The sequence below is a fragment of the Hemicordylus capensis genome, chromosome 4 (genome assembly GCF_027244095.1).
Source record: "Hemicordylus capensis ecotype Gifberg chromosome 4, rHemCap1.1.pri, whole genome shotgun sequence".
In the NCBI taxonomy this organism is placed as follows: Eukaryota; Metazoa; Chordata; class Lepidosauria; order Squamata; family Cordylidae; genus Hemicordylus; species Hemicordylus capensis.
The window spans coordinates 253,026,923-253,315,280 of NC_069660.1; the positions used below are offsets into that span (position 1 = coordinate 253,026,923).

The 288,358-nt window shown below is 42.8% G+C and overlaps 2 protein-coding genes and 3 long non-coding RNA genes across 18 annotated transcripts in view; 2 read left to right on the plus strand and 3 right to left on the minus strand.

Annotated features, from left to right (window-relative positions):
* Positions 1–11,850: 11,850 nt before the first annotated feature.
* LOC128324064 (uncharacterized) lies at positions 11,851–23,573 on the minus strand. The gene is made up of 2 exons (XR_008306612.1): positions 23,496–23,573; positions 11,851–23,102 (listed from the first exon to the last, which is right to left on the minus strand). It is a non-coding gene; the product is annotated as an uncharacterized LOC128324064 (long non-coding RNA).
* A 3,132-nt stretch (positions 23,574–26,705) lies between these two features.
* ASXL3 (ASXL transcriptional regulator 3) lies at positions 26,706–172,764 on the plus strand. Of its 7 annotated transcripts, XM_053248191.1 has the most exons (14): positions 27,094–27,164; positions 62,445–62,507; positions 64,606–64,688; positions 71,072–71,136; positions 92,540–92,648; positions 93,868–93,979; positions 112,998–113,119; positions 131,518–131,635; positions 132,602–132,721; positions 139,054–139,217; positions 156,419–156,515; positions 157,262–157,367; positions 159,611–161,552; positions 163,085–172,764. In XM_053248191.1, exons 5-14 carry the CDS (start codon positions 92,571–92,573, stop codon positions 166,769–166,771), a joined length of 6,546 nt encoding a protein of 2,181 aa, XP_053104166.1. In that variant the 5' UTR covers positions 27,094–27,164; positions 62,445–62,507; positions 64,606–64,688; positions 71,072–71,136; positions 92,540–92,570; the 3' UTR covers positions 166,772–172,764. The 7 variants fall into 7 exon arrangements, with proteins under 7 accessions (XP_053104162.1, XP_053104166.1, XP_053104163.1 ...); XM_053248188.1 differs by lacking the exon at positions 71,072–71,136; XM_053248187.1 differs by lacking the exons at positions 62,445–62,507; positions 71,072–71,136 and having other exon boundaries at positions 26,706–27,164.
* LOC128324065 (uncharacterized) lies at positions 146,045–192,691 on the minus strand. 2 transcript variants are annotated; one of them, XR_008306613.1, is made up of 6 exons: positions 192,360–192,691; positions 182,809–182,865; positions 178,472–178,526; positions 177,561–177,645; positions 148,014–148,126; positions 146,045–147,685 (listed from the first exon to the last, which is right to left on the minus strand). It is a non-coding gene; the product is annotated as an uncharacterized LOC128324065 (long non-coding RNA). The 2 variants fall into 2 exon arrangements; XR_008306614.1 differs by having other exon boundaries at positions 178,472–178,574.
* A 23,898-nt stretch (positions 192,692–216,589) lies between these two features.
* The window catches only part of LOC128324066 (uncharacterized), a 105,267-nt gene continuing 33,498 nt past the window's right edge, over positions 216,590–288,358 (plus strand). The window contains exons 1-5 of one of the 2 annotated variants that reach the window (XR_008306616.1): positions 216,590–216,672; positions 219,152–219,285; positions 221,602–221,659; positions 242,242–242,285; positions 242,671–242,796. This is a non-coding gene — a long non-coding RNA (uncharacterized LOC128324066). Of the gene's footprint in view, positions 216,673–219,151; positions 219,286–221,601; positions 221,660–237,471; positions 237,989–242,241; positions 242,286–242,670; positions 242,797–288,358 lie in introns of those variants that run through there. The other variant, XR_008306615.1, reaches the window with a different exon arrangement.
* The window catches only part of NOL4 (nucleolar protein 4), a 260,409-nt gene continuing 220,624 nt past the window's right edge, over positions 248,574–288,358 (minus strand). For 5 of the 6 annotated variants that reach the window (XM_053248195.1, XM_053248194.1, XM_053248196.1 and 2 more), the window contains 3 exons: positions 274,019–274,132; positions 267,379–267,559; positions 248,574–250,505 (listed from right to left, as the gene is read on the minus strand). In XM_053248195.1, the coding sequence (XP_053104170.1) occupies positions 250,312–250,505; positions 267,379–267,559; positions 274,019–274,132 (489 nt within the window). In that variant the 3' untranslated portion in view covers positions 248,574–250,311. Of the gene's footprint in view, positions 250,506–253,443; positions 253,644–267,378; positions 267,560–274,018; positions 274,133–288,358 lie in introns of all 6 variants that reach the window. The other variant, XR_008306611.1, reaches the window with a different exon arrangement.

The following is a 288,358-nucleotide window of genomic DNA, read 5'->3' on the forward strand; positions in this document are numbered from 1 at the left end:
TGGAGATTGTGTCCTCATAGTATTTGGCTGCAATCCTAAAAGCATTAATTCATAATTACAGTGCATTATTTTTTTATCCCGCCCCCAACCCACAGCTAATCCCACAGTGCTGAATTAGCATATGTATAATTATTAGCTATCTCACGTTTGGAACAATATGTAAAAAACATTTGCAAAATATTTTAAATTTAAATGCTTACCTGTAAATTGCTACCCTGTGTGTATGTATATAAAAGCACACATATTTGCACATACATATGTCTCTAAATGTACTTTGCTGTATTTGACCATATAAGTGAGTGTAACTGTGAATCCTCCCTGACTAATCATTGTATTAGGCTGTATATGCTAGACTAGATAACCATTAGCCAAAAAGAAGCATTAGGAACTACAACCTTGAAGTGGAGATCAGGAACCCCTTCTAAGAAATGATTAACATAGCACTGCATCCACTCATTAGACTGTCCACTGAAATTTGTTAACCCACAGAAGTTCATTGACCTCTTCCAAGTCAACACTATGATATATAGATATAGATATAGATATAGATATAGATATAGATATAGATATAGATATAAGAAAAAGTGAAGACTCTGGAAGAAATCAGATTCCATGCAAAGAAGGTATGTACAACCAAGACAGGCTGTAAATAATATGATTTTAGAGATGGAAAACACCTTGGAGGTCTTCCTGAGTGCAGGAATCTCAGAGGATCACTGATAGATTGCCATTCAGTTTCTGACTGAAAACTTCTAGCAAAGAAGAGTCCACCACTGTGCAAGAAAGACTGTTCCACTGTTGAACAGCTCTTATATTTAGGAAATTCCTCCTAATGACTCTAGACTGAACCCACTCCATTGTAATTTCAATCCATTGATTCTATTACTGTCCTCAAGAGCAATAGAGAAGGGATCCAATCTTTTTTCTATGGGGCAACTCTTCAGATATTTGTAGATGGTTATCAGTGTCATAGCCACCGTTGGACAATGGGGACAATTGTTCCTTGGCTGCCATGGCACTCCCCCCACCCCAGGGCACACCTCCCACCCCCAGCTGGTGAACAAAGTGCTTACCAGTGGGAGCTCAAGGCACAACCCGTCACCTGCTCCCAGCTGGTGAATAAGACACTGTCTGGGAGTGGGTGGGGCCACTTCCCCCCATCCTGGCCATGCCCCCTGAATTGGTGTCAGATGCATGTCAATGTAGGGGTGTGTGGCCAGCACCAGGAAAGGGGCTGGCAATGGTTGCCCTTCCCAGCTGGCACTTCTTTTGCCAGCCGGGTACTTTTAAAAAATCCCTTTCTCTGAGTGCCAGCTGTGTACAGGTAAGGAAGCATAGGATAGGAACATAGGAAGCTGCCTTTTACTGAGTCAGACCATTGGTCCATCTAGCTCAGTATTATCTACACAGACTGGCAGCAGCTTCTCTAAGGTTATAGGCAGCTGTCTCTCTCAGCCCTATCTGGAAGATGTGCATCCTTGTTTCCCAGTGCTGGCCACGCCCCCTGCATCAGCATGTGCCTGATGCTAGCACAAGGGGCATGGCTGGGCAGGCAGTGAAGGAGCTGGTGGCAGCAGCAGCCTGTCCTTGGGCCATTAGCAAGCCCTCTTTGCTAGTGATAGTTACAGTCTTTCTCTTTGACTCTTCTCTAGGCTAAACATACCCAGCTCCTTCAACCATAGGACTGTCTAGTCCCCTCACCGTATTTGTTACCTTCTTCTGAACCCATTCCAGTTTATTAACGTCCTTCATAAAATGTGGTACCTAGAACTGGACACAAGTATTCCAAGTGAGGTCTGACCAGTGCAGAGTGGAACTATTCCTCTTTGTGATCTGGACACTGCATATCTCTGTTAATGCAGCTCAGTATTGCATTAGCTCTTTTTGCAGCTGTATCCCACTGCTGCCTGACTCGTGTTCAATTTATGGTCTACTAAGACACCTTTATCTTTTTTATATGTACCACTGCCAAACGAGGTGTCTCCCATCCTATATGTATACATATGATTTTTCTTACCTAAATGCAGGACTTTGCATTTATCCCTGGTGAACCTCTTGTTGTTTTTGGCCCAGTGCTTGAGCCTGTTAAGATCATATTGAACTTTGATTCTCTATTCTATGGTATTAGCCGCCTCCATCCTGCTTTGTGTCATCTGAAAATCTGATAAGCATCCTTTCTACTCCCTCATCCAAGTCATTAAATAAATAAAATAAAATAAAATAAAATAAAATAAAATAAAATAAAAAACTGTTGAACAGCACAGGCTCCAGATCAGAGCCCTGTAGTGTTCCAGGATAGGGTAGAGCCAGTTAATGAGTAGGGATGTGCACAAATTGATTTTTTCAATTCGAGCTTGAATCGAATCAGCCAGATTCATTTCAAGCCCAAATCTGACCCCCAAATCACCCCTGATTCAATTCAGATCCAAATTAATCCAAATCCAAATTGATTCCGGGGGAAAGGGGTCCAGGGGGGCAGCAGAGTAGATTGGGTGGTAGTGCCCAATGGGTGGCAGCTACCACCCAAATTCCAAAGAAATTGGCCAATGGGATGGTTTTTAAATAATTGGTTGAAGTTTGTGCGTTTTAATTTTCCCCCATAGGGAATTATGAGGATTTCAGTGGCTCCATAACTCTTCATGGGTGGTGCCAGGGTGACCCAGAGTGGGTTGCAGTGTAGTGCACATGGGGTACCAGCCACCCCACAAACCATAAGCCTATGGGATACTGGGTTCTATTCTTATTTTCAATTTGAGGTGTTCTGAGTGGATTCTTTGGTACAAAATAAATGATGAATGACCAAATAATGCACTCAGAACACCTCAAAAACTGAAAATTTTTTCAGAACACCTCAAAAACTCAGTACCTCGTGGGCTTGTGATCTGGAGGGTGGTTGGCGCCCCATGTGCACTACAATGCAACCCACTTTGGGCCACCCTGGCACCACTAACGCAGAGTTATGGGGACACTAAGCAACTGCCCAGTTAGCAGCTACCTCTGCTAACTGGGCAAAGAGGCACCTTTTAATGTGGTGATTCTCTTTTATTTAGCAGAGGGAGAGTAACTGGCCCTATCCACCTCCAGCACAGTGCCTCCAGTGGCTGTTGCTGGTGTCTACATTTCTTTTTAGATTGTGTGCCCTTTGGGGACGGGGATCCATCTTGTTTGTTTATTGTTTCTCTGTGTGGACCGCCCTGGGCTGTTTTTGGAAGGGTGGTGTAGAAATCAAATAAATAAATAAATAAATAAATAAATAAATAAATAAATAAAAGCCCCATTATTCGTGGGGGTGGGTGGGTGGGACACGCAAATTTCAGAAATTTGTTTTTAAAAAACCAAAAACCACCCCTTTGGCCAATTTCTTTGGAATTTGGTGGTACCTACCACCCATTGGGACTACCACCCAACCCACTGTGGCAGTCCTAGGAGGCACCCACAAGCAGAAATGGGCACTTGTGGCCCCATTGTCACCTATGGGCAGTGCAGTGCACATCATCATCAACAAATTTTTATATACTGCTTTTCAACAAAGGTTTCCAAAGATCACACACCACATCCATTGTCTCCCACTCTCCCCCCAACTGAAATGTAATTGATCTACACAACAGTGTGAAACAACAAAATGCACTTCCCATGGTGCCCCCGCCCACGCAGGATGAGAGCAGAAGCCAACAAGCAAGTATGATAGCGCAGACTACTAGTGCCAACATCAAATGCACTCCCTCCCCCAAGCATTTCATCAACAAGAACACAACACCACCACTACATATAAGCAAAGCTGAGACCTGTGTGTGCTGCTTTGGCACCCAGCCTTAAGCAGATAAATTCAAATCCCTGGATGCAAAAACAGGGTTGGCAGTGGCCCAGCAAGGTTACTCTCCACCACCACCACCCCCCGCCGCCCTCGCACCCACAGGAGTATAAGAGAATGATGAGACAGCAACGGCACACATTTCAACAAAAAGATTCTGCAACAAAATGGAGCCTGTGGCAACAACGGAACCAATTGTAATGCAAACAATCTAGTTTGAATAAAATGATGATGCTTCTTGAACACAAGTCACAATATGACCCAATCTTAATTGCAAAGATGTCACACACAGAGAACCTGTGTACATCCATGAGGTTACCAAAATACAGGTACAGGCACAACAACAAACGAAGGCACTTGAAGTAAGTACATACATATACAGGTGAAACTCGAAAAATTAGAATATCGTGCAAAAGTTCATTAATTTCAGTAATGCAAATTAAAAGGTGAAACTGATATATGAGATAGACGCATTACATGCAAAGCGAGATAAGTGAAGCCTTAATTTGTTATAATTGTGATGATCATGGCGTACAGCTCATGAGAACCCCAAATCCACAATCCCAGAAAATTAGAATATTGTGAAAAGGTTCAATAGTCTAGGCTCCAGGTGTCCCACTCCAATCAGCTAATCAATCCATAACACCTGCAAAGGGTTCCTGAGCCTTTAAATGGTCTCTCAGTCTGGTTCATTAGGAATCACAATCATGGGAAAGACTGCTGACCTGACAGTTGTGCAGAAAACCATCATTGACACCCTCCATAAGGAGGGAAAGCCTCAAAAGGTAATTGCAAAAGAAGTTGGATGTTCCCAAAGTGCTGTATCAAAGCACATTAATAGAAAGTTATGTGGAAGGGAAAAGTGTGGAAGAAAAAGGTGCACAAGCAGCAGGGATGACCGCAGCCTGGAGAGGATTGTCAGGAAAAGGCCATTCAAAAGTGTTGGGGACTTTCACAAGGAGTGGACTGAGGCTGGAGTTAGTGCATCAAGAGCCACCACACACAGATGGATCCTGGACATGGGCTTCAAATGTCGTATTCCTCTTGTCAAGCCGCTCCTGAACAACAAACAACGTCAGAAGCGTCTTACCTGGGCTCAAGAAAAAAAAGAACTGGTCTGTTGCTCAGTGGTCCAAAGTCCTCTTTTCTGATGAGAGCAACTTTTGCATCTCATTTGGAAACCAAGGACCCAGAGTCTGGAGGAAGAATGGAGAGGCACACAATGCAAGATGCTTGAAGTCCAGTGTGAAGTTTCCACAGTCTGTGTTGATTTGGGGAGCCATGTCATCTGCTGGTGTTGGTCCACTGTGCTTCATTAAGTCCAGGGTCAACGCAGCCGTCTATCAGGAGATTTTGGAGCACTTCATGCTTCCTTCCGCAGATGAGCTGTATGGGGATGCTGACTTCATTTTCCAGCAGGACTTGGCACCTGCCCACACTGCCAAAAGTACCAAAACCTGATTCATTGACCATGGGATTACTGTGCTTGATTGCCCAGCAAACTCGCCTGACCTGAACCCCATAGAGAATCTATGGGGCATTGCCAAGAGAAGGATGAGAGACATGAGACCAAACAATGCAGAAGAGCTGAAGGCCGCTATTGAAGCATCCTGGTCTTCCATAACACCTCAGCAGTGCCACAGGCTGATAGCATCCATGCCACGCCGCATTGAGGCAGTAATTGCTGCAAAAGGGGCCCAAACCAAGTACTGAATACATATGCATGCTTATACTTTTCAGAGGTCCGATATTGTTCTATTTACAATCCTTGTTTTATTGGTTTCATGTAATATTCTAATTTTCTGGGATTGTGGATTTGGGGTTTTCATGAGCTGTACGCCATGATCATCACAATTATAACAAATTAAGGCTTGACTTATCTCGCTTTGCATGTAATGCGTCTGTCTCATATATCAGTTTCACCTTTTAATTTGCATTACTGAAATTAATGGACTTTTGCACGATATTCTAATTTTTCGAGTTTCACCTGTACTTCCAGTGATTTTGATTGATGGAGATAAAATATCATATACCTATGCGTGCTGAGCAAAAGGGTTAGGGTTTGGGCTATGTTCTGCCATGGCCTCAGAATGCTGTGTCCTCTGTGTGACAGACAGGCTGACACATGTGAGGGCACCAGCAGCAAGCTCATGATTGGCCATGGCTGGGGGTGGGGTTTTGGGTTTTTGGGGGGAGGTTCGTATCTTGTGTGTGTTGCATCAGTCACAGTCCTTCCATGGGAAAGAAACAGAAAAGCAAAGTTGCATACAAACATTAAAGAAACAAGTGCAAAGCCATATTACAAATTCAAACAAAGAAATCAAATCAAATCAAATCCACATCAATCATATATCATATTCATCATTCATATCTGCATCAATTAATCAATGAAATCAATTCATATCAGCATGCAAGTACTTCCCAGTTGTTGTTGTTGTTGTTGTTTTTAAAAAACCTCCTGCCTCCCTGCCCCACCACACCACAGCCTCTGATGGATGGGTGGTGGGCCATGGTGGAACCAGTCCACCATCCACCACCGTAATGGGCCACATGGTGTGTCATGCTTGGTGTGCATGCGTGCAAGACAAATTAAACAATATGCATTCAATATTAAAGGAAAACCAAACCAAACCCTCCGTGACTGTGCTCACACATCAGCAGACACCACAGGCTCTGATAGATGGGTGCTGCTGGGCAACATATGTGAAACATACAAAAAAGCACCAGTGCTGTACAGAATGCAAACCTGTCCTTTCAGGAAGATCAGCTGCTTGACCAACTCAGCTTCCAGTCGTGAGTGTAGAGGGGTCACCAACGTCCCCGGCCATGGAGAACAACCATTCGCTTGAGACACTGGTTGGCGGGCATGAGAGGAACCGACCAGCGACGGTTGCCAAGTCTAGCCAGACATGGCAATGCATTGCCCAAAACTAGCATGGCTCCATCTCCCGGCCTTCCACTGGCTCCTGCAGGTAGAGCAGAACAGACTGCTCAGCATAGCTACAAGGCTCGGTAGTCTTCTCCTGTCCCGCTGGCAAGGTACCAAGGAAGTCTTCTGTGTACCACCGAGTGGTGCAATGCAGACATGGCACTGGCTGTTCCATTGGTGCCACTGCCAGAGAAACCACATGGATGCACTGGGAAGAAGTGGTGACAGTGCTGCTGGGGGTGGAATGCACACTGCTAGGCTGCACACCAGCCCCCTCCTCCTGGTTGTCGGGACCTAGGCTCCTCTCCTCTGCACGCCTATCATGTTCAACCAGGAGGTCCCTCCACCTGGGCAACTGATCAGGGGTGACAGCTCTGCCCTTCATCCTTGGGTCACAGATACATGCCAAGACATGCAATGCAGATGCAGCCAAGAGTGTTGTGAGCCGTTCCACTACCCCATTCCAGGGCAATTGCATCCCCAGTGGTCAGAGTGACCTGGATATCACCCATTATCTTCTCAAGGAGAAGATCGGTGGGCAAAGCCTGGCTCAGTGTAGCTGCCTCAATACACAAGCTGTTCATGGCAGCATAGAACGGCTCAAGTACTAAGACTAGCTCGGACAGGAGCTTCCAGTCCGCAGGGGACAGGTCGCACACATCCAAGCCATTACACCTTGCCAGGGAGTGGGTGGCTACCTCTTGCTCCTGCAGGCACCGGAGTAAGAAAAAGGTGCAGTTCCCCCAGGTAGGAACATCCTGAGGGATCAGGTGTTCAGGCAGGCCCAGCTCAATCTGCCTCACCTTGCCTTTTTGCTCTGGCAGAAGTGACCAACAATCTTGCGGCACTGGTCCACAAGAGTGGCCACAGAAGCAGCAGGATCTGTGGTGGGATCTACTACCCTCTGCTGGTGCTTGGACTTTGCCTGCTTAAGTCCAAGTGCATCATGCACAACCAGATTCAAAGTGTGTGCAATGCAAGCAATGTGCACAAATTGAACCTGCTTGGCCGCCTTCATAATGTTAGTTGCGTTGTCGGTGACCATAAAACCTCGGTCCCAAGTCCCCACATGTTGGTCCATGACCGCCAACAACTCATCCGACCTGTGGTCTGCCAACAACTCATCCGACCCGAACTCCATTGGTCCAAATGGAGAAGGAGGAGAGGCAGATAAACACATTTCAAGGAGAATATGGACAATCCTGCCTTGAAAACACATCACAGTGGAAGGAAAATATGAATGGCCACCAGCCTACAACGACGCATTGAATAACTCTTTACAGTCGTTTTAAACCGTTGCACTATTTTGTCACACTTTGCAACACCTTATGCGTTGCAAATCTCGTAGCCTGGGAAAAGCCCAGCAGAGCCTGATGTCCCCTCACCCTCATGCCCCCACCAGCAGGCTTCAGGGACATAAAGGCAGTGTGCAGCCCACTGCAGCTCTTCCAGAGATCCACTGTGAAGTGCACACTGGTGCTAGGCCCAGCTGCACGCAACTGGGCCAACACAGCCTCCTTGCACACATGGTACATGGAGGTCACTACCCTCCTACTGAATGTGGTGCGTGAGCGGATTTTGTACTCTGGGGCGAGCAGCTGGAGCAGACAGTGGAAGCTGACATTTTCCACCATCTGAAATGGCTGATCATCCAAAGCCATCATCTCCCTAATGGTCAGGTTATGAGATATGGTTTCAGGTGATTAGACCGCTTCCCCAGAGGCTGTACCCACTGCTCAGTCAGCTTTTCCTGCCTACGAGCAGGAGCCACTGACTTCTTGCTGCTATAAGCACTTGGCCTAGCACCACTCCAAGCAGAGACTTGGACTCCCAAGTGATGTTGCCGCAGGTGCAACAGCAGGTCCGATGTTGTGAAGTGCTTAGGGTCCTTGCCCCTGCTAACAAGTGTCCTGCAGTAGGTACAGGCAACATAGGTAGGATCACTAGGGCAAAGCTCAAAGTGATCCCACACCACACTGCTGGATTCTCCTGTGGCACGTGACCACTTTGGTGGTGGCACTTCCGCTGGGGCACACCACTACCACTGCCCTCAGAGCTGGCCTGAGAAGTCCCAGGGACAGGAAGCACAGGGACTCCCCACTGGGCGCCCCCCACTCCAGGGACTGTTGGGAGGGCGGCAAGATGGATCTGGCTGGACTGGCAGCTGGCTCCACCCACACTACCTCCACATCTGCCACAGGAAGAACTTTTTCCCTGGCTGGGGAGGTCCTCCCCCCTAATTCCTATCCGGCTGCAGGCCCTGGTGTAAGACAAGGCAGACGCATGAAGTCCAGCCTGTGCACCAAAGCAGGAGCAGGGGTGACTCAGGGAACAGGCCCCTGTCACTGCCCCCCACTGTGACCAGCAGCAACAAGCCTCCCCCTATCTGGCACTTTACTACCCCTCCCAGCCATATTTTTTTGGGGGGGGGGCTTCTTTTTAAAACCCTAAAAAAATTTTTTTATACAAAATCGGATGTGGGTCCAAAGTAGGGGTGAATGTCTCATAGCAGGGCACACTCAGTTGAGAGAAGGACCAAGAACAGGGGCTGGGCTGACTTCAGCAAAGTCTGCCCACACATCCAGAGCCAATGGTCTGTGGGGGCAGGCACACACACTGCAGGGAGAAAAGGCTTGGAGTGGAGGCTTTTGTTTTGAGGGGCTTTTTAGGGGAGAATGGGCAGAGGGGACTGTCTGGCTAAAGTTTTGGGGGAGGGGGACCTTCACAGACCCTCCCTTCCAGCTTGGAGAAGCTCCCTGGAGGGGATAAGTTGAAAAAATATTTTTAATATTTTTATTTTTTTTATTATTTGGTCCACGAACCCCCTGGAACAAACCAAATCAGGAAGGGTTCAAGAGGGTGCCAGATCAAACTGGTCCAGTCCAGGTTTGATTTGGACTCGAACTTAACTGGGCCAGCCAGTTCCATGCACGCCCCTAGCAGAATCCAAGGAAGACAAGCAATGGCACACTGGCAACAGCTCTTCTCTGACTCTCTCTCTCTCTCCTCTCATGAGGCAAAATGGTGGCTGTAGTCCTCCTTAAGTACATTTGGAAATACCCCCATCTGCCTCCCACGCACCCTCGTCCCTTCCCCCTAGCCAATGCCAGCACAGTTACTCCAGGCTACACAAGATTTCAATGGAAACAAGCCAATCTGGAACCAAGGGGGATTGACAAAGCCAATCTGGAACCAAGGGGGATTGCTATTCATTCACACTTGTATTACTGGCTGGTGAATCTGGCTAGTGATGCACCAGAAGGGCCAAGTCATTGGTTCTGACTTCTTGGATGAGACATGACCAAGTGTCTTTAATGTTGTAGTTGGCAATGAGTTTGTGTGTGTGTTTTGCTTCAACACGTTCAGAGTCAAACTATGGTTTGTAGTGGCACAGGTGCTGTTTGAGGCAAGGTATGTTTTCATGAGTTAGGTGCTTTTGTAATTCCTGCACGAGGTAGCTGAAGCTCTCTAGGATTGAGTTGGAAGGTTCTGCTGAGAGCAGTGATGCATTGGAAGAATTCTGAGATAAGTTGTTCTGTTATTGCTTTGTCCATTTGGGGGGACCCTTTGATGTGGCAAGCTCTTCCCACTGGTAGAATTTGTGGTTGGTACAGAGCCTTAGCATAGGGCTGCTGAACAAAGGGTTTTAGGTGTGGGGAGACTGGGAATAGGTTGCTGTCAAATTGGGTGATGACCTCAAAGCAGTCTGCAAATTGGAGAAAGTTTCCAGAGATCATTACATAATCGATGACACTTATTTTGTTACCAGCCCAGAAGGTAAATTCAGCCGTGGAGTGGGAATCATTCTTATTTCTTTTTCTATGTGAACTTATTTGTTGAAAAGCAGTATATAAATACTAAATAAATAAACAATAGCTCACAGCCTGACTGTTTAATAATCTGTTCTAGGATATTATTATTATTATTTCAATTTCTATACCGCCTTTCCAAAAATGGTTCAGGGCGGTTTACACAGAGAAATAATAAATAAGATGGATCCCTGTCCCCAAAAGGCTCACAATCTAAAAGAAACATGACACCAGCAACAGTCACTGGAAATACAGTGCTGGGGTTGGATAGGGTCAGTTACTCTCCCCCTGCTAAATAAAGAGAATCACCACAGTAAAAGGTGCCTCTTTGCCAAGTCAACAGAGATCTTGTCAGATATCAATATCAATCTGATCAGTCTGTAGTTTCCATGCTCTTCCTTTCCCCCCTTCTTGTCAGGACTTACTCCTGCTCACCTTTCAAGGAATCCTCAGACGAGGCAGAGGATCATGACAGAGTCCAGGAGGAATCCTCAGATGAGGACCCTGAGGGTACATCAGTAGAACTGCAGGTAGAACCGCAAATCAGAGAGAACACAAGCTGGGATCCGGAGGAGGATTCAGACTGCAGCCCCTGCCCCACTGAAACATTATCCAGCAGCAGGCTACAGAAGCCCCAGCTGAGACCCCTCAAACTTGGGCAGTTCCATCACTGCTGGAGCCTTGAACAGATCCCCACCCCCGGATCTGATTCAGATGAGTCTTCCAGCCCGCAGGAGTGTTGTTGCCACCAGATGTGAATCACCATGCAAGGACAGTGGAGGAGCACTTGCCTAGCAGCTCTATGCTGCCAGTAGAAATTACCTCCTCAAGAGCAAGAGGTCTCATGTATAAACATCAAGAGCAGATTCAACTGCTGCCACTAATGAACTGAAGGCCTGATGTCGGAGGCAACATTGATAAACCTTCTGGAAGCCTAAGATGGCTGCTGGAATAATAATGCTGCAAGCTCCAGCACCCCAGTTCAGGGAGTTATTCGCACATGGCTTCATGCTGCGGGGTAAATGTTGAGTGAAGCCGCTTTGAATTACATTCGCGGCATTGAGGGAAGCAGCCCCTCCCCTCTACTCTCGGTTTTGGTTTTTGCACGTTCACATGGCATGCCTCCATGTTTTCCTTCCAGCCAATGAGGGGGGAGGGAGAGAGATATATTACTAAAGAGCTACATCTGCATTTCAAAAACAGTATCCCGCTAATGATTCTATATCAGTGCCTCTCCTATTTGCTCCAGTGTTTTCAGAAAAAGTAGCTTAAAACTAGCATTTTTAAAACTCAGAAATACATCGAGATATTTATTTATTTATTTATTTATTTAATAGATTTTTATACCGCCCCAAACCAAAGTCTTGGGCGGTTCACAATAATAAAACAATACAAATAAATAAAACATTAAAATCAATTAAAACTCCCCAAAGCTGCCTAAAACAATTTACAAAAAATTTTAAAATTACAAAAGCTAAAAGTCCTGGTTAAAAAATGAGTCAAGAATCTTTTAAAAACCACTTGAGATGGGGAGAGTCTTATGTCAGCAGGAAGCACATTCCAAAGTCTTGGAGCGACAACGGAGAAGGCCCATTCCTGAGTGGCTACCAAACAACTTGAAGGTAGCCACAGACGAGCCTCTCCTGATGAACACATTGAATGATGGGGATCGTGCAGAAGAAGATGCTCTCTTAAATACCGTGGGCCTAAGCCGTTTAGGGCTTTATATGTTATAACCAGCACTTTGTATTTTGCCCAGAAACCTATTGCAGCCAGTGTAACTCCTGTAATATAGGAGTAATATGGTCTCTTTGAGATGACCCGGAGACCAATCTGGCTGCCGCGTTCTGTACTAATTGTAGTTTCTGGACTACGTACAAAGGCAGCCCCACATAGAGAGCATTGCAGTAATCAAGTCTGGAGGTTACCAGCAAATGTACTACTGTTCTGAGGTCATGAATCTCAAGAAACGGACGCAGCTGGCGTATCAACCGAACCTGATAAAAAGCACTTCTGGCCACTGCATCATCCTGAGAATCCAGGGAGAGGCGTGAATCCAGAAGCACTCCCAAACTGCGTACCTGTTCCTTCTGAGGAAGTGTGACCCCATCTAGAACAGGCAGGTCAATATCATTTCCTAAGTAATGACCCTGCACAACAGGTACTTCCGACTTGTCTGGATTCAGTCTCAGTTTGTTACCCCTCATCCAGCCCATTACCGCCTCCAGGCAGGCATTCAGGGAGGATATGCCTTCTTCTGATGAAGTTGACATGGAGAAATAGATTTGGGTGTCATTAGCATACTGACAGCACCCAGCTCCAAATCCCCTGATGATCTCTCCCAGCAGTTTCATGTAGATGCTAAAAAGCACTGGAGACAATATGGAGCCCTGAGGGACCCCATATAAAAGCTCAGATTTTGAAGAGCAACAGTCTCCAAGCAACACCATCTGGAATCTGCCCAAGAGATAGGAGCGGAACCACCACAAAGTAGTGCCTCCTACACCCAACTCCCTCAGACGTTCCAGAAGGATACTATGGTCGATAGTATCGAAAGCTGCCGAGAGATCCAAAAGGACCAACAGAGTCACACTTCCTCTGTCAAGTCCTAATTGGAGATCATCCATCATGCTGACCAAGGGAGTCTCCACCCCGTAGCCCACCCAAAAGCCAGTTTGAAATGTTTCTTCCAAGACCGCCAGGAGCTGGGAGGCCACCACCTTCTAAATCACCTTACCCAACCATGGGAGGTTGGAGACAGGCCTGTAGTTATTAAACTCTGAGAGATCCAAGATAGTCTTCTTAAGAATAGGTCTAATAATTGCCTCCTTTAAACAAGGGGACACCCTGCCCTCCCTCAGAGAGGCATTAATAATTGCCACCAGGCCCTCCACAACAACCTCCCTGCCATATAGTGTAAGCCACGTTGGGCAAGAATCAAGTAGATAGGTGGTAGGACGCACCACTCCATGCAGCTTGTCCACATCCTCAGGAGTCACAAACTGGAACTGATCCAGTTTAACCACACAAGAGGAGTTGCTGGATACTGCTGCATCTGATACTGCGCTAACTGTGGAGTCGAGATCTAAATCAGCCCGAATACGAGAAACTTTGTCCATGAAAAACTCATTAAAAGCATCATAGCGGGCAACTGATGGATCCAAATTTTGATTCAAAGGAGCATGGGGTCCTACTAGTCCCCTCACAACCGTAAAAAGCTCAGCTGGACATGAGTTTGTGGAAGCAATACGGGCAGAAAAGAAATGCTTCTTTGCTGCACGTATAGCCAGAGCATAGATCTTTAAATGTGCTCTATGTCGTAATCTGTCAGATTCAAGTTGAGTCTTCCTCCACTTGTGTTCCAGTTGTCTACCTTGCCTCTTCAGTTCCTGCAGATCTTCCATATACCAAGGAGCCATTTTTGAAGCGGGTCAGAGAGGACGCTTAGGAGTGATCATATCTACTGCCCTGGTAAGTTTATTATTCCAATTTTCCACCACCAAGGCATCAACAGGATCATCGGCTGAGCCAACATTAAATCCAACCAAGGCTTCCTGGAATCGTATTGGATCCAATAACCTTCTTGGATGAGCCATTATAATAGGCCCCTCACCCCTGCAGAGGTGGGACGTAACTGTAAGTCCAACCTTGACCAGATGGTGGTCCGTCCATTACAATGGGGAAATCAAAGGAGTCCCCGCCCACGGAACACCACCCTGATCAGAGTGAAAGACCAGATCAAGCATGTGACCAGCAGTAGGCCCATGGTTGTCATGGCCGCTATGAACTCCTGAGCTGCTCCAGACAACCCGGCCCCAAAGTGGACGTGGAAGTCCCCCAGCACCACAAGCCTGGGGCACTCCAACACAAAATCCAAAAAAAGGTCCGCAAGCTCAGTTAGGGACTCTGTTGGGCAGCGGGGTGATCGGTACACCAACAGGAGTCCCAATCTATCTCTGGTTCCCAAGCGCAAGTACACACACTCGATAAGACCAGATGTTCTGACAGGGATTCTGGTAAGGGAGATATTATCCTTAAAGACCACAGCTACTCCACCTCCTCGCCCACATTCCCTCACCTCCTCCTCAACAGAGTATCCTGGAGGGAGAAGCTGGGCCCAAACTCAGCCACCAGCTTCCCCCAACCCAGTCTCTGTAATACACACCAGGTCAGCCCCTTCATCCATGATCAAATAATGGATTACTTCAGATTTATTTTGGACTGACCTGGCATTAAAGAGGAGCAAGGCATGGCTCTGTGAGTAGTTGGCACTGCTCCCCGAGGTCAAAGAGCTGACAGGGCAGCCGGAAGGGGAAACAGCTATTAAGTTTCTGATTTCCCTTCCCCTGTAATTTCCCTTCCCCTGATTTCCCTTCCCCTGCTGACGTGCCAACGTAACTTCTTCTATTCCCCATCACCACTGAAATAGTCACCCTGAGATCAGTGGACATGCCCCTCCATATCCCCATCTCCAGACAGACTCAAAATAATGAAAACAATCCTTACCAGGCCAGATGCATTCCCCCCGCCCCAGCCCAAAGGAACCGAACCAGGGGGGGATGGCCCTCGCCCTTGTTTCTCACCAAAGTGGCTCCCCAAAGGGGCGACCCCCTTTGGTATCTACCCACCAGTGGCGGGCCCACCGCCACTGGCAGCCTTCTTAAATAGCCCAGGGGTGGGCAGGTGGAGCCAAGACTGCTCAGTCTTATAGCCCAAGGGCCCCAGTCCTACCAACATGCACACACCCGGCAGAGGTGGCAGGTAAAGTCTCTTAGGCTGCTGGTGGCAAGAGCAGCAGAGCAGCAGCACCCAGTTGTCAGACACAGTCTCCCACCCTGTGCCCTCCTGCTGGTAGACGGAAAGTGGTCTCCTCATCTGCTGGGCACAGGTAACAGGCAGCAGAGATAAGCTAGAGATAAGCTAGTATTCACAAGACATATTATTTATTATTATTATTTACATTTTATATCCTGCCCAGAGGATATAAAGGAGCCCAGAGCGGTGTACTACATACTTAAGTTTCTCCTCACAACCACCCTGTGAAGTAGGTTAGGCTGAGAGAGAAGTGACTGGCCCAGAGTCACCCAGCAAGTATTATGGCTGAATGGGGATTTGAACTTGGGTCTCCCTGGTTGCAGTCCAGCACTCTAACCACTACACCATGCTGGCTCCATAATATCAAAACCTGATATGTATGTGGAGTGGGTCCAAGGATCTTGAATGGACTTCGGGGTAAGTTTGGCTGGTATGTGCATGCACACACTCTTCTGAAGGAGATTCGGGGTAGAAGCCCTGTCTGTAAAGCCTCCTGGTGCTGTTTCTTCCAGCTACCTGTGTTTTCTGTCAAGCTACTCTCCAGACCTGTTCCTTTCTGAGCCCACCCTGTTCTGAACCCCTTGTTGTCCATACCTGCAACCCACCAGCTGCACCAAAAACCAGAACTCCTCTTTACCTTTGTGAGACTTCCCAGCTGTGCTCCACTCACTGCAAGAAGGTTGCCATGATGTGTAAGTCATACTAGGCAGAACACTTCTTGAAGACAGGGAATTTGCTCACCTCTGGTCTTCCAGCACTTCACTCAACATAACTTTGCTGTTATTCAGTTTTTGAGATCTTACAATTCTCCTGAAAAAAATTCCACTGGAATTTGGAGTGGCAGGGGGAGAGGTGGCACAGTAAGCATGAAGGCCTCTCCAGGACCTTGAGGTGACACTTCACTCATGCATTAACCATTATGTGGCTAACTTATTATTCATGTGGCTATATGATTAGATGGGAGGAGGGTCCTGTAGGTTTCATAAAACAATTTTGCAATTGTTAAAACAATTTGGTTTGTTTGTTGTTTAACAAAACAATTTGTTAAATTGTTAAAACAATTTAGTGTCTTCTTTCCATTCATTTCTATAGCTATTCAGCAGGAAAAGGTGTTTATATGACTTCTCACCAAAGCATCACTTTGGAAACTTGGGGCACTCTCTAAGCATTACTGTATAACCAACTAATAATCATCCTCTGAGTTCTATGGCCAGTGCATTTCTGCTGCCTTTCAGAAGATTCAGTATATCTATATCTATAATAGATATATTTTTGTCTGTACCTACAAAGATTAGAATTGTTCAGACAATGGTTTTTCCCGTGACACTCTATGGATGCAAAAGCTGGACTTTGAAGAAGCAAGATAGAAAAAGCATTTATGCTTTTGAACTTTGGTGCTGGAGAAGACTTTTGAGAATACCCAGGATAGTCAGGAAAACAAATAAATGGATCACAGAATAAATCAATACAGAATTTTCACTCGAGGCATAAATGACCAGGCTCAAACTATCATACTTCAGAGACATTATGCAAAAATCCAGCTCCCTTGAGAAGTCCATAATGCTGGGAAAAGTTGAAGGAAAGAGAAGAAGAAGGTGACCAGCAGCCTGGTGGATGGACTTGATTATGACAGCAATGAATGCACCACTGAGAGACTTTAAAGGCCAAGTTGAAGACAGATCATCCTGGAGAGAATCTATGTGGTCGGCACTAAGAATCGACACCAACTTGATGGCACTATATATTTCTCCAACTCTGTGTGTGTGGTGTGTGTGTGTGTGTGTGTGTATACACACACACACCTGCTAAGGATGTACGTGGCAAGCCCCATCCACAAAGTACTTTACCAATTGGAGGTAACAGAGCAGGAGCGCTGTGGAGATTGAGCAGTGGGGTTTTTATATGCAGTTCTATATTCCCTCTTCTATACTGAGGAGGAGTGGGTAGGGCATGAGTGAGTGAGTGGGAAGGGGGCAAGTGAGTGATTGGGGAAGGGGTGAGCGAGTGAACAAGTGGTGGGGAGAGATGAGCAAGTGAGCAGGGGGGTGAGTGAGCAGGCAAGTTGGTGAGCAAGTGGGCAAGGGGCGAGTGAGTGGGTGAGCAGGGGGGGCGAGTGAGCAAGCGAGCGAGAAGGGAGTGAGTGAGAAAGCAAGCATAGGGGAGCGAGTGAGCATCAGAGAGGGGGTGAGTGAGTGAGCATTGGGGAGAGGGCAAGTGATTGAGCGAGCAGGGAGCAAGCGAGTGGCAGGGAGGGGGAGGCTGAGAGTGAGTGGCTGAAACTGAGCAATAAAGCAGGGGTTGTGCGGGGCGGGGGCAAGAAGAGAGAAAAAAGTCCTAGCACACAGATGCTCTGTGCAGGTTCAGCTAGTACTTATATAAATTATACAGATTTCTTTTTTAAAAAGATTATAATTTGGCTTGACAGCAAGGCAACTGTTGGGAAATCAGGTGGTATATAAATATGATAAACAAACATCTGGAGACACTCCCTATCCAGAAAATCACTATTAGTTTCCTGGTATAGCCCTTCCAATTTATGTAGCCATTCAGAAGATAACATGTGTTCATGTGGCTTCTCAAAAGGAAGCCGTGCTTTCCAATTGCCATTGGGGATCCTTAATATAATAGCTGAGTGTCAAACACTTCCACTTAATCCCATAGTAGAGAAGATATCAAACTTCATCCATGCCCCTTTAACCACCACCACCACACAAATAACTGATGCCCTCTGGAAACCTTGGAACTAGGGCTGCAATATTTAGTTCATTAATTGAGGGCAAAGAGCAGTTGCCAACTTCCTCTAGGCAGTGTGGTGGTGAGGATAGGCCTGCTGAGAGAATGCGGATGAGTAGTGGTCGTAGGCAGTCAGGAGCACCTGCTGCCCATCACTCTCTCTCTCTAGGTAGCACAGCAGTAAGCTGCATCATCATCATCATCCAGAAAATTCTCCACATTGCTAAGTAGTCCAGAGGAGATCCGGGAGTGAACAGGGGTGGCAGTGAACAAGGGACAACCAATGGGACATTTAGGATTGGGTCCACTGGTGGACAAGGCTTGCCAGTTGTTCTCTGGATAGCATGGTAGTGAGGACAGGGGTCTTCTCTGCTCCAAACCCAACTGCTGTACTATCCAGAAAGAGAGTCCACCAAGGCTGACCCCTGACCAAACTGAGGAGCACCATCCTTCAGCATGGGTTGGAGGCCCTCTTGTCGGGTTTGGGGGTCTCCTCGGATAGGTAGGCCTCCTCCTCTTTGATATGCTGCCTGCTGAAAGTGCTCGGGTGAGCAAGCAAGCATAGGCAGCATCAGCAAGAAGCAAGCAGCCGACACTTTACCATCCATTTACCTTCTCCCTCTGAGTGGAACTGTGGTGAGGTTTGGTCCTCTGAGAGAGAGAGAACAGGCAAGCAAGAGAGCGTAGCAGGTGATGGAGAAAGCAAGCCAGTGGAGGGTTGTAGAGCCCCTCTGCTTGATCTTTCCTGGTGGGGGAGGTGCATTGAGAAGCTCCTGCTTGCCCAGCAAGGGAGAATGCTCCTAAGTATAGCCGCCCACAGAGAGTAAAAGCAAGATGAATCCCTTTCCAGGCAGTGAGACCTTTCGGCCAGGAGGAACATGGGGTCCCACAAACCAAAGGCATGTTGACAAGGCTTCTCCAAAACCTGGAACTGGCTCTGTTTGAACTTTTCTAGAATGCAAACTTTACAGCGGGAGGAAGTGGCTTAAGTTAGCATGAGCTAGGACAAGAGTATATACAGGTGAAACTCGAAAAATTAGAATATCGTGCAAAAGTTCATTAATTTCAGTAATGCAAATTAAAAGGTGAAACTGATATATGAGATAGACGCATTACATGCAAAGCGAGATAAGTCAAGCCTTAATTTGTTATAATTGTGATGATCATGGCGTACAGCTCATGAAAACCCCAAATCCACAATCCCAGAAAATTAGAATATTACATGAAACCAATAAAACAAGGATTGTAAATAGAACAATATCGGACCTCTGAAAAGTATAAGCATGCATGTGTATTCAGTACTTGGTTTGGGCCCCTTTTGCAGCAATTACTGCCTCAATGCGGCGTGGCATGGATGCTATCAGCCTGTGGCACTGCTGAGGTGTTATGGAAGACCAGGATGCTTCAATAGTGGCCTTCAGCTCTTCTGCATTGTTTGGTCTCATGTCTCTCATCCTTCTCTTGGCAATGGCCCATAGATTCTCTATGGGGTTCAGGTCAGGCGAGTTTGCTGGCCAATCAAGCACAGTAATCCCATGGTCAATGAATCAGGTTTTGGTACTTTTGGCAGTGTGGGCAGGTGCCAAGTCCTGCTGGAAAATGAAGTCAGCATCCCCATACAGCTCATCTGCGGAAGGAAGCATGAAGTGCTCCAAAATCTCCTGGTAGACGGCTGTGTTGACCCTGGACTTAATGAAGCATAGTGGACCAACACCAGCAGATGACATGGCTCCCCAAATCAACACAGACTGTGGAAACTTCACACTGGACTTCAAGCATCTTGCATTGTGTGCCTCTCCATTCTTCCTCCAGACTCTGGGTCCTTGGTTTCCAAATGAGATGCAAAAGTTGCTCTCATCAGAAAAGAGGACTTTGGACCACTGAGCAACAGACCAGTTCTTTTTTTTCTTGAGCCCAGGTAAGACGCTTCTGACGTTGTTTGTTGTTCAGGAGCGGCTTGACAAGAGGAATACGACATTTGAAGCCCATGTCCAGGATCCATCTGTGTGTGGTGGCTCTTGATGCACTAACTCCAGCCTCAGTCCATTCCTTGTGAAAGTCCCCAACACTTTTGAATGGCCTTTTCCTGACAATCCTCTCCAGGCTGCGGTCATCCCTGCTGCTTGTGCACCTTTTTCTTCCACACTTTTCCCTTCCACATAACTTTCTATTAATGTGCTTTGATACAGCACTTTGGGAACATCCAGCTTCTTTTGCAATTACCTTTTGAGGCTTTCCCTCCTTATGGAGGGTGTCAATGATGGTTTTCTGCACAACTGTCAAGTCAGCAGTCTTTCCCATGATTGTAATTCCTAATGAACCAGACTGAGACCATTTAAAGGCTCAGGAACCCTTTGCAGGTGTTATGGATTGATTAGCTGATTGGAGTGGGACACCTGGAGCCTAGACTGTTGAACCTTTTCACAATATTCTAATTTTCTGGGATTGTGGATTTGGGGTTCTCATGAGCTGTACGCCATGATCATCACAATTATAACAAATTAAGGCTTGACTTATTTCGCTTTGCATGTAATGCGTCTATCTCATATATCAGTTTCACCTTTTAATTTGCATTACTGAAATTAATGAACTTTTGCACGATATTCTAATTTTTCGAGTTTCACCTGTAAAACGCCTTAGTAAGTAATAAAACAAGATTGGTACTTTTTTTTTTTGTTCCAACAAACTACAAATCCTGGGATGCAAGGCAGTAAAGTCTTTGCAGCATTTGCCCGAAAGCAGCAGTTCTGACCTGGTTCTGACTATGGCATCAAGGATCGTCAGCTGCATCCTGTTTCTTGCCTTGGTTTTCACAGAGGATACGAGGGAGAATACCCTCTCAACTGCAGCATTGCTGACAGGGGTTGTCAGGCAAGTAAACCACCCTGAGCCATTTTGGAAGGGTGGTATAGAAATCAAATAAATAAATAATAAATAAAATAAATATGTCAGGGCGAAGTTGGCCAGCTCTTTAAAAGCCAGATGCTGGAAGACACCAAGCCAAAACTTTTCAGTGTCTGTCGGTAGTCCATCTTTCTCGAATTCAGGTTCTTCTTTCCACTCGACAAAAGGCAATTTTCTGTACTACTCTTCAGTTGTGCAGATGTCATTTCCTGCAAGCAGCTGTATGAATGGCAACTCTGAAAACATAGGCCTTGAAGCTTGATTCAAGACTATCACAGGGCACAGTTTTGATAGGCCTCTAAATGTGTCTCTGGCTGATGGAAGTCAATGTGTGATCTGGTTCAGAGCTTCTTCCAGCATGGACAGACATCTCCCTTTGACATCGTCTATTTCTAGACGAGCCTCAGCACTGTTCTTATTCTCCTGCAGGAACTTATTACAAGCTGTTAGGAATTTGACCCCCAAATCAACTTGATGAATCTTTTTTTTCTACCCTCTGGCATCATGCAGTCTGATCTGCAGACTCTTCTGGTGTTGGAATAACTGTTCGTGCAGATCATGAGGGTCAGCTTTGGTTTGCTGAAAGGAGCTGTTCAGTCTTTCAAATTCCTGCACAACAGGTGTTGCAAACTCAAAGAATAAGTAGTTTTTGTAGTCCCACAGCAATTCCTTCAGGAGTCTGGCTTTGAATTTAGTGTCAGGTGTGCATTGGGCTAGTTCAGCAGCGGTGAAATAAGCCTTCAGCTCCTCCCAGTTCATCAGAATGTTGTACATGACCTTTCCACACACAAGCCACCGTGTAGCTGAAGGTTTTTTGAAGGGGAGGGGAGCAGTTCGGGTAGGCGCAAATTCTGTGGCTGTGTTCATCACTCTGAACAGCTGTTTGAATGCCTCTTGCCTCAAATCACTTTTGAGGAACCAACGGGGTATTTCTGACAGCAGAAATCCAATATTTGATGGCAGCTTGGATGTTGCATGTTGAATGCACAGTGCCAGTGAATGACAAATGCATCTGAATTGAACACTGGAAGGAGATTCTTCTTTTAGTCCTGAACACACTGAGTTGTTGCACCCAATCATGTTAGATCCACCATCTGATGCAAAACCAATGCAATTTGCAAGAGTCTGGCCAAATCTTTTTATCTCCTGATCAATCAAATTAAAGATATTTTCTCCTGTGGCCTCTTGAACCGGAAGCAAACCGACAAATTCAGTCACAATTCCCTTCTTCCTCTCACTGAAGAATCGAACTAGCATGCACAAGTGTCTTTGTGTTGCGGTCAGTTGATTCATCTACAAGGAGAGCATATTTCTTGTCCTTTAAGTCTGCAATGAGCTCTTTCTTAAGTGCAGGCGAGATAACATTTTGGATCAAGCAGGAGCATTTTGTTCTACGTAGCTTTATGTGCTCCAGTGTGCTCCACTTCCCTTGTGCTGCCATGATCTCGGTCATGTGGTCAACTGAACGTATCGCACAATGGCAAGTCATGCTCACAGCTATTTGCAGATCTGCTGCTTTAATCTTCTAATTAAGTTGGCTGGGAGCTTTTGTTACATTGAGTTGCAGCTGTCCTTGTGAGGGAACTCTCTGCTTGTGCTTTTCTGTTGAGCCAGCGTGGTATAGTGGTTAGAGTGCTGGACTAGGACCGGGGAGACCCGAGTTCAAATCCCCATTCAGCCATGATACTAGCTGGGTGACTCTGGGCCAGTCACTTCTCTCTCAGCCTAACCTAATTCACAGGGTTGTTGTGAGAAGAAACCTAAGTATGTAGTACACCACTCTGGCCTCCTTGGAGGAAGAGCGGGATATAAATGTAAAAATAAAATAAAAAATAAAAATAAATTTCTCGTGGTTGTGAAGGTTGCTCGTTCTTGGCAAAATGGTGCAGTGGCACAATTTGCAGTAAGCGTCCTCTGAGCCATCTGCTGCCTTCTTGACCCAAACAAATGTTTTTTTCCCATTTGGTGTTGTACTTGTGACTGCTGTCATAGGAAGGCTTCCACTTGGACATGGTGACAAGTTATGGACAAAAGAGCCGCGCGAAGAGGTGCTGCTGCTCCCGGGTGCTGCCGCAGTTGCTGCACTGCCTGTCTCGACTCCCTGTTGTAATAAACACAAAACAAGTATATCAGTGGCAGTGCAATGTGAAGTCTGCTGTTTGGGATAGTGGCCGCAGTAACTGAAACAGAGCAAAGCCAATTGTGCAATATGTCCAAGAATGTCAGATCCCTAACCCTAATCAAACTATTGGAATAAAACTAAGAGTGGAATTAGATGAAATTACTGAAATGTGTACTAGAGTGAGTGTTTATTAGTGTCTTCTTGGATAACACTTCCATTACAAAGTAGCATTTCTTCAAAGCAAAAATAAATCTGTATTGACCACTATTGGTAGAACTAGACCAATTCTAGTCTAATATTAAGGAAGTATGATTGCTCCATCACTGTGGTCAACACTCCATTAAAGAATCACAATTTACATAAATAGATTACCTGGCTTCAAACTCCACAGTAAAGTAGTATCACTTGGATGGATGCGTACAAATTGATGGATGTCGACACAAGAAGTCTGTAAAGAATGAAAAGAAAATTACACACACAGTCTCACACACACACACCTGAAGCTCTGTCAGCTTTGCTGTTCTCCACCCCACCTCGCCAAGAGAAATTTATTTATTTATTTATTCACTTATTTGTTTACTAGATTTTTATACCGCCTTTCATTAAAACAATCTCAAGGTGGTTTACAAAACATTCAAAATGATATGAAACTATAAAACAGGGTTAATTTTTTTTTAAACATTTTATATCCCGCTCTTTCTCCAAGGAGCCCAGAGCGACATGTACTACTAAAATTACAGTAGGGGGCACTGCTGGGCTGGCCCTCACAGACACAGTCTGCTCACAGTCACTGCCAGTGCACTGCCCACACAGCAGCACTGAAGCCCAAGAAAAAGAGGCACCCTTTTTAATGCCCCCCCCAAGTACTCTTAAGGATGGAAAAACACAGTGGCAGAAGAAGAAAAGAGGACTGACACCTTTAATGCCCCCCCTCTAATTCCTCATGCCACAGCCTGGCCCCACACCGCATTTTTTGCCTTTAAAAGCAGAGCATATGTTTATTACATGCATTAAGAGCCCTTTAAGGCCAACTTGACCTATCCATTTGAAATTCCCACATATACACCCTAAATCAGAACTAAATTCCAGTACAAATATTGATCACCATCCAAAGATAATTAAGAAAGTAAAATCTTGCACTCTTTCTTTTCAAGTACATTGCATTCCTAGTGCATTTCATTTTTTCTAGTACTATTTTCACAGCGGTGGCGGGGGGGAGGGGAGGTCGCAGAGACTGAGAGGCGCCGCAGCAGCGGCACGCAGGCAGCATCATGAGATCAACCTAAGCACTGAGCAGTCCCTCCTGCAGCCGCTCTTGTCCTGTGTCCCGTCCCGGGTCCATTACCCTCCCGACCCCCTGAGGAGAAGGCAGCCAGGCCAGGCACTGGCAGGGGGGCAGGGGAGGGCAGAGAGAGCCAGGCCGCCGGGCGGCCACATGTGCAGGGAGGGAGAGTGCGACTGACCGATGGTGTGAGTGGTACTCGCTGCCTCGCCGCCGGGTAAACAACAGCGACAGTGGGTGGGGGCGCGTGGAGTGGCACCCCGGCAGCAGCGCATCATCATCAAACTAAGCTCACCAGCTGCTGTGCTGTGTCCCGACCTTCCCTTCCCACAGCCGCTACCTCTCCTCCACCCCGTCCCGCTTCCGCCCCTCACCGACCCCGCATGACCTCCCTGGAATCTCTAGTCTGGAGGACCCTGAGGAGGAGGTGGCAAGGCAATGCCTGACGCAGGGCAGAGAGAGTGGCCAGCCGGGCAGGGCCAGGCTGGCCCGGCAGGACTCGGCCGAGGCAGCCACCACATGCGCGCAAGTGCGGCCGCGGCGACCGGACTAAGAGTTACCTCACCGCTGGGGCCCGGGACACCTTTAATGCCCACAAACAGCACAGTGAGTGAGTAAGCCCCCCCCCACATAGTAACTTGCCCGCCTGCTGGGTGACTGACCGTGACCGGCGGCCTCCGCCAGGGCCAGGCAGGCTTCAAGTTCAATGGCCCCCCTGCCCCTTACCGGGCCCCCTGGGGCAGCAGCCCAGAGTCATACGGTGAACAGCGCAGTGGTGGTGGGGGGGCATGGAGGCACCGAAGTGGCCGGCAGGGCATGAGCTGCAGCACATAAAGTTCATCATCACTCACATGAGCAGTCCCTCCCTAGTTCCGGTGCAGCCGCTCCGTCCGTCCCGCTCTCATCCCATCCAGATCCATTACCCTCCCCCTGAGACTCTGAGTGAGGAGTTGGACTGGAGGAGAAAGGCCCAGACAGGGCCAGGGCACTGAGGGCAGCAGGGCAGGGGGCCAGGGCAGAGACCAGGCCAGAGCCAGGCTGGCAGCAGGCAGCCACGTGCGGGCAAGTGTGCCTGCGACTGATGGCCAGTCGCCTCACCGCCGGGCGGCCTGTGGTGAACGAACAACAGTGGTGGGGGCTGGGGGGGGCGCGGAGAGGCGCCGCTGCAGCCGCAGCAGCACAGCATCATGATCAAACTAGCAAGCACAGCTGAGCTCTCCCAACCCGAGGGTCCTCTCGACCCTCCCACAGCAGCTCCCGAGTCCCAACCCCCTCCCATCCTGTCCCGCTTCCATCCATTGATTCCATAATTACCCACCCAATGAGGGCTGACAGAGACCAGGGCTGGCCAGGGCCAGGCCAGGCGGCAGGCCGGGTAGCCACGTGCGCACAAGTGCAACAAGTCGGCCGCCAGCCCGGGGACTTGCCTTTCAATCTCGATCTCTCGTCGTCTCCACCGTTGCCGCTCCGCCGCTCCGAGAGTCCTCCTCGCATGTGGTGGTGGTGCCGCCGCCACTGTTGTACTGCTGTGTGTTTTGCTGCTGCTGTGCTGCTGTTAGTGCTCACCTCGCCTCTGGTCATCCTCCTCGAGTCGAAGAAGTCCGAAGAAGAGAGCGAGCGCACGTGACGCGGGCTCTTTAAACTTGGCCAGAGCACACACCTCCTGACGTCATGTGTGCACCACAGGGGTGGCGTGCTGATTGGTCGGTCCGGGGGTGGGTGGGTGGCTGGGTGGTCCTGGCTGCAGTCAGTGGCGAGTCTCAGCCTCTACAGGATTGGTGGTGGTCACTGGTGGTTGTTTTCCGGGGCGGGGGGAGGGGGAGTGTTCCTGTGAGACTGACCCAGACAGACAAGAAGATGAAGAGAGACAGTGTGTGTGTGTGCGTGACTCAGAGGGAGGGGGTAGGGTGACAGGATAGCCCTAAGTTGCCCTCTGCCCTCCTCCTGCCCTGCAGCAGAGTTGGGGGAGGGGCGGAGAAAAAGCCAAGGCACGCAGCCAAAAAAGCCAAGGAAGAGCCAAACCAAAGCCAACAAGCCAAATTGGTTTTCGGAGCCAGAATGGCGTGGGGGAAAAGCCAGAAATAAGCCAGAGAGCCAGAAGGATTTTGTGAAGCCAAAAGCATTTGAAAAAAAGCCGGATTTCTGCCTTTTCGCTTAAAAAAAAACCCCAATCTGCTAGTGGGGGCATGGGAGCGTTGCGCATTGGGAAATGTAGTCTTCGCTTAACGATTTCGTCCTATGTGTAAAGCTAAAGTGGGAGGGGGAAGGAGAGAACGGGATAGAGGGGGACGGGAGTGGGTTGAAGAGAGGGTCTCCAGCAGCTCTCGCGAGATCTTTGGGAGCTCTTTCTTTTCTGTGCGTCTCGTGCGGTTTGCTCGCGAGCACGACTGCCTTGGCTGGGATGTTTTGTGCAGTCGCCATTCCCTTGTGTGACGTCACAGTGCATTGTTGTGACTTGCGTAGCGGAGCATCCCTCAAGCTGTCAGCTGTGTCGCCGCCGCCGCCGCGGGAGCGCGAGCCCAAGCCGGCCCAGCGCTCCCTCTCCTTGTCGCTCCTCCGCCCCTCCCTCAGGGGTTCTAGAACTCCACGTCACCGTGTCATTGTCTGTGCGGGACCCTCGGGTTCCCCCTCCTTCCCCCCACCCCCTCCCTGCACGTTCCGTCCCGCCCCCGCCCCCTCTAGAGCCATCTCAATGAGATGCAAACATGAAAGACAAGAGGAAGAAGAAGGACCGCACCTGGGCCGAGGCTGCCCGCCTGGTAGGTGCGACCGGAGCTTCGTGTGTGCGGGGCCGGCCCGCCCGGCTGCTGTTCCCGGGGCGAGTCGGGGAGGCGCCTAGCGCAGCCCACTCCCCACCCGAGCCGCTTGCATTGTTGCAGACGGTAGGGGATGCCGGAGTGACCGTGCAATACTGCGCGTGGGGCAACCAATTCCCTTCGAGCTTCACGGGAGCGTTGGATCTATATATGCGGGACGAGACGGGAAGCGGAGGCTGCATTCTCGTGGAACAATGATCCGAGCAGAAGTCTTTGCATCGGGTGTTCTATGGGAACTACTTTGTTTAGGGACTATCTGCATGCCACGTCCCATAATGAGGTAGTTACCAAGAAGGAACCTCCGGTGTAAAAAGGCCACGCAGTTAGGGGCCAGGGGGAGTTAACCTACCAAACACTCATAGGACTGGGGATCCGAGTTCTTTGGGTGGCAGATTTGGAGCCTCCGCCCCACTCACTTGGTCAAGCAATAAGCAAGCACTCCAGGGTAAGGGGGTAATCCCACAATGATGATCTGAAAGCTAGATGAAGAGGCAGGATTTCCTCCTCACCTGGGCAGTGACTACAGCCAGGGGCAGGGTACCTCGTCTGGGGTAATAGAGAAAGGCATTCCTATCCTGGTTATAACTTGCTTGTAGTTGTTCGTTCGTTCATTCATTCATTCATTCTTCATCTTTTGGGATTGGGGCATATGTGGAGGTGATAGCCTGGAGTTGGGGTTCCAGTTCTCTCCTGATTATGGGGTTTGGTGTGCAGACTGCTTCTATGATCATTTCATTTGTATGTATGTGTGTATGTGCAAACAAAAACAGTATTTTTCACAGGGCACCTCCCTTTGTAAAGACACGTGTGCCAGAGAGTAATTCCTGTGTAGTAGTGTGGGAAATGCCCTCTCTATTTTGTGTATTTGTAATTAACTCCCATTGTGTGTGTGTGTGTATAATAAGCAGTGTTTACTCCTTTTTACTAATGTGAAATACCTAGAAAGATTCTTCCTTAATATGTATATGAGAGTGAGTGGATTATCCAGGACCCTCTGCATACTTCTCCGCCCAACAAAAAGCAATGGTATGTCCCTGGCCATACTGTCCAGGATTCTCCCTTCCTTCCCACCACCCCAATTCTTTGTGTAATTGTAAAATTAAATACCCCAGGATTATAATCATATTTTAGCATGCATATGTTTATCTTAAATGTTGAGGGATTTTCTTGCACACTGTGGAGTTTCCAAGGTTTCTGATTCTCCCTTTTCAGAAAATACCCAAATATCTAATTCCTCAAAAGTCAAATATGTCTTAAAGGACATTATTATTCATCCATAAAGGAAATCTGTCTGTTCTTCCCCCACCTGTTTCTGTGATTTGTTGTACTGTTTTAGTTCATGCTTGAAAAATTGATTTTCAATCTTGGAATTCAATCTTGCAAATTAAACTGGCCCTGCATTATTGCTTCATACAGAACAGTATGTTGCTGTACACTGCTATGTGTGTATTTTGTGAAGTTTCTCAGTTCAGTGTAGCAACATAAAGGAAAAAGAACAGCTTGAAGATCAGCTACTGGCTATATAGCATAATATTTTAAAATGCTTTGTTTTACCCCCATTGTCATTACCAATATTTACTTTAGTGAATATTGGTAATGACATTCTTTTTTGTTGCATCATCTCTTACAAAGCACACTATGTTTAAAAATATGTTTTGTGCTATGTTCTGTGGGATTATAAGGCACTGTGTGATAGTTTAAGCTTCCATGTATAAGTTATATGAAAATGTTATACAATCTTCCTCATAGCCATTAGTGTTAGAATAGCATACATATTGTTGCATAAACTTGTTATTAACTGTAATACACCATAGTTGTAACAATGATATGTCATTTTATTAGATGCTGGACAAGGGGGTGGAGGGGGGAGAAGGAACAATCTGTTCAGCTCTAAACCCCTAAGTTTGCCACAGTGTTCCAGTGGTGGGTATTGATTATATTTAAGATTCTTAAGCTACTGAGCAACATAGAAATTCATTTTAAATACTGACCTAACTTTACTTCTTTGTGCTAAAAAGCTGCAGTTGACTACCTTACATGCTGTTTGTATCCTCAATATTTGAGATATAAGTTGTCAAGAATGACAAAGGTGAATGGCAAGAGTGATTGTTTGCATAAATGAGGGGATGTTTTAAGGCAGATTCATTAATAAGACATAGTCCTCATAAACAACACAAGAGCTAGCTTGAGAGACATAGTCTTTCTCGTGCTTCACATAACATCCTTCTTTTTGTAGCCCAGGCCTCACTCAGGTGAGAGAGACAGTGTTTACTTTCTATGAAACATGGTGATGTGTTACATTGTATCAATGGCACACAGTTTTTCAAACTCTATGAAACTGCATCCCCTTCTAAGCTTAGGAAATTGTCCATGCCTCCCAGTCTGAAACCACACTGGATATATTAATTTGACCCCCACATACTCTCTGCCTAACCTACATAGCTATTGCTTTCCCATTACCTTCAGCAAGGAGATTTGGGGGCGGGGTCTGAGGCTACTGCTCAGCTGAGATGCTTTGAAGTACCATGGCTGAGTGGCTTCCCCTGTCTCCTTTACCTGCAGTTGAATAGGAAAGAAAGTGAGGTGAGCTTTGACCTTGCGCAGCCAAGCACCATGGCGGCGCAGCACCAGACAACTCTTACTCTTCTTCCCAGGATGGAGGAAGGGAAGGGGTTCACCATACAACTGGGGATGATGCTCCGAAGTTGGGAGGAAGGCAGGGGCGTGTCATGCTCACCAGTAGATGGTGCCACAGTTGCTGCTGTGAGCTAGGCAATCAGTATTCCTGCTAACTTTTTTCATCTGTGTGTGGAATGAGTTTTGTTCTGGGCAGTAGTATCAAGGCAGTTTGTGCGGACGTGCATTCAGAATGGGGTCTTCATGATTCAGCCTGAGCGGGATCTAAAACTGACTGAGCGGACATCAGAAAACTTGTGAGTGCACGTACATGTGCCGTACCTTAGAGGGAACACTGTTGGCAAGTGAAATTATGCAAGCCTGACTGATGATGCTGTAGCTTAGTTGTAGAATATATGCTTGGCAATCATGATGCCCACTCGTAATTGTTGTAATTTCCAGTTAAGGGGTCTTACAAGCAGAAGAATGGGGATATAAATGTGTGAGAAGTTTGAGATCTGTGGCTGCCAGTCAGGTTTAAATTGCTGGCCAGTATGAACCATTGGTTCTTACAGCAAATGTGCAGCAATCTTCTGTCCCTGTTTAGATTTTGTTTACAAGAGGAGAGACAAGTATGGACCTTTAGACACAAATGTATATGTGAAAGTCAGCTAGTCTGACCTCCCTGCACAAAGGCATGCATCCTTCATACTCAGTAATTCCTAATTGGCCCATACAATAGAAAGATAGTACACAGTATTACTTATATTGGCTCTGGTTTTGTAATTGTATTGGTGTTTGATCTGGATTATTTTAAGGTGGGATCACTCTCAAGTCAGAGTCTTGTAGTACCTTAAAGAATAACACATTTATTGTAACTTAAGCTTTTGTGGACTACAGCCCACATCAGATGCATGAAGTATTACCCATTGGGTCACATGACAACTGATATTGTCAAGGTTATTGAAAACAATTGTAAGCAGGGCCAAATGGTAATGCAGTTCTGTGTAAAATACATGAAATAAGAATGAAATTGTAAGACTACAATTATCAATTGTAGTAATTGACAACACATTTTCCCCTGGCTATGCTATGTTAATTAACACTTATAGTGAGACAGGAAACTATTGTCTTAGGCTTGATTCAAGCCTAAACAAACCGAATCAAACCTCCTAATAAATTTGAATTCAGCACTTTCATGCTGAAGTCTTCCTTTTGAAGTTTCTTTGTTCAAGAATGATGACCTTCACCATTCTCAATATGAGAGTATCCTGGGATGTTAAAATATTGTCCTATTGATTTCTGAAAGTTGTGATTTCTGTCAATTTCATTCAGTTTTAGATTTCTGTCTTTATTCTTTTGCATAGAGATCAACCTGTTTGTCCTATGTAGACAGCAGAATGACAGAAGATGATGTTATATATATATCTCACTGGGGAGTGAAGGAGCCCCCATAATGATGTTGCCTGAGTGGATGTGGGGACAGAGTTGATGTATGTGTTTATTGCAGGGTCTGGTCCCTGTGCCCATATCTCTGTTATGTGGCTTGCTGTTCCTAGTGAATAGCTGTTTCAGATTGGGCATTGTCTGTAAGAAAGGGCAGGTCTGCCACTCAAGGCCTGAAAGGGATGTGTCATTGTCCACGATGGACTGTATGTCATTCTTGAAATATCTGAATGGTTTTAGCTGGGAACTGTACATGAGTATAAGTGGTGTTCTCTCACTTTTTCTTCTGAGTTTGTCCTATAGTAGGTTATTCCTGAGTCCCAGTTTGGTCTTGGGACATTCAGAAAGTGCAGGATGGTTACTGGCCTGGAACTTAACATGTTTCATCACAGGAACACCAAAGGAAGATCCCAGTCTAAAAATCAGAATGTGTCAGATTTGAACTGTGACAATGGTTTCCTATCTCACTACAGGTGTTAACTAACTTAGCACTGGCAGAAGGACTGTTCTGTTGTCAGTCACTGCTGTTGTGAACTGTCACTGTGCTTATTTCTTGCACTTAAACTTTACATAGCGTTTGTCACAGATAGCATCACTTGCATTTCATAACCATTGGGTCCCATTGCTTACAACCCACCCTCCCATCCTCTGCAATCGGGGCTTGGCAATTCCTAGGTGGCAGCCTGCCATGCTGCTTGGAAACTTAAGTGTGATGCCTGACCCAGGTGATGGACTGACACAATCAAGAAGAATGAGCATGCAGGTCACATCGGTCCATTGCCTGCATGAGGCCTGTCTTGCTTGCTGGTTCCTTCTCTTGGGCATCCCCATCCATGGCCTGCTTGAGCCAGCCAGACGTGACCAGGTGGAGGAGGAGTGAGCAAGCAACGCAGGGAGTCTGCTCCCTTGCCCTTGAAGCAGAAGGCATTGCTGGTGCAAGGGAGGAGGCCCCCTCCTGGAGCAGAGGCCAATCTGGCCCCTAAATTTTGGGGCTGGCTTCTAAAGCTAGAGAAAATGTAAGACTTGCTGTATATCTGATGACTAAGGATAGCATTTCATGCATTTGATGAAGTGGGTTTTGGTCTATGAAGAATTCTGCTTCGATAATGTGTTTAAGGTGCTATGCAATTGTTGTTTATGGCTGCAACAGCCTTTGTATGGCTACCCCTCTGGAAGTTGTCTACATAAAGTGTTCGCCGGTAGGCATCTGGTGGTTTGTTCTGCTTTCTTGGGGTTCATCAATAATTTGTTTGAGGCAATATTGAAACATTTTCTGTTCTAGTGACAAGTAAACAGTTGAGACTGATACGTTCTCGAGCTACGACAACTCTGATGGCTTGATCAATGCTTGATCTACAAAATTGTATGAGTACTGAATTACTATGCACTTAATCTGCCACAGATAGGGCAGATTAGCACACAGATTTAAAACACTCTTGTCTGTAGGAATGCTATTCTTTTTCCCAAAAAGACTTTGTACAAAGCTGCCCTACATTACTAGAATGTTAAAGGATGTAACATGCTCAGAAATTCTAGTTAAGGTTGTCAGCGCAGGTATCTCTTGCCTTTTGATTTTAATAAATCTTTAAACACCATACAGTATTTTCCCGTGGGATCTGTGGCACAAATTTGACAGCTGTTGAACATTATTTTAATTCATTTGTATGTGTCCTGATGTTTCGTTTGTGCCACACCTCACTAATAGATGATTTCCTTTCTTTCTCTTTTCTGTAGTCCTCATTGACATAGTATCTTCGTGCATTACAGATAAAAATACATTTAGCCATGTGGCTTTCTTTTGAATTAAATATTGGTTATATATTATGTACAGCAGAGCTAAGGCGGAAACTGTAACACTTGTGCAAGAGCTCATAGGCACAAACTGAGACTCTTGATACATGCAAGGTTGCAAGCTACTGTCTGTATGACTAAGGGTGAGTTTGCTACCTAGAATGATAGATAATACCTGCCCCTTATGTTTATGCACTTAATCTTCAGCCTTAGCTGTTAATGCAAACAAGTGTGGTGTAGTGGTTAGAGTGCTGGATTAGGACCGGGGAGACCTGAGTTCAAATTCCCATTCAGCCATGAGACTTGCTGGGTGACTCTGGGCTAGTCACTTCTTTCTCAGCCTAACCGACCTTACAGGGTTGTTGTGAAGAAAAGTATATAGTACACTGCTCTGGGCTCCTTGGAGGAAGAGCAGGATGTAAATGTATTATTATTATTTCTTGTTTACACAGTCAGACAGGTGTTATTGACTGGTTTGTTTTATCCAGACACCGAATCCTTCCCAAGGACCTGGGATGGCTGAATTATATTGTCAATTGTTATAGATATCGTTGCAGAATATGGGCTGTTCCCAGTAAAGTTGCTTTTTGTAACTGGCTGATGGTGATTTCTGTGGCCCCTATGGTGTTGAGGTGCTCTTCAAGGTCTTTTGGAACTGCACCCAGGGCGCCAATTACCACTGGGATTATTTTGGTCTTTTTCTGCCACAGCCTTTCAATTTCAATTTGTAGATCTTTTTATTTTGTGATTTTCTTCTATTCTGCTATCCCCTGGTATTGCTATGTCGGTTATTTTGACTTGTTTTTCTTTCTTCTCGACTACAGTTATATCTGGTGTATTGTGTGGCAGATGTTTGTCTGTTTGTAGTCGGAAGTCCCATAATATTTTCACATCTTCATTTACAACAACTTTTTCAATTTGATGGTCCCACCAATTTTTGGCTACAGGTAGCTTGTATTTTTTGCAGATGTTCCAGTGTATCATCCCTGCTACCTTGTCATGCCTTTGTTTGTAGTCAGTCTGTGCGATCTTTTTACAACAGCTGATTAGGTGGTCCACTGTTTCATCTGCTGCTTTACAAAGGCGGCACTTGCTGTTTGTGGTGGATTTTTTGACTTTTGCTCTTATTGCATATGTTCTTAGTGCCTGTTCTTGCGCAGCCAGTATTAAACCCTCTGTTTCTTCCTTCAAGTTGCCATTCTTAAGCCATTGCCAGGTCTTGGTGATGTCTGATTTTCCACTTATATTGTGCAAATATTGACCATGCAGTGGCTTGTTTTTCCATTTTTCTGCTCGGTACTTGACTTGTTCTTGTAGGCCTGCTTTATTTCATTGGTGTTGAATAGTTTCTCATTATTGACCATTTGAAGTGCATCTTCTTCAGTGTCCTTGATATATTCTTCAAGGCCTCTTTTCTCTTCCTCTACTGTTTGATGGACTTGCAGCATTCCTCTTCCACCTGAGCTGCGAGGGAGGTATAGCCTATCGACATCACTGTGAGGGTGCAGAGCATGATTGATGGTCATGATTTTCCTGGTCTTATGATCTAGCGTCTCTAGCTCTGCCTGGGTCCAGTCTATTATTCCTGCAGTGTATCTGATAACAGGTATAGCCCACATGTTTATGGCTTGTATGGACTTGAGGATTTTTCTAACTCTCCTGATGTATTCACTTCCAATTTTTCTTTTAACTTCAGTGTGTGCGATGTTATCAGCCTGGAGAATGCCCAAGTATTTGTAATGTTCTTTCTTTTCCAGGTTCTTGATGTTGCTTCCATTGGGCAGTTCTATTCCTTCTGTTTTTGTTATTTTCCCTCATTATTAATGCAGCACACTTGTCTAATCCAAACTCCATTGCTATATAGTTACTGAATATACGGACAGTGCTTAGCAGTGATTCGATTTCTGACTGGGACTTTCCATGCAACTTCAGATCGTCCATGTACAGCAGATGGTTGATTTGACTTGATGTTTTAGATGTTTGGTATCCGAGGCGTGTTTTGTTTAGTATTTGTGAAAGTGGGGTGATGGCGATTATAAAAAACAGAGGGGATAGTGAGTCCCCTTGGAAAATGCCTCTTCTAATGCTAACCTGTCCAAGTGTCTCGCCATTGATTGTTAACTGTGTACTCCACATGCTCATTGCTTTTTTAATCAATATCTGAATGTTTTTGCTGACACCAGTTGTTTCTAAACATTTTAATATCCATGTGTGAGGCAATGAATCGAAGGCTTTCTTGTAGTCAATCCATGCAACACTTAGATTGGTTTTTCTTCTCTTGCAATTTTCTAAAATCATTTTGTCAATCAGCAGCTGGTCTTTTGTGCCTCTGGTGTTCGGGCAATTTCCTTTCTGTTCAACTGGAAGCTGTTTGTTAGTTAATAAGTGTTGCATGACTTCATCTGCTTTTATTCCAGTTAATAATTTGAACATGGTTGGAAGGCAGGTTATTAGTCTATAATTACTTGGAACTGCACCTTTTGCTGGGTCTTTCATGATGAGATGAGTTTTCCCAGTTGTTAGCCATTGTTCAATATCACCTCCTTGCAAAATGTGATTGAACTGTTTTGATAGTTGTTTATGAAGGCTTGTTAGGTGTTTAAGCCAAAAGCCATGCAGTTCATCGTTGCCTGGAGCAGTCCAATTTTTAATTTTCTTTGCTCTTTCACTTATTAATTCTGATGTTATTATTAGATCTTGCATTTGTTGGTTATATTTTTTGACCTCTTTCATCCAGCCTGCTTTTTTATTATAATCTATTGGATTGTCCCATAATTTCCCCCAGAATTGCACTGTTTCTTCTTTATTTGGTGTTTCTACGTTTTTTGCAGTTTCTCCTTCTATGCTTTGGTAGAAACGTCTCTGATTCGACTGGAATTGGAGATTCTGCCTGTGTTGTGTAGTTCTGGCTTCATATCTGCTAATCTTCTTTGACACTGCTGTTATTTGCTGCTTTATTATTTCCAGGACTTCTCTAATTTTCCTTGAATCTAGGTGGTATTTTTGGATCAGATACTGTTTGGTGTTTTCATTCTTCAGCTTCTTTTCTTTCATATCTTTCAATTTACCAGCATCTGATCTAAGCCTGGAGATTTTATTTTCTAGTCTAATCTTCCATTTAGGTGATGTACTGCTTTCTTTTTTTACAGGTCCATTGATCTTATATCCGAGCTCTTGTGTTGTTGTTGTTGCTGCACTGTACATGAGTTGGTTTGTTTCTGGCAAATTATTGGTTGTTATTTCTGCAAGTGCAGCATTGACATCTTTTAATACCTGAGCAAGTTGTTTTTTGGCAACCGTTTTTAGAGCTGGAAGTCGAACCCTGGTGGTTGCTTGGTTCATGTGCTCAGTTATTTTTTGTATTATCATCATCATCATCATCATCATCATCATATAGTAGTGATCAGAATGTTGGACTAGGACTAAGGACACAAGAGTTCAAATCCCCGTTCAGCCATGAAACTCACTTGGTGACTTTGGGCCATTCAGTTATTTCTCAGCCTAACCTACCTCACAGGGTTGTTGTGAGGATAACCATGTCTACTGCCTTGGGCTTCTTGGAGGAAAAGCAGGATATAAATGTAGTAAATAAACAATACTCTGTACAGTTCCTGCACTCAGTGCAAGCATGTTCTTACATTGAACTGAAATCAGTGACCATGCAAAGGAAATTGGTGCAGACCAGTGTTAATGAAAAGAGCCTGATATGTTACAAACCCCAATTCTTTCTTAGGAGCATAACTTAGAAGTTTCTCTATGTGCTCAGAAACAATCCCATTAAACAAAGTAGCCTTGATACCTGCTCTCGGTTGGTTAGCCCCAAAAGGAGCACCAGGGAAGCAGTCTGTCTTTAAACAAAGTGTTCTTTTCTTTGTACAGTGTACATGTTTTGAGTATATAGAGAAGCTTTGTAAGTTACTCCCCTGAGGAATCACTGAGACTTGAAATGTGTAGGAACTTTTGGTAAACATTTGTTTGTACCATTTTGGATTTCTTCCTGTTCTTTGTCATGCCCTGTGTTCACACTATCATGCTATGTTAATCATTTTATTTTTATTTGAGGCAAATAAAAGCCTTAAAATAGTGTATTTTTTAACCCTTTGGTGCTGTTATGGAGTGCAAGTTCCAAAGAGATTTATGACCCTATTCCAGCCAGGTTCTTTAGATGGATTATTATGAAGTGCTGTTTCAGCAAAACCTCAAAGTATGTTGTTTCACTAGCATTACAGCAACCCTTATACATTATAGATATTTATGCTGGTGCAGATATTTAGAATCGGGTTTCCTTGTAGGGCACAGTCACTCATTTTAGCATATAAGTGCCAACAAGCAGTGCAGGATCAAAAAGTAAAACAAACTCCCCAAATCTTATAATCATTTCAGACTTTGAATCTGGTTGCTGTGCTGTACCTACGGTGCATTCACGTTCCTCTTTTTGTTACAGATTCTGCCCCTTCCTTCAGTCTCCTTGCTTCTGGATTTCTTTAGCTTCTCTATCTTTCTGGGAATGCTGAAGTGAAGCCTCTGACACAGCCTGAGTTAGTATGATGTCTTGTGTTTAGTTGCCAAGAGAATGCTGCACCTTGCAATCCAAGTTCTGTGAGGGAATGGAAAGTTGTCAGTCTGGGTTAAAAACCTCATACAAATATGGGTTGAAAAGAGGGAAGCCAAGGAACAGTGAATTCAGAGACAAGAAGACTGAAGGAAGAATGCAGAGTAGTTGGTGGACTTAAAAAAAAAAGGGCTGGAAAAAAGGTAGAAAGGGAGGTAGAACATGAAAAACAAATTAGATGTCATATTGTTTGACCCTGCATGTGTATGTGTCTTTTAGATGTGAATAGCAGCCTTGGTGGCCCTCAGTTAGGACTGTGATGTGGGAAGAAGGGGTTTTCCCTACAAGAAGGTTTTTTGTTTTTTGTTTTTTTTTTAAATCTCTTGGCTGATACAGTTCCCCCCATGATAGTTTCTTTCCCAGGGCAAATAGCAACTTCTGGGGGATGCAATCTGAACTGGGACTGTAGCTGAGAAAAAGGGTTCAAGTCCTCATCCCCCATTGGATGGTCCTAGTCCAGATCAAAATATGCTGAAGCTATTATTTACATTAAAACAAATATGCAGGAATAAATGACACAACTAATGTTTTGTCTAGTTTGGCCAAGAGGCTTAACAAGATGGGGAAATGAGGAATGAAGGAGCTAAAGCGAGAGGAGGTGCCGAAGACATGGGCGTAGTGCCAGGGACACACATCCCTGGGTCAGGGGGCCCCCAAGCAGGTTGCCCCTGCCCCGTCCCCACCCCTGGCTGAGTGGCGGTGGCTGCTGTGGCTGACAAGCTTCTCTGCTGGCCTCTCTGGACAAACTGTGTGGCTGCTGCCCCTGCTCCTCCACCGCTATTTGTGTTGGCCTGGGTGTGTGTGTGTGTGTGAGTGAGCCGAGTGGCGGCGGCGGGTGCTGTGGCCGGCCAGCTGTCCTACAGCCCACATCACCGCCTGAACTGCGTGCCTGCACGGGCATGCGACATCACGGGAATGCAACTCCATATCCAAACTGCGCAAGCACGCAGTTTGGGCAGCAGGCCAGGGCTGTCAGAGAGGCCAGCTGGCTGGCCACAGCACGTGCCACCACCACTCGGCTCACTCCCCCCCCCCCCGGCCTACACAAATAGTGGTGGCAGGGAGGGGGTGGGGATATTTTGTTGCCCCACCCCTTGCGTCTGATGCCAAGCATAGGGGGGCGTGGCTTAGGGGGCTGGGGGAGCACATAATTTGCATGCAGTGGGGAGGCCCCCTAATAAGACTTTGTCCCCTGGCCCCCAGGGGTCTCGCTACACCCCTGGCTGAAGAAGCATCACCATGCTTAAGAAGGACCTGTTATGGTGGAGGGAGTGTTCTAAAGGCTGGTCAAAGGACAGGATGGATAAAACAAGCAGGACAAATTAGGCAGTGACTTGAAAAGCAGTAATTGGAAGAAACGATGGGCAGTGAGGACATAGAGTTGAAGAAGGTGAAGCCAAGCATTTAGAGCTGGGACCGAACTGGAAACCTGGACAAGGATTTTGCTGTATAAGTAGGAAAGAAGTGGATGGGCAAAGGAGGGAGCCAAGTAGGGAGAGTTTTTCTAGGAATATAATTGTGGCCTCTGCCATCTCTCTTTAAGTGGGCAAGAAGCCGGACAGGAGCTGAATTGCTTTTGGCTGCAGGCTTTTTTGTATATATTAGTTTGTGCAGTTTTAAAGAGGGCTATTGTGATTTTTATTTTTATTTTTGCAGGGGTGGGGGTGAGGAAACAGCCCAGTCCTTGTGTCTATAGTAGGCCAGGCATACTAACTGGGGTTTGTGTTATAGATAATCAACCATTTCTAAAGCTGCTGTGCACAGCGTAATGTTATAACTCAAATTTTGTTATGCTCAGGGAAAATCTACTGTATTCTAACAGGATAAACTGTATAACAATATGTATAAAAATGCAGCTTCAGGTGATCTCTATTTGAATATGTAACTAAAACTTGACTATATATGATACATAGAGCAGTAGATTAAACACCTTTTGACACAAAATAACAATATTGTAAGCTGAAACTAGTATTCGTGTATGGTTTAGGAGGGGAGGGGCATGTTGAAAGCACTGTGGGTATAACCTACATGATACCCATACAGAACCTCTATTGACTGAGTGATTCAGGGACTTGTGGGTACTGCACAGACAGCATAGCCTGCTTGAGGGGAGGATCAGCTCTGTACCACATCATAATTTATTTTCTCCTGGATTGCTTTCTGCCCTTTCAGGATTTTTTTCCCCCCAATGTACTAGGCTTTAGCAAAATCTAACATGCCTTTTTTGGGTTTGGTTTCCCCAGGATGGTATTTATTAAAATATAAATATTGATAGCCTGCTCTTTCCTTAACAATGGTCAAAGCAATTTACAATTCTAGAATAAGTAATCACATACTAAACACTGCAGCAGCAAAACAGCAATATGTATGATTAAACAAAGCCCTGAGAGGACAAAATGCTTTTCACCAGGTGCATAAATGACTGTCATGTAGGCATCAGGCAGACATCATCACAGAGGGTGTTCTAAAGCTTTGGTGTTTCTCCAGTAAAGATCTTGTCTCCCAGTTGCTAGTGCCCAACCTCCAAAGGTAGGGATCCCCATTGCAGGGCCTTCAGTGATGATCTAAGTGGATGGGCAGGTTCATACCAGAGAATGTTTAAATTTCAGTGAGCTTTGTTAATCTTTCTTCTTCCTTTCTCTTTCTTCTTCCTTTCTAGTTGCTCTTTTGCCATTAGGGCAGTCCACACAACCATGCACTGGGTAGGAGATGGGTTCTATCTGACTGCATGCCCTCTTGCATTTGTGTGTTAGGGGAAGGGGAGGGGAAACCCAGGTTAGAGGTGGGGAGCTTGATCATCTGTCAGGCCTCAGCTGGGTAGAGTGAGTGTGCCTCATCTCCAGCTTCTGAATGAAGAAGATGGAAAAATCACCCTGCCCAGTGGAGGCTTGGCAGGCAAACTCCCCACCTCAGGCCTTGTGTCTTATCTAACATACAATCACAAAATAGGAGCATACGCAGTTCCTGAAACTGGATAGAACTTGTCTTCTACCCAGTTTATGGTCGTAGTAAACTGCTCTATTATGAGAGACAAATGTGCATTTTGAAAGATGTACCATGCAACAGGGAACCAGGGCCTCTCCCAGAGCTTTTCCATATGGCGATTGAATGAAGCTTCACTATGCTTAGGTTGGGGTTGGGGGCGAGTTCATACGAGGGAACCATATGCAGCTACATTAGCGTGGTGACAGAAGGTGCCGTTTATGCAGCCAATGCCATTATTCAGCTGCGCTCCTGATGATTCACAGTTACTACACATTATATGCACCCTTAAAAAGTAGCACTTTGGTGCAGTGCTCACAATGGTTTAACTTTAGGCACTTCCTGCTACAGTAAAGTTGCCCGTCTGGGAAAGCTCAAGGTATTGTAAAAGAGTTCTGAAAGTTGTGTACAGTATTGAAGTGAAACACCCTTCCTTCCTACAGAAGATGAGCTAAGGATGTCATATGCAAAGTGGCCTTTCATTTTCTGACAGAAATTTTGTGGAATCCAAGTAAGGAAATGGTCATCAAAAGAAAATAAATAAGAATGCTGGATGAAGCTAGACACTAGCTTTAGCTGAGCCCTCAAATACAACACCACGTGTTGTATGGCACAATCCTGTGCAAATTTATTCAGAAGTAAGCCCCACTCTGCTCAGTGGAACTTATTCCCAGACATATGCACATAGGATTGCAGCCTCAGTTTGGTAGAATGAGCTCAACCAAGCAGCAGGAACTGGGCATTAAACATCACAATAACAATAACCACATCAACATCGAATGATACTTACTTTGTGCTTAGAATCAACTGCTTTATAGACTCTATCTCAGAGTATACACAACAGCCCTGCGTAAGGGGTCAGTATTATTGTGTCCATATTATAAATGGAAAGGACGACAACTGGCAGACAGACCAAGTTCAAATGATCCAGCAAACTATGGCTTACTGAACTGTGAAGGAGCAATGAGCTCCCATGCCCTTTCCTCCCCTCAAAGCAGATGTTGAAACAAATAGTTGTGCTTATAAGACATGAGACAAATGTCTCATGAACTTTTCAGAGATTCAGTTCTTTTCAAGTTCTTTAAAATTTTAAGGTTTTAATTTGTAGGTGATTTTAAAATTGTTAAATTGTTTTAAGTTTTTGTATATATTTTAACTTGTTTTATGCTATTGTTAACCGCCCAGAGACTGAAGTTTGGGGTGGTGTACAAATCTGATAAATAAACAAATAAAATAATAAATGTTAAATATCAATTACTTGAGAGCTTATCCCCACTAACTGGTCAAAGGGGCATCCTTTAAAGTGGTGGATCTCTTATATTTAGCAGGTGGAGAGCAATTGTGCCTATCTAACCCTATAGGGGTGTGCAAGATTCGGAGGCCCCCTGGACCGGCACAGGGGGGCCTGTCGCTTTAGGCGGGGGTGGTGGTGGTGGTGGTAGTACTTACCCCCCCCCGCCGCTCTTCCCCCTCCGGCGCTGTTCCGATCAAGGAATCTTCTTGGGGCGGCAGAGTTCCTCTCTGCTGCCCCTGTCGTCTTAAAATGCCTCCAATGCTGCCCCCATTGTTCCTAAAGCCCACAGACGAGCGCTAGCAGCGCGCATGCGCCCTGCGCGCCGTGCGCTCGTCTCTGACGCTGCCGTGCGCGCGCCGTGAATTCCCAGCTATAACTAGGCTGGTAAGGGTTAAACCCTAGTGCACTCCAGTGGTGGGTGGTGTTTATCTTGTGTTTAATTCTTGGGAAGGGAACCATTTATTATTATTTTGCTATGTAAACCACTATGAGAACTTTTTTGGTGAAAAGTAGTATATAAGTATTCTAAATTAATAATACTAGTAGTAATATGCCTCTGCTGTAATTGCTTCTGCCACCATGTTTCCAGTGTCACAGCAACCAACATAGGCATTGATGAAATGTCAAAGGTACTAGACTAAACCACAGCTGAGATGCCCAAATACATAATGGTGATGCGGCTCTTTCAGAAACTGGAAAATATTAGTTATATAGGTTCTGACCTAGTAAAGCCCTTACCAGCCTAGTTCCTGGGTATCTGAATATCCACCATCTCTGTTCTAAGTAATTGCAGTGTGTTCTGGTCTGCAGTGGAACAATTACGTACGAAGGTGTATTAATTTAAATTTTCTAGAAACTAGAAATGACTTGAAATCATTCAAACACAGACATGGTGGCTTATGATGGCGTGTGTGTGTGTGTGTGTGTGTGTGTGTGTGTGTGTGTGTGTGTGTGTGAGACATGGAGTGGGTCTACCTTAGGATGCTGAACAACTCTCCCGGTGTGATTTAGATACTGAACATTCATACAGCCATTTAAATGTTCAGAGTACATAAATTATAGTGTTACTCTTCCAACAACCCTGGTTCATTATTAATATTCCTCCATTGCAGGGGTGGGAAAGAGCTGAGGCTGAGATATTTTAGCTTGCGATGGCACACTTCACCTTTAAGGCCAGCTAGTGAGTTCACAGCAGACTTTTTAAACTGGGGAGTTCCTGATTCATAGCTCAGCCTGTCAGTTACTGTCCACCAGTCTCTCAAGAGGCTCCTTTGTGAGGTTTCATAGACAGGTAGGAAGGCAGATCAAGCCAGAGGCAAGAGAGGAAGCAGGCCACCCTAGTGATGTAGCCATGCTGCTGGGCAAGGCTTGCTTGGAAAGTGAAATGTTTGCGCTAAGCTCTTGCACTAAGCTGTTAGCCGTCACTCCTGCCTGCTGTGGAGCAAAATTAGAGTCCTACTGGCGTCATCAGGCAGGGGCAGTGAGTCAGTTTGTGGACAAGGAGAAAGTTACAGAGGATATATCCAGTTGTGGTGTCTAGAGTGTTTAAACACAGGTTCTTGGCATGGACTTGATTGTAAGGGACCAGTGGTTCATAGGAATTGTGTGTGTGAGGAAAAATTAGTATTTTAAAAATCACTACAAATAATTTAATTGCACTTGTTTAGAAGTTATGGCAAATTCTATGTTGTCTGTCCATGATTCTGGCAGAGGTAAGAAAGGGAGCAGGGTGGGGTGAATCTGGTGGGAGGGCATCCAAGAGCAACCGATTCATCTCCAAAAGGTAAAGCAATAGACGTTTCTAAAGCATGAATGGTGAAGTCAGTGCTGCTTTATTAATTCAAGTATCTGACTAGTGACTATCTGCAGATACGCTTTGGGCTATAAAACAACTAGCATGAGAGGCAGCAGGCTCCACCTCTGACTTGCGTCCAATCCTTAGAAGGTCTGTCTGTGCAGGGGCTCCCTTGCAGTCATTCTAATGAGGACAGGGATACAGCCTGCCCCGTGATGCTGCTCTATGCATTCATTGGACATGAATGGGTTCTGCGCGGCCGCGTACAAGATCCGTAGGACCCTGACTACCAGCCCATAACCTGTGATTTTAACTACTGACCAATTTATTCTAACATGTCTTTTTAAATACTTTTTCTATCTTCATTGCTTTTAACTTACAGTTATGTATGTACTTAGATATTTAACTATGTTTTACCTTCTTTCTAATAGTCATCACATTAGAGTTGTATTTCCCTATAGACCAATTTTTATATAGATTGCACTAAATTGCTTATATTAGTTAGTTGTTTTATCAGTCTTATCAGCTGTCTTCCCTTATTGTTTAGCTATCCCGCTCTTACCCTTTAGTATATCTTATAGCTTATTTTAAATATTTTATACTTTTTATACATTTTTATATTCATTGATAGTAGTATGCATTTACCTATGCTCATCATTAACCGTAATAAAGTTGCTTGATTGATACATGAATGGGCACCTGGAAGGGCCTTAGGTGTTGTATGTCCTCACCGGCCCAGCACACTTAATTTAAACACCTCGAGATCTCCTCTTGTACTGCATTCAGTTTGCTTTAGCAAATCTGGATCTAAACTCTGATGCTGGAATTTCTTGCAGTAGACCATAAGCAGCATACCCTCCAATGTAGTAGAGAGTATGTTACTGTTCTTTATACAATAAAAATAACCTATAAGTAAAAAAAAACACCCTTAATATTTGCTCACCAGTTCCAGGAATGGTTGCTAATTGCAGGGTGTTTGGGATGTGTGTGCTGTTGTTCTGCACATTTACTGGTTCATATCTAGCTGTTCAAACCTAAATGCAATTCCATCTCTTTTTCTGTTTTGCTGAGATAGTAAAGTTGAGCTAAATCATATAGCAGTAAGGGAATATTTCGTGCTGTGTCTTCATATTTGAAGGCCACAAACGACACCAAAAATCAGGATCATAACTTATGTATCGTGAACGCTTTGATTTTAATCCCTTTGACTTTTATCTCAAGTGTTGACTCTTGCTACTATAAATAGAATTTAAACTATTGTGAAAAGAGTTTCATGCTGCTATAAAATGGGGATTTGATTTGACTTTGTTTTACTATACTGAGGACTTTGTTGTTGGCTTAACACAGACCTTCTATTATTTCCATATTTGTTCTAAGTTAATTCTCTTTTAGACATGCAGAAAAACTGCTGCTTTAGGAGGTTTTGATAGCCTTTCTCTTTGATCCATAATCAAGGAAGCTTTGAAGATTTTTTATTTTATTTTATATTTTGCCTTAGGGTTTCCTCAGAATTGTTTTATAAGGCTATCTTTGTACTTGTCTGGCATATTAATGCATATGTTATTTCTTTCCAATATATGGCTTGAAGAGAGACCACCATTCTTATTTTACAATTATTGAAATGTTTTGATGGCTCTAGATAATACATCTCTTGACATATATGGAACATGTGCTTCTAATGTTGTCATCTGTATGTGTATTCCCAGTCCTAACTAGGAAAAGACATGAATTCCAGAAAATAATCAGATTTATCCCTTTTCTTTTTATGATTTTGCTGAGGTTTTATAGGTATGGCTCTCTTTAGAACAGACATCCACAGTCATTGTCATAGGGTATTTCCAGATGGTGGTTGACTCTAACATGACTGCTGATTCTTCTGGGTGATTCTGTAGGAGAGAGTGTTCAGCATTGCAAAGCTTGATTGTGTGATCTACCTGCCAGTCCATGAAACACCAATGCCTTTTCATTATTACATTTTTTTTCTGACTTGATCGTGGAAGGGGAAAATTTTGCATGAGGAGGAGAAGGTGTAGATGGACCATAGCTCGACCTGTAGAGGACTGGTTAGCTGTCTAGGTGGTAATGTATGGACACGTTGGCTCCCAAAGATACACCCCTGCATGCACCCTCACTCCTGCATCTGAACTTATTTTTCTTCTGGTTCTCTTGTAGCCATCTCTTCCCCTTTATTTAACTGAGGCCAGTTGATAAATATTATGATTGGTCCCCCCCCCCCAGTTGTGCTCTTCTTTAGGGAAGTTGGCTTTCTTCTTCTCCCCACCGCTCCTTCCAAATGATTGCTGCTGCCTTGATTCAGTGTTGCAACCAGGAGAAATTCTTTCTAAGTAGAACATCAAAAGGGCATTGCAAACATAGTTTCTTTTTTACTCTTCAAGATCACAGCCATTTAAATGTCCAAAAGCTAAAGTTCAAAATCAGGGGTATATCTAGGGTGGGGCAGGCAGGGCACATGCCCTGGGAGCCACTCTAAGGGGGCACAATTTTTTAAAATTATTTTTAAAAAATGGCCACCGTAAACAAAATGGCCACCACGCATGCTCAAATGGCCTCTGTGAGGCCCTAGGCCATGCCAGGCCTCGCAGAGGCTATTTGAGCATGCGTGGTGGCTATCTTGTTTTTTGTGGCCATTTAAAAAAATAAAAAAATAAATGGCCACTTCACATGCTCAAATGGTCCCTGCAAGGCCCTAGAGGCCAGTGTGGGGAGGGCGAACCTTTGCAGGACCCCACCCAACCAGCCTTTAGGAAGCCCCCTGAAGGGGCTACAGGTAAATTTATTTTTTTAGAAAAAATAATATATAAGTCAGAGTATACATATTTAGTTTGGCACTATGTACAGAGAATCAGGGCTTATGAATACTGAGCTGAAGCTTATGAGCTAGAATTGGATTCATTTGCTCTTACTTTGCTTCTTGTGATAAGTGAGTTAAATGTGATGTCTTAATAATATAGCTATTAATGATGAGTTTGTCTTTGAATCAGTGTGAAATCCTTGGTATTAAGGCCCATTGGGAGCTTCTTGCTCTCTTTGTCTAATTTTAACTGTCTTTCTGAAATACTAGAATATATTCCAAGCAGTGGCACAGTTTTCTCTGCATATCCTTTAATTATTTTCAGAGTATCTGGGAAAAGTCAAATTCTCCATTTATTTTAAAAACGTATGTAATAGTGATACTACAATGCATAGTAGAGAATTAGACAGGCACTTCTGTTTAGTTTTCCAAGTACAGCTCCACATAGTATTTGGGTATTTCATGAGCCCCAGCATACTGAAATTTGTAGTTTTCCAGCATTTTTTGGTCTGGCTACATCCACTGCTAAATAGTTTTTGAAATATTAAAAGATTAATGAGCTTGACTTGTATTTTTGAGCTGATATTATGGTAAAGTTATCTGAAAGATGGGTGTCAGATGCTTGGACAGGGGGCGCAATTTCACTGTTTGCCCTAGGTGCTATTTTCTCTAGCTACGCCTCTGTTCAGAATTTCAAGGTGTGCCTGTACAAAAATCCTCAAATCTATGTACCTGAAACGTGATTAGTATAGTGGCCTCACAGGGGTCTACCATGCATCCAGTTGTCATCCTATTTGGACAAGAAACAAACTGGCTATAGGTCTTTTAATGATTTTCCATTATGGTCTATAGCTGTAAGCAGTATTTGTGCTATATATCTTTCTTCTGCACCCTTCCTCCAGCTGAAAAAGTGCAAGAGCATAAATATAACATCAAACAAGAAGTTCTGGTAAGAACTAATCTGCCTACTTTCTTTTACTTTCCTTAATTGATAATTGCCACTTCTGCCTCAAACATTCACGCATCTACCAACTTGAATTGGGGTGGATGACATAATCACAAACACTGTTGTTGCGGTTTCCTCACGTGTCCTTTCAACTTCCCTAAATTTGGTCCAAATCAGTTCCCTCTGGCTCCTCCAAACATTCAAGCATTTGCCGTTTTGAATTGGGGTGGAAGACATAATCACAAACTGCATCGTTGAGGTGTCCCTACAACAGTACCAAATTTGATTAGTATTGGTCCAGGCATTGCGAAGTTGATCAAGGCTTGGACACACACACACACACACACACACACACACACACACACACACACACAAACGGTATCTCATAAGCTTACTTTTCTTAAGGAAAGCAGGCTAAAATTAAGAAGGAGGAAACTGAGGCATATCAGCAGAATAGATACATTTTTACTTAGAAGTAAGTCCCACTAGGTTCAATGGGACTTCATTCATTCTAGGAGAGTATGCATAGGATTGCAGCAGTCATTTCAGATGGTGAGGCAGGAGGAACAGGAAACAAATCAATGTAAATTCAGGAAGCGGTTTATTAGGTGGTATTTTCAGCAAGTGATTTATTAAGAGAACAAGGAGACACTGAAAACCACATTCAAACATTGTTTGTTCTATTCCAAGCTCCACTGGAGCCTTGGCAGAAGTGGAGTGGGGGGAATGCTGCAGAAGTTCTGTAAGTCGGAAGTGTGTTCAACCAGAAGTGCACAACAAGAAAACATAAACTAAAAAAAAAAAAAAAAAAACCTCGGTGGGAGGGATCAAAGTGCATTATGTTTCCCAACACTCTGTCCCTAATGCAGAGAGAAAATAGTTGGATGAGCAAGCACAAGACCTAGTAGTGATGACTCCCCATGCAATTCCTTGTGCAAGTCCATAGAAACTAGTTTGAAAAGCACTCCATCTGGATATACTCCTAGTGATCCTTTCTAAATTAAGCAGTGGGGGCAGGGATAAAGCATCCTGGATAACATCCCTAAGGGGACAATTACCACAAAATAATTAGTTCTCAGCAGCTGGCTAGGTTCACACTTGTCCCATATAGGTAGGCCTCCTAAGGAACAGGGATCCTGTGAACTTTCCATATGCTTAAATGAACCTGAATTGGTGATCACAGGAAACAAAAGGCGTCTGGAAGACAGGAAATGCTCCCACTGGCCCCAGGGCCATCAACTAACACACCATCACGTCTCCACCTGCCTGCTTTGCTCTTATGGGGAAGAGTGAAGAGTGAATTGGATGTTGCCCTGCCTTATGCTCTTGTATGTACATCCATACAAGGGGACAGGCACCATGCTTGTATGGAATGAGAGTGAACTAGACCCTTCCTCTCACCATGCAGCTGACATATTCTATGAGCTGGTGCTTTGTGCAAGAAGGTGATTGAGTCCAATCCTGGTTTACATGACCCCTGCCCCCCAAAGGTGGATAAACATCCAAACTTAGTGTGTATATGTGATGAGGAATCGATGTTGATTGGGCTGCACAAAATGTTACCTGCAATCTCAGGTTGAGGGGACTGAACCCACTCCTGTAACCCATAAGGAGCACACCACAATCACAAGACCTAATTGGTATCTGAACTATTAGATTCATTGTTTGTTTATCATCCAGGCAGGAAGCTTAAAGCAGGTTACATTCTAAAATATATATACAAAAAATAGAAACAACCACCACCTCCTAATAAAATCTTTTTTTTTTTTAAGCCCACTAGATTTGAGAAAGAATTTCTGGAAATCTTGGAGCCAAGAAAAAAACCTGGAAAGAAATCTGAAATATACAGTATGGACAGAGTTGTCGAATCTAAACCCTTTTAATACTTCAGGAATATGAAACTCACTGTATATTATCAGGAGTTGGAACATAAACCAATAGTGGCCAGCAGCCAAATTAACACTGTGTGCACAGAATAATGTTTTGTGGAAAGGGTCATTTTTAGTGATCCCCTCCTTTCCTCTGCAGCCATTTAGAGCTCTTGAAAATATGTCCCCGAGAGTCCTACAAGGTTCAGGGACATGATTTTGAGAGGTGCAGAAGGATGGAGGGATTGGCAAAAATGGCTCCTCGTCTGTGGTGTGCAGAAAACATTCTGGATGTTGGTCACTGTTTGGGGTACTTATGAAGTAAAAAAGTATTATTTTTCTTGTTCAAATAATAATTACAAATGAACCATGTATTAGAGGTGAAGCTCTAAGTTGCTGCCCACTAAGATATGTTGAACATAACTTTTTGTTGTCAATGAGGGATGATCATTCCACTGATCATTCTGAAAGAGAAAATGTTTCACTGGAAGTTTTTTATTCTCAAAACTCCATTTTGACCAAGTTTTCAGTTCAGATAAAATGGAAACATTTTCATCTCCATTCCTATTTTTCCTCTACTTCATATTCCTTAATATAAATATATATTGCCCTATCTGCTATAGGTTCTTATACAAGTTGGGTAAGCATGTGTGCTAATATGGTCCACTGAAATCTGTGGGAATTATGCTAGTGAGACTGAATACACCAAAGGGATTATTTACCTCTCGGGTTTTAGAGGAAAATAAGTAAACTTGGAGCTTCAATGTTTAGAAGCTTTGGTCGGTCTGATGGATGTTCTCCAATGGGGAACTGACAGAGGGAGTGTGACTTGGTTGGTCTTTTTGGATCTCTTGGTGGCTTTTGATACTATGAGCCATAATATCCTTCTGGGCCATCTGAGAGTGTTGGGAGTGGGAGGCACTGCTTTGCAGTGGTTCTGTTCCCACCTCTCGGGCAGATTCCAGATGGTATCATTGGAGACTGTTGCTCTTCAAAATTTATATGCCCCCCCACCCGGGCTCCATACTGTCTCCAATGCTTTTTAACATCTACATTAAACCACTGGAGAGATCATCGGGAGATTTGGTGCAGGGTGTTATCAGTATGCTGATGGCACCCAAATCTATTTCTCCATGTCCACATCATCAGGAGAAGGCATAAATGCCTGCCTGGAGACGGTGATGGGCTGGATGAGGATGAACAAACTGAGACTGAATCAAAATAAGACAGAGGTTCTTATTGTGCAGGATTGGAACTCAGGAGACAGTTTTGATCTGCCTGTTCTGGATGGGGTCACACTTCCCCAAAAGGAACAGGTAAACAGTCCAGGGGTGCTTCTGTATCCAAACTTCTCCCTGGTGTTTCAGGTTGGGGAAGTGGCAAGAGGTGCTTTCCATAAGCTCTGGCTGATACGCTAGCTGCATCTTTTCTTGAGATAAACAATCTCAGAATAGTGGTACATATGCTGGTAACCTCCAGACTAGTGCAATGTGCTCTATGTGGGGCTGCTTTGTATGTTGTCCGGAAACTGAATTTGGTACAGATTGTGGCGGCCAGGTTGGTCTCTGGGTCATCTTGAAGAGACCATATTATTCCTATATTAAAAGAACTACTTTAGCTACTGATAGGTTTCTGGGCAAAATACAAAGTGCAGGTTATAACCTATAAAGCCCTAAACAGCTTAGGCCCAGGGTATTTAAGAGAACATGTTCTTCACTATGAGCCCCATCGCCCATTGAGATAATCCAGAGAGGTTTGTCTGCAGTTGCCATCAGCAGCACAGGGATGGGCCTTCTCGGTTGCCACCCCGAGACTCTGGAATGTGTTCCCTGCTGAAGCACAAGCCTCCCCATCTCTGACAACTTAAAAAAAAGTCTTTAAGGACACATTTCTTCACCCAAGCTTTTTAACTGTAAACCTCCCAGAGATGGAAGTTTGGGGTGGGTACAAATATAATAGATATTTGTTGGTGTTCCCCAAATGTGTAGACCTTACCAGTGTTTTCTGTGCCACACCATCTTGTATCAAGAACTTGTCCTGGTATAACAAAATCACCAGAGGTGACAGTTTGCTAAGCCACTCTGTAGGCTATTTTGAATGATTGATCCTAATAAGCCTATTTCTGTAATACATTATACTGTGAAAAGGTTGGGGGAAATTTAAAGGGTTAAAGAGCGTAACTGTACTGATGATACAAATCTAATATACTTAAGATTTTTATTCTTGCTTGAAAACTTACATGAGTCGTTTATAGCTGTACATTTGTGGCTATTATACTAGTTGTAACATGCATCTGCTTAAACAGTAGGCCTGTGATTTCGGGTGCTGTATCTTGTTTCACGTCCTGTAATACTGATTTATTCCCTATGACATTAATCGTCTCATAGCAAGCAATGGAATAACTTGCAGATGCCCTTCCTCTCCTCATTTATGAAGATAAATGTCATAACATGATGGCTGATCTTTGTTATGACACTAACCATTATACATTTAATAAACGTGGCAAAATACCACTGACAGCTAGAAAAAGCATCCGTGTATGTGTGGAGCATTCTCGCAGCTCATGCCTCTAGTTCAGAACCCCGACTTGTCATATTTAGTTTCTGAACATTTTAGGTAATACATTTGGTCTGCATCAGCAAACAAAAATAATTGCCTGGTGATACAATGTCACAATTCTATTACTTAATGGCCAATAGTTCAACATTGTTGTGCCTCGAGGGCTGCAGAACTAGTGAGAGAGCCTATAGGAGAAAACGGCAGCTGAGACATCAGAAGGCGAGACTTCCATCGTGAGAGAAATGTGGCCAGCCTCGGCTCAACACATCTGGCTGGGGATAAAACCCAGATGTCCGTCTCATGATGCGAAACTAGCAGGACTGCAGCTAGCTCTACAAGGCATGCGCAATTTTTACAGCCCCTTGTTATGAGTGTACACAGCACTTGGAAGGGTGTGTTCATGTGGGGGGGGGGGTGGGTGGAAGATGAAGGCATCATGGCTACTTGTGGAGAGAGCTGGCCAAAGACAAAACCTTGTCTAGCTTAAGGTGCCCAGAGAATGTGTGGAGCACGCAGAAGGGAATAATTGGGACCTTATTTCCCTGTGATCTGAGGGCTCAGGAACTTCACAGTACCAGCAGTTGACAAGTCCACATCAAGGACATTGTCACAACTTTTAGCGATTATATGCTCTGAAGAGCTAAGTTTGAAGTAACTTCATATTTGAGGGAGTAGATATTGCAAAATGGAGCAGCACCTTCTCTGAAGTCACAGGCAGAGATTTCATTTCTTTGCAAGCAGATGTTCTTATTTTCTGTTCATGGTCCCCAAATATAATAATGCAGATGGGAATGGAACATAAATCTTTTTGGATCAACAGTGGGAAGGGAGAAGTTATCATTTTCTTCTTCCTTGTTTCAGTTTCCTTGCTCTTTTCATATGTGACTTTATATTTTCATATAGGCAACACCAGATATGAGTGTTTCTGAAATGTTCACATTGCATTCTAGCAGTACCTGCCTTGATCATAACACAGAACTTGTCATGTTTTGTGAATTAAATGAGTAACTCTAATCCAGAAAAGCTGTTTAAACACAAGAGCCTACAGTAAGACTTTATTTGGTATTAGTTTGAAGGACAAACATTTTAGAATTCCAAATTTGTGGCTTTATATTTTCACATCTGACATATTAAGAATGGGATCCTAAAAACTCTTATTTGGAAGTAAGTTGCACCGAAACAGTTTAGCTTTGTTTAAAGCAAATAGCAGGGATCTAAAGACATATTTAAGGTGCACCCAAGTCCAATTCTTCTTTGGACCACATGGAAACAGTTGCTCAGTTCTTTGGTTCCAGGGCGCTTTCCAGACTAGACCCTGCAATGGGGTCAGGATGCATCTCGGAAGTGTGCTTCCACACTTCCTGTGTCCTGACACCGTAGTCCCTATGGGGACAGCAGGTGCTGTTCAGATTTCAAATGCCTTGTTTCAAATGTATTCGCTGCGAAATGGAGCTACGACACCATACATCCGGCATGGAAAAGCTGCTGTTTTGTCGGATTGTTAATTGCTGTGAGATTGCTCCCCCTGCTGCTTCCGTTCCGAATGAGACTTGCCCAAAAAGAGGCATTTTGCTGCCAATGAGCAGCTTAGTCTAGAAAGCGCCCATGTCATTTAAGATTAGATTTTAAGATATGTTGCTATAGGATCCCCTTTAGCAGACCAGTGGTGCAATAAAATAAAATCCCAGTGTACTGTCTTTTAGGTTAACCTATACAGGCAGGTAGGAATTTCCCTATTGTAGTGTTCCCACTTTTAATATTTGTTTTTTGGGGGGTGGAGGGTAGTGTTATTTTTAAAAAATAAACTGTGTGTGTGTTTCAGAAGTATTGTTCTTGTTGATTTTTATATTTAACTGAAATAAAATCTCTGAAATATCATCTGGAAAATGTAATGTTAACTTGCACTTTAAAGGTGAGTATGATATAACTCACACCCCTTATATATATGCATAATCGAGCAATTTACGGGTGCGAAGAATGAAGTAGGAGAACTGTAGGGAAAACATAACAAAAAGATCTAGAGGGCCCCACACAATCGTTACGTTTTGAACCATGATCAGGAAAAAAACTTAGGGCCCTACACAGTCCTTCAGCCTTGAGTTTGTTGGTATACTTTTCGGACAGTACCAGTGGTGCTCTTGATTTCCATCTGGAGAAGGTTCTTTTGCAGCTAACAAAAGGGAGCAAGATCACACGTTGGCTCCACAGATCAGGGATTGTACACAGTCCCCGTTTCAGCTTCTCTACTCTCACACAGCCTCTCCTAACTGACACGATAGAGCAGGGTTTCTAAACGTGTGGGTCCCCAGATGTTATTGGACTTCAACTCCCATAATCCCCAGCCCCAGTGGTCCTTGGTTGGGAATTATGGGAGTTGAAGTCCAATTACATCTGGGGACCCACACGTTGAGAATCCCTGCGATAGAGGGTGCTTCTCAGTGCTGAATTGCCTCTGGAGCCAAGTGTCTCGGACCTCTATTAAAAATCACAGTAGCTGATATTTTGACTTATGAAGCACCAATGCAATAGCAGAAGCACCAGAACTTCTGACAAGAACAAATAACTTGACTCTACTGCTTACTCATGATGAGGCTTTAATGGTGCATATAGGAGGAGGCAGGGGAGGGTAATGACCTGCAGGTGTAGCTTGTTCTCACTCTCCTCTCCCTGCCCGGGTGCCTCATTCTGTCTTGTCTCCCCCACTGCTGTGTTAAGTCCAGGTGTGTGAGCTGTTCATTTGCTCAGTTACCTAATCCTAGCAAATGAACAGCCTGTGCACTTGGGATTAACATGATGAGGGTGGGGGGGACAATGTTCTCTCTAAGTTTTTTTAAATCATGTGCAAAATGAGTTTTGTTCTGGTTGGCAGTGTGCACATGTGCATTCAGAATGGGGTCTTCCTGATTCAGTCTGAGCAGAACCTAAAACTGAGTGGACATCAAAAAACCTGTGTGCACATGCACACGCTTTAGAAGGAACACTGGTGCGGAAGGTAGAACCAGGCAGCCAGGGCAGGAGAGGATAGTGGGAACAAGCAACACTCGTAGCTTATTTACTGCTCTCCTGCTCTGCCCATAAAGGCTGCTACTGGGTGGGGGCAGATTTCAACCATCATTCCTTTCCCAGGAAGCACTCTGCACCACTTGGAAATACGTCCCAGAGAGTTTAACAGCCCTTGAGTCATATTTTTGGGTGACAGAGAGGACTTCTGGAGGAAGGGGAGGTTCACACACTCATACTCTAGCAATCATGCATTGTTAGTCTGGAATGTTTCAGAAGCACTGGTGCAAAACCTGTGCTTCTCGCATTGCATTGGTGCTCTGTTACTCAGGATATCAGCCGTTGTATCTAAACTAGCTCTTTAGATTGTAGCAACTGATGTGAAACTAAGCTCCACTGAGACGATGAAGACACTGATATAGTATTTGCACATGCTTTCTCCTATAAACTGATAGCTAGGACAAGTATCAGGGCCTGGAACTTTTGCCAGTCCAGTTTTTTTTTAGGCCCCTAAAGAGGAAAACTGCCCATTTAAAAAAAAAACACACAGATTTTGGGATTTCTCTGTGAGAGTCTTTTTGTTGCTCCTTTCCTTGTTCTCTCTTTCTCCAGTTCCTTAGTCTTTAGCCCACCCCCAGGGCATTTTAACGCCCCCCCCACCCCCGAGTCTCTAGGTCAGTGATCACTATTTTCCAAGCGAGGGCCACTTTGGCAAAAACAAAACACAACTTTTCAGCGCAAGATGAGTGTTGTGCTTTTCCCAGTGCTGAGTAGAGGTGGAGGGTACTTCAAGAAAAACAGAGCCCTCTCAAGCCCCAGCAACATCTTAGAAGGTGTGCATAGATTGCTGGGGCGTATAGTCCTTCAGAGTGCTCCATGTGCACCTTCCAACATGGCACTGGGATTGAGAGGGCTCTGTTTCCCTTAAAGTAGTCCCAGCAATGCTGGGGAAAGTGCAGGATTGTGCATTGGGTATGATCACCTCTTCACAGTGCCAAGGAAGCTGTGTGGCATATTAAGCTTTGGCTGAAACTTTGCACAGCCTAATAAGCAATTAGTCAGAGTGTGCTGCACTTAAGGTCAATGGGAGCCAACCGTGGTTCCCAGGCCTAATGAAGAATAGTCCCCTCGGTAGCCAGAAGCTCAGCCTGGGTTATAATAGTAACCAATGTTCTAATGGGGTTTGTATTCTATGTTCACTAAGCATTGACTAAAGTCAGTTCATGAAATACTTCTGTGAGGAATTATAGGTACTGATTTGTTAACTTAGGCTTCTGGAAATGAAAGATAATTACTCCTGCTTTTCAAGTCTCAAAAGCACAAGCCATCTTTATGCAATCCAATGCACATACAGTCCATGTGTAGGAGGGAGTGGGATCATAGCCTCACTCCTGCATGTTAGCTTGCACATCTGCAGTGTGCCTTTGAATGTACCAATTGTATGCCTGTAGGCTTGTGTAGACCGAGACTGAGTCTGCAATTAGGTTTGCAAACTTCTATGCAATTCAAGTTGCAGAGGTGCAAACAAAGTGCATACAGCGAGGGCAGCGTTTGCACAGCAGTGCCACTCTTCCCTATGCATGTCGACTGGAAGTGTTTTGGATCATATGAAGAGCATTTTGGTCCAGTTGCATCATCTAGATCAGGGCTACTCAACTTCAGCCCTTCTGCAGATGTTTCCCTACAATTCCCATAATCCCTGACTATTAGCCACTGTGTCTGGGGATTATGGGAGTTGTAGTTCAAAAACAGCGGCGGGGGGTGCTAAGTTGAGCACGCCTGATCTAGATTTATGATCAAAATACATGCAGGGCAGTTATTAGAATATCTTGACTTAAAAAAAAAAAAACATAGGAAGCTGCCTTATACAGAGCCACACCATTGGTCGAAATTATCCCCAGGATCAGTGGTTTATGAAAAACATTTAATCAATTGGTCTTGTTTAGATTTGCTCACACATTCGTTGTGCATGTGGCACTTCCATTCATTTTAATGGAGGGAACTAATATACTGTACTTCTTCCAAAAGAAAAGAAAATGTGTGTGGATTGGCTCCCACTGTTGAAGTTAATATGGAACAGTTCTTCATAGGTTATCTTTGTGTGCACATTGGAACTCTTGCTGCCAGGAACAAATCTCTGGATTGAGCAAATATCTGTGAGAACTGGTAACAATTAATATAGGAAATAAATAGTCTTATTTTCCAATAATGTTCGGTCTATCTTCTTAGGCAGAAGAATTGTTCCAGTTGGAGGCACTTCATTTCTAAAAGCTGAGACTGGCTGAAAAGCAGTTCCAACCTTAGATTTTGCACTGACTATATACTAGAATATACTAGTTCTGAAACTGCTTTTCAGTCATTGGTTTTTTGTAGGCAATACTTTTCAATACAGTGAACCATTTATACAGCTACAGGTGTTATAGAGTTAAGGAACTGGGTTGATGTTTGTACAGTTTGAAGTAGTATTCTAAATCTGAGATCCTGAATGCTAATGGTGGCAAATAGTTGTGTTCAAAGGGGAGTAAAATTGCAGTAGCATGCCATATTGTGCAAAACTTGGATTGGCATTGGGATGGCACTGATGTGTCAGGTGTTGACAAATTGTGGAGATACCTGGGACAAAGTCTCCTATGGTGCTTACACCTCCTCAGCGCTTCCATGCTCCTTGGAGTATCCCTCTAAATTACTTGAAGAGGGAGGGAGGAAGAACTTGGTGGAGTGGTAGCAGTAGTAGATAGGCCTGGATGGCTCCTCCCACCTGTGGTGGCGATGGGATGTTGTGACAGTAGAAGCTCTTCCTCCTCTCTGTCAGAGGGTAGGAGAAAAAGGATCTGCTGCTGTGTCACTCAGTGGTTGCTATTTCCCTCTCCCTCATTAAGTGTGTCTTCTTCCCAGAGGCCCCTGCGTCATCACAGGAGGCTTAGAGGGGAAGTCACTTCACCAAGGAGGAGGGTGGGAGGAAGCAGTGATGCTGTCATACCATTGCTGCCTTTTCCCATCTATTTCCCATCTGCAAATGGGAAAGTTCCAAGGGACATTCCCATTTGCAGATGGGGACATGGCAGCAGCAACATGAGACCTGTTGCATCACTGTCTCCTCTCAGCATCCTCCACATGAATCCTGGGGCCTCAGATGATAGCCATGGGCCTTCAGCCAGGGTTCAACTTGGCTGATTCCTGGCACAAGACCTGTCAGTTGTGTACAGTTATATAGTATTTTTTTCTTCCGAGATACAGGACCCGTTCAGAAATGTGGAACCTCCATTTACTTCATACAACCTAGAATGCTTTTATGGTCCAGATCTACACCATGACACTAACTGTGGTTATTTATGGCTGTCTAACCAAGATCTAAACCTTAAGCTACTTCCCAGAGTTACTGTGGAGATTTTTTTTTTTTAAAAGGAGGTGGCAGAAATTTTATTTCTGGCCTTCCTGGATAAAATTAAGAGAGAGAGAAAAAGAGAGAGAGAATATAAAATAATTTAAAATAGCATGTGTTTAAATTTGTTAAGAATGGGAGAACATTCAGAAGGTATGGGAGGCCTCTTGAACAAATGGGTTCCACTTGTGCTGCAATTGTTCTTCATTGTGTGGCTCACGGACTGCTGGTGGCCTGCAGGAACCCCTCTGGTGGCCCCTGACTTGCCTCCCCCCCACCACTGCACTCCACAATTGGGTGCAAGCCCTGCCCTGTGCCTTCTGCTGCTTCTGCCAGTTTGCAGGAGCGGCAGCAGCAGGGAAAACAGGAAGATGCCTGGCAGCACCTTCAGCATGCGCCCTCCCCCCTTGCTGCTGGGGTGCATGCTGTTGATGGGGAGGTCACTGGGCCATGCACAGGCCAACAGGAGACTGTGTGTGTGTGTGTGTGTGTGTGTGTGTGCGCGCGCGTGCACGTGCCAGTGGCCCCCACCACGAAATGAGAGTCTGTTGATGCTAGGAAAATATCTAGTCAGTTGATGAATTCGTCTGTTGATGCCAGGAAAATATCTCTTCTTAAAAAGGCCTTGCCTGATTTTGTCAGCATTGGCTCTGACAGCCCTTGGAGTGGGTGGGTAGCTCTGTTAATACTGGTAGGTCCTCATGGGACTCCGAGTTGGAGGATGAAGGTGGGCTGTATCCTTGGATACAAGTGCTGTTTCCAGTTCTCTCAGTTTTCTGGTTTGAGGAGTCCCAGCAGCATGTGGTCATATGTTCTTGCCATCCTGTCGCATCCCCTGAATTTCTCCCTTATCCTCCAAGCGGGGATGGATCTGGGGTAATGACACCTAACTTCATTAACAAGTAAATTGTTAAAAGGCAAGTATGAATAGCTTTCCCTCCTTCATGATACAAGTAGTGAACAAAAAAGGACTGGGTTCCTTGCTCATGTATATGAGAGAAGATTCGTTTAGCTCCTTCCTTGTTGATTTTTAAATCTTTATTGAAGACTTTTCTTTTTTGCCAGGATTTTACCCTGTAGTTTACCTATTTGTCCCCCCCCCCGTTAGTTACTTTAGTTTTATTTAGAATGTAATTTTAATGCTGTCTTGTTTTGCATGTTTTTGTACACTGCCCAGAGTCTTCGGAGTGGGCGGTATATCAAATGTTTCTAATAAATAAATAAATAAATAAATAAGAAGCTGTGATTTATACTTGTAAGTTATCACAGCAAATCCGTTTTTTGGGTACACATGGTCTTTCATTACATATTTCTGAAGTAACAGTGATTTAAACACTGTTATCCGGATGGGCTGGTTTGTTTGTTTTAAACTCGCACATTAGTTCCCTCCATTGAAATGAATGTAAGACCCACATATACAACAAATTTGTCAGCACTTCAGCTACTGATCAGAGTCCAGCCTCTCCTCGTCATTCAGGTTAGCATTGGGGTTCTCCTCTTTCCTGTCCCTACATCTTCAGACTGTAATTGCATCTAAAATAATTTTCATAGGCTCTGTCTAATGACTAGTGTGTGACCTTTCAGATTTTTCTCCAACAACAATTCTTATTGCATTTAGAGAGCCAGTGTGGTGTAGTGGTTAGAGTGCCGGACTAGGACCAGGGAGACCTGAATTCAAATCCCCATTCAGCCATGAAACTAGCTGGGTGACTCTGGGCCAGTCACTTCTCTCTCAGCCTAACTTACTTCACAGGTTTGTTGTGAAAGAGAAACACAAGTATGTAGAACACCGCTCTGGGCTCCTTGGAGGAAGAGCAGGATATAAATGCAAAAATAATAATAATTTGATGACTGCAATCTAAGCTGAGGTGCCCTGTTTTGATCATGCATAGGCTTCCTATAGTTTGTGAAACACAAATCAATATGTTGGTTTAAGATTGCGTTCCTATTCATGTTTACTCCAGTGCAAGTCCAGTAGAGTTCAGTGAGGCTTATCGCAGATAAGTGCACACACAGCATTAAGCTCTGATGTCTAAACCAGCTTGGGCCCAACCTATTTTTGAGACTACCCTCTTCTCTGTTTCTTATAAACAGAGTGGCCCCTTGGTGGTAATATCTGAATGGCAAGGGAACAATACCCTCCGTTAGATCTTTCTTTCTTTCTTTCAGTGGTCAAACGAGTTTCTGGAAGTAATATAAGATCTTTTTATCTGGGCAAGCATTTTGTGGTTTTGCATGAGCTGGTGGTTCTTTGGTATCTGAATTTACTCTTCTGTTTCTTGTAAGAGATGCTTCAGCCCTTTTTGGAGTTCGAGGAACATGCTTATAATGGTTTCCTGCTCCAAGATGCTCAGGAGAGAATGTGCTAAACATTCAAATAATAATGTAAATTAGGATTGCATTTGAAAGTTTTTTTCACAAGGTTTGAAGCTGCTAAAGCTCAACAGCAGTGCCACACTAGTGTGTATGTGTGGCTCAAATACAATAAAGTACCTTGTATTTTTGGTCACTGAAATGGCTTGTTCAGTAACTTCATAAGAATCCTGAAAGCTAGTTAGTCTTTTGAGGGAGACACCTGCAGTGTAATACTGTATTATAGAATTCTTTACAACATGGAATACTATCTTATACACTTCTTGGTGTAATGATACATTATAGAATCCACAGGGCACAAACTGACTACAATGAAACCTGTCATTTCCTGTCCCTTAAAGAAAAGAGAAATCTTTGTTTTCCCTGTGTCTCTTTAAGGCATGTCATACATAGGAACATAAGAAGCTGCCATATACTGAGTCAGACCATTGGTTTATCTAGCTCATTATTGTCTTCACAGACTGGCTGCGGCTTCTCCAAGGTTGCAGTTCTTTGGATTAGAAGCCAGCCCAAAAATGGGGGAGATTTTTTGACAATGGACACTTGACTTAGTGACAAACATTGTGGAGTGGGCAGGTGAGATGGGCTTCTCTTTACCTCCTCTAATATCTCTGCTTCTGAATATCCTAGTCTAAGTGCCATGATTACATTTCTAGGTGCCATTGCTCCCTGGCACCTGAGAGTAGTCAAGCCCCAGTGCCCCCAAAACTTATATTTGCTATGCTGTTTGTACCTTCCCAGGGTACAAATGTTGGTGATTTGTGGAAGGAGGGATGTTCCTTATCTCTTTTATTAAAGAGAAAATTACTTATCTCATTGATTTTATCATTTTAATGGACTGTATTTTTAGCTAATTTTTCTTCATTTTTAAACACATTAAACTTTGAGGGAACAGGGGGTGATAGAAAGATGGAGTATTGTGCCTTTTTAGTGGATCATTTACCACCTTTCCAGTAACATGCTGTACTATTATGACCACTTTGGTCCAATTTTAAATATCACTGAAGTATTTATCTTGTGCTTTGCTCTTCTCATGTAAGCAATATTTTAGGTCGCAGAGCTTTCTTCTTGTCCATGAAAAACAAGCTTATTTTAAAGTACTCTGTAATAACAAGCTATTGGTCTTTCCAATGGATATATTTGGTTTCTCACTTTTTAAAAAATGTCCAGAATCAAGAAATACTTGCCTCTTGCTATAGAAAGCAATGTCTCTTTTTGTGTGTGTGTGTGATTAATTATTCTAAAAGGTTGGATGAATAAAATTTTGAATTCAGCAATATATTTAAAACTGCAGCCCACACTAGTCTATGCCACAACCAAAGCAATTGACACAATGGGCTACTATTTGCTTCCTCACACTCTGGGTTCTGAACATATTCTGCATTCTGGGATACCATTGTGTCCTGCCCTGTCTGTTTCCTGTTGTGGTGGCTGCAATGCTGCCTTGTGGGCTTGATTACAGTCTTTGTGTTGTGCATTCTGCTTGGTCAGCTTCATTTTGTTTGTGCTGTGTCTTTGTATTGATGATCTTCTGTGTCCATCCCTGCGTCTTGCCTATCATTTCCCTGCCAGTTTAGTGTAGCCTCTGCCCTCCTCCTCTCTTTTCTAAGGGCAAGACTGACACGAAATTGTCCTTCCCTTTCCATCCAACTTGTGCTGTGACACCTGATGCTACCACTTCCTCTGTAGAATAGGCTGTGATGTCATAGAGAAGGGGACAGGGCTACCCAAATTCTCTCAATTGCAGGGAGGAGCTGCCCAGGTGTGCTGAGGGCCTGTACTCGAGAAGAGAAACAGGGAGTCCTCCACAGTGAGTAACCCCCCCCCCTTCGAGTGCACCCAATATCCCTCATAGCCTTGTCCAGTCCAGTATAGTTTCTTCTACTACCCTTTTGAATTCTGAGCAGTTTAAACTCTGGAATGTTTCCAGTTCAGTTGAGTTGCTTCCTTCTTGCCTTATACTTCATCTCATCTTCCTCCTTCTTATTTATTTTTTAATAAATCTTTATCTTTTATGTTTATTCAGGTCCTAGACCTACTCTACATGCGCATTGCCTTGCATGCAACAAACTTTTCAGCTTTAAAAAACACAACAAAATCCCTGATGTTTCTTACTTTGAAAGTTCATTTAGGCTCTCCAAATGTTTGGTTCAGTTTTAATCAATAATTTCTTGTTCATTAAAATGAGTAAAGATCTGATCTGTAATGGAATATGGTGCTGGGCAATGGACTGGTATGTTGTGCTGTGATTCAGAAGGGGGAAGCACAGGGAGTTTAGCCATAAAAGTGAAATAAGAGTAGGCTTACTTAGCTAAACTGAATGCTATGGGGAAAAGATGATTTGTGCTAAGTTCTTGTCACTGTTGAAGAGTTGTTTGTTTATAATGTCAGTGGATGTAAGATTTTGTATCTGGAGTTCAGGTCATATGTATATATCTTGATTGTTAGGTTTTGGAATACAGCTACTGCTAGGGAATTACTTTTGCAGCCTTGCCAGTTCAACATATTGTAATGTAACACACTTGCAGAGGCTGCCTATGATAGGCATGCACCCTTGAAGCATTATACTAGGAGTCAACAGTCATAATTGACTCCTGTGGGGTATCTTGGTGGTGAATCAGCAGTGCTGTGGGCAGTTGGAAAGCCACAGTTCTCAGTGACTGAAGAAATCTCTCATCTGTTCTTCAGTCATTTATACTGAATAATTTTGTTAACGTCTATAGGAACATAGGAAGCTGTCTTATACCGAGTCAGACCATTGGTCCATCTAGCTCAGTATTGTCTACACAGACTGGCAGCGGATTCTCCAAGGTTGCAGGCATGAGTCTCTCTCAGCCCTGTCTTGGAGATGCCAAGGAGGGAACTTGGAATCTTCTGCATGCAAGCATGCAGGTGCTCTTCCCAGAGCGGCCCCATCCCCTGAAGGGAATATCTTACGTTGCTCACACATGTTGCCCATTCAAATGCAAACCAGGGCAGACCCTGCTTAGCAAAGGGGGACAACTCATGCTTGCTACTACAAGACCAGCTCTCCTCCCACTATAGTTCTTTGTGGTGAACAAGTTCCACTTGTTCATGCTTATGGTTGTTGGTAGTTATGGCTCTTCTGACCAGAAATGTAGCCTAGGAGTGACTATGTATGGATGCTGAGCTAACTGCCTACTCTTTGTGTAGACTTGCAGGTTGTAATAGTAGTCAGTTGGTAATACGCTTAGAAGCAGTGAATGCTGCCACCATTGCATGTGCTTGGTTGGTTAATTCCCATGGTTGGGGTGTGCTTAGGTGAGAATAAAAACACGGAGGAGGTGCTAGCTGCAAAGGGTAGCAAAGGAAACTGAAGTTTTCATACCAAACAGGCTGAATTATGGGGCTATTATTGGGACTTACTCATAAAAGGCAAAGAGTGGAAAACTGATCTGAACTGGAAAGTATATTTCAGCAACAAGTTATGATGCAACCGTGATAGTTTGATTTGTTCATATTAAGAATGTTTCATATTTTTAAATTTTGAAACCTATCATGTTATGTTATTGCCAAGAGTAGCCCCTCTAATGCAAACAGAAGGGTTTCCTGCAAGTGCAGTATTAGTGACTTTAAACTGTTCAAGAGGTAGCAAAAATATGCTCCCCTACATTCCCCACCCTGAAAGGAATGGCTTCTTTCACTGATAATCTTAAAACAGATTTCATCCTTCCTGTCCGTGTAAGATTCTTTCTGTGCATTTCAGTAAGTTGATGCCTACGAATATCAAGTTAACCCATTTTAAAGCTACAGTTGCTTGTTCTGCCTTTGATAGAAGACCCCTTGGCACTACAGCTTCCCACCTTTTACAGAGTGCATGATAACGCAGTAGTTGTAATGGATGCAATGATTACTTTTTACCTTCTTACACATATATTTCTTTTTAGGCACTGGAAAAACACCCCGACTCGCCGATGACTGCAAAGCAAATATTGGAAGTAATTCAGAAAGAAGGGCTGAAAGAAACAAGGTCAGTATTTCTATGACATTTGACTTTAAAATATATTACACATTTGGGGGGAGGGGAATCTAATTTGTGGTTAATATCAACCATAGGAAGCTGCCATATACCAAGAGAACATAGGTCCATCTAGCTCAGTATTGTCCTCACAGACTGGCAGCGGCTTCTCCAAGGTTGCAGGCAGGAATCGCTCTTAGCCCTATCTTGGAGATACTGCCAGGGATATGCTGTTCATAATGCAATAAATAGTATATTGGAGAGCATTGTTTGTGGGCCTGTGACCACAGAGGGAGCCTAAATGTCTGACTGACATTATAAATAGAAGCACTATAGACAGACATTTTAATACTTTATTTAAAAGATTTATATTCTGTGTTTCAGGGCTAAGTCCTCACAAGGTGGCTAACAACAATAATTAAATCCAAAAACTACAAATCATAAATACAATAAAACAGCACCCAGATAAAAATGGAGCTAAAACACTTCAAATAAAAGCTTTGTGGAACAAATAAATTTAAACAGCATGCTTAAAAGCAGCAAGAGTGAGGACTGGTGAACTTCCCCGGGGAAGAATGTCCCAAAGCTGCACTACCATAAAGAAAGTTGGGACACTCTTCCACAAACAAATTTGTATCAAAGGTGGGCCGGATGTTGATAGATGGTAGAAAGTGAGATCCCAAAGGACAAAAAATAAACCTAATCTTGCCAGAGTTACTAAGATGTATTCCTTCCTTTTGAATTTCTAACATTTTGGATATATCTGCTCTTTCAAATTGAAAGAGCAGAATTTGGACTACGATGAAGCTTCTGAACAGCCTTCAAGGCCAGCTTCATGCAGAACATATTCAGCAGCATATAGTTTTATAAAATCATAAATAATGAGAGTCAGGTCCAAGTCAAAAGAGAAGCTCATAACCTTTTCACCAGATGAAATTGGAAGGAGGCACTCTAGTCTACTTGTTGCAACCTAGATTTCTTTGTCAATCAACAGATGACTGAGAAAGACATGGAGACTTTATAGTACCCAGGAGAACCTGCACTCCATCTATGATGATTGTCCTTCCTCAGCTGGTGGCAATGAATGTCTAATAGTAATATAACTTTTGTTTGAATTTCACATCAGTTGGCTTAGATACACGGGGCAACATCCCAACATGAGGATGCACCTGCATGCCAAGAGGAAGTGTCCCCACTGAGGAGAGCTTCCTGAGCTGCATAGAGCCTGCCACACACAGGTTTGTGTGATTTTTGCTGATCTTCTGGAAGTGCCCTGTGCCTCCCCAAAATAGGTCCCCGAGGACTGCCTGACCCTCAGGGACATATCTTCAGGTGGCACGGGGCACTTCTGGGGGAGGGGGAGAGCAGTGAAAATCACCCCCTCCCCGAAGCTTTCTGTAGGAGGGATGCTTCTTCCTGGCATAAGAGTGCATGCTTAGGATTTAGTCTCATTCCATGGTCAGAAAGAGACTGAACTGCAGGCCTGTTAATACATTATGTTCAATGCACGTACAATCTGTGTACAAGAGTGCATCCATGCAGATCTCTACACATGTAGTTTTATTCACAATTATGTTCAGCATGAATACAGTGGTATACTTCCTATCAGTATCCTACATTTGAAGGGGCCAATACCGAGGTTTATTTTTAAATGAACATATGTATGGCCCTTCATACACAAACATATACAGACACCTGTATGCATGTACAGTGTAATGTCTGAGTAGGGCTCCTATGCAGAATCTGCATAGAATAAAAAGAAGAGGCAGTTTGGTGTTATCACCATATGGATGGCACTTTGCAGTTAATCTCCATTTCCCAGTGGCCTCATACTGTAAATATTCATACTGTACATATTTTGAACAGGAGGTGAGTGATGTGGAACCTTGCAGAAAAGAAGGTAAAAAGCAATTGCTCCCACCCAGAGAGCATACCTCTGTCTACTAGGAAGCAGGCTATCCGAGAGCCTTGAATTTGTCAGCTTTCACAAATGCATAATTAACACCTGTTGATTAATTAACTATACAAAAGCCATCAGAAGGTCAGAGAAGATCAAGAGAATAAACTTTTCACTCTGTTATCAAAAGCCACCAATAAAAGCGAAAAATGCATCTGCAGTGCCATCCCCTGGTTGAGCCTGGTGGGGATCCAGAAACTGGATGTTATCCAGGTATTTTTTTGAAGCTGGAAAAAAAATCACCCTTTTAAGCACCTTCCTAAATGTAAATACCAAGCTGGACAGTAATTCTCTCGGCACATTCTCCAGGTTTGATTCTGCCACCACACTTCATTCAGAAGAAACTAGCAGAGAGAGATTGCATTGCATTTACTTGTCATGCAGTTGCATTTCTAAGAGAGAGAAAATGGAGTGCCAAATCATTTACAATACATAACTATGCAATTTACTTGTACACTGTGTGTAATAAACTATAATAAGCGAGTGCCTGGGGGAAACAGCACTGTAAGGAACTGCAATAGTGGAAGTAGAGATGGAATTTTGCTCCTGAAGTCCTAGAAATACACTCTGTATTGACAGATCTTTGGTGCAAGTGCCAAAGAAGCTGTGGGAAGAAATAAATATGAGAATGTAGGTACATAAATCTGGAGACCAAAAAAATGAAGTGCCATGCAGCAATCATCTCAATTATGATCTTCCCCACTCAACTCTAAGAAATATGTTGTTGGTTCTTTTTACTTGCTCTGTGACATGAAAGGACCGAACTCTGGCTTCCGTTGCAGATATAATTATTAATGCTATAAAAGTAGCACTGTTTGATTTGGATGCCATCTTCACCATCTTTATTCCCACAGATTATTGCATTTCAGAAAACGTGCTGTGTAGAGACTGGGTACAGGGGAAATGGCAACGAAAGTCATTGGAAGAGAAGAAGTGGGGGCGGGGAAGGAAATCTTCTCTAAGTGTTGTTTTTTTAAACTAGGAAACAACACTTAGGTAGCATAAATGACCAATTCAGTGCTGGGTCATTCAGTGCATTCATAAAAAATGAAAGATAAAAATCAATGTGGTGGAAATGCATAAACTCCCAGTGACGAGTTAGAAAGGCAAAACTGTTTATTTCTGCATGAATTGTGTTAGAGTGCAGTTTGTACTGTCTTGTAAGCTTGTGTACAGATGTATAGCCATCCCTCGCCATCTACGAGGGTTCTGTTCTGGCAAAACTTCTCTGTTGGCAAATTTGCAGTTGGAGAACAATTAAAATCAATGGGAATCAGTGGGTTAGGGGAACTGTGGTTGCAAAAAACCAGACAAAATATTTGCCCAAATCACCTGGAATCCCTTAAAGTCACCAAGAATAAGCAAGAGGAGTGAGCAAATTGATTATCTGGAAAATTGTGAACCCCACCCCCCAAAAAAATCACTCAAAGGCACCTTTGAACCCCCCCAAATCACTCAAAAGCATTTTAAATCGTGAGGAGTTGGCAGGGTCAGCAGAGGAATGAGTGGATTGAATCTCTGAAAACCCCCCCCCCCAATTTTGGGCCCCCCCCAGGTCACTAAAAAATCTTAACAAACCGCAGATACTCAGGTTGCAGTTGGCGAGATGTGGATAATCAAGATGCACAAGATGGGATGTTCCCAGATGCGGATAATCAAAACTGTGATTGGGAAAACGGCCATTGGCGAGGAATGAACTGTACCTGTGAAGTTTGGTGTTTGTTTTAACAAATGCCAAGAAAAGGTGGTGTTAACTGGAGCGGGGGTGGGGGGAGGGACATAAAATGGATATGTTTATTGGACCAAGTCCTTTTTGTAAAAGCAGAACCAGCACAGACACAGGGTATAATAAGAAAAATATCCAGTTGTTTAAACCATGACGCTTCCCTGCCCTGATTCCTATTGCCCTCAGTTGTAATCTGAAGTTATGTGCACAGAGCTCCATTGCCATGGATAGACCTCCTTTTGGTAGCTTCTGCTGGGCATGGGTGTGGTATAGAGTTCTGTGCAAGTGGTAGAAGAGAGGCACAGAGTGAAACGGCAAGATAACGCTGCTGATCAGGACATAACAAGAGAAACTGGGTCTGATTGTACCAAGGTCAATCACTGGGATCCATCCAGAGCAGGGCTGAACAACTTTGACCATCTAGAGCAGGGGTGGGGAACCTTGCCCCCCCAGCTGGCTGGGGATGATGGGAGTTGTAGTTCAACAACAGCTGGAGTGCCAAGGTTCCCCACCCCTGCTCTAGAGTTAGACTATAATTCATCCCAGACTATTGGCCACTGTGACTGCAGATGATGGGAGTTGTCCAACAACAGCTGGAGGGCTGAAGTGGTGCTACTGTGATCTAGTCTGGGCAACAAATGATGTCAAGGGTGAGCTGAGATTAAGAATGCATCTAAGGACAAGGAAGCATGAGAAGGAAAAGGTTTATCAAAGAGGCTGATATAGTCAAATGGATTGGCCAGGATGGGAAGCAAGCATAGTGTTCCCTGAATTAAGGTAGCAGTGTTTGAAGAGCTGACCAGCTATCCTGTCTATTGGAGAAAGGACTGCAGGTTGCTCTGGAAGTGGGTTTACCCCAGGGCCATTTGTCTGCCTTTGGACTGTGGCTATGCAATATGGCAATTCTGCCATATCAGAGATGCCTCTCTATAGCTGTTGCGGAGCAATAGAAACCACAATAGCCTCTGAGAGAAGACTAGACACCTAACAGCCATTCAGTTTAGTTCTTTGTGCATAGCAGAGCTGTCCCTTCCAGTGAAGAGACAAGGGAAGTCTTTGCAGATAGAGCATCACTGCATTACAGCAGAAAGAGTTGCATGTGATGCAAAATAAAAACACTGGAGGAACAAGATGCCTTGCTCCTCTCAAAGAGTTGAGTTAGGCAGGCTTGCAGTGACATACGCTGGGAAATGACTCACTTGCACTAAGCAGGAAAGGTAACTTTTGGCTTACCAAGGGTTATTTGTATGAGAGCTTTAAGGCACATTCTGCAGAAAAACCTATCACATCATTGTAAAGGGAGCCATACACTTGTAATTCAGATGATAAACCTCTCTTTCCATGGGTATAGCTGGAAGTCAAGGCAGCTGTTCTTGGCCATAGGAGCCCATACTCGAATCCATCCACTCATGAGGAAAATGCATGCTTGGAGGTACTTGTATCACTGCCAAGATATTGCAGTCTGGTGATTCATGCATTGGGTGGGGCATGGCATGGCCAGTAGCAGTGGAGTCATACAATTTGAGGGCTAGGTGGGAGAAGCCATTAACATTGTGAAGAGCTAGCTTCTGTTCTGCTCTGTCTTCTGCTGTTCAATGTAATACTTTGTATGCAAGGGACAATGACAGCTGGCTTGAAGCACTAAAGTAAAGTTGAGAGAGGAAAGAGTGGCTTGTGCACCATGAGGAGAAGAGACAAGTGTTGTCCCCTTCTCCGAAATGCTCCACCGGACAGGCTTTGAAGAGAAGAAGGAAAACTGAGCTGAGGAATAAAGCATGCAGTACTGTGGATATAGCCCTTGGTTGCTAGAACAACTAGTGGGTGGGGAGAAGGGGACCCTGGCCTAAAGTAATTAATATAGCAGTACTGTGGAGTTGTCTTCAGATTCTGTTCTAAAGAATATTATTTTTATAAAAAGCTTGCTAACTTGTCTTAAAAATGCTAGATTGGCAAGCTCCAAAGCCCAGATATTGTTTGTGGCAACCATTTTCTGGTTCAGACCTATCTCAGCATTGTCTTGCCACTTTCATCCCAAACCTGATGAAAGCTCAGTTAGAAAGCAGTAGCCTCAGCTGAGAAGTGCACAAGTACTAAACTGACAGGCACCTATTGGCAGATTTCATTGTTGCTGGCTGAAGAGACTCCAAAGGGGATCAGCAGCATGCCACAGATCTCTGAAGAGCTTTTGGCTTGTCTTGATTTGAAGGTCTTCAGCTCTTAAGGGTAATTTTGTTTTTGGTGTTTCTGTCCATATCCCAGTGGTGATTTTACTTGGGCTTTTTATGGAAGCTTTCACTTAACTATGTCCTATATTATCAGAAAATTATTCAGTGTGGTGATTTTTAAGAGGCAAGTAGATCTTCCCTTTAGTTTTATCAATTTAGACGTTACAAGTTACATTATCAGAATTGAATAGCAGTGAGAACGTGACGTTTGTTTCTCTCTTATTTTCTTAAGGTATTAAATGCATCAGCAGGTAGATCTGCCCCGCCCCCGCCATACCCCAAGTATGAAGTGCAGCAGGGAGAAAAACTAAAAAACAGAAATATGACCACAAGCCCAAGTCCATCTCAGAAATAAAATCCACATGCAATATGAGCACAATCTTTGTTGGAAAGTGCACACACATAATCTATATTGTTTGAGACACACATTTCAGGGTTTGTTTTGTTTTTGTTTTTTTTTAAATATATTTCCTGCTGCGACAATCAGTTGTAAAAAGATCATCATCTGGGCAGTCTTCTTCTCTGTACCTGGAAGGAAAAACAACTTTTAAGGTAAACAGTTCTGGGGCACTGAAAGATTCGTGTTCTTTATACCAGAAATAGCACCTGGACTGTGGAAAGATACTAGGAATGAAGTCCTTTCTCTATACAACAGTATAGAAATCCAGTCAGCCACAGATCAGCTGTGGAGAACAAGATACTGGTTGTCTACCAAGCATAAAGGAAACAGTGGCCCTAATCCAGCTGCAGTTATTCACACTCCCATAGTTGTGACTAAACCCAAGTCCCATGGAGCTAAGTCCCATTGTGTTCAATGAGACTTAGTCATCACTAAATTCAGCTGGATCCGAGTCTATGGATATACTGTGGGTAGCATCTATAGTGGCACTCTCAGAAGGACTGTTGCGGTTGTGGTGCTCCACAGAGTTGCATTGCTGCTACCAAAAGAGGAACCACTTGAACCCAAGTTGTGCAAGTAGTTGTCCGTTTGCATAGATATAGATATATGGGTTTATGCAACAGGTTGTCGTACTAGCACGAAAGCTAATCAAACAGGTAAATTTCTTCACACAAATATTGTCCTACAATATTCGCACTATACCCTTACACTAACACAACACATGTGCTAGCACAAGACTAGTCAAGATACTAACCTGTGGGCATATTCACTCATCCACAGTGGCACTGATGCAACAGTACTTGTGCAAGCCATTTTTTCCTGTCCTTCTCTTCCTACTGCAGCTTCCAAAGCTCCCGCAAAAGCCATTCCTGAGGATCAAGGCAGGGACCCTTAGCAAAAGCATGGGGTGTAATTTGGGGGCTGCAGTCAGGATGAATCCCTGGAAACCAGATGAAGTCACCTTCTACAGGGGGTGTAAGATGAATGTGCCCACTGTGTGGTTCCTGGGATTTCCCCCTGCACCATACCCCATGCTCATGCCATTGCTGAAAGTCCCTCGATCCTCAGGAATGGTCCTTTGGGAGGAAGCTTCTGTAGGGAGGAGAGGGATGGGGGAAATTATTATAGCAGGATTTTCCAAAATTTGACCTAGTGCCCTTTCCAAAACAGCCTTCCTAATTGCTATGGTGCAATCAGTGACTTGCATCACCACAGCTGAAACATCATTGTGCATCCTGTAATGGGGGGAAATTGACTCTGCCTGTGAGTTTGGCAGCTCCTCTGCCCGGTTCTTCCAGTTGAGGCCTCAGCAGGGTTGTGCTGACCTCTCTAGCTTTGAGGGACTCAGAAGTCTTACTGGTTATCGCACAAGGGAGTCCCTGTGCCCCTCTTGCTCTGCAGGTGTTGCACAACTGCCTTTTCATGGCACTTTCATGCTGCAATAAAGACTGTAAAGAAGCACCCTCTCAGTGGCATGATTTCAGAGATCTATAACAAATGAGTACTTTCGTTTGTGATAAATGGGGCTTTTGGAAATGTGAAACGGCAGAAAGCTGTGTAATTGTACTTGAACAAATGTTAAAACATTTTGCTTAGAAAGTATGACTTATATTTAGGTCTAATAATAAATCTATGCATATATTTGTGAATTTTTGAAAGATAATAGTTCTTGATTCATGAAAGTGATGTGAACTGGAGTGCCTCGTATTTCTGCTTCGTAGGCTTGTTATACTACTTCAGATCTGTGCTCTCCAATTACCTTTCACTTTCTGGGGTTGCAATTTGCTTAAGAATATTTGTGGCAGCACAAGAGCTATCGCATGATGAAAAGCTATATTTGAAAACTTGCACTATGTGACTCCTGTAATTCTCCATAGAGCAAAATTGCTACCATTCCTATCATAGGTGCTCCTTTAAAAATCAATCCCTTTCTAGTGACTTATCTTTACAACATAATTTGTAAAAGTATTTTAGAAAGAAAGGGAAAGAAACCTCATCTCTGTGACTCTGGGTCAAAAAACCCCTTCTGGATATTGTTCAAGAGGTAGATTCTGCAGACAGTCTGTCGATCTTACCTTTGCTTTGTCAGGTAGAAAGAATAAACATTATATGTAATAACATGTATTTCCTTCCTTCTATACATTGAAGGTGCTATACATGGGGTTCCCAGGTTGTCTCCCATGCAGGCAATGGTCAGACCCAGGCCTGCTTAAACAAGGATTCAGCCTCAGCAAGGATGTTATATGAGGTGTCTTTAGACCACACCCTGGGGATAATATAATCATGCATTCTAACAATGTGTGTATCTTAATAGTTATTGTTTTAGCCCCCACCACCCCCAGTGTGGTAATTATTAAAGGTATCCTATCACAAGACTAGTCTAGATGCTAGCCTAGACTATTTTATTTATTTATTTTGACATTTATATCCCTCTCTTCCTCCAAGGAGCCCAGAGTACATTATTATTTTTATCCTCACAATAACTCTGTGAGGTAGATTAGGCTGTGGTTAAGTGACTGGCCCAGAGTCACCCAGTGTGTTTCATTGCTGAATGGAAATTTGAACACAGGTCTCCTCGGTCTAGTGCAGCACTCTAACCACTACACTAAAGGTATCCTATTAATGTTACCATGAAAACAGTAAAGAAACAAATATTGATTGCAAAGTAATTGGGGGAATTGCACAGACAGAAGTAAGAACAGCTCTGCCGGATCAGGCTCAAGGCCTATCTAGTCCAGCATCCTGTTTCACACAGTGGCCCACCAGATGCCTCTGAGAAGCCCATAGGCAAGAGGTGATGGCATGCCCTCTCTCTTGCTTTTGCTCCCATGCAACTGGTATTTAGAGGCATCTTGCCTCTGAGGCTGGAGGTGGCCTGTAGCCATTGGACTATTAACCATAGATAGACCTGCCCTCCATGAATTTGTCTAAGCCCCTTTTAAAGCCATCCAAGCTGATGGCCATCACCACATCCTGTGGCAGGGAATTCCATAGATTAATTATTCACTGTGTGAAAAAGTACTTTTGTTGGTCCTACATTTCCTGGCCATCAGTTTCATGGGATGACCCCTGGATCTAGTATTGTGAGAGAGGGAGAAAAAAAATTTCTCTATCCACTCCTTACAGTTACAAGTAATAGTAGCTATATATATATATTTCAGATGCTACTTACACTCTATTCAGACGTTATGCTGTACAAGTGTACAGTTGTATGTACATATTTTTGTGTATCTGCATTTATTTTAAAAATGAACTTGTGCATAGGCTCCTCATATGCATGTGGGAGAGGGGAAGTGTACTGCTGTACCTGTATTTACTATATATACATACAGATCTGTACCAGTATACACTGTACGGTCATACAAGGGTTGGTCATAACATGTGAATAGGTCTTGACTTTCAGGAAGTTCTTCCTCATCAAATCAGCAATTTGTTGTTCTCTTGTGGCTGGAAAGTTCTTAAAGAACATTTAATAGGACTGAAAAGGTTAAGCGAGCTCACCTAACATATTTGAAAGGGAAACTGAAAACTTCCAACTGCTGTTTGTTTTGATCCCTCCCGCCGTTTCGCTCTGTATGCTGAAGTGTGAGTGTAGCGGATTAAAGCCTTTGTCTCAGAGCAAGCCCACGTGAGGGGAAGAAAAATGCTGAATCATCCCATCTGTGCTTTCCGAGCAGGGCTTTTCCTTACTTTCCTGTATTTCTGGTAGGCTCAAAAATCGCTGCCACCAGTACCCCTCTCTATTACAGAGCTTGACCCTCCCTGGGCTTGGGATGGAAATCCCAGGGAAAACCCTTTCTTTTATTATTTGAAAAGTACAACCCCCCACCCTCAACCTTCCACATGCAAGCCTACACGTGGGGAGAAAACGAATAACTGCTGAGCTCCTGAGGTGTGTGTTGCACCAGAGGAAAAGTCCCCTTTCAGTCCCCCCCCCCCTTTCTCCTGAGTTAAAAATCCACTTGGCTGAGGTTTGTAAAGAAAAGAAAAGAAAAACAAGTTTATTCAAATGCTACAGATTTCTTCCGTCTGTGGCTTTCTCAGCTTTTAGTTACAGGTAAAAATACTCAGTAGGTCACAAGAATGCTTCAGAAAGCACCCCAGATAATGTTGGGGTGGCATCTTTTAAAAATCATGGTTACCCAGTAGCAAGGAACAGGTATGTAGAGAAATACAAAAGCACCTTTAAAAGCTTACAGAGGCTTTTGCAATGCCCTGGCTGGATGGGTGAAGGCTAATAGTTTAGTTACAGATGAATAATAACAGTCCAGTATCAGGAATACACAAAACGCACACAAAAGAAAACAGAAAGTCTAATGCCAACTCTGTCTAAACAAACTTTCCCTAGTCTAAACTTCCAGAAGCCAAAGTCCTGGCTTCTTTTGTCTTGAACTCACCAAATCCTGGATGGGAATTCAAGCTTCCTGCCCACCTGTCTTTCAGAGGTCATTCAATGCAGAGGTCATTCCATGAGAGAAATCTCCAGGCTAGCTTTTGACCACGAGGGAGCAAAACTCCATTGCTGCTCACTAAGCCCTTCTGCCTGTGCTTCTCTCATCTCCAGTCTAGCTTCATCTAACAAAGGAACCTTCTCTTCCTCCCAATGGCTCTCTAGGTCCCACCCACCTGGTGTGCTGATTGGTTGAGTGAGCTCTGGAGTTCACCAGCCTGTCAGTCAGGACAGGGTTCACTTCCAGTTGACTCTTTAGGGGCGGGCTGGCTGGTCACTACAGTGAGACAGGATAATTCTATACGCATGGGTACTGTATAAACTTCTGAATGGACATGAGATAAATGATGTATTAGAATTATGTGTACTAATTCAACAAACGGAGGTTGAAGTGAGTCCATTGGTTCATCGCTTCTTGCAACAACATATACTGGTATTATGCAGTTAAAGAGCCCTTGTATTGTTCTAATCATGGGGAAAGTCGCTTCACACAACTACTTAACTCATGGTGTCCCACACACTTTCACTTTCAAGCAACCACACACCACTGGTGGTGATATGAATTGAGGTTTAAGGTCTATTGCTAAGATGAGAAAATTGGAGATATGGGTTTCTTGTGTCATGTGGATGAATAGTTGTAGTTGATAAGCTTGAACAATTCAAAGTAATTGTGTGATGAGATAATCACATGCAAAATAAATTGTGATTACATTTAGGGTCTATTGAGAAAGCAGAGACTTTCATCCCAATACCAGTTTCATGCAATTGGTAAACATAAGGATTGTTGGGCACTCTTGGCTCCATACATGTAATCCTTTGATTTATTCCTGACCACAGGTTCTTTCTTTGTTTTTGATGTTCCTTGACATCCAGTGCAGCAGAAACTCATCTGAATTGCTTCAGTTGCATTCCCTTGCAGAAAGCCTTGCTAGTGCCTAGTCAGTCTATTATATTGGGCTTAGCGAAGACCATCATAAATGATCTTGGTCTGTTTGGCTTAGGTCAGAATTTGAGACAATATGTATGAATGATACTCGTATGATTAGATTAGAAAATAATGACTGGGATTAGTAGAATTACTTGTTCACTTGGGATGAGTATACATTGATCCCCACATGACCAGTTCTGACTTAGAATCCCTTCTTTGAAGCTAGTTTTCAGCATGCAGCCAATCTTTTAAAAATAAAATAAAATAAAATATTCTGCACATGCTCAGCCAAGCACTGAGTGAATTTTTTTATTCCTTTGACTGAGCTAGTGCTTTTATTTCTATGCCAGAAACATTTTGCTTTGTTTAATAGCAACACAGGAGGACTCCTGTATGACAGGTTACTGTTATAACCTGCATAAAGGTTTGTGCTTATCTGTGTGAGTTTAGTTGGTATGTGTAGGCAATTTACCTTTCTGAAACTTGGCATCAGCATTTGGTATGGCTTCTGGACAGCAGGAGGCCTATTGTCAATTTGAGATGCTGCTGCGACCTTGTCATTTTTGGCCTTCTGAGGTGTGTGTGAGGCTTGAAGCAATGAGTGTGATGGTGGTGACATGTTTAATATAGGAGGCTGCAGTCACTCACTGCTTCTGGAGCCTGCCCAGCTGTGGGGCACCGGTCTCATTGCCCACCACACAAGCTTCTTGATGTCATTCACCAGGCTCAGGTGGGCAGTGGCTTTGAGGAGAAACTGGCAGTTGGTGGCCATGAGGCTATTGGCAATGATGGCAAAAATTTGCGTTTGCAAGTTCCATACAGCCCCACCTTAAAAGGGAGGAAGAAGTGAAAGAGGACACTTGATTATCAGGCAGGGGGCAACAGAGCTGATGCAAGGTGGTAAGGTAAGAGATACCAACCCAGTTGCTTCCACCAGGGCTGGCCGGCCAAGTGAGGTGGCATCTTGACTTGCTCTTTTGTGGAAGCTCTCTTTCCCCTTTCAGAGTGACTGGCATTTGTTCTACTTGCTTGTGTCTTCCTCTCAGGCTTCTGCAGCCATTGGGGAATAAAGAGCCAGGATTGGTCCAGCCTACTAGTGGGGGTTGCTGGAGGCAAAAGGAAGCTTGCCCTCTTCCCCATTTACAGGTTAAGGGGCCCCATGGAGGGTGCCTTTCCCTAGGGCTCTCCAATCCTGAGCTGTCACTGACCTTTCTCCCGTATGCCCTGAAGCACAGTCATTTGGAATTGTTCTGAATTTGATTAGTTCTTGGTATTTGAAGTGGTTTCCGTTACTTCTTTCTTAAGAGAAAGCAGCCTGGGAAAAGTTCTTTATATGCAGTATATAATCAGACTACTGTTTCTAGATCTGTATGGTTGCTCAGCTCTGGCATGGAAAATAAGTTCTAGAACTGTAACATGTGGACTCAAATTAGGGAAAGGAAAGAATAATGGCAGTGTCCACCTTTATATTGCAAAGAACTGCTGTGAACAAATCTTAAGGCAGAGTTAAAGGTTGGTTTGAGAAAAAGGAATGTTTTTTTGGTCTTGGGCCCTTTGAGGGAGAAATGTGAGAAGAATTGCTTGAGGTTATCTCATGGAAGAAGCATAAAACATTTCCCTCTTTTGGTTGATTTCTTTCTTTGGGTTTTTTTTTTTTAATCCTCCTGTCCAGAACAGCTGCATCAACGTGTTGTAAACATTTTGTTTTAAAAGTTTTTTTGTTTTATAACTACATATATATGTAGTTACATATGTAGGCAAGTTGGCCAGTTTTAAAAATGTAGTCTTTTTAATATATGTAGTTATATATGTAGGCAAGTTGGCCAGTTTTAAAAATGTAGTCTTTGTGGGCTTATTTGTGATGTTGTTTGTTGTAGCTCAGGGAGTCAGCCAAAAGTTGTACTATTCCAAACAAGTTTATATCTGTTTTGTGCAGTGTTTTGGCTCACTATTGGCACTAAAAATGTTCAGTAACAGTAGTAAGAAGTAGTCATTATATTTAAAAGTAGTTTTAAAAACCTGCCAAATCACATAAATAATTAAAACTACTACATTTATATACCACATTTTTGCCAATGCACTTAAAGGTAGCCCACATTTTAAAATAATATGTATGATCTAATAGACACAGTATGAAAGGAAAAAGGGATGGGGAGAAAGAAAAAATGTACATTCACAAAGCAACCTTCCAGAATGTTACATAATTGCGGAATGGACCATGAGGGTGACTGTTTTGAAAGGGGAAGAGTCAAAGATCAAGTGGTTTCAGAAAAGCTGAAGTGGGCAACATAATGCACTGAAATGTATGTAATAAGCAAGTATTACATTTTTTAAAAAAATTGAAAATGTCTTAATCTAACTTTATCCAGATTCAGCTTAACCCTAATGACTAAAAAAGCAGCTATCAATTCTCTAGTGGCCATCAAGTATATAATCTAGAGGATATTGTTGACTGTGCATTGATATAGGGGCTGGCATTCACCCTTGTAAGCATAGTAAGCATGTGTTCAGAACTAGTATTTGCACTGAAGTGCAGGTGCTCATGTGAGAGGGGAGCATTTTTTGCCTATCCCCCCTTCTTCTAAAAGCGCTCAGCACAACATGAAAGTAGGCACCTATGGGCTGGGTGACTTTCAAGGACCTACTTCTGGGTTACACAGAGCACTTCTGTGTAGAGGGGGAACTGGCGAAAGTCATCTCGCCCCACACATCAACCCACACTTTCAGAAGCATGGATGCTTGCACTGTGCACATACACAGCATTAGTCAAGATGTTGGCCAGGGATTTTATAGGAGATGAGATAAGCCCACGACTGCTCCAGATAATCATGATTTGTGTTAGTGACTGCTCCAAACTGTCTTCAAAGATGGCTTAACATAGACCAATGATGTATGAAGACACTGGCTGACATCCTGACTAACAAAGCATGCATATAAGAGTGTGCAGGCACACAGTAGCACCCCTAATGCAACTCTCTATGTCGTCCTGTATTCACAGCCTTGCACAAGATGGCTAAGTGTCTGGAGCAGTCCTCAGGCGCTGGAAGAGCTTAGTAAGACTGGAGTCACATAGCGGAGAAGACGCTGCATGGGGAGCACTCTGGACTCTTAGCCCTCTTGCGCAACAGCATGTGTGCAAGAGGATGGGGTAGTTGCATGAGGGATGCTTCTCTGTGCCCATACACCCTACTTACATGTGCACTTCATTAGGATATCAGCCACTATTATGTTTTGAAAGGCTGAATATGAAATTAAAGGGTTGGAGCCTTCTCATCATATGATGGTGGTGAACGGTAAGCAGTGATGAGTCCAGCAGCATTCAGAGACTATGAAGCCAAGAGAGCAGAGGAGACCTAGTCCTCCTCAAAGATAGGTGCCCCACTCAGTTTCACATCATCCTTCCAGATCACTAAAACCTGCAGATCATCATCACAATTTGATCTACAATAAGATTCAGTCAGAGAACTTGCATCTGTTCCTGGCAAATGGGAGGAGTTTATTGTTTAATATGAGAGCCATCTTTATTAATTTAAAAGAATATATGAGTGCCTGTGGAAGAGGTGGCCCTCCCCCCAGATTCATGGCCAGATATGAAAACCATTTAGGTTTTTATTTTACGTATATTTGTATGAATATATTCCACCTCTGCCCCCCAAAAAATTCCTGCGGACACCCATGAAGCAATGTGTAGTACAAATTACTCTTTTATATGTGGATACTATAACAATTGATATATAGTATGAATAAATTGATGTGTTTCTTATAAACATGAATGTTTTTTGAAATTTGGGGAAAGATAAATACTAAAAGAATTCTTATTTTTAATATCTCCGCTGAGATTTAGCCTTCAAAACCTTTCTCTGTAGAAAACATTCAAGCGAATTACAGATCTTCTCAGTAAGAGAATCTTGATATGGATCATATGCAGTTGCAACTTCGAATTCAAATGAGACGCCTTTAAATATAACTTTTAAAAATTCATTTAAAGCTTGCTAGTGGGGATATTCATATGGCTCTCTGAATTTTTACAGCTGGCTTTCTTTCTTGCTGTGAGATCAAATTGCTTTAGTCTCTCTTTGCTTATTCTGGAATGTGAAAGCATTGCAGTAACTTGCCGAGAACAATTTTTCTTAATTCTATACAGGATATTATCTGAAACAAAGAATGTATAAGAATGTTCTTATGGTTATTTTGAGATGCTGTGTAGAAATAATCATCTTGCACATAAAATTGACATTTAAAACACTGTTTAGTTTGTCATAGCTATTAAAATTTATACTATTTATACTTTATATTTTTCAAGCTAAAATTAATATATTTAGGAAAGAAACAAGAGCTTAACCCTTCAGGCACAAATCAATCAATTGTTAGAAGCAAGAGATTTCATAATGGAATTCCTCCTAGGACTTTTTCACATTCTTATACATAGGGTAACCAGAGTTTAGGGACTTGATTCTACACTCATATTGCCCTGTATACCTTTTAAAAACACTAATCCTCTAAACACCAGATAGAAAATGTAAGTTTTAGTGCTTATTTCTTTATTGGAGAATTTGAAAGTTGGAATTTTTGTGTTAGTGTGAAGCCATAACTTTAAAATAAAAGAATCTGCTACTGAAAACTCAACCAAAGCTTGTTGAATTTGTACCCAATTAGAGATCCGGAGTTATTTGTTTATACATTTGCACATATACCATCTCCGTGAGCCACCACTGGAAAGTACATGATACAGTGTTGTTATGTCATTATTTTGTAAAGGCAAGAGACTGTAAGATGCCAAAGAAATGAAATCATCATCATTTTGCTGCAAAAGATGAACACTGCCATTCTTCTAGAATTATGTACCACAAGAATTCTGCTTTGCTAAATGGATCAATAAGGGGTTGCTTACAGCACCTGTTATAGGCTCAGTTCAGCCTTGTATACAAGTAAAAACGTTTCTGCTCAAAGTACTTTGCCTGTCCCCATATATTCAAAAGATTCTTATCCAAGATACCTTGCTTCCTGTAGGCTAGTGTCAATAAATACAAAATAAGGGTATATTTTGCAGTCTTGACTCTCTGTTGTTTCATATAATGAAAGTTGCCATGTTAATTGCTCCTTGTCTAGCATATGAAGTAATGGAGGAGCTCAGAGTTCAATTAAGTGTCCAGTGATGTGAGCATGGACACTTGATTGATTGACTGATTGATTGATTACATTTTTGTCCCATCTTCCTTCTAATGAACTCAGGGTGGCATACATACATGCACACACGTGCGCGTGTACACACACACACACATTTTATCCTCACAACTACCCTGTATAGTAGGTTTGACTGAAAGAGAATGAGTGTCCCAAGGTCACCCACTGAGTTTCAAGGCTAAGAAGGGATTTGAACTTGGGTAAACAGGGAAACAAACAACAAAATGTTCGATAAATCATCCTGTAAAATTACTTGAGGGTTTTGTGATCATTTAAGAAGTCCTGAGATGGATGTTTAACTGACTGTTTAAAATGGCACCTAATAGGAGTACAGTCACACATATCTCTCTACATTCACACTCTGAGTACTTTAGACAAAAGAAATGCTTTTTATTTCATTGAGAGAGATAGAGAAAGGGGGGGGGGAGAGAGAATGCAATGAAATTTGTAAACCTAAGGCAGAAATGAACAGCTGTTTTCTCATGGGCTGCTAAACTGAGCCTGCAGTATAGGAGGGGAAGGAGGGGGAAAATCAACTTAATTTCATACCCTGCATTTTGGCTTTGAATATATTTGGTTTTGAAAATAGTAATGTAACCATCTAGACCAAAGCTGTGTTTTACCAGGCAATGCACATATATGAAAGATTAGCATTCAGAATGACAAAAGATTTAGATGATTTATTTTGGCATAACATTTTATGGTAGAAAAATGTTAAAAGACCTTGCTTGATTTCCACCGATTCAGTACAATATCCTAATAATTGGCCAGGCTGTGCCAGTGGATTTACTCCATTACAGCCAGATTCAATACATCAGCACTTTCTCTTTTGCCAGTGTACATTACCCATCCCTTCCCCAGGTATATTTCTCAAAGGCATTTGCTCCATCATTAGAAGAGGAGCTGTAGCTGAGAGAGTACAAAGGAGTAGCTGAGCTCCAATAGAGCTTTCCCTGTGCTATCAGCAGATTTAACATAGCAGAGGTTCAGAGAGCAGCAGCAACAGTTTCATCGTGGACCTAGCTGGGGCCAGAAGACCAAGGCACAAAATATTTGAGGTCTGTTGCAAAGACAGTAAGTGAGGTAGAAAACGTGTTTTAAGTCAGGGGCAGGAAGTGGCAGCAGGGCCCATTACCTCTGATTTTGGTGACCAGCTTCTTTCTAATTTTTCTGCAGTCGTAAGTGTTGGCTTTCTTCTGAGACCTGTTCTGCACTGGGCAGGCAGAAGTGTCCTTGGTTCATCTTAATGCCTTCTGAGAGAAGGGGAAGAGTACAGAAAATGTGGGGAGATTTGCAAATGGGTAAACGTGCAGTCTGATTCATGACTATATAAGTTAAATTATTTAAATGCTCCCTTTTGCAGTGCATTCGACTAGTGTTTGTTATTGAAACTGGATAAAGGCTTTTCTATAGATGATGACCAGAACTTATTTTAAAAGTTTTGATGTGAGTTCACACAAATGCTTTAACTGTCGTGGAAGTGCAGTGGGGTTTTTGGTATTGTAAAGGTTCTACTCTAAAACCAGTTGTGTAATTAAAATTTGAACATTTGAAATGGCGGCAGAGAATACATCTTTTAAAGTTCTTTAGACAAAACAATTTTCATTTTTGCGGGTATTAAAAGGGGAAGATGCTTGCAAGGATTTCAGCAGAAATTGGAGTAAAAATAGTGTGCTGTTGATAGTTGTTGAAGGCAAGGATTTGGACTTTTAGATCTTTTCAGTGATACAGTTCTATAAAATGGACTTAGTCTTTTGATGGCTTCATTTTTTCTTGCTAACTTTGCATGAAGACAACATTTTTGATTGCCGAGACTTTATGTTGTCCAATAGTTCCCTGCCATCTCCATAGTTCTCCCTTGTCCTTGCCTTCTGGCAAAGAAGGGAAGGGCTGGCTTGAATTGCTTTTGTCTTTTTAATTTCTTCCTTTTAAAAATGTATTGTCCTAATATTTCTTTCAGAAAATTAAAGTTCTTTTCCCCACCAAATTCCACTGTGAAGATTATTACCACAGAGTAACTACAGTTAACATTCTTCAAACAGGATTGACATGCTCCCTTTCCCCGCTCTCTTACAGCCTCATATTTAGATTCCTGTCTACACCATCCATAGTTTATAGTGACCTCCAAATTTGGAGAGTTATACTTACCCTCCAAAGCAGAATTGGAGACCCTTTTCTTACCATAGTTTCCAGTTCTAATTTGGAAGGCAATCACAAAACACAGTTTACCAATTTGGTGAGTACTAAAGAGGAAACTGAAAGTGAAGTTGTGAGGGTAAGGGGAACAGTGAGCTTGTGGCTTGTTTCCAGTGATGGAGAATCACAGGAGTAGAGTTGTTATAGTAAGGAATAAGGAAGGCATACATGTTGAGGAAGAATATGGTTATTGTAGGATTTTGTATTGAAGTTGATGTATATTGGTTGAAATTATGGCTAGTTATCAGGAGCCTCTCTGACAACACTTTGATATATTACAATTTTTCTCTAACTTTTCATTGGAGTAAGTAAGAGTGTTACAACTTCCTTCAGGAAATTAGCATGCATTATTGTCTCTGTGGATCTGTATGCATGGTTCTCTCCCTGGGTGGTATAGCTGCCCCCCAAATCCTGGTAAATTGTGGGATTGTAAAAATAATTTAGTTTTGATTGATTTAACAAACCTAGTTTTATTTTGAAAGCTATATTTCTATTATCAAAAGTAAGTTGATGCCTTCATTATGAACATTTGTGAAACAAGCACCATCCAAAGGTTCTGTTGACCACAAGCTACTCTTAACCTTGCAAATGATCTCCCTGTGCACAGAGCCATGCAGCATTATTTGCGCTGTGGAGGAGAGAAGTAATGTGATGCTATGTCTACAATCAAGTAGTGGACTTGATTCTGCTGATTAGTTTTAAAACAAGATGTTGAGTACGCTCCTACAAACCCATTAGGATAAAGAAGAATGTTATAATTTAAAAAACTGCCATAACTTTGAACGTAGATATATGTTGATTTCATTACAATTATTTTTCATCATGTAACTCATATGTTGTGTTTTTACTGATTTTTTTCCTTCAGTTTCCTTGGATTTTTTTTAAATGTATTCTAATTGAATTCTGGAAACCTTATTTCCTGCCTTGCTCTCTGTTCATTTTGATTACATTAATGAACTCCTGTGGCACAGCCCAGCAGAGGGTGCTCAAAGGCACAAGATTTTGGAGGCTTTTATATGGAGGGAGTGTGAAGGGAAGCTTGAAATGAATTGTGCATTTGTTGGTAGAAATGTAGCACACAGGCCGTTTAAAATGAAGATAGTTCAAAATTAAAATAGGTTTGCAGGCAATATCTAATTGTAACAAGCTAGTTGATGGCATATTTTAAACTAGGAGGAAATCATGAAATATTGTCTAACTAGTTGTTTTGTTTTTGTTTTTCTTCTTCCATGTTTTGCGTCTGGTGGGGTTCTGGCAACTGTTCTTCATTATAGAAAGTAAGTTTGCATTAATGTGTTTCATAGTTTCATGGATGTTTTTTGTTTGGTTTTTGTGCTGACAGCTAACAAACTTTACTGATGAAAACACATTTTGGGTCAAAATCCTAAAAGATATTAGTGGGTACCTTTGATATTGCAAGGCTCATAGATCTGATAAATGCTGTGAAGTGTTATAACTGCATTTTTCTGCAACAGTGCCACAAAGAAAATCTAACATGTAAATAAATCCTTTGCTGCTAATGATTAAAGGCTACTAGTTAAAACAGTAAAAAATGTAGTTTTTTTCCTGTAAATGTGTTCTGGGCTCAAAATTTACATTTACAAAATGTGCAGATTTTTGTGAAATATGAACAGAAATGTCCTGATTATTTAAAGTTTAGTGCAGGAATAAGTTTAGAGCAGTGAAGTGAATTCTAGTAAAGTAAAAAATGGCATTATATGAATATCATATATGTGTAGCCATTCCTTTCAGGCACATAACATGGTAGTAGTAATTAGTGGCTCCATGACTGCATGTGATGTGCACTGTTTACTGATTAACAAAAGAATAATGCTGGTTCTGGAATTGAGGCTATACTCTCCAAATTACTTAATCTGTATTGATTGCCAAGTTCATTTTATACCATAACTCCAAATCAGGAGGTTTGGGGTTTTGTGCATGTACCATTGGCCTGGATATATAACTCATTTTGGTATTTGATAAGCTTCTATCATTTAAAAGGTTATTGCTTTCAAAATGAAGCCACAAGGAATTTATTAGGCTGAACTATGCATCACAATTTAATTCATTTACATGTCTGATCTGCAGTATCCTTAACTAGTTAAAACCAACCTCCCCAAACTCTGTACAGGTGTACTTGCTACCAAGGCAAAGGCAAGGAATATCATTCATGCTATTCACTTTGGATGGGTGACCCCGCCCTGGTTTCAAGTAGTCATATAATTGGTTTTTTCTCTTCACTGCCCAGACACCTGAAAAATATGCAGAGGACATTCTGTTAGCATTGTCAGCTTTTGAGCAGGGAAATCTTAGGGTCAGTGAGACCACCAAGGTTTAAAGGGGGATCCCTAGACCAAGCCCCCTTGGGCCTGTAAGCTCTGAGAGGTTGGTGTCGCTAATCTTCCTTTCACCATTCCAATATCTATGGATGCTTACTACTGTCAAGGGTTGCCAACTGAAGGTTGGCACTCTGACTGAAGCTATTTATTTCTGGAATTTCCCCCTCAATATTTCCCACAGCATTTTTCATAATAACAAGCTATTGAATCTCCAGGATTGCTTTCAGTAGTGACCTTGAGACTCGAGGTCAATCCTAGAGGGCTGGCAACCGTGCCACTGCATTTCTTGAAACACAGAAAAACAATATGGTGTGTTTTTCACCATATTAATATGGTGATGAATAAAAAATGAAGACAATTCCTGAATCCAACCAAAGCAATGGTTCAGAATAGGAGGAAAAGCCCTTGTGATTAGTTTAGGAATGGGAACCAAAAATCCCTACTTGGCCCTACTAGCAAGCAACTAATTCTGCACTGTCAAGAACTGGGTGGCTGTGGTGGCTGTAAACTACAGGTTTGGGGGTGCATGGCCATCTTAAAAGGTGCAACCAGTGCCTGCCCCTGAATAGTTGGCTACCTGATCTCAGCTGCTCAGCTAAAGTCCTACACAGGAACATAGAAAGTTGCCTTATACTGAGTCAGACCGTTGGTCCATCTAGCTGAGTTTTGCCTACACAGACTGGCAGTGGCTTCCCCAAGGTTACAGGCAGCCCTATCTGGGAGATGCCAGGAAAGGAACTTGGAACCTTCTGCATGCAAGCATGCAGAAGTACTTCCCAGAGTGGCCTCATCCCCTAAGGGGAATCTTACAGAGCCCACACATATAGTCTGCCATTCAAAAGCAAACTAGGGTGTTCCCCACTTAGCAAATGAGGCAATTCATGCTTGCTCCCACAAGACCAGCTCTCCTCCTGTTTCAACCTATATCCTTGAAGGGGCAGAGACAAAATCCTCCCCTCCCTAAACCCCATGGGGCAGTCTGGGGGAGGCTCCAAGGCTGAAGTATGTATAGTAGCTCCTGTGTAAATAGAATTTTGCCTCACTCTTCATTTTAATATTACTGTTCCTGTAAGCAGTGCCATGGCTATGACATTTGATGTGCAGCATCAATGTGATCTCACAATTCATATCAAGTATATACAAACTGGTATTTTGCCATAAGCAAGACTACTGATTTATGTTAACAAGCCCAAACCAATAATCTGCATATAAGAAAGATGCATCTAGTTTTAAGTCATCAGAATAAGTAACTACAGTATGTATTGCTAAACATTGTACAGCTCTCTTTCTCTTCATAGTTTTGCATTAATTTCTATTTCTTTTTTCTGACATCCTGACTAAGGCTGTGGCAGTACACTGGGAAGATGTCTGCACTGCGAAAGGCTTCTGGAGCTCTCCAGTGCGTAGTGTGCAGGGGCAGTTTTCACCTATCTCTGCTTCCTCCAGAAGTGTCCTATGTCCTCTGAAAATATACCCTGTGAGGGTTGTATAGCCCCGTGGGACATATTTTCAGTGCTGCAGGGCACTTCCAAGGAGAAGCAGAGATTGGTGGAATTGCCCACCCTTCTGTGCCCTCTCCAAACTGTAGAGTTCTGGAAGCCTGCTGTAGCATGGGTGCATCTTCTGGTGCACTACCACTGCCTTGGTCGGGATGTCAGCCATTGGTTTCCATTGTTTGATATATGAGAACAAAGGGAATCATGAGATATGGTTGCATGTTAGTTCATTTTGCATTCTTTTGTTGACCATATCTCTTTGACTATAAGTGTTCAGCATAATCCAGTCAGGGGACTGGGTAATGTACCCCGGTTTCTCCCCCACCCCACCCATTCTTGCATCAACAGCCATTTCTTGCAACTGCTGGTTTATCAAACTGATTGTTAAAATTCGAATGTAGACCAGTTTGGTCTGTGGAGAGCACCAGTGAAGCAAGAGGAGAGTTGAGAAGGGAAATGATAGAGCTTCAGAATAAGCCAAATAATGAAATGAAACAATTCAACCTTTAATGTTGTTATGGTAATCAAAATTCCATATCTTATTCAGCTTTCTTAGCACCATGGCAGTGTTCAATCCGCCCCCACCCCAAGGATCTGACTTTATTACTACTAACTCTGCTGGTGGAGGTGGGTGGGAAATCTAGAGAAAATATTACTCTTTTGGTCTTATATAGGGTAATACCACCCTATATTAAAATATCAAGGCAGTTTACAATTTAATTGTAAGAGATATTAACTCAGTGAAGACAATTCCTAGGGAAGGCAATGTGTATTTCTGAGTTCCGCCTTCATAATTGCTGAATGACAAGGCATTTTAATGCATCTTGTTCTATGAATCGTACATTAACTGCATTTGCAATGTTCTTTGATAACTAGGCTGATGCATTAGTTGAGGTCAGAGATATTACTTAAGGTTTTTCTTTAAAAGGCAAATGTATTTGTTACAGATGGGTTTTAAAGATGCACCTCAATGACTTACATGAGTTCAGAGTTCTATAAGAAGACTGAATATGTCATACTAAATATATTGTGGAATGAAACAAAAACAAAAAGTAGCAGTGTTGGTCTTGGGAGACCTAGACTCAGACCCCTGATGCTCATGAGTAACTTTATGCCTAATTCTTCTATCAGGGTGGTTGAGGACAAAAATGTGATACTGTGTGTATGCCAGACAATGCTTTTTATCCACAAGGCAACTAACAATGATGGGAAACAAAATATGTATCAAAACACAATTCACAAAAGAAGCAATAGCTAATTAATTAAATTAAGCACCAGTAATTCTATTATAATTCTTTATAGGCAGTATATACAAAACCTCTGAAAAATATTGTCTGACAACATGCGGGGCTCTAACACGCACCATCACAGTGCTGCACGAGAGTGCTGTTCCAGCATAACTAACCCTTGTGTGATCTCAGGTTGCGTTTGCATTATTCCCAATGCAAATAGTGTGTGACCTCAGATCACAGAAGAGTGAGTTGTACTGGAACAGTACAATGCAGCACCATGGGCATATGTGTGAGAGCCCCGCAGCAATGTGGGCAGTTCTGAACTTCCCACGTTATGCTTTAGGACATGTTGGCCATTGTCTGCATGAAACACACTAGTGCTTTATTGCTGATTAACTTCCTGCCAAATGAATAATTTACCTGCACATAACCATGATTCACAATAATTAAATGACTTGTCATTTATGCTACTAAGAACATAAAAATAGCCTTGCTGGATCAGGCCCAAGGCCCATCTAGTCCAGCATCCTGTTTCACACAGTGGCCCACCAGATGCCACTGGAGGCCTACAGGCAGGAGTTGAGGGCATGCCCTCTCTCCTGCTGTTACTCCCCTGCAACTGGTACTCAGAGGCATCCTGCCTTTGAGGCTGGAGGTGGCCTATAGTCCTCTGACTAGTAGCCGTTGACAGACCTCTCCTCCATGAAGTTATCAAAACCCCTCTTAAAGCCATCCAGGTTGTTGGCTGTCACCACATCTTGTGGCAGAGAATTCCACAAGTTGATTATGCATTGTGTGAAAAAGTACTTCCTTTTGTTGGTTCTAAATTTCCTGGCAATAAATTTTATGGGATGACCTTTGGTTCTAACGTTATGTGAAAGGGAGAAAAATTTATCTCTGTCCACTTTCTCTGCTCTCTCCACTTTGACTTCTTTGTCATTACCTGACTGAATTTCCCCAGTTTATGTGTGGGTAATTGAAAAGAAAAGGAAAGGTTGTGCCATTAAGTCAGTGTCGACTCCTTGTGACTACAGAACCCTGTGGTTTTCTTGGTAGAATGCCATTGCCTTTTCTGCGCAATATACGATTTATTATTTATTTATTTAAGATATTATTATTTCGCCCCAAACCTATGTCTCTGGGCAGTTCACAACAAAACACAAGAAAAGTTAAAAGATTAATTAAAACAGAGATGATGCCTTTCAGCACCTTCTTATATCGCTGCTGCCCAGAATAGGAGTTTCCCATATTCTGGGAAACACACCAGCAGGGATTCAAACCAACAGCCTTCTGCTCTCTAGGCATGTTGCTTCCCTACTGCACCATTTGGTGGCACATGGGTAATTGAAGTCACCTATTATTACTGCCCTGCCTCTCCTTGACTTCTCCCTGATTTCCTTCTGCAACTCCCGGTCACTTTCAACCTTTTGATCTGGAGGGCGATAGCACGTCCCCAGTAGCACGTTTCCTTTCAGGCGTTGTATTGTCACCCGCAGGGTTTCTGTGGAGAACTCCGATCCTCCTAGGTTTTCTAGCTTGTTAGATTCTATGCCTTCTTTAACATAGAGTGCTATTCAACCTCCAAGGTGCCCCTCCTTGTCCTTTCTATAGAGTTTATATCCAGGGATAACAGTGTCCCACTGGTTCTCACAGTTCCACCATGTTTCTGTTATGCCCACTATGTCTATTTCTTCATTAGCAAGCAAGCATTCCAGCTTGCCCATCTTGACTCGGAGGCTTCTGGCATTGGCATATAAGCACCTATACACTAAATACGCAGAACTCACATTTTGGGCGGTATAAAAATATGATAAATAAATACATAAATAAATCTCTTATGTGGTATATGCTGTCTTTCTTTTGGCTCTTTGATCTCTTTCACCAGCTAACACAGCCTTCTGTCTGCTCTTGTGGTTCTGCTCTGTCCCCTTCTGTTTTATCTGAATCTTTTACACCCTCGCACCTTAAGGGATGTTATTTGCCAAACCGGATACTGCCCAGCTCCTGTCGGCTATTCCCCAGGCGTCATTTTGAAGCTGCGCTGCAACCTTTTATTATTTTAAGTGCCAGCAGTCTGGTTCCATCTTGGTTCAAGTGCAGCCCATCCCTTTTGTACAGGCCTTGCTTGCCCCAAAATGTATCCCAGTGCCTAACAAATCTAAACCCCTACTTCCAGCACCAATGTCTCATCCACACATTGAGATCCCTCAGCTCTGTCTGTCTCACTGTGCTTGCGCGTGGAACAGGTAGCATTTCTGAGAATGCTAACTTGGGGGGTCCTGGACTTCAATACACTACCTGTCAGCCTAAATTTGGCTTCCAGGACCTCCCAACTACATTTCCCCACGTTGTTGGTGCTGACGTGCACCACGACAGCTGTCTCTTCCACAGCACTGCCTAACAGCCTATCTAGATGCTGTGTGATGTCTGCAATATTCGCACCAGGCAGGCAAGTCACTGTGCGGTCAACACGTGGGTCAGAAATCCATTTCTCTATACCTCTAATGATTGAATCACCCACTACAAGGAGGCCCTACCGCCCAGAGGAGTATCCTCTGTGTGAGAGGATATGAGCCCATCATCCACGGAAGGAGGCCCTTCTAAAGGAGCATTTCCCTCTGTCATTGAATGAAAAGATTACTTTGATTTAGCTCCATTCATTATATATTAATATTAGCATTGCTTGATTAGAACTTGGATGAAGAAAAAAAGTTGCAAGTTGAGTTGCCCCCTTTTAAACCTATCTTTAATAAAATGTGAATGGCCATGGCTATGAGGGCTAAAGATGGAGTGCTGCAAAGTAATGCTCCTTTTTCATGAAAAATTTCTTCAAAATAATCTATCTTTGTATGTGTATATCATGAGAGGAAGGCTAGTTTTCCTGACTTGCTTTGTCTGACCCTGAATATAAAGGATGCTGCATTATATACTTGTCCAGTTTTTAAGTCTGGAAATCGATTGACTTTCTATGCTTAAAAAACAGCCTTAAAATGCATTCTGTAAAATACTGTGTGATAACTTCCTCAGATTTGTCAGTCTCCTAGGCAACAATTGATCCTAAACACTTGATTTGGATGTACGTTCCCTTGAAAACCAAAGGGTCTTTCTTCCCAGTGAATGTGTTTAGCAAAGTTGTCCATCACTTTAAAAGCTTCAAATTACTGTCGTTGTTTAAAGCATATAAAATATGTGTGTTTGCATTGACTGTGTTAAGGAAATGCTGCTCATACTTGTTCATAGCTAACCCCTTCAATTTTGAATGTGTTCTTCCTGGAGTCTTTATTATTCTTTTGTTGCCTTTTCATCCTATGGGATGCAGCTGCCCTTGAACTTGGTGCTGTTTTGATCATTCAAGTGCAACAACCACTTTGTCTGTAACGTTCTGAAAATGAGGCTTCATGGTGTTGTTTGCAAAGTAATTTCACATAAATATTTGGTCTGTAGTTCTTTTAAAATGTAGTGCTGTTTACTGTGTGAAAATAGCATAATTATAATTTGCAGAGTTTTTGCCTGAAGCTGAAAGGACAGATGCATATGATTAAGTTTCAACTGGCCTGTTATTGTAATGTAGATGTTTTCAGGGTTGGGAGGTTTTTTTTCCAAAAAGAAAAAGGTGGGGGGGAGAAGAAAAGAGGAAAGCATGGGGTTTTAAAAATAAAAAGTGGGAAGAATTCTACAAAAAAACGCTCAATCAGCCTCCTTTTTTATTTTTTGCATTTTTGTTTTTCAGTGGGACTTCTCCATTAGCTTGTCTGAATGCAATGCTTCATACTAACACTCGTGTAGGTGATGGGACATTCTTCAAAATCCCTGGCAAGGCAGGACTCTATGCTCTCAAAGTAAGTTGGATTTTTAGAAATAAAAGTACACAGAGCCACAAAGACAGTTTATGTACATCTTAGTAAAATATGAAAATAAACAAATTAGATTGAGGGAGCCTGGACAAGGAAATGATCTGAAAGTCCTTTCTAACTGTGTTCAGATGTTGTATAAACTTATTTATGCTACAGGTAAACATTGCCTGTTTTCTAGCAAGAAGAGTGCATGTTCCTGAATTTTTTTTTAAAGTACATAGCTGAGTTAAAATCATGTCTTTTCAGAGCTTAGAAAAGTTATTTGTTTTATAAGAAGAGTATCCCTGATATTCTTAAGATGTGCTGCCTGTATTGGTGCTTAAAATGTAACAAGAATATTTGTGAATATTTTATTTGGAAAACTCTTACATTACATATTACAATCCTAGGCTTTTAGTGAGAACCTGAAATTATAAAGCCATGATTCAAATTACATTTTGCTGGATGAATAGAATTCCTTTCTGAGACCTTTATAGAACCACCCTATGCATGTTTACTTGGAAGTAAATTCCACTGTGTTCTGTAGGGCTTACTTCCAGTTAAGTGTGCATTGGATTGCTGCTTTAGCAGAATGCAGTTACTTGATAACTATAAGAGAGTAAATTGGGACAAGGACAAAAAAGTTTTGGTTTGGAGCCAATTTGATATAGCATTGTTAATTTTAAAATTCTGAAATTGTCAAAAGGGAGCATAAATTTGAAGCAGTCAATATGCAATAGCACTTTTTCTGAGAATTAAAAATATGAGTTCTTTTGTTGCAAATGAAAGAGATTCAAAGATTTGTTTCTTATTTGATTAGTTTTGTATATTTAGGCTTGTTTAAAAAAATAAACAGAGCTTGGGGTGAGTCTTTATATCCACAATCATGTGAACTTGAAATTGTGGGCATTTGAATTCAGGAAACAGGCACTGGCAACAGGGGAACATAAAAGTCTATGGAACTTCTCTGTGGCAGCCATGGCATTCAGCTAGATGGCTGGAATTTATAAACAGCAAATTTGTTTCTGCACACAAAGATGTGAAATGAGCAGTATTTTGATGTACAACTTTCTAGGAGAATATGCAATGTAACTTGGCAGAGCAGCTCTTTTGATTTCTGAGCTTGTCAGAAATAACATTTTACTTATCTCTGCAGCACTCCCTTACATAAGAAGCAAATTAATTTTGAAATGTAACAAGCAACACATTTCTTTGTTCTGTGCAGAAGGAAGATTCTACATGCCCAGCAGATGGAACATTGGATTTAGGTTGTGAATCTGAGTTGGAGGGCACTGAAATGGCTGACACACACAATAGCAATGGAGAAGAAAATGGAGGTAGATATTTTGATTGTGGTCTTATTGGAGCACTTGCATACTAGGTCAATTATTTGTTGTTGCAGCTCATTTGTCATAAGTTACAATTGTATACAGCGATGGTGCTATAGTTGCTAATACCTAAAATGTGTTTTTTTTAAAACCCAAACCCATGACAACTGACCAGTGTTCCCTCTAACAGGGATTCCTAGATGTTGTTGACTACAACTCCCAGAATCCCCAAGCAAAGTCTATTGCAGCTGGGGTGCTGGGAGTTGTAGTCAACAACGTCTTGGAATTCTTATTAGAGGAAACATTGCAACCAACCCTGATTTAGTCTTTGACAGATCATGAAATATAAAATAATGCATGTGGCCTCTTGCTTCAGTTTGTTTTTTGTTTTTGATGCCATGTTTTCAAGCCTTGTCTCTTGAACCTGAAGGGTAAGAGAGTTTGATTTTTACAATGTTACCCTGTTCAGAACTGTAAGGGGGAAACCTACAGTCTATACAATATACTTGTAATGCATTAAAAGTGGTTAATTCAAAACAACACATTGAAGTGGTTTGGATGATACATTATTTGGCTAATCCTAAATGTGTGTAGGAGTGTGTGCTTACACGTAATCCCAACGGCCACTTAATTGTGCGGGGGTGGTGGTGAAGGGGCAGTTCATTTGAACTGTACCTGCATTTCCAGATTAAATACCATGTCCATATAGTATCTAATTCTAGCATTCTGGGGCAGTTCACATGAAGCACCTGTCTGCAATTAGGTGGCAGCAGGGTGGCACACTGAGTGGGAGGGGAGGCATGCACACTTACACATCTTGCCCACATATTTAGGATGGCCTGGTGGATACATCATCCTGATCAGTCTTTCTGCTTTTATGAAGCAAGATGTGAATGTAAAACAAAAATTTAAAAAAAATAGTGTGATCTAGAATGTTGAAATTAAGTAGAAGTATAATGTTGCCTTCCGTGCTATGTAGATCACATTTCCAAAACTCTCAACAGAAACAGGCAAATTATTGTGTATCCACTCAAAGTAGCCAAAGTAGAGGTTGATTCTGCACAGCTTTAAGCACCTAAAACACCAGCAAACCACATTTATTTGTAATAGATTGAAACTATTTAGATATAACTAACTGAAACTAATCTTAAGCGCTCTTTTTCTTCTAGTAGAATTAAGTCTATCTACTAGTTCCATCTTAGAGTAGAAATTGGTAAATATTTAGGTGCTTACAGTGCTTTGTCACCTTAATTGGATCTCAATTCATTTCTAGACATAATTCAAAATGCTGGCAATTGCTTTTAAAGCCCTAAACATGTTAGGACTCGCGTATGTCAAGGACCTTATTCCATATGAACCTGCCTGAACTTTAAGATCATTATTTGGGTCTCTGCTCTGAGTCCTGACTCCTTTAGATACAGGCAAACCTTGTTATATGCAAAACCGTTATTTGCGGTTTCATATATCCTTGGGTGTCAAATAGACACCTGACCACCTTATCTTTGGATATTAAAGGGTTTAAACCCCCGAATCCGTGGTTCCTAGAAGCCTGCAAATGACCACAGAGGTCATTTCTGGCCGCCATTTTGTCTGTGAGAGCCACTTTATGGCTCATTTTTTGTGGAGGGATTGTTTATATTGTGAACTTTAACAACTGTGTTAACTTTTTAATTGGATGTATTTTTGTACAGCAAAGTGCCACCTGCCACTTTTAGCTTTTTAACAATAGTTTAATAGAAATTCAATAAATAATCATAGTATAGCATGCAAAAGACCTGAGAAACTTACTAAAACTATAACTCAGCAAGGTAGCTCTCTGAAAAGGTTACTTGACCGGTCGCCGTCTTGCGCAGCCTCCCTAATCATAGTACAGTATGATCATTATTTATAAATATACATTCCATTCATACATTTACATGTATGTATGGAATTTGTTGTCACAAGATATGGTGATGTTCATTAGCTTCGATTGACTTAAAGGGGATTAGACAAATTCATAGAGGATAAATCTATCAATGGCTATGGGGAACCTCCAGGAGACAATAAGGGATGCAAAAAAAAAAAAAAAAAAAAAGAGTCTGAGGAACAAATAACTAAGAGAGCCCCTTAACCAAGCCCCTTATCCAATAACCAAGAGCCCCTGGTGGCGCAGTGGTAAAACTGCCGCCCTGTAACCAGAAGGTTACAAGTTCGATCCTGACCAGGGGCTCAAGGTTGACTCAGCCTTCCATCCTTCTGAGGTCGGTAAAATGAGTACCCAGAATGTTGGGGGCAATATGCTACATCATTGTAAACCGCTTAGAGAGCTCCGGCTATAGAGCAGTATATAAATGTAAGTGCTATTGCTATTGCTAAAAATACCAAGGGGAATAATAACAACAACTACTACTACTACTTCTTTAACTATATCAGAAGCAAGAAACCTGTCAGGGAGGTGGTTGGACCATTAGATGACAAGGGAAAGGAGTTGTAAGGAATACTTGAGGATAAGGAGATTGCAGAGAAGCTAAACAAGTTATTTGCATCTGTCTTCATGGCAGAGGATATGAAGCATATGCCTGTGCCTGAACTAAGCTTTTCAGGAAGAAAGGCTGAAGAACTGAATCACTTAGAAGTTACAAGATATAATAATATAAGCCATTTTGAAAAATTAAAAATTAACGAATCACCAGGGCTAGATGGCATTCACCCAAGAGTCCCTAAAGAACTCAAGTGTGAAATTGCTGATCTAACCAAAATATGTAACTTGTCCCTACAATCAGGATCTACATCAGAGGACTGGAAAGTAGCCATTGTAACACCAATTTTCAAACAGGGATCCAGGAAATTACATAGCTTATTTGTTCTGTGTAAATTATAGAAAGCATAGTTAAAGATAAAATTCTTGAACACATAGAAGGATAGGTCTTGCTAAAGATGAATCAGCATGGCTTCTCCAAAAATAAGACTTGCCTCATTAACATTTTGGAGTTCTTTTTGAGTTTCAACAGACATGTGAATAAAGGTGATTTAGTTGACAGTATACTAAGTATAGTATACTTAGACTTTCAAAAAGCTTTTGACAAGGTCCCTCATTAAAGACTCTTAAGGAAACTTAATCAAAGGACAAGTTCATTCATGAATTGGTCACTGGTTGAAGGACAGGAAACTGAGGATAGGAATAAATAGACAATTTTCACAATGAATAGGTGTAAGAAGTGGGGTCCCCCAGGGATCTGTATTGAGGACTGGTGCTTTTTAATTTATTCATAAATTATATAGACATTGGAGTAAGCAAGATGTCAAAATTTGCAGGTGACACTAAACTATTTAGGGTAGTGAAATCCAAAACAGGGTCTATATAGGGTCTACGGCACATTTATTCTTATAGTGAGGATTTAATTGGAATACCTCCCTTGTATGTTGCCCTAACTCCTTGGAGGAAGAATTGGATACAAACTAGCTGACATAGTTGCACTGTTGTGTCAAACCTGTTGATCTCATAAAAGAATCCCATTTCTCTGTGCAAGTTTATTAAATTTTGTATACAAAGTATAGCAGTCTACATGTTGTGCAGCATTAGGGGAGAACCAGTTCATCTGTGCTTCTGTGAGCTTTCTGTGGATCCACCTGCAGTGCTACAGGCTTACAGTAAAGCCCCTCTGGTTTGAGGCACCTCAGGTTTTTTGGACCCTGATATTTTGGATTTTTGGGACCATTTTTGCAGAACTGGAATTTTGGCCATTTTGGTTCCTCGTTCTCCTCTCAACCACTGTCCTGGGCATATGCTGTGCAGCCTGGTCCAGAAAAATTACTTTCTGTGTCCCTCTCTAGCCACCAAGCACTTTGTTCATCGGCTAGGAGCTTCCTTTTTCTCACTTGCCAATGAGGGAGAAAAAGGAAACTCCTAGCCGGCGAACAATGCCCTCACTGGCTGTAGCAGGCAAAGGGCCACCCCCCCCCACTCTTACCCACTGTAGTGCAGGGAAGGGATAATGGAGCAGAGGAAGGTGAGAGAGCGCCTTTGCCTTGCCAACCCAGGGACATTGAGTCCCCTGCTACATGCCTGCCTCATTCCCAGTAGAGTTCCCCACCATTTATAGTATTGAGTCATTAAAAAGATCCAAAGAGGAAGTGAGTGTTTGGGTTATCTTCTGCAAAGTATGATAATTTGCTAATATCTAATATCCATTGTACTTTTTCTACTACAGAAATCTCCTGCTGCTTTGGTCTCTCTTTTTTAATGTAACCATGTCATCCTAAAGATATATCCATATTATATTTCCCAAAGAGACACTTAGATGTTGTTAATGATAATGTTTAGTAGCTTGCACAAAATAGCGATATGGTTTATTTAAAGCCTCTTATTTGTCCCAGATGAATACACCTGTTTTTGACTGTACTGTATTAAGTGCCTGGTTGCTTTTCCTTTCTTTTTTAAAAAGCCAGGCTGACTGGCTGGAGAAAACCGCTTCTGATTTCTCAAGTTAAGCTCTAGAGATATGAGTGATTTAGGTGATTACTTGATATATGTGTGTTGACAGTGCATGACCATTTATGTCAATACATGTATAGATCTGTGTCATCCAAAGAAAAAGTACTGAGTTTATAGGATATTTTAACCAGAGGTTTATATGTGTGTTTCTGTTCCTAAGGGTGTGTGTTATACAATTCAGTATCTCAAGGATACTGGGTAGTTGCTTTCTGCTTGAGATAGGCAACAGGTTTTGTCATCCGAAATATTACAATATGCATTGTATTGCTGGGAATTGGGGTTGGGTACTGGGGGTGTTCTAACCCTCCCTCCCTCCCCTCACCTACACTAGTGGGATTTTCTTGATCCAAGCCACCAGCTCCAGCTGTTACTAATTAGGTACCTGCATCTCACACACACACACCCCCAGTGCAGCTGCAGCAGCCTTTGGGGCAATTTAGGGGAAATGGAGCTGGGGGAAAGTGTTAATGTACACCTCCCCTGCTTCCACCATCAAATTGGCAATCTCCAATTTCCGCCTCTCTTCAAATTACTATAACAGTGAAAGAAAATGCCTTCTGATCTTATTCAAAACCACCCTGGCTTGTTTAAAAACAAGGGCACTACTATTTTAGTTTTAGAGGGGGAAATGGGGTGGTTCATGCTCTCTTATCAGGCTGTGTCCAGTAGACAGATGTACGCAACCACCTAGGGCATTAATGCTTGGGGGGCGCTACCTGCCTTCCTTTCCCTCTCCAAATCACCACTGACATGACTGGCTAGCTGTGAGTACCCATTCACTCTCCTCTCTGGAAAGGGGGTTGGGGAGAAGGAGCTCAGGGGGAGGAGTGAGTGAGCAAAGCCATCCTTGCCTTGTTTTGCTTTGCGCTCTCTCCCGCCCTGGTGGATGATCATCCTGTGCAGCTCAAGTTAAAGCTAGGACTTTGCACTTCTCACTTGGGGGGACGCCAAAGTCAAACTTAGCCGAAGGTGCCAAAAACCTAAGGGCTTGCCCTACATAATACAGATAATTTATACATACACTTGAAACTGGTAACTTCCCATTGTCTTTTTGGCACACATTTTGGAACAGGTTAAAAAAAATCTGGTTGAGACTATGATGGAGGAACATTACAGCGTACTTTGCTTTACTTAATTCTTATGTATGTTTTTTTAAAAAAAATTAAAAGCCTTTTTTCATCTCTAAATCTTCCAGTAATGCTGGCTTTTTCCACTCTGAGAATATTATTTTCATTTTTTATTTCTTTGTTTGAAATATTTATACCTTGCCTTTTGGAAATGCCCAAGGTGGCTTACAACAATACGTTAAAACAATATAACCAATCCAAGTACAATAAAAACAGAAATCTGACTGCCAGAGACAGAACCTACAAATGCATTCAAAAGCTCACTATAAAAAGAAGAATCAAGCCCATATTAAAAATGACTTTTAAAAGATGTATTATCAGGCAGCAGCAAAAGCAAACATCGGGGTGGGGGTGGAATGCTCTGAGGTAAGCTGTTCTACAACTTGGGTGCCACTAATGAAAAATCGTACCCCCAAACATGCTTCAGTGAGCAGCAGTACATGCAGGATGATGTCCTCAGATGGTCCTAATGGGCAGGGCTTGTACTGATATAAGTAACATGCACATAAGACCATAGGCTTATTTTTTAAAGTAAAAATATGTAGCAATTATTATCAAGTTAAATGCCATAACTGAGATAAGATGTGGGGAGTCTGTGATAGGCATGTCTGAGTCAACTCTATTCGAGTTGGGCTCGACACCGAAACAGCCCAGTTCAGGCAGTCTGAGTTTGAATGGGACTGGTCCCCCCACAGAAAGGAGCTGGTCTGAGTTCAAACCAGACTGGCTCTGGTTCTAAGAACCAGTTTGCAGGCTGGCTCAGGTCTACCTGTAAAGAGGTATCCTTGAGGATTCCCCTTTATAAGTAAAAAGGGCATCCCTAATGCTAAGGGGGGCAGGGTGGAGAGAGAACACAGCCTCCGCTGGCCTCCGTCCCTTTAGAGGAGGCGGCAGCAGAGAAGCATCAGGGGAGGCGGGGGCTCCTCCAAGCCCTTCGCCGGCCCCCCAAAAACAGCCCAGGCTGGCTGTGATCCAGTTCGGGCCTCTGCGTGCACGCACACACACACACACACACACACCATTTTTGTTACCTCCATGCATGCACAGAGGCCATTTTCATCACTACTTCAGCCAAGCCTGAGGCTGGGCCGCATTGGTTCGAATCCGGTCTGGATTCGAACTAAACTAGCCAAACCAGTTCCGTGCATATTCCTAGGCTGTGACTGTATTTCCAGGTGTCTTTTTCTTTACTTCAAAGCAGCCTTGGGTTTGTTTGTTTTTTAAATTAATTTGATGGTTGGAGCAGCACTTGGGGGCATTTTAACCCTTTCCCCGCTGCATCAATTCCACAATCTACATCACCCCCAAAGAATGTTGTTAGCTTTGGAGGGAAATACAAGTGCCTAATAGAAGCATCTAGGAGGTGAGTTTGATTCATAAAGCAGCACAGCCCAATCAAACTAAATGCCTTCTGCAGCAGTTTGGAAGTGACAGATCGATAGATAGATATTGGAACATTTGACTACAAATTTCTCACATCCCGTATCATTCAATTCTCAGAGGTACTGCTTCCTCCCGTGTGCAGATGCTTCCTGTACTCTATGAGAAGGGAAACTTTGGTGCTTCAATGGGGTATACCATTGCACGTACCAAAGTTTTGCTATTTATAGAAAGGAATAAGCAGGTCCTTCATTGTGGAGCTTCATTTGGCTCATGCTTGTTCCAACTCAATCAGGAAGTAACAATTGATAGATTAAGTGCCATCAAGTCAGTGTTGACTCTTAGGGACCACATAGATAGATTCTCTCCAGGATGATCTGTCTTCAACCTGGCCTTTAAGGTCTCTCAGTGGTGCATTCATTGCTGTTGTAATCAAGTCCATCCACCTTGCTGCTGGTCGTCCTCTTCTCTTTCCTTCAACTTTTCCTAGCATTATGGACTTCTCAAGGAAGCTGGGTTTTTGCACAATGTGTCTGAGGTATGATAGTTTGAGCCTGGTCATTTGTGCCTCAAGTGAAAATTCTGGATTGATTTGTTCTCTGATCCATTTGTTGGTTTTCCTGGCTGTCCATGGTATCCTCAAAGGTTTTCTCCAGCACCAAAGTTCAAAAGCATCAGTGCTTTTTCTATCTTGCTTCTTCAAAGTCCAGCTTTCACATCCATAGAGTGTGACAGGAAAAAAAATTGACCGAACAATTCTAATCTTTGTAGGTGTAGACACGTCACGGCATCTAAATATCCTTTCCAAGGCCTTCATTGCAACCCTACCAAGTGCTAGTCTGCAGCGTATTTCTTGACTGCTGGATCCTTGACTGTTGATGGTCGATCCTAAAAGTCAGAAGCTATCCACCACTTCAGTGTCTTTTTATAGCATTTCATAGCAGTGCAGAAATCCAAATAATCATCCAGTGTGCTCTATCAAGACTTTGATAGGTCTTGATAGTCTCTATCAAGAACTGAAAAAAAGTTCACAAGTTAAAGTACATGACTGAAATGTATCCATGGGAATGTCCTTATGTTATACTATAACACCATTGGCCTGTGTAAGTATGCAGAGAACTAGAATGGGTATGGCAAGTTATCTTTTTAGAGTGATTTCACAGCTTTATAGAATGATTTCACACACATGTGCTAGACGTATCTGTTCTTCTGTTAGGATATCTCCCAGTGTCACAAGAGACAATGGTCCATGATAACTGGCCCTTGAGATCCATTTCATATGCTTTAGGTTATCAGATTACAACTGCTGGTACTCCATAAGCAACAAGATATGCGAGCATTTGGTGCATTTTAGTGTGTTGAATACCCAAAGCATAGTAATATTTAGCATAAAGTAATTAATGCTGCTGCTGTTGATGCTCATCTCATCCCACCCCCATATTTCATTAAAACCTGAAAAACAAATAGAACCAATATGATCTTCTTTGCTGTTTTTGTATCCTAAGTATTAAGTACAGATTAGGGGTGTGCAGAACATTTTGAGCTCGAAACGTTCTAACTCTAAATGGGCTGTTTCAAGCTTGGAACAGAACACTCTTCAAATGAAGGGACTGTTTTGAGCTCGTAACGGAACAACCCTGTTCCAAGTTTAAATGTTCTGAGTGTTCTGAGTGCTATCTTGGAGGTGTGTTATTCCCTTGCTGACTTGTTTTGGCACTAGTTTCCAGTTGGCTTGCAATCTCCAAATCAACTGTATGATAACAAATAAACCAAGAAGCAAGGAGATTGCAAACTAATCGAGAAAAACATGCCTCCAAAATAGTGCTCAGAGCAGCTTGGAACATGCAGAATGTTCCATGCTCATTCCATCGGAACAACCCGTATGACTGGTTGTTCCGACAGAATGTTCCAGGCATTTGCATTCTGTTCTGAGCTCAGAACAGAACGCAAATCCCTTTCCGTCCATATCCCTAGTACAGATCATTGAGGAGTGGGAAGTAACTTTACTTTTACTCTTGCAGGCTGTGTTATGCATGTTCACTGAAGAGTAAGGCCCATTAAGTTCAATTAGACTTGCTCCCAACTAAGGGTGCATATAATTGCAATATTAGTGACCCAATGCAGGTGTAGCACTGTTCTGCAGCAAGCTATGGTTTGCAAATCAGAAACTAACCTTGTGAATGCACACTTTTCCTGTTTACTTTTCCAGAGCAATTTTCTCTTCCTTCCCAGGGTTAACTGTAGTTCTACATTGCATGTAATGCAGAACCACAGTTAACACTGGGAAAGGAGGGAAAAATTAATGCAAACTACTTCCACTCATATAACTGGTTTGGAACTCACTTCAAGCTATGCTCTCAGTCTCTGGTTTACAAGGGTCCAGTTCACACATACTGTACACTTTAACTGCAGTTATAGCTGTCCGAGGTAGAAACTACAGTACGCCCAAATGTTCAAAACCATGGTTATGGTCTGAAAGCTAACTCAATTTTGCTCTGCCAAATTCAAATTGAGACCTTTAGTTTTCTCAAAGCTTTGCTGCTGACAGCTGCAGTTTCGCCAACAAAAGTGTTACATCTGACTGTTGACCCAGCTATAACCGTGGTTTCTTGCCCATTTCCAACCCCAATCATAGAGGTGGTGCAGACCCACCTGAGAACATGGGTGCTCCATGCTTTTGGCACTTCTTGCTGGCAGCTGCTTGGAAAAAAGTCTATGCCCCTCCTTTCAGCTATCCAGCTATGGAGTTGCCCGGCTGTAGGGATGCGGCCACCCCCCACATCCTGGATTGGCCAGCCTGTCAAGATGCACAGCCAGTCAGGGGCACTCCCCCCATTCCATACCTTGCTCCCCCCATCTGGCAAGTGGCAGGGTAAAGGCATGGGGTGACAGGACAGGTACTCAGTGCTTTGCTCCTCGAGAAGGAAGCCACAGCTCACAGTATGTCAACAAGCACAAACACTCCAAGTGGCAGCACAAGCAGGGTACCCCATCATGGTGCTGGGAGGGGGGGATGGCTGAGAGGGAGGGGGACAAAAGGCAGTTCTATTTTGTTTTACACAGAATTGGAGGGGAAAGGGCTCAACCCCTTCCCCTGGGTTGTACACATGCAATATTGACCATACCATATGAGAATAGCCATCCTGGGAAAAGATCAGAATTCTCCTGTGTCACATCTAGATATTGTGCTGCCATTACAAGCCAGGACTGCTCTCTCATTAGAATTGCAGGCCATGGAGGCACACATGTGGGCCAGAGGGCTGCAGCCACCCAGCTGGGATACTATGTCCCTGTAAGCCCCAGGAAAGGGTTCCCCAGCAACACCTTTCCCGGTCTTGGTGGCTGGTGGTCAGCAGGATTAAAAGCTCTCACTCTGACAGTCAAATCGCCCTAAAGCACATATGCCCATGAGGCTTGGCAGGGATCACTGAAAATGCCAGCTCCCCTCACCCCGGTGTTCCCCACGGCGGCTGATCTACATAAGCTCCAACGCCGCTCCTGGCAGAAGCAGTGCTGGCATTGCAGGGCATTTAAAGGGCTTTCAGTGTGCTTCCCCTGCTCAGAAAATGCACAATCGCACTCAGCACACCCATTCAAGATCGTAGACAACCACAGTCAAGCAGCTGATGTAGTGTTGCTTTGACCACTGAGCTGGCTGGGATGGGGCTGGGAGGCTGAGCAGCAGGGAGCAACTGCCCTTTCCTTCAACTCCAGTTAGGCTGATCGTGGTATGTACATCTGTGGCACAAATTGTAGTTATGAATTGTAACTGTGGATATAGTGTATGTCTGGATGTGGCCAGGGAATCCATAGTTTTCATTAACTGTGGGTTGTTGTTGTTTTTGGTGTGCATGCAATGCAAAGCCATAGTTAATAATGAAAAGGGATTGTGTGGGAGGGGAAATGAAGTTTTACCGCTCATGCTCAGATGCATGTCAGCTATCACATCTCTATCTGTAACTCAAGTTGGGGGAATTAGCTCTGAAACCAAATTCTCAGGTGTGCAATAACAAAGGATCACAATCTAGGCAAAGGCAAATATCCATGTTAGAACATCCCTAGAAGAGCAAGAGACTAGGCACTGTGAAACAAGAAAGGAAATGTATTGAAGCAACAGATGCACAACTCAGAACGGGAGTATTTTGCAGGCTTGGTTGCACCAAAAACACAAACCATCTATGCAGACAATATTGTGCAGGCACCAATACAATAAATATAGCATGGTGGTTAAGTGGATATACCAAATGGGGAGAGGACAAAAGAGCGTGGAGAGAGGCCAAAATATAGAGTTAAAAGCAGTGGGAAAAACTTTGTATACTTTTCCTGGGTCTACTGTTCTTATGTTTGATGCCAAGGAATGTTTTCTACCTGTGGAAAGCTGGGCAAGAGCCCCTTTTTAGACCTTCCTGGCAGAAGGCAAGGCTAGGAGGGTGGGGGTGTCAGTGCACCACCCAAGACTAGCTCTATGTGAGTTCACAACACTCTGGGGGATCACTGAAGGTCCCAAGCATCAGGCAGGCCTAACTTGCGGAAGACTCCGCCTCAAAGGGTTCCCTCTGGGTTTTCTGCCCAGGGAGTCCTGGACTTCTTAGGCTACCAAATGCCGAATTTTATGGCTGGCTATACTCCTGTGGCAAGCCTCTGGTTCCCAAAGTGGTCAAAAAAAAAAAAAAGAGAGAGAGAGAGAGAGAGGAGGTGGGGAGAAGCAAACTCACTGCTAATAGGAATGCACAGTCATGAGGTTGATTGCCTCTCTACAAACCATAATTTGCCAGAGTCTGCATTATATCCAGATTTGGCCAGTGACTTGCCCTGTCTCTGTTTAAAGTAAATACTGTGATATTCATTATTAAATGTATTCTTTAGCAGCTGAAAAAGAGCAACATCCTTTTGCCTGGGATTATGAAGCCCATCCATTCTCTGTCCAGCAGTTAGTAACTCAATGCATGCACTCTTATTTTAGCAAACAATATTTATAAGGTGGGCTTAGATGGCAGTTGGTTCTTTTATGTATTTGAGCTAGTAATTATCCTTTATAATAGGAAAAATTAGCGACACTCAAGCTTGTATAAGAACTACTGCAAGAATCTTAAGCTATTTTTGTTACCATTTCATTTCTTCTTCTCAAGTATCCCTTTGTTGTCTAATGTCAGTCCTAGTTTTTAAGGATGGAATTGTGGCCTACGTAAGGGCCAGTGTGGACTGTTTCTCATAACAAAGCAACCTGAAAAAGATGGACTTTCTTAGGCTGCAGAAAGACTGTTGAAAATATTGATTATTATCCAGACTAATGTTGCATTAGTGTAAAATGAGAAAATCTCCTCCAAGTGATTTGTGCTCCTCTACAATATGGCACAACTGCTCATGAAAGAAATCGGCTTCCACTAGCAGTGCCCTACAATGATCACAAGCTGTGAAATTAATATCTAATGTCTAAGGTTTTGTGCTGCAGTGTTCCCTCTAAGGCGTGCACATGCTCACATGTTTTTTGATGTCTGCTCAATTAATTTTAGATTCCACTCAGGTTGGATCAGGAAGGCCCCACTATGAATGTGTATGCGCATGCACTGCCTTGATACTGCCACCCAGAACAAAACTCATTCCACACACACATGAAAAAAAAATAGAGAGAACACTGCTGTGCTGAATGCAATTCAAAACCTTTTCCAAACGAAGGCCAAATACTGGTAGTCAGTATCAATTCAATAATTCCTATTATTTGCTATTAGTAGTAGTACCAAAAATATTTGGAACACAATTACAGCAACCTACACATGCACGCACACATGTACCTAATGCGTGCTGTTTCACTAGAGGTTGCACAACAACATCTGCTAGTACAAGCACTAGTTTGGAAAACAGGTTCATTTCTCTGCCCAACACTCTTGCCATATGTCATTTTGTTAGTGCAAGAGTGTTACACTGGCACAATGCTAGTCTGGATCTGCTCAGCAATTCCACCCGCAGTGGAATAATCAATTCCACAATCTGATGAATCGGAGGAATCAAACTATGCTGTGCTGTGGGTGCTGTAGGTTCCTTCTGCTGTTGCCTGCCTGCTCCTGCTTCCCCTGTGGGGCTGCTGCCTCTGGGTAACATCTATGGGGAGTGTGTGCAGTATTGGGACCAGCTCCTGGGTGACTCAGCAGTTCCTCGGGTCACCTGCTCAGTTTTGGGCTTCATAGGAACACTGTCTGTTGCTCCTTTGGGGCAGCCACTTCAGGGTATAACAAGGGGGAGGGCCAGGCTGTTTGGCTCAAGATCCCTCATGGGTGTGTAAAGGAGGGTGGGTATTATAATTGGGCTTCTCCTTGTAATCTTGGGTAAGTTGAGTTTTAATGTGTCTAGGTCTGTCTGGAGATAGGGAGACAGGGAGTGTATCCACTAATTAGGGGGCAGCTATTCCAGTGGTGGTGGGGAATAGAAAGAGTAACGTTGACAGGTCAGCAGGCCATTGCAGGGAAAGAGAAATCAGAAACCTAATTGCTATTTCCCCTTCTGGCTGTCCTGCCAGTTCTTTGACCTTGGAAAGCAATGCTAACCACTCACAGAGCCTCGTCTTGCTCCTTTGTAATGCCAGATCGATCATCCAAGATTTGATTCTGGAGGAAGGGGCTGATCTGGTATGTATTACGGAGACTTGGTTGGTGGATGCTGGTGGTCCGATCTGGTCCTGGCTTCTTCCTCCAGGGTACTCTGTTGAGGAGCAGGGGAGGGTAAGTGGGTGGGGAGGTGGAGTGGCTGTATTCTACAAGAGCAATATCTCTCTTGCCAGGATCTCTGTCGAAATGTCTGACCATATAGAATGTGTGTACCTAAGTTTGGGGACCAGGGATAGACTGGGACTTCAGTTGGTGTACGGATCACTCCACTGCCTGACGGAGTCCCTAACTTTGCTGACATACTTGGTCTCAGGTTTGGTGTTGGAGTCTCTCAGGCTTGGAGTGCTGGGGAACTTCAATGTTCACTTTGGGACCAATTTGTCCAGGGCGGCTCAGGAGTTCACAGCAGCCATGACAACTATGGGCCTATCCCAGGTGGTCTCGGGATTGACACATATTGCTGATCACATGCTTGATCTGGTCTTTCACTATGAACAGGGTGATGTTCCATGGGTGGGGGGACTCCGGTGATTTCCCCTTTGTCATGGATGGACCACCATCTGGTTAAGGTTGAACTCACGACCACGTCTCACCTCCGCAGGGTGGAGGGCCCATTAGGATGGTCCGCCTGAGAAGGTTACTGGATGCAATAGGATTCTAAGAAGCCTTGGAGGGATTTAGTGTTGAATCTGCTGGTGACTCTGTCAACACTCTCGTGGAGAATTGGAATAATCAACTCACCAGGGCAGTGGACACGATCACTCCTAATTGTCCTCTCCAACCCGCTTCGAAACTGGCCCCTTGGTATACGGAAGAACTACGGGGCCTGAAGCGGCAAGGTAGACGACTAGAGCGCAAGTGGAGGAAGACTTGACTCAAATCTGACAGATTATTACATAGAGAGCATTTGAAGATCTATGCTCAGGCGATACTTGTGGCAAATAATCGATTCTCTTCATCTGGTATTGAGTCCGCAAGTTCATGTCCAGCAGAGTTGTTCAGGGTCGTGAAGGGGCTAATGTGCGCCTCTTCCCCCTTGAATCAGTACTTAGAACCAACAATTACTCGCTGTGACGTTTTTAATGAGTTCTTTGTGGACAAAATCTCTTGTATTTGGGCCGACTTGGATTCAAACTCCCCAAATGTTACAGAGTCTGATGCTGAGATTTCCAGCAGCTCCTATTATGTGATGACCCTGGATCATTTTCAGGTTGTGACTCCTGAGGATCTGGACAAGTTACTTGGAATGGTGCGGCCTACCACCTGCACTCTTGATCTTTGTCTGACATGGCTTATACTATCTGGCAGGGAGGATGTTGTAGAGGGCCTGGTAGAGATTATAAATGCTTCTCTGAGCAAGGGCAGGATGCCTCCTTGTCTTAAGGAGGCAGACCGCTTCGGAAGAAGCCTGCCTTGGATCCCTCAGAGTTAAATAATTACAGGCCTGTCTCCAACCTTCCATGGTTGGGCAAGGTGACTGAGGAGGTGGTGGCCTCCCAGTTCCACATGGTCTTGAAGGAAACTGATTATCCAGACCCATTTCAAACTGGCTTTCAGGCGGGCTATGGGGGTGGAGACTGCCTTGGTCAGCCTGATGGATGATCTCCAACTGGAAATTGACAGAGGGAGTGTGACTCTGTTGGTCCTTTTGGATCTTTTGGCAGCTTTCGATACTATTGACTGTAGTATCCTTCTGGAACATCTAAAGGGATTGGGGGTGGAAGGCACTGATTTGTTGTGGTTCTGCTCCTACCTCACGGGCAGATTCCAGATGGTGTCGCTTGGAGACAGTTGTTCTTCAAAATCTGAACTTTCCCATGGTGTCCCTCAGGGCTCTATATTGTCTCGAATGTTGTTTAACATCTACATGAAACCGCTGGGAGAGATCATCAGGGGATTTGGCACAGGGTGTTATCAATATGCTGATGACACTCAAATCTATTGTCTCCATGTCAATATCATTGGGAGAAGGCATAACCTCCCTAAATGCCTGCCTGCAGGCGGTAATGGGCTGAATGAGGGATAACAAACTGAGGCTGAATCCAGAGAAGATGGAAGTACTTATTGTGCAGGGTCGAAACTCAGGAGACGGTTTTGATCTGCTCATTCTGGATGGGGTCACACTCCCCTGGAAGGAACAGGTACACAGTCTCAGGGTGCTTCTGGATCCGAACCTCTCCCTGGTGTCCCAGGTTGAGGCAGTGGCCAGAGGTGCTTTTTATCAGCTTCGGCTGATATGCCAGCTGCATCCGTTTCTTGAGATGAAGGACCTCAAAACAGTGGTACATATGCTGATAAACCTCTAGGCTGAATTACTGCCATGCGCTCTATGTGGGGCTGCCTTGGTACATAGACTGGAACCTGCAGTTGGTTCAGAACACGGCAGCCAAGTTGGTCTCTGGGTCATCTAGGAGAGACCATATTACTCCTGTGTTGAAGGAATTCCACTGGCTGCCGATACGTTTCCAGGCAAATTACAAAGTGCTGGTTATTACCTATAAAGTCCTAAATAGCTTAGGCCCTGGGTATTAAAGAGAACATTTTCTTCGCCATGAGCCCCACTGCCTGCTAAGATCATCTGGAGAGGTTCGCCTGCAGCTGCCACCAACTCATCTGGTGGCTACTCAGGAATGGGCCTTCTCCGTTGCAGCCCCTGGACTTTGGAATGCGCTACCTGTTGAAATAAGAGCCTCTCCATCTCTGGCAACTTTTTAAAAGGCACTGAAGACACATTTATTCACCCTGGCTTTTAATTAGACTTGTAGTTCTAAATAATGTTAATACTGGGTTTTAAATGTTTTTAATCTTTTAAATGATTTTAATTGTAAACCACCCAGAGATGCAAGTTTTGGGCAGTATAGCAATATTTTAAATAAAATAAAAAATAATAATAATAAATAATGTTTGACAAATGCCTACTCCTCAAAATCTGTTGTCCTTGACTGATTAGCCAGTCCAAATTTTACCATTAACTAGATTCAGTGCGAGCATAACCATATTGTCTCTAATGGACTAACTAGCCTTCTCCATGGTCAGACTGAGTTTTTGGAATGCTCCTTGTCAAGAGCTTCAATGTATCTGGCAGCCTTCAGAAAAATGCTCAGAATATATATGCTTAACCAGACATTTTGTTAACTTTTAAGCAGTTTTTTAAAAGTTTATTATTTTTCATGTGTTTTTTATCGTCTTTGAAATTAATTTCTGTAAACTGCTTTGAGACATATGTTGAGTTGGTATAAAATATGTCTAAATAAATAAACAGCACACTAGCTTAAATCTAGGAATGTAGATAGAAGCTGCCACAGAATAGTAAAAATGTTTTATTGTTTGCAAGGCCAGTTTTATTCATTCTTTCATTCATTCAATCAGTCATTCATTTATTTTATTTTTGGGGAAAATATTTATACCCTGCCTCTCCAACATACTACTGCTTGGGGCGGTTCACAACATTAATAAAATAGATACGATGTAAAATAAAAGTCTAATAAAGTTAAATAACTTAAAAGACCAGGCTAAAACCACTTTTTTAAAAAAAGTTTCAAATTAAGCGTTATTAATAAGTGAAAAACTGAGAACTATAAAAACTGAAGAACCTGCCAGATATAAGCTGCAGATAAAACATTTAAAAGCCTCTTTTAAAAGATGCATTTTAATTGTGTTTTTAAAATACACTGTGGGAGGGAGCATGGCGAAGCTTTTTGGGGACGGTGTTCCAAAACCAAGGGGCCACAACTAAAAAGGTCCTGTCTCTAGTCCCCACCAACCAGATCTCTTTTAGTGGCGGGACCATGAGCAGGGCCTGAGATGCCGAGCAGAGGGCCCTAGTAGGTTCATATGGGCAAATGCTGTCCAACAAGTACCCCAGTCCCAAGCCATATATTGCTTCGACCAACACCTTGAATCTAGCCTGGAAGTTGACTGGTAACCAATGAAGCTGCTGCAGGATGGGTGTGACATTCATGAAGTGACATGCCCATGAGCATCCTTGCAGCAGCGTTCTGGGTGAGCTGAAGCTTCTAAACTGTCTTCAAGGGCACCCCCACATAGAGTGCATTTCAGTAGTCCAATCTGGATGTTACCAAAGCATGAGTGACTGAGGTCAGGTCCAACTTCTCCAAGTAGGGTCACAGCTGGCGTACCAGCAATAGCTGGTAAAAAGCACCTCTGCACACTGCCGCCACCTGGGCTTCCAAGGACAGTGTCAGGTCCAGAAACACCCTCAAACTGAAGACTGTCTTTCAGAGGGAACATGACCTTGTCCAAGACTCAATTTGCCTTGCTACTCAGATGATCAGTTTTACCAACCATGAGCACTTCCATCTTACCTGGATTATGTTTCAGTTTGTTTGCCCCCATCCAGTCTAGAACAACATCCAAGCTCCGGTTCAGAGAATCCACTGCCTTGTTCCTTCCCTTGCCACACATATCAGTAGATGTAGAAAAACCAAGTTGTTCAGTGTGCTTGTTCAAAGCCAGGATCAGAAGCAGAATGATTTCTCCTTTTATGTGCTGAGCAGAGGGGAATGTACACTTCTGAAGCTTCGCACAATGTCTAAAACAGACCATTGTATGTGAAGCACTTTTAAGACTTCAGAGTGCTATATAAATGTGTATTATTTATTGCTAGGTATATGCGAACTTAGACTTTTATTTAAGCTCTATTTCACAAGAATAAAATATATATATATTTAGCTTTACAATTACTTGCCATCTGAACTGGAAACTAGAACATTGGACAGAATTTATTTTGTGTGTTGCCCATGTTTCTCTCTGGCTGAGCTTCATCGCTAACCCGCCAGGTCGAAAGATCTCTTAAGACTGTTAGATTATCTTTGTCTATTACATTCTGTAGTGTTTCACAAGATGATGATGGGCATCCTGAATTGGTTGTTTTGCTCTCACTTGTGTTCAGGTTACTTCTAAACTTCACTGCAGACAGAAGAGTGTTTTTTCAAATTATAGTGAAAAACATTTCACAGATGTTAATTTGTTTGTAGCAAGGCATTCACCGAATGTAGCATATGTTGGTAGCACACAATTGAAAATTTACATCTTGACAAAACTGAGCTTTGTGTAATTTCATTGCCAGTGGCCATGCAGATGCCTTGTATACATGGAGGCTTATGTTCTACTAGGAGGAATAAAAGATCAGGCTGATTTAGGCAAATCTCTGAGGTTTCCCTGAAGAAGCATTAGGCAAGCCTGTGGTAGTTTGAACTGGCATTGGTGGTTGTGTCTTACTTAGCATTAGCCATGTTCTTCCAGAGGCAATCTTGCATGTCTTTCATGCTGTCTGCTTTCTTAAATTGCAGATCAGTATACTCTGGAGTCCTTCCCCATTCAGAAAGTCCTGTGACATCTTAAAATCTCAAATAAAATTAAATTAACATTTCAGACTGACTTCCCTGTATTCTCAGTGCTTTGTTTTATTTCTATATTCTTAGTTTGCCCAAAGCAAACATCTGAAGAAGTGTCTTCCATTCGGGACTCAAGCCTTACAAATGCACAAATGCAAAGCAAGCTAGTGTCTTCCTTCCAGCAGCACACCAAAAAGGCACTTAAACAGGTAAGTGAACATTGGCATCACTTTGGCACAGATTCCTTTTTGTGGCTTATTTAAGTTTACAAAATATTTTAAAAGCAATATAGTTGTTTTTAACAATATAGATGTTGAGATATTGTAACTAAAGTTAATGTCAACCTGTCTGTACTGATATCTTGTCTCTACCTGATATCTTGTCTCTACCTTGTCTCTACCTATGTATTTTCCTTCTGGTATAAAGGATCCTGCCAGATTTCACCCAGGCATCTGGATTTGGAACCACAGGTGCTGACTGGGTCAGAAGCATTTTTGGAATGGAGCCAAGACTCTCCAAGATAATCGGAGAACTCAGGTGCAACAAGGGTATAGGTGTTATGTTAGGCCCCTGTCTTGCGTGCCCCTTAGGCCTCTGAAGTGGCATGGAGCATGTGAGGGATATCCCCAGGGCATGCTAGAATGCCACCTCACATGCCTTGAAGGCCTCCTGAAAGCATCAGCCCCTTCACTATGCTTGAAGCTTGGAGCATTTCACAAATCACTCTGAAGTCTGAGTCGAGTGGAATCGGCTGGGTCTGCTTATTCCAGTCTGTCACTAATATGCCAAATGAACTTAACTCAAGTTTGGGTCTCGAAATTGGTACAACACCAGTTATGCTATTACTCATACAGGCCCCTGTTAGCCTAAACTTCTGCACCTCAGTAAGGAAATGCCAGAAAATAAACCATGCATGCATATTACTGTGTCATGATCCTCCAGAAGACAACAAAAGCTGGAGAGTATATAGGTGGGTGAGAATCCTTGTCAGCTCAGGAAAGGGAAAGGGAAACTAAATGGAAAGGGATCATATGATCCTGCCTCTTTCATTTTGATAATCACTGTTATAAGAGCCACTAGTTAAATGAGACAAACTTAACTACTTTGATGAGAATTGCTAGGTCTGATGATAACAAGACAAAATGAGCAATATCAATTGGGGTGGCGGGGATCCATAAATGCAATTACAGGTTCTTTGTTAACATAAAAAATCAGGGAGAAACTACACATACTTCTATGCAGAATAAGTACATATGGTAAGGTTATCAATGAAAAGTTGTTCAGTTTTAAAACAATCATGGCTGTCTAAAACAATGATTATAGCAGATCTCAGCAAAGAGTTTTTTCCCCATGCACCAGTATTGAATATTTTAAGTTGATGTGTTTTGGCCTAAGGAGGTTCCCCCTTCCCCCAGCTTCTTCCTCTTGCACTCCAGGTATTCATTACAACCAGATGCAAGCAGCTGGATTTGATTTAATACAAAACTGTAAATCCTATCTGATAGGTGAATGAACTTTAAGCAGCAATTTTTGTTCAGAAAATTGCTGTTGGGAGTTAGTTCTCCTACTGTATATCCACTCTTCAGACTTTGTATTGCTTTTATGGACATATAATGTGCTTCCATTCCACTACAAATAGCCTACAGTGCCTCTGAATACACAGAGATGTTAAGGAATTGTATATGACACTCACCACCTGATATTAACTTACTGGATCTTTTCTGCAGTAACAGGAGCTGAACTTTTAACATGTTCTGGGAATAAACTGCTTACATTGTAGAGTGCCAGAAGCAATGCGGGCTTGAATGTATTTTTGTTATAGCTTTAACACAGAGATTCCTTTCAATATAATACCTTGGAAAGAATTCAGAAATCTTTTTCCAGTCAGTTTGTTAATCGAAGGCAAACTCTCACTGTTACTTGTGCTAGCTCTATTCTGCTTGCTTTAAAAAAATATTCCCAAGGAAGGGTGATGGTAATGAGAGACAAACTGATTTACACTTGATGGGCCTTTAAAATTGTTGGTCTCTTCCCAATCGGTAAGATGTTATTACAGATAATTACCTTTCTTTGAAACAGTGTAATTTGTCAATAGCATGTTGGACTTAGACCTGGGTTCTTCATAGATGGGGAGCTTTGGGTTGGTCGTCATATGGGAAGCTTTGCATTGGTCATTGTCTCTCAGCCTAACCTGATTAATAGGATTGCTGTCAGGATAAAATGGGATAACCTCTCAAGTAATCACCCTGTTCCATGGGAGGAGGATGGGACACAAATAAATAAATGTTATTCTGATGGTCCTAACTGAAAGTAAACACAACTGTACCAGAAAGGAGTGAGAGGTAACAGCAGCTTCTGCACTAGTCCTCAGTCCTAGAAAGGAAGGCAAGACTGGAAAGGGAGGAGGAACAAGATTTGTGGAAAGAATGAAAGGGGCTGCAGGAACTATTACAGGCCTCCTCTTCATTCCAGTCTTGGCCACAACCTTCTTCATGGCACTTACCCCAACAATAACAGTGCCAACAGCCATTGAAAACATTGCCAGCAGCAGTTAAAAGGGAAGTTAATAGAGGCAAGGAAGGCTGTTCTGGCTGTTGCAAAGCTGATAGCCTCACAGGGGATGGCTGCCCCAGTTCATGGAATAACTGTGACTTCAGGCTACCCTGTACCCTCCCCTCCAGGGTGAGACTCAATGATGACACAGGAAACGGAGTTCAGTAAGCTACCCAATAATATATTATTTCAAAGAAGAAGCAGCAGCAACTTCCTAAGGAAAAACTCTTCTATTCCTCTCTCTTGAAGGCACAGTTGTGTAGTTGAGGATTAGACAAGATTGAAATGATGAAAACCGAATTTTAGTCTGACTGCCATGGCTGTGGAGAGGGAAATTCTCATCATCTAGACTGAGAATTTACTAGTGCCTGGTGGCAAGTACTGGACCAGAACTGCCACAGAAAGTCCAAACAAGCAGCCCCCCCCCGCAATAAATATGTCATGGTCAAATTTGGTTGCTGTCATATCATAGTCCTGGTATGACATTTTCTGACATATTCTTGGAGTAAAATGAATCAAATTTCCTAAAAAATGGGGAATGCACAAATTTATTTCCTGTTTAAAAATCTCTCTCATTATAGTATTTAATCAAGGGAATATAATGAGAGCAATCATAGTTATTTAAGAACTGCCTGTGCTGAATACCTTCCTTGAAAGTTTAACAGCTGTAAAAAGACAGCTCCTAAAAATATTAGGAAATTTCCCTAATATTATTTTTTCACTTCCCATCAAAAGGCAGAACAAAGATGAAAAATACTAATGATTCCCTGGACATATCCCATCACTCCATCCTCACTTCTGGCCCCAAATGAAAAGCCATACAAGAGCCATCTTAAGATAATCTGCACTTTATAAAGATCCCAGGGATGATGGGAGTTGTAGTCCAATAATAGCTGGATAATAGCTGATTATCAAAATGGAAGAGGCAGGATCATATTATTCAGAGATAATCTGAATTACTCCCAGAGAAGGTACAAGCACCCCAAAGGGCCAAAGTTGTGCAGCCTGGTCTAGATAGTATTGAGAGTATTCAAGAAAAAACTATTGAAAGTATTTTCACTAGTTCAGTGAAATAGACTGAGAACATTTGACATTGGATCAGTTCAGACATCACACCAAACCATAACTAAGGAAGCTTAATTATAGTTTGGCATAATGTCTGAATTAACAAAACATAGTTTGTCATCCACCAGCAAACTGGAAACTAAATTTTGAAGTGGGTTTTCAAACCATGGTTTGTGTTGGTTTAATGTGCTATGGCTGTTGGACCTCTGGAGACCATTGCAAAAGGATGTGTGAACAGGAGTGGGGGAAAGTTAGTAAATGAAAGTACACAAGCTGCTCTAAACCCTTGTTTGCCTGTTGTTCTGAAACTCAGACCCTGGTTTTGGTAGTGCAATATGGCTAGTGCAAAATGTGCTTTGGAGTGATGTCTGATTTAAGTCTTTGTGCTTACTGTACTTTGATTTTGCACATATTGAATGGTACAAAACTGCCATCTTAGCAAGATGTCCAGGACAAAATGCTGTTCACTCTTTCCCAGAAAATGTGCTATCCGACCTGTTTACTGAATGTTGGTTCAGCACACATGTTGGCTCGAAAGAAACTACATGGTAGTACCCTGGTTTTCTGTATCACTTGCTTGGCAACATTGGTTTCAGAAAAATGTTGTTTTGATTCTAAACTTGTTTTACTGTTGAAATAACAAACAGCAGTGCCATTAAAAGCAGCAGGGTGCAATCAGTTTCCTAGTTAGCTTGTTTGCTTTTGTGCTGTGGTGGAAGAGAGATAATATTTCCCCACAGGACATTTTTCAATTGACCACATTAACAGCTTAATACTAAAATCATTTTTTCAAGAGAGAACACCTGTCCTTTTTAAAACAGGAAAGCAAAAAATCTCAAATGAAGATATGAACAACTTGATATACTTTGCCTTTCTTGTTCTCATTGATGTGAAACTTGGCATGATGATTTAAGCCATGCATCCAAGCTTATGCATGTTTTTTTCTTTGTGCTATTGGAAAGCAACCAACAATTTATTTTTTTATTAAGATAGGAGGAATTTGTAGCTGTGAATCAGGCTTTTTGCTGGGATGGGGAAATGCAGCTTAAACCTTTGGATGTTTCACAATTGTGCTAATAGATTTTAGCAGAATCTGCATGTGTTAATATGAACAATTATAATTTGTAGTACAGTGGGGATGAGTAATGCCCCTGAACTTTGGGACAGGTTGTTGGTAGATGCTGTGGAAATATGTCAAGACAACGAAAACATCAACACTTAAACCCATTCTATACATTACATAGAATGAGACTGAAGTTTGAAATGGTGGAATTCTGGACCATTTAAAGCTGCCAGGGAAGGAGGACATATTGCCTCATAACAAGCCTCCTTCATTAGTGAACTATATGTAGCATATCAGGAAGAGAGTAATAATGAACTATTCTGACTAATGGTTAACTTCAAGTTCCTTCATCAGCAAGTACTGGGAGATGTAATTCATTTTGACCTAGAAAGGAAGGAGAGGAAAGGTTGTGCCATCAAGTCGGTGTTGACTCCTGGCGACCACAGAGCAACGTGGTTTTTTGGTAGGATTGATTGATTAACGGCCATCAAGTCAGTGTCAACTCTTAGCGACCACATAAATAGATTCTCTCTGGGATTATCTGTCTTCAACTTGGCCTTTAAGGTCTCTCAGTGGTGCATTCATTGCTGTCATAATCGAGTCCATCCACCTTGCTGCTAGTCATCCTCTTCTTCTCTTTCCTTCAACTTTCCCCAGCATTATGGACTTCTCAAGGGAGCTGGGTTTTCGCATAATGTGTCCAGAGTATGATAGTTCTTGGTAGAATATGGGAGGAGTTTACCATTTCCTTCTCCCGCGCACTATGAGATGATGCCTTTCAGCATCTTCCTATATCACTGCTGCTCGATATAGGAGTTTTCCATATTCTGGGAAACACACCAGCAGGGATTTGAACCAACAACCTCCTGCTCTCTAGAAAGGTTGCTTCCCCACTGCACCATTAGGTGACTTAGACCTAGAAATTTATACTTATTTAAGGTATCTACAGTAAGTATTCTTTTACTATCGCTTTACCTATCTTGAAGTGCATTCCCCTTATCTAATAATGTGCAACTGTTTTCTGTTGGACCACACCTGCCTCATCAGAGAAGATAGGGATTAAACAGCTCTGCTTTCTCTCTTTCACCCTCTAACCATTGCACCATCTTCTTCAAGCAACTCTTCTTGACCTTCCTTTTGTTTCGGACATATGTATAAAACTACTTTTGTTCTTTTTTGTATCCCTCACAAGTCTCAGCTCATTCTGAGCCTTAGATTTCCTGAAACCATCCCTACAGGTTCATGCCACTCTTTGGTACTTTTCCTTGGTCCCCTGCTTCCATTTAGGGGTGTGCACAGAACTGGTTTTCCCAGTTTGGTTTGAATTTGAACCGGGGTCCCTGGTTTTAGTACCGGTTCTATCGAACCGGGGTCAAACCACTTTCAAAGTGTTTCTGCTTTTGGGAATAGTGGGAATTCAAACCAGCCCATTATTCCCTATGAGTAGCACCTAGGGACATCAAAACAGTTTGGGTGGTACATCATGATGGGTGCTACTTACCACCCAACCCGCAAAGCAGTCAGGCAAGTGGGCTCTTTTCAAAGAATTTTTGAATTTTTCAGGATCATCAGGTCTACCCTTGACATATTGACCCTGGAAAAATTCATTAAAAAAAAAAATAGCCTGACCAATTTGTGGGATGGGTGGTAGGTAGCACCCATCATGATGTACCACCCAACCCGTTTTGGTGTCCCTAGGCGCTTCCTATAGGGAATAATGGGTTGGTTCAAATTCCCATTATTCCATATGGGAGAAACAAACAGCACAAGTTCACTCTCATACATTAAATTTTTTAAAAAGAGATTCTCCCACAAAACACAGCGCAAAGCAGACCAATAAATAATCATTGACCCAGATTCTGTGCCAGCCACAACACCCTGCCCAGTGCCCGATGACACATCATTGCTAGTGCCACAAGTTGCTCTCCAGACACACACAATTATTCCATAGCAATAGCAGCAGTGGGCAGCAACCTTTTGATAGAAAAACATTAGAACAGCCTTGTTGGATCAGGCTCAAGGCCTATCTAGTGCAGCATCCTGATCCATACAGTGGCCTACCAGGTGCCCCTGATTCTGAGCGTGCATTCAGAATGCCCAGAGTCAGACCATAGTCCACATGACAGACACATGTCTCACACCGAAAATAAATCAACAGCAGGTAGAGATTTCGCCACAACAGACTGAACCTCAAGTCTCAGGAAGGAAGGAAGGGCATGCAAGCCTGGCAAGGCAACCAAATTCTTCTGCCTTTGTCCATCTGAGTGAGATCACTCACTGAGCAAGAAAAAATGAATTTGTGTGTGTGCGCGCAGTGTGCACGCTGACATTGAAAAAAGAAAACCACATGAGATGTCTTCTTTTTGTTTGTGCAGTAAGTTGGCCTCAGGTAAGGCTGGGCCCGGCTGACACATGCCAGGGAACCAGTCTAGACTCATCATGGGCCTCTCTCTGTGTGTGTGTGCATGTGCAACTGTGCTGCAGGAGAGCTAACCACAAAAAAAACAATTAACAAGCAACCAAAACAATCAACACAATTGAAAGCCACCCAGGAAGCAGCAGGTTTTTAAAATAAATAAATAAATAAACAACCCCACCTGTGCTGCACCACAGCCTCTGATGGGAGCTGGCCCTGCGCCAGTGCATCATCACAAGCCTGGCGGTGCAAATACAAGCCAGGCAGCAATCCAAAAAAAGCTCAGCTTTGCTCCACAATGACCTTTGATGGGTGCTGGCTAGGGAAGTGCACGAGCTGGTTCGGCATTTCCAAAAAGAAGCACCGGCTTGACTGGTGGGGGGTGCCTTTTAAAAGGGCAGGTAAGCAGCTCCTTACTTGCGTTCCCCTGCCCCCACAGCTTCCTCCTCGATGGTGCTCAGTTTTTCAAGAGAAGCGCGGGGCTGCAGCGCTACTTCCTGCAGCCCTGATCAGCATCAGCATGCACCCCAGCCCTGTGCATGCACGCCGGCCATTTGCATGGTCAGCGGGGGTGAGCAGGTAAGGAGCTCCTTAGCTGCTCTTTTAAAATACTACCCCAGGGAGTGCACGAACAGTTCATGCACATCCCTAGTGCTGGCCCTGGGGCACTGGTCCATCATCATGAGCTGCTGGCATGCGTGCGTGTCAGCATGTGTCAACAGCTCTAACAGGCAGACCATGACACATTGGTTGGCCAGAATGATCTCGTGTTTCAGCAGGTGGGGGTGACCATCAGTCACTCACCTTCCACAACCAGCTCAGGGTAGCCCAGCAGGGGGAGGTTGGCTTTCAGGAAGACCACCTGCTCAACCAAGCCAGCATCCAAACGCGAGCAGTGGGGTGTCACCCTGGCCATGAAGAACACCCTCTCATTCTTGACACTGGTCCGGGGACAGGAGAGGAGCCATCTGGCAACTGCTGCCAAGTCTGGCCATCCTTGGCAACACATTATCCCAAACTGGACAAGGTCCATCTCAGGGTCCGCTGCTACCACCAGTTCCTGCAGGTACTGCACAACACTGTGCTCTGCACCACTGCAGGGAGCGGTTGGCACCTCCCATACTCCTGGCAAGTGCCAAGGCAACATCATTTGAACCATAGGGTGGAATGGTGGAACTGCCGGCTGCATTGGTGCTGCCAGGGATGTCACGCTGCTGGATTGGGAAGCAGTGATGCTGCTGCTTCTGGGACTGAACTGCACACTCAAAGTAGGCATGCCAGCACCCTCCTCTTGGTTATTACTGAGCCTCCTCTCTTCTGCCTGATGCACCATGCCCTTCATGGTTGGGTCACACAGGCATGCCAGAACAAGCTCTGCCAATTGACCCAACCTGGCACTGAGTTGCTCCACAACTACAGCCCTCAACCAACCTGCCAGGGAATGTGCCTCCCCAGTGTTCTGAGAGGCCTGGAGCTCTCCCATCATCTTCTCCAGGAGAAGAGTGGTGGGCAAAGTCTCACTCAGAGCTGATGTCTCAGCACACAAACTGCTCATCGCATGGCTTGGGTGTCAAAACCAGCTCGGAAATGAGCTTCCAGTCCATGGTGGACAGGTCGCACACTCCCAAGCCACAGTTCTTCGCCCAAGCGTAGATGGCCGACCCTTGCTCCTGCATGCATTGGAGCAAGAGCAAAGTGGAGTTCCACCACATCTCAACATCGCAAGGGATAATGTGAGATGGTAGGCCGAGCTGACACTGCAACTCCTGGAGCACCCGCCTACCCTCTCTGCGGTGGAAATAGGTTGTGATCTTGCAGCACTTGTCCACAAGGGCAACCATGGCAGCAGAAGTCCCGTTGTGGGGGGAGTCTCCCATGCTCCCTCGCCTCCTTGATACCAAGTTCATCCATCACAACCACGTACAGAGCATGTGCCATACAGCTTATAGACACAAACTGCAGCTGACGTGCTGCCCTCCGAACATTGGCACCATTGTCGGTGACCAAGAAGACCTATGGAGGTTTGACCGCCCAGACAGCCATTCCTCTGCCTGGCACCTGATGAACGCCGACAGCTCATCTGCTGTGTGGTCACCAGTGGCTCCACATGCAGCAGAGCCCACCACCTCCTCTGTCCATCCTCCACACCAAGGAAACAAGGTCCTTCTTCCCTGGCTGGATTGTCCTCTACTACCATCACCTCAGCCACCATAGGCGGCTGTGCTGCAGCAGGCGCCACTGGAAAGGTGAGCCTGCATGCAATGACCTCTAGGGGGATTTGGGCAACTTGGGAAGTAGGCCCCTCTCACTGCCCCCCCAACCAGCATTACCCCCCTTCTGAACACCCTGCTACGAGACCTACCCTGCATCATCCTAGACATCCCCCCAAACTAGGCCCATTCTAACAAGAAAAACCGGTACACAGCAAAGCATTTACAAAACTGAACCAGAAGCTAGTACACCAAAACCCCCCCCACAAAAAACCCCTATCACAACCACTACAAAAAGCATTAAAACCTAGCCAATCCAACAGCAACAGCACTAGAGAATACAAAACCACATAAGCACTCTCTAACCGAAAAAGAACCACCAAATAAAAAACGAACTTACTAGAACTAACCAAGAAATAAAAAGAAGTTGAAGTGGGGGGGGGTGTCTCACCAATCTGACGGGCTGGTCAAGCAGTCGCAAAGCGAGTGTGTCAGCTGACGGTTGCAAGTTGGGGCTCCCAGAGGCAGGGATCCAAGAGGCAGGTGAGTCAGGCTGTGGCAGCAGGTGGGGGTCTAGACAGGCAGTGGTCCAATAGGCAGGTGGAGAGCAGATCAAAGAAGCAGGAGTGGGGGGGGGCATGGGGTCCACAGAGCAGCAGACCAAGGTGCAGAGCAATCCTCCAAAATGCAGAAGACTAGCAGAGCAGTCCTCCAAAATCAACTAGCAGCTGGTCCTGGATTACAGCCAAGGCTCTTCCCTTTTTGCTCCCTCTCCACACACCCCAGCTATTGGAGGCAGAGTTGCCTAGATAACACTCTGATTTGAATGTCAATAAGCCAACCAGAGCAAAGGAGATAGCTAGGCATTTGGAAGGCAGTGACTGAAAAATTAATCAGGAGGCCTGAAATTTTGTAAACAGACCTCTGTAACAGGTCTGCCAGACCGCTGGTCCGTTGTAAACAGACCGCCACGTTTGAACCATCAAATTGGTTCAAATTGAACTGGGTTTGGTCCAGACAAACTTGGACCAGCCCCTCTTTTCAGGGGCCAGTGCAGTTTGAACTTGAGCCTGTCGAACTGGACCAGTTTGATTCAAACTGGTTTCGCACGCGCCTGCTTCCATTTTCTATACACTGAGGGAAATAAGTATTTGATCTCCTGCTGATTTTGTCCGTTTGCCCTCTGACACAGAAATGACCAGGCTATAATTGGAATGGTAGGTTTAGTGTAGCTGTGAGAGACAGAATAACAACAAACAAACCCTCAAAAGCCCAGTGCCCAAAAGTCAGCGATGGATTTGCATTGTAGTGAGGGAAATAAGTATTCGATCCCCTATCAACCAGCAAGATTTCAGGCTCCCAGGTGTCTTTTCACTATATGCAGGTAACAAGCTGAGATGAGGAACACCCTCTGTAAGGGAGTGCTCCTAATCCCAGCTTGTTACAGTACCTGTATAAAAGACACCTGTCCATAGAAGCAAGCAATCACTCAGCTTCCAAACTCACCACCATGCCCAAGACCAAAGAGCTGTCGAAGGATGTCAGGGACAAGGTTGTAGACCTGCACAAGGCTGGACTGGGCTACAAGACTATCGCCAAGCAGCTTGGTGAGAAGGTGACTATAGTTGGCACGATAACTCGCAAATGGAAGAAACACAAAATAACTGTCAATCTCCCTCGGTCTGGGGCTCCATGCAAGTTCTCACCTCGTGGAGTTGCAATGATCATGAGAACGGTGGCAAAGCAGCCCAGAACTACACGGGGGGAACTTGTCAATGATCTCAGGGCAGCTGGAACCATAGTCACCAAGAAAACAATTGGTAACACACTACGCCGTGAAGGACTGAAATCTTGCAGTGCCCGCAAGGTCCCCCTGCTCAAGGCAGCACATGTACAGGCCCGTCTGCAGTTTGCCAATGCACATCTGAATGATCCAGAGGAGAACTGGGCGAAAGTGTTGTGGTCAGATGAGACCAAAATCGAGCTCTTTGGCATCAACTCAACTCGCCGTGTGTGGAGGAGGAGGAATGCTGCCTATGAGCCCAAGAACATCATCCCCACTGTCAAACATGGAGGTGGACACATTATGCTTTGGGGGTGTTTTTCTGCTAAGAGGACAGGACACCTTCACCGCATCGAAGGGACGTTGGACGGGACCATGTACCGTCAGATCTTGGGTGAGCACCTCCTTCCCTCAGCCAGGGCATTGAGAATGGGTCGTGGATGGGTATTCCAGGATGACAATGACCTAAAACACACAGCCAAGGCAACAAAGGAGTGGCTCAAGAAGAAGCACATGAAGGTCCTGGAGTGGCCCAGCCAGTCTCCAGACCTTAATCCCATAGAAAATCTGTGGAGGGAGCTGAAGGTTCGTGTTGCCAAACATCAGCCTCGAAACCTTTCTGACTTGGAGAGGATCTGCAAAGAGGAGTGGGACAACATCCCTCCTGGGTTGTGTGCAAACCTGGTGGCCAACTACAAGAAACGTCTGACCTCTGTGATTGCCAACAAGGGTTTTGCCACCAAGTACTAAGACATCTTTTTGTGAAGGGATCGAATACTTATTTCCCTCACTACAATGCAAATCCATCGCTGACTTTTGGGCACTGGGCTTTTGAGGGTTTGTTTGTTGTTATTCTGTCTCTCACAGCTACAATAAACCTACCATTCCAATTATAGCCTGGTCATTTCTGTGTCAGAGGGCAAATGGACAAAATCAGCAGGGGATCAAATACTTATTTCCCTCACTGTATGTGTTCTTTTCTGCTTCTCGGCTAATTCAGAGAGTTCTTTGTGTATCCACACTGGTTTCTTGAGATGTCTCCCACTTTTCCTTCTCATGGGAATTGTTTGTGATTGTGGATTCAGTGTCTTGGTTTTCAGGATCTTCCATCCCTCTTCATCTTTTTTTTCTAGGCATGGGATCCTGTCTAGTTTTTCTCTGAGTTCATTATAGTCAGTTATCCTGAAATTCAGGGTACATGTCTGACTTCCTGAAGTTTTCCCTCCTTTGATATCATGAATTTCAACATGGCATGAAATTCCCAGGTTTCCCTCCAGTTTTACTTCATCAACCAGGATTAAACCCAAAGTAGCTTACCCCCTTGTTCCTTCTTCTGCCTTCTGAAATATGGAGTTATACGCAAGGGAGGTCAAGAACTTAATGAGTCTCCCACTCTTAGCAGAGCTATATTCCGTCAAATGTACTGACAGTTCAAGCCCCCCCCCTTACTACTAATTCTTGCCTCCAATAATCTGGCAATCTAGGGAAAGCATCATCTATTCTTCTACTTGGCCAGATGGTCATTAATAAACTCCCATGGTGGTATTGTTTTTACTTCTCTCTGCTTGTATTGCTACCCGGGCAATTTTTGACTGGGCTTCCTTGCTTAGATTCATGGATGTCTGTGCAGGGGTGTACATTCTTTACATATAATAAAGATGTAAATCCCTCCCTCTTGGGTCTATTCCTTTTGAACAAGTTATACTCTTCAAGTACTATATTCCAGTCATGAGTCTCATTCCACTAAGTTTCAGTAATACCTATTAGATCATATTTGCCTTCCTGTGTTAGGATTTCAAATTTCTCCTGTTGATTTCACTGTGTGTTAGTGAGTATCACCTTCTTCTGACTTGCTTGCTGGAGTGATTTGTGAATTTTGAATGCCCCTCCACCATTTTGTTTCTGCCTTTGACATGTTTTCATGTCCATTAGTACTTGGTTTTATACTTAGTATTGGGCTTTTGTCTCCCTCATCAGGTTTAATTTAAATGCCTTCTGATGAGGTTTGCAAGGTTCCTGCCAAACATGTGCTTGCCAGTCCTCAGGAGGTGCACCTTATCTAGTTCCGAGAGGCCTTCATGTTCCAAGTGACACAATCTTCATAGCCAGCTGCTCACATTTAGGATTCTGCACCCTTTTTCTGCATCATGACCTTCCATGGGAAGGATTGATGAAAGCACCACTTGTGCCCCCAACTCCTCAACTACATGCGGCGATTTTAAGACAAACAAACAACACCTCTCACTGGCCTGAGAGAATTGTTGAGGCAACCTCTCACCCTTCCAGAAGCTATTACGATCTCTGTGCCCTGAGGGAAAAGAAGAAAAAGCTATCTCCCGAAGGGTCCAATGCTGATCTGAGACAAAACAGAGAGATATCTGTTTTATATTATAAAGTTTTTGTTTTGATATTGTGAAATTGTAAACTACCTTGAATGTTGAGGCAGAAAGGTGATGCATAAATGTATCAAAGGAATAACAACTTTAAAAAACAAAACCCACCACCCTCCACCTATGTCTGAAATGGTACAAACTAGAAATCTGTTACTTCATTTTATTACCTCATTCTGCATAATGTGTAGAATAGCTCTTAGGGCTGCGATTCAGATTACATTCACAGTATAAGAGCTGCTGCAGCACTGTTATTTCCTGTACTACAAAGGTATCCTCTGAAGGCCCAGGCTGTGGTTCCTTCCCATCCAGTGTTGCCCCTGTTTCTGAGAAGGGCAATGCTGGTATGGGAGCAGCTACAGAATGGGTTCTTCCTATTTGTTCCAGGGGGCTGCTGGAGTTCTCATCTCATAAAGGTAATGTAAGAATGGGTTTTGTCAACCCATGCAAAATAGGTTGAGGAATGAAAATTAGGATATCATCAATGATGTGGTAAAGTGACTGTAAAAGACTATACAGCAAGTTAGGGATGTGCAGAACTTCGGTTTGTGCACAGCTTCAGTACCACCAGTGGTGGGGAGGGGAGGAGAGTGAGATCTTTAAAAGGAGGAGAGCAGGTCCTGCTCTCCTGCACTCCATGCATCTTTCTGCTGTGGTGGTGCACCTCCCAAGAACCCACGCGTAGTACTGGCATGCACATGGTGTCCGTGCATGCAAAGATGCCATGTGTGTGCTGGCACTGTGCATGGGTTCTTGGAAGGAGCGCTGAAACAGCAGGAATCTGCGTAGGAAGGTGGAGAGCAGGTAGGGACCTGCTCTCCTCTTTTTTTAAAGATCCCACTTGCCGCTCCCCCCACCGGCACCGCCAAACCGGTTTGCTCTCCATTCATGCACATCCCTACCGTAGGTTTAACTGGAATGGGCTACATCTCCCAAATTTTCCTCTTTGGATATCTATTTTTATTATTTATTATTGTTATTATTAATTCTGCTTTTCAACAACAACAAAAAAGTTCACAAAATGGCTTGTATGCAAATATGATGATTCCCTGTCCCCAAAGATCTCACAGTCTAAAAAGAAACGCAAGATTGACATCACCAATAGCGATAGGAAAAATGCTGTGCTGTGGTTGGGTAGTGGCATGCTAAATATGAGTCATCATGTTAAAAGGTGCCTCATTGCTAGTAAGGGATAAATATCAACCAGTTGCCTACAAATCCAATTCAGGTTAAACCAAGTCATTTATTTGGGGTCTTAGCTTTTGTATACTGGGAGAGGATTTTATGAAATGTATTTAAGGATACAGATGCTTTGGTAATTTTGTAGGTCAGCATGTTTTATTACTCTGTGTTAAATAAAATGGTTGTAGCCTTGCAGACATATTCAGCTTTTATGCTTAGTACTTTGATTCTTTACTACATGAAACATGATGTAAAAAGTTTTAAGGGAGGAATGGGAATTAATGTTTTTCAGGCTTGAATTAATGTTGTTAGCTGAGTTCCTGGATGTGGAATGAATTGGTGATAATGATAAAACAGATATTTGTTTTAATCTAGGTTGTATGTGAATGATATTGTCTCAGTCTTTTGTGGGGTAGATTTCCTCTAGGAAATTGTAAATTCTTTTCTGAACTATACTGTACTATTTTCATTACTGAACGTTCAGCATGTAGAGATTTATAGATCTCATAGTCTTGAAATCAGTGTGCTTTTATTTTAGGTATCTATATATTATGTCACTTTGATATCAGTAAAGAACAAATAAAGCAGAAATATTGCCCCATTTGTCAAATACAGATGTCTGAATACTATATTTTGCAACTGCAAATATAATATTTGATGCTTTGCATTGTTGGAGTTTGGTTAGAAAGTACTTTCTGTCACCTAGTAATCATCTTTATGTCCAGGAGAGAGGTAGAGTTTGGGTTTTTTCTCTCCAAAATTTGAGTTTTTACTAAGGACTTGGAGTTGAGTGGTGAGAATGTATCTCCAGATTGGCACTGTTTTTCTGTTTAATCTGTTGTTGATATAGCACAAGGAACTAGGATATGAATAAGTTCAATAGCATATTTCCCATTACATATTCTTTAGAGACTCCTCTGTTTCCCCCCATTCTAAGGTATATATGTTTGTTCTTATCCTCTGCTTTGTGGTTTTTATCCAACTTATTCTGCATCCCCAAAAGGAACTATTCTTATATCCTATCTCAGTGTTTTCTCCCCTTTTCCATTTTCTAGTGTCATTGATACATGTGTATCGTGACCAATAAATCTTCCCAAAGATTATTTAGCATAGTCTTTAGCTATTTAGGACTCCACCACGTGTTCCAACAAGTAGAGTAATGTCCTGGTATAACATGAGGTTCATAATGCGTGCTTTGGCCAATTTATTACTCTGTCTTCCATTTCTGGATGACAAAATCTGTTTCTGGCATCTCTATTATTTGTATAAATGTATATGAAAGTGAACATATAGATTGAATGCTACTTGATGGTACTGTTGTCAATTTGTATGGGTTAAAGTAAACATTGGAAGGAATTTTGTGTATGACATGCAAAGTTGGTATAAAATGTTTTGGCACTTCTGATTAGTTTTGTCTGATTGCTTTTTTAAAAAGAGAGAGCTATATTCGGTGTGTCCTTCTAAGGGGCAAATTTGCCTCAGATACAATCCAAACAAAATTTGTCATCACCAAGCACCATTGAAATAAATTAGAAATGGGACTTAATCATGACTAACTTAGTCTGAATCCTGTCCAGCGTGTATCAGTTCCAAATACTGGCTGACATTCCGACTAATGCTGTGCTTGTGCAAACAATTTGCATTAGCACTAGCTAGTTCTGCTAAGTCATGAGTTTGCATTCCAGACAAGTGTTCTGCTTGAATTATAGAGTGCAGAACTTGTGGCATGCCTCCTGCTTGGAAACCTTTTCCTCAGTCCATATATGTTGCAGGGAGTGGTGCAAAGAACTGGTAACTTGGGGTTCAGCTTGTGTGGCAGTAGACATCTGTATCCTGTCCTGCTATTCTTATTGTACAAATGTAACTCTTGCACAAGTGGACTGAGATCACGAGAGTTATTGCATCTTTGAGCATCTGTGCAGCTATGCGTGTGTGCAACCTTGTTTTTTGTACTAGCATAGCATTACTCTGCATATCCACCACTGTGTATTGATCTTGATCAGAGCCACAAGTTTTAGCTGAGTTAATCAACTAAAGCGCTACTCATGGATGAAGGTTGCTCCCTGTTTAATCAGCAGAGTTGATGTTGAGGAGCAAGTTGCTATCTACATGTTTATGCTTCCTTTTTCTTTTGCCAGATTTCATGAACAAACTCCTAAAGAATGTTGTTACTGTGTGTTGTTTTCCGTATACTAAGCTAGCCAATACTTTGCATTTCAGAGTTGAAACCACTATGGTTTTCCTTCTAGCAATAATAACTAAAGGCAACTGAACCTGACAGTGCTCAGCTGAAATCAATGTCAATATGTCTTTTAAAACTGCCTCTATACTGATGGGATTTGAACATTCGTATTTGAAGCCATTTTGACTATAGTATGTCACTGTAAGAGGGATCTACTATATTTCACATTTCTGTATTGATGAAGAAAAAATATTGAAGGTAGCAGTTTCTTCCACTAATAAGTGGTAGCTTTTGTTTGCTGAATTTTGTAGTTATTTTGCATTTAAGAGAAACTGTACCTTTCTTTCAATACTGTATAATTTTAAAAAGGCATCTATAGTGAGATACTTAGATGACTTGCAGTTCTGTGTAACTGTTTTTAATAAACTCAATCAGTGAAATATCTTAAATTGATTCACAGGCTTTTTAAAAAAGCCCTGTTTCTTTTTTTGTTCATGCCCCTCTGATAAACTCTTTATTAAAATAGCTATAAAATAATCCAGCTGTGTTTTATTGTGGCTGAATCTGTGTTGCAGAGTATTATTCAATGGAACAAACATAATTGTTTTTTGCTTTTGAAGTGTCCTGTGCGAACCATTGTCAACTAAATAGACTACAGCTGTATTGCAATTACAAAATTAACCTCACAAGTCATTAGTCATTAGTGCTCATAAGGAGACAAAGGATACTAATTTGTACTAAGCATGATCTCCATTGGTGGAATATAATTTTTTTTTTAAATCCACACACAAATCAAAGATGAGAAACATAAAAAATGAAGATTACAAGCAGGTACCAGATAATCAGCGGCAAACTGGTTTGTTATGACTTGCTTAGCTTGCATATCTCTGTTTGCTTAAGAATGGGCAAATTTTTGCATTAATATGTTTCCTGACCTTCCAGTCTGGGCTCGTTTACTGTATTAAAAGATCCTGGCAGCTATTCACTTTCTGTTCGTATTCTGTATTGCATTATCATCCCCGTAGCTGATCCAGTTATAAAACACACAAAACACTCCTCTCATTTTAAGATATTTATTCTTGTATCATTTTCCCCCAGATTTGCCAGAACACCATCATGTTCGTGTTCTGAAGGTTAATGCCCAAAGTCAAGCAGACAGAAGCCAAGTGCTGCAAGGTTTTCCAAGATTAGGACCGATTCCCTTCGCAGAAATAAATGATTCCTGCCATGTGCAGTGATTTTGTGCAGCACTACTCACGGCTGAGTGAGTGCATCAATACTGTAGCCCTTACATGCTGTACATACTGATGACACTGTGTTAACTTGATTGACTGAGCAGTATACGGGAGAAGATGCACCTGCAAGAGATGTACAGACACACATTTTTAGTCTGAGTCTGAAAAATTTATTTTACATGTATCTTACTTAGAAGTCTTAGGCTCATAATCTATGGGTTCTCATGTTTCTGCTGCTAAGGTAGAGCAAACAGTTATATATGCTTCTTTGTTGTCAAAATTGTTCTGGAAAATGATTTTAAAGTGCATCTTCCTTCTCTTTATAGCCAAAAGCCTGCTTTCCATATAAAATGAACATAATATTTAAGGAAATGGAATTAAAATGAACTATTTGAAGCCTGGCAAACTTGCATCTAGATAAATACTGTTATCTTAAGAGGTTCTATTGAATGATGGGCAAATGTTTCTTGTAATTCACTTGTAAGCAGCATTTTGTGTTACATTTTTCTCTTCTGTTGTTCTTTGTAGGCTTTGAGACAGCAGCAGAAAAGAAGAAATGGAGTCTCAATGATGGTAAACAAGACTGTTCCTCGTGTTGTTTTGACACCATTAAAGGTGTCTGATGAGCAGTCGGATTCACCTTCAGGTAAATAGCTAAAGGACTATCTGCGACACCAGTTTCTAGTAAAAGAGCCTTCCCTGTGGGCAAGAGCTATAGCGTACAAATTTAGGATAAGTGAAAATAATGATGCTATTCCCACAGAGTGGTTTTTGATTGACTTTTTAATTATTTGACTAATTTTATTAATTCAAAGGAGGGAGAATTCACTTCCATTTTATTAAGAGAAAAAAGGAAATAAAAAGATGTAATAATTTAAAAAATTAACATTACAAGAGCTGCTTAACATGAATAGAAAGTAGTATTTTGGGATGCTGATTCCTAATGAGAGAACTACATGCTGGCATTCAGTGCCATCAGGGGGCAGAATAAATAACCATCATAGCTCCTCTGAGAGTATGAATTGCTCTCTTAGTTTTGTGTTGCAATAGCAGTTGTCCTTTATATAAGATGTTGTGTTCTGAGACCGTCCTAATCACCACAGTGCAAGCCTGACCTTTAGTTTTGGTAGTTACATGCCTCATTGTGAATGGATTCTACAGAGATCTGTGTCACTTTTTATTTTAGATTGATTGTTACACACACGCACACACACAGCCCAATGTAGGAAAAATTTAACTTTACAAAGGGAGGATTTTCCCTGCTTCCTTTTATTTCTTTGTCCCCCTTTAATGACAGCATGATTATTTTTAAAGATGTCCCAGCTATCGGAGAAGAGGCTTATTTATATTGGATTAGCAAACGTCTTTATTGACTGCTACATTCAAGCAACTTGTTTTCACCACTTAATGGATTTATGAGCTTTTGCTTCATCGCGTCTAGTGACAGGGAATCAAATTGTCAAGCAGAAAACATTACCTTTAAATAGAGTAGCAGATGAAGATGTCATTCTCAGTGGGTTTTTTCTAATAATAGTAGATTTGTTTTTATGTTTCTCCCCCCAAGTGGGGAAGCACTTCAGTATAACCTTTTTTCTTTTTTCTTTTTTTAAAGGATCTGAATCTAAAAATGGTGAAGCAGACAGTTCTGATAAAGAAATGAAACATGGGCAAAAATCTCCAACCGGAAAACAAATGAGCCAGCACTTAAAGAGATTAAAAAAATCTGGTTTAGGTGAGTAAGTCTCTAAAATGTCTTAATTGCCACTTTGTTTGTTTAGGTTACAGAATACACACACACACACACACACAGAGTAAACTCACTATGGAAAGTTTTATTTTGTGCCTCTGCTGTTCTGGATATTTTCAGTGCACAAGTGCCTTTCTTAGCTATTTCTTCATCCATCTGAACTCTGCAGGAGTGCCCTCTTATTGGGACCTTCCCCCCAGCATGCCTTTCTGCAGTTGACCTTTTCAATCTGACAGTCCCAAGCTGTCCTAAATTGGCCATTTTGCAGCCAGCTGTTTCTTGCTTCATCTTCTAACAGGGAAATAGTCTTACCTCCTGTTATGTTTTGCCTTACTCTTGAGTGGAATAACATATTGTTACGTATTTCTCTTGGTGGACTGCATCCATTTCCTTAACATTGACTTTCGTTTTTCATACCATACTGAGGCCATGATAACTGAGTTTTTAATCTTGATTTATAGACCCATATATTATGCTGCACCTATTGTTAGACTTCTGTACACCATGTTGGTTGGTTTTTTCCCCTGTTGCTCATTTATATGCAAATACTTATCCTAGGTGACAACATGTCTCAATAAAACACTTGGAAAGGCAAGCATTTCTGCTGTGTGGTGGGGAATAATTCAATGCTCTCTTGAGAAATAGGGTGTTTTCATCCACACTCTGGACTCATTCCTTTCTTCAGTTTTCTTTTCTTTTCCCTTTTTCTTTTCTTTTCTTTTTTGCATAAAAAACAGTTCAGTATGTAATCTTTTGAAAAGTGATACTGTACAACTTGTTTCTTAACCTCTTTGGAGTAAAGTCCATATTCAGTTGTCCGTGGAATCATATGACTTGTTCGTAGTGACCTGTAGGGATGTGCACGGAACCACAGAGGCATGGTCCGGCACTGGGGGACATGCAGCTTTAAGGGCGGGGGGAGTAATACTCACCCATTCCGCCGCTTCCCCCCTCCAGCACACGACTTTCTAGCAAAGATTTTGGGGTGGCAGCATTCCTCCCTGCTGCCCCTGCCCCCGTCGTTGCCCTGCAAAAGCGGAAGTTGAGAGCACCCATGCACCCGTTGTGGCATGCGTGCTCGTTGCCACCACCGTGCGCCGCACACGTGTGACGTGCGCGTGCCGCAACGGGCACATGCATGCTCTCAACTTCCGCTTTTGCAAGGCAACGATGGGGGCAGGGGCAGCAGGGAGGAACTCTGCCACCCCAAAATCTTTGCTAGGAAGTCATGCGCCGGAGGGGGAATAGTGGTGGGAGGGGTGAGTACTACCCCTTGCCCTTAAAGCTATATGTCCCCCCTGCGTCAGATTGGCCCCAATCTGGACCAGTTCTGAGGCCTCTGCAATGGCCCCGGACCGGTCCGGTGCACATTCCTAGTGACCTATTCATGAAGTTGGTATTTCTGAGAAGGAAGAAATAAGTTCAGAGAGATTGCTTATCCTTGAAACAATCAGTTTGTTGACTATGGCACCAATATGTTGTTGTTTTTTAAGTTGGTTCTTAATTATACACTTAAGGGTTTCCCCTGTTTGTTAAAGAATACATGTTTTGCTTGATAATTAAACCTGGTGTTAACCATTCTTAAACTGCCATTCAGTACTGGAGTACTGGATGTTATTCCCAATTCATCCAGATAAAATGTGATCATTTCTTTCTACTACAAAGTCCTTGTAGACCATAATCAATATTTGGAGAGTGGCTGTTTAGCACACGTGGCATTGATTTGAACTGGAAATAGCCTTTTGTGTGTCAGTGGTTGATAGACTTCCTTGTATCAGATCTCTCCCAATTATTTTTTTAGAAATAACGAGACCAGAAAGTGAACTAACTTTGACCTAAATTGAATTATCATTGAAACTATTGTTTATTATTGCAGAAATCCTGAATAAAGATCTTGCAGAACTGTGTTCACTTTTATTTTCAGCCTGTATCTTTTATAATATTACTGCTGGCTGAAAAAGTGACTGTGTAACCTTCAGGTGCACATTTCTGGAGGACAAAAAGTACTTTTGGAGGGAGAAGAGATCAACAAAAATCACTTCCCCCTCCACATGTGCTCAACTGCAGGACAAGCCTTTGGCTGAACTCCATAGCAGGATTTCAGCAAGGGCACAGCACTGGCTCTGCCTCCTAATGCTGGGAAACATGTGGGTCATTAAATGGTGTTCTCTTTCATAGTAACAACATCATCAATAAGTTCCTTGATTCTTAGTACCGTTCTACTTGTATTGTTAGATTCAATAAGTTCCTTGATTCTTCTTGAAGTTGTTCTCTTTTAAATATGTAACTGTATATTTTAAAAACCAACCAAGCTGAGAACCTAGAATAGTTGTAGATCATCTACCTTAGTCACACTTGTCTTCTAAATTTCATTTTGCTTTCTTCACTTAGGAATGAAGTAGCAGCTTACTTCAATCTGTTGCATTGTGTTACTTTATAGCATTGTGTTACTTTATAGTGAAGCTCTTCTGACAGTTCAGAAAATAATTGGTTTGTGTGTCTGAAAGATAGCATTATTCTGCCAAATATGGCAATAGTATGCATTGGTGGCAAAAATCGGTATACAAAGTGGCAAAAATCCAAAGTGGCCCATGTGCAAAAAACGTTTCTGTGTATGTTTTTATTTCATTGTGGATTTTTAAGCATATTTTTTTAAGCTCAGAGTACATTCAAATCTCACTATTTCTTGAGTAAGCAGGAAAACCTGTGATAAGTGATGGCTGTTTTGTTTGGTTTGTTGGCTTTTGTTAATTATATTCAGACAAGTATAGACCCGCAACAAAATTTTGAGGTATAGGGATTGTTGAATAGGTTATATCTAATGCTGAATGTTGCTGCTTTATTGTGTGACTGTTTGTGTGTATGTACATACACCGATTAGCAGATTCTGTATGAAACTTTCCCTCCATTTCTCTGGAGACTTCACACACATACAGTTCTTTTTGTTGTTGTTTGGAGTGGATTAACCCCCCACCCACCCACCCAAGCACACCAATAGCTGATTAACCCCTCACATGAAATCCTTCCCTCTGTGAAACACACAGGTATGAAACGACTGGTTAGAAAAACTAAAGAGCTTTGGAAACCTTTCCCCCACAGAAGCAGAAGAGGTTGTGATTGTCTCGAGGGAGTATTCTTCAAGCTGAGAAACTTCCTCCTTTTTTTGTTGTCAAGCCCTCCCTCCCCCCTTCATCACTGAATTCGATTGGCTCTGCCCACCTGGTTGTCTGTTCAGTGCCCTCTAAAAACGTGAGAGTTTTTCTCCGTTGAGTTTCATTGCATCTGTTTGTGGCAGGGAGCCCAGGGGCAGCTTCCCCATGAGGCAAGGAAAGATGATTGCCTCAGGTGGCAAGTACACCACGAGGTGACAAGTGCAGGCATCCTGCCCCCTGCTGCAGGCATTTTCTGCCTGCCTGCTGCTGCCTCCATCTCATATTTGCTGCTGCCACTGGTCTTTCTCCAGTGTTCCCCCTCTCAGCCCCACTTCCTGCTTGTGAGTCTCACCTACTGGGCCAGAGGCTGGTGCTGACACTGCCCCTATTTCCCCTTACCTTCTGGGCACATGCTCTGTCCTGGGGTCAATATGCAGCCTCTTGCTATATCAGACAGCATATGTGCACCCAATTTTGCCAGTCTCTGTCTCCTATTGCTGCCACATTCCCCACCTTCTAGCACCAAGCTTGTCCACTTTTGGAGCTGAAGGGGAAAGACATTGGGAGAAAATGAACTTGATTCTGGTACTGGAGCAGCTGTGGCAGTGAGAGTAGGCAGCATGCATCCAGCTTTGCTGGTCCCTTGCAGGCAAAATTGGATGCACGTGTGCTATTTACTTGAATCAAAGATTACTTTGAATTTAAGACAACCCCTTTAAAAAGTAGAGGTTAAATACAAATTATATCTGCATTTACCCAAAAAGAACTGGACTCTGAATTTAAGATGACCTCCTGATTTCTAGTTTCAAAAAAATTGAGGGGGAAACCTAGTCTTGGATTCAGGTAAATACAGCAAGCAGCAATGCACACCAGTCCCAGGACAGAGTGCATTCCCAGAAGCGGGGGAACGAGGGATAGTGGCAGCACCCGCCTCTGGCCTGGCAGGTAGAGCTGGCATGGGGACAGTGGAGATATGTCAGCAGTGGGCTTGCCATGGGGTGGGGCAGGCAGAACATTGTGACTCATTTCAAGTGGTGACTGGCAACAAGCGGCCTCTGAGGAAGATCCAGGTTTAATCCCCACTCAAGTCATGAAGCTCAACTGAGTGATCCTGGGCCAGTTACAGTCTTTCAGCCTAGGGGAAAGAGAGAGCTATATATGCCACCCCAAGCTCTGTGAAAGAAGGACAGGATAGAAATGGTAATAATCATAGATGATGATATATACCTGCTTTCCTTCTTGGGTATTTTCAGTGCAGATGACACAGATCAGATGAGTGACACAGAGGGACCTAAAATGTGCACTGCTGTGTGGTAAATGATTAGTGTAGAAGACTAATATTAGTTATCTACATCACTAAAAACACAAACATTCCCCTCTTTCAGGCATTAATATCTGTCAAGCATTTATAAAGACCATTGTTTTCTTGTCTTAGCATTTTGGAAAAGGCAACATTTCTCTCCATCATCCTGAAGAGTACTGTATTCCATAAAATATAAATGAGGCTTGAAAAGAAGGATCAAAGTCAAAGATCTTTATTGCAGTACTTGACTGGATAACATCACTATAGTCCAATATTTGCATTCAGTACACTCTGTACCCAAAGTCTCAATAGTCATAGTTAAATTTAGATAAAAGAAGTTTACCCCAACCAGGAACACATCTTTACCTAACTGATAGGAGGAGTCTTTGCCATGACTTGACAAATCTTATATGCAGTGGCACAAAATTTGGCAACACAAGAGGTAACACATATACTCTTCTTGCTGAAAAGTTGTGTAAAAATCCACTGATCTTCCCTATAAACCCTCTAAAAGGGGTAAAATCAGTTTACTACATGGAATCTTGTGCAGAGTCACCATTGAGTGAATGGGATCAAAGAGCCCAGGCTGCCATGCTCAGGGGCCATGGCTTGTGCCCCAGCCATGCCCCCTGCGGTTGATGTCAGATCAAGGGGGCGTGGCATGCTCACAAATGGAGCCGCGTGCCCCATTTTCAAGTATATTCCCGCTGACTGGGAACATGGCTCCCTGCCTTTTAAAGCAGGGAGAGCCACTCCCGCCCTTGCTGCAAATGTGGCGCTGGCCAGGATATGCTTGAAAATGGGGTGCACAGCTCCATTTGCGAGTGCACCATGCCCCCTGCATCTGATGTCAAGTGCAGGGGGCATGGCTCGGGGGGCCCGCCAGCAGCAAGCTGAACTGGGACTGGCAGTGCTTTCCCTATGTTCCTGCATGGAATGCTATAAAAATTACAGAGTAAATTACAGAGTAAAAAATAACAGAGTAAAATACGAACCAAATTTTCAACTTATTCTGATCCACAAGGACACTTGCTCAGGTGATAGAGTATCTTTTTATATCTTCCCTCCAACCAAGCCGATGGAAAAAATTTATAACGAACTAAGGTGAAGGCTTTCCGGTGTGTTGGGCATGTCAGATTATAAAAATAACTCTCCAGAGCTGATGTTGAGGTAACCCACCAGTTCTTAATGCTTAAACCAGTTCTAATCAGTTAGAGAGATTACTTCTCTCTTGTGATTCAATATCTAAAATACGTTGTTCCAGGATTCTGTTAGCCCGTTCGAACCCCATAGCAATTAGATTCACAAGAGAGTCCAACTATCCGAAGTTTCCCCATTAACTTTAATTACCACTTAGAATGAATCTGATCCTCCCAAACTACGGGTGCTAATCCTCTTGGATGAAATTTTTTCAGCCAGTATTTAAATACTGAGCCAGCGTGGTGTAGTGGTTAGAGTACTGGACTAGGACCGGAGAGACCCGAGTTCAAATTCCCATTCAGCCATGAAACTAGCTGGGTGACTCTGGGCCAGTCACTTCTCTCAGCCTAACCTACTTCACAGGGTTGTTGTGAAAGAGAAACTCAAGTATGTAGTACAGTGCTCTGGGCTCCTTGGAGGAAGAGCGGGATATAAATGTAATAATAATAATAATAATAATAATAATAATAATAATAATAATAATAATAATAATAAATACTGCCAACCACACTCTGGTCTCCACCTTATTTACCTCTTCCTCCAGTTTTAAGGCCGAGATGGATACACCTTTTGGCAGTTGAAGAACTGCTCTTAATGGAAAGAAGGATTGTTTTTCCTGTGTTTCTGGTAAAAGTTAAATTTGTTTTATTTGTTTAATCCAGGACACTTGAAATGGACCAAAGCCGAGGATATTGATATAGAAACTCCAGGTTCCATTCTCGTGAACACTAACCTGAGGGCTTTAATAAACAAACACACGTTTCTTTCCTTACCTCAGCATTTCCAACAATACCTCCTCCTCTTGCTTCCAGAGGTAGACAGACAGGTAAGTAAAATACACAGTAATTGGTTCTGCAGTAATTCTTTTGTAATTAATGTTTTTCTACAGCCTATCTTGTTATATTGTTCAGACTCACTGACACAAGTAAGTGTTTTTGACGCCATGCATAACTAACTTATGGAATTTGTTGTCAGAGGAAGTTGTGATGGGCACTAGTAGGTGACTTCAAAAAAGGATTAGACACAAAAGAAAAGTTGTAACAAAGGCTATTAGCTTTGACAGCAAAGAATAGAATCTCCTTATTGATGATGTATCTTTTAGACGTAGACCAGTGAAGGAGCTGCTTTTTCAGTGACTTCATCCCACAATGTGGGATTTGAATGCTATTGTCTGAAGTAGCCACAGAAGCTGGGATCCAAAGAGATGCTTAAACTCATGTCAAGGATTTTTTCTACTCTACCAGAAGTTTATGAAGTTTGCTTTTCAATACAAAATTTGACATTTCACAGGGGCATGAAAATACTTGCTGCTTCCCCACTTTCCATTCCATCACATCCTTTTTCTGAGCAGCTGGGGAAAAAGAGGGAACTTGTCCTTGTTGCCAAGGCAACTGGACTGACACTTCCTTGCACTAGAAAGCACATCTATATATGCACTCTGTTGAAAGTAATGCAGTGCAGAGGACCAATATTTGCTTTTGGATGCGCATCTAAATGTGAGGGAGTAACATTCATTGCACAAATATCTGCTTTTTTCTTATCTGTTATAGTTCTGTAGCATTTAACACATTCTTAGTCCTTGAATTTATTATAATGGTTGCACAAATGTTTCTGTAACCTGTAGGTATAGCAAATTACATTTCAGGTCACAGAAACCTGGGAAAAAACCAAGAGTACAAAGGAGAGTAGAGTAGGCTGTATACTTTCTTGCACCAAAGACTCAACTGAGAACGCTAAGAAATCATTAAAATGGCACCCCATTGTGCCTAGAAATTGAAGTTCATATGGTCTCATGGTGGTGCTTCTAGGTATTTTTCCTTCCTTGGTTTGTGTAGCTTCCTTCCAGGATTTGAGGAAGTCATTGTACACCACCCAGAGAGGTGTGTTTTGGCAGTATAAAATATGCTTAATAAATAAATAAATTCTGACCTATGGAAATGTATTTATTTATTCATTAGATTTGTGCACCACCCCAAACTTCCATCTCTGGGTAGTTTAAAGCAACATAAAACAAATTAAAACAGAAATGAAAATCTTAAAACAATTTAAAACCACATGTCTAGTTAAAAAGCTGGTGTGAAGAAATGTTTTTTAGAGACCTTTTTAAAGTTGTCAGAGATGGGGAGGCTCTTATTTCAGTAGGGAGACCTTCCAGAGTCTTGGGGCAGCAACAGAGAAGGCCTGTCCCTGTGTAGCCACCAAATGAGTTGGTGGCAACTGCAGAACTTCTCTAGATGATTTCAGTGGGCAATGGGGCTCATAGTTAAAATATGCATTTTTCTATTTTTCTTAAGAAAGGCAGAGATGGTCCCTTGCTTCCAACTTCTTGGAAATGTGTCAGCTTCTTAAAAGAACACTTCCATGCACACAAATAAACACTACAAATGTGTTATATATTACTCAGGAATAGTTATGACTTGGAAAAATCCTTTGAATACAGCCATACCTAAGCATCCAAAGTATTGCACAAGCAACCAGAGTGAATCTTAGCAGAGGCCACAACTTTATTGTACTTCCTGTAGTCTTGTGCTTTAAGGTCCGGCTCCTATGAAAGCAGAACTCAGTCTGGGGCTAGTAACAAGGCACAGAGGGATTTAAAACTGTTCAGATACATAATCATGGGAACTAGAAGATTGATAAGTTCTGTATATAATATAAAATATAATCAAGAAGAGCAGCCGCCTTCCAACGTTATGCCCCTATAACAACTCCTCTATAAACATTAAGCCCAAAATCTAATTTCACCAATGCAGGACATTTTGTCCATTCCCTGTCCCTATTTTCACATAGTGTTTTCCTTCATCTTTGTCTTTCAGAAAAGCAAATGCATCCAATATTCCCTTCCTCTCCCCACAGATATCTTCTGCAGAAAAACAGGGAGGTGCTGAAACCTTCATATAAGGGAGAGCAGCACAGGCCAGGATTACTGGAGCTCTTTTCCTCACTAGCCCAGCTTCCATAGCTGCATGTGAAATCAATATTTAATGGTTGGAAATAGGTTTAGCTATGTGAGCAACTTGCCAGACCAAGTTACAGAATCATTAAAAACATAACCCACCAATGCCCTTGACTGAAAAGCATTTGCTGTGGATGATGCATTAAGGAGCCAAGCAATAATTAACAAAAATAATTAATATACCGCTTTTCAACAAAAGTTTCTAAAGTAGTTTACATAGAGAAATAATAAATAACTAAAGATGCTTCCCTGTCTCCAAAGGGCTCACAATCTAAAAAGAAACCTAAGATAGACACTAGCAACAGTCACCGGGGGTACTGTGCTGAGGCTGGATAGGGATAGGATTAGGGTACAATTTATATATCACTTTTCAACAAAAGTTTCTAAAGTAAACACATAGAGAAATAATAATAAATAAGATAGATCCCTGTCCCCGAAGGGTTCACAGTCTAAAAAGAAATATAAGACAGACATTGTCAACAGTCACTTGTGGTACTGTGCTGGGGCTGGATAGGGCCAGTTACTCTCCCCCTGCTAAATAAAGAGAATCACCATGTTAAAAGGTGCCTCTTTGCCCAGTTAGCAGGGGTATTAATGTGCTGATGACAATTTCTCCTTAGATCTGGAAATCTGTGCTAGTGTTCCCTAGTAGCGCCTGTCTCCTGGGGGATTCCCCCAATGCACTCTGCTCATCATGCAGTGAATTGTGGGATATCCAGAGGCCAGGACTTTTTGTCTCAGCCTCTGGAGATCCATGCTGCTTGGTGCAGCATGGATCATTTGGGAGTGCAGTCTGCCTTTTGTTTTATCGTCTGGGGGAAGGAAGGTGAAACCCTGCCTCCCCGCCCCCCTCCGCCACTCATCCTCCCAGTAGGTTATGTTAATACACTTTATATCTGTTAGGGAACCTTAGAAGATGCGTCTGTGTTTTAGAGGGCTTATATTGGAGAAGGGGATAGGAAATCAGTCCAATTTCACCAGCATTTTCACCAAAGATGCTTCTTTCAACTGTACCGTAGCATCAGTTCGCTTAATGCAATGTAAGTGATGGAGTTTCCAAAAGCACTCAGACTACAACATGACTACAAATCAATATGAGTACCTAAGATACATTTTTCTGTCCCAGACTTTCTTCAAGAAGCAGTCAACATTCCATTAAAAACAAAAAATGAAGCAGCAAGTCAACCTCTTAAGTGCTTTTATGCCTCATTAATATAGAAAGTTCATTTTTATGTCTGATATTTTTATATATCATTCAGTTACCATAGTGTAATGTAAAAATTTATAAAATGTTGGATACAGTCCAGAATACCCCGAGGAGCTCTTTTCTTTCCTTGGCACTGCAGTCCCTTCCACTGCCAGTTCCACATAGTAAGATGTTCCTCCACTAAACAGATATATTGCTTCCTTTTGTTTTTTCTGGATCATGGCTAGTCCAAGACATTTTGGTATCTCAAATGTGGTGCCAAATGGTTCCTCCCATTCTCCCCACACATGCACATTCATTCCCTGTTCCTTACTTTCTCTTCCTGACACACCACTTCTACTCTTCACTGCTTAAGTTGGTGGTGAACAAGAATGCTGATGTACCTGACAGTGATGGCAGCCATGGATGAGGTTGAGGCAACAGAAGAGGAGGCAGGGAGTGGATTTGGAATTTCCAGCCATAGAGTTTGACTAGAGTGGTGCCAGCACCTCTGTGGTATTCTGTGGAGCAGGGGTGGTGGCTCCACTAGGTTTGCATAGGGAACAGAAGCAGTTTCTTCCACTATGTTTCTCTCAAATACTTACCTGAAGCAACTTATTTCAAACATGCTGCATGGGAGGACTGTCCTTGAATATTGCCATTTTGTTTAAGAAACCTGTTTGTAATCCACTCTTTGTTTCTTATGGTAAGCGGAATTTTTGATTATTCGCAAGTTTTCTTAGAGACATCTTTACTTATTCTCCAAGTTCAAACAACTTGGATCTAGTTTACACAGTCTCTGTATATGCAGATATGAAGCTTGATGGGATATGCATTGTAGTTAAGTTGTGTGGTGCAGCCATCATCATTTGATTTATTTTCCAAGGGCCATAGCTGCAATCGAACACATGCTTTGCATTCAGAAGGAAATGCAGAAAATCCCAGATTCACTAGCATCTCAAGTTAAAGGGTTCAGCAGCCAGAATAAACAATATTGGGTGAGATAGAGCAATGGCCTGAGGCACTGTGAAGTAACTTAATATATTCATATATATGCTAATCCAGAGTTACCTTTGAATTGAATAGGTACTTTTATTCACTTCATGCCTATAATAGCAACAAACTGAGTAAATGTTGCAGCTGTCAAATTATCATTCAACAAGTACCTCACTTTGGTGCTTGTCCACTGAACCCTAATGTCAGCATGCATAATGTCTGAATGGTTCTCAGTACTGATGAGTTCATAACTTTCAAATTGTCAAAGGATCATCACCCTCACCTCCAATATTTACATGATCTCACATGTATGGACATCATGTTGGCTGGTTGTACATTTTAGTACTCTGTAAGACGTTCATATAATGGTTATATTTGTATACCCTAGGAAACCACATTTTGTGGAACTTGGTCTAGGTTTATATATTTGCTGTTACATTATGTTTATAAGCCTCATTCAAACATTATTTACTGGAGGCTGTATTTGAGTACAGCCTCCGAAAGAGCCCAGAAGTCCTGTCTGGCATGTCAATCACTTCTTTTCTGTAAATTTGCACTTACAGCCTTCATCTGAAGGGGTGAAGACTGTAAGCATGATGGCAGCTGCTTCCATGATCAGGAGGTTCCTGTGCCTGAACCACCCGCTATCACGTTTACAGCCTTCTTCTTTTCAGAAAAAAGCTGTAAGTGTGAGCAGTGTATCAGGAGAAAGAAGTTATTGATGTGCTAGATGGGGCTTTCTCAGAGGTTGTACTCTGGTAAATGATGTCTGGATAAGTCTATATAGTCCAGTGTACCATTTTTGTTTTTATGTACCACCATGCATTTGGGTGGTGATGATATTGCCATATATGACGTCCCTCATTACTACCACCCATGCATTTGGGTGGTAATGATGAGGGACGCCATGTATGGCTCTATACTCATCCAAGATGGGCATGAAGAGGCTCCAGGTCATCCCACGATGTCCAAGCCATTCCACTTCAGCCATGCCGGCTAGGCATAATTGGATGCCTATGTTGGTCTGATGTGCCCGACGACTGGCCCAGAACACGAAACTGTGGCCAAAAATAAGAATCTGAACTAGGGATGGCGTCTGCACCCTTAAAAAACAAAACAGGTTAGTACCTCATAGTCGTAATGGTACTTACTAATGGCGTAAAGGCTGAATATACCGATGGCAAGCAGATTAGGGCCAGTGACCCAGACCATGAATTTGACCTTCCGACATGCCAACCACTGCTGCAGAAAATGCTGCACTTATACGAAAAGAGTGGGTACTGAACTCTGCCGGATTCCGAACTCCTTGCGCAACAGACTATGAACTACCATCCAAAATTGGTAACAGGTAAGTGCAGAAGAATCATCATGACAAAAAAGGGGACCCTGATCGTGTCCCTGGACCTGCAAGTAGGCTACCACTGCAGACACAGGACACAACGAGTCAGTATCACCATGGGAAAGACAGACAGTAGCCCCCCATTCCATGCTGGTCAGTCTTAGCCCGTCCAAGTTCACTTACCCAAAATGCACCAAAAAATGCCACAAGACTAGCTGACCAAAATAACAAAACTTCAAAATTCGAAAAACATATGGAATTAACATGTGTTAAAATCTTATCCAATATGAAAGGGGTGATTGGCACCTGAGAATCAGGGCGAACAGAATCAGGATCCGCCCTTGCTCAACCCTTGGAAGTGTGACACACCCAAAGTTCAGAGGTGGAGTCTGAGAACCTGTTCTTAGCCTGGAAGATCAGAGCCACCAAGCTGGCATCTATAGATCTAGGTGCCAAATCTCGGCTACGCAAGTGAACGCAATAGTGTAACACCTGTTCCACTGGAATAGGCCAAACTTCCTCAAATCCGGACGAATTCCTAAACTCATAAAACTCACATACTGCCACAGCATAACACTTCCTGATGTTAGGAGCCAAAGAGAGGTAGATAGCCTGTTCAGTTTCTGCCTCCTAAGGTTCCACAACTTGACCAGAAAATTCTCGGAAGCTTCTTTGGCCATCAGTGCAAGGGTTTGAAAATGCTGCTCCTGCCTCTGAAACAAGGCATCCTCAATGTTATTGTCCAAACCTGGAACATGGCAAGCAGTAAACAACATATGCTGTGAGTACTGCAAAATAAAATGCCGCATGACCCGAGGATTGTGAGAAGTCCCAGAATTAATTAGTACATGAATGGTTGACAAATTATCTCACCAAAACTGAACAGTATGATTGGCAAGCCCACGGGCCCACACATGTACAGCCACCATAATAGGGAAAAATTCCAAAAAGGTTAGGTCACAAGTAATCCCAGATGTAACCCAATCAGTTGACCACCTGGCTGAACACCATTCATTCCTAAAAACAACAAAAAAACAAAATCCAGTCCACCAGCTGCATCAGAATGCACTTGCAGCTTGGCTTCCAGTACAAATTTAGAATGCCAAAGTGAAATGCCATCAAAGTCCGAAAGAAATTCAGACCAGAGTCTGGCATCATCCCAAATCTCGCGGGTCACACAAATATGATGATGAGGAGCATGAAACCCCCTTAGTAGCATCACATAGATGCCTTAGAAAAGGCCTACAGGGCGCTATGACCCAGCATGTGAAGTTCAGATGACCGATAACACTCTGCTTCTCCCGCAATGTAATCTTTTTGGCTTCCAGTAACCTACCCAGGAGCTGGCCCAAGTTCAAGATCTTATCAGCCACTAAGTGACAATATTGATGGACAGTATCAATTTCAGTGCCCCAAAAGGTCGACAAGTCGCTGGATGTTCAGATTTCTCCTCCACCAAGGGAACCCCCAGCTCCTGAGTCAGATCCTGGAAAGAAGTCATGAGATGCTCACAAATCAAGGAGAAACCCGGACTGGCAAAAAGAAAAGAGTCTAGAAAATGCACCACGAATGTCAGACCTGTGTGCTCATGCACTGCCCAGTGTAAAAAGGAACTGAAACTCTCAACTGCAGAACAGGAAATGGAGCCTCCCATAGGCAGAGCCCGATCTATATAAAAGGCCCCATTGAACAAAAATCACAACAAATCAAAGTCAACAGGGTGGATTGGCAAAAGCCAGAAAGCCGATTTAATATCACATTTTGCTAGCAAAGCCCCCCTTCCCTGAGACCGAACCATATTCACAGCTGATTCAAATGAGGCATACTGCACTGAGCCCAATTGTGGAGGAATAGCATCATTCACGGAGCTGCTTGCCTGGAATGACAAGTGATGAATTAAACGATATCTCCCCACTGCTCTCTTAGGAACAACTCCTAAGGATGAAACCCATAAAGTAGGTAAAGGTGGCGCAGAAAAGGGGCCCAAGATGCTTTCTTCCCAAACTTCCTTCTTAATTTTAGCCCAAACAATGTGCTCCATATCCCTTATGGATTTCAAGTTATCAGCCCAGAAGGCCACCCTCAGGCCCTGGTAAGGTATCCTGAAACCATCTCAGAAGCCTTCCCACAAATAAGTACTATCCTGGATAACATGATAGCATTGCAATAAAGACAAAAGCGGGACCAACCTTATTGGACTAGGTCCCTTCTGAAGTGTGTGTCACTTTAACCCAGCTGAATCCCTACGACCAGAATGCCAACACTTATCCTGTGGCAATTACTAAAATAATGTGAACATGTGTGATGATACAGACAATGGGCCATGAGCACGCACCACTAACCCCGAATGCCCAACACAATAGGTGAAAAGAACCACCCGAGGCCTGTGCCTGGCTGCAGACAGGAGTAGCTGATGACCTAACCACCAAATGGCCACTGTCTGAATACTCCCCCCAAACTGGGCGATTAGAAGTTGTAATCCTCAACCACAACGTTGGTTGGGGGCAATCCCAAGGGAGAGAAGGATCCAATGCTGAACACCACCTAAATGATTCATCATAGCGGGCCCAAGCAGGCCCACTGAACTCCAAAAATGCATGGTAAATGATATCTAAGTATTTTATCATAGAGACAGCCCGTGACAACTGTTTCTGTACAGCCACTCCCATATAAACCATGTACTCTACCAACCAGTTTGACCAATTACGGTCAACAGCTTTGACCTTGAACTTGGCATCAGCTTTTTCCATCATCCTGGGGCTCAGATTCCCGATATAGCAAAGAGAACATGTCCACAAATTTGTTTTTTTCCAAATCCTGCATGGAAAGGAGTAAATGATCACCCAAGGGCAATGATACACCACCATGAGGGTAGAATTCAATCCGTTCATCCCCTTCATCAGCAGAAGCTTCCCTTGAGCCTGCAGAAAGCTCCAATGGTCTATCACCACCCATCCACTTCCGTTCCCAAGGTGATAGTTGGGAGGCAAGCGAAGACTTTTTGGCCTTGCAAGAACCATCACTAGAAAGTAAAATGCCTGCCCAGGTGGCAGGGGGGAAACCAGGGCCAGAAGGACAAACAGGCCAAACATCCCCCACACATACCTGGGGCAACTTGTCCAGTCCTCCATTATATCATACTCACCCATAGGGCCAGTGTCAGAGTCAAGTGTATTGCGATGAGAAGATCGCACGGGGGTGGGGCATGGTTCAGCAACGGCCACCTCCTTGCTGGAGCCCTTCTCCAAAGCGTCAAGCCTGGTTTCAATAGATTGCAAGATTTGTAGCCGTTGATCAGCCTGACCTGTTGCCTGTGGTTTCCTAGCCTGCGTCCCAGAAGATTCATCCCCGGTGACCTTTTTGCTAGCCTCCAGTGCATCAAGACGAAATCCAAACCATAACTACCTATCCCTCATCCTCAGAAGAGGAAGAAGAAGCTGGTGGCTGCACTAGCGGCTGGTGCCTTCCCTTTACCCTTAGACTTCCCTGGGCCTTTTTTGGGAGCCATGGCTTTAACAAAATATCTAAAAATCAATGGCCCTCCCTCCGCTTTCCTTTTAAAAATTTTAAATATTTCTCCTGTCTGTGTGTGTATCTTATTTCTTTTAAAAAAAAATGATTTGTTTATACTGCTGTTCAATAAATTTAACTACCCCCAGATCTGTGTATATATACTTAATTTATTAACAATAATATAGATATATAAGTTTAATAACTCATTCACCAACTCAGATAAGAGAATTAACCAAAAGGAGCCAAACAATTAATAGCTAAGAAAGCCAACAAAATAAGCACAATACCCAGGTCTGTATAAGGAGGGCGAACAGAGCATAGCAGACAGGGACAGCAAACAGTACACTGGAGTTTTTCAGGAGTTTTGCAGGAAGTGTCTGGGGGAGCCTGGAACAAATCCCTCTGATTACAAGGAGCCCGGTGGAGAAGAGAACATAAGTACAAATCCCTCCCTCATATTCTTGAGAAAGGCTGATTGGACAGTTAAATAGCTGACCATTACAGTAGAGACCTATCCTTCTAATAAACTATCTCTAAATACTGTAAACAGCCAACAAAACCGATATGAAGATAGAAAGTCAGCAGGGGAGGGTGCACTTCCCATTGTATTGCACAGAGTGCCACATGTATGACTGTTTACCCCATGGGCAGAAGTTATGGGTGTGTGCTCGGTGCAAGGAGCTCCTGGCTCTTAAGGAACAAATTCGTTCCCTTGATACCAAGGTGGCGGATCTGGAGAAGCTCAGAGAGACAGAGGCATGCGGACAAGACCTTCAGGGACTTGGTAGAGGCATTCCACTCCAGGGCTGACAGCTAGGGAGAATGAAGGTCTCGGGCAAGGAGTATATCGGGCTGAGGAAGAGGGAAATGCTCCTTTAGGAGGAACCCCTTCCGTGGAAGATTAGCCCATATCCTCTCGCACAGGGGGTACTTCTGGGGGGAGGCCTCCTTGTAGTGGGTGATTCTATCATTAGAGGTATAGAGAGATGGGTTTGTGACCCGCTTGTTGATCGCACAATGACTTGCCTGCCTGGTGCGAAGGTTGCGGACATCACGCAGCATCTAGACAGGCTCTTAGGAAGTACTGGGAAGCAGACAGCTGTCGTGGTGCACGTCGGCACCAACGATGTGGGGAAATGTAGTTGGGAGGTCCTGGAAGCCAAATTTAGGCTGATAGGTTGCATATTGAAGTCCAGGACCCCCAAGGTAGCATTCTCAGAAATGCTACCTATTCTGTATGCAGGTACAGTGAGAAAGACAGAGCTGAGGGGTTTCAATGCGTGGATGAGACGTTGGTGCTGGAAGGAGGGGTTTAGATTTGTTAGGCACTGGAATACATTTTGGGGCAAGCAAGACCTGTACAAAAGGGGCGGGCTGCACTTGAACCAAGATGGAATCAGACTGCTGGTGCTTAAAATCAACAAGGTTGCAGAGCAGCTTTTAAAATGATGCCTGGGGAATTGCCGACGGGAACTGGGCAGTATCCGGTTCAGCAAACACCATCCTTTAAGGTGCGAGGGTGCAAAGGGTTCGGATACAACAGAAGGGGACAAAGCAGAACCGCATAAAGAGCAGACAGAAGCCTGTGCCCCCTGGTCAAAGAGTCAAAAGAAAGATAGCATACACCAGGGAAGAGATTCAGCGTATAGGTGCTTATATGCCAATGCCAGAAGCCTCCGAGTCAAGATGGGTGAGCTGGAGTGCTTGGTTGCTAACACAGAAATAGATATAGTGGGCATAACAGAAACATGGTGGAACAGCGAGAACCAGTAGGACACTGTTATCCCTGGATATAAACTCTATAGAAAGGACAGGGAGGGGTACCTTGGAGGTGGAGTCGCACTGTATGTTAAAGAAAGGATAGAATCTAACAAGGTAGAAAACCTAGGTAGACTGGAGTCCTCCACAGAAACCCTGTGAGTGACAAGACAAGGCCTGAAAGGAACTGTGCTGTTGGGGACGTGCTATCACCCTCCAGATCAAAACACTGACAGTGACTGAGAGTTGCAGTAGGAAATCAGGGAGGCATCAAGAAGAGGCAGGGCAGTAATAATGGGTGACTCCAGCACATAGACTAGAAAAATTCACAGTTGGGTTATGACAGAGAGGTCAAATCTCTAGATACATCGAATGACTGTGCCCTAGAACAGTTGGTATTGGAACCAACCAGAGAGAAGGAGAACTTGGACTTAAATCCTGAGTGGCACCCAGGACCTGGTGCACAATGTCAGTGTCATCGACCCTTTAGGGAACAGTGACCATAGTGTGATCAAATTCAGAATAAATGTGGGGAGAGAATCACCAAGGAAGTCTAATACAGACACTTTGAATTTCAGAAGAGGAAACTTCTCCAAAATGAGGAGTATGGTGAAAAGAAAGCTCAAAGGGAAAATTGGGAGAGCCACTTTGCTCCAGAATGCAAAAAGTTTACTCAAAACAACAATACTAGAAGCCCAGATAGATTGTATACCCAAAAGGAGGAAAGGTATTACTAAGTCCAGGAAGATGACAACATGGCTAACAGGTAAAGTCAAGGAAGCCATAAAAGGGAAGAAGACTTCCTTCTGAAATTGGAAGGCCTGTCCAAATGAAGAGAACAGAAAGGAACACAAACTCTGGCAAAAGAAATGCAAGGTGACAATAAGGGAGGCAAAAAGAGAGTTTAAGGAACATTTAGCTAAAAGCATCAAGGGGAATAACAAAAACTTCTTTAAATACATCAAAAGCAGGAAACCTGCCAGGGAGGTGGTTGGACCATTAGACAATGAGGGAGTGAAAGGAATTACTAAGGAGGATATGGAGGTTGCAGAGAAGCTAAATGAGTTTTTTGCATCTGTCTTCACGGCAGAGGATACTAAGCAAATACCTATTCCTGAACCAGGCTTTTCAGAGATGGAGGCTAAAGAACTGAGTCAGATAGAAGTGACAAGAGAAGATGTTCTAAACTATCTGGAAAAACTAAAAACTAACAAATCGCCTGGGCCAAATATCATCCATCCAAGAGTCCTCAAACTCAAACGTGAAATTGCTGACCTCCTTGCTAAAATATATAATTTATCCCTGCAATCAGGCTCTGTACTGGAGGACTGGAAAGTAGCAAATGTAACATTGATTTTCAAAAAGGGATCCAGGGGTGATCCAGGAAATTACAGGCTGGTTAGCTTAATGTCCTTTCCAGGCAAATTGATGGAAAGCGGCCTCAAAGATAAAATTGTAAAGCACATAGAAGAACAGGCCCTGCAGGGAGAGAACCAGCATGGCTTCTGCAAAGGTAAATCTTGGCTCACCAACCTTCTGGTGTTCTTTGAGAATGTCAACAAGTGTGTGGATCAAGGTAATCCAGTTGACATAGTATACCAGAACTTCTAAAAAAAATTTCAACGAAGTTCCTCATCAAAGACTCCTGAGGAAACTTAGCAGTCATGGGATACGGGGACAAATACATGTGTGGATTGCTAACGGATTGAAAGACAGGAAACAGAGGGTAAGGATAAATGGAGAGTTTTCACAGTGGAGGGAAGTGAGAAGTGGGTTCCCCCAGGGATCTGTACTGGGACCAGTGCCTTTTGTTTTATTAATAAATGATCTAGAAGTAGTGGTAAGCAGTGAGATGGCCAAATTTGCAGATGATACCAACTCTTTCAGGTAGTGAAATCCAAAACGGGTTGTGAGGGGGTACAAAAGGATCTCTCTAAACTGGGTGAGTGGGTGACAAAGTGGCAAATACGGTTCAGTGTTGGCAAGTGTAATGTAATGCACATTTGGACCAAAAAAACCAACTTCAAGTATACGCTGATGGGATCTGAGCTGTCAGTGACTGACCAAGAGAGGGATCTTGGGGTCGTGGTGGACAGCTCATTGAATGCATAATCAACTTGTAGAATTCTCTGCCACAAATTGTGGTGATAGTAGGTCAAATAAGATCCATCTTATTTATTATTTATTTGTTATTTCTCTGTGTAAACCACCCTGAGCCATTTTTGGAAGGACGGTATAGAAATCGAATAAATAAATAATTGCCCAGATTCGGGTGCAAAACATTACCATCCACAAAATCTGGGTGGTAGCTTTCTTCCACCCATTGGGCACTACCACCCACCACAGCCCGCTCTGGGCCACCCTGGTGCCCCCCCCCATGTGGAGTTATAACTAAGGCTGCTGAAATTCCCCATTATTCCCTATAGGAAAAAGCTTAAAGGCACGGAAACTTCAAAAAATTGTTAAAAGCACCCCTTTGCCCAATTTATTTGAATTTTCTGGTGGTAGCTTCCACCCATTGGGCACTACCACCCACCCCACTCTTTTGCCCCTGGAACCCCTTTTTTTGCCCTGAATCAATTTGGATTAGGAATGTTTGGGTACAAATCAAATCTGGGGTGAATTGGGGGGCAGATTCGGACTCAAAGCAAATTGGGGGTGATTTGATTTGGGTACAAATCGTATTGAAAAAAATCAATGTGTGCACATCCCTAATTAAAATGATTTTAAGCCACAAGTCTAGTTAAAAAGCTTGGGTGAAGAAATGAGTCTTTATAGATTGTTTTAAAAAAAAATCATTTATGGGGAGGCTCTTATTTCAGTAGGATGCTCATTCCAGTCTCTAGGTAGCAACAGAGAAGGCCCGTCTCTGTGTAGCCACTAGATGAGCCTATGGCAACTGTAGACAAACCTCTCTGGATGATCTCAATGGGAAATTGGGCACATAGTGAAGAAGGTATTCTCTTAAATACTCTGAGCCTAAGCACCAACTGATCCAATCAAAATTGTCTCCTGAGTTCTGACCCCACACAATAAGTATCTCCATCTTATCTGAATTCAGTAAGTTTGTTAGACTGAGACTTTTGCAGTCTCTCTTGGTATATATTCTGAATACACTGGAAAGGAAAACAGCTGTTTGTCATACATACACACAAACACACACACATTTGGAGCATTATTTTTCATTTCCCATCCAATATGTAAAACTAAGAGTCTATTAGGATGAAATGCAGAAACTCTCTCTAATGGACCTACACTGCCCTCCTTCTGGACAAAATCCATTTTATGATCCAAGCCAATATGTTGTTTTGAAGTATGTCTTTGCAGTTATGGAGTCTTTGTCACACCACACTCTCTGTGGTGTGACACAGTCTATACTTTTGACCTACTGAAAAGCTTTTATTTCAGTGAAGTTGCTCAGTTGAACTATTGCTCTGTGTGTGGGGTTCCTTTTGTTCTGGACTCAAAAGCTATGAATACTTTTTTCTCTTTTGTTTGCTAGCATTTATTATCTATTTGAATCTCAAGGATGAAATAATAGGAAGGTGGAGAAGGGATGTGGCACATTCATTTATTTTACATAATGGCATTTAAAATGTGGTAGATCTCCAGATCTTTTTCTTCATAAGCATCTCATACTTGATGAAGGTAACTGGATTAAAGGTCAAACTGTATTGCGGCCAAGCTTTGTTGTGATATGGAGAGCTCACATCTCTCATGTCTGACAAATTAGCTCCCAGGAGATTTGACCGGACTGTGAGGATAATTGTTCAGCATTATTTTACAGGCTGTTCCCACATATATGTATTCCTTTAGTTTCTGTGTGATGTAACATCTCTTATAAATTTAAAATATTGCTTGCTATTGTCAATGTGTCCAATAATCCTTCTTAAAATGTCTTCAAGAACTTATATAGAATCCCTTTTGCCTCACATTCCCCTTCCCCTAAAAATGTAAAAATACAACAGATATTTTATACTTTATTAAAAATGAGGAATCCATGTTAAAATATATGGTTAAGTTACCGAGGTAAGCTAAACAGTACATAGAATGTACTGCTGACTATGTTAATAGTAGAATCACTACCTGTACTAACAAAATATTTTATTTGAGAAATATATCTACTACATATCAATTGTGTAGAAAGCCTGGGCTTAGCTTTATATGAGAGCAAAAGGAGTTTCTAATTGGGTTGTGAGGAGGGGTAGTGGATTTAGATGGTTGAGTGTTGCTTAATGTATCAGCCTTGTGGAAGATCCTGAACACCTGTAAAATAAAGTCATATCCTTCCTGAAGAACATTTGGGGTTTAGTAGCATGTATTTTGAATTTTACCACATTTGTTTAACATACTGATGCTGCAGTGGACTCCAGTAGCAAAGGAGTTAAATTAGGCATCAATAGGAAATTAACTGACTGGCTGCTGTTCTGTTTCCTAATGTTTGATTTTCATGGCTTATGAAAATAGGCACTGGGCTATGACAAATGTCCATACCCCCCTAAAATAAAATAAAATAAAATAAAATAAAATAAAATAAAATAAAATAATTATGTTAATGTTTTGGTGTGGATTCTTCACAAAATAATTGCTTGTGTTTAGGAATTAACATCTCTATTGTGCTTAATCAGACAAAACCAGAATTCCAAACCCAACAGAATAAAAAACCAACCTTTCAAAAAACATTTGTTGTTCTGGCTCATTAAAGCATTGTCTCTGTTGGACAGCATTTCTTGAAAACCATAAAAATTAATAGTGTATTTAAAAAGTGCTTTATTGGCATGTTTCTCCAAATACTAATTTAGCTATAGTGGTTAATTGTGCCATCTCCATGGCCATGGACTCCTGAAGTAAATATCTCCTTTAAAACCAGAATTTTAAGATTTTCCTCATACTTTTTTATTCCAGGTGAAAATATACCCTCTAAGGTATCTGAGAAACGAAGATTATCCACATTTTAATTTTGATTTTTAAATAGAAAAAAATGTGTTTAATTTGGCATATATTTCTGTATTTGTTTTCTTTCCCCTTCACTTAAATTCTTGATAGACTGTTCTATTTTTTTAGTGAGAGTGATTGGAGAATGGGAAGTGAGAAACTTGATCTGGTATTCCTTGTAAAATGGCACTTCCATATTTTAGATTTTTCCAGTAAGAGCTCAGTACTCTGTAGTAGATTATTGCTCCTATCTGCTGGAGTTTTTACTGCTCTTTTTCTCTGGTAGCTCTGTTGGATAATAGTCCTCATGATGGGGTGGCTCCCATTCACCACTCAGTGGTGCAAGAGGTTCAGACTGATGCTAAGAATTTGAAGAAGGACCTGCCCACCCCTTTCGTTCTTGACTTTTCTTGATCATGTTGCATTTACTGGCTGACATCCAGAGCAGCAAACCACTCGCAGAGCAAGCAAATCTGTAGCAACATAAGCAGTCAGCTTAGTTGTGCTAAAAATAAGGATTGTGCAAGAGCTCTATAGTGCCTTTGTTAAAAGTTGCTATTGAAATAAATGAGGCATACTGCAGTTACACAACTGTTGCACAAGTAGCACAGCACTAGTCTGGAAGCACTACTAGCTAGCTAGTGCAACAGTTTGTGCTAGTGTGAGGTCCTTCATCAAGTGGTTTGTTGCTCTGAATGTTAGCTGTTATTCCTAAGAAATCTAGCAATGCTTATATCTTGCAGCAGTCTAGGCATTGTTTAGCATTACTTGAAGAGTTGCCTTTCCTCCTGTTGATTCTGTAATTAACTTCTCTAAGTTCCAAACACTTTTTTTAAAAAAAGAAATGCTGGCCAGCATCCACTGATGTGCACAGAACAAAATTCTGTGCACACAAAGGGCAAGGGAACCCCCTTCTCTCTGCTGCCCCCAAATGCCCCCCAAAAGGCTGCAGTAGCCCCAGGGATTTATTTTTAGGAGGCAGCAGAGGGAAGTGAGGAATGCCAAAAACCATGCTTCCCCCTTTGGGCATTTGTGAGTTCTCCACACTTTCAACAACTTTTGTTTGACTTGCTACTAAGAGGCTAGGTCATGTAAAGTGAAATGGAATAATCATTCCTACTTGATCATCATTAATGTAAATTGATTCTGGATTAGGCCACTTGCATTTAATATGATGACTATAATGAAAATGCTATTTAAATATTAGGATATTATTCCTTTTGTTATTCCCATTTTCTGTCCTTCTCCGTTTCACATAATTGGAACTCTGTTCTTATGTACTATGTACTCTTAGTTGAAGCAGTCTCTGACAGTGTTTTCTGCTACCACCGGCTTATTTTCTAGATGGGAAGTGATGGAGTTTTGCGCCTCAGTAGTTCCGCTCTAAATAATGAATTCTTTGCATATGCAGCACAAGGGTGGAAACAACGATTGGCAGAAGGTAATTTTCTACTTGTTATCAGAGCTACCAAATAGTGATTTTTTAAAAACTGAAAAGAGATCTCCTTGTGTCATAGCCAAGAACACACAGACTTAAAATACATTTGAAAGGGAAAATGTAAAGTAGCAGGACTTTAAAATTATGTACACAGATTCACCTTCAAATTGATCTAAGCACATATATCTAGCTATCTGACTATGGGAGCTTATTTGGACGGCCTTATTTAAAATATGAATAAGCATTTTCATCAATGTCAGCTTTGGAAACCTAAATGCATGTGACTAAATCCTACTGATATACTTTGGAAATATTAAAGATAACACTACAAATAACATGTTGGTTTCACTCTGATTTCTTTTGGATTGAAATAACTTTTGAACGACTGAAGGTGTAATGCAAACAACAGTATAAAGAACCTATAAATATAACTCATGTGATCTAAAGGGCCACACACAGAACTTGTAAGGCCCCCTTACTTCTACAGTTACTTGTTCTACGTGAAAAGCTGCTCCCAAAAGTTGGGCGACCTTCGAAGCAGTATCTAATACAGTACAAGGAACTATAGTTGGAAGAATCTTTGGAACTTTGCCCGTCTATGATTGATAATCTTATGGCACAATCTTCCAAGCAGTTTTTGCACAACCTTGCTTCTGCACATAAATTTCAACTGAAATTATTGGTGGATTGCACCCTTAGATAAATCTTTGGGAATCTGTATTCACTATTCCACTACTTGTATCTTTTAGGAGAATTTACTCCTGAAATGCAATTGCGTATCAGACAAGAGATAGAAAAAGAAAAGAAAACTGAACCCTGGAAAGAAAAGTTCTTTGAAAGATTTTATGGAGAAAAGTAAGCATCAATGTAAAATTTTTATTTTTTAAAAAAATCTTTGATAAAAGTTATGATGGCAGTAGCTTTAGCTCTTTCACCTTTTCAGTTCTTAACAGCCTTCTTCAGTTTTTGCCCACTCTTGATTTCTACTCTTTTCCATACTCTCACCTTAAAATCGACTTATTTGGAAAACCTTATTTGGATATCTCTAGCCTCTTTTATTTGTAATTTTTGCTATGCTCACCATGCCCTACACTCGCTTTGTCCTGACTGTCTTATCTAAACTGTAAATTTATGGGCAGAAACATCATTTTTGTGTTTCTGTTGGTGATAAATGTGGGAGGAAGTGGATAACTGTAGATAATTTACAGTACTAGCAGTAGCTCTGGTATTGTAAATACTGAATAAAATTATAGCAGCATGTCAGCACATTCCTTATATGCAGGACTGTCCTAATCACCTGTAAAGCTGAGGGTTGCAAATGCAGTATAAAGCACAAAGGAGGCACATGGGGTCCTCCCACTGACACAAGGTTTTTCTCCCAGCTAGACACATCTCACATGTGCAAAAATTACATTGCAGGGCGACAGACTGTGTGTGTGTGTGTGTGTGTGTGTGTGTGTGTAAAAGTAAGGGGGGTTCAGCACCTCCCCCATACATTCCTTTAGAACTTTTAGTTCACTAAAAAGGAACTCGCGCCTTAAATGTGATTAAACAGAGACAGCATTTAAAGACATAGTTCTGTTTGCTAATATATCATGTATAGTTTGGCCCCAAAATGGACTTTAAATAAGACCATGCTTTATTCCTTCAAAAGCTAACATTGAATCAAAGATGTTCACATTATTTATTAGTGGAAAAAATAAATAAGGGAAGGTGTGAAATATAGGGGATTTGTGCCAGTTTCTCAGATCCTGTGGACCAGCTTACTTAAGTCAATTTCACTATATCCCATGAGCCTTATGATGCTTCTTGCCTTGGTTTAAGTTATCATGTGTTTTCTCCAAAACCAACTTTTACACATTTTCTAGAATGTTCTGTAAGCCAGAGGCAGGCATTAGGTAGCCTGGGAGCTGCAGGTAGCTCCCAGAATTCTCTTAAATAGCCCTCTAGACAATATGCAGATCTGATTGGCTGCCTGAGTGGGATTATGCCCACACCATGTTTAGTTTTTCTCTCCAAATGCTCAGGGTTGTTTTCACTTTTTCTCAGATTAATTCTTCTCCAGTTTATTTCCCCAACAAAGCAACTTCTCTTGTTCCTTTCCTCTCCTGCAGCAAAATTATCCTAGAAGTCAGGAGTTTCAGGTTTAAAATCCCTTATTCTGTTGATACGGGGTATGAGCTGTCATTTTGCAGTGGTTGCACCTCCCCAAGCTGCCATTTTGTGACTGGCTCTGACTCCCCAAGCTGTTAACTTACAAAGCTCTGTTAAAAAAAATAAAAATAAAATGGTCCCTAGAAGCCTTAAGTCTACCCATCTCTGATATAAGCCATCGTATCATCTGTTCATTTCTCATTAGAGCACAATGTATGTATGACAATTTCAGACTTAGGCTGCAATATTATGGATAATTACTTGAGTAAGCCCCATTGAAAATAAGGAGACTTGCTTTCAAGAAAGCATTCATAGAATTGCATTGTTAATGTGATCACAAATATATGAATGAGATAAGCATAGACTCTGTAAATGTTACATGAGGTAATATTTTTGCCCGTTTCTCCAAAAAAAAAAAAAAAAAGTTATAAGAAAATGACAAAATTTGAAGTTAACACAGATTGTTCCAAGATCTTAGCTGAATTTATGATGTCACACAAACTGAGCTGCTATACTTCTAGCTACACTTTTCTCTAAGTACTTATGCCTAGCTGATCCTAACCATGACTGCAGCTATGAAAGCACTAGCTCGGTGTGAAATGTTGTTATGAAAATGTAAGCAGATCTTTTTAATCATGGACATTGTGCCTTTTTTTTTTTTTTTTTTTTAGAGCTAGTACCTTTTACTTGTAAACCACTTTGAGAAATTCGTTCCAGATCATTATATAAATACCTTAAATAGTTGAGAGTAAAATTCTGTATTTTAAGAGTAAATGCAATAAATGATGATTATTTTCTTAATTACCTAGCTGTAGCCATACAGATTCACCCATAGATTGTATTTTGTAGCATCCAGAGATCCTGATCTTTCCTTCAGAAACATTAAGTGTTTATTTGATGTGATTGTGATGAATGGATAATCTGTGTGATTTTTTTTTGTCTAGATTGGGAATGTCAATAGAAGAATCTATGAAGCTAACTTCTGTACAGAACAATAATGAAGATGAAGACAGTTCACTCTGCGGACCTTCTGATTTGCCTGGTCCTTCCAGGGAGGCAGCTTTTGATGACCATGAAGAGAAAAACAACCAGCTATCACCACTGCCAGAGAGAGAATTCTCTCAATCCCTTTGCAACATGGAACATGTTCCATCCAAGGATCTAATAGCAGAAACAGAAGACATTTTAATACCTGAAGAATCTGTCATTCAGGAGGAGATTGCTGAGGAGGTTGAGACAAGTATCTGTGAATGTCAGGAGGAGAACCATAAAGCAGAACATGTGAATTCTGAACAACCAGTTAGCCCAATTGGTACAAATGAAGACTCAGAATCATTGCCACTTACAGGAAACTCTGAATCCTGTGCTGTGATGAACAATGCAGTAGGCACTTTGTCTCATGTTGAAATTAAAGTGGAAGAGAAATTGGAGTATCCTCAGGAAGAAATGTCAGTCATGACTGATCAACTGGAAAGCAGCCTATCACCTTCACAGTCTGCTTCATCTACAAACTCTCTTAGTAATATGGAGGAAAAAGACCTGGATTCCACAAAAGAGCTAAGTCCTCATGGAAAATATTCCCCAGTCCTCAATGGTTCCTTATTCACAGGTGGAAGTGTTGCTGTACATATGGAGCTGCAAAGTGACCCTGATGAACAGTCATCTGAAAATGCCTGTATTTCGGAAACATCCTTTTCCTCTGAAAGCCCAGAGGAACCATGTGTCAGTATTGCTTCTCCTGGTGGTGACACACAATCTACTTCAGAGGAACCTTGTACTCCAGTATCTCTGGAAACAGCTTGTTCATCTGATGTGTCCTGCACAGAAAATACTGAAGCTGATAGTCAACAAAAACCTATTGATGATAATCTGAATACATCGATGTCTGAAGTATCTCCAATGCCTGCCTCACCTGTAATCTCTGAAGCATCTCTGATGTCAAATTTGCCTTTGACTTCAGAGGCATCACCAGTTTCAAACTTAGCTTTGCCATCAGAAACCTCACCAATGTCTGATTTGCCCTTAACATCTGAAACCTCTTCAGTATCTTCTGTTCTTCTAGCTTCAGAAACATCTCACTCAAACAGCTTACCACTACCTTCAGAAACATCACCACTTTCTAATTCCCCAATGAGTGAAAGATTTATTCTGCAGCAAAGAAAATCACCATGTTTGTCTGAAGAATCTCTGTCACCACTGAAAGAAGAAGCTCCTGTCATTCCTAATGTTTCTCAAGAGGAGAGTCTTGTTTCACAACAGAAACAGCTCCAGGGTGTTCCTGAAGGCATGAAAGCTGCCATGTCTGAAACTTCAGCAGTAGAAGAGCCCCAGTCTAGAAACCTTACTAATCAACCATGTAGATCACATACTGAAATAGAAAAATCTTTCATTTCTTCTATTGCAGAACATTCTTCTCCAGAAGTGATAAAAATTAGAAACCACAGTGCTCAGCAAAGAACTGAAAAAAAAGGTACAGTCTCTCAACTGGAAGTGTCAGTTCTGACAGAAGTGGCAGGGTGCAAAAATAGTGATTCTCTTCCATCTAAATCACATGATAAACTATATACCTCATTATCATCATCAGAAAAGTTGTTGTTCCCAGAAGCAGGAAGAAATAAGTCTCATAAACTTCAAGGGACTGCACAGAATCGGTTTGAAGGTTCATATTCTTCAAAGTCATCAGAACCCACCAAGTCACCTGAGCTCAGAAGTGAAAGTAGAGACCTGGAGATCCCAAAAAGGAAGACTGCTGAACACCATAGTCTTGGAATCTCCAAAGAGAAGCGAGCTAGAATTGAAGATGACCAATTTCATCGTAATGCATCAACAAGTTCATCTGAGAGAGAGCCACCACCTAGAGAAGAGCCCAAAGTCCCACCTCTTAAGGTAAAGGGATGGAAAACCCACAAAAGACATTTTCTGGAGTATTCACAATTTAAAAGGATATGTCTAGATAGTGAAGCCTACTACCAGTCTAGCAATAAATAAATAAATAGTGCACTAGCTACCGCAACAAAGTAACCAGCATCTGATGACTATTCATTGTCATACACAGAGTGATCCTGGTTTCATTTTATAATAGTGATAAACAGATTTCCACATTGCCTGAGTAATTACCTGAGTAATTGGACTGACATGCTAGCAATGTGAAGTACTTTATTTTATAAAGTGATATTTTAAAAATCTCAGAATTCATTACAGCACTTTGTAGAAACTTGTTTTGCTGCCATGTATAGTAATCTGTTCATGAAAATAGCAAAAAAAAAATTCAAAGTGTTGACCTGGCAGACTGAAAAGAAGACTAAATGAGATAAGCCATGTATGCAGCTGTGCAGTTACTTTGCCACTGCAGGTCCCTACAAGGCTGCATGATCCTCAGGGACATATTTCTGACAGCAAACAGGGCTCTTGCAGGGAGGGGAAAGGAACAAAAACAGCTTTCCCATCCTCCTCCTCACATACTGGGCTGCACAGCAAGATGTCAGCATAGCTAGTGTCCTGGCTACCTGCAAGGGCAGAGGTCTTGCTCTGCCCTCCAGATGCTGCAGAGAATGTAGGGCACTGTTTCCAATGTAAATAGTGCTGCTGAAGTGGAAGCACACTGCTTTAAGTATTTTTGCGTGTGTGCTCTTGCACAAGACTGCTGATGCTTCCTTAAATGATTGCAGCAGCATAGACCAGTCGCAAACATGATACACAACTTGTGGACTGCTGAGTTTTACTTGGGAAGTGAGAGACTGAGGGCGGAGGGAATTGTTCCACAAAAAAGAATGTGCTGAGTTCTGAATGCTGAGCATTGGGCTGTTTCTGAATATTCTTGAGGCTTTATCTTATTTTTGGAGTTGTGTACTGCTTTTAAGCTTAAAAATATAACAAAGCCAGTAGTAAACATACAGAAGGATAAAAAGAAACTACGATCATTTTATCCGAGAGGCATGGCAAAACAAACAGGTCATAAATAGCTGTCTAAAGCCTGGAAGGGATGGAGCAGCACAGACCTCTTTGGGAGGGAGTATCAAAGCCTGGGGGGCTGTCATGGAAAAAACCCTGCTCCATATTTGGCTGTGTTCTCCAGCCAACTTCAGCAGTTATTGACCCATGGAGCAGAACATCCCCTGAAGATCTAAATGGATAAGTAGGCTTGTATGAGAGTAGATGGTCTGAGTAATACTCAAGCCCAAACAGTTTGGAGCTTTAAAGGTAATGGTCCACAATTTGAATAAATGAAGGAACTCTTCATTTTAGTGATATAATAGGCTTATGGTTTATTATAGCCAAGAATACATAATAATAAACTTTTGCCTGTGCTAGGTGTTGGGATTTGCCATCGATACCGTATATTTTAAAGATATTAGATAAACTCATTATGTATGATTTGTTACCTAATATGATTTTTTTTTCCCTTTCCCCCTTCTCAGATTCAGCTTTCAAAAATCGGCCCACCTTTTATTATCAAGAGCCAGCCTGTTTCCAAACTAGAGCCTAGGGCTTCTCCAACTACATCAGTCAGCAGTGGGAGGAACACAGGGGCTAGAACACTGGCAGATATCAAAGCAAGAGCCCAGCAAGCTAGAGCCCAGAGGGAGGCGGCAGCTGCTGCTGCAGTGGCAGCCGCTGCAAGCATTGTCTCTGGAGGTTTAGGAAGCCCCTGTGAAGGTGGAAAGACCAGGACATTGGCACATATCAAGGAGCAGACAAAAGCCAAATTGTTTGCAAAACACCAAGCAAGAGCCCACTTGCTCCAGAATAAAGAAATGAAATCCCAACATGCCTCAAAGGAAGGTCCGTCAGCCTTGGAGATCTCTGCCTCTTCTGAAACAAAGATTGAAGGTTCTACTGGAGTAATTATAGTTAATCCTAACTGCAGGTCTCCTAGCAACAAGTCTGCTCACCTTCGTGAAGCTACTGCTTTATTGCAGCAGTCACTTAATACTACTACTTTACCGGAAGCTAGTACTGACATCTCTGTGCACAGTCCTGATGAAAATATGCCTATGTCTCATTTGTGTGAGAAAATTCTTTCATCTACCTCTGCTGAAAGCAACAGTGTGTCAGTGCTATATAATAAAAACTCAGTCCCCATGTCTGTGTGTAGCACTGCTATGTCGGGAGCAATTAAGGAACTTCCATTTGCAGCTTCTGTTGATAAATCCTCTGTTTTAATGTCTGTTGAAGGTACAGACACAAAGGCTTGCAATATAAACATGCTGAAATCCATCCAAGGGGCTGACACTCCGTGCATTGCCATCATGCCAAAATGTGTTGAGAATCCTACTGCTCCAACCACAGTAGACAGTACAGTCTTGTCAAATCCCATAGATGAAAAGAGATTGCCAATTGCAAGCAGCAATGCAAACAATGCTATTTCTAGTCAATATACCACTGTGCCAACTTCATCCATTGCAAGTAATTTGCCAAATAATCTGGTTGGTAGCTCAGTTCTGATTCCTCCAGTGGGATCTACAAATAGATACTCCAACGATAAGATAGCCATTTCTGGGTGCAATGACCCAAGTTCATTATCAAACACCACCTCTGTTAGGGCAGCTTTACATTGCAGTGATGCACTTCCAGCAGCAGATTCTGTTGGCAGGACTTCCATTTCAGTGTTTGCTGGTAATATGATGACAGTAAATTCTTATGAGAACCCAGCCAAAATCAGTGCTGATGCTGTGGAAAGAAATTCTGGAATGAGAAGCCAAATAGATATGTCTGGTAAATCCTCAGTAGGTTATACACAGGCACCCATGAATAGATCTATACCTTGTAAAGTCATTGTTGACCACACAACAACAACAATGAACTCAAATTTGTCATTGGGTACTTCTGTTGAAACCCCAGAAAACAGCACAGATATGCAAAGCAGGCCTGTTAGGACAGAAACTGCCTTACAAAACATAGCATGTCCTCAAGTGTCTGTCATAAGTAGGCCGGAGCTGCTTACAAATGAGAATCTGGAGCACACCTCTGGCTTTTCCACTGTTACAGTGAAGCAAGATGGCAAACCTTTGCAAGCAGCATGTACCAGTCTTCGAGAAGTGCCTCTTGCGCCTCAAGACAAAAGACTTGAGGCAGTTCCTCCTAGCCAAGGATTTTCTGAACAGTTACGAGGTCCTTTGGCTTTCAAAAATGAAACAGATGCTGTCTGTGCCAACCCATACAACACCAATAGCAGAATATGCTGGAATGATGATGAGGCCATGAACACTGACCAGTCTTTGGGCAGCCATCTTAACCCAAATAAGCATAAAGACTACACCGAACAAAACTGTTTGAAAAATGTCAAAATTGAGCCTTCAGGCTTTGCACATTTGAGTGAGATGCATTCAAGGAACATTGTGACAAATATTGCCATGCCCGTTAAATCGGAAACTAATGAATCCGACAAATGCTTTAGGATGGACACTGAAGATTTTGCAAGACCTGAAATGTCTTTCCAGACTACAGAAATGGCCGCAAGTGCACAGCCAGCACAAAGCTCCAAAGCATCTGTTCCAGATTCCATGGAGAGCTCTTTGTCATTGACAACAGAAACACTAAAAAGAGTTACAAGTGCTGGAAGCTCTAGTTGTCGTTTGTCAACAGTAGAAGCCAACAACCCTCTAGTGACACAGTTATTGCAAGGCAACCTGCCATTGGAGAAAGTGTTGCCACAGCCCAGGTTAGGAGCCAAGCTGGAAATTAACAGGCTTCCCTTGCCTTTGCAAACTACCTCAGTATGTAAATCAGCAACATCTGAGAGAAATGTGATTGAAAATCCTTCCAACTCTCCAAATACAGATGGCAGAGGATTTACAGCAACCAGTGTAGCCCCACTGCAAGTCAGGAAGCGTGAAAACCATCCCAAAAAGAGGATGGTGAGGACAGCAGGGGAAGTTAAATGTGAGCCTGGGAAGCCATTGATGGACTCAGATGTCAAAGTGGGTCCTTGTGCTGTCAGTTCCAGCATGAACCAACTTGGTCATAGTCAGCTGTTTAAACAAGAGTGGCCAAGCAAACATGCTATTCAAAGCAGAATTTCACACAGCCCAGAGATCAAGCAGCAGAAGAGGCCATTGCCTTCATGTAGTTACCAGCAGAGCCTATTTAATGTTGACAAAAATGGCAGTTTCCATGCAGAAGCAAGTACCTCACATAGACAGCATTTCTACCAAATGCCAATGGCTTCAAGAGGCGCTGTTCCTACAGCCGCTTTGATGCAGGCAACATTAAAGGCCCCATCTGGCTGCAGTGCCTTTGCTTTCAGCAGGCACCTAGAGCAGAAGGGGTTGGGAGAGGTCAACATGTCTACAACGCCTCACCAGCTGAGGCTAGGGAGTGTTTTCCCCCCTAACATTCAAATTAAGGAAGGTGATGACATTTCTAGTGCCTCACAGACTCTGCAGAATAAATCATTAGTACATCCCCCTCCACCTCTACCACCGCCCCCACCTCCCCCTCCACTGCCCCCACCTCCACCACCCCCTCCTCTTCCCAATGCAGAAGCTCCATCTGATCACAAACAACCAGCAGTTACTATGGAAACCACTAAAAGACTTAGTTGGCCTCAGCCGGCAAGCGTCTGTAGCAATATAAAATCTGAACCCATTTCTTTTGAGGAAGGTTTAAGCAGCAGCTGTGAGCTGAGCATAAAACAAGCATCTTATGATCAGAATGAAGTAAAAGAACAGTTGAAAGCCTTTGCATTGAAAAATGCCGACTTCCCTTCCTATTTACTTTCTGAGCCACAGAAGCCTTTTGCCCAATTAACTGCTCAGAAAATACAGACTCAGCAGCAGCAGCAGCCCCAACAGCAGCAGCAGCAGCTCTGTGGAAATTATCCTACTATACACTTTGGTAGCACAAGCTTCAAAAGGGCAGCATCTGCAATTGAAAAATCTATTGGAATTTTAGGAAGTAGTTCAAACACAGCCTCAAGCCTATCTATTCAGAACACTCAGATTCCAGTTCAGAAATTTGCTGACAGCAGCAGTGCAGATGAGCTGGAACTGAAATGCTCTTGCAGGCTGAAAGCCATGATCGTGTGCAAAGGCTGTGGAGCCTTCTGTCATGATGACTGCATAGGCCCTTCAAAATTGTGTGTTGCCTGTTTAGTTGTTCGGTAGAATTTGAAGCCAAGATGCAGGATCCTTTGTTAGCATGGGAGAGCAAAGCAAAAAAAATGTAGGGACAACTGGAATATTTTAGGCCGTTTTGTATCTGGATACAAAATGATTCTGGGGAAACTTTTTTCTTTGGAATTGAGTTATTTCTGCTTGCATGGCTCTCCCTGGAAAGAACAACCCCTTAAGAAATGTGCACAAAAAACGTTAAATCTTTCAAGCTTTCTTACTGTGTTAAAAAGTAAAAAATAGCATTTTCATTTCTATTTATATGCGCAAAGTGCAGGACATGTTTTTCCCATTTATAAAGGTAACACATCTTCCCAGTAACAGAATTACACATTATAATTTCTAGATGTTTGCGCTTGAAACAGTGTAAGAATGGAGAAGAACCCTAATCAATAAAGAAGAGACTATGGGCAGAGAGAGTAATATTCTGCTACCACTTGCAGACCATTGTAGCAAGTACTGTTTGACAGTTTTTGTAATGATGAGTGCATTCTTGAAGCCACAGTTGCCATCCATAGTTGACTTATAGGCAAAAAGGAGTGAAATGTCAGTAGTTTGGTCTCTTGATAATCTGGTATCCTGGAAGTGATTTTAATTAAGGCAGGTGTAAAGGAGTCTGACCACCTGTAATAAATTGGAATCTACATGATTTTAGAAGTCCAGGGTGAGGGTGGGGAGAATAAATGCAGCTATGATAATGTACTAGTCAATTTTTCATCCCCAAATCTCACTCTAAATTTGTCCTGAAGGGAGATACTTATCATATATACATATATGAACCATATTATGTAAGCAACAAGCATGTTCAGAGCAGTGAAATTATTTCAGTGGCCTAAAATTAATCTCATTTAATTCTGTCTCTATGTAGATCCCCCAATCATGTGATTTACAGTCCTTCAAAATATGTTTACAGCTTGATATATTTTAAATTACCTTTAAAATTTTACTTGTAACCACCTTTTTGTGTGTTAGAAAATTCACACTACACGTATTTGTAGGATGGCTGTAGGAATGAAGAGATTTTAAAGGGATCCCAAATCTTTAAACTCTCACTATTGTACTTAGTAGCAATTTATATTGATAGTTATATTCAAGACATATTAGCTGCCAAAATATTGGAGCAGATATGTGGCAATTTGTGAGGGTTGGGTTTGTTTGTTTTTTCTCACTTATAAGGAAAATATTGTAAAGGGATAAAAATGTGGAGCTTGACAAAAGGAGATACTTGGTTATCTTTAAAATCATTTTGTTTTTTTCCTAATGAGAACACAAAACATAAAGATTAGGTCAAAAATATAGACTAGAAGTAACTCGCATGCTGTCATGGGAATCTAACCATCACAACGAAGTAAACGTGAGAGAAATACATTATTCCTGCCCACACAGTAGAACCTTACTAATGTAATGCCTGGCAGTCCATGCAAAAAATTGGAAATTCCTTCCCACCGCTCATGAAAGATTTATAATGGCAAGGTGCTGTACTGGCGTCTCCAAGTATTGATATTTTACTATGTGAAATAAATAGTGCTACATTATTTTTATTCTAAACCATTAGTGTAATAAGGGTAATAAAATATACTTTGCATTGTATTTGCTTATCATCTTTTGTTACTAAATCATAATTCATAAGCCTTCCAGGCATTTGTACATGCGAGTGAGTTTCTACTGTTTGGAAACCCACATTTATGTTCTCGTGGGACCATATTTAACATGAAATCTGCCATTTCCTTTAATTTTATTTTAATGAGCTGGAATAGGTAGGACTTACATTCCTTTAACCAGAGGTCATGTGATTTGACTGGATTTGTTTTCATAGCAAGACCTATAGATTGTTTTGATAACCCTACAGAATGAAGGGACTAGACAATAATTGCCTTACCAGAATTGGTACTGAGAGGCGATGTTATGTTATAGTTCAAAAGCACTCCTTTGTAGAGGATTAATACATGCCTATTTTCAGCACTTTCAGGTATCCTTGAAAATATTTTTAAATATGGATTTGAAAAGCATGTTTTTTGTAATGTGCAAAATAGATGACTAAATGGAGTCATTGTTAAACATGTATGTGCTTGCATATTTAGTTAAATTTCAGATTATTTTAAATTAATATTTTATTATCATGATTTAAACACAGTGGATGAAATCCCAGTTCCAGTAAATTCCTAACAGCACTGGAGCCAGGATTATGTCTGAGTTAAGGCAGGGTATATTTCTTTCTTTTATTAAAATAACCACAGTGACCAGTTTTTAGATAGAATTGTGCCTTCTGTCTTATGAACTGGTAGTAGTAAAAACATCATTTTATTACCTCCAAAAACATACTATAAAAGTATTTGGGCACAATCTAGAGAAAGTTAAGCACTTAAGGCTGCAGTCCTCTGCATTTTTACTTGAGAGTAAGCTGCATTGAACTCAGTGGTCTTACTTCCAAGTAAACATGCATAGGATTGGTCAGTCTCATGGACTTAAATGAGTTTTAGTATGCCTGGCTTTCTCCCGTCTACATCCATTGTATGGCTTTGTTGTGGCTGACAAATGTTAACAGGAGTTTTATAGTTCTGTTTTAAATGTTGGAATAAGGGTCAAATGAGATATTATGCAGATAATAGGCAGCAGATTCATTTGCTTAAACTTAGGAATGCCACAATCACATAGAAATCTGGAGTCTGGCTTTAACAGCAAAAGTAGCATTCAGATGAGGAACACTGAATCCTTCGCTGCCTATGACTTATCTCCTTACAGCCTCTCCCACAGGGCACTTTTCCTCAGCTGAACTGCAAAACCAACAGTGAGACTAGCTGGGAGAAAGTTCTTGGGGGAGAGCAACAGCAGTGGGCAGGAGAGAAATAAGCAGTGGGCAGGAGAGGATTTAGCACTCTACCCTCCTGTGCTCCTTTTGCTGTTAAAATCAGGCAAACACATCCCTTTGCTTTCTACATGACTTCAGCAGATTCAGCTTTAAATCTATGGAACTGCTACTGTCATCACTCATTTGGTACTAAAGATGCAGCTAATGATTGAAAATTCACCCTTTTGGTTTTGAATGCATGCTTGTATGAAGGAAGCATGATTGCAGTTAGTTTACTTAGCATATGAGAGAGTGTTCTTCACAAAGGGCATTGCACAAAATGGTGCTATATTTTATTGTTCATCCAAATGTCTCCCTAGTGGAATTCAAGACACTGTTTCTTTATGTTGCACCTGGAATTAATTTCATTAAACACCTGATGGTGGCAGTAGTGGTTTATGATAATTGTTCCTTATCTAGAAGAAAACAAGTATCCTGTTAGCAGTTTGTTACATTACCTGTGTATTCTCTGTCCTCCACCGCCCCCACCCCGCCCCCGCCAAACTTCAGCCTCATGTCACCAGGACTCCCATGATAATGCAATTTATGGCACTGAGGTTGGAAAGCTTACGCACTGAAGAAGAGCAAACGGGGGAAAGCAATTTAAAAGCTCACAACAATTCTGCATGTGTGGTTGTGATTGGACGGCCTGCACCGTGCACCTTTCATCACATTTATTTTCATTTCAAATTGTCCCAGTATTGACTTTTTGAATTTCACATACTTACTTACATACTTCCTCCTCTCAGGATTATGGGCTTTATAAAAGGAAATGCATGCACCCATTCACACACCAAATAATTTTAATGCAATGGGCAATAAACTGGAGGGTCCCTACAGGAGGTCTCTGAAATTATTAGGAGATATGAGATAAGGGATATTGAGTAGTCAAGACATAATGATTACTTTGCTTCTTACACAAGTAGACTATTAATGTGAGCAGTTATTTTGGGGAGTTAGCCAGCTGTGCCAATGTCTGCACCAGCTTTTAGCATCCTATTGAATGAGACAAACTTACAGAAAAGTTTAACAGGATACTAAAAGCAGCTTTAGTATCCAGTTTCCCATGGGTACACTGATATTTTGTGCAACAAATACATGATGTGAATGACGCATTCATATCCCTAGATAGATACCTGCTTAAGTGCATCTAGAGGCTCCAGTCCAGTTGGAACTCTGAGGCATATGTACATGGGGATTCAAAAACACCTTTCTATCATTTGTGTTTTACATGGTGGCAGTGAGTAACGCCACTGCCCCCTTGATAAATACAGTTATCACAAAGTGTGGATCTTGCACATGAAAAAAATCCTGGAAGTGAAGTGCTTTCCAAGGATAACTTACAACAAAGCATGGGGGAAAGTGCAGAATGCCCTAGTTCTTTTTCATACTTTTGGCAATAGACCATATAAAACTGAACAAGTGTAAAAGTATTTATAGTGTATCATCATTCATTCACCCATGAGGGAAAATATATATGTAAAGATTAAAAAAAAAAAATCCAGAGTTTTTCCAGCTTAGTTGCAGCACTTTTTGAAGGAGAAATTATAAGACTCCATTGTGTTCTTCCTGCCTTCTGATATTTTTTACACATATCCCTGAGGTCTGTATGTAATATTGAGACATTTGCTCTGTGTGTGTGTGTCCCTGCAAAGAGTTTTCCACACTGAAATTCCCTGGTCCCTTATCTGAAATTATGTAAAGACTTGGTGAAGTGGACACTCCCAATTTTGTATTCCATCTATCTGCTGTGGTCTAGTGCATGAAATTAATTAATCTGAAGAAGGAAAAAGGTTGAGCCATAAAGCAAAAATGTGTTTCCTCTGTACTATAGGTTTCCTTTTTAAAGTGATATGTGTTGCCAGGGTAGGTTTTCAGGACCCTGGAATTTCTTGCTCAGTTTTAAACTGGTGCATATGGTGCTTTATAATGCAGTTTCTAAAGTGAAATGACCTTATGCTGCAGCCCTTACAAACATGCGCACAATTTCAGAGATGATGTTTATAGCCTCTGGTTTTGCATAGTATGGTGAAGGCCCAGGATTAACACTCAAGACAAAAGATCAGAAATACCACCTAACAGGGGCATCTTAGCTTACATATGTGAGGCTGTGCATTAGACACTGAATGACTTTTGGTGTGACAGCATTAGTTCTGCACAACACTGGGGGAAAGACCAATAACATTTTTCAGTGGATTATCATGGACCTGCGTAGCTAAATGTTTCTGAATTAAAGGGGGGGGGGAGAATCCTGTTGTCTTCAGACATCATGCTTTGTCATTGTAAAAACAACAAAAATAGTATTTTTAGTCTAATTTAAAGGAGCTGCTTCTTTTATAGCACATATTTCGCTTTGTACTATATTTGATAGTTAAAAGATAATTTAGCCTGTAGAATACTTTGTTGTATTTGTACTGTTCATGAATGTTACAAGAAAAGTGCTTTACTTTGTTGCCATAATTCTCTTGTACTGCTGTAAAAAAAAAATTGTTCCTGCTTTACAAAAACCTAAATCGACTGACATTTTCGGTACCAGGTTTTGTATGTTTTTTTTTAATTTGTCAGTATTTTGAATGTTTACATCTCTTTGACACTAGCCATTCAATGCCTTTTTAAGGGTAGTGTTTCTCCTGCCCAGGATAAGAGCAATGTGAAATCAAATCATATCTAACTTGCATGAGGAACATAACATTTGTGTAGACTGGGGTATTCCCCATCATGCATAGATATTTTGCATCTATATATAGAATAGAAAACCTCCCTTCAGTCCTCTACCAAAGAAAAAAAAACCCATAGGATAAATTCTTCAAATTCTCAGAAGGGGGAGCAGTTGATTTCAATGGCATTGCTACGGTTTACTGTTATGCTTGCTTTATTACCTGACTAAATGTGACTGAGTGTTTTTTTGTTTGTTTTTTTTTTAAGAGTGTTTGGTTTAGAATTCAGGGATCATGCTTTCATCAATGGTGCTGTTTGTCTTTCTTTTTAAAAAAGAAACATGTGTCGCATACAAAAGTGACTGATCACAAGACTATAAAACTAAATGAAAAAGATTGGTTCTGTCTACATGTTTGCTCTCTACCCTCCCAATCCCCTGAAAATAACAAGTTGGGCTTCAATATTAAAATATTCTAAAGAATTTTTAATTGTTTTTTTTAATATTACACTCTATGTGAAAATAAGTTACTTTTTGGGTACCCGATATATATTGTTGCTAAAAGTGGGAGAATGTGCATATTTTAAAACTCACAACCATCTGTATGGTTTCTATGGTGTGTATATCATTGTTTCTACCTGCTCTCTTTTTTTAAAAAAAGGCTCCAGATTGATACATGTTATAAGACAGGGGTTCCCAGCCTTGAGTCCAAAGTTGTTATACAGCTCCCATCATTCCCAGTCACAGTAGCTGAAGATCATGGAGTTAGAATCCAATAACATCTGGGGAACCAAGGCTGGGAACACATCCTGTAAGATATGTATAAATAGCACATTATTATTATTTATTCAGTGTATATACTGCCCTTCCTAATGCGGCTCAGAATGGTTTACATTAAAATCAAAAACACATAATAAAACAATTGCAATTAAAAAATATTTAAACCAAATTAAAACTCATAAAAATTAAAACTAGATATCATTAAAAGCCAAGCTAAAAAGATAGGTCTTTAAGGCTCTTCTGAAGACCTCAAAGGAAGATAAATCTCTTATATCCATGGGGAGCACATTCCACAACCTAGTGGCGGCAACTGAGAAGGCCTGATCCCAGGTCGCCACCAATGAACTGGTGGTGCCCAAAGATGGACCCCTCCTGATTATCTTAATGAGTGATTGGGATCTTGTAGGGAAAGGCACTCTCTTGGGTAACCCAGACCTAAGCCATTTGTGGCTTTAAAGGTAATAACCAGCACTTTGTATTTTGCCTGGAAACATATCAGCATCCAGTGCAACTGTTTAAGAACAGGCATAATGTGAAATCTCTGAGATACCCCAGAGACCAATCTGGCTGCCGCATTTTGAACTAACTGAACTTTATACAAAGGCAGCCCTGCATAAAGCACATTGCAGTAGTCCAGCCTGGAGGTTACCAGCTGGTGTAACACTGTTTTCAGGTCGTTCTCAAGGAATGGGTGGAGTTCTTGAATCAATCGCAGCTGGTAAAAAGCACTCCTGGCCACAGCCTCAACCTGAAGCACCAGGGAGGGATCGAAGAGCACTCTCAAGCTGTGAATCTGTTCTTTCTGGGGGTGTGAAACCTTGTCCAGAACAGGAAGTTCTATCCTGCCATGCAAATTATGACCCCCAATTATAAGCATATCCTCTTTGCTTGGATTCAGCTTCAGTTTATTATACCTTATTCAGCCCGGGGCTAATGCCATTTCCTGATATTGATGACAAGGAGAAACAGATTTTGTTGTCATCTATCTATCTATCTATCTATCTATCTATCTATCTATCATATTTGTATATTGATAACACCCAGCATGAAATCCCCTGATGATCTCACCCAGCGGTTTTATGTAGATGTTAAAAAGCATTGGTGACAGAATAGAGCCCTGAGGGACTCCATATAGCAGCTTCAGTTTTTAAAGAATAATTGTCACCAAGCACCAGCATCTGAAATGTACCCAAGTCATAGGAGCAGAATCACTGTCAAACAGTGCCTCCTATCCCCAAACCTCCCAGGCAATCCAGAAGGATAACATGGCCGATGGTATTGAAAGCCACTGAGAGATCCAAAAGAACCAGTAAAGCCACACTCCCTCTGTCAGTCACCTGACAAAGGTCATCTATCAGGCCGATCAAGGTCATCTCAACCCCATAGCCCACCCTAAAGGCAGGTTGAAATGGGTCTAGATCAGGCCTGCACAACTCAAATGACCTGGCGGGCCGAAACCAACTGTGACTTGGTTCATGGGGGCCGAGGTCAATTCTTAGGGTGCTAATTATTAGAGTAGCACTTAATATCAATCAATCAACCAACCAAATTAAACTTAAATGAATTAAAAATGCATTTAATCAATATTTAAATTTTGATGTTCTGGCAGGCCAAGATTGATTTAAATTAATATGAAACAAGCTGAATTAAAATTCATTCTAATAAAATAAATATTATACAATCTGTACAAAACACATAATAAAATGCATTGTTCTTCCTTTCCACCTCTGCCAAATCATCACACATAACATGGAACAATTAATGGAAAAAAAATATGAGAAGCTCTTCTCATAATTTTGGAAAAGAAGGGAGAAGGGGAAAGAAAGATGGAAAGGATGCAGCAGGAGGCTTGGCTTGAGAGAGAGAGAGAGAGAATGGAACAGTCTTGGCGAGAGAGAGAGAGAGAATGGAGCAGTCTTGGCAAGAGAGAGAATGCAGTCTTGGGGTGTGTGTGTGTGAGAGAGAGAGAGAGGGGGGGGAGCAGTCTTGGTGGGTGAGAGAGAGAGAATGGAGCAGTCTTGGTGAGAGAGAGAGAGAGAGAGAATGGAGCAGTCTTGGCAGGTGAGAGAGAGAGAATGGAGCAGTCTTGGCGAGAGAGAGAGAGAATGGAGCAGTCTTGGCGAGAGAGAGAGAATGGAGCAGTCTTGGTAGGTGAGAGAGAGAGAGAATGGAGCACTCTTGGTGCTGAGAGAGAGAGAGAATGGAGCACTCTTGGTGAGAGAGAGAGAGAGAGAGAGAGAGAATGGAGCAGTCTTGGTGAGAGAGCGAGAGAGAGAGAGAGAATGGAGCAGTCTTGGTGAGAGAGAGAGAGAGAGAGAGAATGGAGCAATCTTGGTGGGTGAGAGAGAGAATGAATGGAGCAATCTTGGTGAGAGAGTCCGTTCCTCGTTGTTCCAGAGGTCCCCGTTCTCCTCCTGCCACTAACAGTTTTCCCTCCCCATCCCTTGGCAACACTTTCTTCCCCGCTGGGCTCCCTCCGTCCCTGCCATTTTTGCCCGCCCCCACCACTGGACTCCCTCGTGGGGCCACTGTCCACCTCCTACCTCATTGCCGCCGCCCCCCCCCAATTCCAGTCACCACGCAGCTGAGGAGATGCCCCCAGGGCTATTTCCCCTTCCTCCCCATTCTGCTTAACCCCCCCTCCAATTCCAGCTGCTGTGCGGCCAAGGAGATGGCTGTGGCAGTGTGGGTGTCCTTTCCTACCCTCCCATATGGCGGCGGCGGAGGCACACAGTGACAGAATTCAGAGCGACGCTCGGGCCTGCTATTTGGCCCGGCATCGCTTTCCAACTGCGAGGCACGCCTGTGCAGTTAAGAGACTTAACTGCTCAGGTGCGCCTCACAGTTGGGAAGCAACACCGGGCCAAATGGCAGGCCTGAGCGTCGCTCTGATTTCTGCCGCTGTGCGCTGCTGCTGCTGTGGGAGAGGGTAAGGAAGAACACCCGCAGCCATCTCAGCCGCACAGCGGCTGGAATTTGGGGGGGGGGGAGCAGCGGGGGGGAGGGGAAATAGCCCCGGGGGCCAGGAAAAAAGGCTTCGCTGGCTGCATGCGGCCCGTGGGCCGTATGTTGTGCAGGCCTGGTCTAGATAATACGTTTCCTTCAAGACTACTTGGAGCTGGTCAGCCACCACCCTCACAAGCACATGATACAGTAACCTTGCTGAAACAAGCAGGTCTGAGTTTGGTCAGTGCCTGGACAGGAGGCCATCTGGGAATTCTATGGATAACACTTGGAGTTCCATGATGGAAGCATGTCCAGATCGAAATATAAATAAGGAAATTAAATTGACTTGGAGATCTCTAAAGTTATCTCACAACCACCCTGATTTAGCCTGATTTAGTTACATGCTGAAGAATTTAAAGAATTTCCAGCATTACATTGACACATTTATAGTGGAATTCTCTGATTCTGTAGATACGCATATTTACAGGTTGGGTGGTATGGTGTGACTTTAGCCAAGTGAAATTACATCTGCATTCAATTATTGGCAAGTGGCCATGTTCAGCTAGCCATGGAGACTTTGAGATTGCAACTGTGACCCCAGTCTGACCTCAGCACACCTATCATGTACACACTCTCTGCCTATTTTGTGCTGTACAAGAGGTAGAACCTCTGGACCAAACTACATTGGTAGTACTCAGGCTCTATCATAAGCACTCATGAGCTTGCATAGGAGCTCATTAAAACTGGATCATAAGTCACAACAAAAGAAGCTTTTTGGTACTAGGTACATTGAAGCTGAAGTTCTCATCTCATATTTACTTTCATTTACACACATTTTGTACTCTCATTTTAAAATGTATATACATTTTCTCCCATGACTCAGGAGGTCTTACAGAAATATGTGTTATTTCAATGCATATTCAACAAAGAAAAGTTCTCTAAGAGGTTTACATAAAATCAAAACAATTTAAAAAGAGATACAAGGGAAATACTAAGAAGCAGACATTGGAGAGATGCTGTCCCAGGATAAATAGGGACAGTCCCGCTGTAGACTATGAGAGAACCACTAGTTAGCAGGGTTTAGTAAATTGGTACTCCTAAACATCAGTATAAACAGTGGACAGTAAAAACATAGGTGTAGTCAGTTTCAGCAGCAGAACTGTGATAAAAAGCCTTTATTTAATTTCCAAATATAGTAAAAACAAATAGGCCTTTTTTGTGAAAACTCAGCAAGGAAGAATGCTGCCATACCCCTGGGAGGGCATTCCAAAGCCCTCCCAGCTTTAAGAAGGTCCTTCTCCCAAACTTTATTCCAACTTGTCTAAAAGAAGTTTTGTCTGTCTATCATTTGTACACCACCCCAAACTTTCATCTCTGGGTGGCTTACAGCAACATAAAACAGAAATTAAAACCTTAAAGTTACTAGAAAATACACAAGAAGTCTCACATAGGGAGAGGTAGCTGTCAATATTTGGGTCCTGAAATCAACATCTTGCATTGTGGCTAGAAACTAAGTGGCAGTCAATACAGTTGCTACAATATGGGTTGCTTACCTTCTCACCTCCCCACACCTGTCAGAAGGGCAATTCTGGCACTTGCATCAGCTTAGGTTTTCAAGGTGTTAACACACTTTCACTCCTAGAAATTATAAATGCACGAATGACACTGGCCAGGCTCTTTTTTTTTTTCACATGGGGATACAATTACCTTCTTCATTCTCCAGACAGGGATGCATACAGTTGCTAGGTTCACACTGCAAGAGGCAATTTTACTTTTAAGAGCTACATAAAAGTGAAATTTCAGTCAGGTGCTGTTTGTACCATCAGTACAGTGCTATTTTGAGAATGGTGCTGGCTGCTGGCAAAAGGGCTGTTTGGTAAACATCAGATTTTTTCTTTTTCTTTTTGCATACCCAGTAATATTTAATGTTGCTTAATATTTGCCATACTGAAATGGATTTGAGCCAATGAAGGTACCCCTCCTTCCAGTTATTGGCAGGTGGCCATGTTCAGCCAGCTGCACTGTCTGCCAGTGGCAATACCATTCACAATGCCTCATAATGTGTGGATATGAAACGATATGGTTGTGATGGAGCCTTCTCCAAGGTTGCAACCATGACCACAGCCTGACCTCGACTCATTTGTCTTCTCCCCCATTTTGTGCTGTGTGCAGAGGCAACTCTCCTCTGAACTAAAATATATTGGTAATAGTTGGGCTCCAATATAAGCACTCAGCTTGCTTAGAAGAGCTCATTAAAATTGACTCATAAGCCAAAATTAGGTGGTTCTCTGAATCAGCAGCTTGCCAATATAAAATGGTACTTTCTTAAGGTCATGCTAAAAGTGACAGAGCAGTCAGGTTTGTTTGTTTGTAGTCTAGTAACATATACTGCAAAGGTGAGGTAAAGATCTTTTTTTTACATTAAATGGCGTGCAAGTGAAGTAAGCTAAATAATTTGACTTACCTCACTCTGCTCTGTTACCTCAGACACTTTTTTCATCCTGTCTGGGGGGGAAGGTCTGAAATTGATGAAGAAGAGGTGTTTCAATCCCCTCACCCACACAGCTCTTTTGAGAGAGAGAAAGTTATATTGAAATACTAATTTAGAATAACATTCTAGATCTTTCATAATGTATATTCACGGACAGAAAAGCCCTGTGACTTTCAAATCTCTGTATAATTTCCAGTTTTAAATAAAGATCAGACACTAATCTTTCAGGGAGTCACTTTTATGTGTCAATTTAGCTAATAATTAATGAATAATTTAAAAACCATCCTATACTTTGAGGAATGAAGTTGTCTGAGTTTTTTTTTAAATCTAGAATTGAGTGAATCATAAAAGCTCTCCCCCCAGCTTTCAATTTCTGCTGTCTCAGGACAAGAATTTCCAATGCAATATGCTTGCTGCTTCTTCCTTCACTGTAAAAGGCTTCTTGAGTTATCTCTAGCCAGAATATTGGTTCATTTTTATCTCTCCTATGATTATAGTATCAGTTTTCCATCCCTCTGCTTTGAAGAAATGTAAATGTAAAACACTGAAGACATGAATCCTGGATTATAACTACAAACATCTCAGATTATTTGAATTGTAAAATTAGGTTAGGGGGAAATAAAGGCGAAATAGCCCAAGAATAGAAGGTATTCCTGTCAATAGCCTGGAATATGAAAGTTCAACCACATCCCAGCAACCTCCAATTTCAGAGCAGGGAAGCCACTCCCTTTTCCTGGTCTGCCAAGGCCACATCCCAGCATCTGTAGCACTTGTGTCGCCCGACTCTGGGCAAGGTGTCAGAACGTCTGCAGGCAGCAGCCATTGGCCACGATTTTCGGGGGGTGGGGGTGCCAAGCACAATTGTTCCTTTTCGGAATGGACCCCCTTCGCTCAGGGAAAAGACATGTAAATCCCTTTAAATTGTATTTGAGCCCTTCTCCTGACAGCTATTGCACCATCGCCCTCGTAAGAGCCCCACAGCAAAACCGTTTTGTACAATTACTAGCAACGTGGGGATGCAGAGCAGCACTATTTTTCTTTCTCTGGGAAGGGATTGTGATTACTTCCTAGGAAGGAGTTTGTATGCAAAGGATCCTGGGGTCTGGTCCACTGTGACCAAGGATGCTCTTGCAATGACAGACACCAGCAAAGCCATCCAGGAACATCCAAGCACACTCCTGCCCCCATGTTAGCTTGCCACCCTGGAATTAACCCTCTCATGAGAAGGCCAGTCCACGGGGGAGGACCAAATGCTCAGTGAGATTCAGTCCTCCATCAGACTGTGCTTTCATGAGGTAGGCCATCCAGATCAAGCCCCCCCACCCCTTGTGTGTGGCCCCCATTTCCTTTGGTAAATAAGATAACTTCTACACCGTGACTCGCCTCCTCTCCAGGCAACACTTTCAAACTCCTGAGTAGTGTCCATTCCATGTTGTCTGGGCAGTACCAGGTGGGCAGACGAGGGAAGCATCCGGCCCGGGGATAGATCTTTACTCTCATTCAAATTTCCCAGGCTTGGACTGGTGTTGCAGTGTTTGCAGATCGGCCGCTGCAGGGAATCACGGGAGAGGGGAGCCCCTATTATCAGTGATCCCAGGAAAGAAGGGTCGCTGTACTGGGCGAAAGCAAACATGGATATGTGCCAATCGACAACCGGACTGGCAGAGGGACTGATTGGACTGCTTCATTGCAGCAGTTGCCAAGACAGGGAAAGGTGTTGATGGGGTACCTGTCCCCATGGCTTGTGTTGAGCAAACAGGCTGGGCGGTAGAGATGTGTGAGCTGGCTCAATTTGAGTGGGGCTTGACATCGAACCAGCCCAGTTCAGGTGGTCCGAGTTTGAACTAGACTGCCCCCCCCCCCAAGAGGGGTGCTAGTCTGAGTTCAAACCAAACTGCCCTGGTTTAGTTTGGTTCGATGGTCTGGATTCCCCTTTACCAGTAAAGGTTCAAGGGGGCTTCTCATAAGCCTAGAAGTAGTGGGAGGGGAGTCAGTTAGTACTTAGAAGTAATAGCAGCAGTCGTGGCAGCAGCCGTGGGGTGTGTGTGTGTGTGTGTGTGTGTGGCAGAGGCTAAGGCGCGCACACACACACACCCGCTGGCCTACCCCAGAGTAGCCAGGGCCACCGGCAGCCTGGTTCGAGCCTCTGCGCATGAGACCTCCATGCATGCACAAAAATTGTGGTCATGTAAATGCCTCTGCGCATGTGCAGAGATCATGAAAATCGTTTCCACACATGGGCAGAGGCCCAAATTGGGCTGGTGGCAGCCCTGACTACTCTGGGGGAGGCTTTTGGGATGGTGGGAGGGAGATGCTGCCACCCCCTTCTGCTGCCACTGTTGCTTGTAAGTATTAACTGACTTCCCTCCCATTCCCTCTAGGCTTAGGGAAGCACCCCTGCCCCTTTACCAGTAGCCCCTCACCGGAATCCCCTTTACCAGTAGACCACCAAACCAAGTCAAACCAATCTGAACCAGAACCAGGCTGGGTGGGTTCAAATCCGGTTAGGATTTGAACCGAACTGGCAAAACCAGTTTTGTGCACATCCCTACTGGGCAGCAGCTGCCGTACAGCCTACATGCATATCTCAGTGGGCTATTACTCTCATGAGAGAGTGGTCAGCTCAGTCTCCGTCATCATCACACAGGAAGAATCTCTCCATTTACTGGAGCCAATACTGCATGGTTCTTCTCATGAGTAATGCCCGAGACTGCACGGTTTTATCCAAGAGGAAGAGGCTGGGCCCCCTCCCCCAACTTTATTGTACAAAAAATAGAGCAGAGCTTTTCAAGAATTACTTGGTGGGGCTGCCTTTTGCCTGATCCCTGGGTATCGCTGCCATGTGTTGTCTTCGCAACAGTCTAATCAGGTTGCCCATTTTATGGTGTTCGCGTGTGCTTATGAACATACTACTTCATCGATTCATTTTTGGAGAGCAAAACACAGAGTCCCTTTCTTGCCATCCAGCCCACTTTCCCTTCTGATTGCCAGAGGGGGGAACAAGAGACACAGTGGAAAGCGGGCATCCTCCAATGTGACTTTTCCCTTTGAAAGGCTTAGAAGCTTGAGATGGAACAACACAGGGTCCCTGTTGCCAGGCAGCAGCTTGAGGAGTGCGGTGGGGGGGGGGGCAGGACAAGCTCTTGGAGAGGCGGCCAGCGAGAATGGGAGGGAAGTCAGTTAGGCATGGAGTGGGCACATTCCTGCGGGTGGGTCTGGGTCACCCTCTGTATGATTTTGGTTCCAGAAACAGCGCAAAACCATGGTTGTAGTGGTTTCTGCATCTGAACATAATGCTTCCACCTTCAAACTTCAGGTTGGAGCAACGGAACTCACAACCAAAAAAAAAAAAAAAATTCAAATTGGAATTTGGCGAGGGAACTGTGCTTTCACACATTTGGATGTATAGAAATTCCAACCTCTGCCCTGTTCAACTCCGGTTTTGCATTTCGTGCGAATGGGCCCACTGGTAATTGGGGAAAGTGCCTTATTGTCAATGGTGTAGTTATAGAATTCCTGGCAAAATGACACCTGGTTACTTAAATGTTGCCCTCAGTGGTGGATACATTAGTTCTGCCATCTTTTTAAAAACAAAATTATTTGCGGTTGCTATGCACATTTATTGGAACAGCTCAGTATCCACTGTAAAATCAACCCAAACCATGAAATCCACCTTTTTCTATTCAGAGATAACTTTTATAATTCCTGATGATGTTTTAGTTTAGCCAATATTAGATCACTAGGCCCTGACTCATATGTTTACTCAGGGCCAAACTACATGTTAGAGAAGATATGACATTAGCCTTGAAGTGTTTGGTGTATCCTGCCCCCCGCCCTGCCCCACCCTTAAATAGCAACTGGTCCTCTCTCCCCACATCACAGTCCCAATATGGATCAGGCCTCCCATGGCTGCTTTTTAGAGGGGGGAAACAAACATTCCAGGGTCAGTGATGTGCTTGACATAATATGTAGATTGGCCCTGTGAGCTTAGGACTGGAATTCAGTGGTAGAGCATCTGCTTGCACTTAGAAGCTCCCAGGTTCAATCCCTGCTGTTTGGGTAGGGCTGGGAAAGATTCCTGTCTAAAACTCTGGGGAACTGCTTCCAGTCAGAGTAGACAATACTGAGCTTGATGGCCAATGGTCTCACTCAGTGAAATTCAGAACCAAGAGAAATTTAAGCCTGGGCTAACACAATGAATTTTGTCCTCTAAACCAGGACAAAATATATACGTATATACTAAATATGCATTAACATTTATTCAAATAATTCAAAATGTCAGAAAACAGTTAAATTAAATAAAATCTCACCAAATAGGCATTGCCGACATATCAGCTCACCAAATAGCCCAAAGCAAGAGTTGTTTTCTGGGGTGGGGGACATAAGTATACAAATAATATAAGTATGAGATCTTAAAATTGTTAATGAATATAAAAGAAAAAAGGAAGTGCTAATCCAAAATACAAGTGGACAGTCTGTCAGTGATAAATTATTGGCCAGATGCCTTTCGGCCTCTCCTAGTCTTCATTAGTAACCTAATCAATAAGTTGAATTAGGTTCTATACACTTGCATACCACCTCTACTTTTGGTTTGCATTAATTGTCACTCCTTGCAACCAGTTCATTTAACTATAACAGCTAATCTCTTTCTGCTGTCACTTCTTGTAATGAATTGTGAAATAATACATAAAGAGGTTCTCTCCACTGTGATGACTACGTTACTTTCTTTCACATCTCTAGGTCTAAGACAGCTTCGTGTTTGCCTAGCTTTGCTCCCACTCCCCCTAGCTTTGCTCCCACCCATCCCATGTGAGATAATCTATGTTCATCACACCCCTCTGTCTTCATGAATGCTTGATTACATGGCAGCCTGGTTAATGTAATTTCTTTGTTAAATATATTCCATCAATATGCTGGTCAAAAACTTTCATGCAAAAATACTCCTGCAAGTAGTGGCTTATTTGCATGAACAATGTAACTACAGGTTGCTTTCCTGTAACTTTGATTCTTCTAGTGGTCATCTGTCCTTTTACACCAATGGGCTATGTGCCTATGCAGATACCTCGTCAGAACCTAACAAGCTCAATTCTCCTGATTTAGGCAGGAACCCCACCCCCAGTGTCTGTGCCACTCCACATCTCCTCAGTCATGGAGTCTGCCTTCAGTAAATCCAGCAGGGAGGATAGGAGGGCATATAAAAGTACAGATGACCACTAGAAGAACCAAAGTTATGGGTAAGCAACCTGTAGTTCTTCGATGTAGTCTCTGTCTTTTACACCAATGGGCGCATAACAAGCTAGCATCCAAGGTGGAGGGAAAAAGCAAACAGAAACATGGATGCACTCTGCAAGAAGCATTTATTTCAAAGAAACAAAGCACATCAAGTGAAAATAGACTGCAGAACAGTCCTGCCAAATTTATCATCATTCCGTGATCTGGTATCAATAGCATAATGACGAATAAAAGAATGGGACAACGCCCAAGTAGCTGCCAAATGCTCAAAGGGTGGGTGCAACAAACTAGCCAGCACCATGGACAAATCCCAAGCAGGCGACATTACAGGATCATCCAGCAAAACATGTGACAGCCCTTTCAGAAACCTCTTCACCAGTGGATCCCTGAACCAGAAAACCCCAGTGACAGGTGAATGTGCCACAATGGCCACCAAATGTACTCGGAGAGAGGAGAGTTTCAAACTAGACTCTTTCAAATACAAAAGATAAGTACAAACATTTTGAACAGACAAGTTAAGTATATCAAAGCCATTTTGAGCAGCAAAACCAAGAAAACAAGTCCATTTATGTCCACACAACCTTCTTGTCAAAGGCTTCCTAGCTACAATCAGAATGTCCCTGAGTTTCAATGGGAAGATGGTAAGATCTTCTAGGCAGCCAGATGAAGAGACCAGATTTACAGATGGCGCACCTGACCCCTCTCCTGTGACAGAAGGTAAGGTAGTGAGGGGAGGCATACATAAGTCACTGCCAACTGTATCAGAGCTGCAGACCAAGGCCTTCTGGGCCACCAAGGGGCTATCAGGATGGCCCAGGAGCAGTCCTCCTTCAGCTTTCGAAGGACACTCGGTATGAGTGGGAACGGCAGAAAAGGGTAAACGAAGCGGCTCCTCCAGGACAGGATGAATGCACCCCCCAGAGAGTACCTCCCTCTCCCTCCTCTTAACAATAGAGGGTGCACTGGGCATTGTCCTGTAATGCAAAACCATCTAGAACCGGAACACCCCACACTGCAAAAAGGTCTTGAAGCATGCACTGATCCAACATCCACTTGTGGGAGATCATCTTCAGCCTGCTCAAAGTGTCTGGAGAAAAGAGGAGAGCTGGCCTTGTGGTAGCAAGCATGACTTGTCCCCTTAGCTAAGCAGGGTCTGCCTGGGTTGCATATGAATGGGAGACTAGAAGTGTGAGCACTGTAAGATATTCTCCGCAGGGGATAGAGCCACTCTGGGAAGAGCATCTAGGTTCCAAGTTCCCTCCCTGGCTTCTCTAAGATAGGGCTGAGGGAGATTCCTGCCTGCAACCTTGGAGAAGCCACTGCCAGCCTATGAAGACAATACTGAGCTAGATAGACCAATGGTCTGACTCAGTATATGGCAGTTTCCTATGTCCCTATGTCTGCCTGAACATTCAGGTCCCCTTGAATGTAGACTGCATGCGGCATCACTGCATGCACCACACACCACAGCCACAGGTCGATGGAAAGGAACAGGAGGCTCCTTGAAGCCGTGTCTCATTGTCGATTTAAATAGGCTTTCGCCATTGTATTGTTGGTCTGAACCGTCACCGAGCAACCTGCAATTACTGGTAAAGGCCCCTTGAGGGCATAGATGATGGCCATCAGTTCCAAATAATTGATGTGCCCGCCCTCCTGTCTTGCAGCCCAGTGGCCGATCAGGCAATAGTGGGCCATATGAGCACCCCAACTGAGCTCCTACGCATTGGTGTTCTGGTACTACAGAACAGTAGTACATCTGCTGGTCACCTCCAGACTTGACTACTGCAATGCGCTCTATGTGGGGCTGCCTTTGTACGTAATCCAGAAACTTCAGTTAGTCCAGAATGCAGCAGCCAGATTGGTCTCTGGGTCATCTCAGAGAGACCATATCACTCCTATCTTAAAAGATCTACACTGGCTGCCGATATCTTTCTGGGCAAAGTACAAGGTTTGGGTTATAACCTATAAAGCCCTAAACAGCTTGGGCCCTGGATATTCAAGAGAACGTCTTCTTTGCTATGAACCACACCGCCCATTGAGATCATCTGAGAGATTCGTCTGCAGTTGCCACCGGCTCATCTGGTGGCTAATTAGGGACGGGCTTTCTCCATTGCTGCCCCCAGGCTTTGGAACCCACTTCCTGCTGAAATAAGAGCCTCCCCATCTCTTACAACTTTTAAAAGGGCAGTCAGGATGCATTTGTTCACTCAGGCTTTTAATTAGATACTATTTTAATTGTGTTTTAATTGTTTTAACTTTTAAATTTTAATTGTTGAAATGTTTTAAACTTTTTATTGGTTGTTTTTATTCTCTTGTAAACTGCCCAGAAAACTTGCGTTTTGGACGGTATAAAAAATATGTTAAATAAATAAATAAAATTATGCCAACTGGCTCCAACTGGGACTGCTGGAAGTTGACTTGCAAGCCCAGGTTCTCCAAAGTGTCTATAACTGCGTTGAGAGAGTCCAAATCAGCCCTCTTTGAACCTGCATGGATGAGCCAATTGTCCAGATACGGCTGTATTTGTATCCCCTTCTCTTGCAGGAAAGCCACCACTGGGGCAAGGCACTTTGTAAAGTCCCTTGGGGCCGTCGTCAGGCCAAACAGTAGGGCTTGGAACTGATAAGTGATTCCCCCTGTCTTGAACCACAGAAAACGGCGATGTTGTGGGCATATGCAGATATTATAATACGCATCTTGCAGGTCTAAGGAGACCATCCACAAGTCCCGCTCCAATAGGGCCAAAATGGTTGGCACCGACAACATTCGGAACTGCTTGTAGACAATGTGCCTGTCCAGGCTCCTGAGGTCTAATATAGGGTACTGGCTGCCATCTGGTTTCGGAACGATGAAGTACTGGGAGTAGAACCCGGGACTTGATGCATTGGTGACCTTTTTGGTTGCATCCTTCGAGAGGAGGGCAGAGACCTTCTCCTCTAGCGCAGGGATCAACTGTGTAGTCACGACTCCAGACAACAGTGGTGTCTGGTGAAACTCCAGAGCATAATCTATGTGTATGATAGTAAAGACTCACTGATCCACAGTCACCTTGTCCCAATTTGCAGCAAAGGGAGCAAGGTGGGTCTGTAAGGCCCAATAGTCACTGCTTTTTTTGAAAGGTAAAGGCAGGTTTACTGGCCTGGAAACCAGACTTGTTTTGAGGCTGGAACTTGTGAACACGAAAGGAATGCTCCGAAGAAGATTGTTGCTGCGGAGGAGCCTTAGCCTGCAGTTAAGGAGACCATCTAGATTGTTTCTGCGGCTTAGAGGTAGAGTAAGAGTAACTAACTGCCCCTGCTAACTGGGCAAAGAGGCACCTTTTACCATGGTGATTCTCTTTATTTAGCAGGGGGAGAGTAACTGGCCCTATCCACCCTCAGCACAGTACTTCCAGTGACTGTTCCTGGTGTGTGTCCTATGTTTCTTTTTAGAATGTGAGCCCTTTGGGGACAGGGAGCCATCTTATTGGTTTTATTTCTCTTTGTAAACCGCCCTGAGCCATTTTTGGAAGGGCGGTATAGAAATCGAATTATTAATAATAATAATAATAAGAAGAAGAAGAAGAAGAAGAAGAAGACATTGACTTGGTTGTACTCCTCAGCTTTTGTACTTTCAGCAAAGCCTCATCAGTCAGTTCCACAAAAAGGCTAGAAACTTCAAAGGGAAGATCCTCAATTCTAGCCCGAGCCTCATAGGTCAATCCGGAGGAATGCAAACAGGTATGCTTCCTGAGAGCCACAGACGTGGCCATTACACTTGCTGCACGCTCCATGGAATGCCTTGCAGAGTAGCGTTCCTGCTTTGCCACCTGCACAGCTTCTCTCAGGAAGGCCTTCACTGGATCTCGCTTATCCTGGGGCAAGAGGTCCAAAAAGGGAGCCACCTTTCCCACAGAAAATGGTTATACCTAGCATTATAGGCCTGATAGTTGGCAACCCTTAAACATAGAGCTGATGCCGAGTAAAGCCTCCTCCCAAAGGAATCCAACTTCTTCCCCCCTTTATCACCTGGCACAGAGTGAGTGCAACCCTTAGATTTATTCAGGGAGACCTCCACTACAATGGAATTTGGTGTGGGGTGATTCTTTAAAAAGGCCATGATATCTGCTTGCATCTGCACCCTATAGAAATTCTCCAAACATCTCTTAGGTTGGGAAAGGGTTGCTGGCTTCTTCCAATGCCCACGCATGACTCCCAGTAAAGCTGTATTAAGCGGCAAAGACGCAGGACTTTAGCCTCCGCTTCAATCAGACTGAACAAAGGGTCCAGTTCCCCTTTCTGCTGCACATCAAGGCTCACTCCCAGAGCCGAGTCCATATGGGCCACATAGGCTGAGTATTGTTTGAGATCCTCCAATGGAGACACAGGTTTAGAGTCCAATTGAATGTCCAAGGGAGACGATCCCAAAGAAACCAGTCTGGAGAGTCAGGGTCACCTCCTTCACTTTCCGTCTCTGGAGGCACAACCGGATTTGGAACCAAGTCCAGAGGAACAGTTGGGACCTCCGAAGGGTTATCCAAGGGGGACAGTATCGACCCATCCACCACCGTAGCCGATATCGGCAAGGGCTGTGCCACAGTTGTATTGGAACTTCCAGTGGTGACATGTGCTCACTAGTGTGGTCCCGCAGGTCTCGTTGAGGAGAACGAGAGTGAAGCCTTCCTTCCGAATGCGAAGGGGCCCTATGTAAAGCACGTCTAGTCCCCCAGTCACCAGTAATGGATTCCTCCCGATACCAAGATCCGTATCGCGACCTTCCAGGGTCAGAATAACCAGAACGACAGTCCGAATGAAACTGTCTATACGTGCCTTCTTCTCAGCACCATCTCCACAGGGGGGGATTAGATCCCTGCATGGTACACTGAACCCCGCATAGAGTCATGGTATTGACCTGAGTATGACTGACCATGTCGATCCCAGTCTCTTCCATATCTGCATTCCGAGGAGCGGTCTTCCAATGTGCCCCCTGATCCACATGGAGGGATTGGTCCATACGGCACTCAGGAGGCAAATGACGTCTAGGAAGCCACGTCAAATTCGCATTGCCCCTGTCCAGCGAATAAAGCTCATAGTCCAAAATAGCATAGTTCAGTTCATCGGCTGCCATCAAGCTTTCCTGTTCCACTCTGGGAAAGCTATTCCCACCAGGGAATTAGTACAAAGCAGAGAACCAGCAGTCTTCAGTACCGGAGGCACTGGTAATGAGGCTGGCATACTCGCCAATGCCCGATTAACAGCTCCCGAGCCTGGCGTCGACGAGACCAATTTTGGCTTCTTCACCAACAGCACTTCCAAAGAAGAAAATGGCAGAGGCTTCTTCTTCTTCAGCAGTTCCGAAGGGCAAGAAGAAAGAGTCTGGAGAATATTGACGGAGGTAGTCTCAGCCCAGGCAACCCGTCTGATGATGCAGAAGGAACTGAAACCACAGGTGGGTCCGAAGTAGGCACCAGTGGTACTGGTACCGATGCCAAATGTTCTAGCGCCAGAGGATCGGAGTCCAAGTGCTCTGATGGTACCAAAGAAGCCATTTTAAAGGACTGCTTCAATGATAAGGCCTCTGACGAACGGAGAGCCAGGTCCCACAGGGCAGCGCGCAAGTGAGAAGCCCTATTATTTTGAGTCTGCTTTGTAAACCTTTGGCAATGGACACAGGTCTCTACCACGTGGGATTTCCCCAAGCAGAGAAGACACTCGGTATGAGTATTGGGGGAAGGGATCTTGGATCCACAATGAACACACTTTTAAAAGTTTTTCATGCCTGGCATAGAAAGTTCCTGGCCAGCTGGCCACAAAGTTCCGTCCCATTTGGGACCAGAGCCAAATGAACAGGGGAAGAAGCGGGGGAGGGTCTGAAAAAATAAAAACACCAAGAAAAAGATGCTACTGTGGGAAGTAAAGAAAAAACAATAAGGTGTGGAAACAGGGAAACAGAAGAAAAACAAGAGAACTAATAAAGTCACAGTCCTCATTGCTGAGCCGAAGATTCCACAATGTCTACAGAAGCTCAGACGTCGAAGACTGAGGGTGTGTGGAATGGTGCAGCTGCATATAGCGGCTGGGGGTGGGGTTCCCACCTACATCAGGAGAATTGAGCTTGTTAGGTTCCAATGAGGTCTCTGCAGGTGCATAGCCCATTGGTGTAAAAGACAGAGACCACGGTGAAGAACATCATAGTGCTTAAGGCTTCTAATTTCTCTAGATAGTATCGCACGCTTTTAAAAGACTGCACTAGGCCCCAGTATTTTACAAGAATTAACATTCTTCTTTCTTATTTATTTATTTATTTATTTATTTATAAATAAATAAATAAATAAATAATGAGGTAGCTAAGTAGCCCAGAACCAAGCCGTTCAGGGCTTTATAGGTAATAACCAGCACTTTGTATTTTGTGCGGAAACATATCAGCAGACCGTGCAACTGTTTTAAAACAGGCATAATATGATCTCTCCGGGTGACCCCAGAGACCACTCTGGCTGTCGCATTTTGAACTAACTGAAGTTTCCAAACTACATACAAAGTCAGCCCCACGTAGAGTGCATTGCAATAGTCACGTCTGGAGGTTACCAGCTGATGCACCACTGTTCTGAGATGGTTCTCTTCAAGGAATGGACACAGCTGTTGAATTAGCCAAAGTTGATGGAAAGTGCTCCTGGCCATAGCCTCCACCTGAGATAACAGGGTGAGGCCTGGATCCAAGAGCACTTCCAAGCTGCATACCTCTTCCTTCTGGGGGGAGTGTAACCCCACCAAGCACAGGAAGATCTAACTCATTCATCAGTTTCCGATCCTCCACAATGAGCACCTCTGTCTTGCTTGATTCAGCTTTAATCTGTTATCCCTCATCCAGCCTATTACTGCCTGTAGGCAGGCATTTAGGGAGTGAATGCTATTTCCTGATGGTGATGATAAAGAGAAATAGATTTTGGTGTCATCAGCATACTGATAACACCCTGCACCAAATCTCCTGATAACCTCACCCAGCGGTTTCATGTAGATATTAAAAAGCATTGATGACAGAATGGAGCTCTGAGGGACTCCATATAATAGCTCCCATTTCAAAGAGCAACTGTAATCAAGCTGCACCATCTGGAATCTGCCTGAGAGATGGAACCACTGCAAAGCAGTGCCTCCTATCCCCATCTCCTCCAGGCGATCCAGAAGGATATCATGGCTGATGGTATTTAATGCCGCCGAGAGATCCAAAAGAACCAATAGTCACACTCCCTCTGTCAATTCCCTGGTGAAGGTCATCCATCAGGCTAACCAAGACAGACTCAACCCCATAGCCTGCCCTAAAGCCAGTTTGAAATAGGTCTAGATAATCGGGTTCCTCCCAAACTGCCTGGAGCTGGTTAGCCACCATTCTCTCAATCACCTTGCCCACCTATGGGAGATTGGAGACTGGCCTATAACTATCCATCACTAAGGGATCTACAGAAGGCTTCTTAAGAAGTGGTCTAATCGTTGCCTCCTTCAAACAAGGAGGCATCCTTCCCTCCCTCAGCGATGAGTTAATGATATTAACTAGGTCATCTCCAACAGTTTCTGACTAGGTAGAAGCAGCCAAGTCGGGCAAGGATCCAGAGAACGAGTGGTGGGCCGCACTGCCCCAATCAACTTGTCCATGTCCTCAGGCATCACAGATTGAAACTGATTCAATCTGATACTGCAAGAGGGATTGCTGGACACCACTATAATAGACTTTGCAGAAACAGTGGAGTCCAACTCGGCCCAAATACAAGAGATTTTGTCTGCAAAGAACCCATTAAAAGTATTGCAGCAGAGCAAAGTCTCTGGAGACTGGTCTGAAATGGAAGGAACCTGAATCAAACTCCTCATAACCCAGGACAGCTCTGCTGAATGTGAACCTGCAGAAGCAATGCATGCGGACCAGAATTGGTTTTTTGCCGCATGCACCATTTCCGCATAAACCTTCAATTGGGCTCCATGCTGTGTTCTGTCAATTGCGAGCCAAGTTCTCCTCCACTTGTGCTCCAGTTGCCTACCTTTCTTAGGCAGGCTTTTCTGGAATCTAGTGTTCAATCCAGGTCCTCTGAATACATGAATAGAAGTTAGAATAATGGCTGCCAGAATGTTATGGTATTTGGGGAAAATTTTCCCTGTGCCGTTTGTTGCCACCACTCAGGTTTCCCAAAAACTCAGCATCTGATATCAATATCCCCCCATTTCTTTGTAGTAGCATGGTAGAGGGTTTTCCCCTTCAGATAGCGTGGGGGGGGGGATTGTCAACAGCTCTTGATGAAATTAAACAAGTTTATCACAGTACCGTAATTTTGGTTAGAAAGGCCGTGGTGGGTACATTATTTTAAAACAATTATTGCCACCTGCGGCATTTATGCCAATGCAGCGTTTACACCAGAATTCAGGATCAAGCTGTAGTAAAATTTTAAGCATTCAACACAACTGAAAAAATAATGCATGATATCCCCCTCTAACTGCGTTGTTTACACCGATGCAGCATTTCTGCAATTTTTCAGCCTTTTTTCTTTACTGTGGTGTTTATGCCAATGTGGCGTTTCTGCCCAAAATTACAGGTGCTTCAAGCCAGATGGTTACACTTACAAGAGGTGACCACACATAACAGTTTTGTTAACTCTGGTTACACATACATTAGTAAAAACAGTGCTTTCCTATCTCTGTATTCTTGTAAGAATGGCGGGAATTCTTTTTATCTCCCCGCCTTTCTCGTTGATCATTCCCTCAGAGTTCTCCCTGAACAAAGATCCAGCATGCTTCAGTGGGCAGACTAGATCACCTGCCACTCTTCGCAATCTCCTCTCAATACCAGAGAAGTCCCATCAGTTCAAGATATAAAGTCCAGAACAAGCGTTCAGCTCCTTATTCCCTTTCTCAATCTCTCTTTTCCTTCACCAACCACCAACTGATTTTTACTGTCCCTCTCCTCTACTGTCATTAGCCTTACCCAACATTCTAAGTGAGATTTCCCTTTTCTACCACCAGGGGTCTCTCAACTGCAGCTGTCAACAGGGTTGATTTGATTTAAATCTCTATTTAAATTACTACTCAGGAAGATTTTATTTAATCATTATTTTCTATAAAAGCACATTCTTGTTGTCTATTATAATCTTAATGCATATTTAGAGATAGATGTAGGCTTCATTTTTAGAAGGTAGGTACACACTATAATAGGTACACATTTCTCATAATGCTGTTTCATTCAGGCCACGAGGCCTTGCATTTTGTTGTTGCACTGTTTGCATTTTGCACGCATGCTTCTCTCACCCACAGGTACAGGAACTTGATTAAAATATTTCCAAATGGCGTCTCTTTTACAGCCTGCTGCCATGATAGGTGTTTCTGTTCAACAATGGAGGATATTCTTGGAAAACGTTTCCTCAGGACTTCACAAATTTAAAACATTCAGCAAGGCAAGGCTACAGCATCTGGGGTTTTTTTTAGTTTGGAAAGGAGGCGACTATGGGGAGACATGAGAGGCGTATAAAATTATGCAAGGAGTAGAGAGTATGTTCTGTTTACTTTTGGTTTCACTTTCTATTCCCCTCCTATCCCCACCCTGTGCATATATATCCAGACTCTTCCTCCTTGCTCAGATCAACTCCATTCCACCCCTAAATACACTTAAAGGGTGGGGGTGGGGTGACAAAGACAAGTGTGTGTGCGCGCGCGCGCGTGCTGCATGTACACCATCTGCAGAATAGGACTGATCAGGTCTGTTTTCTCTCATCCCCATATACTCCTGTTAACATGTTCATAGAATATAATTACATAAGAACAACCCTCTGGACCAGGCATGAGGCCCATCCAGTCCAGCATCCTGTTTCACACAGTGGCCCACCAGATGCCTCTAATAAGCCCACAGGCAAGCAGTGAGGGCATGCCCTTTCTCTTGTTGTTGCTCCCCTGCAACTGGTATTTGGAGGCATCTTGCCTCTGAGGATGGAGGTGGCCTATAGCCACCAGACTAGTAGCCATTGACAGACCTGTCCTCCATGAATTTGTCTAAGCCCCTTTTAAAGCCATCCAAGCTAGTGGCCATCAGCACTTCCTGTAGCAGATAATTCTGCCATTAATTAATTAATCCATAGATTAATTGTACACTGTGTGAAAAAGTACTTCCTTTTTTTGATCCCAAAATTTCCGGCCTTTGATTTCATGGGATGACCACTGGTTCTAGTGTTGTGTGAAAGGGTGAAAAATTTCTTTCTGTCAATTCTCTCTACTCCTTGCATAATTTTATACGCCTCTATCATGTCTCCCCATAGTCACCTCCTTTCCAAACTAAAAAAAAAAACCAGATTCTGTAGCCTTGCCTTGCTGAATGTTTTAAATTTTTAAACTGTTGTTTTTAATAGTTTGTTTCGTTTTGTTGTTCTTGTGTTTGTTTTTGTGAACCACCTAGAGCCTTTGGAGTCAGGCGGTATATAAATCAAATAAATAATTAAATATATATATATAAGGAAGGTGCTCCAGTTCCCTGATCATCTTGGTTCTCTTCTGCACCTTTTCCAGTTCTACAATGTCCTCCTTAAGATATGGTGAGTGACCAGAATTGCACACAGTACTCTAAATGTGGCTGCACCATAGATATACATATGGGCATAATAATATTAGCATTCCCCCACAATCCCCTTCCTAATGATCCCTAGCATGGAATTGACCTTTCTACCCTTTGTTTCCTGTCCTTCAACCAGTTACAAATCCACACATGAACCTGTCCCCTTATCCCATGCCTGCTAGGTTTATTCAAGAGTCTTTGGTGGGGAACTTTGTCAAAAGCTTTTTGGAAGTCCAAGTATACTATGTCACCCGGATTACCTCTATCCACATGACACTCTCAATGAACTCCAGAAGGTTAGTAGTGAGGCATGACTTGCCCTTGCAGAAGCCATGAAGGTTCTCCTTCAGCAGGGCCTTTTCTTCTATATGTTTAACAATTTTTTCCTCAAGTAGGCTTTCTATCAATTTACCCAGCACCGAAGTTAAGCTGACCAGCCTGTAATTTTCTGGATCCCCTCTGGATCCCTTTTTGAAAATTTGGGTTACATTAGCTACTTTCCAGTCCTCTGGTACAGAGACTGATTGTAGGGACAAGTTACATATTTTTTGCTAGGAGATCAGCAATGTCACATTTGAGTTCCTTCAGAACTCTTGGGTGGATGCCATCTGGCCCTGGCCATTTTTTAATTTTTAGTTTTTCAAGACAGTTGAGAACATACTCTCTCGTCACCTCAAATTGGCCCAGTTCTTCAGCCTTCAAGCCTGAGAAGCTCAGTTCCAGTGCATGGATATGGTCATTAACCTCTGTCTTGAAGACAGATGCAAACAACTCATTCAGCTTCTCTGCAATCTGTTCCTTAATAATCCCTTTCATGCCTGCATCATCTAGGGGTCCAACTGCCTCCCTAGATATTTTCCACTTCTGATATATTTAAAGAGATTTTTGTTATATCCCTTGACACTTCTAGCTATATGCTACTCAAACTCTCTTTTTGCATCCCTTATTGAGGCTCTCCACACAAGCAGTGTGGAGAGCCAAGGAGGGCTTGGCCTGCTGTCCCCGCACATGAGCACTCCTCCCTCTGTGGGCAGCCAGATTGGCCACCCACACGATTACCAGCTCCGTCATGGAGCGGTTGGGGGGGTGGAGAATGGGGGCTGCTGGGCCCCTAGAAGTCCCAGAATGCCCATTGCAGGTGCACCCGGGATTCTGTGGGGACCCCCAACAATTTTTTTCAGCCTCCTGGTTGGAGGTCTACTTGATCGTCGCCACGGCAGCACACAGTCACCAAAATGGGGTTAGCAGAGTGCTCACTAACCTTGTTTTAGGGGAGGGGTATTTAGGCAGGCTATCCACTGCTGAACCACCGGGTTCGCCCAAGAGCCTGGTGCTTCTCACAACTGCTGGAAAGCAGGCTGGGCTTCCTTAGCCCGCTTTCCAGCAATCATGAGAATAATCTCTTTTTTAAAATTAGAATTTTTAAGAAATAGACCAAAGAGGACAAAGACAAATCACCATAAAAACAATTTAAAACCAATCATTCTTCATGATGAAAAAACATTTTTCTAATTAATTACATCAATAGAGAAAAAGTATCTAGAACAAGATAAAGCAAAAGAAATCCAGACTCTTAGAATTGTAAAATCTAATCTGATCAGCTTCTTGTAAATTACATATCAAAAACACTATAAATGAAATCCAGAAAATGAGAACAAAGTTTGACCTTAACAGATATTGTAATTTATAAAAGGTTCCTAGACAGACATGAATGATTCAGTAGACATGCCATGTACATAAGCTGAGACTTTCAAAACTGAAGCATAATCCCACACTTTCAAAAACCAATCATTTAAGGAAGAGATTTCCAAAATACGCCAATTAGATGCATATATAATCCTGGCCACTGTAATCATACATACACACAATTTGTTTGATTTAGCAGGAATATAAGGTTTTATCATCCTTAAAAGAAAAATTTCTTCTGCTTTTAAAATTTTTATTGATTTTTACAATAAAAAGAAAAATTTCTGGAAGAAAGGAAATCTTAACTTCTAAGATTTGTTCAATTTTCATATGAATCTGTTTCCAAAACTGTTCAGCTTTATTGCAGCTCCACCACATATGGTAGAATGAACCTAAGTGTGAATTATATTTCCAATATTTCTTGGAGAAAGAATAATCTATTTTGTTAAAAGTCAAAGGAGTTATATACCATCTAAAGAACATCTTATACCAATTTTCCCTTAGATTGGTACACAAAGTAAATTTCACATTCTTTTTCCATTGGTATTCCCAATCAGAGAGAGCGATCGATCTATTAAAGTTCTGCATCCATTTTATCATACATTCTTTTATCTGCTCAGTCTCAGTTTCATACTTCAGTAATAGCTTATAAATTCTGCCTAATAAATGATCAGTGTTTCGGGTGATTAATTCTTCGAATTCAGTCAAATCTCTAAGTTTCCCACCCTGTAACTGTAACTCTTTCCAAACTATTGAGCTGATCTGAGCTTGTTGAAGCCAGGATGCTTGTTGAGTTGATTGCCTGGAAGAAACTGATTTGTCCGGAGCTAAATATTGGGCCAAACTTTGTAAGGAGTATAAATTGCCTCACCAAAAGTTATACTTTGAAGAAAATTCTTCTTCATGGAAAAAAATATTCAGTATTGAGGCCAAAAGTGATAATCTAGGACTTATTCTTTTCTGGTATTTATTCCAGTCATGAAAAAGACTATGTTGAATAGTATGTTGTTGTATCTCCAGATCTTTCCTCGAACCAGAAATCCATAAGTAATTATGCAAACCTCTGGTAAGACCAAGTTCTTCCATTCGGGTAAAACTTCCGTATAGGGATAAAATCCCATTCGAAATCCAAGTCAAGCTACTAACATGATAATAAAGTGTCAAGTTAGGAACACCAAGACCACCTCTTTCTTTGGAATCTTGCATCACCTTAAATCAAATCCTGGGTTTTTTATAATTCCAAATAAATGAATTGAGCTGACTCTGCCATTTATTCAATATCTGGTTGTCTATCTTTATAGGGATCATTTGAAAAAGAAAGTTCATCTTAGGTAATACGTTCATTTTTACTGCAGAGATTCTCCCAAGCCAAGATAAGGTCAGCTTCTTCCATCTATCTAGATCAGCCATAATTGATTTCCAAATTGGAGTATAGTTATCCTTAAACAGACCTTTATTGCTCCTCGTAAGATTAATCCCCAAATATTTTATTGGCTTCTTCGTTACTTGTAATCTTAAAACTTTAGAAAAGTATTCTATCTTCTTCTGAAAGATTCCATGTCATAATCTGAGTTTTATCTCTGTTAATCTTATAGCCAGAAACTGAGCCATACTTATGTATCTGTGTCATTAATGTATCCAAAGAGTCTTTGACCTGCGTGACAGAAAGCAATACGTCATCAGCATATAGTTTTATTTTATGTTTACAGTCCCCCATTTTGATACCTTGAATCCGCTGTTCTTGTCTAATTTTCGCTGCCAGAGGTTCAAGAGCAAGTATAAACAGCAACGGAGAAAGCAGACAACCTTGTCTAGTACCTTTATTGATGATGCATTTTGAAGACAAGGATCCATTAACAATATTTTTTGCTGATTGCTGTTGATATATGCTACAAATCCAGGATAAAAAAATGAGGGCCACAATTCATTTTCTCCAACTCTGAGAACAGGAAAGGCCATTCCAGATTGTTGAAGGCTTTTTCAGCATCTAGGAAAATCATAGCTGCTTTTGTACGAGTCATAGTTACTTTATCAATTGCATTCAAAATTATCTTTCATAAGTCTTTTCGGGATAAAACCGAATTGGTCAGTATGGACTATTTCAGACAGGAAATTTCTTAATCTTGCCGCCAAGATTGAAGTAAAAATTTTGTAATCCACATTTAAAAGGGATATAGGTCTGTATGATTCTGGTCGTGTTGGGTCTTTTCCTTCTTTATGAATTAATGAAATGAATGCTTCTTGCCAAGAGACTGGTAAAGTGTAGTGAGATAATATCGCATTCATTACTTCTGTTAAAGGTCCAACTAATTTGTCCTGAAACGTTTTGTAGTACAATGAAGATAATCCACCCGAACCCGGCGAGTTATTTTTAAGATTTTATATTGCCACCCTGGTTTCATCCCTAGAAATAGGTTTATTTAAGCAGCTCCTCTGTTCTTCTGAGAATGACTTCAATTGTATTTCCTCTAAAAATTGTTTAATTTTCTCAGGATCTTTCTTGTCTTCTTTATATAGTTTGGAATAATACTGTACAAATTGTTCAGACATTTCTTGATTTGACATAACAAATTCCTTGCCATTCCAGAACGATGTTATAATTCTCTCTTCCTGTTCTTTTCTTAACTGATATGCTAACAACTTATCTGGCTAATTACCTTTCTCAAAATATCTCACATAAGTCATGTTCCTAAATGTCTCTTTGGATTCTATAAGATCCATTTGCTTACGAAGTTCTCTAATATTTTGCCAAATATCTTGGGAATGATTGATCTTGTGAAGAGCTTCTAAACAGGGTAATTCAATAACTATCTGATCTTTTTGTATTTGTAATTCTTTCTTCCTTTTTGAAGATTCAGAGATGAAGATTCCTCTCATAAAAGCCTTGCTGGAGTCCCAAACAGAAAAAAATAGAAACATCAGGTGTCTTATTTCTTTGGAAGAAATGTAACAGTTCTTCATTGCATTTCAAAAGAATTTTCTCTTGTTGTAAAAGAAAATTATTCAATCTCCATCTCTTCTGTCTGGTGTCCAAGTATTGGAATTTTACTATCAATGGGTTATGGTCAGCATATGTTGAAGGCGTGATTTCAACATCATATATTCTAGATAGCAATGACTTTGAGACCATACACATGTCAATTCTAGAGTGTGTTTGATGAGGTTGAGAAAAAAAGTAAAATCTCTCTCCAATGGGTGTTTATTTCTCCATGCATCTTCGATTGATAAAATTCTCATATAGTCCAATACATTCTTAGGCAACTTTCCAGAATTCTTCTTATGTTGATCTGATTTGTCCATTAATGGGGAAAGAACAGCATTCCAATCACCTGAAATTAACAGTTCACCTTCTGCAGTGTCCAACAAAAGCTGAAATATTTTTTTTTATAAAATTGGGCTTTATTATCATTTGGAGCATAAATAGAAGCAATGGTAATTTTGTTTTGCTGGGTAGTTCAAAATTTTAATATAATGAACCGATCACAATCATCTTGTATTTGTTTCTCTAAAGACCAGTTCAAATTTTTGATGTAAATTGCCACGCCATTTTTCTTCTTAGAATCAGAGGCAACAAAACATTGACCCAGTGCTTTTCAAGTCAATAAATTGGCATTGCTTGTCTTAATATGTGTCTCCTGAAGACAAATTATGTCCGCTCTTTCTTTCTTCAATTTTAAGAAAATCTTCCTTCGTTTGATGGAGTATTTAAGCCATTAATGTTTGTGGAAATCAGTTACCTAGGAAAATCCACCATGTCCAAGAGCTAGTGTTAAACAATATGCTAATTTGCAGAGGCCTGATCGCTTTTCTGTTCCTCCAGAAGGCTGTCAACTGGTGGCTCTAAGGTAGTTGTTTCTGAAATGTGTAAAGACTCTAAAAAATGAGTAGCATCCGCTGGATTAAAAATTTGTGCCTTCCCTCGATCCAAGAAAACCTCAAGACAGAAGGGAATCTGCCATCTGTAACTTATATTCTTTTCTTGAAGCACAGTCATCAGAAATTTTAATTCTCGTTGTTTATGTAGAATATCAATGGGAGAGAGCCAGTGTGGTGTAGTGGTTAGAGTGGTGGACTAGGACCAGGGAGACCCGAGTTCAAATCCCCATTCAGCCATGAAACTAGCTGGGTGACTCTGGGCCAGTCACTTCTCTCTCAGCCTAACCTACTTCACAGGCTTGTTGTGAAAGAGAAACTCAAGTATGTAGTACACTGCTCTGGGCTCCTTGGAGGAAGAGCGGGATATAAATGTTAATAATAATAATCATAATATATAATAATAACATCTGGAAGGATTTGTAAAGGAATATTGTTATACTCAAGAGGAGCTCTTTTTTGTGCTTTAAAGATTGACTCCTTGGTATCTTTACTCAAAAATTTAACTAGAATGTCTCTAGGTACTTTCCACTCCCTGGAGTATTTGGAGTTCAACCTGTATGCCTCCAAAATATCTAAAGAATCTCCAGAACCCAAATATTCCAAAAGCAAAGTTCCCAGGGAGGAATGAAGATCTTCTCTTCCAAACTGCTCAGGCAATCCTCGAATCTTTAAATTGGATGTGTGTTGTTTAGATTCCAAAATTTCAATTTGATTCTCTAATCGCTTAAAATCTGCCTCTCAGGATGTTTTTTCTTCTGTTAGTTCCTGTTGGACTTGATTAACTTAAGAGGTAAGTTGATCATATTGTGAGAGTTTTTGAGTAACATCAGGAAGTTTTGCTGTGACCTCCGTCTGGAAGTTGTCAAATTTAGCGTCCAAGCCCTGAATTCGTGAAGAAACACTATGGAGTTCCTTAAAAAGTGTCTCTTGAAATTTAGCAAAAGAGCTGTGCCGGAAATAGTCTCAGTATCTCATTCTTCATTTGAACCTTTTTTGGACTTCAGTGCTTTCGCTCTTTTATGCATGCTTCTAATAGATTTTGCAGATAGGTATCAGTACATAAATCTATATTGACAGGCCAATAACTGTTTCGGCTGTAATCAGTAAATTCTGTCCCTTCCAAACCAACTCAGCCAAGTCAACTCAGCAGCCTTCATATACTTATATCCATATAGATTTCCCTCTTCACACAATACTTAATAATTGCTACTTAATCACTGGGATTTTTCTATTAGTATTTAACCTAATGTCAAAGGCAATGGCTAAGTGTATACACTTTTATCTTAGCAAACAAAAGACACCACCTATTATTCCTTAAAAAAGCAACAACAACGATAACAACAAAAATTCCCTTTCACACTATGTTTAGTAATAGCAGTTTAAAAACAGGGATTAAGTCAGAATAATTACACTTATTATATAGGCTTAAAGTATGAAGCAATTTCCCTCTTCACAATAAACAATCCTACCAGCAGTTATAACAACTGGGAATGAACATGCTGAGCTATCTTATTAACCTTAATAATTATAAACTAAATGTATACACTTTTAACCTGGTTGCTCAAAAGGTCAAATAAACTGATGAAACATATAGATATAAGAGTATTATTGTAAACCAATTATAATTTTAAAATAGATTGGTTAAATTGGTAAGGAAAAGTCAATAGAAGCACAATATTTCGAGACCAATGAGTTCTTTTAAGAATTCACTGCATCTGTAATGGGGATGAAAGCAAACCTGAATCTTTTAGGTCTTAGTTCTTTCCAGTCATCAGCTCCATCTAGTGGACTAGTAACTTTAGTCTAATTAAATGCTGAGAAACTCATAAATCAGGATAACAAAGAAGTGGAAGTTTAACAGTTCTTAAAAATTAATCTATCCCAACTCCAAAAATGCTATAGTGGATAAAGGGGGGGGGGGGGAGAGGAAAAAGCTTTTTCCTTAAGTGAATAGAAAGTAAAATCAGCTGAGTCTGATAGTCAGTGGTAGTAGAAATATAGGAAATAAAAATAGCACAGGGCGGGTAGGGGGAATAGTAACTGTAGTTTCACTTCTTCCAGCATTGTCTTCTCAGATGCGGGCAGCAGCAGATGGTATGCCAAGAAAGGATTCCAGAGTGAAGACTTCCTACCGCCCTAACTTCTTCAAAAAGAAGTTAGACAGATACAGAAGATCTTCACTATTGTGGAAAACCAGCTTCTTGCCTCTGTTTCAACTTCTTCGAGTTGATTATTTATAAATAACCTGAGAGACGCGGAGCTAAAGAAATGAGCTCCCTTTCGGCACGTAGGCCCCGCCCCCAAATCGAGAATAATCTCATTGCCTCCTTGCATTCCTGTTGCCACAGTTTATGTTTTTTGTTCTCTTCATTTGGGCAGGACTTCCATTTTCCTGAGGAAGTCTTCTTCCCTTTAATTGCTTCCCTGACTCTACTTGTTAGCCATGCTGGTGTCTTCCTGAACTTGGTGGTCTCTTTCCTCCTTATTGACTGAGCTTCTATTATTGTGGTTTTGAATAGGTTCCATGTTTTCTGGAATGGTTTGACCTCCTGATGTTACCTTTCAGCTTCCTTTCTACAAGTCCTCTCACATGCATCTTTGTTGTACTTCCTCGGCAGTGCTCCACTTGCATATAAGCTGAATTGGTTCACACTATGGTCTGTCATGCCCCCATTCAAGGACATTGGAAAGGAGTGGGAGGCAGGCAACTTACTAGAAAGTGGGGAGGCTCCTGAGGAAGAGCAGGCCGGTAATGTGAATGGGGAGGTAATTGAGACAGGCCAGGGCAAGTGTTTGGCACAGGAGGCGCCAGCAGTGCCAGGCAATCTTTGGAGACAAGGGTCAGGATGTGAGTCAGAGTTTGAACAGCCACAATCTCCTCAAGAATGCAGATGGGGAAAATGTCAGTAGCAAGTGAGGGAATTACAAAGGAGTAATTGGCTGGCTAGAAGACAGAAGCCGGATTGAATCTATGGCAGCTGGTGGGGGTGGAGTGTTGATTAAGTGCATGTGGCTGCTGACTGTAAATCGGGTAGCCTGTGCCTTGAACAAACTGCTGGAAACAACACGTCAAATCTGCTGGGAGCTTTTGTTGGAGAGATTGCGACTTTGGAATTTGGGCTTCTCACTCCTCACTTTTGTATTCTTGGTGAGACTGTTAAATCTGACTGTTTAGCAGTAAAACTGAAACTTGAGCTACCGGCTATCGTGTCATATATTTCTGGCCAGCATCTTCCGTCGAGTAAGCTCATGACATGAACACTATTCCCCAATGGTTCTACAACTCTGACATCTTGCATGGGGTCCTGGGCATGACTCAGGATTAAGTCCAAGGTCACCTTCTCTCTGGTTGGCTCCACAATGTACTGTTCTAAAACACAGTCATTTAGCATGTCTAGAAATTTGGCCTCACTGTTAGTACCCAGATGTGCATCTTCCAAGTCTATGTGAGGATAATTGAAGTCCCCCATTATTGCAGCTCTGTCTCTCTTTGATGCCTATCTGATTTGCTTCTCCAACTCCAGGTCACTCTCAGTGTTTTGATCCGTAGGGCAATAGCACATACCTAGTAACGCATTTCCTTTCAATCCTTGTATTGTCACCCATAATGATTCTGTGGAGGACTCTAGTCCTCCTAGGTTTTCTAGCTTGTTGGATTCTATGCCTTTCTTTCTTTCTTTCTTTCTTTCTTTCTTTCTTTCTTTCTTTCTTTCTTTCTTTCTTTCTTTCTTTCTTTCTTAGAAACATTCAATATTCTCTGGGCAGTGTACAAAAACCCACTCCAAAGACTCTGGGCGGTGTTCAAAAACATGTAAATATGGCAACATTAAGAATTACATTCTAAATTAAAAACTAAAGTAGCTAACGGAAGACAAATAAAGTAGACTACAGGGCAAAAGCCTGATGAAAAAGAAAAGTCTTCAGTAGAGATTTGAAGATCAGTAAGGAAGGGGCTAGATGAACCTGAAGGGGAAGAGAGTTCCAAAGAAGTGGGGCAGCAACCTAAAAGGTCCTTTCACAGGTCCTAGAACTTTGAACCTCTCAAAAATCAGGGACTGACAAAAGGGCCATCTGAGATGATCTAATAGGATGGGATGTAACTGGGTGGGAGAGGCGGTTCTGTAGGTAAACAGGCACCAAGCCCCGCACAGCTTTGAAGGTAAGAACCAGAAATTTAAATTGAATTCAGAAGTGAATGGGTAACCAGTGCAGCGACTACAGGAGAGGTGTTACCCTGTCATATTTTCTAGCACCAATTAATTAGAAGCATGACATAGCGTCCATTGGACAAGCAGGGACAAATGTCTTTGGGCCCAGAGGGTCAGGGGTCCCCCAAGGGGTCCTCAAGCAGACCACCCCACCACTCTAGACGGTGGACACTGTGGCTGGGCTGGGCCTCGACGAGCAACCAGTGTGCCCCCCTCTCTCTCACTGACTGAACTGTGCACCTGCACAGTCTGACTATGGCCGTCGCATGCCCATGACGGCCAACTGGAGAGGCCCGGCTTGGCCCCGCCACAGCACCTGTCACCGTCATGGGGGCAAAGATAAGAAGCAGCGACGTGGCAAGGGCAGGGAGAGCAGGGCAAGGGTAGCAGTGGCGGGGGATGTTTGTTTCCCCGTGGCTTGCATCTGACGTCAGATGCAGGGGGCATGGCTTGGGGCATGCACGCTTCGCACGTGCATTGAGGGGGGCCCTACAAAGACTTTGTCCCTGGGCCTCCGGGGGTCTAGCTATGCTCCTGATTAGAAGTTATGATTAATATTCATGATTATATCTTTGATCTAGGTTTTTAATGAATTGTGTTTTTTAAAAATCTATTTAAATTTAAAATATCTGATTTAAATGTTTAAAAATCTGATTTAAATTTTTAAAAGCCAGTTTTTTTAAAAAACAAACAAAACACCATCAATTTTTATCAATCCTGGCTGTCAAGCAAACACAGTTTACACTAGAAAATAACTAGCAAATGTCTATACCATGCATACAATGTTCCTTTTTGCAAAAGCAGCAAAAATAAAATAAAATAAAATAAAAATAAAAATCAGGTAAATGCACACTATGAATAGAGACTGTTAACAATTTAGACAACTCTTTCATTTAATGCCCTGTTGTGTATTCATGCTAATAATCTTGCCTTTTATCTGTAGAATGAGTGTCTCATTGTAATGGACTATGGTTAAATGCAATACAAGTGATTTGAAACTTGAACTTGACTCACTGATCTAACATTACCTCGTCTATTCTCTGAACTGGAAAGTTGTAAGGTTTGAATGCCCACCCCCTGCCCATTCATTCAAGAGCAGCCATGATCTTGCATGAGTTTGCAAGTCAGACATTTTGCTCACAATAGACCATTCTTAGGAGTAGGAGTGGTGGGTGGGGGAAAGCAGTGGTGAAAGTACACATTTGCATAATTGAGATTGACCCTTTTGGCTTCTCACACAAGTATTTCAAGAGAGATTCTCTATTCTCTTCCTCTTTTTTCTCTCCCTCTCCTAGAAAGCTAATTTTTACAATATGATTACTGTACATGGCTACAGTGACTAGTAACCAAATGGCCATGAGGATGCTAATTGTGGGCTCATTTTATGCATCTTTTGCTCATATAATTTTATGAAAACTGTCTGCTCTTTCTTTTTAGCATTTGGAATAAGTATGCTTGTCTCCCAACTCTAAAACTATTCCTCCTGCAACAAGGGACACTATTCCAGTATGTGAGGACAAGATGTCACATTATTGACCCTGAGTTGGGGCTAATGTGACTATAGGGCTAAAGGAAATATCTGGAAATGTTAATCATCTGTAAAGTGTTGCTGGCCTGCGCTACTTCTGTTTCCTAAGAGAGTTCTGTAGTTGCCTCTTCACAAGTTGTTTTTACTTGTATTTTTCAGATGGAACACAGAAGCCCAAGGTCCTGTAACTGGAAGCTTGAGGTTTGGCATTGTGTCCTTCAGGACACGTCTGCATTCAGCTGCGATACAAATGTTCAGTTTGACAACTGTAGGGCACCACTCTGCTTTTTTCTGTGTTTTCTGTTTAGTGTTTGTCAAGGAATCACTGTTCTTCCTGTTCTGTTTTATGGTTTGTTTGTCTTTAGTTTGTTCTGTGTCCCCTCCAGGCTCTGCAGGGGTTAAAAGGTAACAACCTCTTACAGCCAAGCCTGAGGTAAAAGTTGTCTGATGCAGAATTTTGGAGGGAAAGAAACATTGGTAGACTTACCATGAAGGGTTCTTTTTCTGGGTATGGGGAGGGCATCCTAACGTGACGGGTTATCAAGCTCTGCATGCTCCGAGACAGGACCAATCCAAATTCAGGTCGATCATATGTATCCAGACAGCTGTCACTCATCCCCAGTTCCAGGACTGTTGAGCACAGAAAATACAGAGAGCAAGGAGAGAAAAAATAGTCCACAAGGGATGAAGTTGTACAGTAAACAGTGACAGGAAAGAACTAAGCAACCCTGGGAGTCACCCCACCTCCCTGAATATCCTTTGTAAACATTTGCGGGTGGGACGGATGCCCTCCCCATACCCAGAAAAAGAACCCTTCACGGTAAGTCTACCAATGTTTCTTTTTCCTTGGTATGGGGAGGGCATCCTAACGTGACGGGACGTACCAAAGCAATCCCAAGGGCAGGAGCGAATGATTAGACAACCTGTTGCAATACCGTCCTTCCTATTGCCGCTTGAGCAGCGTGAAAAGACAGAATCTTGTAATGCCTAAGTTGCCGCCTTGCAAATTTCTTCCAAGGGGGCGTGAGCTGAAAAGGCCGCAGAAGTGCTGGCACTGCGAGTGGAATGGGCAGTAATGTCACGAGGAACGGGTAGGAGAAGAGACTCATAAGCCAACGATATGGCAGCTCTGATCCATTGACCCACGCAAACCTTGTACGCCTTGGTCCCTAGGGAAGATGGCTGAAAGGAAACAAAAAGGGAATCCGTCTTTCTAAAGGTTTTGGATCTTTTAATATACAATCTAAGTGCCCTACGCACATCCAGAGTATGCCAAGCACGCTCCTTAGGGTGAGCAGGACTAGGACAGAAGGAGGGCAATACTAAATCTTGGCTCCTATGAAAGATGGAATTAACCTTGGGTAAGAAGGTGGGATCCAACTTCAAAACAACACACTCTTTTTGAAAAATGCATAGCACATCGCGCACGGAGAGGGCAGCTAGTTCAGAAACCCTTCCTGACGAGGTGATGGCCACAAGGAACAATACTTCAAAGGACAAAATTCTCAAGGGAGCTGAACGAAGAGGCTCGAACGGAGCCTTAGTAAGAGCATTTAAAACTAAATTCAAATCCCAGGAGGGAAACCTATGTACGGGAGGCAGAGCCAAGTTGCTCACTCCCCTTAGAAAACATCTAATATGAAGGTGCAAGGAAGATGAACCAGGTACCGCTAAGTCCAGCACCGAGGACAAGGCTGAAGTTGCCTCCTCAATGTGCTGGGACGCAGACCTTTCTCAAGACCTGCTTGAAGGAACCCCAGCACCTCTGCAACCCCTTCCAAGGATGGAACAAAGTCCTGCTTCCGCCCCCAGGAACAAAAGGCTGACCAGGTAACCTGATAAATGCGCAAAGTGGACGGCCTTCTTGACGCTGTGATAGTGTCTTGCACCTGGTGGGAATATCCCTTGGAATCTAGGGTAATGCGCACAACCTTCATGCGTGAAGGCGTAGCCAGACCAGATCCTGATGACATAGAGGTCCATGTGATAGTAGATCTCTCCTTAGGGGGAGAGGCCACAACGGTTGGACTGAGAAACTCAGGAGGTCCGAAAACCAGGGTCTTCGCAGCCAATAAGGAGCTATCAAAACGACTTCTGCTTCTTCTAATGGGAACTTTCTTAGGAAGGAGCTCAGGATTGGAATCGGGGGAAAGGCATAAAGTAATCCCCGTGGCCAGGGAGACGTGAGAGCATCCACTTCTGTGTGAGGAGTTAGATATCTTGCAAAAAACCTTGGTAGTTTGGCGTTTTCCTGTGACGTGAAGAGGTCCAGCTGTGGACGACCCCACCTGTGGATAATTTCCTTGAAGACTTCCGGATGCAGGGCCCACTCTGCTGGATCCACTGTTTGGCGGCTCAGCCAATCCGCTTGTAGATTCTCCGTGCCGCTCAGATGTTCTGCCATCATGGAGTGTAGGTGAATTTCCGCCCATGTGAATAGTAAGTCAGATTCCTGCATGAGGGGCCTTGATCTTGTGCCATCCTGGTGATTTACGTGAGCTTTTGCGGTCACGTTGTCTGTCCTTATCAGAACATGTCTCCCTATCAACAGATCGCAGAACTGCAGAAGAGCTAATCGAATTGCCTTCAACTCTAGCCAGTTGATATTGTTCTCCAAATCCTTCTGAACCCACAACCCCTGCGCATGATGTTCCAGGCAGTGGGCCTTCCAACCAGAGAGGCCGGCGTCCGCCATCACCACGATCCTCTGGGGAGTTTCCAGAAGTATTTACTTTCCTATCGCCGGCGACAGCCACCAAAGGAGAGAATTCCTGACCTTCTGTGGTAAGCGAAGTTTTATCTGCTTCTTTGCCATAATGGCTTCCTGATAAGGAAGCAAGAACCATTGAAGTGGTCTCGAATGCCAACTGGCCCAGGGCGTGCATTCTAGGCAGGCGATCATCGAGCCCATGAGTTGAGCCAGAGATATGAGGGAACCCCATTTCCTGGACAGCCATGGCCTGATGTGTGAGGCAATCTTCTGTCTTCGGTCCATTGGGAGAAAAACTGTGCCCGATCTTGTGTTGAAAATGACTCCCAGATGCTGGAGTACACAAGATGGGTTTAGGTGGCTCTTGGTACGGTTGATGACAAACCCGTGATCCTCTAGTATATGGACGGCCTGAGCTATGTCCTTGGAGGCTTGATGGTAGGACAGAGATCTCACGAGCAAGCCGTCCAGATACGGGTAAACATGGATCCCCCGCAAGCGCATGTAAGCTATCACCGCCACCATGAGTTTGGTGAATACGCCAGGAGCTGAGGACAACCCGAAGGGTAGAGCCCTGTACTGGAATTGTCTCTGTTGTAAGCAAACCTCAGGTATTGGCGAGAGGCAGGATGAATCGGTACATGTATGTACGCCTCTGAAAGGTCTATCGAGGACAAGTAATTCCCCGGGTGTATGGCTGCCTTTATTGTCCTTAAAGACTCTATTCAAAACGTGCGTTTTTGCACAAACTGATTCAATCTTTTCAAATCCAGAATCACGTGCCAGGAGTCGGGTTTTGTTTTGTTTTGTTTTGTGGGTTTTTTTGGCACCAAAAAGAGAAAAGAAAAGACACCTGCACATAATTCTGTCAACAGAACCAGTTCTATCGCTTGGATGTCTAATAAGTGTTGGATGCTTTTGGTCCATCAACAGTCTCTTGGACCTCACCTTGGAGACAGGTGTTAAAAAAAGAAAATCGGGAGGAGTTGCCACAAGGTCTATAACATAGCCGTGCTTTACTGTTCTCAACACCCTTTACTGTTCTCAACACCGACTGATATCGCGTCATTGCTTACGGTTTTGTGCGTTGACATAACCTCCAGCACGTGCTCTTCCCGATCCTCTGCCTGTTATTCCAGGGGTGACACCAGTTAGCCCTGAAGGAAGATCCACGATCATCTCTTCCTCCGTAACTGTCTCTAAACTCTGTATTGGCAGGTCTATTGAAAGTTCTGAAGGAATGAAAGGAATTCTGGAAGGTGTTATTTCCCCTGAAATTCCTCCTTGAATCACCACGCCCAACCGGCATGGTTTTCTTTTTGTCCTTTGTGTCCACTAAAATAGGATCCAAGGATTCGCCAAATAACTTCCCCCCCCCAGAAAGGGAGTAGATGCCAAGGTGATCTTGGACTTGGCATCTGCCCTCCAATTTTTCAACCACAAACCTCTGCAGATTGCCACGCCTGCTGCCATGGCACGAGAGGCGTGCTGTATGCACTCCAAACCAGAGTCCACCATAAAGGCAGACGCTCTGGCCAACTTATTCAAACCCTGGAGGAGTTTTAAATTCCCTTGTGGTACCAGCTTAACAAGCTCCTTAGTCCACAAAATGGAGGCTCTAGCGAAAATAAAATTAGTGGCAGCTGCCCTTATGACAGTTGCAGATGCCTCATGAGCCATACGTAGCAGATGATACGCTTTCTTTTCCTCTGGTGTCTTAAGAAGGTCATCTCCCTCCTTGTTCACCAGAGCCCCGATGACCAGCTGGGCCACAGGTCCATCCACCACAGGAACTGTCAAAAGAGCCATTATATAGGAGGAAGGCATACAATTTTTTGGGAAAGGATATGGCAGGTTTAGTGGCCCCCGGCACACCACACTCTGCAAACATAACATCTTTTTAAAATGGTGGAAAAGGTATAGTGGCTGCTGAAATAGAGGTTGATGGAAAACCTTTCTGATCCAAGCCAGCGGCTGAAGGTGTGCCAGTCTCCTGAGAGACATCCTTGATGGCCCTTTTGGCTTGAAAGGGAGTAGCAGCCAAGGTAACCTTGGACTTGGCATCTACCCGCCAATTTTTTAAACATAACCCTCTGCGCAGTGCCACCCTGGCTGCCATGGCACGAGAGGCATGCTGTATGCAGTCCAGACCTGAGTCTGCCATAAGGGCAGAAACTCTGGCCAATTTATTTAAACCCTGGCGGAGTTTAAGATTTTCTGGAGGTATCAGCTTAACAAGCTCTTTAGTCCACAGAATGGAGGCTCTATTGTAGCTGCTTTTTTGGGTGGCAGGGCGGGCAAAACAGGAACCTCCTGGCTCACAGTTGCTCCTTCTCCATTAACATTAGCCGAAAGGCTCAAACTCACTGTCCCTCCAACTGAGGGAACAAGCGCGGCTTCTGTGAAGGGGCCCTCCGAAAGGGAACCCTTCAACATATCCCCCATATAAGCAGGCTCCATAGTCAGAATAATACAGCCTTAATCAGAGGAAATAATCTGGCCAAAATCCAAAATTAAAATTAATCAAAATAAGCAGCTATATGAGCGCAATTAGTGACTCCCTTCCCACCCTTGCACACAGAAGAAAGGAAGGGAGAAACTGGCCTGAAGTAGTCAGAGAAAGTGAAAGACGATGATAAAGGCTGTGAAGATTTTCCTCACAGCGCTAATCAAGCTATGTCTGCGGACTGACATAGCAGAGGAGATACCCATGCCAGACATTGCCTCTTAACGAACTCCCCCAACCAAATTAACTCACCCGGGGACGGCTGTTCGCCGCCAGGGAGTGGAGGCATATTAGACAAACCAACACCTGCAGTGGTAGACATAGCAGCAGCAGCAGACAGACCCTGAGGAGGGTCGAGGACTGTGAGTGGCGTCGGCGCGCTAAACAGAACCTGAGGAGGGTCGAGGGTGGTTCATGAAGTTGTTGTGCTAATAGGACCCTGAGGAGGGTCGACCGCCTCCGGCGCACTAATCGGACCCCGCGGGAGGTCATTAATAGACACAGAACCCTGGAAGGGTTCAGAGATTGGCGTCCTGCGCCCAGGTTCCCCATTGCTCTGAAAAAGAATGGCAGGGCTAGACTTGGAGAGGAGAGCTAAAATGGCCACCACGCCTTCGGCAGTTAAATCAGGCGGGAAAGCGGAAGGTTGCTGCGCCCGAACTGCCTTCAACTGCAGACTTATCGCTCAGTGGCATGCTGCCAGGGGATCATATATGCTTTTTCTTTTTAACAATGCCCTTTTCCTTTAGGTGTTTAGTTTTCTTTTTCGATTTCTTGGGCGGCGGGGCGGGCAGAATAGAAGCCTCCTGGCTCACAGTAGCCTCCTTTCCTTTATCAATGGCCGTTAGGCCCAAGCTCGCTGTCCCTGCCACCGAGGGAACAATCGCGGCTTCTGTGAAGGGGCCCTCCAGAAGGGAACCCTTCAACATATCCCTCATATAATCAGGCTCCATATTGCGAATAAGAGAGACCTCAACAGAGGAAATCCCAAAGTAAAAACTATTAAAATAAAAAAGGAGAAAGGCTGTGAAATTTTTCCTCACAGCAATACTCAAGCTCTGTCTGCAGAGCGAGACAGGACTGGAACTGGGGATGAGTGACAGCTGTCTGGATACATATGATCGACCTGAATTTTGATTGGTCCTGTCTCGGAGCATGCAGAGCTTGATAACCCGTCACGTTAGGATGCCCTCCCCATACCAAGGAAAAAGCTTCTATGTGTTATGATTGGTTATCTCCAGACAGAGACAGAAGGTTCTGGCTACCTGAGGGAAGCAACTCCCTGATTGGTTAATGTATCCCTTTTGAGTTAGACAAAAAGGAGGATTGAACAGCCAGGAGGAGGGGGCTGTGGGAGAGAAGGGTGGAACATCATCAGGGTAGGATAGGTCTGAAACCACTAGGGAAGGTAGCAGTGAGGGAGCTGGTCCTACTAGAACCTGCTAGGCCTTGGGAGAGAACTTTTGAACTTTGTACTCTTGCCAACTGAACCTTTCAACATTTTTTCCTGCACTTTTTTTTTATTTTTGCAGGCTTTTTTCCTAGTAAACCTGTTCTTGTTTTAATATGATTTTACTGGTGTGTCTGTCTGTTATTTTAGTCCCACCTCATGCCTACCTGCCCATTGTATTATACTGGCATGATTGTGCCAGTATAGTTAAGCTGGAGAGTGTTTTCAGTGTTCCACTATTTTAAGCCCTGAACATTCCATTGCTTATAAAATCAAAAGTATTTGGCCTATCTGCCTGGCCATCAGCACACAGTAACTAGGTGACAAGAGACACCTCCCCTGCAAATATGGTGAAGATCCATGGGAAAATGGCTTAGATAGAGCAGTTTAATTTTTTTTCTCTTTTGAAAGGAGTTTAAAGAGTTGGTGTGACTGAGGAAGTGCCATTTAAACGATTTTGTAGTCCATTTGCATAGTTTCAAACTTTAGACAATGGTTCCCAACCAGGGTTCCTCCAGATGTTGCTGAACTACAACTCCCAGCATCCCTGGCCACAATAGGTTGCTGGAGATGTTGCTGGGCAGGATCTGGAGGAACCCTGGTTGGGAACCACTGCTTTAGACTGCATGCCAGAAAAGTGCCTTTTGGATATCTCCCTGGGACCCAATCAATGGTTATTTCACAGTTGATCAAAGTTGCATTTCAAGAGGCTGGAAAATGCATATTTAGTGCTAAAAGAGTCTGTGCAGTAGCAAGTTTCAGGTTACATTGCCCACAGCGCTGCCTACAATAAACATGGTGGCTGATTCACCACTCAGACCCTCCAGCTGCCCCGACCCTGCTCCTCTAACCCGATGCCCACTCAGCCTCGTCAGGGCTGCACTGCTGCATACTGGTGCTGGCCCAGTGTAGCTGTGGTCTCCTTGACCTTGCCACTCTGCTCCTCCAGCTGCCCCGCTCTTAACACTCAGATGGTGCTGCATTTGTGGACAATGGCTGGCTTTCTTGCTACCTGCTGCCGCTGCTCCTGCCCGCTGCTCCGTTCTGGCACAGGCCGCTTACCTGTTCCAGCATGCGCCTTGCCTTGGCCCCCGGCCCTGGCAAGCCAGTATTGCCTGCTGGCTGCCCCGGCCTTGGCCACCAGGAATAAGATAGCATCTGTGCATGTGTGGATTCTGCACATGCACAGAGGCCATCTCAGCCCTGTGTGGGCTGGGACAGCTGGTAGTGTGTCTGTGTCTCTGTGTGTGAATGGCTGCAATATGTTGTGTGTGTGTGTGTCAGAGAGAGAGAGAGAGAGAGAGAATGACTATGTCACTTGTGTACAACTTTTATACTGTTTTGCTGATAACACCATTCTTGAAGGAAATTAAATCAAGTAGGAGAACTGTGAGGTTTATGGGAAATTTCTAGGAAGATAATCTGTAGTTTTCGACATGGTTGTTAAAGCATTTGTTATTTTTAATTATCATTGTTGTTTGTGTCTGTGTGTATTTTTAAGAAAAAGGAAACAATGAAATACAGATTTAGTGAACACAGATAACCTGTTTCTTGTGTCCTTATTCACTGCTGAGGTGGGATCACACTGTCCCTATTACTGAATCCACTAACTTCATTTAATGGGGAGGGGGCTGCACATGTTTTGGGGTTGACTTTATCTTACCTGAAGTTTTTACAAAGTTTTTTGTATTCAACATCAGGAAATTCTACCTTGTGGTTTGGGGAAGCTCCTCCCCATAGTGTCTAACCAGATTTTCCTTTGTAAAATGCCTGGAAATCCAGTAATCCAAAAACCTTCAGTTTAAAATGAGAGTTAAGCTGCTTTACCCTTTCACTTGTGCTCTAAAAAGAATGGAAATTGTAAGTTAAGGTGCCCATCTTCACTTCCATGCCATATAGGCTGTAAAGACTTTGTACTGCCTGGTATATGATGATGGCTTTAGAAATGAGGCTCCATGCAGCCACACTTTGTCTTGGTCTTTCAGTTGGACATTGGGCTGAGGAGGGATGCATCCAGGCAGACATTTAACAGGTGCAGTTTCCCTAATAACTTCCTAAAGATGCCCCTGATGATTTTCTGCCTACCTCTCTGATCAAGGCAAAGTGTGGGTGCATGGGGCCTCATTTCTAAAGCCACCATCATATACCAGACCCAGACTGGACAAATTCTTTACAGCTCATATGGCACGGAAGTGAAGATGGGCACCTTAATTTGCAATTTCCATTCTTTTCAGAGCATAAGTGAAAATGTAAAGCAAATTGACTCTCATTTTAAACCAAAGGGTTTTGGTTTGAATTTACCACACTATTGGGTTTTGATATTATTTTTGAAAGACAAGAGCATTCAGTGTCTAGGAGTGGAACAGTCACATAAGCTACAGCTCTTATTTTGGTGGTAGTGGATGGTTAGATTGAGGGCCAGCTGCAGCCAAGCCCTCACAGTACTTCTACATTGATCTACACTTTTGATGTTGTGTTATAATTGGAAAATGACTCAGTCAGTCAGCAATAAGGACATATGAACAGGTCATTGAGTCATAGGTTACAGCTTAGAAGGAATTAATAGGCCTGTGCAATATTAGATTTCCAATATTGGAAAAATAAACACAATGGAAAAACAATGCCTCTTAAAGTAAACATCTTAGAATCTGAACAGTGTACACTCAAAAGAAAGATAAGAGAAGCACTGTTTTTAGACAAGTTACAGCCTGAGGTCAATGGTAAGGAAGAACTTAAAGAAGTCTTAAAATACATAGAACTGCCTGCCTGCCTGCCCATGCTATTAAAGATTAAGCAGTATTTCAGTTCACACCCTCCCCTCTTTCGTTTTTCTGTTAGAGTTACTGATATGCAGGCAAAGCTGTGAGTCATCAGTTTCTGCCTTGCCGTCCTCCCCTCTTTCTTCATGTGCCAGGTGCCTGATTAGATTTAGGGAGAGTGTTTGGGATATAAGAGTGTGGATTTTTAAACAATGGGATATGGAACACTGAAGTTGGCATCTGTACATCAAAATGTTTGTTCTTTACTTGCAACTTTTATATATATTTTATTTTAAGTTATTCAATAAAGAGGTCTGGAGAGGAGAATTTGGTGTAGATCCATCATACATATTGCGTTGCCGGTATATCAACTAATATTGGAGCTATTGGAAATAAATTTGATCCAATATAAGGAAGCCTATATCAGATCAGAATTATCCAATACTGTATTAGGGATATCAGGTCAAATATCAGAAATAGTATTGGAATATTGAAGCACAAAATGGTAATGGAAATACAACATAGAGACTGCATTTCCCCCCTGTTGTCGGCTTGGGGGGGTGGAATCCATCTTCTGCCCCATATCTGCCTACCTGCCTGCCCATGCTGTTATTTATTTATGTAGGCTATTTTTAATTTAATTTTTACATTCTACTTTAAAAAGCAAGTGGTAGATTCTCATGTGTTACATCACTTCACTTGGGATTATGAGTTCTGACATAACTTTCCCTATGATTATTGGATGTGGCATCACTTTTTTGCCACAATTGTCAATGTGAGTACAATTTCCAGCTTATTACCAATATCTATCAGATTGGATCTTATATGATATTTCCGAGCGTGCACAGGCCTAGGACTTAACATCTTTACTGAGGAAAAATTATGTGACCAACCACATACAGACAGTTATATAATTTTATGGTGTTTCTTCTTATCTCTTGCAACTATCATTTCATTTTCTTTGGTTGTCTTGGAACAGGGCTCTTAAATTTTTTACATTATCACTTTTTTCTTTCTTTCCTGAATTGGTGATCCATTTTATATTTCTATAATGATTTTTCTGCTACTTTAACTACTACTGATTTCCAGCTGTAATGCTGTTGCCTTTTCCACCAGTTAATTTTGTTCAGTTGCTGCCTTCCCCAGGTGTTCCTATGAAATATCTGGTTACTTACTTTATTCATGTTTACTTGAAAAAGCAGATGCCTATGGGCATGATCCAGAGCTAATTTGGACAGCTGAGTCTTGGCAAGCCCCAGGCATACTTGGCTCTGAGTTGATGCATGAATCAAAGAAAATAAAGATTGCAGACTCTAAAATCTAACAGAAACAGTGTTTAGATGTTTAACTTCATCTGATGCCAGGGTAATATTAGCTTTACTCGTATCTAACATGCAGACCAATACCAGGTTGTTGTTTTTAAGTTTTGCTTTTAAATGATGCAGTCTTCATACACCTATCAATATAAATGGTTTTATATCGACCAGAAGTACATGCAACGGAAATAATAATTCTATATTATTTGCATATTATATGAATTTGCTTAGATAACCAAGTGACACAGTTTCTCTCGTGGCACAGGACATGGGGCTCGGTTCTTAGGAGCAGTGGTGGGAATGAAGCAAGGTCCTGGGAACAGGAGGCAGAACAAAGGGGCTGCAGGTAAGACAGTCCTCGGAGGCAACTGTAGGTTCAGGGAGTCTCAGAACACAGTGAGATCTCTGGGGCCAGAGGCAGCAAACTGTAGAGCAGGGTGTGATTGGCCTGCGGGAGGTTATATAGCCTGCTGCTATGGTGCTGTGAGTGCCTTCATTAGCCCAGACAGCTGTGCATAGTCCCGCCTTTGAATCTGAGGAGTTCCTTACTCACAAGTAGACCCATTTTGCGATAGCTCTGGCCTGGCTGCAAAGCACTCTCTCTTCTTTATTTATTTATTTAATTTATTAAAACTTTTATACCGCCCTTCCAAAAGGCTCAGGTTTACATTATTGTTGCTGTTCTGTCCAGGCTTTTTGGCTTCGGCAGATGTGGCTGCTGGACCCTTTTGGGGGGGTCTGAGTCTGGGGTCAGCCTCTCATGCTCCCTTGCTGGTAATGGGTGGGCTTCAGAGTCCCTACTTCTATTCTGGGGTTCTTTGTGGGGTTTGGGGGGCTGAGGATCCCCCTGGGTTCTGGTGGTACTGGATCTGCCTCTGGCAACGTACTTTCCTGTTCATCAAAAAACGTGTCCCCCTCAGAGAATTCTTTAGGGGCTCCCTCACAGGGGGGACTGCATGGAGGGTTTTGCAGTAGCCAGTTCTTCTTCCATGTCTGTCTCAAGTATGCCTAGGTGGATTATGACAGCAGGTAGGAGTGTGGGTGCACTCTGCTCCCTAGCAACTCTATTAATGAGTGCTTTTCTCAACTGTCGGGGAATTCCACATTCAACTCCACCATTGCAAGAGGTACAGACACCTTTTCTGATTCCAATGCTTCAGTTTAAATGCCAGTAGCAACCCATTCACACTTAATGGCAAATGGGGTAGATGAATTGCATTGCAGATGTTTGTCCAACCATAACCCGGAACCCTTGGTTTCAGGGTAGGGGAGCAATTCCCTTTCCCTGGTCTGCCAAGGCTGCATCCCAGCAAGCTCCATAGCAGTCATGTCACCAGACTCTGGGCTAGGCATCAGAAAGTCTTCAGGGCAGCAGCCATTGGCCATGATCTTCAAGGGGGTGTACCAAGCGTGATCATGCCTATTCAGAATGCACCACCTGCCCTTGGCAGGGAAAGAGCATTTAAATCACCTTAAATGGCATTTAAGCCCTTCTCCCTACTGCCGCCCTCATAAGAGCCCCAGAACAAAACAGTCCCATGCAAGCACAATTACTGGCAATGCAGAGATGCAGGGGGACACTATTTTCTTGTTACTCCAGGAAGGGATAATGATGGCTTCCTAGGAAGGAATACGTATATGAGGAATGGCAAAGGATCCCGGGGTCTGGTCCACTGTGACCAAGGATGCTCTTGTGATGGCAGACCCCAGCAAAGCAGTTCAGGAACACCCAAGCACCCTCCTGCCCCCTTGTCAGCCTGCTGCCTGGGGATTAGCCCTCTCATGAGAGGGAGGACCAGAGTTTCATTCAGCTATGGTGCTCCATTGGGCTGCACTCATATCAATTAGGCCATCCAAATAAAGGGGCTCTGCTTGTTTGGGGCCCCTGTCCTCTCTGGTAAATCATAGCACTTGCACACCATGATCCCCTCCTCTCCATGCAACCTTTTCATACCCCCAATCAATAGTGGCCACACCATATGTCCAGGCGGTAATGTGTGAGCAGACTAGGGAAACAGTGAGACCGGAGATAGATCTTTACTCTAATTCAAATTTCCTGGTTTTGGACCAGCATTGCATAGTATGCAGATTGGCCACTGGAGGGAGTTGCAGGAGTGGGGAGCCCTGTTTATCAGAGATCCCAGGAAAGTAGGGTCGCCGTACCGGCCAAATATAAACATGGATATGTGCCAATGGACGACCAGAGTGGCAGAGGCAGTGCTTGGACTGCTTTATTGTGGCATCTCCAAGGCAGCAAAAAGTGTTGCTGGGGTACCCATCCCCATGGCTTGCTTGTGTCAAGCAACCAGGCTGGGCGGTATCTTCCGACCAGCCCACATGTGTGTCTCCAAGCCCTTTCACTCACATGAGAGAGTGGTCCTTGGGAGAAGGGGCATCATCAGACATCATTGATTTAGCCTGATCTCTGTGTACCTCAGGATGGTTCTTCTCATGAGTAATGCCATAGAGTGCATGCTTGCACCCAAGGGGAAGGGACTTGGCTCCCTACCCCATCTTCATTGTACAAAAAATAGAGCAGAGACGTTCAAGCATTGCTGAGTGGGGCTGCCCTTTAAACCCAACCCCGGGTATCGCTGCCCTGCCATATGTCATCTTTGCCACAATCCAACAAGGTTGTCCAGTTTATGGTGCCACCACAACTACATGTGCTTGTGACCATACTTCTTCATGGCTTTGTTTTTGATGACCAAAACACATCGTGCCCATCCTTCCATCCCGCCCCCTTTCTCTTCTGGTTGCCAGTGGGGAACAGGAGATACAGTGGAAAGTGGATATCCCCCTAATGTTGCTTTCCCCTTTGACAGGCTTAGAAGCTTGGGATGGGGCAAGGCCTTGTTGCGGGAAACAGCTTGAAGGAGCACAGAGACAGAAGACAAGGAAGTGCTCTGAGAGGTAACCAGCGAGAAGCACAGCAGACATGTCACAGGCATGTTCCTGGGTGAGTCTGAGCCACCCTCTCTATGATTTCGGGTCCAGAAACTGCGCAAAACCATGGTTATAGGGGCATCCACATTTGGACATAACTCTGCCACCTTCAAATTGGAGTCTGGCAATGAAAATCTCAGGTTGCTTTTGTCGTGAAATCATTGTTTCACACAATTGGACATACACGGATTCCAAACTCTGCCCCATTTAACTCTGGTTTGGTGTTACATGCAAATAGGGCGATTGTCTTATAGGAAGATGATAGATGAATATTGATGTCATAATATATGCATGCATCAGTACCTATAACATTACCTACTGCCCTCATATGAAATAATGTTCTTGTAGTTTTACATCATCTCAAGTGAAAATTTGATCTGTTTATTGTTATTCAGTTCAGTCATGCCAGCACTGTTTATCATTTGCTCAGGACCTTGTACGCAGATTCTCTCTCTCTCTCTCTCTCTCTCTCTCTCTCTCTCTCTCTCTGTATCAATATTGGGTGTGTTTAGATTTTCCCTCAGACCATTGAACCTTTAAGTTGCTTTCCCAGATCCACATGTAATTTTAAATCTTCCAGAAACTTTCTTAAAAACAGTATTTGAAGCATATTCTTGTAGTACTGGAGATAGTCACCAGGAGGCTAAATCATATCTAGGGTTTTGGTTTTTTAAGAGCACATCATTTCTATTGAAGTTGTGTAGAATTTTTAAAACTCCGCACTTGGTGTTTTATTTCAGTTGAATACTGTCATTGCACCTGCAGCTAATTATGATATGCAACTTTTAATACTTAAGTATTAATTCAGTGTTTCACCCATGATAATTATTTAAATTAATGTGCATTCTCATGTGTCAGTTCTACTACATTAGGGCAAAATCACTGAAAAGTAAGTAAATGTAAGGGATATTCCTTGGGAATCCTTTATGTAGATTTGTAACTAGAAGAAAAAAAGATCTTGGATTCCGCAAAACTGTTTTCTGGACAAAGCAATAACCAGGAGTTAACAACTTCCCCTACTAGACAGACAGTGCAGCCTCAGACTTCTGTTTGAATAACAGAATTGTGTGCTTTAAATAACTGTTTAAATCTCAGGGATTGCTGTTGTGTGGCCATCACAGGATTATGTGCCTGTTACTACTATGAACTGGTTCACATGAGATGCTGGCTACACACATGATGAAGTCACGCTGAAAGTATGCCTCTCCTGACATCACCAGAGACTGTCCCGATGTGCTCTTGGGGCATCCCTTAATTGCACAAGGGGAGTATTCATCACCCCTTGACATGCACTCCAAATATCTGTTTTAACATGAAATATCTCTGATGATGTCAGGACGTGCATGTTCTTGGCTTGATCCCATCTTTATTGTGTATGCAACCAGCATCTCATCCAAACTGGTCCTAAGTGTCCTAGAGGAAAATTGACACAATACTTGTTCCTTCTAAAGTTCCAGAAGATGGCCATTCAGTCCTCTTTCTCCCTTAAAACTGAGAGAAGGCTCCTTCTAAGATTTTGTTCTTTTAATATTTGAGAAAACTATCTGACTAGGATGGGGCAAAAGCTGTCAGGGCAATTAGCATAATTCTCCTTTTAATTATGAATCTTAGTGCGCCACAGAAAGATCATATATTAGACATATATTTTCTGTGGATAATTTGATATATCCTCTTTTTAAACAGCACATAGCATTTTCCTTAACCAGGGCAGATTGTCACAGGGAATCTATATTGGAGTAGTTTTACTGAGTGTGAGTGGTCTGTGAATAACAGGGCAAAAAAATTTCTTCCGTTCATCAGACTGGCAGTTGATCAATGGGTGCCTTTGGCCTTTAGCCTTACCTTTTTTTCACTAGAGATGAGCCAAAATGGGATGGGGTGCCTTCAATGAACACCTTGCACTTTTGCTGATTTGGTGGTTGGCTACAAACAAGGTATTTCCATATTAGTGTGTTGACAATGCTTCCTGCCTTCTCTCTTAATTAGTTTTGCAATTGATTTGACACAGTCAAATGTACATGATGCCATGATGTAATGATGTTGGTCATGTGATTGCTAAGAAGAGGTAGGTGGTGTGTGTGGGGGAGAGAGAGAGAGAGAGAGTGAGTATGCAATGGTGCTGGAGCAGCTGCTGAGAGGAGCAGCAAATAGTTGCAAGCACAAAACAGACCTGCATTTTAGATGGAATATTTCAGGCCCCCAGTGAAAATCTCTTTTTTGTAGCAAAAATGTTTGCTAATGAAAATCTGGCATAGCATTGCTCTAACTGTTTTGGATGCAAAAGTGAGTAACTGTAATAACACTGGAGATACATTGTCAGTTTTGTTAGTTCCTGCAGGGATGTCTATACAACCAAGGACTGCAGTAGCCGAACTACTATGCACAGAGTGAGTACCTGTGACCAAAAGTATTCATATAGTACCAGCAATAAAGAAATGCCTCCATAGCAGTTAACAAAACTGTTATACAACCTGAGGACCATTTCAGGCACTAACACTTTCAACTTCAGTACCACCAAAGCACATTTCTGCATAGTGGCATTCTGCAGACAAACTGTGATTAAGGTAGATCATGTGAAACCCACTACAGCACCAACGGCTGCTTGGGAGATGTAACACTGGCATGAAGGTGCATCATATGTTGAGTCCAAACTGCATGGCAAGTTGCTGATATTCCCTGCTTCCCCATGGAGCCACCATCACATGGTAGTATTCAGCAGTATTCACATGTGCTTGCCTTTGGACAAACACTGAAGGCGGGTGTTTGTGATGACTGCTTCTGGATGATCACCATTAGTGTTTGCCAGCCAATGGCTCTAATCCAGATGTGTGCCTGTGCAGGAGTCAGTGTCAAACGTCTGGCATTTGCACTGACCAGCTACATGGCAGTCCAAAATTTAGTCCCCGGCTTTACTCCTAAAAAGTTGATGGGTACTATTACTAATTCTCTAATAAAGGTGTGTGTGTGAAGCTGCAACCGCTAGATCAAGGGAGAAATCATGTTGACAGCATCCATTTGTGTTCAGTTTCTCATCAGCTTGGAATGTATATACCCGTGTTTCCCCGAAAATAAGACAGTGTCTTATATTAATTTTAACCCCCCAAAATGCACTAGGGCAATTAGCGGTACATCAGAAATTACTGCTAGGTCTTACTTTCGGGGAAACAGGGTACATAGGCCTTCCGTGTATATATGCTCCCCAGCTAGACTGAGTCAACTATGTCAGAAGGAGGAATCGCTCTCCTGGTTTATCATGCTAGAAGTTATCTAGACTTCTCTTTACTATATCCACAATGATGAAAAAAAGCCAATAGCTGCTAGTGGTGTTTGGTTACTTTTATGGAGCATATATCCCTCAGGATACAGCATATTCATTTCAAAGGGAGAGTGGGGAAAGTTAACCTCCTGTTAACATATAATGTTGCTGGCTCAAAAGGAAGGGTTAAAGACACCGGCCAGTGTGTAGTGTAGTTTAACAGCCGTGTTTGTGATTGGCTCATGCTGCTGCAGGCATCTAAGGAAGCATTGGCAGACAAGTGCACAAATACTTAAAGTTGAGTACCTGCACTTCAGAAATGCATCATCCACTGGAAACAAAATATGTTGCACTCCCAAAGTGCTGGTATGCAACTTGAGTGCTCTTATGCAAGACCACTAGCACTCCTTTAGATGCCTGCAGTAGCGCCAATTGGAGACGCTGGCATAAGACTGCACAACATGTTGGCCACTCTAAATAAGGAAAGGATGCAATAATACATGTAAATATAATGGTTAATGTTACAAGTTTGTTTATAGAAAGAATACAAAGAGTCTATTCTCATGCGCACAGGAAACCAGGCTAACTAAGGGAGCCCAGCCCGGTTTCCTGTCCATGTGTGAACCGCCGGGAACTCCTGGGGGTAAGCCCACTTAATCCCTCCCCCAAAACGAGGTTAGTGGAGTGAGCACTCCGCTAACCCCGTTTTGATGATTGTGTGCTGCTGCCACATGGCTCCACACCATGGCGACTCACGAGGAGACCCCCGACCAGGAAGCGACAACAAGCCTCCTGGCATCAGGGCGCTCCTCAGAATGCCCTGTGCACTCTGGGACATCCAGGGGCCGGGTGGCCCCCAATCCCTGCCACCCCAACTGGCTCCGTGATGGAGCCAGTAATCATGTAGGTGGCCGATCCAGCTGCCCAGGGAGGGCTGGATGCTCGTGTGCAGGGAGTGTGGATCAAGCCTGCTCTCCCCGCCAAACCCCTTCCAGCTCTTCACACTGCTCATGTGGGGAGCCTTAAACTCTTTGTAGTTCCTAAATCAGTCACTAGCTAGCTATTAGAGCCCCACTCAATCCCAACACCCATTGGGCTGGAGGAGGGGGCAGACTTTGTACCTGGCCCTTAGGGAGATTGCATGTAGCGTGCCTCCCTGGGGCACATGGTGCTTCTTGCAAATCAGCTGGTGCACTGTTGTGAGTGGGTGATTAGTGGTTTCATGGAACAGCCCCCCAGGGTCTTGTGGCTCGGATGGTGTTTGGGAATGGACCACTTTGGGGGCACTGTCCAACTCACCCACTCAGAGTCCTGCAGCTTGGTGGGTGTTGACATGGATGGCTACCTCCTTAACACAGGTAACTGTGTGGCTTGGCAGGGCCACGCAAAGTTATCGGCTGGCATATGCCAAGCCCGGCTGCTTCTCCCAACAGTAAGGGAACGCTTGCCCTCTTAGGAGGCTGGCCTTACCCTTGGGGGGTGGGGTTGCCCGCACTCTGGGTTATGTTATATTGTTATGCTTGTTGCAGATCCTGATAAGTATTATAAACAAAGTGGCCCTAAGTTTCATCCATACATGCCTGTCCTGTCTTTATTGGGGAGCCGGGTGCAAAGATCCATGCTAAACCCTATGTCCTTTAGTGTGCGCTGCAGATTTTTGCACTGAACAACTTGGTAATGTTGGATTATTATTGATGCCCAGATGCCATTGCCCAGCATTAAGATTTCATAAATATAAAGCAGTGGTTTTTAGGGGCTTATCTGATGCAAAGTGGTCATCACTTTGTTGGCTCAGTGCCAACTCATGCCATGCAAACTCCAAGGCTTTCACTCAACTCTGTTTTATGAAATGAAGTCTTTTAAATTGCCACCCTGTAATCATTTTGTATTATAATGAGTTTCCTCATGAAGATATTAGCTGCCACATATTCTCTGTCATTTTCTTTCTTAATACTGTTATGGTTTTTTCTGTGTGTGTGTGTGTGTGTGAGTGAGAGAGAGAGAGAGAGAGAGAGAGAGAGAGATTGTGTGTGTAATGGCAGGTGGAACTGGCTGTAATGCAGAAATCTAATTAGTGATGTTTTCACTTCTCTTGCCTGAATAGACGTCTCTCAAGAGAAAGGCAGGGGGAATCATAGCAGAGAAAGGACAAATCAATGCTGATAGACTCCTACTAATCCCCGAGGCCATTGTGTGCTAGGGCAGGGAAGCCAAGTTACCTGACTGTCACCTGCTTAGTAGAGAGTGAGGTCAGGGTTTTGTTCAGCAGGTGCAGAACCTCTTGTTTATTTAACAAGGTTAGCAGCTGCTGCCTCATAGCAATTAAATAATATGTTCAGGGGAGGTTGCCAGGTGCCGGCTGTCCTGTATGCTATGACAAGCAGGGCAAAATTTCACGTAAACACCTGCCAGCATCCCAAGCAAACTTTAGCTAACGGGCTGTTATGTACCTGCCATTAAACCGTTTGTGGGTTTAGCTGACAGCTTTGTGAGCTCATGAGCTGTCAAGTTAAAAGTTCCACAAGATAAGATAGGCAGAGAAGGGCTTCCTTATTTTTCAACAGGTGTGAGATTAGAATGTGTTTGAAATCCCATGATAATAGTAGACTTTGCCATTTCAATATGATGAAGACAGATGTCCAGGTGGCGTAAATGAGCCAAACACCATCAACTGAAGTGAGAGCACACCAGTTTACAATATCTAAGGGGTAGGTGCTGGTAGCTAGAGTTAGACTTGCAGCCACTTTCGCAGTTTTTGTTCGATTAAGATGGTTTTGTACCGAAATGTTTGCAGAGTTACTTCTTACAGCCACATGGTTCTCAAATACATTTGAAATATGATTAGCAGAGTGGGAATGAATGGTAATTTTAATATAAGTTTGATCTTCGTAACCACATACTGGATTGAAAATTAATCTGATTAAGAGTCCCAAGCATTTATGAAGTGGGCACACCAGCATTTTCTCTCTAAGAGTATTCCAGATAATCAGTTTAATATAAATATGTGTCATTGTTATCTATCTGTTGTGTGTAGTACAAACATCTACCCAAGCTGCACTTTGCTTGCAGGGATATCACCTTCAAATCTTACTGACTGGAATGTCCTTGGGTTAGCTGCTTTCTTCCCATGCAACCACCCACGGGTGGACAAGAGTACTTTCAGACAATTGTTGCAATTCTTACTGAGATAATTTGTGTGAAGAGCTCTGAAGATTTTAAAAAAAGTACTCTAGAATTACTAATATTATTATTACTGTACTATATGAACACAAGACAGCTTCTTCCTCCTGAGCCAGAGTGGTGTAATGACAGAGTGTCAGACTTGGGCTGTGGAAACTCCTGCTAACTTGGCAAAGAGGCACCTTTTAATGTGGTGATTCTCTTTATTTAGCAGGGGGAGAGTAACCGGCCCTACCCACCGCAAACACAGTACCTCCAGTGTCTGTTGCTGGCATCTATCTTAGGTTTCTTTATAGATTGTGAGCCCTTTGGGGACAGGGATCCATCTTATTTATTTGTTATTTCTCTGTGTAAACCGCCATGAGCGATTTTTGGAAGGGCAGTATAGAAATCGCATAAACAAACCAACCAGAGTTCAAACTCTCACTTGACCATGAAGCTCATTGGTGGCCTTGGACCAGTCATTATCATTCAGCCTAACCTATTTCACAGGGCAGTTGTAAGGATAAAATGGGAAGGGGAAGAACCATGCTCATTGCACTGAACTCTTTGGAATAAGTGGGATATAAAATGCAATAATAAGCCATATTGTAAGTTTTTGGTTGATGATGATTAAGATGGTGCTTTAGAGACTGAGCTCTTCCCCACTGTAACATTTTATTCAATATAGTAATATTAATCTAGCTTTATAATGAAGTCATCCTGGGATTGTTTTAATGAAAGGCAGTATACAAATTTAACAATAAATAACAATAAAATAGAGTACAACACCCACATGGCTACCCCTTCCTCATTAGCTTGTGGACGTTTTGCCTTGTTTAATTTTTTTAAAGGACTCTTTTCTACAGTATATTTACCTTGATTTTTTTTAAATATAGAAATGATTTACAGCAGTACAGCTATCTTGCAGTAAAACAACCTTCCACAATTACATGTGAAAGGGCTACTTCAGTTCTCTTTCTTGGTGACTGATGGGACTATCGTGCCTAGGCTGTAATGCAGTTGGGGCAAGCTTTCACTGAATATCTGACATATGTTCTGATCAAGCTAGGGACTAGAGGTATATGGAAACAAATGGCTGTGCTGTGTGCACAGTTCCCCAGTTCAAACCAGAGTGCTGTAATGTGTAAGCTGACATCCTGCTATAAGGTATTTGGGACAGGCAGTGAGGTGAATGGAGTAATGGATTCATTACTTCCTGTTCCTACTTCAATTTCCCCCACCAAATAGCTGGTTCCAGCGTCTTTTACCAGGCAATGCTAGCACTATGTTAGGTTTGGGGTTAATAGCTCCAGTCAATCAGAAGGACCCATTCATTGTTCCTATAAGCCGCCACTCTTTTGCCAGTTCTGCTGCATCTTCTCCAGTGCTAAGTGTTCTAGCAACTCAACCAAGTCATGTGTTAAGAATGGGAAGTGTGAAACAGACTGTCTGCTACTAGTTAGATTTGGGGGGACGGGGACCACTTTCTAATGATGAGGTAAATATTTACCTCATTTACCTTACGGGGGCTGGAGGCTGGGGTGGCTTGGATATGGGCTAATAAACTGAAATTGAATCCGGACAAGATGGAGGTACTGTTGGTCAGTAGGAGAGCCAATCGGGATGAGGAGACTTTACCGGTTCTGGATGGGGTTGCACTCCCCTTGAAGGAGCAAGTATGCAGCTTGGGGGTACAACTGAACCCGGCTCTGCTTTTGGAAGCTCAGGTGGAGGCGGTGGCCAGGGGTGACTTTCACGGCTTTGGCTAGTGCACCAGCTACATCCCTTTCTCAAGAAGGCAGATCTGGCCACAGTTACCCATGCCTTAGTCACATCACGGCTGGATTACTGTAACACCCTCTATGTGGGGCTGCCCTTGAATAATATCTGGAAACTGCAGCTAGTGCAAAATGCGGCAGCTAGGGTTTTATCCGGAACTGCCCAGTGGGAGCACATCATACCCATTCTGAAAGAGTTGCACTGGTGCCAGTTCGTTTCCGGGTCCAATTCAAGGTGCTGGTTTTGACTTTTAAAGCCCTTAACGGTTTGGGCCTGGGGTATCTAAGGGACCGTCTGCTCCCAAGGGTTGCTGCCCACTTGACGAGATCATCTGAGGGGCTCTGCTCCAGGTGCCGACAATGAGGGAGGTTCGGCTGTCATGCACTCGGGACAGGGCCTTCTCTGTTGCTGCCTCCAGACTTTGGAATGCTCTCCCAGTGGCCATTCGCTCCTCAGACTCCATCACAGTTTTTAGAAAGCTTGTTAAATCTTGGCTTTTTATCCAGGCTTTTACATGATTGTTTTTATTGCTGCTTCTATGTGTTTTTACCTGTGTGTAGTTTTTATGCTTGTATTTTATAGATTTTAAATTTGGTTTGTTTTTATATTTTTAGCTTGATATTCTTCTTGTCATTTTATTGTATGTTTTTTAACTTTTGTAAACCGCCTTGCGATTGTTTTTAATGAAAGGCAGTATATAAATTTAACAAAAAATACATAAAACATAAATTTGCATACAGAATGTGGCTGCTCGGACAACTTGATTTTTTCCTGTGTGCAGTGCCAAGGGAAATTTTGGTTCCTGTACCTGGATTCATTACCTCTGTGCATTACCTACTATAGGAACTCAAACCAGCATTTGTAAATTACTGCTATAAAATATATGAAGTTATATTTTATAGCAGTAATGTTTGAGTTCCTATAGTACATCCCTAGTAATAGTAATCCCTTACTGGCTGCTAAGGGGATTCCCACCCCCACCCCAATGCTGTTGGAGTTAGAAATCAGTACCTAGTTTGGGTTTATATTTTACATTTTTTTCATATATATATATATATATATAAAATGTAAAATATAAATCCAAACTAGGTACTGATTTCTAACACCAACAGCATTGGGGTGGGGGTGGGAGTCCCCTTAGGAGCCAGTTAGGGATTCTGGATTTCCTGCCTGGCTCCCTAAAGTCTACATAAATGTTTATCACAGCCTAAAGGCTATGCAGCTCTCTGTCAGATAATTGTTCTCAAGGGGGACACTGACCAGCTAAGAGAAAATGAAGCACATTATAGTGTGCTTGACTACAACTTTCTAAACCTAGTTTATCTCCTTTGCTGGAATGACTTGGGATGAGCTAGTAGTTGACTGATAATAATAATAATCGAAATAATTATGTGACATATGCCCATTAAACCAACAAAACCATATTTTCCAAAGCAAGTATGGAAAAACCTCCATACTAACCATGGAGAAAATTATATGTACTCAATTCTACCCGGTGTTGAGGAGAATTCCAGACCAGTTGAAATACCAAGGTACTCAGTCACATCACCCTCCTCCTGGCTGTCTGAGCCCTTCATTACCAATGTCTTCTGTCCAGTAAAGCCAAACACAGATGACCATGGTTCCCTTTGTGAATGTGGTTGCATCTCTGGGGGTACATCTGGCTTGTTGTGTCTCCTAGCGCCTTCCAAAGTCAACTCTTTGTTTAGGAGAGCCTTTGCCAGCTCTACACTAATAAAAACATTATCCCCCACCAAATTCCTCCAAGTGTTATCCCATGGCTGCACAAGCTGGTGCACAACATGCAGGTCTGTCTGTGTTTGTGGTGGCTCTCCAGATTGTTTCCCAATCTTGTTGGGATGCTTCTACATCACAGCTCCAACATATTTTCAAGCTGATGCTTGACATATATTGCCAGAAAGGACAGCGCCCACAGAAATCCATCAACTGCACATCAACTGTTAGATTGGACCTGGGAATGTATCATTGGTACAGCAGCTGCCCAAACAAGGTCCAGATATTTTTAATGGGTACCAGCTTGTCAATCATTCTTTTCTCCTCTTGTGTGCTGTGCGGCCCCGTTCAGGAGTTAGATCAGCCTGCGCTGCATTGGCAGCGTGGCCGGAGCGGTTTTCCTGCCTTTAAAAGGCAGGGAGAGTCACTCTGGTCCATGCTCCCAATGCAGCATGGACTGATCTTACGTTTGGGAGCTAAACCATGCCCGCACATCTGACGTCAAATGTAGGGGCATGGCTAAACACTCCCTGCATCTGATGTCAGATGCTGGGGGTGGGGCTAGGAGTCCACCGTGGCAGCTGAACCCGGGCTGCCGCTGGCATCCCTCCACCCCTGCTGGTTGTGGTAGACCATCTTCTTCCATTCCTGCCTGTCATGTAACCCATAACCCATGACAGGTGAGCAAGGTCCATCAGATGATTCAGTGCCATGCAACTTCCTGCTCTTAAACCTGGAGCCAAGCTCCACCCCACCTCCTTTGTTGGGCTCTGTACCACCTGGAAAAAGGGGGAAAGACCAGATGCATGCTCTTGACAGTTGATCCACTTAATGAAGCAAAAATATTGTGGGTACTGCCTGTTTTAATCCCTCTGCCTTGATTGCAGTGGCTAAAATCCCTGCTTCTGTGAGGTCAGATGGTTCTGAATGACTGATTCATTCCAAACACTAGCTCTGACATTCTGGAAGGGACTGGTTTCATCTGCCCAAACTAGGAATCACAGAACTCTGCAGTGCTTCAGTCTATTGGTCAGACATGATCACCTTTCAAGGTCAATTGAGCTTGCAAAGGGAAATAAAACTTAAGTTTCCAAAAATAATTGAAGTATTTTCCTACCCTAATTTGACTTGCCATTGGGCTGGAATGGAAACTACTCCAAATAAAACAATCAATGCAGTTTAGGGTGGTTTTCAACTCCATCTTATGTTTTAACTAAAAATAGAGAAACCCTAGCTGATGAGTGGCCATACTTTTGGATATGTTGTGTAAGTGCAGGCGGCAGTGTCCTGAAAAGGCAAAGCTGGGAATGCAGTGATTTGCATGGTTACACACCCAGGGTCAGCACTTACTTCATAATACAGGACAAGGCTTGGAAGGGAAATAAGGAAGCTCTCTTTCTCTCTCTTTCTCTCTCTCTCCCCCTCTCTTTCTCTCTCTCTCCCCTCTCCCCTTTTTACATGTAGAGATTTTGTTTATGAGGGAGCATTCACAGTGCAATCTTGTTTGCAATCTGAATTGCTAAATGTCTTTCAGAGTTTTGCCACCTGATGAACTGTTTGTCCAGAGCAGGCCTTAAAGCAGGTTTAATAAGCACTGGGTTCAATTAGTTGAGGTAGATTCAATCCCTGAGGCAGGAAGATTAAATTTTAGTCATATAGCCAAAGGTGCCCATCACTGGAGATGAGGGTAGGTAATCCTTTGACAAGGATTCGGGCTTCTGGCAAGGGGTTAGACTTGATGACCCATGAGGTCCGTACAGCTCTGTGTTTTTACAATTCTGTGACACTAATTATACACTGTGAGGATTTATTCCTCTCTTCTCACAGTCACATCACTCAGCCTATTCCACAGATAAAAGGGCATTTGTCTGAGTTCTGCCTAGAGCAGCAAGCAATCCAATATATATTAACCATCAAAGTATGTACGTTCCACTGCAGATTACGTTTTGCAGAGCTCTGCAAAGAAATTCAGAAGAGCTCATTATGAAATCTCTAGCAAAGAAAATTTAAGGTAAAGAGGCAGTCCTTCTACATGTATATCTTATGCAGCTAAAATGATACACAGCCCTGTGACCAAAATCACATTAAAAGGAACAGTTTCTGTGTAAATCTTCCCATACTAAGATTCTGACACCCGACAAGAGACACATAACTGTCAGTTTAAGGAACGGCATGCAATGCTTCTGTTCTCTGTTGAGTGACTTGGCAGATTCAGGCTGTCACTTTCGCTTCATATACTCAAGGCTAAACTGAATTTTTGGATGAACGAAGCAGGACTTCTAATTGTGGGTGGAACTCTAGTTAGGAAGGATGGAAAATGGAAACTGAACAATCAGTTCTTGGATTAAAGGAAACTGGCCTTTCAGCCCTGAGAAGAAGCCAGATTTAAAACTTGACTTAGGCGTTTGGGTGCTTATGCAAAAACTGTGATGTTGGAGAAGGAAACTGACAAACCACCTTTGCAATATTTTTCTCTGTGGCTAGCCCACAAACTAACATTAATGGCAGGTGTGAAGCTTGCCACCAGCTCAAGAATGTCTAGTGTTATTAGCACTAGCAGGACCTGAAGAAGTCCAACTGAGAAGGCACTGGACACCACATCCTTTTGGGCTTCTGAAATATCCCAGACTTTTAGCAGAATGTAGTCCTATCTTCTTATAGTCATGTTCAAAAGGGGAGAGTCCATAACTCAGTGGCAAAGCACATGCTTTGCATGAACAAGATTGTAACTGGCAAGACTGGAGAAGATATTTGCTTTAGATTCCAGGCTCTGTCAATCAAAGGAGACGATACTAGTCCATATAAACCAATGATCTGATTCAGTATAAGTCAGCTTCATATGTTCATGTTATACCACATTATCTCCATACATCCAAATATACAAAAACAAATCCTGTTGTGGTGACTTTATAAGCTCTGATGATAAGCTCCCCATGCACTCCACAGGATGCATTTAGAAATAAGCTGAGCTGCCTTTCAACAAAACAAAACAGGAAATGCCTTGGCTTATCTCCAAGCAAATCCAAATTCAGCCAAAGCAACCATCCCAAAAGCTGTCATTTGCAGATGGGAATTAAGGAGGCCTGCAATGCTCTATGATCCACAACAGGAGGATGGCCACTTCTGGGAAGGAGAGCAACTACTGGTTGAAGCCACTCCCCAAATACACAGTGAGGTTCTATACACGGTCCATGTGCAAAGCCGAACCGGGCTCTGTGGGGGACTTAGCCCGCTCTCCCCGCAGATGAGTAGGGAGCTCACCCTGGGCAGCCAGATCGACTGCCCACATGATTACCGGCTCCATCACGGAGCCGGTAGGGGCAGATGGGATTGGGGGCCACCTGGTCCCCAGGATGCCCCACACAATTGTGCGGGGCATTCTGGGGAGACTCCCAAGGCTGGGAGGCTTGTAGGATCCTCCTGGTCGAAGGGTCTCTGTGGCGGAGAGCCCGCTAGCCTTGTTTAAGGGTGGGGGCAGTTAAGGAAGTTTGCTGCCAGGAGCTGCCTGGCTCCCATTGCAGTACATGACCTCCGAAAATGGGGCTGGTCTCCCCTAGCCCAGTTTTCTGAGGTCATGAGAATAGCCTCAGTGAATACTGTTGGGGTAAGATGATCTTCAGATGATCTAACCTCTCACCAGTAAATTTGGGGCTGCAGTCTCTCTAATTCAGCATAAACATGGTGGTTGCAGTCTGGGTGGGGCTAAGCTAGTGGTAAGCCACTGCCTCCATCCACCCAACTCTCCTCCAGTTCCTCGTTTGCTCTCCACTTTCAAAAGCCAGGCAGGCAAGCAGAGGAGCATAGCAGAGGTGGCTGGTGCACCACAGCTGCTTCAGCTGATTGGCCAGCAGAGGTAGCCATATGGCAGCCAGTGAGCAATCTGCCACCTCTACCAATCTGCTGCCTGAGGCATCCACCTCACCTGGCCACATTAGCTGGCTAGCTGTATAAGCTGGGAAGGGAAAGGAGACAGAACAAAGGCAGAAGAGGCTGCACAAATGTTTGCTCTGGTCAGTGTACTGGCAGCTCCTCTGCAAAGATTTAACACATATCATCTGAATCACTCCCTTTCCCTCATTCCTTCATTTCTCTTAACAAGACAGTAACTAAGCAACTCCAAACTTTTTATGAATTTTTGAAAATAGCATCTGGTCTGTTTTTTACTACAGTGGTAAATACTCTTATGTTGTTCAGTCCTGCATATAATATTAAACTGTATTTAACAGAGACAATTCAGCAGAAATGAATTATTTATTTGGGCTATCAATCCAATAGAAGGTAACTTGCATTTGCACTTCAGTTGCCCAAAAGAGTTACCCAGTTGTCTTCTAAAGAAAAAAACATCCAATTACTAGCTTAAAAATAAAATAAAATCCAATCCTCCTAGGTGCAAATGCATACAGTATTTATTGGCTTGTATTATAATATAATTAATTACACAGGTACACAAGTGCCTGTGTATTATGGGCAGAGATGTAAAACAGCATTCTATCAGGTTGTTTCACTCAACCAGTGCTGTCCTCCCTTGATTTCTCAAATATTTCCTTTTGCAATATTTGTGCAAGCACAGGCATTTTAAAGCTCAGAATGCCCTGCTGAACAAGTGTGTTAGATTTTTTTTTTAATGATTCTGTGGGGAAATGGCTAAGTTATGAGGAGCAGAAGTTGAAAAGCACACATGAAACTGCAACACTACAGTCAGGTCTTTCTTCTTCTATATTTCCATTTGGAGATGTACTAATAGTGAAGCCCACAATGACTCATCTTCAGGAAAAGTCTCAATAGTCTATCTGCTGTACAAGGGCCTTTCATGGGCTCTTCAAAATCAAAAATATTTTGAATTTCTAAAAATTAAGACAATTGCTATGGTAACATCAGATTTTTACGTGCTCAGTTACAGCTAGCCAAGAGTATTCAATAGAACTAGTATCATCTGTGAGCTAGGAATTTGTTGCTCTCCTTGCCCCCCCACCCCGCCACATCCCCTGCTTTATTGCTCAGTGTCAGCCACCCACTCTTGGCTGCCCCCTCCCAGCTGCTCACTCGCACAATCACCCACTCTCTCCCCACCACTCGCTTGCTCGCCCCCTCCCCGCTGCTCACCCTCTCACTCGCCGTTCGATCTCACTTGCCCTCTCCCAACTGCTCATTCACTCACTCACCCCCTCCCCACCACTCACTCACTTGCCTCCTTCCCACCACTCATCCCCTCCCCACCACTCTCTCACTTGCTCACCCCTCCCCACTCACTCACTCCTTCCCCTCACTCACTTACCCCCTCTGCCTTCTCACTTGCTCACCCCCTCCCCACCATTTGCTCACTCACTTGCCCCCTCCCCACTGCTTGCTCACTCACTTGCCCCCTCCCCACTGCTTGCTCACTCACTTGCCCCCTCCCTGTCATACTCACTCACTTACTCACCCCCTACCTGCTCCTCTTCCCTATCTGCATATGGAATCCCCACTGCCCATTCACTGTGGTGCTTCTGTTCTGTTATCTCCGATTGGTAAAGCACTATGTAGGTGGGGCTTGCCACGTACAACCTTAGTGTATTGTATACATAGATGTTTGTGAGGAGAGAGAAAAATCATGGGCATTCTATTCAAAATTGACTGGAATGGAAGGAGGCAGAGGGGTGTGTGTGTGTTGAGATATATGTTTCTGACCTTTGAATAGATGAAGAGAGGCAATAAGAGGGAGAAAAATGATTGGTAGAGTATAATAGCATAAGAGCAGCCCTGCTGGATCAAGCCCAAGGCCCATCTAGTCCAGCATCCTGTCTCACACAGTATCTGGCCCACCAGATACTACTGGAAGCCTACAGCAGGAGTTGAGTTCATGCCCTCTCTCCTGCTGTTACCCCCCTGCAACTGGTACACAGAGGCATCCTGCCTTTGAGGCTGGAGGTGGCCTATAGCCCTCCGACTAGTAGCTGTTAATAGACCTCTCCCCCATAAAGTTATCCAAACCCCTCTTAAAGCCATCCAGGTTGTTGGCTGTCACCACATCTTGTGGCAGAGCATTCCAGAAGTTGATTATGCATTGTGTGGAAAAAAAACTTCCTTTTGCTGGTCCTAAATTTCCTGGCAATCAATTTGATGGGATGATCCCTGGTTCTAGTGTTATGTGAGAGGGAGAAGAATTTCTCTCTATCCATTTTCTCCACACCATGCATGATTGTATAGACCTCTATCATGCCTCCCCACAGTCATCTTTTTTCTAAAGTAAAAAATCCCAGGTATTTTAGCCTTGCCTACATAAGGTAGGTGCTCTAGGCCCCTGATCATCTTGGTTGCCCTCTTCTGCACCTTTTCCAGTTCTACAATGTCCTGTTTTAGATGTGGTGACCAGCATTGTACACAGTACTCCTGGTGTGGCCGCACCATAGTTTTTATTAGGGCATTATAATATTAGCAGTTCTATTATCAATCCCCTTCCTAATGATCCCTGTCATGGAACTGGCCTTTTTCACAGCTGCCTCACATTGAGTCAGCACTTTCAATGAGCTGTCCACCACGACCCCAAGTATTTGAATTCAGCATTCAGAGCATGTACTATTCAATTCAGTGCTTTGATTTGGTAATTCTAATCGCCATTTCTCATTGAATCAATTTGGATATTGCTGATTCAGTTTGCTATTTGGTTCAGAGTTAGTTATTCAGTGCATGATTTGGCACAACTCTCAGCCAAATTGGACAGCAATCTGAAGCTTTACACCGTCCTAATGCCCACTACCTGCCATGTTTGGCTGCAGACTGCCATCATATGAACAAACTGCTCACTTGTAGTTTAGCCAGATCTTATTTATTTATCAAATTTGTAGACTGCCCCAAACTTCCATCTCTGGGTGGTTTACAATATAAAACAGATGAAAAATGAAAACATTAAAACCACAGTCCATTTAAAAAGCTTGGGTGAAAAAATATGTCTTTAGAGACTTCTAAAAGTTGTCAGAGAGGGGGAGGCTCTTATTTCAGCAGGAAGCACATTCCAGAGACAGAGTCTCAGAGTCTCATAACCAGCACTTTGTATTTTGCCTGGGAGCTTATTGGGAGCCAGTGCAGCTCTTTTACTATAGAAGTAATATTCTTTCTTTCTTTCTATCTATCTATCACAATTTTCTTATATACCAACTCCTCCAAAGACTATAGATGGTGAACAACAAAAATACCAATAACATTTTAAAAAAAAAAGTTTTTCCAAGATGACCCAAAGACAAACCTGACTGCCGCATTCGGTACCAACTGCAGTTTTTGGACTATGTACAAAGGCAACCCCACATACAGTACATTGTAGTAGTTAGGTCTGGAGGTTACCAGCATATGTACCACTGTTCCGAGGTAGTTTATCCTAAGAAATGGACATAGTTGGCATATCAGCTGAAGCTGATAGAAAGCACCTCTGGCCACCGCCTCCACCTGGAGCACCAGGAAGAGGTTTGGATCCAGAAGCACCCCTGGACTGTGTACCTGTTCCTTCTGGAGAAGGGTGACGCCATCCAGAACTGGCAGACCAAAATTGTCTCCTGAGTTCCAACCCTGCACAATACGTACCTCTGTCTTATCTGGATTCAGTCTCAGTCTGTTATGCCTCATCGTGCCCATTGCCGCCTCCAGGCAGGCATTTAGTGATGTTTTGTCTTTTCCTGATGATGTTGACATGGAGAAATAGAAACCAAATCTCCTGATGATCTTTCCCAGAGGTTTCATATTAAAAAGCACTGGAGACAATATGGAGCCATGGAGGTCACCGTATAAAAGTTCAGCGTTTGAAAAGCAATAGTCTCCAAGGGGCATCATCTGGAATCTGCCTGATAGGTTGGAGTGGAGCCACTGCTAAGCAGTGCCTCCCACCCCCAACCCCTCAGATGCTCCAGAAGGATACTATGGTCGATACTATTGAAAGCCACTGAGAGATCCAAAAGGAGCAACAGAGTCACACTCCATCTGTCAATTCAATGAAGATATATTCTGTCAAATAGATGAAGAATTAACTGTATTCCTTTGGAAAAGATGGCATTACTTTATAATTAGCCACACATCCTTAGAGGTTTGCTTCCAAGACAGAAAATGATGGGAGATCTTACCCATGTGGTTCCAATTCAAGTTCAACTTAGTTCATCCATGCCTGCAAGTTGCTATCTTGTTGGCATTGCTTAATTTTGGGTAGCCTTATTAAAATATTGAAGCCATGTTTATAGCCTTTTGGTCAGACTATGCTTCTCCCTAGTTTCTCTTGCTCAAATCGCCGTTCTTCCCCAAGGCTTGGACACTGTTCCCTGTCCCAAAGAGGCTCACACTCTAGAAGGAGCACAATGGAGACACCAGCTACAGCCATTGGGCGAGATGCTATATGTTCGTCTGAACAGGGACAATGGCTATCCCTCTGCTAAATGTAAGACTAGAGCCAGCACTTGAAAAAGTCACTCTTTGTTCAGTGAACAGGAGCTGACTGATGTAGCAGTGATGTCACAGGCAGCAGTTTCCATAGCCACACTTATGAAACTCTCAGGTTTGCCTTGAGGAAGTGAAATGGATGTTGTTTAAAGCATAAAATCAAACCACTGGTCTTGGTGTTATGCTTAGCTGCCTGTTGTGCAAAAGAAGTTTTAATTTAAAAATGAAGTCTTGCCAAAACCTGTCATTTTAAAATCAGCATTTTCCTATCTGATGTGAAGTTTTGAAGCCAAAATTCATTTGTGTGCTGAAACTTGAAATATGATGGAATCTGAATGAAGGATTTTTCTGATCGGTTCAGCAGAGCAAAGCCCAAGAGCACATATATGTGAGTTAATGGCTTTCACTATGAAATTCAAATGCAGATTATTAGTTTGAATATTGAATTCAGAGTCACAATCCAATGCCTGTACTTTCTATCCCTTTCCTCTTAAGTTGACAGTAGGGTGTGATTTTTCTTTTCCCTCTGCCAAGTTGTGGAAAGTTTAGGGCAGCCTTTTAAAGAGATTTCCTTCAGAAGAATATTAGGGCATTTGGGATCACATTTATAGGTGGAGATGGGGCGGAGCCATTATAGGTGGTGCCACTATTGCACAAAAGGGTTCAAAGAACCTGGGCCGTCGCCCCTCAAGGGCCGTGACTTGTGCCCCAGCCACATCCCCTGTGTCTGATGCCAGGGCCATGGTCTAGCTCGCAAACAGGGCCGCATGGTCCTGTTTGCAAGCTAAATCCAGTCAATGCCACATTCTCAGCATGGCCAGAAGCAGCTCACCCTGCATTTTGAAGGCAGGGAGAGCCACTCTGGTTGTGCTGCAAATGCAGTGCTGGCTGATTTTGCTTGCAAATGGGGCTGCCCGATCCCATTTGGGAGCTCTACTACGCCCCGTGCGTCTTAAGTCAGATGCAGGGGGTGTGGCTAACCTTCGCCCCCTGCATCTGATGTCAGATTCTGACGTCTGGTGCAGGGGGCAGGGCTAGGGTGGCCGCGGCGGCGGGCTGAACCCAAGCCACTGCTGGCTTCCCTCCGCCACTGGGTGGTGGAGGAGGAGAAATAATAGTAAGAAATAAGCAGTCAGCACTGGGAATCGTGTATGCTATGTATTTGAATATGCCTAAATGAATCTGCAGGCAGTTGTGTTTCTCTTAGAGAAAAGACATGTTAAATTGGAGCTTTGGATTCGGAGCTCCCAATGTAATTAGTTTCAGGAACAGGCAGACATTTTAAAAGGGATTAAAATAATTTCATAATCCCTTTTAGTCCCTTAATGGCTAGTAGGGAAAGTGAGACATTCTTTCCAACCACAAAACCAGAGACGTTCAAAGCACTTTCACTTTTACTGTGTGCAGCTGTAATAGGGAAGACAAAAACTAATATAAAATCAAAGGAATGTCCCTTTCCCTTCATATTGGGTGGAATGATGGTCCTAGGGAGGACTTCAGATCCAGAACCTTTTCTAAAGTTGTGGCTTGAAAGAAGCCAGTTTTAGCCCCCGCCCCCATATTTTTAATGCCCCCCCCAATTCCTAAAAAAACCCAGAAGACTGACCCATAGCTTAGAACAAAATCACACAGAGTCCTGCGAATGCTGACTTCATGTCTGCCAGATTTCATAAATGTTTGCCCATCCATTCCAGAAATATAAAGGTGGGGGGAGGAACATGCTGTTACCCCTTTTGAAGAAGGCAAAGGGCAGATTCCTCCGCATGGGGGTGGAATGATGGTACAAGGAGGGCTTCAGTTTCAGAAGTTTTTTTTAAAGTTCTGGCTTGAAACAAGCCAGATTTCACAATGTTTAGTCATTTTTTAAAAATCACCAAAACTCAGGGGATCATGAAATCCTCTTCAGATTTACTATGGTGGACCCTGCAACGACTCTCCCCACATGAATGGCAAGATTTAAGGCTCTAGGGCCAACTGGTGAATTTTAGTGAATTTCTTTTAATTTTCCTATTCACCTCTATGGGAAAAATCCTATTCCATTTTGCGAATTCCAAAGTATTTCTGAAATTAATTTTGATATTTTTTGAATTAATTCTGACCTTATCGATCTGATTTTAAAAATATTGGATTTGGATTTTACCCATTTGGGGCAATTTAAGATAAAATCCAAATTTGCAAATCTGATTTTGCACAGGCCTAATATTCTCATCTCAGTTTAGTCTTAGCCTATATTGTTTCCAATAACCCAGGCCTTTTCTTTGGCAAAGACAGCAGAAGCCCATCTCTTTCAGACAAAACAGCCTCTTCAGAGACCTCTTCCAGTTTTGGACTATTTTTCCATCTGACTAGCTAGGTTTCTGTTAAGCACCTCCAGGTGGGACTTAATTGGTCACTTAGAGTGTAGGACTCCAGGCCATCACCTGTTAAACATTTTTCAACTACAAGTACATCACATATGCAATGAGGTGCTGAAGGCCTGTCTAAAAAGATTGGTAACACAGAATTAATCATGTAGATTTTCACAAAATGATGCTTCTTCACCGAGTTTGAAAGATAGTGAAATACCTGGCTGAAGACATCTCGTAATATCATTGGCACGGTATTACCTTTTGAATACCTTTTGAAATGAATGGAATGCTTATGGCAGAGTATAACACTTAACACGGCAGCAGTCAAACTGGCCTGATTTTTAAGTGATTTTTGAAGTTTACGTGTCTTTAAGGTTTTTCTCCATAGGGAAGAATGGAGGTTTCAGCAGCCCCATAACTGCACTTGGGGGGTGCTGGGGTGGCCCAGAGAGAGTGGTGGTGTACTGCACAGAGGGTGCCAACCACTCCCATGGGTTGCTAATGCATGGGGTACTGGGTTCTGTTGTTTCTGAGGTGTTCTGAGTGTAGATTCTCTGGTAGCATGTGAGATTTTCAATGACAAACCAAGAATCCACTCTCATTTGCTACCAAAGAATCTACACTCAGAACACCTCACAAACAACAAAACCCAGTACCCCATGGGTTAGCAACCCATGGGGGTGGTTGGCACCCTCTGTGTGCTACACCACCACTTGTTCTGGGTCACCCCAGCACACCCCAAGTGCAGTTATGGGGCTGCTGACACCTCCATGCTTCTTTATGGAGAAAACCCTTAAAGACACGTGAACTTCAAAAATCACTTAAAAATCAGCCCTTTGCCCAATTCTTTTCAAATAATTCTGATAGCTTCCTTGCCCCCCCCCCCCGGGAACTACCACCCTCCACACTCTGCTCTAGGCCACCCCTTTCCCCCCGATCTGAAGCTATACATTTGCTGCAATTCTCATTATTCCCTATGAGGAATTCAAAAATATTTTTAAAATTCACCAATAATTGGAGGAGTGTCTGATTGCCTTTGGGTTTTGTGGGTGGTAGGCACCCCTGGGTGACTACCACCCACCCCTATTTTGTGCCCCTAGGTGCTCCACAATAGGGGATAATGGGCTGGTTCAGGTCCCATTATACCCTATGAGAAAAATAATTAAAAATATTTCAAATATTCATTTAAAAAATCCTAGGAGTTTTTGATTGCTTTGGGGTTTGGATAGTTGTTGGCACCCATGGGTGCTATACAATGGGGAATAATGGGCTGGTTCGAGTCCCATTATACCCTATGAGGAAAAAATAAAAATAAAATTCAAAAATTCACAAAAAATCACACGAGTGTCCGATTGCTTGGGGGTTTGGGTGGTAGGTACCCATGGGTGCCAGATACCACCCCACCCAATTTGGAGGTTTGAACCAGTTTGAAACTTACCACCCCCAGTTTGGTTTGAATTCGAACCTGCAGCTCGAACCTGATGGCTGGTTCGGTTCTAATTCGAACCATCAAACTGAACCATTTCGAATTCAAACCAGTTTGCACATCCCTACCCACATGCGTGGTTGTATGTGTTTGTGTGTGTATGCATGTGTATGTTGCTTACAACCTGTTTCTCCTGAAAGTGTCTGAACTTGTATTTTTGAGCTGATATTATGGTAAAGTTATCTGAAAGATGGGTGTCAGATATTTGGACAGAGGCACAATTTCAGTGCTTGCCTCAGGCACTATTTCCCCTAGATACGCCTCTGCATGTCCCTTCCTAACAGAGTAATTGTTCCACTGAGGTGTTTGAATAATATCCCACTTCTCAAGTGTTATAACTGAGGCAGGAGCTTACATGGAAAGATCTGTTATCCTTCAGTGGAAATGGAGAAACTAGAGCAGAACATCTTATTAAGGATGTGTACTGTAAACCTTCCAGGGAGCTTTTCCTTGTTTCTTTGTGTACTTCTTGTTTTCGGCTTCTGGTTGTAGTTTAAGTCAATTTGAGACATTATTAATACACATTTACAGCTGGTGCTTCAGGACTGTCAACATGAGGCTAGAATGCAAAATACAGTTAATGCTTGTGAAGAAAATGCTGAATCATTTTATGCTAGGAGATCAATACAGCCGAAGAATACAACCAATTATTACTCAACAAAATAGATCTTTGGATGCATTAGGGGGAAAGGCATTAAAAAAAATCGAATGCCTTTTGTTGAATCAGCATACCAAATATTATTTGATGAGTGCTGACTGTAAAGTGGCAAATAAGACCTCTTCATTAAATTGTAACTGTACTTCCAGAAAGCAGAAAAGACCATGAAGCAGAGGAGGAAATAATACATCAGGTAATTACAATGTCTTGTTATGCTGTATATTTCAACAGGAAACCACCAGTCTATGCATTTTAACATAACTTCATTGTATTGTATCTCTAGCTATCATTTCCATCTGCTGGCTACATTTGTCTAGTTTCTTCTACTACTAATCTTCTACTGTGAAGATTTTTGTCCTTTTTATGGAAACACTGATGTTCACAGTAAAGCAGAGATCTTAGAAGGGCTTTTAAAAGTTAAACAAGGATCATCCTAAATGGGCAGTAATTAGCATTCTGAGTAGTAGCAGGTAGAGGATTAGATCGTTAACCATACCCACATGCATATTGCTACTAATGACAAAAGCAAGCAAGAGTATGTTTTAATTTACTGTGTTTTTTAATCTTGTTTTCCACAGATTTGGGGTGGAGAACTTTTCCTATGTTTGCATACCTGTTTCCCACTGTGGGACTAAATTTATAAGAACAAATAATCTTGAAATAATTAAGAGAGTTCACACCTCATGGTGAGATTTCCCTGAAAGAACTACAGTAAAAACTCACCCTTATTTTGGGGAGATTAAAGCAATGAGTCTCAAAAGTCTGTCATTATGCTTATATTAAATTTCACTAGTGCCAATAATACTCTTTGACTTCAGAGTAAATGTTTTCTGTTTTCTGTTGCTTGTATGTGGTAACAGCTGCCACTCAGTCACTGAAAGTCCCAAGGAAATATTACCACAATGTATTTAGTTCAAAATGCAGCTTTATATCTCATTCTTAAAGCCCAATTTCATGAGTGTAGTTTGGACCCATTAAAGCTGTGATTTGAACTGGGGCCTCAACGTGGGAAGCATGGACTGTAGTAATAAGCCTTCTGTCTCTATTTGGTTTGCACATCTGCTTTCTGCAAGGCTGATATAAAAGCAAAATATAGCAATATGTGCTATGTGGCTGTATTTACTGGTAGACTGACCGGCATGTTACTCTCCCCCACCCCTTATTTGCACTTTCCAGGTAGTGGTTCCATGAAATGGATTCCTGTATCATAGCTTCCTGCTGACTAGGCCACTAGCAGTTTTTTTCTCAGCTAGAAACTGTTCTCTGTTTCCTCAAACTCTACCCTCAGTTTCACAGAAGAGAAACAGAAATATCTAGCTAAGAACCATGACCTTAAATTGCTCAGACTTTGTAATGACAATGAAGACAAAGAATAGTTTGAGATGTTCTTGAGGATACCAACAAACGTTTTTTCCCCATACTCTGCATTAGGCCACTGAATATCAACAACTGGACAGAATATGTGTATTGATTTCTAAAAATGTTACACATGTGAATACTTTTGGAAATCAGTCCACAGCTAAGATTACCAACTTTTTGGAAGGGCTCTTGATCCTGTAACCTCATAGGAGGAAATTGAGCAAATTTAAGCTTTTCCCATCACTGCATCTGTATGTTGTGAAAAACTTGACGGCTGACTTTCTGCTTATCACATCGCTTTTCAAAGGCACATAAGCCTTGCCAGAAACTCGTTGCCAGAACTGATGCATGGCTAGGCAGAACATGGTACAGGCACAGAACCTGGTTTTGCTACTCTTCTTTGTAAAGCATGGTGCCATTTATTTTATGCCAAAGCACTTTGTTTTGTATGATAAACATGCACTGATGTTTCCGTATGTCACACATACCTTAATTTTCTTATTATATAAAAGGGAAATACCAACACCAAGGGCAGCTGTGTGCACTTGTAAGGAGCTCAACAGAGTACGCAATGGGTCCTTCTGCCCTCCTCCTCCATTGACAATTGGTCATGCAAAAATTGTGGGCCCAAGGTGCTCCTCTAACTGTACTTATGGGCTTCTAAAGATGTACTTATGGGCATCTAGTAAGAGAGGGATGCTGCCCTAGATGCACATATGGGCTTCCTGTTGAAAATAATGATCAGCATGCGTATAACTGGGGCCATGCCTGGGAGAGAAGAGTACCCCACAGACAGATGTGGAGGAACTCTGCATAGGAATGTATCTCTCTCTTCACCCATCATGCCAATCTCATACCAGCTAAATTGGTTCTTGTTTTGCCAGCTATGCTGCAACTTTCCAAGCCATTCATGGTTATTGGAGGCCTTCCTGTGCCTTGTTAACATGTACCCACTGGTCCACTCTTTCCCAGGACCTTGTGTTTGGTGTCACTCCTCTTGCATGTGGTTTTTGCACCAGGGTCCTGGAGAAGAAGAGACCACTGGGTGCTTACAGGCAAGGTGGCATATGGACTTCTAGTTTACCATAGTAAACTATGGACTCATAATTTACTATGAATGGCCAATATATTGCAGCACTCCTGACTAGGGATGTGCACGGACCTGTTCAGAGGCCCTTTTACGGGCCTCCAAACAGGTTTGAACACTGGCCAGTTCGAACATTTGGCAGTGGTGGTGGGGGTAGGACTTTAAGGGTGGGGGAGGGTGTACTCACCCCGCTTCCTCTCCCCCGGTGCCGGTGCTGGAGTCCTGTAAAATCTTTCGGGGCGGCAGTGTACCTCCTTGCTGCTCCTTCCCCTCTTCATCCGGAAGTACCAGGCGTGTGTGCGCATGCTGGGTGTGCGCGCACACCGGGTGCATGCATGCGCACATCACACACACACGCACGCACATCAGATGGGCTCATGCATGATTGCGGCATGTGTGTGCACCCAGCCTGTGCATGCGTGCCTGGTACTTCGAGCCATTTCCAGCCAAAGGGGGACAGAGGCGCTACACTGCCGCCCCAAAAGGTTTTATAGGACTCCAGCACCAGCAGGGGAAAAGTGGGTGGGAGGGGTAAGTGCACCCTCCTCCACCCTTAAAGTCCTACCCCCACCCCTTTGAGCCACCCTCACCAGGTTCCATGCACATCCCTACTCCTGACATAGCAATGGAATGCCTAGTGTAGGCCAGGATGGCCCAGGAGAGATGTTACAATATTGTATTTACCTGAATCTAAGGCTAGTTTCCCCCCAGGTTCTTTGACGTTAGAAATGGGGTGTGTATGTGGGGGGTCATCTTAAATTCAGAGTACTGTTCCTTTTGGGTAAATACAAGTATCACCTGTATTCAACCTCTATGTTTTTAAAGGGGTCATCTTAAATCCATGGTCCTTCTGTTTGGGTAATTACGGTATATACCTAAGCAGAGTTCCTACACACACTGTTTTTCGTATATTGAAACGGCTGACTTGTGTCCACTGTGGACCATGTAATTTAATGCTTTCATTTTTCAAAATATATGATGATTAGCCATCTCAATTTTTCTCTCATTTCTTGTAATACATTTCCTGTCAGCTTTCATTTCTGTTTAAACTTCCAGAGGAATAGTTAGTCAAGTGCAGCAAAACAACCACCACCGAGTGTTGTGGCACCGTAAAGACTAACAAATATATTTTAACATTAACTTCCATCTTTCTAAAGGCAAGAGAACATCATACTCAGGGACAGTATTTTACCTGAGAGAATTCTTTTTAAAATCCACTACAATTAACATACATCACAGAGCAGGATGAGAGACTGTGCTACATACATGTTTTGCAAGAAATTGATTGCCAGCATCCTATGCAGCAAACAGCAAAAAATGAACTCAGACCTTGAATCTCACATCAAGAGTCAGCCTTCCACAGTGTTGCATTTGATGAAATTTCTCCAAAATCAGGTAGTAATAGTTTACAAACATGTTGATTTTAAAAAGAAAAATAAAGACCCCAAGCTGTCTAAACTCCTGCATGATACTGTAACACCCTCAGTTCCCCCAGCAATGTTGTTAATGCTTTGAGCCAGGCACAGGAGCCCATTTTTCACTGTAGCCTTCTGCCCTATCAAACCCACATGGATTATTCAGTCAGTTTGTGACTCTGAGGAGCAAAGCTAGTCTTGCAGTAGAGAGCATAGATTGACCCCTTTGCAATGCAGGGTCTGTCTTAGTCCCCATTTAGATGGGTGCTATTTGTGAACACTGTCTGGTGTAAGATATTCCCTTTAGGGGATGGGACTTGTAGCTCAGTGGTGGAACATCTACTTGCACACAGAAGGTCCCAGGTTCATTCCCTGGCATTTTCAGATAGGGCTGGGAGAGAATCCAGCCTGAAACCTTGGGCAATTTGAAGTAGTCCCATTAGTCCCTGCAGGTTGTGCTAAGGTGGTCAAAAGTGGGTGGGGGTAGGGCACATTGTGTGCTAACTACCCCTGAACCAGAAAGGCAGTTCCTGTGAAGATTCATTGCACACCAAAGAGTTGAAACAATTCAAAAATTCCTAAAAAATGAACTAAGTAACCCACTGGCTTGTGGGTTGGGGTGTCATTGGCACATGGGGCACCACTAATTCCCACCCATATGCAAGCCAGTGGGGTACTCAGTTTATTTTTTTATGAATTTTTGAAGTGTTTAGACTACTTGGTGTGTAATGAATCCTCATAGGGATTTATTATGAGGAAAAATCATCACACACCAAAGAGTCTAAACACTCCAAAAATTCCTTTTTAAAAACTGAGCACCCAACTGGCTTGCAGGTAAGGGATAGTTGGCACCCAATGTGTCCTACCCCCCACAACCCACTTTGGACCACCTTGACGCTACCCACGGGTAGTAATGGGGCCACTTTGTATCCCCATTATTCCCTATGATGAAGATAAAGGAGCAGTGCTGACTCTGCGTGCATTTTCATTGCCACTAAAGTCTACAGTTGTCCCTAAAAAACTGGCCCTAGGGATTAAGGCTGTCATGCTTAAGCCTCGTCACAGTCACCATTTATGTCCTGAGATAAATACATAAAATGTAACACCAAAATGTCTATAGGCTTTACAAAGGGCAGGGAAAATTCATGGCGGCTTAAAGCAAAATTTTAACACACACAAAAACAAAATAATGTTTATAGAAAATAAATCAAGACTACACTAAGTTTGACATATTAACAGCAGCAACAAAACAAACAAAAATGCACAGCTTTTCAGTTAGGGCTGCAAATCTGTATACACTTACTTGAGAGAAGATCTGATTGAAACCAATGGTACTTACTTCCAAGCAGGCATGCACAGAATGGATTGCATTTTAAAGCCAAAGACCTTGAACATTTACAGTACACAGCCTGGTAGGCAGAATCAGGCTATCATCTCAACTGCCCTAATAGAGATCCCCTGCTGATAAACAGCAAAGGCAACATTCCTCAGGGGATTACTTACTGTGAATCTCTCCCAGCCCATGCTTTAACTCTCCTGTGCTTTAACTGCCTTAATCAAAGCCCATCAGTTGAGCAGAAGAGTGACTGCATGTGTTGCTTCATAATTCCATTTCTATGAAATAAATGTTACTCTTGAAGATGCCACAGTACTCTTTGTTGTTATTGCTGTTTAATCCTGCTCATTTGTCACACTAGTTTGTGCAAAGGTGAATAGCTTGCTGCCCGGGCCCGGTTCAATGTGTTGCCCTCTTCTCTTTTGGATCGGAGGTTTGCAAAAGATCATCCTGTTGCGGTTTTCTGCCCTTGTGGCATTGGCCTTCTGGAAACTGTCACCCATGTGTTGTTGTACTGCTCGTTGTATCGGGACGCTAGAGAAGAGCTCATTTCCCCTTTGTTACTTAAATTTCCCGGAAGGTGTGATCTCTTTTACACTTATTACTGCCTCGCGGATTCGAGCCCTGGGACTACAGCAGTTGTGGCTAAATTTTTCTATATTGCCATTAGGTTGAGGTCCCTATTAAGTGCCTAACTGCGAGAGTTGTCTGTTGTTTTTAAATAATTTATTATTATTGATTGTAATCTGTCATATTGTGTTTTAGCATTGTTTTATTGACGTATTGTGTATATTTGTTACTACCATTTTTGCTGGCCAATGACCGTAATAAAACTGATGATGATGAATAGCTTGCCAAGTTAGTGTTGGTGCTACTAGGGCTTCCAGTGCCAGCACTGCCCTCAGTTTCCATTGCAGCCATTAGGATCCATCCTTGGGAAACTGCAGCCCTTTATATAAGTAGAGGGACATTGTACCGCAAACGTGGAATCCAGTCACTTGAAATTTAGCTTTCACTAGCCAAATTGATTGGTCTCCATCTCAGCTAAAAGTTAAGCAATGCTGCACACAAGATTTATACAGAGCCTACCTTTTCCCTTACAGAATATATTCTTGTTTTGATGCTATCTAACTGGTATACCCATCTGGATGAATATATATTATTAGAAATTATCTCCAGCTCTGTGTAGATTAGATTTTCAACAGTAGTTTCCTGTTTAGAAGAGAACAATGTTCAAAAAAAGATGAACCTTTGTGTATGCTAAAACAGTTTCTCAGGCCTGTATTGAAACACATATGTTTGTTTATTTACCCAAACAAAACAGAGGAATTTTTCCAGCCCTCTTTTTTTTTGAATTTCATTTAAATTTGTGAACACTGAGTCCACAACTAAAAAGAAAGGTTTGTGTATTTAAGTACCTCCAAAACACTAATTTCAATAGGCTTTTTCACATTGATATTCACCAACAGTATCACAAAAGTTGTCTTTTTTTTTAAAACATAACTGTAAGCAACAGTAATCTAGAAACACTAAAGGGGAAAAAGCATAGCAATGTCCACAGTTACAAGAAAAAGTGCACATTACTTTGTCACAATCACAGTCATTACTTGGAAAACTATATGTAACAAGTAGATAGAAAATATCACCGATGCCTTAAACTCATTGTCAAAAACCAAATTACATAAAAATTGTACACAAAATAAGGCAAATTCAGGAATGCACAAGGAACTTGTTATTTAACAAAAGCTAAACAAAACAGATATTACAATAGGCATGAACGAAAATACCTTTCTCTAAATACATAAAAATAAGCTTTCCTTAGCACACAACAAAAACACCATTGATGTGTATTTGACATCATAAAATAAGAAATAGGGAGCTGGGGAAGTCAGGGAAAGAGAGTTTTGTTTAAGTGGCAGCTGCATCCTTTACAATTTTTGTATAGTTTTTAGTTCAGTATTAGCATTATAAAATCACATCAGAAGTGTCAATGGCCCTTTTCAGTTATGTATTCATTTAAAAAGAAAAAAGAAATAAATACACACAAGAGTGCAAATTTTCCGATTGTCACTTGCAACCTCTTCACATTCAGTCATCTACATCCATTCACTACCAGAAGGACTTGCACAAGACAGCAGCAGCAATCCTGGAGTTAAGTGAGCTAGTTTGTAAGAAACCACTTTACAAAAATTAATGATATGTCCTTTTAAAAATAACCCTTACTTCTTTATTAATTGCTAATAAAGCTGCAACTCATTATGAAATGGAGGGGAGAACAGTGCGAGTTCAGGAAATGTCTGCTTCCTTTGGAAGTCATTCCAGAGATATTTGTGTAGGGATCCACCAGGGAATGGGCTGCCCAGCACGAAAAGGTACTTGCTGTAGAACGAATGTGGATTGGAGAGGGGGAAAGAGGTTTCAGAGAAGAGGATTTACAATAACTCCTCAAAATATTATTTGAAAAATCAGTGAAAAATTTACCAAAGTAAAAATGATCAATTTAGAATGAGATCCAACATTTTTGTCTTGTTTTTTTCCTATAAAAATTACATTTTCTTTAAAATACAAGATCCTTTTCATTGCAATAGCAACCTGTTAAAAACAGGGCATTTGGCAACATTTTGCCGTATAATGCAGCTTTGAGTCCACTGAGTCAATAGCACATTCCACTAATATTGCACTTGGAGTTTGGACCAATTTTGAACCCCCAGTATCTTCTGTTTCTGTCCATGTTAGAACGAGTTAACATTTCTAGCCACTTTTTGCTATTGATGCTGACACATGAAAAACAAACAAACATAAAGCAATAGGCTGGATATAGTAAAGTACCTCAGAAATATCAGAGGTCCAAGTTCACTTAAAGAACCTTAGCACACAAAACCCCCCATCAAAAACACTGTGGCATTATGGTAATTAACTCGTCAACAAGACTGTGCAGTAATTGAAGGATCTGCTTAGGGGAATCAAAACGTCATTAGTGGAAATTCTGTGATAAAACTGGTCAGCAGGATGGTTGTGTGTCTCAGTTCTGCTGCAAAATAAGGTTTTCCAGTTCATCTGCAGAACGTAATAAAAATGCAGCAGATTCTCGGTATCCAGCAACCAGCTGCCGTACTGCATTAATTTCGGTTGGGCTTAGCTGAGGTCTGGAGCTGGTACTGCTGGAAGATCCAGAAGTGGTTGCTAACTGCCTCTTCATACTGAGATCAGTTGGACCTGTCAAATGACAAATGGAAACTACATCAGGATACCTTCATTATGACTTCCTAGATGCAACACAAGAACAGACCAAATGTATGGGCAAACAAAGAAGGAGGAAACATGCTTTAGGGAAAACTGTTCAGTTAGTGACTGCTTCATTAGTGCATGGGTTCTTTCATTTATGTCTATATCAAACTTGATTCAGTGTTATGATTCTGTTGGCACAACCATAACCACTTCAGAACCACCAGTGCTGGCAAATTTATTGCTGGTGCGGTTGCTTTCTAGATTTCAGTCATAATACTTTGTTCACGGCTTTTTAGTTTCAGCAGTTTCGGCGGGAGTGTAATACCACAGATAGATAGTTCTAAGGCAAGGGTAAAGAAAGACTTTCTTGTTGAGAGGCCATGTTGTCAGTAGGTCATTTTCAGGAACATGTTCATATCATACATACGACATCATTGTCATCATTAATATTTGTTATTTTTTTTACTGTATGGTGTTGTCCTACAGTAGAAATGTGCCCTTCTCTCCCTCTTAGCCCTTTCCTATGCTCATCCACTGAAATCAGAAGCAGAGGGCACATCATGATGTCACATTACTACTACTACTTATTTACTCAACAGTTTTCGAAGCCATTTTCATAGAAAAATAAATAATAAGAAAAAACTAAGCAGATCTTAGCCTGATAAGTGCCTGCATGAAAACCCAATATAAGTTGCTTTGAGACTCTCAAAAATAGAGTAGGATATAGTGTAAAATAATGAGCTGGGCCGGGCGCAAAGGATCTGTGCCTCTAGTTTGCCCCCGCTGTTGTCACCGTTGTCTTCCCTGTCCACCCTCCCCCTGCTGCTTCCCCACCCACTGCTGCTTGCCACCATTCCCCCCCCCTCCCCCGCCTGCCCGCTGCTGCCATCATTTTCTTCCTGCCTGCCTTCTTCCGCACCTTTGCCGGACGACCAGTTGGCCGCTGCCGCTGGTTCATTGTTGGTTTTTTTGCCCACTGGCTGGCTTGCTGCCACCGCCACCATTTTCTTCCCTCCCGCTCGTCCCATCGCTATCCGGCAGCTGCTCACAAACTCTCGCGAGAGCTGGCATGCATGGGATTAGCGACAGGTACACCTAAGAGAAATATAGGTCCCTGGATTCTTTTAAAATAGCCCTCCTTGTGATCAGTGCTTTGTGTCTGAGACTTGGTGAAAAATAGTAACACAATTTGGGTTTTCAGTTCATTTGCATATCAGTTTGATGACAAATTCTCTTCTCAAATGCAAATTCTGACATAGAAACTAATGAAAATTTGGTTCAATCCTACTTATTGTGTTATAGGAACATAGGAAGCTGCCTTATACAAAGCCAGACCATTGGTTTATCTAGCTCAGTATTGTTTACACTGACTTGCAGTGGCTCTCCAAGGTTTCAGGCAGGAGTCTTTCCAGTTGTTGTGTACTCTCTTGTTTCATCTTTAACAAATTGCTCCAGAGTTGTAAATTTATATTAAGGTCTTTAATAACAAACATTTAACTTAACATATTTATTAAGCCTTTTGTTTCCTACCAGTCTTTGTCTCTGAATCTATTTTTGTGCTGGTACTTCTTATCCCAGCTGCCACTTCCTGTCTCTGCTGCACAGACTTCTGGGATCTGTAGTACTGCAGGAAACTCTGTAGGCAGCTACACTACACCCCTCCCTTTGCTAGATTAAACAAACATAACCACTAAACACTGTCCAGCTTTAAAAACATTTTCAAAAGATAACACTTCTTCCTAACATGCTTCCAAAACCTACATAACCATATCCTTAAATCGGGAAGGTCTTTTAACCACTCGTCCACTTCTCGTAGTCTTCCCTCGAGTAGGTTCTATATCAGGAGTATCAATTTCATCAACTGTTCTGCTGTGACTGTTCTCAGAGAGTTCCTCAGTGTCTTGCATTACAGGAATATGCAAATCTGAGTTACTAGAGACTGCTAAATCATCACATTTTGGTTGAGATGGAACTTTCTCAGATGTTTGACATTTCTAATCAAAACACTGCCATCTTGTGTGTTGACAAGTTCAAAGGAAGAATCTGATTTGCTCCAAAGAATCTGAATGTACATTTCTGTATGTTGGCTTAAGTTTGTCACCTGCAGTATTGTTAGCAATATACACCAGACCCCCAACTTTATAATGATGGCCCTTAACCCTATGGTGGCATCAGCATAATGGTTCATCTGGTTCCTTTACTTTTGGTGCTGATATCTAACATGTGAATCAACCATCACTCTTTGAATGCCAAAACCAGGAGGTTTAGTGCAAATCTCACATGACAGAAACAATCTGGCTGGTGTCTCCTGTGAAGCCCTATGCGGAGTAAAACAATAAGCCATTAGAATCTTTGCCAATTCTGTTTTCCAGTTCCTCCCTTCACAGTGAGCTGCCTGGAGGGCTTTCTTTAAATATCAATGAAAACGTCCTATCTTCCCATTACTTTCTGGATAGTAAGGGGAAGCATGGATAAATTTGATACCACAAGGGTTGAAAAACTGTCCCATAAGGGAACCCACAAACTGATGAGTAAGGATATCCAAAATGAGCAAAAATATCTTGCAGTGTGTTGATAATGCTGTCTGAAGCAACGTTTGGCAATATGATTGCTTCTGGGTAACAGGAATAATAGTCAATGAGAGTAAGCACATAGTTTTGTTGGATCAGTCCAACAATATATATACCCAGTTTGGTCCAAGGATGAGGTAGTAGCTGAAGAGGGCATAACTGGTGATCCTCGTGCAAGGGTTGAGTTTGTACACAAACTGCACAGTTCTTGACAAAATGTTCAATGTCCAAGTCCATGTTTGGCCAGTAATACTTGGCATGCAGAATTTGCTTCATTCTTACTATCCCTTGGTCCGTCTCATGAGCCATCTTCAACTGTCTACACACTTTAGATTCAGGTATTACAATCTGCTCACCTCTCAACAGAAGATCATCATGTACTGAAAGCTCAGCAGCAATACACTTGAAAGGATGCAATGGAGTAGGAAGTTTCTGTGGCCATTTTTTGGGTTGAAGAATATGTCGAAGCATAGTCAATGAAGCATCCTGCTGAGAAGCAAGTCAAATTTCCTCAAGAGACAGTGCCTCAAAATCCAGCATACACATGTTGATAACCCTATGGACACAATCATCCACCAATGAGCCTGAGCTTTTGTCAGATAGAGGAAGTTGTGACAATGCATCAGCTGCATTCTGTTTGCAAGAGATGTGTTCAACAGTGAAATCATAAGGTTGCACTCTCCAACTGAGATGCTGAATGCGATGTGGTAAAATACTTCTTTTATGTGGGTGCATGAGGTGTATAAGTGGTTTGTGATCAGTCAGTAACACAAATGGGCGACCCCACAAGTACACATTAAAATGTTCTACAACCCATAGATACCCCAGAATATTGCCACTCTGTAGCAAAAAGCAAGCAACGAGCATTTGCCACAGGCTTTTGAGAGCCATCTTTTTGAGTCTGCAGCAAAATGGCACCTCTGCTCACAGGACTAGCATCTGTCACCACAAAAGTAGGTAGGTACATGCAGGTGATAGTAAGCCAGACAAGGTTCCTTAGTTAATGCATTTTTTAGTTGCTTGAAAGCAGAGTCAGCCACTGCAGACCAATTCCAAGTGACTCCTTTTCTAGTTAGCAAATGAAGTGGTTCAGAAATATTTGAATAATTAGGAATAAATTTCAGACTTTATTAATAAGATTAGTGGGATAACAACACATGAAGATAATCTCCTAGTAACCATGGACGTTAGGTCCTTATATACCAACATTCATCAAGATTGAGCTTTGGATATTGTACAGGAAAGAGAGGAGAGAGTTTAGATTTCCCCCCACCCATTTTCTTGTTAGTTTAGCTGAGATATCCTTGAAAAAGAATTACTTTCAATTTAATGGCCAGTTTTTCTGGCAGATAAAGGGTGTTGCCATGGGATGTCCCATGGCCTCAGAAATTGCTAATCTGTACATGGAAACGCCAACATATTTCATCTTCTGATAATCCTTTTAAGTCCAATCTGGTGGTATGGTTCAGGCTCATAGATGACATATTTTTCATTTGGAGAGGTAGTGCTGCAGAACTGTGTTCTTTTTTTGAATGGGTCAATTATAGGGAGTCCAATATTCAATTTGATACTCAGTCTGATTATGCACAAATTAATTTTTTGGATTTTTTGATCAAAAAGGTGGATGGTAGTTTACCGACTACTTTATATAGAAAACCTACAGCTAGGAATACCTATTTGCGATTTGATAGCTCCCATTCCAAACCACACATGGAAAATTTACTATATGGACAATTTTTAAGGGTTAGACAGAATTGTTCCACTGATCAATCATTTGTTCAAGAATCCACAATAGTCAGACAACAGTTTCTGGATAGTGGTTATCCAGGGAAAATGGTTGAACGTAATTTACAGAAAGCGATGGGGATTCCTAGGGAGCAGCTGTTATGTGTACATAAGAGGGATTCCTCCAGTGCCATTCACTACAGTTTGACATTTAATCATATTACCAACCATACAGGCCCGTTCTACGTGATATCCCTGTTTGTCAGAATCAGCCCATCATCTCTTAAAAGGACAAAAAAAATCTGAAGGACATATAGGTGAGAAGTGAATATACAGTAAGGAGGAAGGGAGAGAAAGTCTACATACTTTAACAGGTTCCTCAAAACATCAGGGTCATTATCCTTGTGGCCATTGTGTATACTGCCAATATACATATTCAGTTAAAGATTTTGTAAATTATTCCAATTCCAAGTGACTCCTTTTCTAGTCAGTAAATGAAGTGGTTCAGAAACATCTGAATAATTAGGAATAAATTTTATGAGATAGCCACAAGTTGCCAAAAAGGACTGCAGTAGTTCTAAATCTTTGGCTTTGTGGGCTCCCAGCCTCTCTGGATCAGGCTTGATCTCTTCAGCTGACAACAACATGCCTAAGATCACATTCTTGTTGAGGCCAAAGTGAGATTTATTTTTATTTAGCTTCAATACTCTCTTTTGGAATATCTCAGAATCTGCCTTGAATCTATTGCAGAGCTCTTCAGCATTTGTGGCATACCATCATAAACACTGTCAGCGTTTCGATCCGGAGGGCAATAGCACATCCCTAGTACCACACTTCCCTTCAGGCCTTGTATTGTCACCCTTAGAGTTTCTGTGGAGGGCTCTGGTCTTCCTAGGTTCTCTAGCTTGTTGAATTCTATCCCTTCTTTAACATACAGTGCTACTCCACCCTCAATTTGCCCCTCCCTAACTTTTCTATAGAGTTTATATCCAGGAATAACAGTGTCCCTTTGGTTCTCACTGTTGCACCATGTTTCCATTATGCCCATGTTTTCATTAGCAACCAAGCATTCTAGCTCACCCATCTTGGCTTGGAGGCTTCTGGCCTCTCCTCTCCAGAGGAAAGCTGCTCTTGTGGTAGCAAGCATGACTTGTCCCCTTAGCTAAGCAGGGTCTGCCCTGGTTGTTTTTGTTGTTGTTTACATTTATATCCCGCTCTTCCTCCAAAGAGACCAGAGCGATGTACTACATACTTAGGTTTCTCCTCACAACAACCCTGTGAAGTAGGTTAGGCTGAGAGAGAAGTGACTGGCCCAGTCACCCAGCTGGTATCATGGCTGAATGGGGATCTGAACTCGGGTCTCCCTGGTCCTAGTCCAGCACTCTAACCACTACACCATGCTGGCTCTCTGGTTGCATATGAATGGGAGACTTGATGTGTGAGCACTGTAAGATACTACCCTTATGGGATGGAGCTGCTCTGGGAAGAGCAGAAGGTTCCAAGTTCCCTCCTTGGCATCTCCAAGACAGGGCTGAGAGAGAGTCCTGCCTGCAACCTTGGAGAAGCTGCTGCCATTCTGTGTAGATAATATGAGCTAGATGGACCTATGTTCTCTCGGTATTTGGCAGCTTCCTATGTTCCCATGGCTTTGGCATGTAAGCACCTATACACTGAAATCTCTTACCTGCTTCGTGCTAGCTATCTTTCTTTTGGCCATTTGATCTCTTTGACCAGCTAGCACATCCTTCTGCCTGCTCTTTATATGGTTCTACTCTATCCCCTTCTGTTTTATCTGAGTCATTTACACCTTTGCACCTTAAAGGATAGCACTTGCTGAACTGGATACAGCCCAGCTCCTGTTGGCTATCCCCCAGGCATCATTTTAAAAGCTGCTCTGCAACCTTTTTTATTTTAAATGCCAGCAGTCTGACTCCATCTTGGTTCAAGTGGAGCCCAACCCTTTCATACAGGCTTCTCTTGTCCCAAAATGTATCCCAGTGCCTAAAAAATCTAAACCCCTCCTCCTGGCAGCACCATCTCATCCCTCAGCTCTGCCTGTCTTGCTGGCCTTGAGTGTGGAACAGGTAGCATTTCTGAGAATGCTACCTTGGGGGATCCTAGACCCATATGCTACCTAATAGCCTAAGTTTGGCTTCCAGGACCTCCCAACTACATTTTCCAACATCGCTGGTGCCGATGTGCACCACGACAGCTGATTTCTCCCCAGCACTGCCTAACAGCCCATCTAGATGCCACGGGATGTCCACAATCTTCACACCAGGCGGGCAAGTCACTGTGCGGTCTACACACACGTCACAGACCCATCTCTCTATACCCCTAGTGATCATATTGCCCACTAATAGGAGGCTCCCACACCCCCCCCCCTTGGGGTATCCCCTGTGCAAAAGTATATGGGCTCATCATTCATGGAAGGGTTACCTTCTAAGACATCATTTCCCTCTTCCTCCAAATGATATCCTCATTCCCAGAGACCTCCATTCTCCTTGGAAGAATGAATCCATCAATAGCTTGTACTCAGTGTACAGGTAATCTGCATTAATATTCAGAAGCTGTGGGGCTTCAAGGCCAGAGTGAGCCATGTTGTGATTGTTTGATATCCCATCTTCATCGCCAATTGTTGCATACTCTCTTGTTTAATCATTAACAAATAGCTCCAGAGTTGTAAATTATATTAAGGTATTTAATAACAACAATATTTAATTTAACATTTTTACTAAGCCTTTTGTTTCCTACCAGTCTCTGAATCTCTGTTTGTGCGGGTAGTTCCTATCTCTGCAGCCACATCCTGTCTCTGCTGCAAAGACTGCTGGGATCTGTAATACTGCAGGAAACTCTGTAAGTAGCCACACTACACCAGCCGTACCCAGAGATGCCAGGGATTTAACAGACCTTCAGATGGAGTTTGCGTGTTGTCATTGGACTTGAGGGCATATAGCCCAAATGATGATATAAGCATGTCTTTTGTTAGCCCTTGGATTGATTTCATCCTTGCTATTTGATTCATTTGCGTGTGGAGGCAAATCAGTATATGGTGGCAGATAGATGTCCTAAAGAACTGCAGGCTGTTTGTTGTATGCTTTTGTAATAGCAGGATTGCTACATCTCATACATATAGAAGCACAGAGGTAGCAGCAAATAAAACCTGATGCATTGTGCATGAAGGCTGCAATGAGCAGTGGTCGAACACACACACTTTCTCTTGACCCCTGCAATGTCGGAGCAGCCTTTTCACTGTAGAAGTGAAACTAACAGTAGACAATCCTTTGTCAACCCTCGCTCTCTCGATAGATTTTGCTGTGCACATACTGCAGCTGATAATTTCTCCACCCCAACAGAAAATAAATTGGATAGAACTGGATATAAGGACAGTCTAGGACAGGGATTCTCAACGTTAGGTCTTCAGATGTTATTAGACTTCAGCTCCCATAATCCCCAACCAAAGACCACTGGGGCTGGGGATTATGGGAGTTGGAAGTCCAGTACCATCTGGGGACCCAACGTTGAGAATCCCTGGTCTAGGATATTTGTCCACACCAGCAGAACTGCAACATTCACATCAGAAATCAAACCTGGAAGATGATCATAGCAGCCCTATTCATCTCAGTTGTCTTTCAGTGGGGTGGGGGGGGCACACACAAGTTGGCAAATAGGCTTTCCAGCACAATAGGGCTGGAGTCTGAATGCTGGGCAGGACTTTGCTGTGGAAAATAAACAAGATGAGGTCCCCAACTGCTCAGTGTCCTGGTTCCCTGCTTCCAAGTGGTTGTTGTTACAATAAGCTTAGCAGTTGTGTTCCCATGTGGCAGAGAGGGGAAAAGACTGATCACAAGGTCTGCTAGGGCCAGCGCCTTGTCAATCAACCAAAATGGGGGATGTGGCTGCATAGGCTAAGGAGGGTTGTGTAAAATACATGGTTTCTGGGGCATGACAATTACATGAATGGGGTCTTTTGGTCATTGCACCACACACTAGGATTGGCTGTATCACAGCTCTGCCTTGGGGTGTGTAGCTGCTCCCAGCTCTTTCTCCTGTGAGACCATGGCCCGGAATCGAACCTGGGACCTCAGCTTGCACTGTTGTGGGCTATGGAAACAGCTTTACATTTAGGCCTGACCTAAATTGATGTCCACTGTGGTGCCATAAATAAGAGTGGGGGAAGGAAAATGTAGTGTATCCCAGGCTGGGTCTCTGGGAGACTGCAAAGGCCCCATCTATCTTCTGCAGCTGTTGATCAGTGGTGGAGCTGATGCTTTGCAGGGCATGAGACTCTAGATTCAGACTTTGTTATCTCTAGGTAAGGCTAGGAAAGACAGCTGTCTGAAATCCTGGACAGCTATCAGTGTAGACAGTACTGGGTTAGATAACCTAATGGTTTCACTCAGGATAAGGTAATGTTACATGTTGATATGAGAGGCTTGGGTTCTAGTCCTGCCTTCCCTTCACCTAAAGTATTGCTGGTACTGGGGAAAGGACATCCAACAGGCAAACTTTGCTTTGTAGAAGTTGTTTGATCTTTTCCCAGTGCCTCAACCCCACCCCCTTCTGTTTCCTATTGTGTTGGCTTTTCTCATTGAGCTAATGACAGCGCAATGCTGTAGTTTCTGTTCTCATTTGTATATGTGGTTCTAAGCCACTCCCCTGCAAAGAACTGATTTTCCTCACAGAGGCAGCAGCACAAACATGGTTGAGCAGCACTGGAATTCTTCAGCCTAGAACTTCTGTTTTCTTAGAGAACTCAAAACTTCCTGACCCCAGCTTAAATTATTGGTGTTTCTTCCCACAAGAGCTCTCAAAAGCAATAGCAGCTGTTTAGCTCCACCTTCCTCAGGAAGGAAAAGAAAAATGCAGCCTCTGATAGCTGGAGAATTGATATTTCCAAAGAAACTATGGAAGTTATTGCAAATTCTTGCAGCAGTTGAGAGCCAGCGTGGTGTAGTGGCCAGAGTGCTAGACTAGGATCAGGGAGACCCGAGTTCAAATCCCAATTCAGCCATGATACTTGCTGGGTGGCTCTGGGCAAGTCACTTCTCCCTCAGCCTAACCTACTTCACAGGGTTATTGTGAGAAGAAATCTAAGTATGTAGATTTCCTCTGGGCTCCTTGGAGGAAGAGCGGGATATAAATGTTAATCATCATCATCAAAATGATTTTAGAAAATTGCAAGAGAAGAAAAACAAATCTAAGTGTTGCATGGATAGACTACAAGAAAGCCTTCGACTCATTGCCTCACACATGGATACTAAAATGTTTAAAAACAACTGGTGTCAGCAAAAACATTCAGATATTGATTTCAAAAAAGCAATGAGCATGTGGAGTACACAGTTAACAATCAATGGCGAGACACTTGGACAGATTAGCATTAGAAGAGGCATTTTCCAAGGGGACTCACTATCCCCTCTGTTGTTTGTAATCGCCATGACCCCACTTTCACAAATACAAAACAAAACAGGCCTCGGATACCAAACATCTAAAGCATCAAGTCAAATCAACCATCTGCTGTACATGGACGATCTGAAGTTGCATGGAAAGTCCCAGTCAGAAATCGAATCACTGCTAAACACTGTCCGTATATTCAGTAGCGATATAGCAATGGAATTTGGACTAGACAAGTGTGCTGCATTAATAATGAACAGAGGAAAAATAAGAAAAACAGAAGGAATAGAACTGCCCAATGGAAGCAACATCAAGAACCTGGAAGAGAAAGAACCTTATAAATACTTGGGCATTCTCCAGGCTGATAACATCGCACACACTGAAGTTAAAAGAAAAATAGGATTTTTCTAACTCTCCTGATGTATTGACTTCCAAAAGTCCAAACTCAATAGTGGGAACACCATACAAGCCATAAACACCTGGGCTATACCTGTTATCAGATACACTGCAGGAATAATAGACTGGACCCAGGCAGAGCTAGAGACGCTAGATCATAAGACCAGGAAAATCATGACCATCAATCATGCTCTGCACCCCCGCAGTGATGTCGATAGGCTATACCTCCCTCGCAGCTCAGGTGGAAGAGGAATGCTGCAAGTCCATCAAACAGTAAAGGAGCAGAAAAGAGGCCTTGAAGAATATATTAAGGACAGTGAAGAAGATGCACTTCAAATGGTCAATAATGAGAAACTATTCAACACCAATGAAAGAAAGCAGGCCTACAAGAAAGAACAAGTCAAGAACCGAGTAGAAAATGGAGAAATAAGCCCCTGCATGGTCAATATTTGCACAATATAACTGGAAAATCAGACATCACCAAGACCTGGCAATGGCTTAAGAATGGCAACTTGAAGAAAGAAACAGAGGGCTTAATACTGGCTGCACAAGAACAGGCACTAAGAACAAATGCAATAAGAGCAAAAGTCGAAAAATCCACCACAAACAGCAAGTGCTGCCTTTGTAAAGAAGCCGATGAAACAGTGGACCACCTAATCAGCTGTTGTAAAAATATCACACAGACTGACTACAAACAAAGGCATGACAAGGTAGCAGGGATGATACACTGGAACATTTGCAAAAAATACAAGCTACCTGTAGCCAAAGATTGGTGGGACCATAAAATTGAAAAAGTTGTAGAAAATGAAGACACAAAAATATTTACTTCCGACTACAAACAGACAAACACCTGCCACAAAATACACCAGATGAAATGTAGTTGAGAAGAAAGAAAAACAAGTCAAAATAATCAACATAGCAATACCAGGGGATAGCAGAATAGAAGAAAAAGAAATAGAAAAAATCACCAAATACAAAGATCTACAAATTGAAATTAAAAGGCTGTGGCAGAATAAGACCAAAATAATCCCAGTGGTAATTGGCGCCCTTGGTGCAGTTCCAAAAGACCAAGTATTGAGCACCTCAACACCATAGGGGCCACAGAAATCACCATCAGCCAATTACAAAAAGCAGCTTTACTGGGAACAGCCTATATTCTGCAACAATATGTCTAATAATAACAGCAGCAACACTGATAATAAAATCTAGCCATCCCAGGTCCTTGGGAAGGACTTGATGTCTGGATAAAAGAAACTAGTCAGTAACACCTGTCTGACTGTGTAAACAACAACAACAACAATAATAATAATTGGGCAGTTTTCCCATTAGAAAGAGATGGAGCCTGGCTAACCTTCCAAGTTTATACTAAAAAGGGATTTATGCAGCAGCAGTAGGACCATAATGAAGTGGTTAGATCAAATCAGATAATACTTGAGTATAATAGAGCTTTGTCTAAGTAATTTATAATGTTCACAGATAGCAGTGAATTGCAGACTTCCTCTTCTTTAACCAAGGCTGCCTACATTCAGCAAAGCCTATCATGTTTTTGGAGCATTTTAATGAATGTTGCTACTTATGTTTTCATACTAGCACACTTTCTGCTAGGGGTGTGCAATTCGGATTTTCGGGTGATTCGGCTCGGACCCGAGCCGAATCACCCCCGTTCTGTTTTGTGCCCGAATCTGGGTCACCCGAATCACCCTTGATTCGGTTCGGATTTGGATTTAATCCGAATCCGAATCCGAATCGATTCGGGGGGGTAAAAAGGGGCCCAGGGGCAAAATTTTGGGGTGGGGTGGTAGTGCCCAATGGGTAGAGTCTACCACCCCAATTTCAGGGGGATTGGGCAAAGTCCTGATTTTTTGTGAATTTTTAAAGTTTTAGTGACTTTGGGGCAGTTCGGGGGCATAGCATGGGATTTGGGCAAAAGGAGTGGGGTGGGGTGGTAGTGCCTAATGGGTGCAGGCTACCACCCCAATTTCAGGGGGATTGGGCAAAGGGCTGATTTTTGGTAAATTTCTGAAAATTTCATGTCTTTGGGGCAGATTGGGGCATATTGGGGCAGAAAGTGGGGGCTGGGGCAGAATAGTGGGGTGGGGTGGTAGTGCCTCATGGGTGCAGGCTACCACCCCAATTTCAGGGGGTTTGGAGAAAGGGGTGATTTTTTGAGAATTTTTGAAGTTTTGTTGACTTTGGGGCAGTTTGGGGGCAGAAAGTGGATCTGCCCCAAAATAGTGGGGTGGGGTGGTAGTGCCTCATGGGTGGAGGCTACCACACCAATTTCAGGGGGATTGGGCAGAGGGCTGATTTTTTGAGAATTTTTGAAGTTTGGGTGTCTTTGGGGCAGATTGGGGGCAGAAAGTGGATCTGCCCCAAAGGAGTGGGGTGGGCTGGTAGATAGTGCCTGATGGCTGGAGGCTACCACCCATCCCCAATTTAAGAGTGATTGGGCAGAGGGGTGAATTATGGTGAATTTATTTGTATGAGGTTTGTCTTCATAAGGTGAAGTGTGCTAAATTGATTACTTCCTCATATTATTCATAGTAAAGGAAAGTGTGAAAAAGTGAAAGTGGGGTCATGAGAGTTGTTTAATTGAAAAAAATCTCATTTGCTATGATAGAATGAGAATTCACACCTCAGAAAAAACTTCTGAGGTGTGAATTCTCATTCTATCATAGCAAATGAGATTTTTTTCAATTAAACAACTCTCATGACCCCACTTTCACTTTTTCACACTTTCCTTTACTATGAATAATATGAGGAAGTAATCAATTTAGCACACTTCACCTTATGAAGACAAACCTCATACAAATAAATTCACCATAATTCACCCCTCTGCCCAATCACTCTTAAATTGGGGATGGGTGGTAGCCTCCAGCCATCAGGCACTATCTACCAGCCCACCCCACTCCTTTGGGGCAGATCCACTTTCTGCCCCCAATCTGCCCCAAAGACACCCAAACTTCAAAAATTCTCAAAAAATCAGCCCTCTGCCCAATCCCCCTGAAATTGGTGTGGTAGCCTCCACCCATGAGGCACTACCACCCCACCCCACTATTTTGGGGCAGATCCACTTTCTGCCCCCAAACTGCCCCAAAGTCACCAAAACTTCAAAAATTCTCAAAAAATCACCCCTTTGTCCAAACCCCCTGAAATTGGGGTGGTAGCCTGCACCCATGAGGCACTACCACCCCACCCCACTATTCTGCCCCAGCCCCCACTTTCTGCCCCAATATGCCCCAATCTGCCCCAAAGACATGAAATTTTCAGAAATTTACCAAAAATCAGCCCTTTGCCCAAACCCCCTGAAATTGGGGTGGTAGCCTGCACCCATTAGGCACTACCACCCCACCCCACTCCTTTTGCCCAAATCCCATGCTATGCCCCCGAACTGCCCCAAAGTCACTAAAACTTTAAAAAATCGCCAAAAATCAACCATGAACCGAATCACCCGAATTTTTTGTGCCCGAAATTCGGGTGATTCGGCTCGTGCCCGAAAAAATTCGGGGGGCATCGGGGGTGATTCAGTTCGGCCCCGAATCACCCGAAATTGTTCATTTTGGGCACAGATCGTTCTGTGCCCGAAATTTTTTGCACATCCCTACTTTCTGCTTTCTGATAAGATCAATGAACTGCACTGGCTGGGAAAACTTAAGGAGTTTGTTTTCTTATGATGAGATCTATGAATCAGTTATTTTTAGCCTGTTTTTTGTTTGTAGAAACCTTTACAAAAATTTAAAAACAGTTTTAAAAATAATGGCTGACATCCCCACTATTGCTGCAAAGGCGCTGCAGGCCAAGCGGTTCCAGTGTTTATCAATCTATAGTCCTTCTGTGTGTGCAAGAGGTGGCGTCTTCACTGATCTCTTCTTCCCCTGAAAAGGCTCTTTAGCACCTCTACATATGTCCCCAAGGGATACATGCTTCCAGGGGAAGAAGAGATAAGTGAAAATCAATCCCCTGCAAATGTGCATCAGGACTCGATTAATAAATGCTCCAGAAGTGCTTTATACACAGTGCCTTTGCTCTGCTAGTGGGTATGCTAGCCTACAAAATCCTCCCCCACCCAAGATAAATAGCTATCATTTAGGGATGTGTAAATTGATTTGGGTACAAATGGATTTGTACCTGAATCTAGTTGATTTGCAAACTTCCCTAGCTGATTCAGATGATTTGGAGACAAAACAAATCACCCCTGTGGTCCATTGGCTAGATTTGGGTACAAATTGAATCGCGCCGGATTCAATTTTGAATCGATTCGAGTTTCGGATCCCTCTTATTAATTCCCCCAGATTCCCAGCTTTCATTTTTTTAAAAAGCTAAGCTCTAGCCCTTATAGAAGTAGAGTTATGGAGCAAAATTTGTGGTCACTAGTTTTCAAGTGTTTGGATTCTTTGGTGTATAATAACTTTCACTCAGTGAATCCTTATGAGGATTCATTACACACCTTCATTTCTTCTATTCATTTTGACTGTCTTTTCTACAGTGCCAGCTGTCAAATGCCATGTGCCAACTACACCCCACTCCCACCCTGCAAGGCAGTGGGGTACTACTCAGTTTAAGTTAAGTGCCTAATGGGTAGAGGCTACCACCCAAATTGCAGCTTCTTTGCCTCCCTTGGGCACTACCACCAACCCCACACTGCTCTAGGCCACCTCTTTCCCCCTGACGTGAAGCGATACACCTCCATTATACCTTACGGGGAAAACCTTAAAGATACATAAACTTCAACAATTCACACAAAAAATCAGCCCTTTGCCCAATTCCTCTGCAATTTGGGTGGTAGCCTCCACCCATTAGGCACTACCACCCCACGCCACTCTTTTGGCCCTGGGACCCATTTTTTAATACAAATCAATTTGGATTCAGATTTGGATTAATTCGGATCCGAATAGAATCTGGGGTGATTCGGATGGGTCAGATTCAAACCCAAAAACAAATCAGGGGTGTTTCGATTCAGATCCAAATCAAAACACCAAAAATTTGAATTGCACACCCCTACTATCATTATACTCATTTAATAGAACTGGACTACAAGCAAAATAATTTTATTTTATTCTACATTAATCTAACTGGTTCAAAACTGAACCACTTTTTAAATCTGAACTGGGTCATTTAAAAAAACAAAATGTGATGGACCTGAACCAGGATAGAACCCAAATTTTTACTGGTTTGACTCCCTGATATAATGCGGGCGCAAACACATACATGGAAGTGGCCCTGTTTTGTCATATTCTCACTTTTCATGTTGAGGTGTACAATTTTTTTTTAAAGTATCCCATATTTCCTAGGATACTTTACTGCTGATCTGAAAGTCAGCATTTTCTAACAAAGAAACTTCAAAGGAAGATTCTAGTGTGAAACTGCTACATAAAAGTTATCAAGACATTTGAGTCTATTTACTCAGGCTTGACTCAAAACAATGGCTTCTGTCAAGATTGCAAGTGTTCATTTAGCAAGGCTAGGGAGATCTTGTGTATCTTTTTCTTCATATGAGGGAACATGGACAGCTGCAGGATTTTATTTTATTTTTGGCGGTGGGGGATGTTGCAATCTTATACCCACTTACCAGGGAGTAAGTCCCATTAAATTCAACAGGAATTTCTTAATCTAGGGGGAAACTGTCTCCCTTGCCCCACTTCTGGACACCCATGCAAGGGATAGCCTAAGGCCATTGTGGTTGGGGATGATGGGAGTTGTATTCCAATAACAACTTGCAATGCAAAGTTGGGAACCCCTGATCTATCTAGCGGAACACATGATACCCCATCCTCCTGCAGAACAAAGACACCCCCTCCCATGAATCCTCTGGAAGCAGTGCAAGACCTTTTTAATTTGGATGCAGGGGAATAGCTAGAGGAGAGGGGGGCCCTGTTCTCCCTTTTCCCCAGTGGCCCCTCAGAGTGAGGCAGATAATGAAGAAAATAGGGAGGGATGGAGCTGAGGCCCCTGGGTTCTTTGAATCCATCCTCTCAATTATAGCCACACCTTTGTTTGGATGTGAATGAGCTGTGGATTATTTTAGGGGTATGCTAGTTCTGAAGGTATTTCATATATTAATTGGCTACTTTGGCCACTTTCAGACTTAACGGCAAACCGCAGGTCCAATGGACCTGCGGTTTGACTGCATTTCCTCAGTGTGATCCCAGACAATTGTCCTTTGCAGTCTGGGGGACTCCCTACAAAAGGGGAGTTGTTGGCTGCCTGGGCTTCCTTCAATGTAAGAACAGCTGCAGCAGCCAATTGCGTTTGAGAGGGGGAGAAGCTTTTCTCCTTAGCTCCAGGTTGTGCAAACTGCACAAACCAGACGACACGCTGGAGGCAACAGACCCTCGGTTGGGTGAGTGTAACTCACTACAAACCAAAGGTTCATTCCGAGGTTTGGGGGCAAACTCGGAACTGCAGTTGTGTTCGGGAACCATGGTTCTGATCATACAGACATCATGGGTGGGTGAACCTGAGGTGAGTTTGCCTCACGTTCCACTTGGCATCCAAAAGTGGCCATTATGTTCTGTATAATATAGAGATAAGTGGTATCGCCTTATTCTAGGGGGAAGCCAGGTAAAAAAAATCATCTGAATAAATAACATGTGCCAATTAGGACTGTATAGGTGCTCAGTTTAAACCCATAGATATGGAATTAAAACAAAAAAGCTTGGGCTGCTTTGTTTTCTGTAATAAAAAGGGGCAATGTTTGTCATCTTAAATGCTTCTGGGGCAGGGTGGGGGGTATCACACATGCAAATATAAATGCAAAAGTCTGTAAAAATACTCACCACTGCTAGAAGCATCGCTTAGATTTAGCAAGCCTCCTCCTAACCCTCTGTAGCTATGGTAACTGTAGGTCCCATTTCCATTTATGTACAACACCTCCTGCGTGCTGGAAACAGCTGATGTTGAATAAGTGACCTGGGTTGGTTCCTGTTTATGTGGTTTGTCAGCTGGAGCAGCCTCATCCTGCAAGAACAATGGTTCAGTGGACAGTGTCAAATCACTGCTGCATTTTGTTCCTTGAAGGAAGAGGGCATTATAATGTTTAATAGACTTTCCCTGCACTACGTTTATAACAGGTTAAAGAAAATGTGAAACTAGGTTTTAATTGACACTATCTGCCAGAAAGAAAACATAAGAACATGGGGGCTACAGATTTGCTGTAACACATTGTTTATAGTTATTTCATTTGCATCTTCAGCACAGCCAGCTGTATCCAGCCTATCTATACCTACAGCCTTTGCCCTAAAGGATTCCTTTTGCCATGGAAACCTCAGCTATAGATGCAGATAAAGCTGGAAGGAGACAGAGAAAAATTATTACATCGGAATTTGAACTGATTTTCTTGCTACGAGAATCAATTGAGATTTTCTTGATAAGCAAAAACTACACTGGCAGAATCTCTAGAGAGGTCAGCACCAAGGATGCTAGGAGATGGTAGTAAATAACAAAGGAAAAGTCATCACAGAATTATGGGTATGGAAAGAAGTTGAGAGTCTATTAGCCCACACCCCTGCCCTGATCTGTAGACACCAACCCACTTGCAGGCCCCATTAGCCCTTTTCATATGATATATGAAAGTAGTGTGAAGTGTGTTTAATATACTTGTGGAAGAGGGAAATGGGATCACACCCACTGGTCCTGCCCCTGACCTCTGTGCATTCAACTGAATGTATCAATAGAGTGACACAATACAACTGTATAAGCAATGTATGCACAATAAGACATAGGTTTCTCAACACAAGGTGAGAGCCTATGGCTGCATTTCGCATGTAATGCCAAACCATGTGTGTAAAACTTGTGGCACAACTTCAGCTGAATGTATGGAAGTTAAGAGAGAAAGAGAGAGGGCATGATCCCCCTCCACATGTCCACTGAACGTGGATACATCATATGAAAAGGGCTCTTACTAACTCTCATGCAGATTAACCCCTTCATTCCTAGACTGTATACCATAAACAAGGAGCAGAAGGGAACATGGTGCTTCATGTTGGACATATCTGAATAATCTGGGAGGAAATGTTACTAAATTATATAGTAAAAGTATACTGCCCTTTTCATACAATATTGTGGAAATAAATTAGTTAACCTGACCGTACATTAAAAGGACTAGGTTGAAAATTATCAATTTTACTGATCGAGAATGATGATAAGCTATTCATAAACATTCATATCTTTATGTGATTGTTCCTTTGAGATTTCTGGTGAGGGACTGTTACTGTCCAGATGGATACTTTTGCAGAAATCCACCTCTCCATAAGCGCACAAGTCTGGCCCATGTCTTGCAACATTAGAACCACACATTTTATCCCTTTCTCCCATTGTTAAGCAGTCTACCATCAAATGGGCCACTTCCTCTTGTGTTTGTGCATCTCTCCTCAGTTCCCTACTTCCAAAGCCTGTCATAATTCTTTTTATGAAATTTTGCAAGAGTTAGTACATCTTCTGTTCACTGAGTGGGAAAAGCAAAATCACACAAACTATTCTTTAGTAGTAGGCAGATATGATTCCGGAAACGGGGCCACATTTCCCATTGTGATAAAGGAAATAAAGTTGTTTAATGTTTAGTTTTATTTAACAAATCATGATAGGCCTTGACTAATTTCTGAGAATTCTAGTATATTGACCTGGGTAGAAAACTCACCATGGAGTGGCATTCTCATATAATTATTACACTACCGTGGTCTCCAGGTTTTTCTGGTGGCTTGTTTAAATATACTTGGTGTAATGATTGATCTAACAGACAATAGAATTTGCATATGTCATTCTGTTTGGGGCTGCTGTTCTGATTCCATGGAAGGGAAGGGCTGTTGCCATTTACTCCTTCTAACTGAGCAAAGGGAAATCTCTTAAAGTGGTGGCTGTCATTTCACAGAGGAAGAACAACTCACCCTACCCAACCCCAGCACAACATCTTTCTGGTGGCAGTTCTTTTAAGGCTGTGAATCCTTTTGGGACAGGGAACTATCATATTTCTTTTTCCAGTTCAGCACTCTTAACAGAATGATTTCCCCCCTGATTCTAGCTGGATTCCAGAATATATGTGGAGTGTAAAGTGTCGTGGAAAGTTGAATAAAAACCCATGGTAATGCCATGAGGTGTTATAAAGATGATATATCTTCCTTCACAATTGGATGTTATAAATGTATTATTTGTGTTAAAAGTGTTTATACTGCAATTCTGGACTTAGTCTGACTTCCTATCAGTTAGGCATGAAGTACACTTTCTTAGACTGGTGAGATAGCTGCTTACATGTTACACACTATTCTTGTAGCCTTTAAAGAGGAGACATTTGGGACAAATGAATGATGTAGTTCCCTCTCATGCCAGCATATCTAGGCTCCAAAGAGAGGCCTAGGGTAGAATCACATCATGGAGCCACACAGGATTACAAACATTATCAGAACAGCATGGATAGCAGCTATGCAGAAACAGCTCCCACACCAGCAGCATTTGAAATCGCTGTCACTGGGTCTTGAAAGTATAAGGAACTGTTAAGATCTATAAACTTATAATGTTAATAAGACACAGGAAATTATTATTACACAAATTGTACTGGGTTTGGGGCTGCTGGAATGTAGATGATAACATAAGAAATTCTAGTCATAATGTATATTTGGATCAGCTATCCAACATGCTGGATAATAATGAAAATTATTTTTATTATTCTGTATTCACAGTTGGTTTACATTATTTTTAAACCTTCTCCAATGCTGAATATTTTATTTCACATATTCTAGGTATGTAGCTACTATGTTTAGTTCTGTTTTGTCTGGGGTTTGTTGCAAAGGGGAATTATCAATTTGCTTATGAATTGATTACTACTGATTTTTTAAAAAATGAATTTGGGTCAGATATGAGTCTGTATTCTAGACACTCTGAATCTTGCTCCAACAATTCAGATGGCTTTTCTAAACACTAACAAGCTTTTGACAAATTTGCCACATGTTCGTTTTAGTTCAAGAATTGAACTGGGGGAATGCAACTTTTGATGTAGGTGAGGAAGCATATCCCCATATGAGCCCACTATTTACATGTGACTAGTTGCATATGACTAAAACTAGCTAGGGTAAGGCTGTTAGTGTGCCCTGCCTCTTTGGGCAGTGTTGTTTTTGCATGTAAACTAGCACAAGAAGTATCTTGACACAATATTATGTTTTTCATTAGCTTTAATTCTTCCGGGCTTGACCCAGTTTAAGTTTTATGAGCAATAAACTTGAAAACTCAAATTACAGAATAGTGTTTTGGCATATTAGAGTGGCCAAGAATTTGCTTCAGTTTCAATAAGGTTATAGAGCTGATGTGATCAGTAGTGATGGAAATTTTTATTTCTGAGACTAGCTGCTGTTTGGCTCTTGATTTGGTTCATTAAACCCCATTAACACTAAGTGTTCTGGGATCATTATCTGCTACCAGAATAAAAATGCATTAACCCTACAAGATTACGAACCAGTTAAGCAGAAGAACTCAGTATCTACTGACCTATATAAAACCCACAATTTTTGAAAACCCGACATGAATGGTGGCCACTCCATACCTTAAGTGAATAGATGGATTATTGTTCTAAAAGAAAATTATGCTTCTTGCTCAGGATGCCTTGCAAGCTTTATTTTAAACCCATTGGTCCAATTTGGGGGTCTACTGTAACCATTTCCCAATCCTCCAATGTTGTTCAGACACCACCAAAAGGTACAAAAATGGAGCACAGAGAGCTATATGAGCACAACAACACAGCCTATAATGGCCTGATTCAGATGATCCAGCAAACTTGGAGATGAGAGCTGGTCTTGCGGTAGCAAGCATGACTTGTCCCCCTTAGCTAAGCAGGGTCCACCCTGACTGCATATAAATGGGAGACTTGATGTGTGAGCACTGCAATATATTCCCTTCAGGGGATGAAGCTGTTCTGCGAAGAGCAGAAGGCTCCAAGTTCCTTCCCTGGCAGCATCTGCAAGATAGGGCTGAGAGAAATTCCTGCCTGCAACCTTGGAGAAGCTGCTGCCAGTATGTGTAGGCAATACTGAGCTAGATGGACCTAGGATCTGACTCAGTATATGGTAGCTCCCCATGTTCTTATGATAGAAGTCATTTGGGAGAGGAGAGCTGGTCTTGTGGTAGCAAGCCTGACTTGTCCCCATAGCTAAGCAGGGTCTGCCCTGGTTGCATCTGAATGGGAGACTTGATGTGTGAGCACTGCAAGATATTCCCCTCAGAGGTTGAAGCCACTCTGGGAAGAGCTCAAGTCTCCCTGGCTTCTCCAAGAAAGGGTGAGAGAGATTCCTGCCTGCAACCTTGGAGAAGCCGCTGCCAGTCTGTGAAGACAATACTGAGATAGATAGACCAATGGTCTGACTCAGTTTATGGCAGTTTCCTATGTTCCTATGGTTTGTTGGATCATAAATTTAACCCACACTTCTCCCTGCCCCCGCCAAATTTCCTCCTCACCTCAGATGCAGAGCTGTGACACAAGAATCCTGCTTTCTTAAAACACAGCTATGCATGTTCTATGACTCCTACAAATATTTATATACTACTTTTCAACAAATGTTCCCAAAGCAGTTTACACAGAGAAACAAAAATAGATAGATAAAGATGGCTCCCTGTCCCCAGAGGACTCACAAACTAAAAAGAAACATAAGACAGACACCAGCAACAGCCAATGGAGGGATGCTGTGCTGGGACTGTCTGAATCTGAGAGTTGTGGTTTAACTGTGATTTACAAACCGGAATCGGATCTTTGTTCCATACCCTGGTTTGTAAGCTTGCTCCTAGATTTCGATGACATGCAGAGTTGTGATTTTAAAAAGAGAATCCCCTCCTTGCAGCTGGGTGTGCAAGACAAGGAAAAAGGAGTGAGGATGACAGAGTGTGTGGAGTTAGTTTGGGTCATACATGTTGACAACCTAACAAACCACGGATTCAATCATTTTGTCCTGCATACAAATAGGCTAGTATAGGAAGCCCCCAGCTTGCATATGAGTTATAGCAGGAAGTTTGTTTGTAAGTCAAATGTTCATTACTCAAAATGCATATAGTTCCCATGCATGGCAACTTGTTTGTAGGTGTGTGTGGACTGGTGCTTGTAAGTTGGGGACTTTCTTGATTCAATATGTAATGGAGCTTTGTTTGTATGTACAGATGTTTGTAACTTGGGGAGTACCTGTATTTACATCTGGGATGCCAATGAGTTTAAATTTGACAACTGTTAATAAAAAAACTTTAAATGTGACAATTGTTAATAAAAATCCTGCTATTCAGAGAGCTAAGATACTCAAACAAAGTAATGTTACAAACCCCTATACATGTATAAATGCAAGTATTATGTAATTATGAAAAAGGAGTGTTACAATAAAGCTGGAAGTAAATTGAAACAATTTTAAATAGAAAACTCTTCAGGAAACTCTGCTAGTAAATAGTGCTACAACTATGCTATGCTCTTGTGCTAATATGTAATATTGCACTATCACACCTGCACAATTCTATAGTCACTGAAAATAATGGCCATAGTTGCACTACTGCAATTGCACAATTTTCCATATCAACACAAGAGCACTCTTGTGCAACAGCACCAGTGCTGGTTTAGATGCCTGCATCAGAACAGGCAGTGCAGAACTGCCTGAAGTGCATCATGTCAGCCATTGTCTAAACATAGTGCAAATGATAGTCTGGAGACAGACCTAATAACATTGAGAATTGATAGCATGTTCTTCTGCCATCCTATAAACCCACCTTCACAACTAAACTCACAGATGAGTAAGCCAGTAAATTGACTGGAGTTCATCAGCCTTGCCTTTCCACACTCATTCTCTCTTGCCTCCTTCTCTGACTCTAGTTGGGGCAAGTCAAACACTTAGCACCTCAGATGAGAGGCACTGTTTCAGTGTCAAACAACCAGCGGCTAACAGTGGGGCACTCTGTCCTCAGCTAGGGGGAGAGAAACTGATGGAGCTCAACCCATGATCAATTCACTGGTAAGCTGGTCCAGGGGCGTAACAAGGCTGGAGTGGGCCCAGAGACAAAATTTTAAAATGGGCCCCTCGCTGATACAAACACACACACTTCACAATATATAGTCATGTGACTTGCCTCTGGGGGGCCCCTCGAGGCGTGGGGGCCCACAGGCAGCCACCTCCCCTTGCCTAATAGTAGTTACGCCCCTGAGCTGGTCTGTTAGCTAAGTTGTAAAGATGGCTTGCGGCACTGTGAAAACACAGTGCTTGGTGTATGATGTCTGCCTCCAGCCAAGCACTTCCATATACAGCTGGAAAAATGTAACACATTTAAGGCAAGATACTTGCCTTTTTTAGTAAATAAATGATCTTCTAAAAGCAAATAAGAAATGTACCAAGCTTATGTTAATGGCTTACTCCACTTAGTTCTGAATATGGATCTTGTATCCCTCATTTCCCATGGCCATCACTGTACCTGCTGTCGATCCAGCCGCATCCTCTTGGCAGCATTCCTGCTTTCACTTTCACAGGCTGAAGCCAGGATGCTCTCAGCAACTGCTGAAGTAAGATGTGAAGGAATGGGCCGTGACTATGGAAGAGAAAAAACAGAACATAGACAAGATTATTAGGATCGTGACCAAATCCACAGTAGTGCTCACAACTAGCATATATGTAGCTAGGTCAATCCATTGAAATGTATTTTGTATCAACAGAAAGTGGAAATGGAGATTGTCAAAATGAAAAAAAGAAAGAAAACTAGTTACAGGTCAAAGCTGCAGTTGATCCATCGATCCCTTAAAAATGTTTTCCTCCACCAACTTTATTTTCAGATGGATGTTCATATATACTCCTGAGACTGCATTTTGAAGACACTAGTATGTTCCTTTGATGGATATATGAACATCCATAACACTTAAGTTGGAAATAATGTTGACTATCAAAAGTGCATTGTTCTTTGTTCTTGAATGCATGCTTCAATGATAACGCTTTTGAGTGTTCAAAGCTCTTCACATTAATTATGTTGTAGTCTTACAACAACCCTATAAACTAAATAAATATTACTATCCCCCTATTGCAGCTGAGGCAGAGTGAATTAATTAAGACCACTTAGTAATTTCATAGGAGAGATGAAATTTGAACTGGGGAATCCTGATTTGTAGCTCTGCCTCTTAGTCACAATACTAAACCAGTATAGCCATGGATATTGATATTCTTTATTTTCCTTTCAACATAAACTCAGCTCCCTTTGCCTAGCAACTGTGGCTAGTCATGTTAATGAGATTGCTAGATGATACAACAGTCTCAGTGTTGAGGCATAAATTTTGGGACAACCTTCAGTATACTTTCATTGTTAGGACTTTACAAGAAACTGGATGCAAGTTCATCTTGTAGGCTGTGATGTTCCATCTTCAAAGGAAGTATTTCTTGATAAGGGTGTGCTCCAGTAGTGGTCATCCTTTTTAGCATTTCACAGTTGAGTGTCATGCTTCGGTGACAGTCTGCCCAAATGAGAGGCAGCTTTGCTTCTGAACTCTTAAGAATCATCTCTGTAATCTGCAGGTTCTCTATAACTCAAAGTATGGGTGGCTTCACACGTAACATGGCCAGTAAGGTTGCTGTAAGAGCTCTGGGAACACACATGTAGCTGACTTCCAGTGTCAGCATGGGCATGCTGACATTGGACTTATCAACCAAACCCATCAATGTCAGCATTTTATACCCTACTTGCAGTTCTAAATCCCACATCTGCAACCTAGATTTGAAGTAGGTTACATATATTAGGTTTGGAACCACAAGTAGGGCAGACCAGGTGAACACTGGCAAGTTTAGATGATGTGCGTACTGTCAGCATGCCCGTCCCAATGCTGGAAGTTGGATCCATGCATGTTCCCAGGGCTCCCGCAGTGCAGCAACCTTACTTGTGTTATGTATGAAGCCACCCAATGGTTCTTGGATCTATGGAATTCTACATTTCTACAAAACCAAAATATTAGTTTTTCAGACCTATTTTGGTAGTTCTGAAATAATATGTTTTTCTGAATAATATAAAATCCACTTTTGTTCAAAATTCTTAATTTGCATCAAGGTCATCCAGTCTATTACTCATTCTAATATATCCCCATTGCTTCACAACAAATGTAGCTTCTGTTTCTGTGATGTTTTACAGCTGCTGGTTGTACCTCTGCAAATATTCAGCTGTTTCATTAAAATTTAAGAACAGATCTAAAGCCTATTGAAGTGAATATGAGCCATTCCATTAATTCAAATAATGTTTAACTCATTGGGTGGAACCCTTGAGTGGAAGATGATAAATCAATGATCAGCAGTATATTTAACTATTGAAACATGATGTATCAATAAAAAAAATAGAGAAGGCTGAATTTGTAACAAGTTGAAACAGCTGGGAGTCTCACAGTTTTGATCTTACATCACTTGTCAAAAGTGAGATAGCAACCCCCTTACAGCCAAGACTGAGGTAAAAGTTGTCTGCTGCAGAGTTTTTGAGGGAAAGTTACAAAGTGTGATTGGTTGTCTCAAGGCAGAGACAGAAGTTTCTAGCTGCCTGAGGGAAGGAACTCCATGATTGGTTAATGTATCCCTTTGAAGTTGGATAAAAGGGAGGGCTGAACAGTCAGGAAGAGGAGGAGGGCTATGGGAGAAGAGTTCTATTTGAGAGAGAGTGTGCTGCTGAGTGTTGTGTGAGCTGGAAGGCTGGAACAGCAGTAGGGTAGGGTTGTCAGGCTGAAACTAGGGATGTGCACGGAACCAGCAAGGGGGGGGTGGAGGGTGGATACCTTTGAGGACTGGGGAGGGTGCATTTCCCCCGCTGGTGCTGCAGTGTAAAAGGATCTGGAGGGGCGGCAGCATACCTCCCTGCCACCCTGTTGCCTCCTCAGACTGGAAGTGACCAGAAGTACTTGGCACACACATGTGCACGTCACACTCACTTGCATGCACGTTGGGTACTTCCGGTCACTTCCAGTCTGAGGAGGCAATGGGGTGGCAGGGAGGTATGCTGCTGCCCCACCAGACCCTTTGACACTGCAGTGCTGGTGGGGAAAATGTGGCGGGGTGTGTGTAAGTGCATGCTCCCTAGCCCTTAAAAGTTATCCCCCCCACCTTCAAACCTGTCGAACCGCTGGTCTTTCAAACCTGTTCGGAGGCCTGTAAAAGGGCCTCTGAACAGGTTCATGCATGGCTGATAATTCAAGCTTTCATGGCTGATAATTATTTCACTGTGTTTTGTGATGCCATCTTGTATTGTAAATGACAACTGCCATGGAATGCTTGTGTTTGGCAATATATGAATGCACTAAATAAATGAATATAATAATAACATAATTTAACTAAGTTTTGAAAACTAAAAATTCATTTGCAACTTAACAACGTATGTGGAATACATCCTATTTCCTAACATCTTATTTGAGCAAAGTGCTTGTTCCAAAGAACTTTGGAAAGTTCCAAGTTGTAGAAGGAACAGAAAATATAAATCTAGCAGGCATGTCTTTTCAATTAACTTCTCCATAACCTAACTAAGACTTTCATTGCTAAATCTCTTCCTTAGCATATCAGGTTCATCACACTGTGTGATACCATATAATTAGTGAGGTGTATTGAAAGTAAAATTATATGACCTTCCCATCAAATAAGAAATACACCAAATAAGCCTTGCACAAACCATGGTGATCATGCAGCCAACTGTGTGCTGAACCCCTTCAAATGACATAGTTTCATGATGATCTCACCAAGCAGTGTTTTTAAAGAACTTATGATACAATTTTTTAAAAAGTGATCCTTTGATTCATCTACATCCATCATGGGATCAGTAACTATTATGCTGAAACAATAATGCAGACAAAACCAACAATTACAGTCACATTTACAGATGATCATTCAAGAGTCAAACCTAATTTCTCACAAGAAAAAAAATATATAATATGGTATAAGCTGGTATTTGTTAAGGGACATTTATTTGCCAGTACTTCCTGATATTGAAAAGTAAAGCTGAGGTTCAAAGTATGCTTACTTGGAAATAAGTCAGTGGGAATTACTTCCAAGTAAATATGTTTGAGATTGGGGTGTAAGTGTTTTTTTAAAGTCTCTCAACTGATGGACATAGAAATATCTGTTATATATTTTCTTATGCCCAAAGACAGAAGTGCAAAAGCATAGGTAGGTATGAATTTAGATTGCAATAGAATAATTAAATATAGTGCATTAATTAGCACTTGTACTGCATATCAAAATATAGATTTAGGAGTGAAACCTATACAAATGGTCTATGTATAAAACCATTAACATGTACATAATGACAAATAATACTAAGCATTTGTCTTTCAATTCTAAAAGTAAATGAGCTTGTGTCCTAACAACCCCATTTATTTTAAACCAGCCCTTACCACAGATGTTTATTTGGAATCCATGCCTTCAAACATAAACCTCAAAATGTTTTCCAAGGAAGGTTTTCCCCTTAAAATACAGATATTCAGTAAATAACTATGGAATACATGGTGCTCTGTATTTCTATTTTATGTATAGTAAGTATGGTTTCAAATGCTGAATATTCTTTCAATGAAATCAGAATATCTTAAACAGAACATGAATATACTCACCAACATCTTGTTACAGAATTAAGATGGAAAAAGGATTCTTGAGAATAGTGGCATATTTTTAAAGAACTCTCTCTTACTATAAGGCATGCAGTTCAAACTAGCACAATATGCATGTTTGAGCAACATTCTGCATTACAAACTGAAGAACAGCACTGCACTCTGTTGGATGTACTGATATTGTGCTAATTTAATATGCTCTCATTGTAAATATAAAAAGGCTTCATGATTTTAATGCCTGCAGCACTGCATTTTGGCATCTAATATTTTCATTTGTTTCCTGTCTGAAGCAGCATCCCAGCAACTGTTATCAAAATATGAGGAAAACTTCCTAGCTAATTTGATTATTCTGAAGGAAGGCCAACAAAATGTATTTTTAAAGAGAATACAAGAAATGTAATTTTCAAAATATAAATTAACTTGGTTAAGACATAGTCCACTTTACTTAGACTAAGGCTTATCTGCTTATAACAGATGAAAATGTGGAACTATTTAACACAGACACCAGGCTTAGAGTAATTATTTTTTGCTCTATATGACTGTATTGCAGCAATAATTGCCCAATATCATCATCCTGCTAAAAGCTGTAGTTGTAGAGGGGGGAAAGGCAACGAGAACATTTTGGCCAATTAATACTTCCCTGCCATTTTGCATGAATATAGTGAGAAATCCTGCCCAATTTACTCCTGTCTCACTGAAATAAACAGAACTCTTGCAAAAGTAAAAGACACACAGACTTTGACACAGAACGGCTTGGATAATATGCCAGGTATATCTCTTGAGATTTGTGCTTTAGGATTACATAATAACCTGATGTGATCTTTTCATGAGACAGATGTTCAGACAAAGTTGGTGGTTTGTAAAGGCAAGGAAGTGTGAAGAAGGGTTGGCAAGCAGCCACCAACAGGTAATGAATGCTGAACACCACATGGAGAAGGAGCCCAGCAATATTAACTGACTCTTCCCATGGTTAGCCTGAAGCCACATGTTCCCCATGGTCTGATTAACTAAACAGGATGTAGTTGGGGCTTTCAGTAGCTATATTATATTGAAATGTAAAGTTGCTAAGAAACTTTGTTAGCCTGATATTAATTTTTCCTATCTCACAAACAATTCTATCAAACTGATCTGGAACACACAGGACCAGAGGAGAGCTGGTCTTGTGGCAGCAAGCATGACTTGTCCCCATAGCTAAGCAGGGTCTGCCCTGGTTGCATCTGAATGGGAGACTTGATGTGTGAGCACTGCAAGATATTCCCCTCAGGGGATGGAGCCGCTGCTCTGGGAAGAGCAGAAGGTTCCAAGTTCCTTCCCTGGCTTCTCCAAGATAGGGCTGAGAGAGATTCCTGCCTGCAGCCTTGAGAAGCCACTGCCAGTCTGTGTAGACAATGGACCTATGATCTGACTCAGTATATGCAGCTTCCTATGTCCCTAAGTTCCTATGTTCCACACTATTTGCAAATAAGGCCTGTTAATCTAAACTCAGTTTACTTCTATGTAAGCATGTTTGCCTTGCTTAAGTTATAGCAACACAAACATTGACATATTTCTGCAGCTAAATTATGATATTTGGATTTTTGGAAAGCAAGTCAGAATGGCAGGAATTCCATTACGTTGTTCTTGACCTTTGACTAGGGCACCCTTGCTGCTTCTCCATGGAGCCTATAAACCTCCATCATTTCTAGGCACTCAAAGCACGTACAAAAAATAAGTACAATAGATAGATAGATAGATAGATAGATAGATAGATAGATAGATAGATAGATAGGGGGCGGGCGGGAAGGAGCAAGTGGAAAGGTCATTTGCAGCAAGGGAGAGAGATGTGAAAATTACTCCCCCTCATTCTCTGCATCCACTGGGTTGCACAAGAAACCTTCAGTGCAGGGATGCTGAAAGGGAGGAGAGCTGGTCTTGTGGTAGCAAGCATGACTTGTCCCCATAGCTAAGCAGGGTCTGCCCTGGTTGCATCTGAATGGGAGACTTGATGTGTGAGCACTGCAAGATGTTCCCCTCAGGGGATGAAGCCGCTCTGGGAGGAGCAGAAGGTTTCAAGTTCCCTCCCTGGCTTCTCCAAGATAGGGCTGAGAGAGATTCCTGCCTGCAACCTTGGAGAAGCCGCTGCCAGTCTGTGAAGACAATACTGAGCTAGATAGACCAATAGTCTGACTCAGTATATGGCAGTTTCCTATGTTCCTATGAAAGCTTTTTGCAAATATATAGCTCTTATCTGGTCAACTTACTATTGCATATCATGTTGGCCCCTGTCCCCAGGGCCCACCAGTAAAATCTCAGTCAGTGCTGGGCTATAAGCAGGGCCTGTGATGCAAACTGCAAGGCCCTGGCAGATTATTATGAGGAAATGTGGTCCAACAGATGCCCCTGTCCCAATTCATGTAGGGCTTTAAAGTTCAAAACCAGCATGTTGAATCTAATCCAGAAGCTGCAAGTAGTGAAGCTGTTGCAGGATGGCAGTAATACTCTAAAGTGACTAGCACCCACAAGCATCCTTGCAAACAACATCTTGGGCCAGCTGAAGCTTCCAAACTGTCTTCAAGGGCAGCAAATAGCAGAGCCCGGCCTTTCAGTCACCTAGTAGGAGGGGAGGACAAGGGAGCTTGCTGCTGCTGCCCGCACAGCGGGCTTAGAGATAAAGAATGGGGCACTATGACTCTCCCCTTTTCACCCCCTCACACGCCCTGCAGCTGCAGCCAGCCACCACCACTGCCAGCAATCTTTAGAGGCAAAAGGGAGAACTTTCCCCTCACCTGGTTGCCCCTCTCCCCGCAGCTACTGCCGCCACCGTGGCTTTTTATCAAATCAAAGTAAAGGGGGAGCTTTTTCCTCTCTCCCACTCCCTGGATCTACTGCCGCCACCGCTCCTCAAATTTTGCGGCCATAGGCAGGCACCTCCTCTGCCTCTGCGTTAATGCTCACCTGGACCCACCTTACAAGGCATTGCAAGGGCTGAAATCCAGAAGGTGGCAAGAATTCGACATGTTGATTATGCGTTGTGTGAAAAAGTACTTCCATTTGTTGGTCCTAGATTTCCCGGCAATCAATTTCATGGGATGACCCCTGGTTCTAGTGTTACGTAAGAAGGAGAAGAATTTCGCTCTGTTCACTTTCTCCACACCATGCATGATTTTATAGACCTCTACAGGGGCGTAGCTAGGGGAGAGGGGGCTCGTGTTCATCCCTCTCTCTGGCGGCCCCCCAGAATGAGGGAGATAATGAAGAAAATAGGGAGGGAGGGATCAGGAGGGCCCTCAGGAGCTGGGGGCCCGTGTTCTTTGAACCCTTTTGTCCAAATATAGCTACACCCCTGGACCTCTATCATGTCTCCCCGCAGTCAGCTTTGTTCTAAACTAAAAAGCCCCAGGTGTTGTAGCTTAGCCTCATAAGAAGTTCATTCTTATGCCTCATTCTTCTGTTGGACTGTTTTGTTCTAAGTGTACTTTTTAAATGTCTCTGCATAGGCTCCAACTGCTAGGCTCTGCATAGGCTCCAACTGTTCCTGTTTACCAGGGTCAGTCCCAATTTTCTGGACTCTGTCCTTGGTAAATCAATGCATATGTTTTGTCCCCATTTTTCCTCTTGGGGGATGTTCAATTCTTTTCATGAAGTTACCATTCTTCGGGATTCAGCTCCCTCCCCAGAGTCTCTAGAAATTAAATCTATAGGTGGGTGGATACACAGTGTCCCTAGTAGGGGTGTGCACATAACTGGTTTGCACAGTTTGGTCCTAATTCAGACCAAATTTGGATGAGACAGGTCCACGAACCAGTTTTGTTGAACCGACTGGCTGGTCCAGTCCATCCGACCAAACCGGCTCCCTGATTCAAGCTCCTATAAAGGGGGAATCTGGTGAGGGTTCCCCTTTGCTTCCAAAGGTAATAAAAGGTGGTGGGGGAGTGGTGAGAGAGAGGCCATTTGTGTGCAGAGGCCATTTGTATCCTACTGCAGAGAGGTCGGGGAGTACTGTGCAGGCCTGCTGGTAAATGGCTTCTATTTCAGTTTTAAATGTGCCTGTCTCTCAACGCCCCACCCACCCATTTTATTAACTTTGGAAGTAAAGAGGAATCCTCACCAGATTCCCAGGTAAGTAACCGCCAAACTGGTCCACAGATGAACTGAGTTTAGTCCAGTTCAATTTCTGGGGCTGGTCCGGTCCATGGCCGAACCGTCCCAGTTTGCTGTGGACCGGTTTGATAGTGGACTGGTTCAGCACACCCCTAGTCCCTCGTGCACCCCTGAAGGTTAGCACCACAAGTGGGCATGGCTTGGGGCAATAATCCTGGAGATGATTAGGGCTTGGCTCATCTACTTTCCTAATCTGAACTCATGTGCTGTACATGCAATGTATTACCTGCTTTCCATTTATGGCATGCTTGTATTCAGAACGGTATACTATGCCCCCTACACATTCATAAGCATGTCCCTATTTTCATCAGTGAAATTTTTGTAAATATTTATTGCATTTTATTATTAGCGGGTGGCTTTAGGAACTCTAGTGAAAAAGCAGGATACAAATCTACTAATTAAATAAATAAACTTAAAGCACTTTACCATTAAAATTGAATTATACATGATTCATAATTTTAAAAGTAATGGTAAAGTTCTTAATAATTTATTAAAGGAGTCATTAAATTAATAAAAAATGATAATGTATTAAATTTAAGAAATTAAATTTACTTTCAGAATCTGAATAGTACATGGTAATTAGATCTCAGTTTAGACACTGTTACCAGCTGAGCTTATTTGCTTACTTCCAGAAGCCTCCCTGGTTGTAACTGCATCTCCAGGCTTGGAGATTACACTTTTGCTATGCTCAGGAGCTGCACCGCAATGTGAGCTCCCGGTCTATGTTATATATGGGGATAAGTCGCTTAGTTGGCAGTGGACTGGTCGTCCCTGGATTTGACTACAAGCCCCACAAATTGGAAAGGGGATTAGCTTCACACTCTCTATGAGGGGTGCCCAGCTAGGCAGACTCCCAAGACTAGCTACTGCAAGTGTCTGGCATCTAAGATCATTTCAGCCTTGGAATGAAATCTAAACTCCCCTCTTCCTCTCGCAAAGAGAGACAATACCTGGCTATCAGGCCAGGGAGAAAAGACAGATAAGAAACGTTTCTTATTTGCAGCCTCCACTACAATAGGGATGAGTTAGTGATGTAACTTTGAAGAGGTGCCCATCGAAACTCTTGATAGAATTAGTGGAAAGCCCTCCCAGCACAGGATATTCATTAAACACACCTGCACACTCCAATTGTCCTCACAATCAGCCTTGAATGCCATGGGCGATTCACACACATTCCTACCCAGGAAGGACTAAGAAACAATGGATTCCCCAAAAAAGGTTGTCTGGGCTCCCATGTTCAGCAGAGCAGGACAAAAGGCGTTCCCTCAAGGCACGTTTTGGGATATAAGTATCCCTAATCCCATGACCCAGTGTGCTTCCTCGTGTACCACTGTGAAACATCTCAGTGTTCCCTTGTGCCTCTCACTCTAGACCCCATAAGAGTGCAACAAGAAACTCCACCTTGGAGTTCCCCTATTCAGAACAGGTGATATAGCCTCTTGCTCAGCTCCTTCAGGGCTGAATCTATCCCTTTCTCTTATTTCAGAAATCTTGCCCCTCTATCTTAAAGTACCTCTCTAGCCCGCCTGGGAATTTACACATAATTTGGAACTTTAAGCTAAATGTGCCTCACAATAGTCTGTTTCTTAGCATATTTGCAGTGCCTTTAAACTAGGGCCACATAGTAATTTAGTCTGATTCAAGTTTTAATTCCAGTTTTAATAAACTACTTTTTGTCTAATTCAAACCTCTCTCTCAAACCAATTTTCTTGAGTTTATTTATTTATGTATTTATTATTTTACATATTTTTATACTGCCCAAAACTTATGTCTCTGGGCGGTTTACAGCAAAAACAAAAAGTTAAAACATTAGTTAAAACAAATAAATGACAAATTAAAACACTGGTTAAAATAAATGACAACAAAAAGTTAAAACATTTTAAGAATTTAAAACCATACGCTTTAGTTCATACGCTTGCACAAATTAAGGCTGATCGGAACTGTCTCCCCTTTTGAGCTAAATTCCCATTTGCCAGAACTAGTGAGTGCAAGCCGCTGCCAGTCTGTGAAGACAATACTGAGCTAGATAGACCAATGGTCTGACTCAGTATATGGCAGTTTCCTATGTTCCTATGAGGGAATTGGGAGTTGGAGTCACCTCTCGGGCAGGTTCCAGATGGTGTCCCTTGGAGACTGCTGTTCTTCAAAATCTGAACTTTTGTATGGTGTTCCCCAGGGCTCCATATTGTCTCCAATGTTGTTTAATATCTACATGAAACCACTAGGAGAGATCATCGGGAGATTTGGTGCAGGGTGCTATCAGTATGCTGATGACAGCCAAATCTATTTCTCCATGTCAGCATCATCGGGAGAGGGCATAACCTCCCTAAATGCCTGCCTGGAGGCGGTGATGGGCTGGATGAGGGATAACAAACTGAGACTGAATCTGGCTAAGACGGAGGTACTCATTGTGCGCGGTCGGAACTCGAGAAATTATTTTGATCTGCCTGTTCTGGATGGGGTCACACTTCCACAGAAGGAACAGGTACGCAGTCTAGGGGTGCTTCTGGATCCGAGCCTCTCCCTGATGTCCCAGGTTGAGGTGGTGGCCAGAAGTGCCTTCTATCAGCTTTGGTTGATATGCCAACTGCGTCCGTTTCTTGAGGTGAATGACCTCAAAACAGTTGTACATTTGCTGGTAACCTCCAGACTGGATTACTGTAATGCGCTCTATGTGGGGCTGCCCTTGTACGTAGTCCGGAAACTACAGCTGGTCCAGAATGCGGCAGCCAGGCTGGTCTCTGGATCATCTCGGAGAGACCATATAACTCCTGTATTGAAGGAGCTACACTGGCTGCTGATATGTTTCCGGGCAAAATACAAGGTGCTGGTTATAACCTATAAAGCCCTAAACAGTTTGGGCCCTGGGTATTTACGGGAACGCCTTCTTCGGCATGAACCCCACCGCCCACTGAGATCTGCTGGAGAGGTCCATCTGCAGCTGCTACCGGCTCGTTTGGTGGCCACTCAGGGACAGGCCTTCTCCGCTGCTGCCCCAAGGCTTTGGAATGCGCTCCCTAGTGAAATAAGAGCCTCCCCATCTCTGACAGCTTAAAAAAAGTCTTTAAAAACCACATCTCTTCACCCAGGCTTTTAATTAATGTTGTTGTAATGGTTTTAATGCTGTTTTAAAATATAATTTTAAATTGTTGTAATGTGTGTGTTCCCCTCCCCCCATTTTTGTCTTAATGAATGTTTTACTTTGTTTTTATTCTGTTGCTCGTGAACAAGTCTAATTGCAGCTGGCCCCAAATTCTGAATATGTTGTTCAGAGTGGTGGGGTGCAGCTTCCATTTGTGGGAAAGTGATCGGGTCCCACTTAGGTGATCCACCAGGGTATTCCTTAGTCCTTAGATATGAATGGCGGAGAGGTATGCTTCGTGGTGAAGCACCGATTCCCATATGTCCATGGTGTGCCACAAAAGAGACTGTAACCCTGTGCCGACCTGACGATTTATGTAAGCCTTTGCAGTCATGTTGTTTGTCATGATCTGAACATGTTGACCAGCAATCAGAGGTTGAAACCCTTTTTGTGCTTTGTATATAGATAGAAGTTCAAGGTAATTTATGTGGCACATTGCTTCTCAAGGAGACCATTGACCAAGCACCCCCATCTTCTTTCTGATGTGTCCACAGTGATCTTGTGCATCTGGCGTTGGTTTGCAAAATGGAGCAGATGTTGAGAGGTTCGCCATTATGAATCACCAAGTCAATGACATTCTCACCTCTTGTGGTATGCCTTCATAAGGTCTACCTGGGGGCTGAAACAGTCTATTTACCATCTTTGTAAGATCCTTATGCACAGGCATGCCAATGGCTGGCAATACTGCTGTCATGGTTGCCATACGACCCAGCATCTGCTGGATTTCCCTCACAGAACATCTCATTGCATTGTAAAAGAAGAACCAGATCTCTAATGTGGCTCATACGATCGAGAAGATAGACGTGGTCATAAAATCAAATATGGTGCCTAAGAACATTATTTTACACATGGGTGTCAGGTTTGACTTTTTGTAGTTTGTCCTGAGTCCTAAGTTGCAAAGCAAGTCTATAGAGATGTGCATGAAACCGGCGGGGGGGGGGCATACCTTTAAGAGTAGGGGAGGGTGCCCTTACCCCTCCCCTCCCCACATTTTCCCCACTGGCACTCCATTTAAAAAGTGTCCATTGTGGCAGCAGCATACCTCCCTGTTGCCCCAGTGTCCTCTTTGGCCAGAAGTACCCAGAAGTACTCAGCATGTGTACCTTCCTTATGAGGCAAGTCTATAGCACCTGGGGTCTTTAGTTTAGAAAAAAGGCAACTAAGGGGAGACATGATCGAGGTGTATAAAATTATGCATGGAGTGGAGAGGGTGGACAGAGAGAAATTTTTCTCCCTTTCTCACAACACTAGAACCAGGGGTCACCCCATGAAAATGAAGGTTTGGAAATTTAGGACCGACAGCAGGAAGTACTTTTTCACACAGTGCATAATTAATCTATGGAATTCTTTGCCATGGGATGTGGTGATGGCCACTAGCTTGGATGGCTTTAAAAGGGTCATTTAAAAGACAAATTCATGGAGGACAGGTCTATCAATGGCTACTAGTCTGGTGGCTGTGGGCCACCTCCAGCCTCAGAGGCAAGATGCCTCTCAATAATAGTTGCAGGGGAGCAACACCAGGAGAGAGGGCATCCACATACCTCTTGGCTGTGGGTTCCTCAGAGGCATCTGGTGGGCAACTGTGAGAAACAAGATGTTGGACTAGACAGGCCTTTGGCCTGATCCAGCAAGGCTGTTCTTATGTTCTTAACTTTTCCCATAAAAAATGGTTGTATCTTGACATGCATGCCTGGGAGTTGCCGATTTTCAAATGAATAGAGGATGTAGAATATAGCTGTCTGCCAATTGAGTCCAGCTTTCCAGCGAGTGAGAGCACCAGCAGTAGTGAGGGAGATTGTGAGCAGCAATGGTCCCTGAGCCAATAGCCTTGATCTTTATGGTGGTTGCATTGTGAGTGATGTCTCTCCGAGGCATAATCTCTATAATATCAGTCCCTAGCACCAGGACTGCAGTGGTCATCACAAAAGTAGTTATGTTTGCTTGGCGAATAGGAGTGAGAAGAGTAGGTGTCTGTGCTAACGCCAACCCTGTAGCTAACCTCCAGTGAGGATTGTGTATACATATCCCTCTCATGCCATAAGGAGTACCCTCTCAGTCCTGAGGGGTTTTCGTCTAATGATTCACAGTCAGAATCAATTGGCAATGGCAGCACGTCAGAAGGAGGTGTGGCTGGTCGGGGATCGATTAAGGGGGTGTTGGCCACTGGTATGTTTAGTCTTCTGCATCGCCTTATGCAGCACCGAGCCATGATCCAGTGTCACGCCTTGCAGCCGCAATGGAACAGATGATGGTGTTTTCTTTTAATTCAGGATTTCCACTTCTCTAGAATCGACCTTCTTCTTAGCCTTCAATGCAGTAGCATCAATCCCGTAACAGAATTTCTCTGTATGTTCATCTCCCCGGCCAGTTCAAAAGAAGCAGGCACAGTCTGTCCAGGGATAGACAGAACACGGGGGTCCGTTGCGGGTGGAATCGCCAGAGTTGAAGGGCATGCTGTTAGCTCCATCTCTGTTAGAAGACTCTATGGTTCTGGAGGTAGCTTTAGTTTGTGAGCAGTTGATAGGTGCGCTACCAGCAACATCAGGGTCTTTCCCCACAGAGTGGCACATAGTCTGGAGGCTTGATTACAGTGTGCTTGGTGCATAAATTCTTGACAGTGTGGGCACGACTGTACAATGCGAGATTCACTGAGGCAAAAAGGCAAAGATGATGGACGTCAGAAACGGGAAACTTTGCCTTGCAAGCGGAGCAAGGTTTAAGGGAGTCCTATAAGCCATAAAACAACGGCAGCAGAGTAACTCGCACCCACCCACCACCACCATCCCCCAGGTGGGAGAGAGGGGAGGGAGAGACCGCAACAAAAATAAAAATGCAAAAGTTGTATAAGTCGGGGGGGGGGGAACTGTAGGAACACAAAGGTATATTAGAAGGAAGAGAAGTTCAAGAACAAAAGAGTAACAGA

Excerpts from the sequence above, each read along its gene's own strand:
- ASXL3 (XM_053248187.1), top strand. The coding sequence starts at position 27,111 with ATGAAAGACAAGAGGAAGAAGAAGGACCGCACCTGGGCCGAGGCTGCC. Across the intron at positions 93,980-112,997 it reads CAATGGAGAAGAAAATGGAG|TTTGCCCAAAGCAAACATCT; the intron begins GTAGATATTTTG and ends CTATATTCTTAG. Across the intron at positions 139,218-156,418 it reads TTCCAGAGGTAGACAGACAG|ATGGGAAGTGATGGAGTTTT; the intron begins GTAAGTAAAATA and ends CTTATTTTCTAG.